Source organism: Cyclopterus lumpus, chromosome 16, assembly GCF_009769545.1.
Source record: "Cyclopterus lumpus isolate fCycLum1 chromosome 16, fCycLum1.pri, whole genome shotgun sequence".
Lineage (NCBI taxonomy): Eukaryota > Metazoa > Chordata > Actinopteri > Perciformes > Cyclopteridae > Cyclopterus > Cyclopterus lumpus.
The window spans coordinates 9,103,758-9,383,973 of record NC_046981.1 but is presented as its reverse complement, the minus strand read 5'-3'; the positions used below and the strand labels follow the sequence as shown (position 1 = coordinate 9,383,973).

Below are 280,216 nucleotides of genomic sequence, written 5' to 3'. Positions count from 1 at the left end.
ATCATGCTGATATTGTATTTTCTTACCTCGCAGACCACTCAGCTTGCACATGGCAGCAAAGACGGATGACTCCATTTCAATATTGCAGACTCCTGCTTCACTGGCTTTATTGAGATAATCTTGTTTATCCTTTTCGGTGTAGGAGCAGAAGGCTCCATCCAAACGGGCTTGGCCTGATGGGTGATTGACACGACAGACAGAGAAGATAGCAAGAGATGAACATTTACTAAAATACTGTATAAAAGGATGAAAAATGTGATTCACACATCAATGCATCAGAGAGCATACCTTCATAGAAATCCAGTGTACACATGGTGTTGCCTATGACTGTCTCAAACTGGTTTAGCTTCTTGCTGCACTGTAACAGCTCCTCAGCCAGGCTTGGGTCAAGATCAGTATTGCGCACCACCGTCTTCCCAAGGATCACCTGCTCAAACTTGGGCAGGAAGGTGGCATCCATTGACTGCTTGGTGACAACAACCGTGCCCGGCTGAAGCCCTGAACAACAGAAATGACAAGTGAGATGAACAAATTCTAGTCTAGAAAGTTTCAATTAAGAATTTGAAACATTGGACTCATACAGCCTATATTAAAGTAAAATAAGGACCATGTTCATTTTCAAATCAAAACCATCCAAAGAAATTCTTAAACTTTCTATTTTAAATAATTTCAGTTAACATATGTTTCAATTACAAAATAGTCATAATTGCTACAACGGCCCCTTTCCCAAATTCTACCACCTTAATTGCTCCGACCACATAAATAATCAAACTCGGCCTTCATTTTGATCTATACTACACACCGGTAAAGTGTCGTGACTGCGTCTTGCACTGTTGCCATTGATGCTATTGCGTTGGCAACACAGACAGACACAAACCACTCCTGGGGTAATTACCGCCAGGATAACATTTTGCCATGATGACACACGCATTCATATAGACAAACAAAGTGAAAACAATAGCTGCCACACATTGTCAGGGCATCCTTAGAACTGGAGAAATACCCTCACGGGCAAATAGCAGCAATACACACAAAGTCATATTGGATGACACTGCTAAGGGACTTTGGTCTCTCTCTTGTGGTTAAAAAACAAAGAAAAGGTGACAATACCAAGAAGTCAAATGTCATTTACTGTATGACCACACTAACCCATCTCATGGCAAGGACATCGGACCACACAGGGAGTCGAGGTCAAGTAATTTCCGTTTACAGAAGTTTGTGTTTGTTTGTAGAATCACAAGGAAACTAGCATCCTTGCTAACGCAACACATGCATAATCAGATGTCACTCAGGAAACCAAGATATATTTCAAGAATAATAAGCTTACCTATTCCACCAGATGTTCCAATTCGAACAATTGTAACATCTGTGCAATGAGCGTGATGGAGGAGCTTTATAAGCTCATGCAACATTATGGCAATAGATGGGATTCCCATTCCATGCTGTAAGATAAATCACAGACCATGAACATTGATGTAGATTTTAAATTAAATTACACTAGGCACACCAATTAATATGATTACTAAAGTGTGTATGTAATAATAGGTCTTACATACACTGACAGAGAGCACAGGGCCAACTTTGTACATAGCATAGCGGTCCGTTCCAGCACAGATGTTTGGGTACTCAGATTTGGGGTCTTCCATACGGAGCTCAGCAGCAATGTACTCGGTGAAGGATTTCATTCTCCAAGGACTGCCCCCGACACACACAAACTGAAAGCAAGCACGCACGTGCACAGACACACACAAATATATATATTTCATATTATTTTTATAGTATTCTTAACTTATAGAAATATAGATTTCTTTAGGTCATGAAAATGATTACTTTGACATCACCAAACATAGCTGGTAGGTTGTGAGTCCCGGTTCCTAAACCAAAGTGGTAGAGGATGTCATCTTTCATTTCTTCCAGGTGTGGGTTGTGCACAAAAACAGGGCTTAGGGGGATAACAGATGTTATAGGTTTAGTTGTAGCCATCAGACGGAATTGCAATTTATTTAATTGCACTTCATTCATGAAGTGGCTGATCAAATCTGAAATGTTGGCACCTCCATAGGTCAAATCAACCAAATTCTTTGTGTTATCTAGCCATGCAAATGCTTCTGGTTTTAAAGGATATGAATCAGGTTTATTGGTGTGTATGCACATATAAGAAATTGGACTCAAGTTGTTGCTCTCAATGCACACAAACAGGACAAAATGGAGGGATCTGTCTGTACTTTTAGAACTAGGGTTACAATGTCGTAACCTGCGGCTCTGCAACAAGAGTCTGCCCTCTACTGAATTCTATGAGAATAGGGGGTGGAGCCTGATTAATGTACAGCCTGCAAATACATCACATTGACCCAACGACACTGATTAGTCCCTGCTGCCCAGAAATAGGGGGCCCGTAGCCAACCCAAGTAGTACGCAACTGAACCGGGTAAAGCTGCAGTCCAAATCTCCATCGATCAATTATCCTCCGCTTATCTGGTCCCATGACCACTCCACGGGCAAAGAGCTGGTCAACTGTTCCACTGCCAGGATGGAATTCACATTGTTCCTCTTGGGTCTTATATCGGAGCCTCCTTCTCAGCACAGTCACGTCGGCACGTCCTGATTGGCCAGCTATGCTTATGCAAAGTTTCAGTGGGGAAAAACATGACCTTGATTGGAGGAGAGTATCCCATAGAGTGAAGTAGAGGGCGGAGCCTGTGTGAAGTGGTTGTTTTGGTGTTCTGTTCAGACACCACCCTCATTGGACTCATCTCTGGTAAGGATGAGTCCACCTACAGGTGGGAGACTGACCATCTGGTGAACTGGTGCGGACATAGCAAAAAAAAATACCACCTTAATAAGGAATTTAACTAGGTTATGATTGGTGTGTAACAGTAAACAGAGAGTATTTATAGTATGATACATCGTTTTAAAATATGAACATTTACAAACAAATATTGTAAACAAACAAGAAGAGTATGTTAAAACAAGTATATTGTTAAAGAGAACAGAGAAAAGATGTGCAAGGTGGAGCCCAGGAGGCGGAGGGACTCCACAGCGTCAACGAGGCAGACACACATCACAGAAGGTGATGGGTGGGGCAGGAAGTCCACAACCACCTCCACTGTCTTTAGAGCCTTGAGCTCTAAGCTGTTAAGTCCGCACCAGTTCACCAGATGGTCAGTCTCCCACCTGTAGGCGGACTCATCCCCACCAGAGATGAGTCCAATGAGGGTGGGGTCTTCCTCAAACTTCAGAAGCTTGACGGACTGGTGACTGGAGGTGCAGCTGTTGGTGTACAGGTAGAAGAGCAGAGAGGAAAGAGCGCAGCCTTGGGGGGGGAATCGGGGCTGATCGTCCAAGATCACGAGACATGTTTCCCCAGGTTGACATGCTGTTTTCTGTCAGAAAAGAAGTCTGTGATCCACTTGAAACAGGGAGTCGGGCATGTGTAGCTGGGCGAGCTTGTGCTGCTGCAGAGAAGGGATGATGGTATTGAAGGTAGAGCTGAAGTCTACAAACAGAATGGGGGGAGGGGTGGGGTGCAGCACTGGGCCCCTGCTGAGCTGGGGGAGGGGGTCCTGGTGGTTTAGAGCTGGTGGATGGGGTCATGGGGTGATGGGGGATGGGGTTGGGACTGTCCCATTGTCTTTCAAAGCGACAATAGAACGTGTCCAACTCGTTTGCCAGGTGGAGGTCGTTCATGGAGTGTGGCGCTTTCGGCTTGTAGTTGACAATCAATCCGAGACCTCTCCGGACAGAAGCAGAGTCACTTGCTGAAAGATGGTGTTGCAGATTCTCAGAGTACATTAACAGTTAACCAGGGTTTGTCGTTGTTTTAACTCACCCTGGTGCTTGTTAGAACACACCTGTCTTCACAAAAACTGATGTATGATTACTCATCCAGACTGTTGGTAGAAGTCCTGAAAACATCCCAGTCTGAACACCCCAAATTATCCTCCCTAGCTTCAATGGTCCACTGCTTGGATTTGATTTCCCGACAACAGGACTACAGATCTTTAATTTCTGCCTCTCTGCAGAAATCAGATGTGTGTCATCAGATCAGTGTCCCAGTGCAACACAAGAAATGGCCCCCCTTGTTGTGGTATGACAGTGATCTAAATTGTTCTCCTCTCTGGTTGAGCATTTAATGAACTGTATTTGGGGAGTTCTTGGCTGAGGTTTCAATACAATAACTAAGGAGTACGGGTTGATCCGCTCCCCCACACAGTATCTGGTCGGCAAACGTTCCTGCACCTTGGCCTGCGGTGGAACGTAAAACACCGACCAGTATGAATGAAGCGAACTCAAGGGTTTACAATTCATGATGAAAGTTTCCAGATCAGGAGAACAGTGCTGGAAAAACACAGTTTTGTCGTTACCCTAGCCACTGTTGGCATAACAACTGATTCCTCCACCCTTTCTGCACATATATACACACACACACACGTGTGTATATATATATATATATATATATATATATATATATATATATATATATATATATATATACATATATATACACACACACACACATATATATATATACACATACACATATATATATATATATACATACATACATACATACATACATATATATATATATACACATACACATGCACATATATACATTTACATATACATACATACATACATACACACACACACATATAAATATATATGTATATATTCTGCTATCGTTTACATTACTTTGTTGTCAGATAATAGCCTACTCATCTAACGTTAACCCTTTAAAAAGGGAAAGTAACATTATCTGCCTTTTCGAAGTCGGGGTTAATTAAGTGTTTCACCTGCTGCATGATTCGGTCCACCTCTCGTCCTCTGGAGTCATTTTCCTGAAAGAGAGCCGCGTACGTTCAAACTTACTCAGGGCCCGAGAACACAACCTCACAAACACAACCCTCAACCTCAAGTGTGGCGAGGAACAGTCTACACTTTAACACAATAAGATACATTTGATCGTAGTTTACGTAGTTGGATTGTTAACCGGGCATTGCGGCACACGGCACTTTGTCGCTCACATCCGGGCAAGAGAGAAAGTCGGCTCCATCTTCCCCTTCGGGATAACGAAACCGACACATCCAGAGCGCTACAACGAAACACCGGGTACACGGTCGGTTACCTTTGCTGGGTTGCGGTTCGACTGCCGGCTCCTCCGTTGCTGACAAATTAATTTCGCCCGAAACAATTGGTCGACAGCGGAACTTGAGTCTCCAGCCTGCAATGACGTAACTCCGATTACGTCACGAGCGTCCTACCCTAGCCCATTCATTAGAAGTGGAGCACTGTGGTCAAGTACAAAAGTGTGGAAGAACAGACGTGCGGTGACTAAATGCACTCGTGTCCGCACAGACAGACACATTCTCCGTTTGATTATATGTAGGTGGCAGTGGTGATAGCCTCCACACTCCTCAAACCCACCATTAGTGCTTCTGGAGTGCAGAGGTTGTGAACTATAGGTGAAGTCAAGTACTTTTGAAGAATGGTGTACAAGATCAATCAAATATGGATGGACGTTTCTGGGTCCGTACAAATACAACTGGCTGATACAGAGTGAAAATATACTTTGGATAACACCAGTTTGCTTGATATTGAATGCCTTCAATAGAGCTAGATCACAGAAGTCCTGCATGGGTCCATTTTGAAATACCTGCTGTGTTATTTATCTCCTCTTTTCACTGCATAGAAGGTGGAAGAAAGGAAACGCTTGATCAAGTGGAAACTAAGCTCTGAAAGACGCTAAAATACTCCATAGTATTGCAGAGTTTTGTTATCTTTCTGCGTGTTTGTTGAGCAATATCTTCCTCATTACCCATAGTCGATTGACAAATTGTTTTGATTCCACCTTCATTTTTAATTTCATGTAGGAAAGAAAGTGTCGTCACACAAAACTGTTGAGCCAAACATTCCTTTATAAAGAAAAATGTACATGTTTAGTGAGACATGTTAATATGAGTCTGCATTCAAGGGCAATCTCCCAACCCCAGTTTCTTTAAACGAAACATTAATACCACAGCTGAAGAATAGCTATTAATGTCTTGTTTAAAACAATTATTTTTTTCAAAATGAAAATACTCTAGCCAACATCTTACAGAGCAGAAAATGCAACACTTCCACTTTGGCAAGTACAATGTTGTTTAGTATTATGAATGAGTGAAACTTAACCCCAAACTGTTATGAAATCACATAAAGAATAAACATGCAAAATGTAACACGTTAAATAAAATTCACCAAGAAAAGCAATAAGCAAACAAACAATGAAAACAATATTTTCTTAACATTTTTTTTTAGGTGAGTGAAGCTTTTCCACCGCCCTAAAAATAGAAAATAATGGCAAATAATTAATACTGTAATGTTTATAAATACTGTTAATCTTAATCGAGAAACCAAACTGAACCCAGCACCAATAGTAAACACACAGGAAGAAATTAGTCAGAGAACCACTAATGAGTCACGGCTAATATACTGTACTGTTTAACTATAGTTTTAATGTGAATTAGACTTCAAATAGTAATATGCATTAAATTCAAATCATAATTCTCATTCACTAAAAGTAAAGTGTCAAAAAGGTTTGATAAAGACACAATGTATTCACATTATAACACCAAACTCACACATCTTCTTTTCCCCCATTCCACCTCATTTAAGGAAGGTGCCCGAGATCTCTCTGTTAGGATAGGATACAAACATAATTCAATGCAAACAGCAGTTATTATTTATGGAGGATACCACCATAAAAACTGAATACATCCAACTTACTGCCGCCATGAGGACAATGGGATGATCTGGCAAGTATTCCGGCTTCTTCCTGGCCTCGGGACAATTTGCCAGACCAATTAAAAAATCTCTTGTGTAAGATATTCTGCCTATTAAAATATAGATGCACACACACACACGCACATTAAAATCAACAGTACATGAGTTAAAATCAGGAAAATAAAAAGAAAGACTAAATGTATCTTGGTGTGAACAGAGTCACGTTAAAGTGAAATAGTTAAAATGATAAAAACAGGATTAAGGACTGTATGACCAGTACACGGCCAATTCATTGTTTGATGTAATTTGCTGTTTGTTTTATGCTGGTTGCATATTTATTTTGTTTGTGACATCTTATGTTGTTTTGTTTTTTTAGGTTGGTTGTTCTTTTATGTGAAACTTTCTACGCCAACATCTTGGCCAGGACTCCCTCAAAAAAGAGCTTTTGTATCTCAATGGAAATATTCCTGGTAAAATAAGATGAATAGTTATTTTGCCAAACCATTACTGTAGCTAAGAATGAGAAAAACTGCCAGTTTCCAGGTGAGCAGAAAAGTAAACATTTAATTTGTCAATAAAAACACTTTTGTCTTACCTTCTTTCTGTTTGTGGAGGTTGACAATCTTGAAGAACTCCTCTATGCCAATAGTTCTCTATCAACGTTAGAATAGATTTAGAAAACCTACATTTCTCTAAATCAACTGCCTAACAACCAAATAAACGATTAGTTGATTGAAAGAAATAATCAATCATTTTGATAATCCATGAAATTGTTTGTCATTCATCAATAAAAAAAAACACCAAACACGTGTCTATATATATGATGATCTATTATAATTTTAGACATGATTATTGAACATGTTGCAACCCTAAAATATTGTTTGATATTTCTTACCTCTTCATTCTCTTCTTCAATCAGTGCCTGGGCACATGTCGTTGCATTTATTTTGGGCTCTAAATGAAGTGATACAATTCTCATATGAGCATGCCACTATATATGGACACAATAAATATAGAATCGACACCTTTAATACTCCTATAAGTTTGACCAGCTGGTGCAGACGGCTTACCAATGTCAAAAGGGACGCAGCGGCGCAGGGGTCTGGCAGGCTCCAGATGTTTTTGGAGGATTCTTCTCCTTGATACCTCCATTCTGGTGTCAGTGAGGTTTAAACATGTTTTCAATCTACCACACTCTGCAAGGCGTGCCACGGAGTAGTGCTGCATGACTCCAGGCAGACATTTCAATATTTTAGAAAGCAATGCATTGAAAAGTGGGGTTTGCAGACCATTAAGGGGCCTGCAACATTAGTGGGTCACAGCCCAGCCGACATCAGGAATGATGTCAACTCTTTAACTCAAAAGTCTGAGAATGTATCGTGATCACGATTTAGACAGACTTCGTCAATTGATCTGTCCAAATTTCCAAAAAGAGTGTGAGTATCCATGAGCCATATGTTAATTATAAATATGCTAATAATTCCAGGGGGAGCTGTTGGCACTGACCAGGTTATGAGCTCAACAGCTAATGTGAGCAACAGAATCGACTGGAATTCGAAAAATAGCTTAATGGCAAATTAATTCAACATAAATCAATGAACACTGTGATCAAAAAGGTCCTCAAACGTAAAACACTATTTCTACTGGGAACGAGCACGCAGGTGGAGGATGCGTGTTGCCCATCGTAGTGGTTCACACATCTGACGTCCCCGTAGACGTGAGCTGAACGTTTACGACTTCACCGTTTCCATAACGGTCGGGACTAACGATCCAACGCAGTGACACTAAGCACGACTTTAAACAAGTTATCGTTGAGTGATGCCAAATGCGGCGTGTCGATGTTGCAGAAGTTTGAACTCTGCGGAACTGTCATTTTAGCCGTCACCATCGAACCGGAAAGTTATGAATTCACTTCGAAGTCATTTTTTACTTTGAATGGAGGACATTTTATGATAAATTAGTCACCTGTCGTTTCAAACGGCTCCTTCGGCGTGGTGTTCTGCCTGCAGTGATCACCTCACCCGTGACACGGCAGTCAAGGGAAATACATAACTTCCGGTAAACATTTTTCAAAATAAATTGTTTTAAACTTGTCATCATTATCAGACCAGAGGCAATACTTTGCATATTGAGGAAACGGCACGTGTGGATTGTTTCTGATATTGCACATTGTAAATGTTGGATATAGGGTTTGCCCATAGACTGTATATAAGAACAGTTCACCTCAAACTGTATTCGTCAAAGGGTTTGCAATGCTGCAATAGGGAACATAAAACTATTCAGAATGCATAAGAATATTCCCCAAAAGTAGTTTATTACAATACATGTGCGTTTATATATACCTTTTGAATACAAGATCCTAGTCTGTGACCTCTGACTGCTAAAAAGTTGAGGATGAAACTCAAATGTTGCACTATTAACTAATACACTGGATTATACATGAGCTGAATATATTGTTCGGTTTATGACATTGATGCATTTGTTAAGTCCATCTAACTGGAATCGCAAGAGGATGCAAATCTGTTTGTTTTCTTTTATTAGGAGGGAAATCTTCACTATACTTTTTATAAACGGCAAACATATCCCAACTAAATTTACTAGTACAAAACAACACTTACGAGTAGGTTTAAGGTACCCTTAAAAGCTGTCAGTAACACATTCCTTTTAATTGGTGATTAACCAGCAAGTTATATACACACACACGGTTAATGTGGTAAGCAAAATGCATTTAGATTGTATGTGACAGATCTGTGAAGAAAAACTGACAATTCAAAAGGTATGCATTTTTTTTTTTAAATCAAAACAATTAACACCAGCCACATGTAGTAAAATGCAATTTACATACAATAGTTTCCACACTATGTTGGAAGTCAAATAATAAAAAAAAAAGTCAATGATTGAGAAAATGAGAAACCCCTAAATCTAGGAATTATTGTCAGGATAAGCATAGAATACAACCCCCATAGTTTACATGTACAAAAACAGTAAGACCAAAAATGTATAGCTAATTTCACAATGTATTGTAGTGGCCATTTGTATGAAAAAAACAACCCCCCACAGAATTATTTAACTAAAGCAAACACGCAAACAAAACAGGACACAGGGAGCTGGGGTCGGCTGGGGCGCCGACAGGACACGGTGAGCTGAAGCCGGTACGGAGACGGCAGTCCCTGTTTCATCAACATGTCCTAACTACACTGCTACAAGGGAAATAATGGGAGTGTGTGTGTGTGTGTGTGTGTATATATATATATGTATATATATATATATACATATACATATATATATATATACATATATACATATATATATATATATATATATATATGGGGGAATATATATATATATATATATATATATATATATGGGGGAACACCACAGGTGTACATGAGTAATTAAGGATGCAGAGGAGTGGCTGAGGGCAGGTGAAGGGAATGAGTAATTAACAGAGACTGGGGAGACAGACACAGAACTAACAGGGTGTTACAGAATAAACAAATGAACAACCAAAAGACTAAGTATATCGAGACAACAAAGAATTAAACTAAAAATCAAAAGAAAGCTATCCCTATATATATATATATATATATATATATATATATATATATATAATAACACAATCTAACCTAAATAAGCAAACATCTAGAATCATTAATAAATGCTACTTGTGAAAAAAAATAACTAAATATTAACAAAATAAATAGCTTCTACAATCACATAAAGCCATACCATTAAGAGTAAAAATAAAAATCATATAAGAAAAGAAAGAAAAGCCCATTGCTTCCTTTAAATAAACTTGTTTCATTAACATGTCCTAACTACACTGCTAGGGCACATAAGGTGCCATGAAAAGATCTCCCTGTCACACAAGTAATAGCTGTATTTTTCTTGGACCGATGGGTCTTCCACTCAGTTCCTCAACTGCTGTTAACGCCTCCTGACGGGACTCAAATACTGCAGTTGCGGTGCCTTTCGATTTTCCACTCTGGTCATACTGGAGTGAGACAGATCCAGGGATAATGCGAAATCCATAGCAAAAGTCATAGATTTCTTCACTTCTGATTTGAAATGGTAAGTTAAGTAGCTTAACGCAGGTGGGACCGTCAAAATGCTGCACTGAGGGACCAAAGCCACCACGAACACCATTACCTCTGTCTTGTGGGGCGTAAGGGCCTACTGCATAGGGCTCATTATCACAGCCTCCATAGACGTGAGCATGTGGATTAGCCATTGGTACATTACCACCCTGAGGAATCCTAAGGTCAGGATATTGTGTGTCACCGGGGTGGTAGGATGCCTGGCTTCTCCTGCCTGAGAATCTATCATCTCTTTGCAGCGGCTGTTGCACAATTGGCTCTTGCACCAGTGGCGGCTCAACACCCAACTGCCGCATCTGAGAACGTGAAATGCATTTGAGTAGGACATCCGACCCAAGAAACCTCTGTCCATTGAGAGAGAGTGCACTCATAGCCTCTGCCTCCGACCGGAAGAGAACCAAAGCCTTCCCAACTCCAGCACCTTCATGGTCATGCAGCACAGACACCTTGTCCTCTGTGATATTAAACCCAAGGAAGAAGTCCATGATCTCAACTTTCTGGACATCAAATGGTAGGTTCCGCGCAAACACACACATTTTCTCAGAGTCATAAGATGGAGGCCGATCCTGAAGTTCAGAGTTTCCAGAAGGTCCGACATCGGTGTTTGAAGGTCCTACATCGGTGCTCTGAGAGTCCAGAAGGGAGATCATTTTCTCTCTTGATATTGGCCGTGTATAAATCCATCGGTTCAAAAACTGCCGTTTTTCAGGAGATAAAGCGTCACAGTAGTCAAGCAGATTCTTGAACAGCACAAATGTGGATCTCGTTCTTCTCCCATCATTGCCAATTAAGTAGAGGATCTGGTCATCTTCAAGCTTTGCATTACGAAAAAGCCTTTTTATGTCTTCTTTATCAGCTGTAAATGACAAATTTTCGATCAAAACGCAGTACTCATCGTCAGAAGCAGGAACGGGCCTCGGAGCAAAAGGTGATTGTGACCTCACAGAATGTGGATTCCTTTGCTGGCGAACAGGTGATCGGTCCCTTTCAAAGTTATCATCCGTGTTGACAGCCATCGCCACTTTACCTGTAACCCTCCGCCAATCGTCTGCCGTTGTTGTGGAAATCTCCACATACCTCGAGCCAATGTATCCCCTATCCCTCTTCAGGGATTCATTTGCATCCTCTTTTGTTGCAAATTGGACCAGACCTTTCCCATTTTTTGTACCATTTCCATTTTTCAATAGGACAATTTCATCAATTAGTAAACCACAGAAAAAGTCCCGGACTTCCTCTTCGGTCACAGAAAATGGCATTCCTTTTAGAAATACATGCAAAAAGTCATTAGTGTTCGAAGCCCTCTGGTGGTGGAGTGGCGAATAATCCGATCTACTAGCTGATCTCCTGCCCATCTCAGGGTCCACAGATCTTCTAGCGCCTCTTGCATTCTCCTCAAGTCGCCTCTTTTGATCTGGCTCGACATTTGTTGCACTTTTTTCAAGCACGTTCTGCATCTCTGCTTTACTACTGAGTAGCAATGCAACAGGTGAACCCTTAATGCAACCTCCTGACCGTATCATGGCTCTTCTTGCATCTTCATCCGAAGCAAAGATAATGAAAGCTTCATCTCGCTCCCCACCAATTATATGCACCCCTCCATCTGGAATTGTGAGGCCAGTGAAGAACTTGCGAATATCCTCAGAACCTGCTGTGACCTTTAGTCCCTGTAAACGGATGACGACCGCCATGCTGAAGTACAAACAACAGCACCTGTAGACAGAGGGGTATAGAATAACATTATTGCTAACAGAGCTTTTCTAGCTCACCGTCCACTTCTTGGCATTCCAATTGAACGCCACTGAACTGGAATAGCAATGCGAGACAAAAGACATCAGAGACAAGGGACACGAGTGCAATCAGTGTCCACAACACCTGCTTTAACTACTGAGAAGGAATTAAAACGTTTGAGGTTGACATAACAATTGTACATAAACCGTGGCTCACGCTCTCGTCTCAAGCCACATTTATTCATACCCAGTGGCACACCCTTCACCAGTACATTCAGAAATGCATTCCAATATTGGCTTAAAAAGGACAAAAGGCAGCCAGTCAAAACACACAAAGCAACAATCTATCTGGCAATCATTTCCCCATTGTCCTAGATCAATCTTATAAGACCCTTCTATTAAATCACTCCATGGTTTAATTATTCAAATTAAATCATATACCATTCAACGAAAGCAGTACAAATTAAAGTTCAAGATCTGAGAACTAGTACTGGATTAACAGATTTAGAAATATGTGTCACCTCACATAATGCGACAGTCCATGAAAGACTCACAATGGCCATCATTTCAAATGTATGATCCTTTCCTGTGATCCTAGTGCTGAATCCAGTGTGGGTCAGAGATTTTCAAGCTTACCACCAAGTAGTTCCACTTATTCAACCAACAAAATTATCAATAACACCAGTTCAATGCATTTGGAGGGTCGTTCAGAATGGGGCAGCCTTCTGGATCCATCATAAATTAGGTCTTGAATTGCAAACTTGAAAGGCAGTTCTTCAATTGGGACACACAGCTAGTAACTCGCATGAAAAATATCACCGTTATCAAAAACTACGTTCCAACCAAAGCAGCTCTAAATCTGTCACAACAGAACCACAAGCCAAAAAGCCCAACAATTGACAATTAAAACCAGTAGCCCATAATTTGATCTTGTACATTTTACTATTACAGTGTGGTAAAGCACGCCATCAGTAGTTTTGCATGGTCAAACTAAATCAATAACAACTGCTTATAGATCGTTTTACAGCCAGTGTCATTCCAAATATGCCCCAGCCATTCTGACGAGCTAGCGAGGCTTTAAACATTGAAACAAAAGTGTTAACACTGGTACTGAACAAAACATACTACACGGGACGCAAAACTCAATTTGACTGTACATTTGCAGCAGAGCACTGAAACCAGGATGTCTTGTCACTCAAAGGTTAATCGACTGGATCGCAACCTTGCGCTAACAAAATGTCCCATTCATGGCAGAACAAACAATGTTGTGGATTGCATTGTTTGGCCCTCTACACCACTGCTGCAGTCTGTTCATTCCAAAGGCTGGCGTTCTGGTTAATCCAATCGCGACAGTGTCCCCTCTTGTTGCCTTTCCTGTGTCATGCTCTGCTCGCCTCAGCAACATTTCCTCTTCTGTACACTCTGGCGCAAACAGAGTATAGTCTAGCAGTTGTTCCGGAGAAAGAGTAATCGTCTTCTTGTCAGAGTTCCCATTTATTACATTTGGGAGCGTTTTATGTGCCGCCATAGAGCAAAAACTGTCTTCCAGCCAGAAGTGATCAAAATATTTTTTAGACACCATACATCTGTCAAACTTATGACACATTCTTACTACATCCATATTTCATAAACCTTTGTATGCCCTGTGGCATTTCCAAACCTCATAGCTTATGAAGGCAATGCTATGTGGCAGCTGAATGGTAAAGTCCTCTATTCAGACCGTCAGCTCAGCCTGTCAACGCACCAACAGGAAAGATTCACGAACCACTGAAACAAACAGGCAGTCGGACATGTATTCACTTCATAAAAATAATATTGAAAGAAATCCTGCTCGACTGTGTGGTACTTCTGTCAGGCAACGGGACAGAGGGACAACCTGCGTGGGAAAAAAACGTTTCATCGACTGAACTACTGCCCACAATGAAAATGGTGAAATCAAAATAGCGATTCAAATTAAATAACCAGCTCGCTATAATTCTTAAGCTATCCGATTCAACACCATAATGCACCTCAGGTGACAAGTTATTTCTCAAATGCACCCTGAATCACAAAAAAACTACTATTGTTGTCGTAATATTAATATTAACGAGTATCCAGCATTAGCTCTTATAGACTTAGCTACATACTAACTTAAGCTTTTATTCTAACAGACTAACTTTAGCTCTTATAGACTTGGGCTTTTTGTAGCTTGTGACACAAGTTTGCATTACTCAGAGAAAAACGACAGCTACCAAATGAAGTGCGTATATAACGAATTATGTAAAATCCAACATGAGGGCACTAACTTGAGAAAGGTTCCACCCAACCGGAGCTGAGGGGGTCAAACAGTGACGTTAGCACGCTTTATATCATTAACAACGCCAGCATTTCATCCCAGATGCAACGAGCTTGAAGCGACTAAACAGACATCATCTGAGACTACTGTCACGTTTTGTGGAATGGGACGAGTCCAAATGTGTTGGTTAGCAAGTGAGGTGGCGAACAGTACGCACGACGCTCTTGCTTATCACACAATAGCTCAACAAAATGAAGCTAGCTAGGCCTCGAGCGTTAGCGGGTGGCTCATTTGAAGACCAACGCCATGAGAATACGATCTTTATAAACAACACCACAGTAAAGACAACTACCCAACCAGCGCCACAACTTACACAATCGACAGTCACAGAGACTCGTGCGAAAGAAAGATCGCGATCAGATCAGTCTCGTTTGGCTTCGTGTTGCTCAGTCTCTTCTCAAAGTGGGGGGTGTTCTTCTTCCGCCCAACTTTATGGCCTTGTGATCGTGATGGGTGAAGGCGCCACCTACCGTGTCGGGGTGGTACTATCATGATGTCATGAAGGATGTAGGCTATTAAAGTATGGATATACAGTATAGAGAGTTACTTTATTAATACCGCAAGGGGACATTTGTTCGCTACATTAGCATTTATACATACAGGTAAGCAATACAATATACAACATGCACAATATTAAAAAAAATAGAATATAAAAATATAAAATTAACTAACAAAGCAAAAAAACAATAGTCACAATAGCCACACAAACACGTATTTGCACTGTTATTTTGTTTTGTTATTCTATTCTTGTTTTTCTTCTATGTTATATAAATATATCAGTATATATATTACACCTCTCTGAAACTGCGTGTGACCTCCACACATCCAGTGTATCTTTTTCTAAATCAAGCCATCAACATATTCTAAACCTTTTCCTCTCAGTTACATTGCCACGCTTCCCACGGTGTATTATGTTGTGTTGAGTCCTGTTTGTCCATGTCTAGTTACTCCTACATTGTACCTTATTTCTCACTCTGACCGGCTTTATAATTCCTTATGCAACACTAGGATGATCTTCACAGAAAATGCCTGAGACAACAATTGAAATTGTGCATCTACTGATTAATTTCAAGAGCAGGATTTATTTCAAGATTGTATGTAGCGATCGACAGAGAACCCGAATAGCATCGGCGGCTACCTGAATAGCTGAGGCATAAAGTACGTATGTCTCGAGTGTTGTTGTGTGGGAAACACAAATTCAATATCAAGACAATGTCATCTCGTCAGATTATGATGTTTGCTGTGTGACAATAAGTACATCTAGCAAAATTGAGTTTTATCTGTGTATATTTCTTATAGGTCGAAATTCAGACCAATTAAAGTTGTTTCCATTCAGTTTGACTCTCGGCCTCCCTGACGTTTGTCCTCATAACAAGGCAGTGTGATGCTTTCAGATGTATCTGTGGAATAATATTATATATATAATTCTGTTCTGGCTCGGACCTGCACTGCGCTCCAGGTTCGCGCTCCCACATCATGTGATGTTGTTGGAACAGCCGCCACACAGAGACACAGAGGAATACAAGATATTTCAATGAAATGTTGACAATCCTTCAAGCAGATCGTCGTTGTCACTCCGATCCTAATCCACCAATTGGACCAAACTGAGACACTTTCTGTCGCTGGGTTTCCTCGGAGGTTTGTTGTCCTCCGCCTGACTAACTATGTGAGCTTCTGTGAGCTCGGTAGTTGACGAGCGGAGCCTCCAGCCGACCGTCGTCTCCGACAGCTCCGTGTGGGTTTGACGTCGGCACACATTGTTGCTTGATGTTTTCCAAAAGGCTCGATTGTCGGTGATTTTGAAGATGGAGGAACCTTGTGACCTGAAGCACTTCGTAAAGTAAGTACCCCGTGAGGTGCAGTTTGTACTAGTTATGAGGTGAAGTTGTGTGGTTTAGTTACACACAAGTCAAGACAAAACACGACCAGCTAGCATGCTAGTGAAACCGGTGCAGAGGCTCGAGGCTGCGTCGTATAAAGGGAACCAAACACTCAAACCAGTTATTTCTTCTTCATTCAGTTAGAAACGTAACGATGTCTCCGTGAGACACGTAGTACTTTGACTTTCTCCATTTCGATAGTAAAACACAAGTTATCAACAGCAGCGTTAGCCGAGTGACCGCTAGTCCAGCTAGCTAACCTAGCTCGCGTTAGCCGCCGATGCTAGTAGAGTTCCGTCACCGTGTATATAAACTAATTTGTTTACCTCTGCTCCGTGACCGAAACAACCCACCAAACGTCACACGGATCGCACTCCCGAGCGTACACGCGTGTCAGCATTAACGACGTGTATTTATCACAACATCTTTAAAGATGGCTCTCTGTTCACGTTAGCTGACACACGTTAGCTTAGCTTGAGCTACTTCTGATATATATATATATATATATATATTTTATTAAATCAGCTTTACAGTCGAACAGTTAAGTTCGTGCCATCTCCCCTGCCAGCTTACTACTTATATATATGATGTAGTATGACTAGTTGGCACATCTTGATGGAGTATTTCACTGTGTTGGTCGGTTTGCAACACATTCTCCGGTCACAGTGGGCAGAAGCGTCCTTTTTAAAGGCCATATTTAGGCTGGATCCAATCCCCCGCACAGGCCATGCTTTAGTTGGTTCCCTAATTGGCCTCGAAACAGTCCCCGTTTGTCTCTACAAAAGGCTCCGATGTTACTACGCTTAAATCGTCATTGTACAGACAACCTTTGTTTTCTGAAGGCCATTTGCTTACGCTTGCTTTCACGTTAACGTTACATGTCTGGTAATGAGATGCGTGTTCTGAGCTCACCCTGCATCCATGTTTTTTTTTTTTAGTATTTTGTAATCTTCGACCGTGATAGTACTATTAAGCTTTACTTTTGTTGTAACCAAAGCGACACGAGAAGAGACCACAGAGCTGGGAAAATAAAATACATTGATATTAAAAGGTGAAACTGGTAATGTTATCTCTGCCACATTGCAACGACAGATAACAGGAGTCTCGTGAAGGGAAGCCTGTGTTCATTCACTCCTAAACAGCAGTTAATATGTCAACCTCTATTTGACATGGCCAACATTACAAAAAGTTCCTGACAGAGTAGCTGTAACCTGTTGTGGACAAACCAGACTCAGTTCATTGCAACCCTATCTTTCTTTTGTCAGGTGTGGCGTCACTTTGGAGGGCTCATTTCTCTGATTTGGATTATTCTTGGCCAGCAGCCTCTTCAGGCCTACTAATCCTAGACGAGTTTCTCAATGGACACTCCGCTCAAATCAGAGATCAGGTATTAGACAGCACAACATGCAACTCACAGTGTATGTCTTGTTTGAAATTGAAAATAATTTTAATATAGTTTCCAAATTGTATTTTGTTTTGGATGCATTCTGTGCATTTATTTACCATTAAAACATCTTAATATCAAGCTCATCCCAAGCCCAAGGCATTGCCATTATTTATGCACTGATAATTATTTTACAATTCAAACTACAAGACTATCCTCTGCAAAATGTGGCTCATTTATATGTTTAATAACATGTCTTCATATACTTGTATCCATCCGTCAGTGCCTGTAACAATGAAACACCTCTAAATAAAATGTGAAGATATGTAATTTATGGTTCTTACATGAACAACATTACATCATTAGTAGGTAGGGAAGGAGACTTGATAAGTAATTCCAGGTCCTGTGAGATGGTATCAGTTTAAGTCGCAATACATAAACCATGGATCCAACGCTTGCTATTGGATGTTATGTTCAGTGCTGCTCACTGTTTATTTCCATAAAACATGAAACAGTTCTTCAATACAGTTGAAATATCATCCTTATATTTAGTGAAAAATACACCTGCAACATCAAGCTAAAATGCAAAGTTCTTGGTCTGGTAGGCCTAGACCATTAATCATTTGACTGTAATCTGATTGTTAAAGCCCTTTCTATACAACAGAATGTCACAGCAGAAGTGTCTCATTTTGAAGGTCACAGAGAGAAAAGGAAAAAATAAAACCCCAAAGGATTAAATGACCCATTTGTTGCTCAGCACCCATATTGAGCCTACCCAGGAAAATACACACACTATAATGGGGAAAACGGAGGAACAAAAACCCAACTATTCATCTCTGCATATCTTTCTATTGGCATCATTATTTTTTTGGCTGCAATGTAGACAATTTAAGATGTATGATAATGTGGGTTGGAGGTTATTGCCACCCTTGTTCTGTGTGTTAGGAATAAACAACAGTAGTTTGGAAGTTGATTGATTTATTAATTATCAAAATCATAAATATGGTTAAATTCATGTTCATGCCATCATTTTTGGTTAGGGACACTTAACCTAACCATTGCTTAATTATTATCTTACACAAATGGATTTCTGAATTAAGTAGGACATAAAAAGCTTAGACAATGAAGGTATGGTATGTCTTTCAAGCAAGGCTATTACTGGGCTAGCAAGGCTATTACATATTTTATAGTTAATAAAAGGTCTGTCTTTGCTTCTCACTGCATGGTGGCTCATTGTTTAGCACTGAAGCCTCTCAATAAGAGACATGCCCTCAGGGTGAATGACAATCCTGTTTTTTCTTCCTGGTGCATTACTCCAGACTAACTTTTTACAATATTTAAACTGGTGCACCTAACTATTTCATTTAGTTGCGATAATGTGTTTAAGCGTTACTTTTTTTTTATCGGTTCCCACAAACCTTGTTAATTTTTTCATCATATTTAGATTATTATAAATAGGAATGAATATGCTGATGCACATCTTTTTTTCTTAGATGAGGCCATCTCTGCCAAAGATGTTGGGTTATACGGGCATAGAAAGTCCCAAGGGGCAATCGACAATCTTTCAGCTTCAGGGACCGGCTCAACGAGCACTGCAGCTTTTTCTTTATGAGAAACAATCAATAGTTCTCTTCATTTATTTTGTCCACTTTTTGAATTAGTTATGTTTTACGGTTGTGATGTCGCTCGAAGAGGAGTACAGAGCGTTATTTCACACACACAGAAGATGACATGTTACATGTCAGGTGAACCGGTGTGACTACTGAAAATTTGTGATCGCAATCGAGGGCACTGCGGTGCATCAGTTTTCTGCTACACCAAAGTCATGCTCCTGCTATTGATCAAAGCTGTAGCTTTAGAACCGGTTGGTTCTTCCATTAATATTTTATTTTAAAATGAGCTGTCTTACAGTCCTGTCCCAAGAACAAGCAGTTAAGCGCTTGGCCTCAAGTTTTTGTGGATGAAATATTCATGACCATCAGCACCATAGAGTATTTATGTATAGTTAAGCAAGAAACCCCCTAATATTTATAAATTGTCATGGAAAATGCTGTCGTCAGACCACAACAAAAATTCATAATGAAAAATGAGGGTTATTTACATAACACAGTTTAGATTTTTTTTCAAGTTATAATGTACCATTGTGCCACGTATTCCCCGTTTCTTTTCATTGGGTGGTTCTCCGTGGGAAGTTTGCGATAATCCAGTATATTACTTATTTGCTGTCACAATTTATTAATGCAAGAATAAATTAATATATCAGAAAATAGAAGTCTATCACTTAAAGATATACAGAAAAACAGTTGCAGGAGCAGATGGTAGAAAAAGAACACCTAACAAGCTTGTGGATTGGGCCACAGGTGTTGCGCTTCAGTCATTAACCGTTTGACACAAAGACAATATGTTCAAGGACATGTTCACATCACTTTACGCTTCATTGAGAATTTTAGATTAGTATCCATCCAGATCTTCTTCACATCCTACAACCTAGAGGTTTACTTTTTGTCATGTCTAACAAGTGCTCTATTTTATCATTCCAATCTTTCATGACATTGTCTCTCAGTTTGTTCCTACTGACTTCATATCATTATTTCCATATATTAAATAAGAAAATGTGAAAAATGTAATACCAAGGAGTTGGGGCCCTGGAGGCCCCAGTCAAAAGTTGCAATTGCAGTTTTAATAGATACAATCAAATATGCAATGTTTGCCGAAGGTCCTATTTTTAAGTATCGCATACTATCAGGGGGGTAGGGGCACAGATGCAGCAAACACAACTTTCAACTTTTTATTTTCTTCAGATGACTAATTATGCAACCAGTTATATTTTCTAAATACATTTTGCTGTGATGGTTGTTTCTTCTAGTTTCTTCTTGGGGTCCTTAGGGACCTCAGTCCGTAGTCCTTTTATTTTAAATATTTTGGAAGAATAAGGGTTAGGGTTGTTGTGCTGCATGAACTGTGTAAATTGATTTTTGTTTTTCCTCTTTTTTTATGTTACCATGATGCTAATGTATAACTAAAGAGAGGAGGGGAGTGGTGCCTCGGTAAGTTTAAACAAAATTGATGACCCCTACGTCTAATTTCCAGTTTGTCAAAAAACTCAAGTTACAAATGGTTTCCCTTTTTATTGTAGGTGACGGTGGAGGGCCTATCCAAGGCAGCTCTAATCAAAAGCCTGTCTCCCAGAGTCATGCTATCCAACCATCTCTTGCCTAAAGGGACGAAGATGAAGGTCAACTTAGAAGATCAGGGTCGTCAGAAAGTGTCCTTCAGCTTCGCACCAACCAAGAAGCCACTGCAGAGCCCATTCTTCATCCCTAGCAGTCCTGACAAGTCTGCTGCTGAGCCTAACGCTGCCTCATTACAGTCAACCTCAGACAACGAAGAGCAGGATACGGACAGCCCAACTGAGCAAAACCAGACACCCATGGTGCCGACAATAACCGAGACACCTTCTCAAACACCAGTCTGCTCAGCCACCATACTGAAAACGGATTTACTGAAAACGGATTTAGCTAAAATGCATTTCAAGAAGCAAATTCTAAGTGTCTCTGTGACTGAGGAGAAACCAACATCTGTTGTGCCGGAAGAACCTCTCTCTCCTCAATTGCAGGTTCTACAGAAACCAACATCTGTTGTGCCAGAAGAACCTCTCTCTCCTCAATTGCAGGTTCTACAGAAACCAACATCTGTTGTGCCAGAAGAACCTCTCTCGCCTCAATTGCAGGTTCTACAGAAACCAACAGCTGTTATGCCGGAAGAACCTCTCTCTCCTCAATTGCAGGTTCTACAGAAACCAACAAGTGTAACTGAATTTCCTGTACCCCAGCCTCAGAATGTCGTCAGTGTCTGCCCATCTGAGAATTCTCACATTGAAGCCCCTGAGACGAGGGTAACCCCTAGCCTCAAGAAGCCACCTGCTTCCTCAGGAAAAGATGGAGAGAGTTCCAGCAGTGCTGAGCAGGACAGTAAGGTAGACAAAAGGAAAACCAGGTCCCAATCTGATAGTGCTCCCCCTGGCTCAGAATCTGATGGAGATTCAGGCCAAATGTCTTCTAGTCGCAAATCCATTGAGTCTAAAAGTAGAAGAAACTCTGACAGCAAAAGCAAAGAGGTAAAAAAGTCTTCCTCTGGTTCACATGTGGAGGAAAAGGAAAAAAGTTCCTTTAAGCGGTCAGAGAACCATGAAAGGTCTTCTAGTTACTCCAAAACAGACCGTGATTCCAGACACACATCCTCACGTTCATCTCGATCAGACAAAGATCGCAGACGGTCCCGGTCTAGATCACGTTCTAGATCAAGAGGGTCGCGAACAAGTTCATCTCACTCCAGATCAGAGAGATCCCGAGGCGACAGAGGATCTCGCTCCGAAAGGTCATACTATCATGATTCTGATCGAAGATCTCACCGTAGTTCTCCACGTAGAGAGAGAAGACGTTCTCGCTCTCGCACTGACAGAACTCGTGACAGTTCTGACTCTGAGGATGACCACAGGAAGACACGGACAAGGACAAGTGACTCCAGTAGATTGTCAACATATTCAAGCTCATATAAAGAGTCTAAATCATCTTCCTACTCAAAATCGGAGAAAGCCGCTAAATCTGCAAATTCTCCTCACTCTTCAGAGTTGGATAAAAGAACACAATTGTCAAAGTCTGAAAGGACTTCAAAGCGACTATCAGACTCTGATTCCCAGCGCAAGTGCTCACCTGATCTGGACTCCAGTTACCGTAAATCTAGCGCCCATCACAAGTCAGAGACCAACAGCAAATCCTCTTCTTCCAGTATGCATACCCACTCTCAAACATATGAAAGACGTCAAAAAAGCAGCTCTAGTGACACTGAGGCAGATCATAAGGGAAAATCACAGGCCTCTTGCAAAAGCTCTGGCTTGGAGGAGAACTGTAAAAACTCACTAAAGAAAACCAGCAGGCCAGACTCGAAGCAGATGACCCCTTCTAGATCTTCTCAGAAAACCAGCAGACATGAAAGACAATCAAATGACATATTTCACAGCCCTGGCGAAGCACCACCATGTACAAATGCCACATGTTCCCAGAGTGAAAAAGAACAATCACAAGTTGAAATTGAACATTGTGGTCAGGATTTTATGGAGTTTGCCTCATGCACTGAGAGGAGTTTGCAAGAGTCGTCATCCAAGACATCAAAAGAAACTAAATCGGATCTTGATGTTGAGACCTCAACTGTAACCATAAGTGAAAGCCTAAAGCATGAAAATGCAGCCCTTGAAAATTTGACCAATGTGAAGGATGAACCCTCTTCTAATATTCAACCACATGTGAACTCAAATGCAGCTGACTTAAATGCATGCAGTAGTAATGATAGTATAATATGCAGCCAGGACAAGAAAGTTGTTGAATGTTCACTCGGGCCATCCTCACTTGACACAGCTGGTTTACCTGTCTCCCACGTTGTCCAGCAGAACTCTAAACCAGAGATTGTTCAAGCTTTGACAGTCGAGATGCCGTCTGGCACAATTACGCCGTTCATATTTGATTCACCGTGTCTTGAATCTGATGGTCAGTTGACACTTGAACAGCAAAATATGGATACTGTTAAAAAGAGCAGCAGTAGTACCAAAAAGTCCCGATGGGATATTGTCGGGCAGGACACCTCAGAGAGAGATAATTCACAGAGGACACTTTGTGCCGAAAGTAAGCCTAGTGTAAAAAAAGTAATCTCTGTCAAAGAAATTGAGTTTTCTAGAGACAATACCCAACAAGACTCTGACATGAAAGATACTGTTCAGCAACATTCCATGCTGGTGAAGCAGACTGAGATGTCTAAGCAGGAAGTTGTCTCAGACATGACCGATGAATACAAAGACCAAAATGAGCCCTCACAAGCGAGCACCAGCATTGACCACTGTGACTTAAAACTGAGTGTTTCTCAAAAAGCAAACACAGACAAGCCTCTGCACCTCAATGATGCATCACAGGTTGACCAAGATGCAAAGATGCAGAGTTGGAATGGCAATGATCGTGAAGACAAATCCAAGGGCAGCTCGAAAAACAAATTGAGTAAGAAAGCATTACTTCATCAGCATGCATTAGGAGAACAGAGCGAGATCAGTGATAGTGACAACTCGGAGTATGACTCGGATTGCGGCGAGGCTATAAAACGATTGCATTCTGTCGTGGTGGTGCCAAAGAATTCTTCCCTAACAATGAATTCACATGACACTGGAGCTTCCTCGTGCAGTCTGAGTATTTCCGATCTGCAGAATGTGAATATCAATGAAATCCCAAATCCAGGCACACAACAAATACAGGGGAGTCCTTCCGCGTTCATGGAGACCGTTGCTCCATGTGTTGGTGTGAACGAATTATTTCATAGCAGCAGGTTGTGTCAATCCCAGAGTAATATGATTGATAGCACCAGTCAATCGGAGGGTTCCAGCTCCGTCAGTGCACAGCTGTACACGGCGGGTCTTATTGGTGCCCATGGCAGTGTCACAGATCACACCCACAGCCTCGATAACTCCAGACAGTCTGAGCCAGGGCACAAACAGCATAATATAAGCAGCAGAGGTGACAGGGTGTATTACCAACATGATGATTTCGCCGCTGCGGACAATGTCAATGACAGGAACGGATTCAGCCTGGGTTGGGATTTTACGCAATCAGAGCAGCCCAGTAGTACATACCAGCAGCCTGATAGCAGTCATGGGCCACAGATACCAAACACTAAACTGACTGAATCCTCTCTCAAGGAACAGGAGCAAAGGCAGAGTAATGCCACATGGACCCACCAACCCCCAAACACACAGACTAGCAGACAACCCTACCTCCATGTGCATGAACATTATCAGGATCTTGCAGGTGAAATTCATCCTGACTCTCTAACTAATGACCACGATGATTACCGTGGAGAGAAACTATCTGACCTCAGTAAAATGGCTGTTGAATGCAGGGGACTTCACACTCCTGGGTCATCAAGCTTTGTACAAGGGCATGAAATAAGCAGCAATAGCAGGGGCTCAGCTGTGCCTGACCCCCCTAGAGAAGACAATTTCAGACCCCATAGAGGCCGGGGCCCTCCCAAGAAAAGGCGGCCTGAGATTGAGTCTGATTCAGACAATGAGGCGGAAGCTGGGCCGGCAGGCAAAAGGGAGCGTCAAAGAGATGCTGACGTCCCAAAGGAAAGTCATGTCAAAGATGAGGTGCAGCGTCCGACACTCAATCTGCGAGACTTTCGAGACAGCAATAGATGGAAAGAGTGTGCCAGATCTAAGAAGATGCCACCTTACTTTGACTTGATTGAGGAAAACATGTATCTGACTGAGAGGTAAGTTGTTGTCCAGCCTGAGAACAAATTATTTTCTTTGTTAAAAAAAAGTAACCTCATAATGAAGAGAAATTCAAGTGCTTTCAGGCTTGAGAGTGTTGAACGTTTTTTTAATGTCTTTTTACAGAAAAAAGAGCAAATCTCATCGAGATATCAAGAGAATGCAATGTGAATGCCCGGTGCTGCCTAGAGAGGAGCGTTCAAGGGGAGTATTGGCATGCGGGGAAGACTGTTTAAACCGGCTGCTGATGATTGAGTGGTAAGTAGATTATTAGTTAAAGCTGTGACGACATCTCAGAATGCAATGTTTTTATACACAGTGTATTTATAAACCTATTGGAATTAGTAGTAAAATGATTGCATTAGTAGAGACAAAACCTGTTAAAATACTTGTATCTGATTTTCAACTACCTAACACACGTTGTTGCTTTTGCAATAGTAAAATATAGTGTTGGACAAGAATCAGTATAAATCATGCTTTTTAACATCCTCATTCATCCAATTTAACAACAGAGTTAAACCTGTTAAAATATGGTGATTTGTAATCAAAACTGATCCTGTTTTTTTCAGCTCCTCACGGTGCCTGAATGGAGCCTACTGCTCCAACCGACGCTTCCAGAAGAAACTACATGCAGACTTTGAGGTTATCCTCACAGAAGACAAGGGCTGGGGTCTACGGGCAGCGAGAGAGTTGGCTTCGTAAGCCGTTTTAAAATGTTATCCTTGCATGTCAAATTACAATATTTACAAAGACTGTATTTGTGGAGCTACCTACTCCATTTTTATTGTTTTATTATATTTTAAACTATATTTTAGAAACACCTTTGTGCTGGAATACTGCGGGGAGGTATTGGACCACAAGGAGTTCAAAACAAGGGTGAAAGAATTTGCTCGCAACAAGAACATCCACTACTACTTCATGTCTCTAAAGAATAATGAGGTATGGGATGATATAACACATTGCACTTAATGTTAATATTTAAACTGCAATCAGGCTTCATGATTCAGGTAAAGTGGTAGAAATAGTTGACATTGAATTATGTCTCTTCAGATCATTGATGCAACGCTGAAGGGTAATTGCTCTCGGTTTATGAACCATAGCTGCGAGCCCAACTGTGAGACCCAGAAGGTACAGTGGCAAAATAAACATTACTCTTTCTGGTTAACTTACTGAAAGCTGACTTGCCTAATGATGATTTTTATTCCTATCCAGTGGACTGTCAATGGCCAGCTTAGAGTCGGGTTCTTCACCTCCAAGGTGGTCACTGCAGGAACTGAACTGACGTTTGACTACCAGTTCCAGAGATATGGGTACTGTTTCTCTGCAGTTATTCCTTTTCTCCATGCTTTTTGTGCTTTCTGTTTGTGTTGCATGTCTGGGAACAGTTATGTTATGTTGTGATACTTAAACATCTTCAGATGTATTATTAAAGTGTGTTTATTTAACCTAATTAATGGCTTTGCACATGCTTATTTCACCTTTTTATTGTATCTGTCTCTCCAGCAAAGAAGCACAGAAATGCTTCTGTGGAGCACCCAGCTGCAGAGGCTTCCTGGGTGGGGAGAACAGAGTTAGTGTTCGGGCAGCTGGAGGGAAGATGAAAAAAGACCGCAGTCGAAAGAATGCTCTCACCACGGTCAGTGCTTTCAGTCATATTTCAAAGGGTCTTCACATTGGTTTACATCTGGCTGCCAGTAATGTTAATATGGTTCCAAATTTCTCTCTGTCTAAAATGTCTCCAAGTAAAATGTGTTATTTGCGACGATGACATAACTTTGTCCTTCCTCAGGTTGATGAAGAGCTTGAGGCGTTATTGGAGAATGGAGAAGGCCTTTACGATGAGAAACAGGTGGTGGCTCTCTGCAGGCTAATGGTCCGAGTGGAAACCATGGAGCAGAAACTCATCTGTTTTAAGCTCATACAGGTATGACATGAGTGGTTGATGCCTGTTTTATATTGTTGGTATTTGTTATCATTTGCATCAAGTAATATACATGTTTGTGTTGCATAGGATACTCAAAATCCATCATGCCTGAAGCAGTTCCTGGACCATCATGGATTATCTTTGCTGTGGATCTTCATGGTTGAGCTTTCTGAAGCCAAAGGCAACAGTGCTAATAACAACAAACTGCAGTTAGAGGTGACATATGCCATTGAGTTTGCATTAAAACATTCATAATGTTGTTACGTCTCACTGAAATAACAAGGAATTTGAAAGTCCTCAGAGCCTGCACCGTTATTTACACAGCCCTTTTCTGTTTGATTGCTAATATTATATGATTCTGCTGCCAGATTATGAAGACCTTGGCTGTGCTGCCTATCTCTACTAAGAACATGTTGGAAGAGAGCAGAGTCCTGAGCTTCATCCAGCGGTGGGCCCAGACAAAAACTCTCCCTCACCCTGCTGAGATGGATGGCTACTCCAGTGAGAACACCTCCCGTGCTCAAACACCCCTCAACACTCCTGATGGGTCCTCCACCAAACTGGGACCAGAATTGGATGGTGACACGCCAAAACCTGCTGTGTACCGCCGCCTTAAAATCATCAGTGAAAACAGTTTGGACAGTGCTCTCTCTGATGCTAGCAAAGCATCTGATGGGAAGGAGGAAGAGGAGGAGGACGATGATGATGAGGAAGAAGATGCATCCTCACATTCAGGACTTCCTGAAGGCAAACAGTTGAAGGCAGAGCCTGTATGTGAAGCTGCAGAGCCAACAAAAGAAACAATGGAAGACTCGGTGAAAGAGGAAGGTCCAATCAAAGGGGAGAAAGAGGAAGAGACGGGGTTGAGTTTAAACAGTCAACAACATCAAACTGAGGAGGTAAAAGAAAAAATTGAACTAGATTTGGAGAATGAGATTGAGATGAAAACGGATCCGAGTGAGGGGCATGTGGGTGAACTTGAGGGGCCAAAAGAGCCTTGTGAAGAACAGGAAAGTGGGGAGGAGAAGACCAGTCAGCCGGTGACAGAAAAGGCTAAACTGGAAGGAGACCAACCCACCGTTGAAGTTCTCGAGCCAGAGAGTCAGTCGATCCAAACAGATGATGCTGATCTTCCACCTGAGCGGCCTTTAGAGAATATGGAGTCCCAGGCAGAGACACAAGAAGCGGAGAAACCTCCAGGCAGTGAGGTGCAACCTGGTGAATCTACCACTGATGCAGCCCCAAGCTCTGAGACCCCAGAGGCCAGTGTGCCCTCTGAGGTTATTGCGACCCCCGCGGACCCATCAGTGATAGGAACTCCTTCTCAGGATGAGGAGGAAGGTGTCTCAGATGTGGAGAGTGAGAGGAGTCAGGAGACCCAACTCGGTGCATTGGACATTAGCGGCATGGCTGCCAGGCTTCTGGACAGCTGGAAGGATCTGAAGGTGAGCACAAACCAATTCCCTTTTTAAAGGCAGATATTATGAAACATGTAAAGAAATATAATCTCTTTGCATACTAGTGTTTTCCGAAGTTTGAAATCAAAGTTGTGCTCGCCCTTTCAGGAGGTGTACAGAATACCAAAGAAGAGTCAGGTGGAAAAAGAAGCAAATGGTAAATTTGGTCCAATGCTAACTTTTGGCCTAGGTTTGTTTTCCATTTGATTTTGGCTAACTATATTGTCTCACAGATCGCAGCCGAGATCGAGATGCAGCTTTGACGCCACGTACAACTTCTGGTAGCCGAGAACGTGAAAGAGAGCGAGAGAAGGAGAGAGAACGTGACAGAGAGCGAGATTATGACCGAGACAGGGATCGAGAGTGGGACAGGGACCGAGACCGGGATCGGGATCGCGACCGAGACCGAGACCGGGACCGCGATCGAGAACGGGACCGTGATCGAGACCGTGATAGAGTCTCTGACAAAACTCCACAACGCAGCACAGAGAGACGGAGGAGACGCTCAGCTTCACCACCATCATCCTACGAGAGGAGCAGCCGACGCACTGAAGAACGGTAAGAATTATTGTGATTGGGATAACATTGTGAAGAGTGTCTTCAAAGCATACTGTAATCTTGGTAATATCATAATATACTTTTGGCATTCATCTGTGGTCTTGTTCTCTGGATTCCTAAGGTTTGACGCATCAAACAGCAGCAAGACACGGGGCAAGGAGCGCAACAAGCTGTCCACAGAGGAGCGCAGAAAGCTGTTCGAGCAGGAGGTTGCTCAGCGGGAAGCCCAGAAACAGCAGCAGCTTCAGCAGCAGCAGCAGCTTCAGCAGCAGCAACAGCTTCAGCAGCAGCAACAGCAGCAGCAGCTACAACAGCAGCAGCAGCAGCAGCAGCTTCAGCAGCAGCAGCAACAACAACAACAACAACAGCAGCAACAGCTTCAGCAGCAACAACAGCAGCAACAGCAGCTTCAGCTCCAAACTATGGCTTATGACCCTGCTTTGGTCTATGCCTCCAGCCCTGGCTTCATAACCTACCCTACTGGATATCCCATCCAGACCTTTGTGGACCCTACAAACCCCAATGCAGGGAAAGTACTGCTTCCTACCCCTCCGGTTGATCCCACCCTGAACTATGAAGAGACACCTCCTCAGCATCTTATCTCAGACCTGGGGCTGTCCTCTCCATCCTCCACTTCCCAGGCCCCTCCCGTCGCTAATCTTTCTCAGCACATCTCCACCACCGACCTCGCCACTGGCAACCCCGAACAGTATTCCCAGCCAACTGTAGCAACTCAGGATGCAGGCGTAGCTGTACTCTCTGTTCCCGCCCAGGTGGCCCCTCAGTTACAGAGCCAGCAGAGCTACACCACTCTCTGGGATCCCACAACTCAGCAGACGGTGACTGTGCAGACACAGCCTGCACAGCAGTATGCCACAGCCCCAGCACAGGCTCAGACACAGACGGCCATCTATTACCAGGGTCAGCCATGCCAAACCATCTACAGCATCCCCACCGCCTACCCACAAGCCAACGCTCCCGTCATACAGGTAGGGTGCTCTTTGCCCGGGGCTCATATCCTCTGGGGATTTGGCTGGAAATGTTTGATGTTGGACTTGATATGTTACTGTAATAGTAACATAATTGGCCTAACCGATTTGAGTGTTTTTCAGCAGCATGTTAAGCTTTAAACGGAAGCATATAAATATGGTGTGGAAAAGAAAGGCGCCATCTCTGTACAACAATCATATAACTCTATTGCTTGTGCATTGCTGCAAACTCGTAATCCCTCATGTGTCAGATACATTGTTATTGAATGTGATTTCTGGATGTCCATAGTAACTGTGTAATCTGATTTGTGTTTTGTGTTTCTGAAGGCGTACACTGAACCCACAGCGAGCTACCTTCATGGCCAGCCTGTGTATCCTGCCCATCAGCAGGGAGTGGTGGTGCAGCAGGGTGGCACAGTCACCACCATTGTCACGTCCCAAACTGTCCAACAGGTAATTCATACACACTGTCTAAATGGTGTTTTTACTTGAAAAGGGACGATGGGGCAAGACGTAACTTACTGACTGATCATTCACAACTGCAAACCAAATGAATATTTGTGAAGGAAAGATATATTTATCTTCTCACATGTAGTCATTGTTTTGAGGGATGTGATACAACAGTTTATTATTAAGTCTCTGCTTTGGGATTTTTAGAAATTCTGAATTATGCTATATGTGATTCTAAGGAAACCTATTGTCTCAGTGTTGCCACAAGGTGGTAGTATATATCTAAATTATGAAGCTCTTACTAGCTACAGTTTGTGGGTCCTGTCCATGTCATGACAAAGTGACTTTTAAGATGGAATAAATAATGAAAAACTCAATAGGCTACATTTGTAAATGAGAATCTAAACGCGATGCCGTCATATATGACTTTAAACCACATTTAAACATGCAGCTAAAGGGAATCGGGTTCTTTATCCTCGCAAAATCTAAGAGAGGTACTTCAAAGAGAAACGCTACGTATTTGCTGCTGATACCTATTCTCCATTTCTTCTAATCTCCAGGAAATGATTGTACCCAACAATGTGATAGACCTGCCTCCCCCGTCTCCCCCCAAACCCAAAACCATCGTCCTACCACCCAACTGGAAAGTGGCCCGCGATCCTGAGGGCAAGATCTACTACTACCATATTGCCTCAAGGTAGCTATTGCTGTGAAGTGTGCTTATGCATCTAGAACTTCCCATCATTGCATTTCTATCAAACATTACTTTCCTCTGTGCATTAGGCAAACACAGTGGGACCCTCCAAACTGGGATGGATGTAGTGACAACACTAGTGTTGACCATGAATCTGAGATGGACCTGGGAACTCCCACCTATGATGAGAATCCTTCCAAGGTATGCTTTTTTTTTTGCAGTGATCTTCAAAGTGTGCTTCACATTTTTGTTTGGTTCCCATAAAGTGTGTGCTTGGATGCAGAACATTGTTCTAGTGTTTGTTCCTTCAAGTAATTGAAAGATGCTGCTGAAGAGATTACTTGCAGCTGTGTCTCTAGGGGGATAACCTCAGGACGACGCCATATTCAGCGAGTGTTATGTGCTCGTTGATGAGTTGCAAAATGGCGTCATCAAAATCTACATAAAGACAAAGATTTGAAGAGGAATACCACTCACTCCACCCCCTGCTCAGCTGGGGGGTTGAGGGGGGGGGGGGCTCAGCTCATCTCTTCATTTCTTCCTCTGCCTCGTTGGTCTTCCCTCTTTCCCTATCCTGTCTTTGAGGATATTAGAAACCATCTGGATGACCTAGCATTCATTTGTGGTTTCTTGTTGTATAGTTTAAGTACATCAGTGTCCCTTTAAAAAAGAACAGCCAAGAACAGCGACAATGTCATGGCCCATATCCCAGATGCATGTGTTTAGACGGTGTGGGTGTTCACATCCAGCACTAGGCACATGCTCCACAGTTGTAAAGCGTCCCAAATGTTCTGGAGTCCTTGCCCTGGCACTTGGTTTGTGTGAATCCTTGGCGCTTGCTTTTGATCCTCACCACTTTGTTGTGGGTATCGGCAGTCAGCTGTTGCCTGCTTGCCTTTGTTGTTGAAGGCTGGGGCCTGAGTGGCAGCATCCTGGCAGGATATCCCCGCTTTGTGTCAAGTAGCTGGTGAGCAGGTGCTGTTTGATGCCCCACTGACCTTGATAGCTACTGTTTTGCAGCCAGTTGTTTGTGTTTGATTGAGCTGATGCACAGGTGTGGCCTCACTTGTGGTTTTAATTGTAGAAAATGACTTTGCTAGGTTATGTCTCTATACTATGATATTACTCTCTTATACTAAATAAGTGTTTCTCCTCATCTTATCCATCTCTTCCATTGTTATATTACAGTTTTCCACAAAGACAGCTGAAGCAGACACTTCTAGTGAGCTGGCTAAAAAGAGTAAAGAGACATTTCGCAAAGAGGTGAGCCTTTGTAAACGGGATTTAATATTCAAAACCTCTTCTTGATATATTCTTCTATTTTTAACAAAATGTTTTTTCTGTGTGTCTGTTTTTTTTTTTTTTACTCAGATGTCCCAGTTCATAGTGACATGTCTAAATCCTTTTCGGAAGCCAGACTGCAAACTTGGACGCATCAGCAACACCGAAGATTTCAAACACCTGGCTAGAAAGGTACAAATTAAACAATATGTTGTTGCCACGTCTTGTTAGATCTACCATTAATGCAGATATGTTGTAAACCATTCCTTGGCCTCTACGCAGTCGGAGCACAATGAAAGTATTGGTCCACTTTTAACTTTAAAGGAAATGTTTTCAAAGTTACCCTCAAACCAGAACTAATTTGTTGGGCTCCAACAAATTCTTTTTCCAGCCAAATGTTTTTGTGTCTTTGGAAGAGACTAAAAACACATTGTAAATGTAAACTATTATCTCCCTCTCCTTTTGTAAAAGCTCTTTTCAAGCAGTGTTTCTTCAAAGGGCAGCATTCTTTTTCCATGGATTCTGTATGTAGTGAGTGCCACTCGGACATACCACGACTCTGAGGACACGGGCACAATAAACAAAAGGACGAGTTGGCCCTTGCTCTTTTAAAGATTGCATTTTATTGTAGGACAAAGTCTCTAAAAGAGCATTAACCAAACAACAGACTCTACGACAACTTGCATACATTGTTATTATATAATTTACTGTAATCTTGTTACAAGAAACATGTCTAACTCTTTCCTCACCTCTCACCATTCCTCTAGCTCACTCACGGAGTTATGAATAAGGAGTTGAAAGCTTGCAATAATCCCGAGGACCTTGAGTGTAATGAGAACGTGAAGCACAAGACCAAGGAGTACATCAAGAAGTACATGCAGCGATTTGGCACCGTGTACAGGCCCAAGGAGGACACAGAGGTGGACTAGCCTCAGAAGCCACAGACTTTACACTTATCCTGCTCTAGCACAGGAGAAGCACAGATTTGCCTTTCCATTCACTCCTTCATGTATGTACTGGCCAGCCTGAGCTGTGAAGTAGTTTCTTGCGCATATTTATGACGAAGAAGAATTGCACTGCTGCCCAAAAGGCTCTCCAGGCCCCGTGGATCACGAAGGAGCCCTGATCTCGAGACTGACTGAGACTTGAGTGTCGCTGAACGACCCAAAAACTCCAGGTGCAGTTTTCTGATGACGCTGCGGGGTGCTACAGAGACTAATCTTTTCACTGACTGTTTGATTTCTTCTCTTTCTTTTTTTTAAGCATTTAGTTTGTTTCATTTGTGGCTCCTAAATGTTCCCAAGATGGTCACCTCAATTCCACATTTTAAACTCTTCTGGCCCTGAATGAGGATTGGAATCAGCGTTGGTCTCATATTCATCAGTCTCTTTGTTACTTTCCACTGTTAAAATGGATCAATGACAGAACAGTCCAGTGCTTTTCCCCTCCCACTTCCTTTTCTTGTGCACGCTTCAACCTCCTGACACTGACTCTATCTGGTGCTGCTTTTAACTGGGCTGTGGAGGTCCAAGCTTCCGCTCCTCAAACCCTGCCTTCTTAGCCACAAGACTTTGGAGCCTCCGTTGTTTTATGAATGCATGATGTAGGCTGAGGTTTGAGTGGTATCCTTATGGAAAATCTTACATTTTCATGTCTCCTGCTTCGTGTAATATGAGATGAGCTTTTACTCACAACACACTTAGGGATCAGCCAATAACCAGCAGGTTGGCAAGGTGATCAATATGTCTTTTATTAATTTATGTATTATAACGGGTGCAGGGTTTCAACGCCATGTTTGATGTGCTGTTTCCAGTCCAACCCCGATCCCATCTTGTTCTGCCTGGTTTCCTCTTCTTACAGGAATGATGCTGAACATCCAGGTTGTAGCATTGCAGTTTTAACCGTTTCTAAACATCTTGTGTGTTCCGGTTCTTTTTTATCACAGTTAGTCTTAGTTAGACAACACTTAGGCCAGCGTTGTCCACAAACTCACATGTTAATTTCCACGATTTTTACGGTTGTCAACGTAATTTCATTAGCATTAGGTCACCGATTTGATTAAATTGCATTAAACAAAGTTTCAACATATGTATATTGCTTTATATGTGAATATATTGAATAATAGTTTTGGGAATGTTTAAATAAGCAGACACTTTGTAAAATGACTCATTTCATGATTGAAAGTGTAAATAATGTGTAAAATGACAAGCTGTATGCAGGAGAGTAGTGTCAGGGAGCACAGGGAGCCCACCCACTCATCCTCACCAGCTCAGCCCTCCTGATGCTCTCCCACATCAGTCTGTCAAACGTAGGACCCCACGGACTCAGCCCTCTATTTTATTTCAGTGGTGGGGGAGATTTTCATGTGTTTGCTTGTTTTTGTTTTTGTTATTATTTTTCTATGTACAAAGTAAGTTTCACCCTACTCAACTGTAAGTATTGTGTAAGCACATTGTCATACCGAGTGTACAAACATTTTAAAAAATAAAACCTTTTGTAAAATGATATCCGTTTCCCAGCTGTGCAATTTGAATTGGGTTCACTTGGGTGTCGGTCAGAGAGACAACAGATCCACGACGACGTGAGTGAGATCTCGTGATACATGATTAACTGCCGAGTGCACACACAGCCCTCTTTTAGATTGTCTACCTCCTCTAATAAGCGGTGCACATGGCAGGAATGCCACGACAGCGCACACGCAGCGTTGAGCCAGATGTTTGTCCCCAGTAAAGGGAATCCAAGTTATCGACTGCCTTCATTAGAGACCTTCAGTGTGTTCTAAATATGGAGCCCCGTGACGAGTGAAGAGAGGCGCTGCTGTGCTTCCCCTCTCTCTCGGGTCCCAACCCCCCTCCCAGCGTATGCACATTCCGCAGCCCGATGCCTGTGTGCTCCAGACCGCAGTTAAGCAGTCCCGTCTGGAGTGTGTGACGGCATCTAACGCGGCCCTAGGCCATGCAAGATGCCTGCTCCCACTTACAACTGAATGCAAAAAGATCATAAACAGATTTGAGTGGGAGCAGGAATCAGATTGTGCCTCAAGAGAGAAAGAGGAAACTTTCCTCCCGAACGTATTGGATGAAGCTATTATATTAGTTTCCCCCTCGAATGACCAAATTCCTCCTTACTGATTTACCTCACGGGTTTTGGAAAAGGAAATGTTCTTTCACACTAATTCCCTTGATATGGAGAAGTGTATTAAAAAAATATCCAAACTCCCTCACTGTGTAATTCATCAAGTTTTTTATGGTGACAGAAATGTCTCCAGGACTTTGTGGTCCAGTCATTTTCACACACGTTAAAAAAGGGTTTTTGCCATTCGGTGGAAAAAATACTGTTTCAGTTGCTTTAAACACAAAGGCATATAATATCCAATTTACTTGAGCAATGCCTGATTTTATGCTCAACTGCTAATTGTTTAGGTCCCTGGAGAGTTTTACTATTAGAGATATCTAATAGGACTTCTATAAGTATCAACCTAATGTTGAATCATTTGTACTTCTAAACCTGAGCAGAACCGTCTACTGAGTAGTTCAGTATCCAACTCTGTCAGCTGTTTATACTTTAGGGTTATTATTTTAACAGTTGATCCATCCGTTTTAGCTATTTTAATCATTATTACTTAGCCTCTCAGTTTCTCTGCTTGCTTGCTAACTAGTCTCTTCAGCAGACGTTACTCTCTAAGCAACTGCACAAGCACGCACACATGAGGAGAATCACTCATCTACAGCATCAAGAAGCATCATCTTGGGTCTTTCTGCTACAACAAAAGAGCACTGACTTATCAAAGTTATTTATTATATGAATAAAACTCATACAAAAACACATTGAGGCATACAATTAGGAAATATATACACAAAATCATACGTGGCTGTCATTAAAAAAATATCAAACCATCTGAGGCCGTCACATAGTGTGACTAGCACACAGCAGAAGTCCAGGTTCTCAGAGACCTTAACTAAGTTGTATTCTTAAAATGGTGATGAAATAAATACAAAAGCAAGATTACTTAGGACACAAGCCTTGATGTTAACAGTGTCTTTGGACCTTTTTTTTTTGTGTGTGTCTAATATAAAAATCTAGGTGACAGAAATGGAGCTGCGTAATATGAATGCAAAGAGAATATGTTGTCTATTCCTTTCATTCAGTCTTCACAGCCATTACTTATCAAAACAATCCATATTTAAGATATTTACAATCAAAGATGATTATGAGGAAGAGCTAAGAATGGTGTTTTTATATTTCACAGAATGCTTCATTTTGATCTTCTAATGAGATTTGAAACATCACTGCTGCAGAATACATCCTCAGTGTAAATAAATAACTACCAAGGCGACTGTATGTAGTGACTGCAGCAGAAAAAGGAGAAAAAACAACAACAACAAAAGTACAAGGCAACAAACTTCAACAATCGAATGAGTAGTTTCAATCTACACATTAGATAAAGTCTTCTTAGCAACTGAAAGCACCGTTGGGAAGATTGGTAACATGGCCGGTGAATCCCTTGATTTGGTTTCTTCTCTTTTTAGGCGTGCACATTGCATGGAAATGATCCCAAATGGGGAGAGTCACATGATGTCGGAAAGCAGTGTTGTTGGACCGTCTCATTTCGCCAAAAATCCACCGCCATACCAAAGAGATTGCTGAAGTTGTAATTCATAAAACAAAGCAATTTAAATTATATAGTGATGATCTGAGCCATATTTGTTTGCAGCAGCACGAGGAAGGCTGGACGGGAGCGTGGGATAAATCTGATTTCTGTCCAAATAATATTTTAACAGTGGTTTTTAGAATAATCACACTTGTGCAACACATCATATAAACACATCATTCTGTTTCCTGTCAATACGCAGTTCTAATCCATTATGACCAAGTTTCTGCAGTATCCATTGCGCAAGCCATGCGGCTTGACCACAAGTAAAAACGTTGTTCCCTCAGTAGTGGTAATGAGAGGTTGCGACATACGGTATATTGAGAGTTTTCATTGCCACCAATAAGATGGTGATTTGCTCAGTAGCGATAAAAAGACACATCCTAGGAGTTTCATGTTAAATCAAATGGTGACATAAACTGGGGCAAAAGAGAGTGATGCAAGAATATGTTTTGTAGCAAAGCAATCATGAACCATTGGTGACATCCTCCAACAGTGACAGAGGTGTTAATGTCAGAGTGCCTTCCTTGTCATTCCAGTGACAAGGAAGTTCTTCACTTGAGTCTGTTAGTGTCCTGCTTGTGTCGGAGGAGCCTTCAGACCAAAGAAACACCCTGGGTGGGGCAGTTAAGAGCTGTTACCACATCGGGCCTCTCAATGCGGGCCAGTGCAGAACACAGCAGACCCAGAGTGGAACCTTCTTTCTGGGCCCAGTTAGAGAGGAGTGTGTGAGAAGGAGCCTCTCCCCGCCCAAACAGGTCCAGCTGTTCGGGCTCATAGCCCAGCGCTGCGCCCAGCTGCCTCCAGCCCCGGCCCCCTCCCTCCTGCAGGAGGCGCTCCACCTCTTCCTGTCTGTGGGGGGGTAGGTTGATGTACAAACGGTTGTCCTGCTTGCTGTCCCTCTTTGTACCTGTAGAACAATTTTAAATTGTGCTTGTACTTCAAAAATGATAGAAAAACAGATTTTCAATAATAATAGTATTTATGTCATTAATGGTGACGATACTCCAAAAAACATGGCAAATTAAAAACATAGGTCTAACGATACTTTAATTAAAAAATGTCAGAGGTGTAAATAGAAAGCTTCTGTGTCATTATTCTTGTGGGGAACATCGGGGAAATAAAGGTGCCCTGTGGAGTTTCCAAAACCCTTTGGCTGTATCCTTGAGGCCGGACAAAGTTACTTCCTCATAAATCATTTCCAATGCCAAAACAAACAACGTAAGTTTATTCAATTTTGAAACCTGCATTGTTTACATCCATGTTCACTAGCATACTTCCTATTGCTTTTTGGCACATTACTATGTTTCTTGGTACATTACTGTTGATCTTTGCTAGGATAGCCTGAAGCTGGTACCGGGCAAGCATGAACAGAGGCAAGAAACAAATGGGGCACTCACTCACAAACACAAGCTCAATAGCACTGCTAGTGTGCAAATACTCCACAGGGTACCTTGAAAAGAAAATGGAGGAGAATAGTGTTTTGTCTGCAACTGAATTTCCCTTCTTCTAGATGGCCAAAAATCCTGTCTATTAGAAAGTACCAGTCATTTGAAGTGTTATGCACAGGGCCTGTGTCTGCCTCACCTTTGCTGGGCTGGTTGTCCTGTAGGCTTTGAGAGTCCAGAAATACACCACTGTCACTTTGGAGCTTCTCTCCCTCCGGAGATGCTCCCAACTCAGCTGCACGGGCCTTAGAAAGAGCTCTCTTCTGTTTACAGGATCTCCAGCTGAGAAGAGCCGAAAAAAAAACAATTCCAGTAAAGCTACACAGAGAGAGCTATTTTTCATTGCAGGGCCAGTCTTATTATCTTTATTACATCCATTTAAGGATCAGGACCCAGGCCTCACCATTTATAAGCCACATAGAGAAGCAGACCCAGCACCACGGCAGCCAGAACCGAAACGTAGGCCAGAATGTGGTTGCTGCCTCCCTCGTCCTGCGGTATTAACTTGGGCGTTCCAGGAGCAGGACTGGTCTCCCCCTCCTCAACACCTGGCAAGCGAGTAGCATCAGACCCCCCCAGAGCAGGACGAGACAGAATGTGCAGCTTCTTATCTATTGAGATTGAGACAGGGAGACATTGCATCTGCACATCAGAAACACACTTGGGCTGCATACATTAGGAACTGAAACAATCCCATAGAAGCCTGTACGACTGATGTAATGATAGCCTCAGTCATCCCGGTCCCCCGGGGTTTTGAAACCTTTCATTGTCCCTGTTTCCATCCTCGTTCTCCCTCCTGCCATCTGACTATTTTAGGATCAAACACTACACGGTACTGTGCTGACCTCTCGGAGGTCAAAGGGTCATGACATATGGACCCAGAGTGTGTACAGACGACCTTACTCCTGGGGAGCGAGTGTAGCCATTTGGGAGGAGGCGGACTACTTGTCAGGGTCAGCAGCCTCCCTTGGCCTTCAGGTTCTTGGGGGCAGTTAACCTAAAGACCTGTCAAGCTCATACCAATTGGATTACAGCACTTAAGTGGGCTCTTTTTTTACCGCTCATGTTTCTCAGCTCAGAGTGTTCAGTTGAGGAGTGGATGCAGGTGTTGACCACATGTCTTTGTATTCTCACAGACCCTCCCATGCCCTGTTCCCCTCCCCTCTCTTTTTATCTTTAACTGTTGCTGATTTTCCCTGCATTAGATCTTAAAGGGACGAGCATGGCACTACTACTGAAAAATTCCATTAAAAAAACTAAACCAACAATGCCTTCGTCCGTCTTTAGATACTTTCTTATTTCTTTACTCTCTCTCTGTGGCACTCCAACGCCAATTTGCTCCTACTGAAGACAGACTTTTAAAAAAAATGATCACAAAAATATAATTTCCTTTCTTTTAAGGTTAAGTAATTTACTCAAACAGCAGTTTTTAGCTAACATTACTCAAACAGGAGTATATTGTGTTTGCTGGAGACAATTTTTAACTGTATATTTGGTGTGCTGAATTTACAGCAGCAGGATAATGGATTCAAATGAAGTACAGTGCGTGTGTAGTTTTGGGACAACAATGAAGGTCTATGGCGCAAAGAGATAAACTAGATCAGGCTTTGGCTACACAGAGAATACTTGTTTGTTAGTAGGATCAATTTGTTATTGATGTTTTGTGTGTTTTCATTGGATTTGTTAACAATAAGACAGCATATAAAATGTCACCAGACTTGGATTCACAAATGCAATGTATTTCCTCACTCTTAATTACAACTCACCCATGCACAGTGAGTCAGAGTTGGGCATGCAGTGTCTGATTTCCACTTCACTGTCAGAGCACCGGGTGCAGGTCTGGCAGGGTTTGGTGCTAATGCGCTCCTCAGAAAATGTTCCCGGGCCACAGATCTGGCACTGCGTGTCTCCCTGTGGACCGCACGCCTGGATAGCACCCTCACCGCGAGTGCATTTGGAGCAAGGTGCACACAGGCCATGGTTGCTCAAAAAGAAGAAGCCGTTGTCACATTCACATTGTGTGTCTTGAGTGGCCGAGCAAGAGGCCACCATGGGAACACTGGGGGGGCACTTAGCACAGGCAAGGCAAGGGCCGAGACCATCGGATGAGGAAAAGGTTCCTAAGAAACAGAAAAACAAAATCAGTGTCAGTCTGGAGAAACTGTCTTTCTCTAACAAATATCAGCTGCAATGATGATACGTGGTGCCATTTAAAGCATCCAGCCTCTTGAACAGATGATAAGGCAGGTAGAACATATTCAACATTGGTGCAGTAACATTAGATTTTAATAGCTTACCCTGTGGGCATGGTGTGCACTTGGTATCCTCTTTCCCACAATCTACCTTCAATCCGAATCCAGCAGGACACAGACGGCAACACTGCCCTGATTCAGTGAACTTGCCACTGGCACACGCATCTCCAAGAGTAATCTACAGTAAATAAATGACGTTTAGAAAAAATAACACCACTGTGAAGCTCAACCAATACTATTGTACGTCTCAGGCCTTTAATAATCAGCAGTCACAGGGTTCATATTTAATTAAGATAGTTGCCAAGCAAAAAAAACAAAAACATATTTTTTTTTCTTTGTCCAAGGAGTTTCGTTGCTTAAACCACATGCAGAAAATCAAACGAACACATCCTGCCTCTGTGCCATTGAAGAAGCGGGAAACTGGGCGAATGAAAATTGCCTTTTTTTTTAATTCTATCCGCCTCAGTTTTCACCCTGAAAGTGCTCTGAGTCCTTATCTGCAAGTGGGTAATGGAGAGCCTGCTTGAGTTATGACATGAGGGATAGATCAGACATTCCTAACGGCCTGTGCAGCGGGGCTGGTGCCTGTCAGGAGTGGCTGGCTTTAATCAGATGGCTTTAGACCACTGGAAAGAATAAGACAAAAAGAGGTGAAGAAAAACACTCAGAAAAAAAAGGAAGGAATAAGTAAAAAGAGCTTCCGCCCTCCCACTCACTCCAAATAATTGGGACATTGTGTAACTGTGTGTGTGAATACAGTGTGTGTGTGTGTGTTTATTTCTTGACATCAGAAGGGGGGGGGGGTATAAAGGAGAAGGTTCCAGCCCCAGGCAAGGGTGTCAGTTAGCCAAGGCTGCCCAGCATGCAAGTGTCTGTATGGGTGAGAGGGGTCCTTTGAAGTTGCAGGTGTGTCTATACGAAGGTCAGTATTTCGCTAACTTACTCTGCACAACGGCATCTAAAACATGCACGCTTTTAAGGGAGATTGGCCTTCTCTGCCTGAGGGCTAACAAGAGCAAACAGATGTCTAACAACCAACCTCCTGCAAAGGGGAAAAGTAACAACTAAACAACCCACTGATGTCTCTCTTAGTCTCTGAAGTCTTCCAACAAACACAGGCAACGTGTGTGAACCTGTAGAGCCTCCAACTAAAAGCCCACCAGCAACACACACACACACACACACACACACACACACACACACACACACACACACACACACACACACACACACATAATTCCGCAAGTCGGGAAACCCTGAAATGTTCAGTGCTGATACTACAGGAGGAACAGCTTTGAAGCGGAGCTCCATCGCCTCGTTCCAAAAACAACACCCAGATTTACTGCAGCACTTAGAGAAGCCTGATGATATCTAAGCAGCAGCCACAGAACCCAGATCAGAGGTTTTTGGGTGTCAGGGTGGTAGGATCCAGCAGGCAGGAACCAGCGGGATGTTTGGACATAGTAGACTGTGACCGAGTCTGGACCATAATAACTTGTAGCATGAAGGCTTCCTGGTCGCTGGCTGGTCCTCTGCACGCTACCCTGCTAACACAAGCTAACCGTTTAGCCCTCAATCTATGCTTTGATAAATATTTGGTGACAGTGGCTCTGTTTTATTTTTACCTCCAGCTTGGATTTCTGTCATCTCACAGAGCCTGGTGTGAGTCAGGGCTGGTGTAGATCTGTAAGCCTGCCTGGAGGGTAACGGCTTGGCCACTTCAGCCACTTGTGTGCAATGAAATATTTAGTCTGTGCCCCACTAGAGACGAATGGGAACAGTGATCTAGTCAGTAGAAGTATGACTAAGTCATTATCTACTGTATACGGTATTCCAATAATAGTTATATGCTTCCTTACTTTTATGGGTTTTATAGGTTTTGTAACACACCAGAGGACAAAAGCAAACTTAAAAGAAGGGTTAGTTTTACTTTGGTGGTACATAAATCGACAATATCCTATGTTGCTGTTATATCCCATTTTCAAGCAAATATTTATTTACCTAAGAGTATTCAGTCTTCAGAAAGTGAAGGGGAGGGGGGCTGCAGTTGCTTTTTCCATTTGGGTAAGACGCTGAAATCTGAAGGGATTCCCCAGTGAGAACAGAGGGACCACCGAGCAGCACTGGTCAGTGTTTTCAACGTGGCTCTCAAGTCCACGGCTGCCGGAGTCACTCAGTCATCGAGGATCACACACACACACACACACGCATACACACAAAGTGACACCACTTTTGAAGCGCGTATACGTTGAAGTTTCCACAGTTAATCTAATCTGTGTGAAAACACACAAAGGGATGCTCTCTCCCTGAGAAGACAACGACCCCATGAGCCTCCATAATCTGGCTGTGACGGCAACAGACAGAGAGGACTTTGGACAGAGACGGCCTGAGCTGAGGGAAAGTAGAAAGCTGCACTCCATCTGCACTGATTACTGTCATTATTATACAGGGAGCATGAGGGACAAATTAAAGGACATGGCTTTCTTTCTTCTTTTTTTTCCAGACAGACAGCTCACCCAAAACTATGATCCTAAATCCAACAAGACAGCACACAGTATTATGTTGACTTTGAATCTACTGATTTTCAACACATACCACAGAGTTAAGAGGCAGTTTACATTCCTAAATGAGCCTGAAGTCTGGCCCCCATAGAGATCTGCTTAACTAGTCTATGGAAATTCAAATGACTGTGGTAATAACCCCCCACCCCCACACACACCACAAACTGGGAGAAAATTGTGATAATTGCTTTGCTCCGGATATCCAAACTCTAGCTATACTGAACGCTAAAGGCCACAGTTTCACCAGGAATTGGCATAAGCAACATGGCAACATGTACAGTACAGAAAATATGAGCTGTACTGTACACACATTGTAGGATACAATCGACTTCTGCACTGAATCATCCAATGAGTAATAAGAAAATAATTGGCCAGCATAAATACTTGTCAGTGTGTTACAGACACACACTTTGAGTTACTGTGTTAGTTTGACAAACGGCATCTTAGATTTCAAAAAGATATCACACCCTTATAATGAGAGAGATACACACATCTTTTTAAGAGCTAAGTTTTATCCAAGTACTTTGTTCTCACAATAGTGTTTGAGTCTGAGGAGCGTGCCCAGACAGGACTACAAGCCCCATGGGCTTTTTGGGGTAGATAAGTGTCACATTATTGTCTGCAACTGTAGAGGAAGGGGCCTTCTTTTCACACGAATCCTGGCTTAATAATATGCAATCAAACGCCAACTGAAACTATAATTTGTTGATAAAATACGTCATTTATCAATGTGTAGGTGCGTAATCTTTGTTAATAGTGTGCTCCATGTGTTTTCTCTCTCTGATATTTACAATTATTGGTCTCATTCTCGCCCAGAGAGTCTGCACATACTTCCAGGATGTTTTGTGAAAATCTTCCTCAGCCAGATGTGCAGTGCAGGCCACACGGCCCGAGGCACGCAGCATTAAAGCAACATAAGTAGTAGTTTGACTTTACTTTAGTCACGAGAGACTTTAAAAGAAAGACAGGATGAGATTTAATCAGATTTGTTCTCTTTCTCTTTCCACTGATATGTTCCAACTATAGAATGACAACAAACATGGTCACCAAAGGGGCCGTGTGCCACAGCCTTCATGAAATATGGCTCTGTGGCATAAAACACATTTCCTTTGGGAACAATGGTGCAAGACGGAACTCGGGAGGTTGAAGCTCACAATGGCTGCTAGTATGATGCTATGATGATGAGAGTAAGAAATAAGAGTCACCAGACTACAAAGGCGGGTGAGTGTTGGATACATGTGTGTATTAGTGAAGCAGGAATGAACAAACGCTTACTTTTAAGAGCAGAAGCGCGCAGATGACAAACGGTCTCATGTCGGCAGTCTCCAACAATCCTCCTCGATTTAAAGCGTCCGGTTCGTCTCTTTCAGTCTGCAACCTTCAACAATCGCGGAAAAAGAAAAAAAAAAGTGTCATCCAAAGTTCCACTTCTCTCAATCTGAAACGCGTTGGTTCCGCAGACGGGAAAAGTGTGCTCATACTCCAGTAATGAGCCGTTTTTTTTTTTTACGCACGAGAACGCGGCTTCAAAACGCTGCTTGAGTAATCCGTCGCCCGTTGCCGGTTACTTCTCTCCAAGCATTCCCTGCTGACGGTAACACAACGTTTCTTCTGTTCCAGCGGGCAGGATGCACGCGCTGCCACCTCTCCCGCAGCTTTTGCAACAGATGAGGCAGGAAAAAAAAAAAAGCTCCTGCAAACTCTCCTGGGTCTTTTTCTCCTCCCATCTCCTCATCTTTCAGTGTGGCTTCGTGATTGGCTGCATCCCTGCGACGCGCTGTTGCTTACAAGCAATGTAATGCAAGTCTGATATTATTACTGTATGTGTGTGTGTGATTATGTGGTCATGTGACTATTATATCCTCAAATATATGAACATGCTACCAAGCAGTAAGATAATATATCCATTCTACATCGAATGAATAAACGGGACATTATGAAATAAAAACAATTACAAGAATAAATACAGAAAAAATATCAGTGGTGGAAAGTAAGTACATTTTATTAGGTAGCCTACTGTAGACAAGTACAAGATACTGGTCTATATACTTTAGTTGAGTACTACTATTTGATGCCACTTTTGTTGTTTGTATACATTAATTTTTGTATAGTTACTTTACATACACACAATTATTATACCGGTGTATTGCATTATAATATATAAAACTATCTAACCGTGTATGAAATAGTTAACATACTACTTGAAATGCATCAGTAACACTAACACTAACCTAAATAACATTTTTAATGCTGGACTTTTACTTGTATTTTAGTATTTGTCTTCACTCTCATACCTTTATTTCTGAGAACTCTCTCCACCACAGCAAAATAAACAAACAAACCACATATATAAAATGCTAATTCATACTGCTTCTTTTTACAATAACAATTTTATTTTGTCTCTCAGGATTATTTTTTGTTGTTGTCTTATTTATTTATGTAATATAACTAAATTATTGCACTCAAGTAAACCTTTTAGGAACTTATGCTTTTCACTCCACTACAGTTATGACAGGTTACTTTGCAGATTCAGAATATTAATACAAAACATCATAAAGTAATTCATTATAATGTACTTTTTTAATAGATTAAACTACCAAACATGATATAAAGTACTTCATAACAATGTAAGCACATTATTATGAAATGGACCAGTCTGCATATTGAGTACTTTTAATTTTGGTACTCTAAATATATTTTAATGCTAATACTTTTATATTTTTCTCAAGTAGCATTTTGAATGCATGGTTTGTACGTGTGATATTCCTCTATTAAAGTGAAAGGTCTGAGGACTTCTTCCACCACAGGTCTGAGACCTCGGTTTCCGGTCGCAGGATCTACAAATTCAGATGTATAATAAAGCATTTTAATAATATACTTGTTCATGTTAACAAAATGTGTAAACAATTTTTAAAAAGTATTATGGGTTCCACCCTCAACTATATACATTCATTATAGTGAACCTGTATGTGGATCCATGCAAAAGCCTCATTAAATGGAGCTCTGTGACACCGTTTTACCATCAGGGATACTCACATCGAGCTGTGATCAGTTGTTATCAGAAACAAAAGAGAGCATGTGAATCAAACAAGATGCTGTAGAAGAAGCATATGTTTGATCTCAGCTATTCAAAAGATTAGAAAACCAACGCAGGGTAAATTACACACCTTGTAAATTCTAGTGAATGCATCGCAGGGGGGGCTGGAGACTTCAGAGGAAAACAAATGGAGAGATCTCTCAGACACAATACTACTTGCACTTCAAAGCCTGCTGAGGAATGAGAGGAGACACACAGGATGTTCCTGTTCTGATTAAACGCCAAGCCTTAAAGTCTTATTTTCATAAAATAAGTGAGACACAAACTGTTAGTGTTTTCATTTGATCTGTTTATTTGATCATTTATTAGATGTTTTCACCAATGAACTGTACAAATGTTCATCTTGCCAAGCAGTTGTTGTCTATTATTGGGTTTTATTTTGAATATTTCCAATACAAATCAACTTGTTTCAAGATTTGTTTTTAATCAAGTGTATATATATATATTTTTTATTCCAATGACGCAATTTGCCGTCATCTGTCTTGCTTCGAAATGTTGGTCGTTTTTTTTAATTGGCAACGTGTTGTATTAATCTTATCACATTGGTTCATTTTTCACTAGAAATAACAACAAAAAGCAATCAGACATATAAACAGTTCACCACACTCACATCTATATTCTTTACTTGTCTACATTATCTCGATGTGAGGCCGCAGACTCTTTATCTGAGGCCTGAGTTGCTCTACGGTTGCACATGGGTAGGAACGATAAGGCAGCTACAACAAAAACAAGATTTTGCTGTCCGCAGGCAGAGGAGAGCTCAACCAGGGCGGGGAGGGGGGATGAGAGGGGGAGGGCTGAGGTCGTTGGCGGAGGCCTGCTTGAGAGTTGCTGCGGTTCTTGGCAGGAACAACTTGGACAACACCAAAATTGCAGCATTTCACAACATCCATCCCCTCAGTCTGCAGAGGTCAGGGGGAGATACTGCCAATAAGCAAGAGCGAGGTGTCAACCCCTCCCACCATTGTCATTGGAGCCACATCAGAGTGACTGCAACCCTCTTCACCCTCCCACTTCCCTTCCCCTATTCACTATTCTGTGGTTTGTATTTGACTGGGGGTCTTTAGGTAGTTTTTTATCACCCACATCACCCCTCCCCACCTCTCTGAATTGTACCCCCGGAGGTGTTTATGGGGAGGCCGACAGGATGTTCGGCCCACCAGAAGATCAAAGTCTCCTCTTCAAGTAAATGTGCTGTTGCTCACCGTGACCTTTTCAACTCTAATAGAGTTAACATCACAGACACATGTGAGACTTGGATTACAGTAGAGGAGCTGGATGATCTACGCCGTGGCAGCGTGTTCCTGCTGTGGTTTACAAACAAGAATCAGGGCTCATTTTTCAGTAATGGATGGTCATCCTCAGGATATGGGCAGCGGTTCACAGAAAAGAGGATTCCTGAATGTAAGTGTGTGGTCACAATTATCGGCCATATTAGGACACTTTCGAGAAGGAGCATTCAGGCTCTGACAGACAGACGCACAGACAATCACAATCTCACTGTTTTAAGGCGCAGGACGCTTGATTTTTAGAAAGCAAAGTGTATTTTCCACATATTTCGAGAACAACACAAAAGCTCAATTATAATCCAAATTCAAGGCAGTGCTGAAGTTTTTTTTTGTAAAGGATCACTTCGAATCTAAATCAGGACATTTGAACAACAAATATTACCAAAGAAATCACAACTTCAACTTATTGTTTTGATAGAGGACTGTGATTGTATTTAAGACCCAATGCTTAATTTATTAAACTAAATACTCAGTGTTACTGCATAATTAAGGGAAATATTACATTAATAACAACTAGAGTAAACTGGAGCGGCATTATGCAATCAATATAATTATACACAATAGCAAATTATCAAATGTGTGCTTGAACAGCTGCATATGCAAATAATCCTTCACAGACAGCATCATTTTCATCTTACAGTTGTACGTTGGAATAAAAAGTGATTTTAGAAACCCTGAATGTCCTGACTTTCCACAATGGAAAGCAGATGAATTGATAAGTAAACAACATTTCAAATCTCCTCTTGCTATACACTTAAGGTTATTTTGAGCATCACTTACAAATACTAGATCATGTGTATGTGTGTACGATGTTACAGGAATTGCATTCGCCCAAATAAGTCCCATAGTCTCTGTCTCATGACCCTGTGTAACAAACACTTTGTTCCAACCACTGTAAAAGAAGCTGGCAGGAAGGAAACTCCTCTGAAAGTCATTCACAGACTAGTCATCATTGTCTGCAGATGTTTCAGCGCTTCATAAAACAGAACAATACCAGTACAGGCAAGTATGTGCTCCCAGCCAACGGTTTATGTGTTCATTAACAACATCGTAGCCACATCTGAGAAAAATAGAGGAGTAATGTGTGTGTAAATCAAATCAACAGGTGTGCACTCTGACATCGTGACGTCGTGATCCCGCATCGAGCGAGATGATTGGAATTCAGTGTTGACGAACGGCTCAAGACACAAGTTTAAAAAAGGCACTTTCCGATGAATTAAACAGGGAAATAGTTGTGTGATGAACAGTGTAATGACGAAACTCGTACAGACGTATTTGTAAAGGTCTTCCCTCCATTGTGTTTAAGAAATCAGAAGGCACCGCTCATTGCATCCGAGCTCCACAGTCATGATAAAAAAGTGAATACGTTTCACATACTTGACCATTAAAGCCGTTATTGCTTTACTTGTAACAGTTTTACATTGCACAGAGCCTAAAGGAGTGCAGGATTACCCACTGTGGTATTGTGGTGCACTTCTGCTGCAAATATCAGCAAATCTTGACCTCGACTGCTTAAGATCACAACATAGCATTGGTTCACTTTAGTGACCAGTTACCCCCTGTATCTTTCTTTTACAAAGTCAACCCCCTTGTGGTATACACCAGTATTGCAATATGGAAATCTACAGCAAGACCTACAGCAGTTTCAAGTTTCCAGGAGTTTTTAAAAAGATGCCATTGCCATGACAATGGGGTTGGGACAATAAACAGAACAGGGATCCCAGCTGTTCCTCTGACAAGTCGAGAACATGGAGTCTGGAGAGTTCACAGCGCTGCTTCTCTCTGATGCTGCATGTGCATCAGCATGAGTCACATCCCTGACACGTGACTCACTGTTCAACAGCGGTTCACAACCTCAAACACTGAGCTCTTCTCCCATCCACAAAAACAAGGCCACTCTTTGGAATGATGCTGATTAAAAACAGTATAGGAAATACACAATAACATATAAAACCATTTAAGAATAAAAAAGTGCACAGTGTACAGTTATTGTCTCAAGAGAAATCCACAGCTGAGGAGGATAGTTTCCCAGCTTGTAAAGGGAACAAAGGCCTTGTTGAGTCTGGCGAGCATCTTGGTGGTGCAGTTATCTCCAGCCTACAGAGTCCTCCACCATGGCTCATCTCATTTACCAGCATTCCCAGTGGGATTATACTCTGTTTCACCTGACGACACCTGAGAGATGCGTGTTGAGCCCCAAATGCGACGGGAGAACTGTCCTGAGCGAACCTGGGAACAAGAGCGGAATCATGTTAATCTTCACTTGAGGGCTAAAACGGAGCTGTTAGACTAATGACACTCAATTATCATTTGAAAAAAACTGGTTTTCAATAAGCACTTAGCATATGATTAGCCCCCCTTCTACTCACACACTCACACATACAAACATACACTGTCACCCAATTCCCGCATTTCACAATCACTTGAAGTCTTGCTTCTCACCTCCTCTGGCTTCCCTGCCCCCACCACAATTAACTTCCCGTCCTCTAGGCCCACTAGGATGTGGCTGCACTCTTTGGTGACAGACACACTCCTCACAGGAACCTTCAAGGCCAGGGGCGTTATCGAAGCATCCAGACTGTCAATCAGAGAAGAGTTAGAATGAGGAACTTAACTTTAGACTTAAAGGTACTCTACATGCTGCACTACAAATAACTTGAAGCTATGCTCTCAATGTCTTTACCTGCATAACTCTCGTATGTGGAGGCTGCCCTCCGCGGTCCCCAGGATGATGTGTTCTGACACCAGGTGGAGGGCGGTCACCTTCTCCTCGGTGGTGAAGGAGGACAGCAGACAGCAGTTTACTGAGTAAACATGAATGGAGTACTTGGCCTGTAGGAATAAGCAGTATGTTGGTAATGGTGTAAGCAGGTCGAAAAATACTTGTTTGAGTGTGTGTTTGTCGATACACTATCGTACATATTAAAGTACCTTTCTGTGAGAGTGTTCCCCCAGCGAGGTTTGTACCACAATGTGGCCCTCCATGCCCACCTGGAGCTCAGAGATTACGGCAGGAACGCAGCTGTCGCTAGGAGGCCGCAGCGTCCGCAGAAACTGGCCTCGTCGAACAGAGTGCACTATCACAGTCCCATCCTGACACAGTGAACAGCAAGGGAGGGTCAGTGATGGTGCCATGTAAACCATCCTCTACTTTTGGTGTAGGTTTCTTTTTTTGTTTCCCAATGCAAACCAAAGCCACATGGTACACAAGGAGCTAGTTTATTGGAGTCTTGGCAGCCCGTCAACATTTGGCAACAGAATCTTTAACAGATCAATGTAAAGCCCCTAAAACTACAGCTAGGCATAACAGACTTGTATGTTCCAGGTCTCTTCTCTAATTTAACCGGTTTAACCAGTTAGGAACACATGAAAAAACAAAAGCTCAAACTGAGGGTCAGCTGAGAGTTGGCCCTTGCTTAAATTGGTTACGCCACGGTTTCCAGGTTTGAACAACTTCTGGCTACAGGATGGCAACATCTGTCTCTTCATATCTATAAAGTGTGTGTTTTGGGGTTGTAGCTGGTAGTTTGCTTGGAGAACATCCAAGTTGTGTTTTCAAGCATTTTGAGGTTATTTATATATATTTCCCACCTCCATAACCCTACAGAACTCAAGCAATATGATAGATGAAATTAAAAAAAGACTTCTTATATAATAGTTCATTGAAGAGCAGAAAAGGTTAGTGGAATTAAAGAATTATAAAATTATAGAACATTTTATTAATTTTTTTTTTAAATTGAAGCTTTTATTTGGCTTTTATTGTTGTATTTATAACATGAATGAAAATAATAATCAGTTGACATTATTACTCATTGAGCAAATTCTGTGTTTTGTCTCAAGCTTCTAACTGTTCATAGCATGTGATATTGCTGACCTTTGACCCTGAGACAGCCATGTCCAGTTCAGTGCTGATGGCCACACAGGTGACCTCCTGATCATGTCCACAGAGGATCTGCACTGGCCGAGGAGACAGACCGCTGGAGAAGCCACCCTGAAAGACAAAAAAAAACAGAATTCATATGTGAAACCACAACTTTGAGCGCAGCCTCTAATCACACATGTGTACAGCAGATTTTAAGATGTGTACCTGCTGTAGAACCTGCCACACTATACAGGATGTGTCCCTCGAACCAGAGATGAGGTAGATACCACAGAGATCCAGAGCCAAGCAGGTAACAACGTCTTTGTGGAACACATGCACATTCAAATAAATATGTAACATGGAAACATTGAAGATAAAGTTTATGTAAGTCAAGTACTCACCAATGTGCCGGCAGATCCTGCCCACCAGCTTGCCCTTCCCCAGCTGGGTGACACGGAGACTGCAGTCCCAGTGTCCTCCACTGAACAGCAGGCGGCCGTCGTTGGACACCACCAGCACCTGAGCACTGATCTCCACCCCGGGAGAGAAAGGGCCGCTCAAGAATCGCTGTGTTCTGCACCACAAAGCGGGGTTGGAAAGATCCAAGTTATAAAACAAGAAAAGAGAGTGAGCCGTGGCCTAAATGTGGAGGAGATTTAAAATCAGCACATTAAACTGTCATGACATCTGCAAATTACAACCTAAGTGAAATCCAGTGTCCAAATGGGTCTTATCCCTGATTTATGCGGCGTTTTACGTGATCCACGGCCAAGGTCAGTTTAGAATAAGAACCACATTTTAATTAACTAAAACCGTCTTTGAAGCTTCACAGACAAAGAGGGACTGTGCTTCCATCCAGCTGTCATGGGAGTTTTATGGATCTTTTAATATGATGTGAGGTAAGCAAGGACAGTGAAAAGACTAAAGATTTTTGGTAAAACAATATTCAACAGACTGTCATTTTAGATATCGGAATGTAAATATGGGCGTATATCGGCATATGTTTTCTGAGGGCACTCACTTGGGATTAGTCATGGTGGGGTCCTTAGTGAAGGTGAAGTAGTTGGCGATGTTTTTGTCGTATGCCAGCCAGCTGTGTGTCCCTATCAACCCGTTTGAACTCACAGTCACCTGCAGAGAAAGAGTGCCATGAAACAAAACCTCAACTATTTAAATCCAATGTGTTATTGTTGCAATGATTGTGTTGAGTTTTACATGTGGCCCTTGTGAAAGTGTCTAACTGAAGCTTACCAGTATATCTGAGCCTTGGATGATGAAGGAGCGGTTCTGTGTCTTTGGTACCACTGTCTGGACCAGAGGAAGGCCATCACTTACCACCTAAGACAAACACACAAGTTAACACATACATACACGCCAACACAATATGAGTTATTTATTGAATGATGAGATCATGACAGGACACACCTCTACAAATGGCCGGAGTTTGTCGAGATGCTCAAAGATATTCGGAGGCATAGTGTCCAGGCGGGAGAGCCGCCTAGATGCGTTCTGATCTGACATACGTGGAGGATGAGGCTCCTGGTTCAAGATAGGAACGTGGTATGAAGCTTTTTAAACAGAACGTAACAGCATTTTGTTGATAATCAAGAATTAGTCTGGGAGTTGTACCTTGAGGAGCTGACAGGGAGTCTGTCCAAAGTTGCTGATGATGCCTTCCAGGGCCTTGCGCTCAGTCTCATTGGCAATCGCATCCAAATCTACTGCACCTACAAGAAGCAAGAGTGAGTCTCATGTAAGAACGCAAAAGAACTGTTCATGTGTGAAGTGAAATGAAATGTGGGACATCGGGAGCGGAAGACAAAACTATTGAAGACAATCGAGCAGGTTTCATCCATCACTAGCTAGAAAGAGTAATCACTTCTGCCTCACCCTCATAAGTGCAGTAGTAGAAGACATTGAGGGCGTTCACTGCCTCCTCGCCCCTCTGCTTGTAACCAAAGATCAGGTCAATCCACTCATGGAGGTGACTGGACACATGCTCACACTCCTAGAGTTTAAGATACAAGTTGTTGAATAGTTGTCTTAATACAGGGTGTTGGAGAACAAGGACTCGATTGACAAGCAAAGTTTGAAGACGCTGTGCAATGTGTGTGCAGACTCACCAGGGCCTTCCTGTGTTGCCTGATGAAGTCTTCTCTTGATGACGCCCAGCGAGGCAGCAGAACATCCGCCACCGGGTCCTGAGATATCTGCAAACGCCCCAGGTCAAAGCCTAAAACAAAAATGCTGCATTAGGTTCTTTCAATAAAACATATTTGAATGTCAACATCTCACAACAAAATCGAAGCGGATTAATTTGCTTTCAAGCTGTCGATTTGCCCAAAGATTCAGTGTTGCTCACCGTTTATGTTCTGCAGGAATTCTGGGTAGTAGAAGAACTCCGGGATGAGCTCTTTGACGTCAGCTGGACTCTCCATGCGAGCCTGCCAGGCCGCTGCCACCGAGTGGAACTGTCTGTCTGCGCAGTCAAACCTGAACGACGCCGACGAAACACACCAACATGAGGCCGCGGTATGCATTTTAGGAAATATATATATATAAACATAATATATAAATGTTATGAAATATAATGCACTAGCCCGCGTCCCCCCACCTGCCACTCTGCAGCTGGATGTGCAGAGTTGTGAACGGCTCCATGCGGATCATGTAGTGCATGACTCCTGCTGCGTTAGAGTAGTGTGTGCCATAGTGGAATTTGTCAATGGTGCCTGTTGGGTCCTCGAAGCTCTCATATCTAGTGACAAATAGAAATAATTGATTTCAGTAGAAGTTTTGCATTTTTACTTGCTTATATATGAAATGATGCAACCTCCGTTGGCTACAGATCTGCAATCCTTTTACTACAACCAAAACCACATTGTCATATTACGGCTTACTTTTCTCTGACATTCTGCGCATGGCGGGAGTTGACCACACCGATGGGTTTGGACAAGTCTCTGAAAACCGATGGGTCCTCCAGATCCAGAATGGGAGAGGTATAGTCACACAAGATCCAAGGGAACTGAAGAGAAACCAAAAACACAATTGCAACACTCTTTTTCTAATAAAAGGATAACGCATTTAATATAAATACACAAGGTGTGGGCGTGTACTCACCACAGGATACTGCGACAGGTCGTTGTAAGTCCGTCCAGAAATGGTGTTCAGTTGCATCAAGTACTCGAAATTGGAGATTTCTCTGCACACCCATTTCTGTTCAACACATCAACATCAGATTGGTCCAACACAATAAGCAACATTCAGATCATAGGAACTGAATTGAACAACTACCTGTGTAAGTCCAGATGCCTTCAGCAGCTCTTGGGGGGAGCGAGAGCCAAAGTAAAACAGGTTAGGGGGTCGCAGTCCCAGGATCCTGGAGTACACTTTGTTTCGTACCTGTGAGCGCACACATTGAGAATTAAAAAAACATATATTTTATTCTAATTATAGTGCAAATTAAATTGAATTAGATCTGAGCATCACCTTCTTCCTGAAGTTGAGGAAGTAATGAGACTGGTCTATGAAGAACAGCTCCAGGGCAGATCGTCGCAGGTTGTAGCGCCTCAAATGCACTTCTCTGAGCTGAGACAGAGGTCTCTTGAAATCAAACCCGATTCCTAATGACACAAATATCATTCACTTACGTAAGAACCTTTTAATGAAAAGTTAAAAAGTTAGGATGCGATGTTTACGAGGGCGTATTTCCTTACCCTCCTCTGTCTCTTCTTTCTCACTGCTGCCATCGTAGAAGTACAGATGGTGGGTGGTAACCTCCAGACGACCCGGAACAACCGCCACAATCGTGATGAGCTCACAGTCTTCAGACAGAACCAGTTTTTCTTTCTGGCTCTCGTCTTCTCCCTCCACCCTGACAGCACGGGAAAAAGGTTCAACCTTTACATATTCAAGGACATATCCTCTTTTCACATTTTATCCTGTTTGGTGAAATTATTTTGTTCGCTTGTGTGTTTAGTTTATGGCCCACAGACATGCTGTGAGCTGTCTATGACACCGGCATAGAGGTTATGCAAATTAGAGTCTCACTTGTTATCCAAATAGACAAGGTCTTCTTCTCCTAACTGATCATCCTCCATGTCGCTGACTTTGGCTTCCTTTGCGACAGCCAATGGGGGGGGTTCAGAGTTACGAGGGCTGTCAGCTCCTGAAGACGAAAACAAAAACAAAACATCTTTCGTGTATTTTGCTTCAATGACAAAATAAGCAGAGACAACATGTTTCTAACCAGTGACATACCCATGTTGTCCCTCAGGGCACTGGCCTCACTGTGAGGATCATGGTTGTAGTCGGGCACCAGTTTGAGACGCATCTTTGAATAAGTCTCTGCATTGGACAATTTCAATTTCACCTCTGGTTGAACTCTGGCAAAAGAAGGTAAAAGAAAAACTAGAATTGAGCACATTCTGGACAGCTAAGAATGTCAGATAAATGTTTTACACTCATAATAAATCATATATAAATCTTGGTTCAGAGAGATTAAAAGTCATAGATTGTCATACTTGTTGGCCCATGCTCCTCTCTCACTAGTTAAAAGCCTGCGGAGAGCTCTCCAGTGCTGCCACACCATCCCCTGCTGATTGGAGCTCTGCTTCTGCAAACTAAAATATCTGTTGTTCTCACTTCTCACCCGCTTCAGTTCGGGATCCATGATCACTTCCTGCTTTCACACAAACAACACACAAATGTGAGATCCGTAAAGTGAAAGGTTTAACTCTGTATCATGAGCAAGCTGTTACATGAAGCGGGAACGTTTTATAACCTGAAACTTGGACTTGCTGTCGGATCTTTCTTTGTCCCGTTTGAAGGCTGTACTCATCAGGTCATCGAAGCACGAATTCCAGAAATTGGACATGATGTCATGGCTCCTCCCAAACGTGTCCAGCTCGTACTGCTCCATGGTGGGCTGAACCTGGAGGTGGGTTTTACAAAGGAGGAGATTAACACACACACACACACACACACACACACACATGCACGTCAAGGACAACTCAACAATATCTAATTATGAATATAACTTGATAAGGATGACAAGGTTACAATTTCCATAAGCCATGATTCGACATTTGTATTTTTAAACATGATAATTGGCACAATTCTGATAGGAAGAATACTGCATGTTAGACGTACGACTGGATGATTGTTGTTGTACAAATGAGAGACAGGAGTGGAAATACACTTCCCCATTTCTTTAACAGTTTACCCGTATCTATTTATTGTATTAAAGGAGATATTTTCCACAACTACCATTGTTTAAAGTCACCTTCTGTATTTTCCTTCCTCCTACTACTGTAGCACTTCATGCTCAAAACATGTTGTATAAACATAGAAAAACATAGAACTACCCTATTCATTAAAACAAATTGCGTAAACTGCAAACACATAACACACTTAGTTTAAAAAAAAAATAAGCCTGGGCCAAGTTTCAAAACTGTCATGGCTGCCAAATTTATGCCACACTGACTAATGTATTGCCCCGATCTGTATACAAAAGTAATCTAAACAAAACAGATTTATGAACGTGCACTGTCACACACAGCAATGAAAAATCCACCTCTGAGCTGGAGGTGAGCGAGTCTGGCATCAATTTCATGTCGGAGCATAAACTGGTCTCTGCTTAAAATACATTGAGGGTCAGCTAGAAAGCACTTTGGGGAGTTTAGGGTTGTTTCTTTATACTTTCTAAAGTTGTGATAGCAAAATGTGGATTAGATTTCTCGGCCACCCACCAAGAGGTTACCGGTATGTATACTAATAGTGGTAAATGTATACTAATGTGACAAGGTACAGAGTCAGCGGTATCTCAGAGAGGTGTGTTGACTACACCTGCCTAGTCACATAAAAGACTGGAGGAGGCACTACACTCACTCAACAAAACATGAATGGCATCTATTTTTAAATGCGCAGCCAAACCACTGACCTGCTGCTGGTAAAACCCTTGCCACTCCAGTGTGTGAGAGTAAGCCTTCAGGTCCTTGGAGAAGGTGGTGCTGCCGTTAGTGGCGGGCAGGTTGGGGAGGAGGTTTTGGAGAGTGACGGGGTCAGCATGCTGGTCGAGGAGCGTGCGCACGACGGGCACAATCTGGGAGAAAGTCTCTGCGTGTCCACTGTCGGTGCTGTCCATTACTCCTCCTGGCCACAGGGGGGCGCCCAGCTGCCCCAGCAGAAAGCACACCTCCTCCCAGCTCAGACACAGCACCGTCTGGAGGAGGCTGTGGAGCTTCACGTAGGCCATAACACACACCTGAACAGGGGAAAGAGGCACATCAATTGCTAAGCTACTAAATCAGAGCTTGTCTAAAAATCACATTGTGAAAATACCTAACTATAAGTAAAAGTTATACTTAAATAAAAGCACAGAAAGATAATCAGCTACATGATGAATAAATTATAGATCAAAAGTAAAAGTACTCATGCAGGAGACTGTTGAATTTGACATACTGTAGTCTTATTCTACAAGCAGTATTTTGTCGAGGTAGAGCTATTTTCTTAAACGTTGGGTAGTTTTATCTATATCTAAAGGCTGGCGATGTGCTTTGTATTAAAAATGTAAAGTACAATACTTCCTACTAAATTGTAGTAAAGTAGAAGTATACATTATACATCTGGAATACAAGTGCTATGTTTATTTTATTTTAATTAGCCTATTCACTAAACTTAAGTAGCTAGTTTAATTCCCAGGAGATCTGCAGCTGTGGTGTCAGGGTGCAATTAAGATCATGTATTCAAAACCTGGTACTGTGTGAAACAAATGGCTTAAAGGGGAGCTAAAAAACTTGGAGATGAACACAACCAGCAGAATGTAATGGAATGCCTGATGGCCAGTTCATTTATGACTGCTCTCTCTATCTCAATCCTACAGCGAGCGCCAGAGCAGTCATAACTCTGAGAGGAGCTGCCCTTTCATACAGAACACTCCCTAATATGAATAACTGCAATGTCTTTGAAAAGAAACCCATAGAAGGCATGGTATTTCTGCTTTATCTGAGTGCTCTTATCAGGTTTGATAAATACTGTACACCCCTTTCCAGAAAAGTTCAAGCGCACAGGTGTTTGGGTTGTGAGAGACATGTTCATTGAGAAACATGTGTTGGTGTACTGGCCCGGTGATGGACAAGTGGAGGGTGCAGCTGACCTGTGAGTGCTGCTGTTTGATATATCCAGTGATGATACGCAGGCCAATCTGGGCCATTTCCTTAAGTTCGGTGTTCCCAGGGCTGCCAGGGGTACTATGCCAGGCCTTCAACTTGTCCAGCAGGTTCACCACCCCCTCAAAGATCTGCATTACAAAAACAAGCATCAACAAAAGGACTCAACAAAAAGGCTCGACCTGTTTCCACACCTAGCAGCATCTACGACATCCTCAACCCGATCAGGACATTAAACCCGCATTTAAAAAGATGATTCAGATGCGACCGACACCCAGCCACGACTCTCCCTCCAGTAAGACATTAAACAGAGTAACCGACAACAACCACACCTAGCTGTCCACACTTTGTGGTAAATGGTTGACTTACATCTCGGATGTCTTTAATTAATCTTTAATGTCTTTAGTGTTAATATTATCTTTACTTATCCAATGTAACCAAGAAAATTCGATCATCGCGTCCTGACAATTTAGTCCGACATTCAAAGATTTATGTTGTATCTTAATAATAAGTATGGCTTCTTTCAATACTAAAGACAAATGACACCATTACTTCAAAGACAACACCCATGATGGTTCTGCACACAGTGTGTGCGATCCGCAGGAATCTGCTGCATTGCTTTTTGGCAGGAGGAGATCGAACTGTTGCTCTGAATGAACTGAACATTTGTCGTTCATCAGTCATCCACGGTTGTTGAATAGGCCTATTTATAAAAAGCAAAAATGCCTTTCACAGAAACATAAGATGCCCAGCATGATGGAGTTTTGTGATCAGCCACTTGCTGCACTGTATGTGGACAACAGATGGTTAAAAGCAGGAAGGACAGACGAGGAAGTGAATTCAAGTGAAATGTGATATTTTAGGGTGTTTTTGGGCAACAACTCGTAGGTGTTAAGTCCATGCTGCTGGAATATCATCAAGTGGTTTGGGTTCTGTTTGGTTTCTTAACAATGTTCTTATATGGTTGTAAGATATAATATCAGGAGTTTATCAGCTTATTTACTTCATTGTTGATCAACCTTTATCAAGATGGAGAGAGCCGTTCCATAATCATGAAATTACCCGAACAGAATATGTCAGTGGTGCACATGTTTTAGATGCGATAATATGTGACATACCTTTTCACTCCACAGTGTGTGGTTGTCTGTACCCTCGGCAAACAGGAAGTCCTGCAGCAACCTGAGGAGCCGAACCAAACTGGGACAGAAAGGCAGAGACACTCCCTGGGCCTCCCTCAGGTCTGACAGAGACGACTCCAGCATCATCTCCAACAGACTGGCACACAGAGTGGACAATAAATATGTTGCTCCAGTGTGACACAATAATTAATTTGGATATTCAGACACAAATGTGGCTCAGCTGTATGTGTGGCACGATAAAGTTTTCCTTTGCGAGAGAAATTAAAATCACAGTCACCGACCTGCGCTTGATGTAATCTGGAGGGCGAACCAGTTGGCAGGAGGAGCCCAGTTTGGTGAGAACAGAAAAGACCTGTCCTCTCTCTCTCCACACCACATCCTCCGTCGCCTCCGCCCAGCTGCGGCTCCACAGAACGGAGAAGACAATGTTGGTTAGCAGGTTGCACAGCTCTTCCTCAGGGGTCTGCTGTAAAACAAACAAGACTCAGTCCCACATCCCAGAAAAAACTCTTTGACATTAAACTCTCATATAATGGGCTTGATTAACAGTTGAAGCTGAAGAAGCAGCCATACCTGTGGGTTGGATGTATTGGAGCTTGTGTCTCCAGTTGGAGGGTCTGTCCCATAGCTGGTATCATCCAGCACGTTGGACAGACTGGAGCTCTTCCTGGGTCTGGTAGGTGGAAAGGGTTTGCAGTGCTCAAGAGGAGACGGTGTGTTTGTCAGACTACCTGCAGGGGTGTGTGCACCAATCTCTCCCATGCCCCCTAGTTCCAAATCAAACGGGTTACCAAAGGGGGATTGGGGATGGTAGTCTCTCCTCTCCTCGTGTGGGCCAGATGGGGGGATATCAACTGCGTTGGAAGTGAAGGACGAGTGACTCCCTTGGTCCACTGAATCAAAGGACTTAAAATGGAGGGAGCCAGTGAAGGTTTTCAGCGGACCTCCGCCTCCACTTGGAGGTGACTGAGATGAACCTGAGAATCCCTCAGAGATGTCCCGCCGGTCACCTTCATCTTTCTCCCCATCCTCAATGTCCTGCGAGGTGCGGTAGCTCAGGAAGATGTCCGAGTGTGCGTCCTCTATTACCAGAGCCGTATCCCTGCACAGCGGTGGCCGGTAGTTTGGCTCGCAGGAACTTTGGTTGCTGGAGCCTGCGATGCTGGCAGCGTGGGACTCGTAAAATTCTTTCACATACAGCTTGGTCAAAACATCCTGCCAGCCGTGCTGCTTTGCAAGCTGCTTCACATAATCTTCGTTGGAGTAGATCAGATGAAAGAGCTGGGGAAACATCAGAGGAACAGAGGAAGAGTTAGTTTTTATCACCGAGATGATGCAAATGCTTGGGATGTAACTTCACACTCAGAAGTTGACTATGATTGTTTTAGCAGAATTGTAAATAAGGCAAACAGACCTTGCGGCAGACGTCCAAGCGGACAGTCAGCTCAGCTCGATGGGATAGACAGACCACAGCCAGGAGATCTCGGAAGTTAGGGGTCGCATCTGTGGGCAAGCAGCACATTTTATTATATTTTAAAGTTCTTCGGACTTTCAGAGAAAGCTGATCTCTTAATCAGCTTATCTATAATAACAGTAAAGTATATAATAACAGTAAACTCAAGACATAGTTCCGAGTCTATTATTCTTATCAGTTTAGTATATTATAAGCAGCTGTTGATTCTCAGGAGAATATTTTGTTGCCAGAGAAACAAAGTGCTGATGAAGCAGATGAGTCTTTGAACTTCTAGCTTGACTTCTGACCTTTCGTTATTTAAACACTTAAGATTTGACAGAAACTTTTCAGGTGCTTTAAAATGTACAGAAGTCTCTTTTGACATACATTTCAAGCTCACTAGGCCTGCGAGACAGAGCTGTTTTGGTATTACCTGTAGCAAGGACCTGCTCGTACAGACATCGCACGGTGGTCATGGTAACCGGAATTTCATCAAGGTGGCAAATAAGGCCAAGATATCCAAAATCCTTCAGTTTGATGCGCTGCTTGTTGCGCTCAGAAACACGCTCGCTTTTGAGGATCTTGTATAACACCTGCAAAATCGAAGGGAAATATTGTACGTTTTTCTGTTTTGACAATATATTTATTACATGGGAGTTTGCAGTGAAAGACAAAAATCTGTCGAGTGATAAGAAGAGGCCAAGTCTTTTCCTCTCACCCTGAAGACCCTCTCTCTGGCCTCGTCTCCGAAGCTTGGAGTGAGCAGCAAGCAGTACAGCTGCTCCACGCCCCAGTCCAGCAGCACGGCCTGCACCTGCTCACGGGGAGGGCTGCTCCTCAACAGTTCATAGAGCACATCCAAGGCACGCACGGCCTGATAGAGAGAGGAGAAGTCATGAGGACAGAGGAAAGACGTGGAGGTAAGATAAAATAAAATGCCAAGAAATATGGATTTAGGGAGGGTTTACATTTTAAGTGGTCATAAAGGGAGTTTGAATGTACAGAGATGCCAAAACATGAGGATAAAAAAGGTGGAGGATAGGAAGTAAAATATGATGCTAAAAAGGTCAAATGATCACTAAATTAAACTCTCGAAAGACACACAGATGAAACCTATGAGCTCTACCTGCTTCTTCTCTCCGACAGTCAGAATGTAGGCGAGGACACTGTGAAGGTCCTCTGGTGTGGGAGACTTGAGAAAGTCTCCCAGCAAGCCGAACAGAGAGTTTTGAATCATCTGCTTTTCGTCAGACAGACTGCTGCCATCTTTCTCCACACTATGGCCAAAGATATTAGGAAAGAAATAAATCCATTATCTTCATCTGAACAGTGAAAATCATGGTTTAAAATAGATAGCAATAAATATGTAATTATTAACGTTGAAACTATTCAACTCTTAATATATGTCTGTGTCTTATTTCACAAAGGTTCACCTGTAGAATGTGCGAATGGTATCCAGAATATACTGGACTCCGTACTTCCTCTTCATGCGCTGCTTGCCTTTGTTTATCACAGACGCCAGGTACTGCACATGGGCTTTGAAAGAAAGAAAAAACACTTTTGTCATTTCTCTCCCGTTTTTAGAAATGTCAAACCGCGATACAAAGTTGTATTGAAGAAGTGCGATAATTTACAAAACAGGGAATTAAAGGTTAGCTTAAAGCACAGATCCTCTTTTAATCCTTTCCACAGCCTTGAACTCAATACATTAATGTATGCTGTCTCTGCGCAGTCATTCATATACATATATATATATATATATATATATATATATATATATATATATATATATACAAAAGAGACACAAACAGCTTGGGCGGACATGAAAAGGTTCATAGGCGCAATACTCCACAACACTAGGGCTGCTTGCGCCTTACCCAGGCAAACAGCAAAATGGCTTTTAGTCCAGATGCGGAAGTCAAATAGAAGGTGGTGGTGGAGTTGCTGGAGAAGTGGGCCGTTGCCCTCGTTGAAAACCTGCTCCAGCAGTAGCTGACAGGCCATTAAAACGTTCATGTCCATCAGACTGACAGGAACCTGCAGGAGAGGAAGCACGGAGGGATTGTGTTTAAGTTTGTTTTCATATATTTAGATTTCTATGTTTTTAACACTTGAGGTTGAAGAAGTGTTATAAATGCATATTTGTATGTTGAGTGCATATTCAATAGTGTGTACTATGTGTGTTTCTGTCTTTGCTGCTCTCAGACATGGAAACCTCGTGTGACTATTGGGACATAGTTTCCTTACAGGATGCTCCACCTTAACGTCATATATTTCAAAATATCCTGTCAGACTAAAAGCTGCACCAACGTAACACCTGATTGGCTGCTACCATCAGAGATTCACATTAACACTGTGTGACAATGTATGCTTCTGAACTCAAACACATGTCATTCATTTTGAAGAAATCATTGCTGCCATACTGAATTAGGCCTACTGCACCTTTAGAGGGCTCAACAAATCTAAAAACTGTGCTGCCCGTTACAAAGCAATGGAGGCATAACATGGCTCAGCATAAAACTCAGCTACCATTGCCACTGCCAACACTGCCTACTATACATACAGCTTTTCCCTTAATTCCAATATTACTATTGCTACTATGCAGCAAAAAGCTCACAAAGTGGCTTGTTATGCCTGTGAGACCCACAAAGCAGTTTAGAAAATGACATTAATCAGCAAAATAGTACACCAAATATTACAACAGTGTCTCACAACTCATCGTGGCTACCATGTCTGTCAAATAATATGTGATTTTTTTCAATTTGGTTTTAATTTCCATATAATTTTCCTAGATTTCAATTTCAGGCAACACATTTTAAAGGTGATATTCTTTGTTTGCAGTCAAACTCTGCATACGTTTCCCCACACAAACATGTGATACTGTTATTTAAAGGAGGCACAGCTATTTTAACAACACCATACCCATTCATTTCACTGCAATTACACAGCAGAACTACAATGGATAAGGTTAAATATTCCCTTTCAGATGCTAAGCCTTCCTTCTCGCAATTAGTTGCCACTTGCTAGAGCGAACCGACATTTAAAGCTCTTACTTTGCTGAGCATGGCTCCTATTGTGCTCGGCCCGTGGCAATGCAGCAGGCTCTCTTGATTGACAGGGTGCTGACGAATCAGGTTCTTCACCATCAGCAGGAAGGCAGCGATGCTGTTTCTCTCTAGTCTTCCTTCTAAAAGAAAAAAATGGGGCAAAACTACTTTCAAGATTTCCTTTGTAACCCACAGATGTATATATATATATATATATATATATATATATATATATATATATGCATTACCAAACTGAGGTTATCGTATCACAGGATGAGTCATCGTGAGGGTATTTGTCTCACTACTGTTTGTTCACATTAGACTTCTGACTGTCTAGCACATCCTGTTTGTCCTTGCATCATGCATTTTGTGTAAACTCTGACTCACTGCCATGTAAAACGTCTTCTGACTCTGAACTGCACTGAAAACAATTTAGCATTTAGCACTGCTAAAAAATAACTTACTTACATTTTGATATACCAACATGTTAAAGAAACCTGACCTGCAGACTTGTTCAGTGGCAGCAGCATAGCAGCAGGGCCTCTGGGGGAAGTGAGCTCTGGTCCCTGCAGGTCTGAGATCTCCTGACTGCCATTGTTAACCTGCTCAGCCTCACATACCTGCTCAAGCAGGGGCAGCAAAACCCCTATACCTCCCACCACGTTTACAACATCCTGCAGGGAAAAAAACACAAGATGTTTTATAACCTTCAACAACGGGCACCTGTACAAAAAGGAAGCAGCATGACAGCGTACAACGTCACACACGTCATTAATGATTACACTGATCTTGTCATATCTAACCTTGATGTCCCAGTTCACTACCCTGTGTCCTGTAAACCTGCCATCATACTGGTGATTGGGCGACAGGTCTAGACATATCTGGCCCTTGAATGCCTGTAGAAAACATATGCACAAATGTAAACAAGAATATTTTACTGCTGCTGTTGGTTATTCACATAATAAAAGCAGTGTACTAAAATGTGCACATTCTTCTGTGTTTCAGTGGGTCACCTGTGGAGTGTAATAGAGCAGAAGCTTGCTGTTGAGATCAGACAACTCTCCCTCTGCTTTGAATAAGGACACGTGATTGGGGCCTGTGATGGAGAGCAGAAAATAATGTTGGCCATTATGCAAACATTACTTGAACAAAAAATAGGAGTATTCTGTGATTTTGCTTACTGCTGATGTCCTTTACATTTCATTGTTGGGTGAACTCTGGATAAACTGGGTAATGTGTACAACATACTTGCATTAAATTTGCATTATAGCAGAGCGTGACTTACCTGCAGCATGCAGAGCTCTCGTCTGTGCCTGCTGCAGAGCCTCGTGACAGATGAAGGCGGTGCCCAGGAGCCCATCCAGAGACGTGGGTGTTCCCCACTCTGTGTCTTGCAGTCCTGCTGGGATGGTTTGCACTGGGGAGTCTCCCATAGGCCCCCGGCGGCCACCGGCAAAGGTCGCGGGGAAGGACTGAGAACGGCTGAACGAAGGGCCATAGGCGGGGAAGGCAAACTCAGGCGATGTGTTTGACGACGAGGACATGGGCAGGTTGGGGGAGGTGGTGGTGGTAGTGGTCCGGTGGCCTGCAGATCCAATGCAGCAGGAGGTAAAAGGCTGCAGGAGTCAGGTTCAGGCGAGGGAGTGAAAGAGGAAGTTAGATTAATAGAGGGGAACTACTCTTGAGTAATAGGTACATGGCCAGGACACATTAGATACTAATTTAGTTACCTCACTGAACGATGGAAAACGAAGCTGAGCCGTTTTACGCTGCTCTCCATCAATGTAGATGGTGACCAGGTTCTGACCAAATGGACGACGGCCTGGGATGTGCACTATAGCCACCGAATGCTGTGATGAGAAAAACATGAAAGAGCAGACACATTTCTACTGGTGACAACACACTGCTAATTTGCTACTATACGTTTGATGCTTACAAAGATGTATTGAGGAACTAGAGCTGACAGCTTTAATTTAATCTATATTGGTAGACCTCTAGATATGCATCTCTTCAAGAGGTACACTCTTCAATTTCTTATAGTAATTATGCTCCATGGTTACAGGCCCAGACAGGGCCCCTTAGTAAATTGATGTGTGATTTTATCCTTGATAAAATACATTTTTTTTTGGGGACAGGTTAAACGAGAACAAATGTTAGCCAAATTTAAACTGTACTATGTGTGTCCACACTTACCCAGCATGAGTCAGCAAGTGGGTGCTCTGGCAGCGCAACAGCCATGTAGTCTTTCTTTGTGCAAACAGCCACCACCAGCACTCCCTCAATGGTGAAGAAGGCCTCCAACCCAGTTCCACTTGCTGTGAAGAAACTTCACACAAATAAACACATCCCGTCACAACAAAGTGTACAACGTAGTCATATAAACATAAAAGCTTGCAACTTCACTTCTTACAAAATGTACCTGTAGAGCTGCTTCCTACGTGGTCCCTTTCCCATGTCATGCTGAGCACCTGTACTAGAGGTGGCAGAGTGTTTACGGTTGTTGGAGAACTCCATGTTGAGGCAGACCCAGGCGTGAAAGGCAAAACCGCTGCCTGGCCAGCGTTGGACTGTGGGCACCATAATACCAGCCATGGGGGGCGTAAGATCAAAGTACTGCAAGGCACTATCCTGGCCTTCTCTGGCCGCCATGGCCGAGAGCACTTGAATGATGCGACCACAGTAGGGGTGCACCTTCCCCACCACTACGCCATTGTCCTGATCCACTCTGAGCAGTCTGAGCAGGCTCTTCAGCTCCTCTGGTCTCAGACACAGGGAGCCCAGGTCCTGCAGGAGGCCCAGCAGGGTGTCTGCACACTGCCTGTCAAGATTCTGGGGCTGTGAGAGCACCTGCAGCAGAGCCCCCACCATGTCCGCCTCCACAGCCACGGTGCGACAGGATAAGGAGCCACCACAGACCGTAGCCAGCCATTGGGCCACCAGCAGCTGAAGGTCCCTCTGACCCGACAGGTCAGGCAGCCACTGCAGGAGCAGCAGCAAAGGCTGCTCGTTACTAATGCCGAGGTGATGGGCGTGGGCATGCTCGCCTTCCACTGCCTGGAGACACAGAGGAATACAAACAGTGACAAACAGAAAATAGGGATAAGACATGGCCAATGTCCTCAATAAGTGCTAATTGACTTCTACTGGATAACAAGGGAATGAGTGTTTCACCATGTTCATCAGCTCCTGCAGAAGCCTTTTGGTGGGTTGACCTTGACTCTTTAGCACATCAAACAGCTGGGAGTAGCCAATCCTCTCCTTGAAAACCTCCTGAGGGGGAAGGAGACAGAAATAGGCTGAAGAGAGCTACTCCACAGGGGATAACTAGTTGGCACACTTCCATACATTGAAAGAATTATAATGAAATTTCCTAAATGAACGAAGAACAGCTTTCCTCATCAGGATCTAATTTTGACTGGCGTTGTAGGCATCAAAGTATGATATGCTTTATAATACATAATAATGTACAGAAGAATTAAGAATATATGATTTGACCAAAGTGGATACAAAGGGCCTTACCTTAGCAGAGGGCGAGTTACTCATTATAGCTGTGAGGACTCCTAAGGCATGAACTGTAATACTGTCTGATCCTTTCACCAAAACCTACATTTAAAAAGATTATCGTGTTAAAATAATGTTGACAACAAAAGCCAAAATAAGTTGAACATTGTAACTGCACATGACCAAAAATGAAAACAAATCAATTCTAAAGGAAACCTTTCACCAAATAAAGGAATGTTTATTCCACTGCGCAATTATTGGAGCACCCACCCAGTATAATCCAACATAAGTGCACTGCTGGATCAGACACTAAACAATCGCCTCTTTGTTAATTACTGATAAATCCCAGCATGCAAAAACCAAAGCCAACCACCAAGAAAAAAAGGCAATCCCCAACCATTGCTGAAAATTGGGCAACATCAAAACCCCAGGACATGAGCCAGGTCTTTCACACAAGCACAACCGGCAGAGCAGTCAAATTTACGGGGAAAAGAAGGAAAGACATGCATTTCAAAAATAACCATTTCATGCACTATGAAAAACAAAACATGCTCTTCTTGCTTTGTGTTGTCAACAGGGAATTCAGCCTCTAAGTCCACACTCCCACACAAGCAAATATTAATCCTTCGCTGATAATTTGAATCTTTACTTTTCAACGGGCACAAAACTAGCATCAGCTTGTCCTTTCTTTTATTTCAAGTCGCACAAAATAACAGAAAATCACAAACAACACAGGCTGTAAGTGAATATTTTATATGGACAGGTGTGACAGGTGAAAAAATGACAACAATTATCACATATAGGCAAACCATTTAGAAATGAGTGTAAGCCAGACTTCCTGCCCAAAGCTTCCTGTTTAAATAGCTCAGAGCAGCTAACGAGTATACAGAAGGCTGAGTTTCCTGCTGACAGACCAATATCAACACCAAGTGGGGAAAGTACCTGGTCCACTTCAACCTCTGAGAGTAAACATGTTGTAAGGTCAGACACAACCTCACACTCCGGGCTACGCATGTTGCTCTGAAAGAGCTGCAGGACACACACACACACACACACACAGGCACACACATACAACACAAAAAGACAGACAATTGGACAAAAAAGGTCAGGTTTGATTCTAGCATGTCTCTAGCCGCAGCAGGACACATATCTTGTAGCCCTGTGGGAAAAACATAAGCTGGAAGCTGATACATTATTTGTAATATTTTACATGGAACAGCAGATGTGGCCTAGAGGCAAATAAAAGGAGAAATATAAATGACATGAATAAAAACTTTTCGATGGACAGGGGTCTGACCTTGCTGTTCTGAACAAGCCTGAGTATGTGTTCAAAGCAGTTGTTGTTGAGGAACACCGCCTGCAGGACTGGCCTGTCAGAGCACTGCAGGATCGCAGGAACAGCAGCTGAAATTGACAACAAGGAGGATGATGACATGCCGGGAAAATTGATAAGTTGGCCTTCATAGATTGAGAGAGATAAATAAAAAGAAATGCTGTATGCTAAAATGGATTTGAGACCGAGTGGACATGATCTTACTTAGCATTTGTCTCTGGAGGGAGATCAGGCTTTCTTCCCAGCTCTCCCTCTCTAGCTGCTCACTGATTATTGGACGGTTCCAGTTGAGAAGCTGGAAGTAGCTCTCCAGGATCGTCTTGATCTCCACCTGCCGCTCCGCAGGGCTGCTGGAATGCAGGAGGTGGATCATTGCGGTCAGGCACTGCAGGGTCAGCCGTGGGAGTCCTGTGCTCTTGGGTTCAGGGGAAGTCCGGTAGCACCAAGCTCGCAGAACAGAGAACAGGTCATCAACAGAGTGAGGGGTGATGGAAAGAAGGCCATTCTTCTGGAAAATAAATGGACAAAGTCACCTCCCTGTCATCAGTTGTAATCTGCATGTGTAGTGTTTTCACAATAATCAATGTTGAAGAGGACAGCAGACCTTTCCTCCACTGATGACAGCACCCTGGAGATGAATGAATCTGAGCGTGAGGAGCTCTGGGATCTGCTCGCCTTCCTGGAGACTTTCTGTGAACAAGTATTCAAGCCAAGGAATAACGTCATGCAAATCCGGCTTTCAAATAACCACAACACAGGAAACAGTAACGGTGCTATCGAAATATAATTTAGGTTTGTAAAATTAAGAAAAATAAGAAGAAATGTCAAATGGTCATAGTATAATGGCTGAGCAAAAGCTTCCCCGACAATAACACCTCTATCATTCAGAGTTAAAAAGCAATCGCCAAAGCCTTGCTAATTGGCTAGGTATTACACAATTATCATTTCTAATTAAAGCATGCTTTTAATCCTTCTAAAATCTGGACATTCTGAAACTTGCCCAAGCTGTGATTTCCCACATGGCTTATAGATTAGTGCTCACTGATCAAATGGGCTTTTATAATTAGAAATGTTTGGACTCTGGTGACTGAAACCTGATAATTAGATGCTAAACAATTCAGATTTTTAGTCAAAACCCAACTCTCTGACTGGACTGACCAGTTATTTTTCATTTCAAGCAACATGGTAAATATTGATACACTAGGAGATTTGGAGAAAATTTAAGGTCACGGTATTTCATATCAAAGATGACAGAACTAAGCTGTGTCAGTGGTGGGAACGGTTAGATTATTGTGGTATGTGAGGTCTGACAGAGGTCACATTGAAAGAGCAGACGAAAGAGAGGGCGTCTCACCATGGAAGACACCAGGCAGCTCATCTGGCAAGACCAGCGGGGAAAACTTATACTTGTTCCTCTCCTGCAAGCTCACCACCTCCCTGCAACACACAAAGCCTCGAGTCACCGCACTGACTTCCATCACGCCTAGTCAGTCAAAGACTGCCAATGATAATGCCGGCACTAACAAGGTTTGACGTCAAGGCTTGGAGGCAACAAGCAAGGGTGGTTACTCATCACACAATGGTTGGGGCAATTTGGTAAATGCACACGATAGTGTAAAGGTATTGTGAGTAAATTCCACCTCCCACACATTCACACAGTGAATCTCCAGGGTGAAGCAGCACACACTCACCCTGCCAGGCGTCTCCTCCACGTCTGATAAGGGTCAAACAGGCTTTCAAACAGCACAAGTCCATACTGCACAACCATCTGCAGAGAAGACTGCTCCCCTTGCCCCTTCTTAAGCTGTGCAAAATAAAAGGTGTGGACCCATATTCATATGTAACTCATCACCAGCACAGATACACCTGTCTTTGACATTCTTCATGCAACAAATACATTGAATTCCAGTACATTGAATAGAACGTCGACTACACACCCACTTCTCTTTTCAGTGTAAACTAGTTTTGTAACTTGTTACTGTAAACGGACGACATTCTGTGTAGGTTCACTGTGTCTCTACTGTGTGTCACATGTCTGCTCAGTTTGGCTTCAAGGGCACTAAATAATCTTTTGAAGCTTAATATACTGAGCATGCAGTGGAGCCGAGCCCTGATATAAATCACTGAAATCTGTGTCCTGGTTGAGCTACAGTTTATAAGGGCCTTACCTGATCCAAACAGAAATTCAAAAGCTTGATGGTTTCAAAAACAAAATCAGGGGTCTTCTCTGGGTCGATGTTCTCCATATTCCTAGAAGTAGAGAGAAACGTGTGCAAATGAGTGTTAAGAAAATCAGCCTGATGCTAACACAATATGACAAAAAGACAAATACAGCAGATGCACAGAATGTACTTGTAAGGGACAACTTCCTGTGCTGGAGTTGCAGCCTGTTTGCACAACCTGCATTGCAGTTTAATGAACTTAATTCCAACTGTAGTTCATCTGGTTCCCGTTTTCACCATGGCCTATTTTGTTAATCGGTAATGATAATGGCAATGATGAGTTATACATTCCTTCAACTCAGGTAAATATGTATTTATTTACAAAACGGTAGTCCCTTTAGTCTCTAGTAACTGTGAGGCATACACACAGCAGGCTGGGCTCTCACCTGCAGATAATAATGAAGAATTTGATGAGGAGCAGGGGGTGAGTGGTGGTGCTGTTGGGCTCAGCAGCGTCGGAGAGGTGCTCTGCACTCTGCCGTAGCTGGTTGCCGAGGAACACCAGGACCTCCCTGGGGAGCAAGGGCACCTCGGAGCTGCACTCCTCCGGCCTGGAAGATGGGAGAGGAAGATATGGAAAGAGGCAAAGGACGTTGTAATAGGGGCTGCGTTTACACATAACATGAACATGTCAAAATGGTATCGCTACAGGAGGTCAGAGTTCATCTTTTTTGGGGGAATAACAACTGGTGGGAGCTTCTGGATATGTAGTTTGTTACTACTACTCACCTCCGAGGCTCCAGTGAATGCACATCAATGAGCCTCTCAAAGGACGCCACGAATGCCTCCAACCACTGCTGCAGATAGCCTACATCTTTCTGCAGGAACAGAGAAGGCATAAGCGAAGAAAGAAGCCTTTACGCCTCCAGGTACATCATATGCCGCATGCAGCATTAGTAAATAATAGTGAATGTGAAGCATGTGTATGGTTACACAAAAGATATCAATGGAAAATGTGTTTTGCTTGTCCTCAGTTGTTGTCCTACTACTCTAAAAAAGTTTAACGTTTAACTGAGACACACTGTGGCTGAAAACATGGCTCTGACTAAACGTTATGACCTGTTTTTTGTAACAGGATGTTGCAAAGATATGTAATGTACAGAGAGGAACATATGAGCCAATGCTTTCTTTTTTCAAAAAAAAAAAAATCCTTTCATTTAAATCCATTTCTGTCATAAATTCCAAACATGTAGTAAACTCACTATACAGCAGTTAACATATAATAACAAATCCCTGGTATGCATGCAAATTCTGCATCCTTATAGTATAATAAAAGATGGTATCAATGATGTGAATATGTTTACATACAATCAGTCGTTATCACATCTTTAAATAGCATATCCTGCCACTCTTCCCTCCTGACATCACTCTCTCACTGTCACATAGACCAAGTAACACAAATGTCACACGTTTCAACTTTAAACTGAATCATTTTGTTTTTTACTTTTGTTATAAAGCCAGATTTAAAAAGTCCTGGCTGTTGGTGCTCACTGGGTTCATGGGAACCCAGTGTTTCAAAATTAAAATGACCAAAACCCCAAATGTTCCTCGATGTACCGTGTGATGAGTATGCACAAAGCCACAGTTACAGATAGTTGAGGCAGAATTTGTAGAGCAGACAACAGGAGGGAACACATGAGTTGTTTTAGACTGAGTGACTCATTGTACACAAATAACAAAAATCACAACAATAAATCAGATACTTCCCCTAAGCCAACAGGCAAATAGGTAAGCCTGTGTAGCGTGCTGCAGTTGATATAGGTTACTTTAAAAGCTGCTGCAGTATAGTGCTTCTGCTGTAACTCATTGTATGTTTAATATGTAGCTAAGTATATGTAGCAGTTCCTCTAGAGAAATGGAAATATAATGCAGTTGACCCTGAGCTAGTTTCTAATGCTGCACTAAAGTCCAATGTACATTACCAACTGGCATTGAGTTATGAGCTAGTTCATCTCTCATTGTATGTGGCTGAGCAGAGTGCCAGGTTCTTGTGAACCCAGTCTCAGATGAGCCTTCAGTGTCGTCTCCAGCCAGCAGCTCAGAAGCTGCACACCGCTCTTAAACCAGCACGAGCATCAGACTTGCTCCTTTCTGGTCCTTCAAATGTCAACGGAGCAACCAGGAAATGACATGTCACTTTAACTGTAGCATATTTCCTTCATACTCCTCGTCAAACCATTTCCTCTTTTGTTTTTACTATAGTTGTGAGCAGATAGAGAACACAAAACAAATGACGTAAATCATACAGACTCAATCAATTCTCTGCATGTTCTCTGTGAAAACAGGAAACCCAGGTTAACAACCTATTGTTTTGTGCCTCCAACATCTGGACATTCAGGTACTAGGAGAGGCAAGCATATATGTTCAACACCCTGTGCGTATGTTCAACACCCTTTCAGCTTTCAGTGACTGAATGACTAAATCCTCCCTAACATTACTCACAATGCAAAAACAGGTTTTTTAAATACTCTTAATCATCCAGTGCAGTTGATGTCATTCATTCTTCTTCTACTGGAAATCACAATGTACAAAGAAACACAACAATATCGCTCAATTAAGTGACGCAATTTGTAGTTTATAAGTTTACAAATCGTATGATATGACGACAGCCCTCCTTAGCCGTGACAGCATGTAGCAATAATTGTTTTCGTATAGTGAGTCTGTGTGTATGTGTCATGAGAAAATATGTTCCTGGAGACACCTAGTCTAGTGAGAACGAAGCAGTTTCTTTTACAGGAGTACTTTTACAGGTGTACATTGGCACAAATTGGCACAGGGAACAGGGGTACTAAAAAACAAAAATAATTTCTTAAACTACAGTTCACTCAAATGAACAATGGAGAGTGTGGAGCAGCAATGTCAGCAAATGAAAGTAGTTCACGGATGGGTGGCATTCCTGCATGGGCAGTGTTGAAGGTGCAGGAGCTATAGAAAGAGAAAGGCTTTTAGAAGGCCACGGTGAGCGTAATCAAGCTAATGACCCTGCCAACTGCCTGTTGGCCAGGTCCGCCTCTGAGATAGAGGTTCCCTAGTTTTTACACTGAGTATGAATACATGTAGGGTAAGCTGTGCTTTCTAGTTTCACGTAAAAGGGAGTATCCTTTTTTCTGTTCCCTGTCGAGTAAAGTAGTTTTGTCGTGTTGTTGAGGTGCACTCAAGCTGCATGGTTGCGACTGCACCGCTAGCTTCTTTTTTTTTTACATACAATAAACAAGATTAGATCACAGATAGGAAGTGAATCTGGTTTGCTAATGAGAAGTTAAACCGGGGGGGAATACATAACATTTGTCTGCAGAGAAATTAGAGCCAGTTAGAGCCCTTCTTTATGTCTACACCCTTCACCCAAACATTATTCCTTACAAAATGTATCAACACTACAGAAGAAATACACACTTTCAGTTGTATTAACTTCTTTCACTAAATATTGTCCAGATCAACTTGCTCAAGGATTTGTTAAATAAAGACACGATTAAAACTGACGTCACAAACCAACCATGAGGTGCCGACCCCTATAAACGGTGTCATTTATCTCCGTTTTCTCTGCACATGGCCAAGCAGCTGTGCCGCTCTCTGCTGCTTGGCATTCTGCTTCGCTCCAGCTTCCTGCACAAGTGAAAGCAAAGAGCACTTTGATTTTCCTGGTTGGCCCTTCTGTTGGTAAACAGGGGAGATCGAGGCCCACAAGGGAATTCAGTGTCAAGGCTCATAGCACGGTCGAAGTGAGCTGTTGTCACTGCATCTCACATATGGACGTGAATCATATGTGATCAGTAACTGGGAGAAATAAACAGTAAGGTGACTGACAGCGTGACGACAAGAGCCAAGAAATGTGACTTCTCTTCATAGAAAGCAGATTACCCAGCTGTGTGAATGGAGGGTTGTTACTGTGCACCATCACTATGGCTACAGGCTTCAATTAGTCCATCTAACAGTCTCTCTAGCTAATAACCACAGGATAATCACACACTATTTATGTACCAGCTTTACAGTTTACAGGTTCACAATTGAAAAGCTGCAACGTGGTTTTTAATTGTTTTAATTTTTTGCTGAAAAAATCATTAAAGAATTGATCAATTATTATAATAGTTGTGATTAATTTACAATAACCTATCATGGCAGACATTGGTCTTAAGTTGATACTATATAACCTATTAATCAATTGCTTAATTCCTCCTCAAAGTTGTCAAAATACAGTCTAACAGTATTACGGTATTTATACAAAAACATACCCTTCGGGTTGTCTTCAAACACAATCTGACAAGTTAAGTGCTCTCTCAGTGATTATAACACTCTTCTGTGTATGTCCATACAGGAACGAGGATTTATGATGGTCTGAAAATAATTTTCAGATATGAGAATTGGAGCTCTGCAATTGTTCCCAGTAAGGTGGTTTGTAACTCATTGTATAAGAGTCTTTATGTGCACTGACCACTGCTCTCCACACTTTTTGCAAAAACCTAATAATTAAGAAGCATTTGGTGAGTTAACATTGTATATTTACATTGTCCATATATTTATTCATAGATTTAGGTCTAAGATCAATTATGTGTACTGTAATATAATCCATACAGGGTCGTCTCGATAATATTATATTATTATATAAAATAATAGACAAATAATAAACTCTGATCAATAACAGAAATGCAACTATAAATCAATCTTCCATTGCCTGCCTGTTTGTTTTGTAATTTGTACAGAAAATGTTGGGAATACTTAAGTAAAAAGATGATTCTACTGTATATCACAATGACTTTTGCACTTCTGAATCTCAGCTGATCTAAAAATCTCGCAAGGGGTGTGAAATTTCTTGCACAATTGTAGGAAGCAGAGCTCCTTTATCATCGACAAGTCTGAGCACGTTTTGCTTTCTTATTGCAAATACAGAATGATGGCAGAGATACTGCCAGTACTCAACCATGTTGGAATCATCTGTTAGGATTCAACTGGTTTTATGCTAATCTATAACAATAATCTAATTGTCTAATGAGTTTACCACTTATATGAGGATGATGCCGGGATACAGAGGATGATGATTGAAACAAACATGAAACCAATACATGAGGACATTTGAGGAAAACCTGCTATCAACAGAGAGAAACAAGACTGCCAGCTGCCAGAGTGTGTTTGTTGTCCGTCAAACAGTGTCCGGCCATTGCCACTACAAGTAAAGGACTGTTTGAAACACTAACAAAAAGCCTATTAAACAGAGCTAAGATATCTTGACCACTTTGACTCACTTGTTGCAAAAGTCTAAACTTTCCTTGATGTGAGATTGGACTAACAGGCAGACAATAAAAACATTGTGTTGTTTTTGAAGGAGAGGCAGGTGATTGTTCTCTGAAGTGGTTCTGCTGCCTTTCTAAAGCCTATTGTGTTCCTCTGAGTCACATAAGGTGGTAGCGTTAAATACTGGCAGGCTCAGTTAAAACCCTCAGCTCTGCCATCTTTTACCGCAGCTTGTCAATATGGGCAGGTCATTTACACACATGCAAAATCCACGCTTGCATATCTATGTGCCATTCGCTGATGGGAAATGTGTAAAGAAAATATAGTAAACTTTGTTCCTTTGGCCTTGAGGGCAACTAACAAGAACTAATTGAGAGCCAAGAAGCGGCTAAATAAGGAAGTGGTCTTGCAAATAGAGATGCTAGACAGCTGTCACGGTCAGATTGAAGGCCCCCCCGCCCCACACACACACACACACACACGGATGACTCTCTCTCATGGTTTATTTGTGACAGAGGCAACAACTAGTTTTTTTAAAGTGTCTTTTGTCTCCGGAGAAGTAACAGGACGGATCAGAAACACACCAAAAATCTCTTTTAAATGCTGCAGGTGTGTCACTGATGCCTTTTAGAGAATTTTACAGTTATTCAAGCTTTGACTTCTGTCCTTTTTACAGCATTTGTCTAATTTTACAAGATTGAAATTAACCCTTAATTAAAGCATTTAATAGAGAGGTGTAAGGGAAAAGGTATAGTCTAGGACCCGACATTGTCCATGTCAAGAAACTTACTTACTTACTTACACGGTGATAATAAGAGATCAGCCTGTATGCCCCACAGTGAACATACAGTGCATGTAAACGTGGAAAGAAGTCTCATCTTGTTAGTCAGAGTCTTGTCCTCAGGCATGGGAGCAGATTGCAAACACATTAAATAGTAATCGTTATAGCCAAACTGTCATGGCATGAAAGCATGTGCAATATAGTTTAACTATTCATTTATTGTATTTTCATCGTTATTACTGAGATGTTGCTCTTTAATGGAATAAGCTGCAGTCACACATTCACAGAGGGCAACACATGAGACCAAAATATCACATAAAACAATACAACACGCCATTGAGAATATTGCAAAATTAGTTTACACATCAATATGTTTTTTTGTGCCGTAATATCCAGATTTAATTATTGGATTGTGAGTTGTTAGATGTCCAAGTCGAATAGAAAATACCAATAATATATATATATATATATATACATTAAATATTAGTAGGTATAGAGTAATCGGCATTGTGCTGCTGGCACCAAGTCAAAAACATATGTTTCAGTTCTTCTGTGAGACTATTTTCCTGAACAATAACTGGCGCTATAGCAACATTATTCCCATTATGGTTTACATGTGACATGCTTAACTCAGAAACAGGAAGTGGCCTCGGGGACACCTGCGTCGCAGGTATACGCTGCAGACTCAAACACACTTTGTGAACTGGGCTAATCTGCTTCAAATAGCCTCCCATCCCAGTTACTTCTTACGAATCCCTTCAACGGCGCAGTAACACTGTAATAGCTCGAAGCCGAACCACTCGCTAAAATAACAGCTGCTGCGCAAACATAAGAGACTTCCTCGTGTAACCGTTTACAACAAACGACAGACACACACACACACACACACACACACACACACACACACACGCACACACTCGATGGTCATGTGTTTTATCAGGTCATGTTGCACACTTTAGGCAGAGGACCCGCTGGCTGCAACAGGTGTCCCCGCAGGTTGTCCACACTCACCTTTGTGTAATATAACATCCATAGCTCATACAGCCTTTCCTTCGATGCCATCCCTCCGCCCTTGTGTGTGCTCATATCTCCCTTTTTTGTTTTGTTAAATCATGAAACTGGCGAGCTTGGTCAAAGCAGGGGCTGTTTGAAGTTGTTTCCTAAAGGCAGGAGGACGCGGCACGCTCCCGTGAACCATTCCTGCCAATCCCGGCACAATAATCCACGCAAAAGTGCTCTCTGTCTTGACACGCAAAGTTATCAGAATGGCAGAGAAAAGCAACACATGACGGTGTGAGTTGTGGCCACGGTGCGATCGCTGTCGAAATTATAAAACCAGGAACACAATTGCGTGGAAATGCATGTCTGGAGGAACACCCATGTCCGCGTTTAGAGCGAGCTAGTTGCCGTATACGTCCTCTTGGAGAGAGTTCCCACGGAAGCGACAGATGCCATCAAGACCCAGAGATGATGACTGTGCTGCCCATGTGAATTCAGCAGATATGTACTAGTCCTGTGTGATGATGAGCAGCAGCACTTTGTCGTCAACTCGTGTCTGGCTCTGTCACAAGACATACAGTGAAGAGTTGAATGTAGATCAGGCTCACAGGTAGGCTGATATTCTTAAAGACACACGCACACACGGTAACAGCCTCCTGTAGGCCTCCTCTGACTAATTGAATGAGGGAAGTTTAAATCCAGCTACATGCATTAAAAAGAACAGTTAGCAAGCAACACTGAGTTCTGATAACATTAAACACACACGCTGCACACAACTGTAACAACTACTCATAATGTCTTCAGGTGCTGTAATAAATGATTACTACACAAGTTGTATTGAGTTCCAGATAGTGTGTACACTGAGAGACCTACATTGGTACAATTGATCGATACTGAAAGTAAAATATAGGAATATAATCAAACTATACAGTTAAAGTGTAAAATGGTGTGCAGAAGAAATATAAAGAAAAACGTTTTTTTTTAAATGTGAAAGTGCTCATTTGGAAGAATGCCATTGCATTCTTGATTCAAATAACAGAGACTTTTTGCTAAAGGAGTCAGGTTTATTTTGAGCAGTTGATGGATGTATCTCTTAGTCAAACAAAGGATCACATTTCATTAGTTTATCATATATGTTTTATATTTACAGCATACATTGTTGGATGTAAAACACCTTGTAAAATGTCAGTTGGGTGGAATTGTACTAAACCAGAGGATTGCACTTTTTTCCCAAGACAAGTGGTGTATCTGTTGTACTGAGTTTAAAGGATAGACAGTTCTTTCCTATCGGCAATGGTAGACTATAATCTATAACCTTACTTGTGTGTATCTTGATGGACTACTAACAAGACTGCATATGGATACAGTATTTGATGTACTAGTGTTGTAATCTTAAACTGTGTTTGGACCTTTAACACAATAAGGTTTGTGTTGTCAAACACTTGGTTGTGAGAAGGATGGACACAGTGAAGGCAGCTGTATTACCATGGCGATGGCCTACATTCCTAAACAGGACCTGACCGTGACCATCAACAGCCGGCACAGTGTGCCAGTCCATCCTATGTAGCCCCCTTAATCTATAGGTTGGCTAATAGTCCATATGCATGTCTGAATACTAATCAAAATACCATACAAGCTGCTGAAGGTTAGATCAGTTCAAGGAGGATAGCCGACCTATTCCACCTGCCAAGACATCCAACACAGACCCCAAAACAGTTGGTCTATGTTTAAATTAAAATGTGGAAAATCTCATTATCCCCAAGTAGGAATTAGATTTTGTAAATATTAAAATGTGATTCATGATTTTGAAGAGATTTGTCGACATAACAATATCTCATGATGAGGCAACGGGCCTCTGCAATCGATGTGCTCGACGGTCGGTTTCACGTCCTCGGTCAGGACTGTGAATGGATCTCAGAGCGCACTGAGCGGCGTGTCGCGTTAGCAATAGAGAGATAAACATGGAGCGAAATGTTGGGTCGCTGCAGGAGCAGGCCCTGAAGAGAAAGGAGAGGCTGAAAGCTTTAAGAGATAAACAACTTTATGTGAGTGTCTTGTCTGCCGATGTCTGGTTTCTTTCATGGCCGACATCATAAACAGTTTGGTTGGTGAGTTAGCGTTAGCCGACTTAGCTTGTAGCTAACAACGTTAGCATAAATCGTAACTTTGTTTTGTGGCTTTGTTGTCGTCCTGTTAGAGCATGTGGCTTTGGATATTTATTTAAAATGTAATGTATTTAATGTGTAATTCCTACAGTGTGTTTGTAGGTCTGCTTTGCTTGTTAATGAGTCGCTAAATTATTTGTTAAATATTTTTTTAGAGAGAAGATAACAAAGTGATTGAAGCTCTACTCAATAATACTATTATTCATTTGAACATCTTAGTCATCTCTTATACAATTAATGAGAACTTTAACATAGTTTATAAGTGAAACGCACTCCTGGCTGAATATGATCAGCTTCACCTGAAGTGGTCAGCAAAGACATGCGTGTTACACTAACAGGATCAATGAGCTTATAGATCTGCAGGGAAATACTATAACCAAACACAAGTCATAATGTTAAACAATTTTATCAGCAATGCACTTAGTGGTGTTTTGTATCCACATATACAATTACATTTTTCTCTACAGACAGATGTATTTCCTTGTATTTTGGTTGATGTTCAGCACTACATTTAATAGATGGGGCCTCAATATCTTGCTGACAAGCAGCAGTAAAGGATGCAGGTGGCTGCAGGGAGAGAGCACTGACTATGCAGAAGGATATCTTCTTCATGAAAGTAATCAGAATAATTTTATTAATAAGAGAAAGTGTCTGTTGTTCAGTATTTAATGACAAAAGCACAGTTTCTCTGAAATACATCAGAAATATAGGGCTGCCACTTGCAGTAAAGGTCTCGGTATATAATGGGACACAATGGGATATTTTGCAGATTGGGACATTGAGGAATAGGTCAAAAATAATCAGTCTGAAGACATCTGGGAATTTCCACTGAATGTAACTTCTTTCATAAAAGTATTGTATTAAATCAAGCGTTTTTAAGAGTTTTTGAAACTTGCCTAATTGTAATATGCTTGTCAATTCAGTTGCACGAAAGATGAAAAACTGTAACTGTAGAATCTGTGTGGAAAATATTTTCAAGTAGGAATCAAACACAGCAAAATAACCAGCACCACTACAACACTTTATATTTGAATTTTTATTTATGTGTAAGAAATGTTTGAAAAGTCATCTTTTCAGTTCGACCTAGATCAAAAGGACATGAGCAACGTTTTCCAGTGACTATACACATTTCACCTTTTTAAACATGTGACATGTTATTCTGCGCCTCTGCTATAGCGATTTTTCAATTCTGACTATGAATTCTTCTGGCAACAGTAAACCGTGTTCAATGTGCAGTTTGACCAGAGTGTGTTTTACTAAGCTTGTGTTCAGGAGTGGCATACTGGGTTTGACTAGCAATGTCTGATAAATGACTGTTGACATTCCTGAAGCTGGGGCTGTTTTCCTTTTGTACTAAACTTCAAGAATGAGTCAGTCCCCTGAATTGTTCTAGCATGTGGACAGGAAGTGTCTTTAGGAAAATACAAGATGGGAGGGGTTCAATATCCTTTATCACTTTTCACATGGGGTCAAAATAATTTTGTCCGCATTTCTGCAAGCCTAGTTCATCATGTATCTGTCATTTTAATGATGGCATTATGATTTTAACAGGGGCAGGAAGACGGGGAGCCAGAGAACAAAAAGGCTTCACTAGAGGAGACTACTGAAGAAAAGCACAGGTTGGTTCATCACACAATCCACATTAACAGCCTTGTGATCCACAGCATCAGGCTGTTATTTTTTTTTAACCCAATTATTTATTAAACCATGTCATTATTTCTTTAACTTTTAGTCTCTCTTGCTTGCCCCTTCAGCTGAATTAGTTAGCGCTGCTCAAACTGAACTGAAACCGATATGGCCGCACACCATCAGAGCGTTTATCTACCCTTTATCTCATCGCCATCTTCTTGTAACACTGTATTGCATGTCTCCGTGCAGGTCACGAGATGCAGTGTTTACACTGGGCTGCATCACAGCCTCCTGCCATTAGCTGCTCAAATATCCTGCAGCTTACTCAACCTTGTGTTAGCCGGTTTGAAGGAGCAGCCATCTTTCCTGTCCTACAGGACCTTTTCTCCATTGTTTATATTTAATGACAGCGCTGAGGGAGTGCCGCTGTACTTCCTCCAGTCCAACAGGACAGATCTCTCTCATGCGCATGAACAAAGCTGCAGACTTGAAATGCTTAATTTGGATATTTGACATTGAAGCAAAAAGTTCAAAGTTCTTTTTTCAGTGCTTTGCTAAATCAAGATACACATTGGTAGCAGGATGTGTAATGTATCTTGTATTAATATTTAAATAGGGCAATCCAGGCATAAACGAACACAACAATCAACATGTTTACCCTGAAGTTGCTGCTACTCAAATGAATGATGCACAAGAAGACCGTAGAATTTGGCCAGATAGTTTGTCAGCTTCCTGTGTGTTATCATACATTCCTCCAAGCATGTTCCACAAAATGCACCAATGGGCACCATGCAGCTTTTCCTGTTACATCTTGTTAAGTGTTGTCAGGGCTTCTGTTTTTTTATTTTAAGATAGACCGATAGGCAAGTCAATTTTAAATTAGAGGAAATGGCAAATAACATTCAAGGAAGTTCAAAAGCCTCTTAAATATTGATATGACTAATTACACGCTAGCTTTAACAATCTCTTTGGCTCATGTGTAAATAAAAAGGCAGCTTGTTTTTGGAAGATTATTGTGCTCTGGTGAATGGAGCAGGTAGCATGATATCAGTGTAAACAACACTGCTGCACCCACTCAGCCCCAATTCACTCTAAACATTTTGAGAGAGCCACACTTGGGTCTGTGCTCTGAATGTATCACTGGCTCTCTTTGATGCCACCGTGTTCTTGAAGTGGAAACTTGTAAACACACTTTAAAAGTGTGGCTGCATCAAACTAGGAGAGACAGTTAAGAAAAAAAAAAGGAGTCATGTCAAACTCAGCAGGCAGAAAATGTACTCGTACAGTCTGTATACAGTTTTTTGTTGGGCTAGTGTTGGAAAATGTTTCTGTCTGAAGGACGTTAATGGTTGCCATCAGATCAAAAATAAATTTGGACAACCACTACTTATTTGTTATTTTATATATTTGTCTAGCACCATCTTTAGGCCAAATGTTTTTTTATTTTTATTTTTTTTTTTACAAAAGATGATTCAATAGTGAATGAAAAACATGGCTTTCAGATGATGAAACTTGTTGATTTTAGTAATTCTCCGGCCTTTGCAAAAGTGCCACACAAACTTCCACACGATACATTGCATAATGCAGCACATTTGCAATGAAGCAATAGTAAACAATAGTGCTGGGCACATTCATGCTTCCTGGAAAAAGAACTCTCCAAATGTGTTGATTGAATTTGTGTCAACTTTATTTATTTAAGTTTTATTTCATCACAATATGATATATTGAAGGCTGATAAATGACAGCCTGTAGTTAGTCCTGGACGGATGCCTTCCGGCTACTTTAAGCAAACTTGCTGTCAGGGCATCTGGACTTTGTAGTGCTGCGGCTGTTATTTAATTAATTGGATTACAGTTTTATATATATATATATATATATATATATATATATATATATATATAGTTAATATTGTATTATTTAATTAATTGTGACTTCTGTATGATAATCCCATTTTAAGGATGCGATGGATAGAAAGACATATTCCTCTTTAGCAGACTTCCAGGAGGCCTAGAAATAGATTTGTGAAGTAAGAGCATGGCTAGCATTCCTGCCCATACCCATACAAGGCATGCGTCTGTCTGTTGGCAGCAGGGGTTGGATGAATGTATCGTGAGTGTTCCCTCGAGCCTCATCACAAATCCATGTTAAGCTCAGAACAGCTGTTAACGCTCTTGGTCAGACAATGGTTTACCTCTGCCTCTGGACTTACATATGTATAATCTGCAGAGATGTGAGGGAATCTTGCCAATAATTTCTCCTTGCATAGATGTGATGAAAGACTACGTAATTCAACATCAAGGACAGCATTCCTCAGCTGTTTGCTGCTCTCCGCAAGTCTGTCCTTAGGAGCAGGTGGAACATGTTAATCAGACGTGCTCATAGGAATAAAGAGGGACATTATACCCAACCTCCTCTAGACATTAGATGTGCAGCTGTGAAGGGTTTGCAGATGGTCTTTTATGCTCCCTAATCTTCAATGGATTATATTTGTCTACACTGCCACCTCCTGGACGGTCACATTAGTGTGGAAAAAAGAACGAGAGCGCATTGATGGCTGATGGTTTCTGTCCTCAGAGAGCTGAAGCTGAGGAATTACACTCCAGAGGATGAAGAGCTGAAGGAGAGGCAGGTGCCCAAAGCAAAACCTGCATCAGGTGAGAACTCTGCGATCGCAAACAAGCTTTGAATAACATGAACTCCGATGATTTTGATGTCACCTTGCTGTGAATACTGTAAAAATCACGTTGCCTCTAGGAAGGTCCTAGCACATGGTGAGCGGCTCAACGCTGGCCTTGATCACAGACTCCTGCTGCTAATATCACATCTCATTGATGAAAGATGATGAATATTCTTTATTCTTTGTTTGCAGTGGAGGATAAAGTAAAAGACCAGTTAGATGCAGCTAATCCAGAGCCCATCATTGAAGAAGTGGTGAGTACCCCTTTCTGTATAGATGTGATTTATTTTGTTGAAGAAGCATAGATGTTGCAGTTGCCTTATTCAGCTGTTTCCTTACCTCAGGATTTGGCCAACCTCGCCCCGAGAAAACCAGACTGGTAAGACGATTTTGAAAATTATTTAACAACCTGCATGGCGCATAATATCTTGGCATGATTATAGATTTGTTTCCGACATTGTCTTTTCCTTGTGACTCTGAATCTAGGGATCTAAAGCGTGATGTTGCAAAGAAACTGGAGAAGTTGGAGAGGAGAACACAGAGAGCGATCGCCGAGCTCATCAGTTAGTATTTCATCTTTTTGTGTTTTATCTTTTCCTGACACCACAGAGACGAGCATGTGTGAGCCAGGCGTGAATTATTAGGCTAATTGCTTTGGGGTTTACAGATTCCCCAGAGCCTTGAAGCCATCTGATAGCATCAATGGTGCGATTCCTCCACTGATGTGTGAACCGCATTCTAATAATAGGCATGCACTCTAATGGAAAACAACACAACTATTAATTAATATTTAAACATTGTTCTGTGTTCTCAAAATGACTCAATTCGTAGGTTTATAGTTGCATGTTAACATAAGCAGCGGTCATTTCTTTCAGTTGGGATTTAACTTTCTGTGCAAACACAGACAGCATTACAGCTACATGTTGATGTGAATTAAAACATGGCAGTGGGCGGAATTTACTGTTGTTGTGAAAATAAAATAAAAAACATTGTTAAATTAGCTCAGTGTTGAAAGTAACTCTGCAGTCTGCTAGCAGAGTGTTCTCTCTGTTGGTGGGACAACAGGAATGCTTGGTTACAGGAAGTCACTGGTGCATTCACCCTGAATAAGACCGTAACCAGAGCTATGGCCAATAAGCAGCAATTACACATAAATGCAATGAGTGATCATAGAATTCAGTGACTACATAAATCAGATTGACAGTGAGTGTTTGTGTGTGTCCAGGGGACCGTCTGCGAGGCAGTGAAGACGAGTTGGCCGCAGCGGTGGGAGCAGCAGGATTGGAAGAGGGTGACTCGGACTGAACCCAAGATGTGACCGGTTTAAAAAATAAAAAAAATTTAAAAAAGGGACTCCGAGGGATTGCCTTGGTTTACTGGGACTGTACCGTCACATCTGTGTTGTGCTCACAGAGACGGCTACTTTCCTCGATGCAGAGAGTAAAGTAATGTTTTCAGTCAGGTCTTCATTTCCCCTTGTGAGTCCTGCCTTGTATCATTGCACTAGTCCATATTAATATGTAGTCATACATTCTGTGTACGTGGTTTATTGATGTCTCAGTGGAAATGCAACATCAATATTTTGCTGTAAATTTTACATTTTCAAGTAAAATAATGTGACTTTTTCAAATTGCTGATTATTATTTTCATGCATTTTGCATTTATTTGGAAGTAGGTGTGGGCAATATCACGGCTTATGTTATCATATTGTGATATTATACAGTACGGAAAATTCCTAATCACACTGATGCTAAAATCTTTATAAAAATAATATTTAATGTAATTGATTAGAGATATATAAAAAAAATAATTCCCTCAAGCAATCCTGCCAACTTGCCTCACACACCCAGTGGTGTTTAAGGGATAGCAGTTGAGGTTATGTTTCACGCCTAATTATTTATACATACATTTATGCCTAAGTGTTTTGCCGCTGAGCATCCAATAATAGAAGACACTTTTTAAATACATCATATTTATTCAGAAAACAATCTGAAAATTCAGTCTCTAAACATCATCAAGTGACCCCTATGCACTCATGATAGTTACTGCAACATTAATGTCTTGCTACGGTTGAATCGGGTGATAAATAGAGGAACTTTGAACAGATGAGACATTTTTGGTATGACATTCACTAGTGATATCTATTGCAAGCACCTAAATACCTGTCATGAACTGAAATGTTCCTATTCTTTCCCAATAAAGTGCATCGTTGGTCTATGTAGGCCCAAGCTGTCCCCTCAATAAGGAGGGTATTGCACAGTTCATTATAGTACCACTCTTAATACAAGGCCAGCTGCTCCTTCAAATGCTTTCCTCTATTCTCAAAAGGCAAATGACCAAGAATCTAAAGAGAAACAGAAAGCATTCAAACACGGCTCTTCTGAAGTTCACAAAAACTACACGAATATGTGACTTAAGTGTCGTTGAAATGATTAATAGCCCATACTTTGACTAGAAAACAGATTCTCCTACGCATTACAATCTTCAAAAATATATACAACATTGGAGATGACGCTTACAGAGCACAGACATTTATAGCAAGATGATTAATAGTGTAAAAACGGAAGTTGTTGATAATGTGGCTCTGGAAAGCTCGTTGAAGCTGTTTGAACATGACGCTGCTCTAAATACTTTTGAGATCAGCGAGAAAAGCTGATCAGATGAATCCTGGATTTTGGTATTTAGTAAAAGGAAACATATTCTAGTTCAAGGAAGCGTCAAATCTTAGACCGTGCGGGAGTCAGAGGTTGTTTTGGCACATTTAGAGTGGAAGAATATATATTCCTGCATGCAGATGATAAAAGGTTATCACTTGTCAGAAGCAGAAAATGGCAACGAGGAGGCCTCAATACCAAACCGCAAGAGGTTGGCATTCGAATGACACGCAGACCTCCACAGATTTAGCCCTTGAGCAGGATTGCTGTTGATGCTGTAGCGTTTATGATTGGTTGGTCGGGTGGGTGACAATCTGAAGGGTGCAATTATGGCTACCTGGTCATCACTGGGAACAGGAAGTTGCTGATTCAAGGCTATCAGTCGCACTGTCCACCAGATTCAATCTTCCTGGCTGCAGGACCTAGTTCCACCTTGCACACCCTCTGGGCAAACTTCAGTGAGCACAATGTCTCTCCCACGTTACTCTCCAGAGCAGACACCTTTAGTGGAAACAAAATAGAGGATCATAACATGCATCAATGAAGACTTGAAATTGAATTACCTGCCAATGTGTCTCATATACATATATATACACGTTTAGATCAGTGATCTCACCTGCACCACCATGACAGTCTTGCTGCCTTTGCCCAGTGAGTCTTGTAATAAGTACGTAAGGCGGGAGTTCCTGAACGGGATATGAGTGTGACGAGCTCTCAGCGCCTGTATAACGTCCCCCAGTGACAGAAGGGAGCGGTTGATATTCTGGGCCTCTTTCAGCCTCTCTCCCTCTGCACCAGACTTCCATACCCTCTCCGAGCCAGCCAGGTCCACCAGGTTCAACTTGCCTGACGAAAGAAAAGTTAAATCATCGTAAAAGTGAAATGAAGAAAATCCTCTCTGGATCCCTGTATCTTACTGAATCCTGATCAGAAGCTTCTCTATTGTACTTTTTCTCTTTATTCTCTCTCTCAGCATTACCTTTGCCAAAATAAATTCCCAATGATATCCCTTGGACTATTATATTTTGTATTTAGCATTATGCAGTAGCTAGACTTGTTAAATACAACTTAAATGTCGCAGGAGAAACACATGCGTGACTGACCGGTGGTTTTTGAGCCAGTGGCAAGGTCAGTTCCCTGAACAGTGATGCAGAGCAGAGCATGGGAGCGGGAGCTATGCTGGTTCATCTGAGTGCCGAAAGTGATCCTGTTCCTTCGGGCCGTCGCCAAAATCTTAACAAGAACAAGAATAATTAGCATAAATGTCCCAATTTATTGATATAGTGATTGATAATTCAGTACAGATTGTTTAAAATACACGGTGTCACCTTCTTGATGTGCTGAAAGCTCTTAACCTCGATGACCCGGAGGCCCGGCACATGCAGCTGCCCTGTTCCATCCGGGTTGATCTTAATGTCCAGTTTATCTCCATCCTTACTCAGCAGGTCTCTGAGGAACACAACATGAGGCCAACAATAAAACAAGTAACTATGAGTAGGTCTGGTATATTGCAGACTAAAAAGGCGCAGCATACAGTACCTTAGCACCTCGTTGTAGATCTCCACAGAGCTGACGGTGACCGTGTAAGACCACATGTCCTTCCTCTCCTCAATCTCACTGAAGAGATGTTTCAGGGCTCGCTGGTTGATGCCCGGGTTCTCCACGCTGCCCTGAAAATCAAATGATAGTTAGCCTTCAGCCTACAGTATGGCCCAGTACTTGTGATGGTATGTTCAGTGGCTCTAATATCTGTTATTACTCTTTGGCTACAATAATAGATAGATAATGCTGTAAACCTAGAGAGTATACCTCCATTGTGTGGGTTTTTCCAGATCCAGTTTGTCCATAGGCAAATATGCAGACTTGGTAGCCATCGATGCAGGACGTCACAAGAGGCTCAATCTCCTGAAAGACCTGACAAAGAAAAAACAAAGAGTTAGAGTTCTCGTTATGGTTATGGTTATATTTCCTGCATGTGCTGCTCATTTTCAAACCTCTTCCTGTGTGGCCTGCGGGTGGAAGACCTTGTCCAGTTCAAAAAGGCGACTCTTTCCTTTGTTCAGCACATTGAGTGAGGATTCATTGTTGGGGTCCGTCGTCACCACCGCAGACTGGCCCTCCTCATGCTGGTCCTCCTTCAGCACAGGCTTCACGCGACACAGCACGCGGATGTTACCTAAAGACAGGTCGAGTTGATGATACAGATTTTATTTTCCGCAGGGTTTTTTTCTTACGTCTTCTCTGCATACCCTTAAGCTCCACCAGCTGCTCGTGGTACTTCCTGCGCAGTGCAACCTCCTTCCTATATTTATCCAGGAGATCTTTGTTGGCCTCAGACATCTCACTAAGAGCTGCTGAAATCTGAAAGAAACACAGCAACATAGTGCAAAAACATTCTTTACTAGGCTTGTGTATTGGGTCAGATTTAGCACCTAAATGCATTGTGTTGACCTCACGATGTGATATCATGTACAGACCTGTTTTTTTGCTTCACTGATAGCTGCTCCGTAAAAGTCTGAGAAGTTTCGAACCTGGCTCCTCAGACTGGTGTAGTCTGTTTTCATGGAGCGTAAAGTTGGAGGGAGTGCAGTCAGACGCTTCTGCAAGCCTGACACAAATAAATAGTAAGAATCAAACAAAAGTGTTGAACTATCTCTTGAAAGACTAAGATTCTTTTTTTCTTTCTTCTCTTTCTTTCGGGGGGGGGGGGGGGTCATTATTTGGTGTAACTTACTGAAAAACTTGTCCTGCAGGTTCTGAAAGTGCTCGGCTGAGCAGGTGGCTGCAGCCTTCACAGCCTCCTCCTTCCTCTCCTCCAAGTGGCCAATCTCTTTCAACAGCTCCTCTCTCAGTTTACTGATTTCTCGCTCATACGCTGCAATCTGCAAAAGGTGTAGCACAGCAATGTGTCAATCTGTCAGCTCGACTGGTCCAACCTGTGGAGGCTCAGCTCTGCAATGAGTTCATATGTCAATTACATTGATTTTACAGCAGAATTTGTGAATTTACAACAGCTAAGTGTAAACTTTCTCTTTCTGCCTTTAATGTGTGGTTTGTTTGACGCTCTGGACTTTTCCAATTCTGTCTCTTTAATTTTTTGTCTTCTTCTTTATATTCTGAGTAGAGTATTAGCACCAGGAGGACCATTTGGGATTTGTTGCCTGTTTGCTTGCCTCCTAGTTTCCAGCAGCCAACAGTAATAACACATGTGCTGATGGTTATTTCACATTATTATGGAGCATTATTGCAATTCATGTCCAACCTGTTACTGCTTGAGACGCGTAAAAAAAATGGTGTAGCACAATTATTTACTTACTAAATGTAGATCACCAAAGTATACAGTTTTATACTGCATGTTAAAATCAGTTTAATCTGTGTATGAATACTCACACCAAACTGGTTAAATATGAATTCAATGGCCTCTGTTTGTTACCTTGTGCTGCAGATTACAGCTGTATTCATCGGACTTCCTGATATGTTCCTCCAGCTGTTTGCACCGCTCATTCTGATTGGACAGTTTATCGGACAGCAGCTCATTCCTCTGTCTGGCTTTGGTCAGCTGCTTCAATGTGGCCGGTGATTCCACCTCCACAGTCTGGGTGACATACTGAGAGAGGAAACACATTTCATTAGTGTAATCTCGTCAATTATTCCCTCTTCGTATTCAACATTGTTGCGTTTTTAGTTAACACGTCTCACTCTAAGGTAAGATTTACCTTCACCACTGGCTCCTTGCCTCTCTCTCTGTCCAACTCCAGCTGCAGCTCCCTCACTCGGTCCTCTCGTTTCCTCAGCTCCTCTCCTCTCCTCCACTCGCTTTGTTCGCTCTGTCGCTCCAGTTGTGAGAGCTGCTCAGCACGCTGCTGTAAAGACATCTCCAGCTGCTGCACTCTGCTGCGGAGGTTTTCATTCTCCTAGCCGAGGACACATAAAACAAAGTACATTTTAAAATATTTGTGTTTCCAGTTACTGATGGCTGCCTTGGGAGCACGTGTGTCAGCCCTCGGCTGTGTTGGTCCACCTCACCTTGATGAGCATGGTGCTGGACTGGGAGGGGATGGTTGACAGCTGCTGCAGGAGGCCTTGGGTTACGCTCAGGTTCTGCTTCAGACTCTCGTTCTCTGCTGACAGACACAGAACCCGCTTCTCTGAGTCTGTTGCCCCCTGAGGAAATGAAACACGAGGTTCAGCTTAACAATGAGAGATGCATCAAAACCAGAGTTCCTCACACTTCTTTTAGATGAGATTTATAAGGTCATATAAGGTGTGCTGACTGTGTGGCATATGTACAGCATGGCCTTTCATAGGGTGTATGTGGGCAGCTGTGGCAGCTTTTCTGATGATGTGGAAAGGGACATGACAAATGATTAAATCAATAGTTCACATTGCTTACGGTGGCTGTTCTCAGTCTTGAAAGCTCCTCCTCGCGCTCCTCGATGCAACTCTTGAGCTCATCGATCTGTGCAAGAAATGCGAAGGGTTAAAAGTGTAACAGAGGATGCCTTTTGAAGATTTAGTTCCATTACATTTTATTTGAACACTCCACAACTCCAAATGGATATAGCATTTGGGGTTGAACTAATATGAAGCCTACCTGCTGTTGAAAGGCCTGTATACGAGAGTGTCTGTCCTTTTCCTTCTGCTCCAGCTGTGAGTGCAGCAGACGGAGTTCTCCTCTCAGCTGACTCCTTTCCCCCTGCAGACCGTACAGAGACTCAACCAGCCTGTGAACACCAGCTTGGGTCCCTGCATCACTGCTGGACTCGCCTGGGGGACATTACATAAGCAAGACTATAAATCAGCCTTTGCATCATCACCGGCACCCTGAATACTGACGCATAACTAACACAAAATAACCGTAATCATATTACGTTATCTTCTGACCCCTATTCATATTACGCCACTTAGAAATAGAACCAGCCAATATCCTTTAACTTCCTCTGACCGTTTTTTTTCAGTTGATGCTTGTGCGTGTGTAATATTAAAGAACATTAAGTATGCACTAAGAGCTCTTTTACACACAGCAAGAAACGTGAAAGTCTGCAGAGGGACTGAGATAGCTCTGTACGTTTTAAATTAGCAGCTTGAAAAGATACAAAACGTACTTCCTCCAACTGAAAAACAGATGATATAGATTAAAAATATATATATTTTCTTGTTTTTCGTAATTATATACTCACTAAAAGATCACAACATCGCCAAAATGCACTTGTGGTGGAAATACTGCACATCAATGATGCATCAATTATGTCTGCAAGTTGCATTACAGTAAACAAACAAACCAAACCACCTTGTAACACTAGGGACATGAACTTCAGTCTAATTTTAGACCAACACAAGTACATGTGACGCCTGGCATGTGTAAGACCTTGCAAGTGCTTTTGCCGGGACTAAAACAGCACTCTAAGCCATGTTTTATTCATGACAGAGAGCCACACGAGAGTCAATAGCCGAGTATCAAAGACCTGCGCCACAGAATGATGTAACTTTGTCCTGTGACTAACGAGAGTCGGTGCGTATGAGGTCCTTTCCTTAAATACATACAACCCTATCTGGCTATGGCCCACATTATCATACATCATGACATATTTCTCTGAGGCTGTATCAGTGAGAGTCAGGACCGGAATATGATCTGTCTACAGCTTCATGCACTTGTTAACACGCTGTACATATGCAAAGAAAAGTGATGTCGGACAGGGCATTTGGTATCGCTACCTGAAACACAGCAGATACCAACATCTAAAGCTTTGAGGTCAATCCCAGCTGCAACATGCTGGTCTGGTTTCTTGACCAACACCAACATAAATCTAATCAGCCTGCTCCACTGCTGATGACTGCATTCTTCTATAAAAAGGTATACAGTGTGTTCCTGGTCGAAGAAAAATCAAATCTAAGGTGAACCAACGATGGAAAAAACACCTTGTAATACACTGAAGTGAACGATGCAGGACATTGTTTTAAGAATTAATGACTCCCAGCAATGGAAACAGTAATGGAAAATTACAGGATTTCACGAAAAAAAAAGCTCTGATCTATATTATGTAACCCAGTGGATGTGCACCTATTATGGCGAGCATGTGAAATTGGCTTTATTTATTCATTGTCCTTCTAATCCATCTTTTTCCATCCATCAGATGATCACATCTGCACTAAAGACAATCGTATCAGCTTAAATCTACCTGTAGTCCACAAGGCCATTTTCTGCTTCTCCTTTCACACAAACCAATCTACTTCAGTGTGTGGTTATTAAAACAGCCTCTTGACCTCTAACTCCCTCTTTTTCATCATCCATACACCCACCACATGAAATGTAAACCCAAACCTTCTTGCACCTTAATTTCCCCCTCGCCGCATCCATTATTTCTCAACCGCCTCCTTCCCTTTCTCCCTTTCTCCCTCACCCTCGCTCAGCGGACTGGGCGTCTGTTGCTGGCTGATGGCCTCCTCCAGGCTGCTGATGATGCTGCTCTTGTCCCTGAGGCGCTGGCGGTATGACGCTCGCAGGGCCTTCATCTGGCGGCGGTGCTGAACGCGGTGCCTCTTCAGCTGGACCCGGTATTGGTCAGCCTGCTGCTGCAGCTGCTGGAAGTGAGAGTACTGCTCCAGAAAACTCAGCAAGTGGGACATCACCGCTACCAGGGGAGACTCTGTCAACTGGACAGAACAGAAGCACACACACATACGAAGCTTAACGTAGAAGAAGCTCCAATTTAGGGAACTGCTCATTAATCTATCAGGTGAGCAGCTCAATCAAGCTGATGACACAGTTTTGCTACCTTTCCTGTGGTTTCCATCTGGATCTGTGAGGCCCTCCTCTTCTCAGCCTCTTGCTTAAAGGACAGAAAAGCAGCCAGAGGAGTGCATGCTGGGATTTCCGGGCCTTCTCCCTCAGCTTCATCACTCAGAGACATTTCATCGCTGTCACTGCTACTGCCTGGATGACAAAAATAAAATCGCATGAACATAAAGTCATAAGTGAGTAAAGGAATGTATGTACTAAATAATCAATTAGTAGAAACTATCCATATCATAAATATTGTATCATTCTTCTATATCATATAACAGCCTTTATGTTGGACTATAAATAAAAGCTATTTGAGCACTCACTGGATTCACCATGCTGAACACCAGCCTTTTTTCTTATTTTGGAGGTGTGGCCATTTTTCCTCCTGCTCCCTGTTTCCATGGAAACAGGTCTTGACTCCTGAGCAAAGCAACATGCATAAGGGTCAGACAATAGACTAATACGATAATAGGCATAATATTTATACATTGCACCCATAGAAAGGCACACAAAAGGCAGAACAATGACACCACCAATGTCCTCATCATATAAATTAGAGCCTTTTTGTACGTTTTACGTCAGGTGGTAGATGACGCATGCATGATCCCAGAAAAAAAATATATTTTTCCCGACAGAGGAACCCCAATGCTGGACATGATGTGGCTAGACCTACGTCTGAGGAAGATCCCCGCGCCCCCTCCAAAGCCTCATCCTCCTCCTTTTTAAAGACAGTGTAGAAGATGTAGACTAAGAGAGAGTAGAAGGCGTACATCTCTACACCGTCCAAGCCCCCCTGTAAATGATAGATTAATTAAATAATCACATATATCTATATCATGCAGCAGAAAAGCAGACACAATTATATTCCTCACCCTGATAAATGGTAACACTCGAGTCTCAACGATAATCAAAGGATGCATGAATGTAAAAAGTAGTCTCGATCGACACATTAGGACTTCTCAAGAGACGACATTATGTTTCTATATTAACTGTGAACCCACTCAATCATGCTGAAATATATTTCTTTTTTTACCTTATCACATATCTTTTCCTCTTTGATGACGACAATCTGACATCCAAGACATTTGTATTCCCCCTTCACACTCCATCTGTGTTGTCAATGACACATCTTCCCATGCAGCACTTGTTCTCAAAGCTGCAACAGCATGTGTGTGCGCCTCCCTCTGTGCTGTTCTCCTCTTTCTCCTCCTCTCCCTGCTCCATCTACAGGCTGCATCTGCAGCGAGCATGCTCAGTGCAGTTTCCTGATCCGCTGCAGTGGAGGAGTGACAGATTCGGGTTGGTGCCGATACCAGCAGACAAAGAAAGAGGTGGATGAGACGTGCCAGGTTCCAGGTGCTCATAAAAATCAAACTACAGCATACGGCAGGTGAAAATATTGAGTCATATGTCCATGTGTGTCCAACCATCGGACACGTTAACTTTTAAATTCAATGTAAAATGACATTACTGGAGTGTTTTTTTATTATAATGTATTTGGTATCAACCAAAAGCAATTAAATGAGAATAAATACATGAGACATTTCTAAACTTGTAAATACTTCCATATTGCCAAAAAATAAAGACATGAACATGCAACATGATTACCATTATCATTCTGGAAACCCTAAATTCACAAGCAGTACAAACTGTTTCCTGTGGTCTGAAGAAGGCACTGTCCCACAGACAGGAACACAGCCAAAGATGTGTGTGTGTGTTATACTGCAGTAAACTCACAACTCTGAAATCCTGAGAGAGAATCTGCAGTGTCCCCTACAAATATCTGGAAAGAATATTAATATATTGCAAGGACAACACTGTGGACAAAGTAAGTAATAAAAAAAGTGCCTGAATAAGTATCAAATGAGGATGAGGTAAACGCAGAGGAGCTTAGACCACTGCAGATATTCAAACAGCGATAGCGCTGAGGCTGCAGAACAAATAGGCAGCTGGATGTTTTTTGAATCTAGAAAAATAAAACTGCGAGAGAGACATGTAGGCGGTGTGGATAGCCTACAAGTGAGTAGAGCCTGCTTGACATTCTTGGAAATAATCACATAGCAAATTAAAATGCACACATTTTGAAATTGAAATGCATAATAAATGTAATCAGGGCACTCAATATGTCTAAAAAGGTTATTGTTGCATCCCAGTGTTACTAGTTGTAAAGTGTGGTCACATACTCTCATGCAAATAAGTTGTTTCAGTGGTATCTGTGTGTGCTTTTAGATACAGTAAAACATCCACATGGTAGTATTAAATGGTAGTACTCCAGTTTGACTTTTCTTTACCATGCAGACAATTTTACTTTTCACTTAAAAACACAAAGCATGATCCTGTATGATAAACATCCTATTAGTTTTTCATTTTTACACCCATATGTAAAAGCAGAATATTCTGTAGTGCATGTAGACTCAAATTCAGGAACTAATACGGCAACTAACATTTTTTTTCTTTGTTGTTGTATATTGTTTTGATTGACCAATTAATCAAGTTATCTACAAATTGAAAAATCTGTAATTTCCAAAACACAAAGGTGAAATCTTCAAATAGCTTGTCTTAACAGTTCATTTGCACTCTGAGCTCATCAAGCCAAATTCATAATATTTGTTCTCATGACAATGGAAATAAAAGGAATACAACTCAAATCTTCCTCACAAATATCCTGAAATGCTTTTTAAATTAGGCACATTGTTTTTTTTGCACAGGTCCATTGGTCTCCCACCAAAGATCTCTACTGGTTTACTAAATGCCTATGTTACATCGGTCAGTCACATCCATCAGAAACTTGCTGACTGCCTGTGTGGAGGCCCAACAGCCAACAGACATGGAGCCCTTTAACAGACACTTGGTGAGACCCTCAGTTGCAGCTGGAGAAATGAGTGGAGCAAAAGTGTTTGTTCCGACCCTCTGAGCCACGAGCAACGGGAGGCTGAGGGCCACACCGCCAAAGGCCCCTAAAGCATTACCGGCAAACAGACACACCGTCAAGCAGCAGGACAGGGAAGACAAACCCAGGCAGCGGGTCATAAGCGTGAGAGTGTCTGCTGTGAGCCAGTCACTCAATCCCAGCAGCATACAGGAACCACAAAGGAGAATGTGTGCCGTGTTGTGGTCTTCACTGAGCCAAAGGAAGTCAAAGGCGAAGAGCGCTGGAGCCAAAACCTCGCTGGCCCACTCTGCTTCTCTCTGGATAGAGGCGAGGTATGAGCTGGAGGGAAGCAAGATGCAAAGGGCTGCAGAGAGTCCAAGCAGGAAGAGGCCTACTGAAGGAGCTCTGTGGTCCTGCAGAGAGAGGTAAAAGCAGAGACAGTAGCACAATTAAAAAGTGAGACATTTTACAGATGGATTTATTGATTGGCTATTTTCTAACCAAAAATAACATAGATATCAGCATTCGGGGGGCAAAAATACACATTCATTACTTATTACAAATAAGCAGTTTTGTGTCAAAATACTTAACAGATTAAAAAAAATAAAAAGCATACATTTGTTTACCAATTATTTAGTAGTAGTGAAAAATACCCATGAAAGTGACAATGAAACGACTTGTTTTGCCCAACCAAAAGTCCCAAATCAAAAGATAAACATTATAAAGAAAATGTAGAACATCCTCACTTTTGAGAAGCTGCAACCAGAGAATGTTTGGCAATTTTGCGTGAAAAAAAACGCCTAAAAAAAGAGCACTACTTTAACAATATGATAGATTATTTGTGTGTACATCATCTAGCATTAATTGATAAATCAACCAAGGTTTCTAAAAGTGTGTTAGTAAGTTTCAACATCATCTACCGACGTGGCACAATAGTGAATGGCACCGACCTTAAAGAGCCTGTAAGAAGAGTACAATGCTGTGGCAGACAACATGATGTTGCAACAAGATGTTGTGAACCACTCTGTCACAGACGCCATTGATTCTGAGGACGAGTGACACTCCTGTCAACACGAACGGCAACAGGTCATGTTGTTTCTAATGAATGTGTCTAAACAAAGTTACTGCAACTGTCGCACGAGTCTGAATATCGGATAGTGTTTTATGAAGTCAGCTCAACACAGAGACCAAACTTGGGGAAGGGAACACTTGCAGGTTTGTTTTGACACGTGACGTAAAGTCCGGATATGGACAGTGCGCATGCTCAAAGAGTTGCCTTCCTTGCTCCTCGTAAACTCTGCTACTGTACCAGCGGTTACCGTAAAATGTACCAATTATATTTTGTTTTGTAAATTAGCGTTACTTAAGTATTGAGTCATACAGTTTTATTATTTTCTAATGCAATTTTACTTTTTTTTAAATGTGAGACTGCTCTAAAAATAATGTTTAACTTAAGACACATTTACAACCCTGTATTTTATATTTCTGCATTACACATACATTTTAAATAGTGCTGCAGCCAACACACTTTGATTGTTGTAAGACTACCATATCAGGTTATGTGAATTAAAGGTACATTCATATCTAGCAGTCTGGCAAACAGGATTTAGTCAATGAAATAAAAAACAATGCATTATAAAGTGTCTTATTTCCTCCCACAGTAACGTCCCCTGAAGGCAGCTTCAGTTCGAAAAGTATGGCGGCGGAGTGTTTGACAACCATAACAGAGCCATGGATACGGGAGAGATTACAGCTAAAACATCCGTGTCTTGGTAATATTATGTCACGATCATACACATGTTGTGTTGGAGTAAATATAAATTTGATTACGGGTTAAGTTGCAGTTTAGCTGTTGTCATATAAAACAGAATAAACTAGATTAGCTAACTAGTTACTTTCCCTGAGCTAACGGAAGCTAAAAAAAGCACTTATCTAACGTTAACTGTCGCTGCAAATGATTCAGCGCAGTCTCATTTCTACATGAAACTCTTTACAGGTGATGTCCGCTCACTGAGCCTCCCGGGAACTTCAGAAGAGAAGATAAGAAGTCTGGGAAACGCACTGAATAACTTTGTCCGTCTTAAGTCTCTGGACCTCTCCTGCAATGTGCTTGTCTCCATTGAGGTAACGTTAGGTTGTGTGTGTGTGTGTGTGTGTGTGTGTGTGTGTATTTAAATGTATGTAACGTTTTATATATATATGTGTGTGTGTGTGTGTGTGTGTGTGTGTGTGTGTGTGTGTGTGTGTGTGTGTGTGTGTGTGTGTGTGTGTGTGTGTGTGTGTGTGTGTGTGTGTGTGTGTGTGTGTGTGTGTGTGTGTGTGTGTGTGTGTGTGTGTGTGTGTGTGTGTGTGTGTGTGTGTGTGTGTGTGTGTGTGTGTGTGTGTGTGTGTGTGTGTGTGCATTGGGAACATCACGTTTGTCTCCATTGAGGTAACATTAGGTTGTGTGTGTGTGTGTATTTAAATGTATGTAACGTTTTATATATATATATATATATACACATACACATATATATATATACATATATATATATATATATATATGTGTGTGTGTATATACATATATATATATATATATATATGTGTGTGTATATATGTATGTATGTGTATATATATATATGTGTGTGTGTGTGTGTGTGTGTGTGTGTGTGCATTGGGAACATCACGTTTGTTAGCCTAGATAGATCTTGCACCATCTCATTCATTCACATTGCTCATTTTATAAAAGTTGCCATTAAAATAACAAAAATGACAATGGGTAACATGCAATACAATAATATTTAATTTAAACATTAAAGTTTGTTCTTGATTTGGATATCTCCATTAATTGTGCATCCGTGGAAAACGTTTCTCATGTCCCCTTCGTCTCTGATGACATCGCTTCCGACCACTCTTGCTCTCTTTTCCGGTGACTCTGTGTTGAAGTGCCTTCTCCAGCAAGGATATTACTCCCATGCTGTCTTTCATTTAGATTTGGTGCCCAGTAGCTTTGAAGGGAGCTTTTTTTTCTTTGCGCAACATTTCATAGGTCTCAATTTCTTTCTTGTATATGGTAGTATGACGTCCACCTGAATTATCCTCTTCAGCTAACCACTTATCAAAAGTCAATCCCCCCAAAATATTCACTCGAAACATGTTTGGTAACTGTCAAGCTTGAAATGACAACTAACAATCGCGCAAAAAAAATATTTTGAGTGCGCACTGATATGGAACGCTCAGATAAATGTAAACAGGTGTACAGGACTTTATGGCTCAATAAAGTACACCCCGTGACTCACTCTCAACCAATCAGAATGCTTGATTTCATCTACCCTTATTATAAATACATATAAAACCATATGCTTAAGCTGAATGCTGTAAACGTGTTTGTTGATGTTCAATAAAAAATGGAAACGGTCCAGTTATCCTCTTTTATTTCCTTTTTGTTAAACATTGGTATGAACGTATCTGACAATAGCTGGTAACCCCTCTTCTAATACTGAATGGTTTCCTCCCCAGGGGGTTCAACATTTGAAAGTGCTGGAGAGGCTGATCCTGTACTATAATGACATTCCTTCCCTTAAAGAGGTGAAGGTTCTGTTTGAGCTGCCAGTCTTGAGAGAGATTGACCTCAGGCTCAACCCTCTGACCAAACGATATCCACAATACCGTCCTTGTCTGGTGCATGCCATGCCCAACCTACGCAATCTAGGTAAGATAAAGCCGTGTCCCCCATATTATGCTAACCCCAGGTGAGTTTTGACCATAACTAATTCTCCTCTCTTGCCTTCTAGATGGTTGTTCAGTCAGAGACACTGAGCGCAAAGCTGCCATAATGCAGTTCTCCTCTGACCTTCTACCTCTGCAGAAGAGATCGTCTTTGACTCGGGTTGCTGACCAAAGGTACACTGATTGTCAGAGGCTTCAGTTTAGTTTCAGCTCTACTTTGACTTGATACGGGGTCTACCAAGGATTTTGAGAACATGGGAAACAATCAAAACTGATTTTGATATTTGCTTTGTCTTGAATAGTATGAGGAAGGATAAACAATCTTTGAGGATGTTTGTATGAAGTTTGCCCCACCAAAAAGGAACTGACTCGGGGGCTTGATTATAAAGAAAGCAGTCACATGTGGATCAGTGTTGAGTTTTAAAGCACAAAAGAGTTGAAACAAGGCGACAACCTCTGAAAAGTGAAGCAAAGGAGGAAGTGCCTGAAACTTTAATTCTTTCTAATTGCCATCAGGGGGCGACTCCTATGGTTGCAGAAATAAATCGTATTGTCTCACAAAATTCTGAACAAATTACCCTAGCTCTCACATGATCTATTAACTCAGTGAACATTATTTATTAATAACATTGTTGTCTTTTCGTCTTACAACTTTAACCCTTTCACAGTGTGTTTTCAGTTTATGAAAGTTAATAACATTTGGGTCGCCCATAAATGTCTTACTCAGTGTTCAAATTGTACATGGCTACACCTTCTTGTGTCACTTCTGGTTACAAAAAAACAAGATAACGAAGGCCAATATGCAACTCTTTGCCCAAAAGCCATATTCCACAAACCAATTGTTGACATCACTGTGACTACGTCCACTTATTATACACAGTCTGCGGTTAAAACCTCAGGTGACAAAAACAGCCACTAAAAATAACCATTATCAAAATGAATTCCTTTCTGACATATGCTGGATTTGTATCTTTACTGTCTTGCTTGTGGTTCCCAGAAGCAGTGATCAGAGACTGGCTTCAGTGGATCGCTTAACCAAGAGGCGCTCGCTTCTGACCGACACTGATGATATTGTGTTGAATTTTGTTGCGACGAATCCAGGAGACCAAAGTGCAACTCAGGTCAACTTTGTTCTTAAGGAGGTAAAAGGTAAGATGCCAAAGCCTAAAATCTAATTGTCAAATTAGTTGTTTTTGTTTTCACTGTTTTCACTTCTATTCATTTCAAACTGTCTTCTGTCTCAGAACCCACACAGGATGAATCACAAGACTTCACAGAACAGAGGAGTTCAACTCCAAAACAGGTGATTGTTATTTCACTATAGGTCAAACAATATTATCAGTTATACATTTACATTATCATACTTACTGACTTACATACTTGTTTTTTCTTTAGGAAACATCTAAATCCATCCTCAGGTATCCTCCCACAAAATATGGTAAGTTTTTGCTGCTCTCTAGTCTGGGGTTCAATGATAACCGTCTCCTCTTTAGTCCCAGCTTTTATATGGATCTAAGATATCGTGTTCTACAAGCAATTATTCAGAAAATCTGTTATTTAGACTTGGGATATGAGTAGGTGAGCAGATCTGGGTGAACACAGGATGAAACACTTCATTTGGAAATGTAAATAATAAAGGGCGCTAAATCAGTTGTACCCTAACCATTGTTCTGTCTTTTCCACTAGGTGGAGACAGAAGATAATTATTTATTTAGAATCTGAACGTCTAAGAAAGTAGTAGATTTGTGTCTTTTATTACGCAAACAAAAAAGATGTTTTGAGAGCATATTTCTCGTTTGTAAGTAAATTAATTGTTAGTTTTGCTTATGAATCTAGAATGTGTTGCTGCAAATCAAAAACCTTTGCTCTCAAAATAAAATCCTACGCTCATAAAAAACCTACGCTCTCAAATAAACAAACCTGTTTTTGGACGTTGTGGGCGTGGTTACACGCACTCAGAAAGTGGGGCTGCATGTCAACACAGCAGCCCTCCATGTTCTTCAAAAAGAGAGACTCCACGACACTAATAACATGAAATAAAAGTGATGTGTTGCTACATTTAAAATACTTTTGACAAAACAGAGCAATATGATGTCCACTTACCTCCATGTCCTCCTCACGGTAACCTCCTGTTAGCGTAGCGAGCCGAGCCGAATCCACCAATAGAAACTCCTCGCTCATTCAGCCCCGCCCACTACGTCCAAACGCAACTCGTAGCTTTTCGTTTTGAGAGCGAAGTTCTTTTTTCTTTGAGAGCGAAGTTGTTTTTTTTGATTTGCAGCAAAACATTCTAGTTTCATAAGCAACACTAACAATTAATTTACTTACAAATGAAAAATTTGCTGTCAAAACATCTTTTTTTGTTTGCGTAAAGACACATATCTACCTTCATACACATCTAGGGTGAATTAATCAAAACATGTATTATGTCATTTGTAATTTGACCAGATATCGCAAGGTCCAAAGTGCCACACATGAAAGAACCTTCTCATACAAGAAGCTCTACCTCATTAAAAGTCACTGAAAGACCAACAGTGTCCTTTGGCCCCTATGTAGAGGAATGCAGACATGTGCCTGGAAAACAAAAGCAAAAGGACTCTCCCAAACAATCCAGACATGCAGCCAAGGGACATTACACCCCTAATCCTGGTAGGAATAGCATCTGTACTTAATATACATCTGCAAATACACTTTCATGACATGTTGTTGAATGTGTGTTTTCAATGTTTTAATCCAGTTCAAAGTCATGGTCATAGTTACTCTATGGCTAATATCCGGCCTCCCAGTCCACGTCGTCCTGGTTTGAATTTGTCGGACCGTTCAAACCCTATCTTACATCCTCCAAGACTGACCTACTCCAGCTTAAACAAGACTGAGGGGGACTCCAGCCATCAAGGGGGAAATAAAAGAAGGGTGGGAAGGGAATTAAGTCTAATTACTATTTCACATACTGAATCATTATTTTGTTTCTGCTACTTGTACACATCATATTTGAGGTTGTTTTTTTTCTCATAAGAGCTTATCTCTTATCTCAACTTCCAGGGCAGTTATAGGAAACCCCCGGAGATACTCCTCAACCTTGTGGCCAAACACTGGAGCAGAGAGAGGTCATTGCATCATAACAACAACTTCCTGTGTGAGTTTGGTTTGAGGAATGTGGTATCTGATTACAGGAGCTTGAAGATTATGTCTGTCATCATTTCTATTTGTGGCTTTAGCTCAAGCAGTCCAGATCCTCTCTATGATGGAAGATGATATTTCTTGTCGGGAGGCTGAGGTCAGGACCTTAAGACAAGATGCACTAAACTTTCAAGAAGCTGCACGAGAGGAAGAGCACAAAAGTGAAGTCCGTAACCTCTCCGCTCAGCTGGACACCGCCTGCAGTGGTGTGGTGAGTGTATTCAGCACGAGAAAACAATGCTGATCTTAAGGTGGCCTTAATGGTTTGGAAGAGATCACTGTATTTATTGTCTTTTCTCTAACACAGGGCAAGCTAAAAGAGAAGCTGAGGATTGTCTTGGATGAAAATGTCGCTCTACATAAACGGCTCATCGAGTTAGAAGGACACTATCTCAAGTCTAGAATAAAAGGTTCACCTATTACTCAGATTAAAGGTGAGTGTGAATGCCAATGGGAGAATCTACAGTGCCTTGCAGTATCACCCTATTTTTGCTTTTACCATTGTGTTCCTATGAAGCCCTTCAATAAGATCTGGTGCTACCAATTACCACTAGAAGTTCCATATTTAGTAAATAAAGTCCACCTGTGTCACATAATCTCTGTGTATATATGTATGTGTGTATATATACGTTATTACAAAATGGAAAGAATATAGTACCACAACAAACCTGAGAAGACAGTCCATCAAAACTCAAACCAGAGGATGAGGGCGTTAATTAGAAAGACAACAGAGAGACCACAAATAACCCTGAATAAGATGGAAAGCTCGATAGCGAAGATAGGAATAGATTGGACTCTTCCATTAACCGGCTTTATAGCAAAGGGGGTGAATATATATATATATATATATATATATATATATATATATATATATATATATATATATATTTGTACCATATTCCATTTTTTTTATTTTTAGAATTTCCAATTTTGACCATTTGGTGTAGGCCCATTACATAAAATCCAAAGAAACTCATTTAAATTCCAGGTTGTAATGCAACAATGAAGAATACTTTTTCAAGGCACTGAACAAGTGATCATTTTTGCAGTTTTCTTTACAAACTAAAATGTTGTACTTTCTTACATTCTTAGAGACTCAGACAGAAGTGGATGAGCTGAGGAAAGAGAACGAGGGGTTGAGGGTGAAGTTGCTGGAGGCTGAGAATTCAACCATTTGTAAAATATGCTGCAAGAAAGCCACAGGTAAGAAGTCGGGCCATTTTAATGTTAGCACCTGGTTTTACTGTATCCACACAACCACGACAGTGAACCAGCCCTCATTTGTTGTTTGTTTGTTGTTTTGTTGTGTTTACTAGCTGAGCTCAAAGGAAGTGGGGAACTTCAAAGCGGAACTTGAATGAAAAGATGCGCAATGGGATGAAAATGTCAAGCAAGACTATGCCGAACGTAATCTTAGCCTTGCTGCACAAGGTCCAACAGTTACAGACTGTTTTTCATAATTGTTCACTTTATATAACTGCAGTGTAAATATTATGTGTATTACGCTTTTTGTCCTTATGGAAACAGGTTTCATTATTTAATTTTTTTTATCTGCACAGGCTGCATTTGGTTGATGGGAAAGGCTATTCATTCAAGGAGGTTTGTGTATAAGTGTCTGCCAGGTTTGTTATGTTAAATAAATGTAATGTCAATGAGAAGGTCATAATGTATTTCCTGGATCTGTAGCAAGATTGTGTCTATTAGCTGCTTTCCCTTTTTTTTAGGTCACTTGTGTCTCCATCTGCTTTGTACACTACAGTGGAATGAATGCAACTAGATTCCAGCTGCACTGTGACTTTATTTATACCTCTGCCTTCAGGGCTGGAGAGCTACACACACACACACACACACACACACACGTTTACACACACACACATGCACACTCACAGATGCAATTCCATTTCACAAACACTAATGCAAGACCTGGCAAACGTGGATGCTACTGCACAAACTGAGTGTCGGTATTGTTTTTAAGTGCATGCTAAGGTCGTTGCTACTAGTGGGGAGTTATGATGTGTTCCCGAAAAGCCATAAGAATATATAAAACATTGTGTTTTGACTGACACCCGGCAACCAACTAAGCTGACGCTCTGGGGTGTGTTTTTTTATTTTCAGTAATGCATTACAAATCAAGAACACACATTAAAAGGTTTATAGAACAAGAACACACTGCATGCACCAGGGCACAATAATACTATAAGTTATTAAAAATAAGACAATGTTGTTCCTCCACATTAAAGGTGCACGGTATTTGGCATTAAGCACAGAAAACGGAATAATCTACTGCAGAAGACAAATAAACAATAGCTGCTAGAGTTGCATTAATGCATGATTCTTCATCAGCTGAGGCTACCGGTAGTGTGTGACACAAACACTGTGACCATGTTGGAAAAATATTGTACAAAAGTTTGCAATTTTCCCTTTTATCTCATACAGAATGTGAGTATGCAACAGTTAGAGACCTGATTTAGTTAAATTTATGCCTTGGATGACCGTACCACACATAAAAGGTACTTTAAATCTTTACCAACAGACAAATATAATAACATTGGAGTGTAGCTAACTTTGTATGTACAGGTTAATACATATTGATTTCAAGCAATACAAGATTTGATCACGATCGCACAATTTCAACACTTGTTTTTTATCACTAAATTATTTAAGTCTGTCCTCACAGCAGTTCAGTAAGATATGACACACTCGTACTGTCATCTATATGCTTCTGAATCAAATGCAATATACATAAACATGCACAAAGTACAGCAATACAGAAAAAACAACATATGAAGCCAGTGTTTTAAATTGAGCCATGTGGCTATAACTTTCGAATATACACAATCTTACCACAAATATATTAGAACTACTGTATGGAAAAAATAGTAAAATGTTAAAAATACAATCTTGTACAACTGAGCTCGTATATTGTGGTTAGAGCTTCCTTCTTTAGCTAAATACACCAATTTAAAAAATCTAAATGCATGTTGGCAAAATGGTTTGTAGTCTGAATAAAGATGGCGAAAGAGAAAATGGATTCTTCTATTGTATTTTTTTGTTGAAGTGTTGTAAGCAGCCATATTTAAAAGGTTTGCATGGTAGGGGCTTTTATGTGTTTAAATATTCAGAAAAGTAAAATGATATGGCAAAAGTCAACATAACTACATTGTGTCTTTGCAAACATTTTAAAACAAGTTGACAAAACCCTTAATATATTTTCTTGATTTGAGCTCAAGGCAAATTATTCAAAAGACAGTGTGAGGTTATACAATAAAAAGAACAGCAGATTTCATGAAGACTGAATTTCACTAGTAGGGATGGCAGACAGGAAGACCAGGAGGATGGAACTATTTAAGTTTTCAAAAGAATTAAACATTGATAATACAGTATCTCTGTCAAATGTGGCAATTCTTACTGAAACTCAACAAATTAAAATGCATTTCTTTAGGTTAGTATGGGATTAGAACAAAAATTCCACTAGAAAGTGCAATGTTGTTAATTAATCAAACTGTTGTCGCACATTGTTTTTTTTTGGCATGTTGTTCATTGTGCTCAATAAATATACGGCTCGATCGTAACAACAAAGCTTCAATATTCATAGCATATCAGTTTTCTCTCTCGTTTTCTTCAGTGTTTGGCAGTAACTTGCAATCAGACAGGAATGTACCAGCTGGTGATGACTTGGTAAAAATAGATGTAAACAGTTTTCCAGTTCTCACACTTCTCAAAGGAGAGGAACTCAAAAACATCTCTCTCACACACACACAGACAACATAGATGGGTGGGAAAATATATGAAATCCTATTCTTTTGTGCTTTCTTTGAGTATTCATTTAATAGAAAATGATCCTAGTAGTTGATCGAATGTTTATTTCCTTACGCTCGCCTCACATGGGTTTGCCCACGGTAGGTTTATTCACTTTCTTTTCGTATGACCCTCGATGTTTGTACCCCGAGACGTATCCCGACGTGTCGACCATGTCCACGCGTCCCGCCTTCCCCTTTCCGCGACCGGTGTCGTCAAAGCGCGCCTTGTGCGAGCCTGTGAACTTGGTGGTGTCTGTAAGACGGCTCACTGTCGGGGAAGCCACGGCTCTCTACGAGGAAGTTAAAGAAAACATTTGAGTTTATTCTGCGATCACTGATATGAGAATTCTTTACACCTTTTGAGTCTCACCGTGACTCCCGCGATGACGGGTGTTTTCCCCTCAATCAGCTGGAAGACCTCGGCCTCGGCCTCCTCTCCCGTCTTTTCTTTATATTTCTTCCTGGCCAGCTCTCCGAGTGCAACCTTGAACTCGTCGTATGTGATGGTGCGACAGGATTTCTTCCTGAAATGTAGATGGAAAAGTTGCTTAAGTATGGGATACCACTTAATAGCACATCAAATCCCAGCAAAACAAATGATCTCAACTGTGTCTCCAGGGGGCAGAAACGCTGTATTTAGGCTCGCTGAATCAACTTTTCTCCAGCCTTTCAGAGTTGGAAAGCTTAAAATGAGAGTGGACAGTAGTGTACACAGAGCCATGTGTGATCACTTCAACACGGCAGATGTAAGACACAGCATGGAGATGGTATCCTGCTGAGATAAACAATGAGAAACCGTTCCCTGTTTGGATCTCGTCTCCCTGTACCTCACTGTTGTCTGAGCAACCGGGCTGACTTATACACAAGCAGGCTGTATATGTGAGCGTGTCTTCATATCGTGTATCACAGTGCGTCCAGCTGTACCGTTCAGCCGCAGTAGTCTGGATGTTTTTCATTTCAGTTAGTAACTTTTAGAGCTGCCGATTCCGTATTCTCATTTATCAGATCAAACTGTTGTAGCCGCTGACGATACTGCACAACAGGTCATCATCATCAATCATTCTGCTTCTCAGAGTGCTCCAGTTGTTTAACTGGCCATTTGCCCGTTGCACTTCCACGTAAAAAGTGCATAGTTACACAAACACAATTGCCGTGGTGATAAATCCCCTAAACAACAGCAAATAAAAGCCTGCAGTCTTCCTGGGCAACCTGCTGTCATAGCAACAAGCTTCAGTAAACAATAATGTTTGGGTTTATTATTAATTTGACTCATCCAGGGAGAGGTCTTGTTTGGGCAATCCATCTGTGTTGAACATTTGAGGACTCCTTTCCTTTGCCTGTTCCGTGCTGTCTATTGTCAGAAGGGAAACTGGACTTCCAGCAGCCGTTTCTGTCCAAGGAAGACAACTGTGTGTCCTATGCAGAACTCCACAGACAGAGTTATTTAATTCTCCAAAGTAAAAGTAAAGGACTAGGCTCTGTAAACAAACAGCTAATCACCATCTGAGGAGGCTGCGATAAGGTTAAGAAGGACAAAGGTCCGGGATACTACGGTAGCTGACCTGCTGTTTGTTATAGTTCAGCCATCTGCAGTACATGATCCTTATGCTAAAATGCTCCTGCACCGCCTACGATCCTGTTCAGTGATGAGGTCATGCAACCGAGGCCTGGAAAAGGAAGCCACCATCAGACCATGCTAGTAACTAATTAGTCCACACCAGATTTCTTCCTCCTCCATAGTTCATGCTCCAAGCAGGCAGACGGCACAGCAGAGACTCAATGTGCTGCAGCCGACCTCCATCCCCACAATAAATACGGATTCATTCGGCCGTACTGTAATTAGCCAGAGCTCATTAACATGTTTAATTGTTCCTGTGCAAGCAAAGAGCTTTGACACTGATTAAAAGGAAGGTGGAGATCTGCATCTTTGGCATGGCAGCCCTGCTGGCTCAGTCATGCCTGGAGTCAGAAACCACATGAAAACGAGCCCCTCCCCCCATTATGTACCTCTGTTTGTCCTGTGGCTGACTCTAAAGTGTTCACACACCACACGCTTTGTTCAGATTATACTGTACAAGCCCCTTCGACACAGCTGTGGTTCAATATGCAAGCATGCCATCTGAGCATCTAATGTATACAACATTGCTCAAATTGACCACATTTCTAAATATTGCTCTCGAGTGGGACGTAAACAAGCCTAAATCCTGCAGTTAGCTTTAAGTTCACTCTCTAGTTTTGCCAAGAAAAATGTTTACAGTAGCAAACATGAAAGCCCATCGCCATGCCAACTGTGAAGGTGTTGATGCGGGTGACTCACGGTCCTGGAAAACAAGGGTGCTCCTTTTGTTTTAGAAATGTAGGAAGATTTGTCAAGTTTATGGCTGAAATAATTAAGTTGATTTTAATCTTTCAGCAGATATGATAAAAGCGTCAATTATCGTCATACTTGTGAGTCACTGTAAGTCTGAAGTCATGTTAGGCATGTTAGGCTCTGGTAAAGGACTGAATCCTGCCCCCGCCTCCTGTAACATGTTTTTAATTTAGGAAACTGACTGGTGCATTAACAAATCCATTTCATAGCCGAACAATTGACTTTAAATACCTTCAGATATCTTTGTAATAGTAGTAGTAAGTAAGTTCTATAGTTTTGTGGAGATACATTTTCAGGAGCTCCTGCTGCTGCTTTTTGAAATTTTGTATTTTTCCCAAAGACAGTTCTTTTAAAATAAAAACAGAAATAAACCATTTCAAATTGAAAAAATTCACTAAAAACATTTTGGGGAATCTCCTGTATATAAGTGTGCATACAAAGTGACTGAGATTGAACTACAGTTATACACCAGCGGGAGATGGAAAATTCACTAAATCTGTGTGAGAGTCACACTCCTGAAGACCAGATGATGAGTGGCTTCACTCTTCTATTCTGGTTCATAACATTCAACCAGGATAACAAAAAATAAATAAACCAAAAGCTGCTTTGTGTATGAAATAAAAGAAACCAAATAATCGTATGTAAAAACAGACGTACAAACCCACATTGTAAAAGCCCTGACCTTTCCTACACCCTCTTTATTATGTGTCCCCTTACTGTATGTGGCCAACTTGTGGCCGCTCTGTTTTCCTTAACAAAACATTACACTGTTTGCCAGCTACAATAAAAGTCCCTTAAGTAGCCTTACAGGACTCATAATGAATGGACAACAGCGTAATAAGGAAAAAAACGTTCCACTCTGTGAAAAGGAGACCTGCCTGTTGGCTCAGTCCTTCTGTTCATGTGACAGTTTGTATCATGAGAATAATTCAGCAGCAGCATAAAACTCACACAGAGTGAGTCTGTCTGTTAACTCTCTTTGAGGAACGTGATTAATTTGCTCCTATCCCAAAAAGGCCGCTGGTTTATTACAAGTTTAAAGTTAATACAGGATCACAATTTAAATTGGAGTTTAAAATTCTGGAGCAACACAATTATATGTAATCTAGGTTTTGAGTAAAACATAACTTGAGGTTTGAAGAGAAGTTTAAATATTTTTTAGTTTGAAAGGTAAGTTTTTTTTAAATGAATCCTTGTGGGTGCAAGCCAGCCTTGAAGTGGTGGAGAAGATATCATCACACATCTGTCAATGTGTTATCAGCCCAAACACATTCCGTACACGTGGTCAATGTTAGCACAATTGTAAAAATGAAACGTTTTTCTTCTTTGGTGAAGTAATATTGAGGTCACAGGTTATTATTAGATGCTACTTCACTGAATTAAAGCAGTAAAGGATGAATCAATCTGGTTTAGGGAGATACAGGATGAGCCATCATGGCCTCTTGCTCCGGCTGCTGCTTCTGATTTACAGCCGAGCCAACTTGATGTAAGAACCAAAGGCATCTTCCAAAACTGCCTGAAAACATGGAATTCATTAACTACAACATATGCGCCTCAGAGCTGTTTCTATGATGCTCATGCCAATTTCAGTTTGACAAACATTATTGTTTGGTTAATGTTCCATTGGAGCAAGCATAAACGAATGAAACAGTGGACATTTTAAGTAGGTGTTATTAATAAGGTTGGGGTCTGTTATACTTGACTGTGTGTGATACCACAGATTCAATTCTCTGAACACTAATGAATTAGAATAAAGACATTTATCCAGTTTTTTATCTCCACTTCTGTGTTCCTCACATGTTTGCAGCACTTTAGTTAGTGGCCTTTTGTGCATCTGATCTGGGTGACTAAGCCTGGCGTCATCTCAGCCGCTGCAACAGTAAAGTAACAATGTAGTAAAAGAATCCTGTCGTGGCATGTCTGTTACAAGAGCTTATCTTCAGATGTTGGCAGATTGAGTAAGAGGAACCGACCTTTAGACAATGAAAGGTAGCTTAAACAGGCTCAAATAAACAATACTGCCTTTCTTACTTGACTTTGCTGAAGACGATGTCAACGTCAGTGAGGGTGATGTTCTTGCCGTCAATCACTCCGCAGTCCTTGCAGACCTTGGACCAGTTTTTGCCGTGCATGTCCTTGCCGGTAGCGCGAGTGTCACCGTGGATGGCGAAGCGGCGAAACGACTCTTCCAAAGCGGTCACCTCCACTGGTGTGGACGAGCCCGCGCCTCCATCACTGGTCCCATTAGAATCAGTTGAAAGCCTTTTGGTCAACCGGTCTTTAGACTGTTCACTGTGCGGCCGTAAAGGGACCGAGCTCATGTTGGGATGCTTGGCTGTCTGGACTTTAAAGTCGTCTATGTTGTTTCTGAGAGGAGGGAGGGAGGGAGGGGGGGGGGGGATACATTATCCATGTGATGTAAGAGCTGTACATAGCAGATTCCAGTTAAGGTGATATCATGGAAAATGTAGCACACGCACTGAAGCCACTCTTTTGAACCACACAACTAAATATTCAAAACACAAGAGGTCCTATTGGCTTTACATCAAGTAACAGCATTAAATAATTATTATCAAGAGATACAGGAAAAGTTAATGACCTTGATCACAATTAACAGATTCAAGAGAAAAGGGACATGTGTTCACAGTCTGTGCAGCAAGGAGGAAAAACAAAAAGTCAAGACACAGCTTGTCCACTTGTCTTTGGCTGTCCCTTTTTTGTGAGGTGCTTCTGATACAATTAGGCTCTCTAGAGTTGTGTTTTGTGCTCACACCGCCGGTGAATGGGCAGGTGTGTGTTCTAGGTCAGAGGTGAAGGATATAAATAGATGTCTGTAGAATTCAAAAGGTGCACAGATCAAAAACCAAGAGAGCAGATGGATATTTGAACTAGAACACAACATGTGAGGTGAAGGCTCATAACATGACTTCTAAAAACTTACTTCTGGTCTGCCATGCTTGTGTGGGAATTAGGTTTCTTCAGTGCAGTGTTTGGATAAGCTGACTTTAGTTTTCTCTTTGTGCTGTGGAAAAGATGAGAATGGAGGTGAATACTGGGAGAGGGTGTGTCTTCACATATGTGAGTGCCAGAGAGTGGAGGGAATGAAACAAATAAAATCAAAGCAATAAACACAGCAGAATAAAAGGTACAATATTCCACTCATATGCGTGTCACTCGCTAATCGTGCTCCAATAAAAACACAATTATTTATGACATAATGTCTAATCTAGTCTTAAACACTGACGCAACTATAAGTAAAACCTTCAGATTGAAGTGAATAATAACCAGAGAAAAGGAACAAGATCAAAATGCTCCTTGTTTGTTGTGACAGATCCTTAAAGGTTGGATTTGCACACTGAGCAACATCGTCGCTTTCCTCTCTTGCTGAAGATGATTCCCTTCAGTCTGAGTTCAGGGATTCCTCTCTAAACACATCATCATCCTGACTTGGATCTCTTTGTATAGAGCAGCAGCATTTCACCATCAACTCAGCCTCACACAACTGAAGTGCTTGCATTAGTCATTAACATTACTACAAAACAAAATAGCAACAAAAAAACCTCTGCTATTATTAATAGGAAAATGTAAACCAGAACTATATGTGTAGCCAGTGATGGCGCTCTGCTCACCTTTCAGCTGTTCCCATACTTAGCTCAGCATCCTTAAAGGACCTGTCTTGCCACCGTCCTCAACAAAGTCTCTAAAACCAGTAGCTGCATTAAACTGGATACAAACAAGATGCAAACTGGAGAGAGAAGTCACGTCCTGTGGACCTAACCGTCTGCTCCGGTTACCAAAGTTTCAAGCAAGTCCCTCAAGTTGCCAACGAAGAGCTCTCACTCACCCCCGGTGGCACCGTGTCAAGCGGACGCTGTGGTCAACAATCACAAATGTGACCTTGCTAAGTACAGTTGACACTTGAATGGGTACAAAAGTTCCAAGATTGACACTGCACAAAGCCATTATCATCAGGATGTCAATTCTTAGAGAGAAAAAAGGAGATTATTAATGTCTATGAATAATGGCATTCAGAGCAACAGACACTGGGAGCCCATTGTCTAATGCTGGTGGCTTCTCTGTCTGAGCGAGGCCTTTTCCTTCACACATACACGCATGGTGACATCGCAGAGTACCACTATTCATGGAGGGTTTTTGTAGTCGTATATGTCATCGAGGACTCAGGCCAAGGCAATCCAAATAGAGTTGTTGAGGTTGTTGAAGCCTCAATGTTTAATTTATCTGTAAATGCCATTAACAAAATGGCATTTACAGATAAATTAAAAACCTGGTTACATATCACCATCATTTAAAAAAATCCTATGATCGATGTTTGCAACTGTGCCTATTTTCAGTGAATATGTGTACATTTGCACTCAATGTTATGGTATGCTGTGGTTATGAATGGGATGTTATCATTAGTTGTCGGTTTTGGTCTATCATTTTATAACAGTAGATTACATTTACAATTTAGCCCATTATTTGCTCTTTAAGCATTTTAATGTTTAAAAGAAAATAACAACATGCAACTTAACTATATCTGAATAAATATTCAAGCATCAAATCCAGTAATATTTTTCTTTTTGCTCAATCATTCAGTCTATAGTGTCAGAACATAATGTCCACAAGTTAATATCTTTAATGTACCTGTTTTGTACAACAAACAACCCAAAAGACATTCTAAACAATATTCAATTTGAAATAATATAAAACGTAACCAGCAAATCGTCACATGCTGGATGCTGGAACCAGAGACCAAATATTGGGCTTATTTGCATGATAAAATAATTAATTACTAAAATTGTCAGCAATTCATTTTTTGTCGGACAAATCAATTAATTCCCTTTAGATCATCATATGCTGAGGTTTTTAATCAAGTATTTCACATACAATTATATGTTTATGTGGGAGATTTACAGATTTTATAATGAATAGAATTAATTTAAAATAAGGAAATTATATTATTACAACTAATATTCATAAAAATATATGATACATGGAACAAATACATGTTCCATCATTATTAATACTAACGAAGCAGTACTCTCAGTGGAGAGCTTTTCAAATAGAGTAACTATTTGCTGTGTGTTTTCCTTTGTGCTTAAATGACAGCAGCAGCATCAGAGTGAAACAAAGGGGTCTTTTCACTCTCTCTCCTCCTCCAATTTATAGTCAGTAGTTTCAAGAGTCCAAGTATTCAGTACAACGAGGCTCCTCAAGCCACATCATGTTCAATACACGAAGGAGAGGTCATTAACACAGTGCAGTGGCCTGAAGTAGAACACTTACTGAGATGAAAAGAAATATAGTGCTCGTAGAATAGAAACTCATTATCAGCCGTATAGGATGGAGTAGAGACCATTTGGTGCTGTGAAGCTGTACTTTACCAATACAGTGGTTTGGGCCAAATTCCTACTCTGATATACAGTATGTTTAAGAAATGTGACCATTACAACCACCGTAGTAGAATGGTTTGGTCCTGTGCCTTCGTTTTCTGCCCCACTTTGCCACATACACACGAGAAGCCATTTGGTTAAGGGCAGATCTCCAGAGACCAATCTGTAACTGGATGACAGCATGCTTACATACACTCGCCTTCTGGCAATACACTGCACAGATGAGTGCTTTAACCATAAATTGACCCATTTTGAACTGCATCTATTCATAGCAACAATACGCAGCCATGGCTGGAACATTCTATTCATTCTCAAGGGAGGAGATCAGCCGGTAGACAACATGCAGGCTGAAACACCGAAAAAACTGAACTGTTATTTAACTGCTAGTTTGGCAGATGGCGTTTCACTCACAAAATGATGACACTGTTGTCAGTGTGATGTGAGTGTGTGTGAGAAGAGAGTTTGACAGAGGCCTCCTCCTCCATCGTGATGAGTGGGCATGCAGAGATCCCATCTGCTGTGCACCTAGATCAGTGTCCTTTCCAGACAGCTGCTCAGGAATGTGGAGTGTCAGTACATCAAAATGTAAAACAGAGACCATTACAGTGAAGCCCCCAGTGTCCTCAAAACGTATCTCCATCTATAGTCCACCATGTCTACCAGCTTTCTGCTACCTATACAAGTGACTACTCCTCTGTGCCACCCCTCCATTACTGTCCTAAAACTATTAAAACACATTAGTGAGCCATAGAGCTGCATTGAATGGTGGATTATTCTATGAGATCCCCGAAAAAAGGAATTGACAACTATTTTGATCGTCGATTATAATTGTTAACATCATCTATTAAGAAAAACTAACAAACTCAATGGTTCCAGCTCCTCAAAATTGAGAATTTGTAATCATTTAAATATTTTTGTCAGACAAATCGATCCCAACAAACGTTTACTTAAAACTAAAGTGTGGCAGCTGTTTAAGGAAAATATTTTTCTCTTTCTAAAAAATAAAGTTAGATATTGAGACCCTTTTTATATATTTACATATTCAGTAGAACCTATGGCAAAATGGAAGCCCTATCCTTCAACATGGTCTGTTTTCTGACAGCACTAAATGAAACCTCTTAACCATTTCGCAGTTTGGCCACAGTCCCCCACCCTCACTCTCCCCCCAAAGACATAAGGAGAGCGGGTATGTCATCAGCATACTGCAGACCGGGTCTGAGGTCACCACCACGCTGTCTCTATTCAGTCCTCGCCTCCCTAAACCCTTTAACTGCTCTTTGAGTCAAAGATCTTGGCAAGCATGGAGCAGTAGAAAAACAAGATGTTTGAAACAAGCAGCTCCAGTGGTTATTGTTGGCAGCAGCAGCAAGCCAAATAGAGGTATAAGGCAGTGTAAAGACCGTCATGGGGTCCTTATGCAACCCCGCATTTATGAGGAATACATGATGCCATAAACAGCATAAATGTCCCTGACATGGCTCAGATGAAGAGAGGCCTGTTGATCCAGCAGCAAATTAGCTCTGAGTCCAGTTTAAGATTTTTTTTAAGCCGGACTGTGTTGTATAATGTGTCTCTTAGTTAATTGAGACGAGTCATTTTAAAGTCTTTGTAATGACAAAGAAATGCCATGTAGTGTCTTTGTTACAACAATATCTTCTCCAGCAGCCACACACACTGAAAAACAAAATGCAGTTAAACACACAGTGGCAACTCTATACCCTAATGTTAAGGTCCATGTGAACAAAAGAGATTGACCTTTTTTGTAGTAAAGACAAGGCTGTTGAACTGCAACGCCTACATTTTCCCTAAAGCATCCCCTTTATTTTAGAAACCTGACCTGAATTTGAGTCACCATAAACAAAATAGGGTAATTTACATTGAGATTAATTGTCTGTGACAGAACCCAAAGGCTCTAAGACCAACGCAATGAAACCAGTGAAATCTGGGACAGTGACTGTCTTCTCAAGCTTATGGGCAATGCCGCTACAAAACCATTCACTGAGAAAAAATAAACATATGAAGGGCCTCCTAATATCATATGTAAGAGCAATTCACAGTAGATCAGGATGCTATAACAAAAGAGGGCGACATTTTTTTTTTTCATGCAATTATGTAACTAAGCCAGCAGCTTCGCATGGAAGCTGCAGCCACATGTCAAATGCATTGTTATTTTTTTCTGAGAAGTAACCTTGCTTATTGGAGAAGCCCTCACTCTGACGCTCATTGAGCCTGCTTTAAAAAATAAACAGAGGAGAAAAGGCTTGTGTTTATGTTACTAGACATGGCTGCAGTCGTGTCAGTGCAAAACATGTTACATAAACTTGCCAATGCCAGATTCAAGCTGAGTCCACGTGATCAGTTTGTTATTGTCAGTCGATGGTGGGTGTCTGCCAATGCAGAACATGGCATTATAGGAACATGCCCTTTTCAAATTTGACTCAAGTATAGACAGAGCGTGCTGTCACGCATCCTCACAGCTTTAAAGGCATCTTGTGTTGCTCAGTAGCACACAGGAAGCATGCAAAGACATGAAAGCAAAACAAAGAGCACCTTCAGGAATCATTTTGTGTGGGCTGTCATACAGTCGTCGAAATCTTAATGTGTCATGATGTGAAAACATGCAGGTCTAGCATGAGTCAAAACAAACAACAGTTTAAATATGAAATGATGGCAAATTAACTTCTCGTCACCTGGTGAGGTAATCCTCCAACTCTTTGTCAAAATTCATAAAATCATAATTGCGCGTCGCGGAGTCCTGAAGTCTCTTTCCTCCCCGCTGCCTGAACTCAAGTCTGCTCGACGGTTGAGTCTCTCCGAGATGCTGAAGAGAAACCAGCGCTCTGATTGGCTGCCCCCGTGTGCGCGAGCTGTTTTCTCCTCGCCACCGCTCATAAACCAGCGGTCAGAGCACGGAGCATCTTTTTGGTGCTTATAAAGGCGAAGAAGCAAGATGCACACAGGAAGTGGATGTTTTTTTTATATTGACGGTTATTACAGCTTCATTAATAAACAGCCACGTATCTGTGTGTGCGTACGTGTGCGTGTGACCGTGACCCAGAGAGGGAGGAAACGATGGGTCAATAGTCACATAAAGTAGCAATAACACAAATGTTTAAGATGAGTGCATCCTGATCCTGGCTCTTGCTCAAGCACAGGGTTGTTTACTGTTCCGGATGGAGGTGGGGGCTTGAGGGAATTGACTCTCGGGACTTTCTATCATGATGGAAAATTATTTGTCGGCAAAAGGGATACTTATCTTCCCAAGACTGCCCTCTGAGTCTTCCTCATCTGAAATCCAGTGTGCAATGGGTTACATAACCAGTAGCCTAATGGGAGGACATGGACATTATGTAACCTCGAGCCTTAATGATGGTCCAAATAATCTAATACCAAGCTCTGATATTCTATTCGAAGACAGGGGCAAGTGGCCAACACATGCATGTCTATGAGCAAAATAAATGGCTTGTATCGTGATGAAAACAGTGTGGACTGAGTGAAACCACTTGATGACATAATAGTCAATCGAAAGCTGCTTCGAGTGCGCCACTGTGTGGTTACTAGCAGCCTTCACCTCATTTAGAGTTTAGAGTTTCTCAATAATTTCCCCTTTCATGGGGAATAAAAAAATATAACTATAAATGAAAATATAACTACATAAATGATAATATTTAAAAACAACATGTATTAATGGTCTTATTTTATAAACTCATACATGTAAACGTCACTGTTTGAGGCTTCAGGCTCTTGATTGCTTTGCAGGTATTTTTCTTCGTTTCAGACATCGCAAAGAATACAAAAATCTGATTGCATTTACATTACAAGGATTGCAAAAAAATATTTGCTCTGGCCTACTGGCTCAGTGTTGGCCAAAATACACACAGTACACCATACATGTGCCCCGTGTCCCACTTTACATTATTAAGTGGGATTTAATAACTGAAAATGACTTCTCACAATTTGTAGAGCAATATTTTATTCAAGCCATACAATAAATTATATTAAACAATATTATCTCATAGGTCACATGAGAGGCAGCCCACTCTGAAACAATATTGAAATGCTTTGACAAAAACTACAAGAATATAGCCAACACTTGAATGGGCTGCTACTGTCCCTACTTAAAATTATTGAATAAAATCGATACATAAGTTTATAAAACATTATGGTGGCTCAGAAATGACAATGTATTTTGACAAACGTCTCTCTTTGGCCATCGGATTAAATGAGTCTAAGAGTTGCTGTCTGCATTATTCAATACCAATTATTGGCTTACAATATGAATAGTAACATCCAGTAGCATGTTCCAGCCTTATGCCAGAGTACATCCAGCTATCTGACTCAGGCTCAGTGGAACAAAGGTCAACATGGACTTTGACTCTATACGCGTGAGTGAGATAAAACAATGCTTTAAATAATTCAACAGTTATAAAAAACACAGTGTAGATTAAAAAAAAAAGGACAACACACAATGACGGGTCCACAGCTTCTGACTGCATACAAAATGTCCACTGGGTGAAATAACTGTCCCAAGATCTAACTTTGGTATGAAGTCCAATGGGTCCTCTGCCCTTATAACAATGCTCCATGGTTGGGTGGCTCAGTTTCATGATACATATTTTCATTATACATTCATGCAAACATGAGTTACTGCTAAGTATCATCTAGTCATAACTGAGCTCCCCAGAGGGTCCTGCACTCCAGGAACATGGGGATCAGACTGCTCACTTGCACTCGGAGCCTCTTTAGTGTCAGGCTTCCAGCTTGTGTTGTCTGTCCCAGACATTTCCCCTTTCAGACACACGAAACAAAAAGAAGAGAAGCATTAATTACTAACTGCAATAAACGTAACAGGAAGAATTATCTGTGTGCAGTGAATTTGCATGCATCCTTTATTTCCACTACAGTAGAGTCAACCAACCCTCTCATATACCTGTATAATGTGAAACCTTTCCTACCTGTAGTTTGTGGTGTTGTCGTTGTTTGTAATGCATTTCTAATACATTTGCTCCTCCAACTTTGTAAATGAGGTCAATACAAAGAACGATGAACAATAAAACAAGTGCTGCAGGTTTTATGTATTTTTGTAGGCCAACCCAAGATGTTAGCGTTGCACTGGTTCCCCTGACAGAAAGCCGATGGGAGTTTTCTTTTGGATTTTGAAATATTGCAGAAAATAAGCTCTTAAGTTTGACATACTTAAATGTTTTGTTAAGCAAGATCATTTTCACAAATAAATACCACTATTAAGATGTTTGAATAGTGAACTCTATCGGCAGGAAGGACAAGCTAACATAGGTTTATAAATGGTTTACACCAACGAGGCTGTGAAGTCGGACTAGTCAGCGTGAGGACATTTAGTAGTCTCACTTCTTAGCAACCACCTTTTTTTAAGACACGTAAAATTGACTAATTTTATATCAAAGATCATGACTCTTTCTTCAGGCATTTTACCAAAAACCCATTCAAAAAAACAATGACTTAAAGATTAGGGGGACTGGAAGGGCAAAAATGCAAACTGATTTTCAGGTTGTAGCACTCTTTAACACAATGGAGTGCTGCAGGAATCTGCACCACTTAATAAATAGTGTCAATAACTAAAGTCAAATTCATACTTGCTGTGTTCTTTGTGGGATTTTCTGTGCCATAATGGAAACTATTCTCTTTATCTGCAGATTTCTTAAAGTTCTCCACCTAGAAAACAAAACAGAATTGTAATGTATCATGTGTAACCATTTGATGCATGTAAACATAATTCAAGATATGAGTAGACATGCTTACCTCTGTGAATATGGACTCTGAAAGTCGGCTTGTGAATGGGCCTGTATCGTCAAATGTCCAGGTACTGCAGGAAATCCAGAATGGCATTAGTTTTCTACAAAGCTAGCTTATAGAATAGTACAACAGGAAGTTTAAGGAAGTTTACCCTGAACTATTGGATAATGCTGGTTCACAGTCAATGGAGCTCTCTTGATTCTTTAAAAGAAAAAGAAAACATGTTAACACATCACACACACACACACACACACACAGAGAACAAATCCCTGTCTCAGAGAAGCAAAGGACAGCTCTCACCTGTGGGGCCTTGCTATTGATTTTCACATCTTGTGGATTTCCTGCTTCGATGTCTCTGGCTTCTTTTTGCCGCTGCCTCTTTACATAATCATATGTGCTTATGCCTTTATAAACTGTAAAGCCAAGAGGAACATAGTGAGGAATAATGACCGGATGAGGGGGGAAAATAGAGCCCGATAAACTGTGTCTTGTGTGAAAATTGTGACTCACAGAGGTAAAAGTGGAAGGCCAGCAGATGACTGAGTAGCAGCATGCAGGTGATGCTCAGCATACCCGTCATGAACGCTAATATAAGGAGACCAGCTGAACTAGTCTTTATGGGCGCTAAGGGTAAAAACGCCAGCCAGGTACCATTCCCCAGCATAACTATAGAAAGACGGACAAAAAACAGTATAACACTCAAACAGCTTTTAATGATGCAATTCACAGAAATGTGATCAAAGCGCTTTCTAAAAAAAAAAAAACTCATTAGTATGGTGACTCACTGTCATACTGTGGGGCGGTGCGGAGGCTGTTTGGATCCAGGTAATGCTGAATAAATATAAAAGAAATGACAACAACGAGCAGGAAGACACCTAGCGTAGCAGAGGACAGTGCAAAAAAGAAGCACCTGAAAGCACACATAAAAGCTAATGTTAGTGCAGAAAGCATTCCAACCTTTCATTTAAACATCAGACAAGTCAGATACAGAAAGTCCATCCACAACCTTCTCTTACCAGTAGTTTCTGCCACCCACACAGGTGTTCAGCCATTTGCAATGGTGATCAAAGTCTTCCACACACTTGTTGCAAACGCCACAGTGCTTTACTCTGGGGCCACTACGTGAAGATTGATTATGTTAAACATCAGAAAACACAACTTTAGCATGATTGTCAAATTATATTGCTACTAAATAAGAAAAAGCTCAATCACATTAGAGAATACGTACACCTTGACGTCACACAGATAACAGTGTAGGTCCTGGATGACATGCGGTTGCTTAGTCCTGTCAAAAAAGGCCATTGGGCTGGAATATCTCCGTTTGGCCCTCACACTGACGTCTGCTGGGTCTATTGTCACAGCAGCAATATGAGCGATAAAGTGTACAATAAATGTGATGCCAGTCAGCTGCAAACAACAAGAGTCAAGGAAAATAGCAACAACATTAGAAAAACACTGCAATATGTGACAATATATTGCAGTGCAGTTAGTGGCCCAAGTGCAACAGAAACTCCAAACAAGTGGATCTTTTGTGTGAGAGATGAAGTCCGTTCTAAAGAAATCAACCGTTATTATGGCCGAGCGAAGCCTCAGTTAAACGAACCAGTGTTGACATCATGCTGCATTCAACATGTGACAAAAACACCACTGATCATGTCTTTTGGGCTTCATAGAGACCACAGTAACAGAGACAGAGTCACGCCTGGTGTGACTGCAGCCCGCACAGACAGGCCACACAACAACATCCTTGTCTTGTCCTGCAGTCCAAACTAAACCGGAGTAGAGACTCATGTGTGCTCCATGTTCAAAAGTGAAACACCCATTGCTGCACACTGAACAGTCAGCTAGACGGCAAGATTTCAGCTGTGTGTTAAGGATACGGCATAAACCACGAGGTTCCATGGCAGAGGCAGAAGAGGGATATAGATGCCAAAGCTGACTATGGCGAGGTAGCTGTACACCAGCCAGCCAACCACCTGGAAAGCCTGAGGGGGCCATGACCATCCGTTCACCCTGGGAGGCTTAGAGGGGACCAGCTCGTTTCTACTGCTGCCATGCACGGGAGATGTGCGTCTCATCTTTTTGCAGAAGCAGTTCATCTAGAAAATAAAACACAGACAGATGAGAAGGAGTCTCTACCAGGCGCCTTCAAACACCCGGCCACACATTAGACATATGACAAGCAAGTCGAGCTCCAGCACAGCGTGAGTGTATTTGCTGGGGAAATGAGTTAGGAAAATGAGTTGAGCACAATGATGCGGGGACTTTTCCGCCATTACGGACCTATTCTCAGACTGCATTTAGCTAGGTATACTTATTACACTGGCAACGATTTCAACAGTCATAGTTTAACCTCATTTGTATATATGGGGATTGACAAAATATCAGGAATATTAGTCAACAAATGTATCAAATACATGACCAACTAACTGTGTCAACAGAAACTGAACATAATAAACTTCATGAAGGTACAGTTGGACTAATTACAAAGCTGCTGTATTAAATTGCATTAGTTTTAGGTAAACTGGCCGAGCTGCATGTGTGACAGAGGCAGCGCTGGAGGATATTGTCACACAGCTTAAGAAAACAGCTGATCCAAAGAAAAAGAGTTAAACAAAGTGCTTCATCCCTTTCTTTGTAAAAAGCCTTCTGCTCACACGTTTTGCTCCTGGGCTTGTGCCCGACACAAAACCTGAAAATAAACTATAAGTTGTGGGATTTTATAATGCTTTTCGTTCATCACTACCGTTGACTAATTAGTGAAATATGTTCGCAAATAATCGTCCAACTGTTTGATTTATTAAGTAACTAACGTTAATGTTCAGTTAAAAGGTGGTCTGCTATAAGCTCACCCCGCATGTTGTGTTAAATTCACTGTTCAAATAATTAACAAAACTATAAATGCATGACAACAATTTCAGTTATATGCAGGTCTAATCAATGTGGAATTACTTACTTCTGCAGTTGAAAGGAAGCGACCATGAGGTGAGAACAAGTTGCTCCCGTTTCATTACAGACGGAGAAATCTTGCATGACACCACATGATTAATCTATCAGGAGAGCACGTGCTCCAATAAGCAAAAGTCTCATAATGAACAAAAACGCATAACCCGGACAACGCGAGTAAGAAACAGCCACGATGAAAAGACTCCCGACGACCTCTGATGTTGTATCTCAAGTTGGAAAACCAACTCACTCAGCAGGTCGGAGCGGCGCTATGGAAACAGTCCTACTGCGCATGTGCACTTTGTTTTGATTGTGGCCCTTCACTGACTCACCGAGTATCTGCGCATCTAGCGTGCTGGTCAAACTCAATCTGGAGAATATAAGGCCCTCAAACATGACAACATATATCCATGAGAGCAACAGAGAACTGCAAAACATAAAGCCGAAATCCTCTAACAGCTGACTTCATCTTACATGTCTCTGTAACATACGGAGTGTCTCTGTGTACTGCAGGCATGTTGATTTATTTTCACTTCCCTATTGTTTCTCTCACACGGAGACAATGGCAAGCGTTGCTCAATGAAAGCCTGCATGGAAGTGTATTGCTGCACACATCTGAGGACTCAGCAATATATATATATATATATATATATATATATATATATATATATATATATATATATATGTATACACATACATACATACATACATACATACATACATACATACATACATACATACATACATACATACATACAGTGCATCCGGAAAGTATTCACAGTGCTTCACTTTTTCCACATTTTGTTATGTTACAGCCTTATTCCAAAATGGATTAAATTCATTATTTTCCTCAACATTCTACACATGACAAAGTGAAAACTGTTTTTTGCAAATTTTTGCAAATCTATTAATAATAAAGAACGAAAACATAACATGTACATAAGTATTCACAGCCTTTGTCGTGACACTCAGAATTGAGCTCAGGTGCATCCTGTTTCCACTGAGCATCCTTGAGATGTTTCTACAACTTGATTGGAGTCCACTTGTGCTAAATTCAGTTGATTGGACATGATTTAGAAAGGCACACACCTGTCTATATAAGGTACCACCGGTAACACGGCATATCAGAGCATAAACCAAGCCATGAAGTCCAAGGAATTATCTGTAGACCTCCGAGACAGAATTGTATTGAGGCACAGATCTGGCGAAGGGTACAGAAAAATGTCTGCAGCATTGAAAGTCCCAATGAGCACAGTGGCCTCCATCATCTGGAAATGGAAGAAGTTTGGAACCACCAGGACTCTTCCTAGAGTTGGATGCCCAGCCAGACTGAGCGATCGGGGGAGAAGGGCCTTAGTCAGGGAGGTGACCAGGAACCCGATGGTCACTCTGACAGAGCTCCAGTGTTGTTCAATGAAGAGAGGAGAACCTTCCAGAAGGACAACCATCTCTGCAGCACTCCACAAATCAGGCCTGTTTGGTAGAGTGGCCAGACGGAAGCCACTCTTCAGTAAAAAGCACATGACAGCTCGCCTGGAGTTTTTGCAAAAAGGCACCTGAAGGACTCTCAGACCATGAGAAACAAAATGCTCTGGTCTGATGAAACAAAGATTGAACTCTTTGGCCTGAATGCTAGCGCGTTTTTCAGCAGGAGGAACTGGGAGACTAGTCAGGATTGAGGGAAAGATGAATGCAGCAATGTACAGAGACATCCTGGATGAAAACATGCTCCAGAGCGCTCTGGACCTCAGACTGGGGTGACGGTTCATCTTCCAACAGGACAATGACCTGAAGCACACAGCCAAGATAACAAAGGAGTGGCTTCGGGACAACTCTGTGAATGTCCTGGAGTGGCCCAGCCAGAGCCCTGACTTGAACCCGATTGAACATCTCTGGAGAGATCTGAAAATGACTGTGCACCGACGCTGCCCATCCAACCTGATGGAACTTGAGAGGTTCTGCAAAGAAGAATGGGAGAAACTTCCCAGAAATAGGTGTGCCGAGCTTGTGGAATCATACCCAAGAAGACGTGAGGCTGTAATTGCTGCCAAAGGTGCTTCAACAAAGTATTGAGCAAAGGCTGTGAATACTTATGTACATGTTATGTTTTCGTTCTTTATTTTTAATAAATTTGCAAAAAAGTTTTCACTTTGGTTTGTTGTGTGTAGAATGTTGAGGAAAATAATGAATTTAATCCATTTTGGAATAAGGCTGTAACATAACAAAATGTGGAAAAAGTGAAGCGCTGTGAATACTTTCCGGATGCATTGTACATACACACATAAATAAATAAATATATATATATATGCAGCACAAAATAGTTTTGAATATGCTTATTGAACCACGCACATATATATACACAGGTGCAAGCGTTTATTTGTTGCACTCATACAAAACCATACAATGACACTACAACCACTCTGCAATCATATTGGGTCTTTAAAACAGCTCCTGCTGTCTCCGCGGTGTTTAAACAGTCCAAGACCAAGTACCCAGTGCTGTTAACACCAACACAACAAAATGGCAGTGTGTGTGGTCAGCTGTTGGCTGTGCTCTCTATCTCCGGAGACTGCAGGAACTCGTAGGGATCATGAACCATTTCAGACTGGTCCAGGTGTGGTGGGCTTCCTGTGAAATAAAGAAGATAGGGCTCTTATGTTGCTGCACTGATGTTACTATTCTATGAAAGCAATTTTACAGAAAAGGGGAGGTTTAGTTGATACTCAGCAACAAGGTATTAAGACATGTTAGCATGCAAACAACAATAATATGATGTTTAAATTGTGGCTAAAAAGCATTAGCAGTGCTCCTTTCTGTGCACCTAGTTTTTTCCTATTGTAGATACCTAAGTGGTGCTGATCCCTCTCTGAGGCATTAGAGAGGGAGGACACGTTGGACGAGGGCCTGGAGCCGACTCGGTCCACTTGAGCCTCCTGGAACTCCTGCAGGAGTTTGTCTGTATCGTCAAAGTGCTGCTGGCCCTCCTCGTTGCCCGGCTCTTTCTTCACTGTTTTACCTGTTTAAGAGGGAAGATCATTGTAAGACAGTAAAAGAACAAATAAATGCACTACCTCCATTTAAAGCAGCAACGACAGTGGAGCATCTTACACAATATTTCTGTTACAGTATGTATCTATCAAGTACTTTGACTGCTGTGTTTCAAAGTGAAACTCAAGTTTTTACTAAGAGCTTAATAGGATTGGTGATTACGTGGCTATAATGCCCATCAATACTGCGACTCCACACATGAAATTCGTTACGCTTAATGCGACAAAGGGCCGTATCCCATTAATGCAAGATTATCGTTTCCATGGACTCCGCCATACTCATCTTTTTACCATAATTACGTTTATGTACACGTAAATGCAGCCACTCAGTGTGGATGGGGATAATCACCTAATGAGTTCAGCATGGATAAATCCAGAGACATATCAGGATAGTTCTTCATGAAGTCCAGGACTGAGCCACTCTCTCCCAGACCAGTGCCATCTGCCATCTAAACAAAAATACACAGCGTCACTCAGACAGCCGGCCAACTACATAAATGTATCATTACTATGTCAAAAGACGACAGCATACCTGCATGTCACAGATGTTGGATTTGGTTTCATCAGGTTTTAGCATAATGTTTCTTTTCTGAAATGTAAAGTAAGCATCATAAACATCATATATATAGAGTACAATTGGTCAAGACAACACTGGAGAAAATGATGGAAGTAATGTGTGTAATGCTGTATATTAGGTATAAGTCAGATACCTGTCGGATTTGATTGACAGCTTTAGTGTGATCGTCTGCGGTCATCTTGTCCAAAAGCCTGTCAACCCAACACTTTGTGACATCTCCGCAGCCCTTGACAAACTCCTGTATGCTTCGGGTGAAAGTGAAAACATACAAGCAGAAAACAGGAACACATTATTTTCACGAGATCTTTTCATATCTAGGTTTAACCAATAACAACAAAGTCCCCCTACCTGAGAGCACATTGTACCCCTGTGTCATCGCCATAGGCTGAATAGAGCGAGTCCACCTCATCAGGTAGCAGGTCTGGAAAGATGGAGTTCTTCTGAAGGGTCTGAACATTGTAGGCACTGCTCAGAAACGTTACTACAAAGAGCAAGAAAAAAAGCATTATGCATTGTAAGTCTTAGAGGCTAATTGTAGTCATTGTTAGTTATAAAATTCACGTTACTGCAAACCTTTGTGTCTCCTGTCATCTTTGAAACCCAAGGTTGTTAATCCAGGCAGAAGTTTATTTGACAGAGAACTCAGGTCCACTTTATCAGTCTCATCTTCTGCAATACATTAAGAATAATTATACTAATGTAGTGAATATGTGAAAGATGTTTAAAAAACTGACATTGTGAGAACAAACCTTCTGCATCAGGATCCAGCTGATTCACAACAGTGTACAGAAGAGAGCTGTCTGGCTCTTTACGCAAGTAGCCCATCTGAAAACAGATCAGAGAAAATAAATGATCTCTACTAACTGCACTTAAGAAGTAACTCGTTTCATGTATAAAATATAGCTATAGCTTGTTATAACAGTGTGTACGAAGGGCAATTTATACACAATAAGTTAAGAGCAAAACCTTGGAGTTGGGCATGTATCTGTTGATCCGATCTCGAGCTTCATCTGCAGAATGCTCAACGAGTGCCAGGACATGCTCCTCTGCTGTACTGTCAGTCAAGCTGCAGGCGTTTCCTTCTGGTTCAAACAGGTAACTGAAACAACAGAACAGACAACGTTACAGGATCATTATACTGATATTATACACAAAAAGGCAGATTTATTCCATATATTACAAATAAAGAATACCTGATGACTTCCTTCAGGTCTTTAACTGGTTGTTTCTTGGACTTCTTAGCTGATTCCACTGGGATGGGGGTTATCTCTGGAGGAGCTATATCAGCTGCAAGGTCTTCATCTCCCAAAATGGCTCCCTGCTGGGTGAAGTCCATGTCCTGCATAAAAGACATGCTGCGTTTCAAAGCCAACAGCCGTTCCTGCGCACAGGGCAGAGGAAGAAAGTGGCAACTTAACTTTGTCTACTTAATGGGAAATGTTGATGATGAGTGATGTTTTCAAGGGAAAATTCACTCTAAAAAATCCCTCTTTACCTTGCTCATCATCTTAAATCCTGTATGTAGCAGTTTCTTGGCAGCTTTGTAATAGACAGTCTCTGGTCGGTTGTACACCATGGCATTGTCACACATCAGTTTAAAATCCGCCTGAAAACAGTGTTCAAACAGGTTTGAAGGCAAGCTTGATCTGCACACATTTGCTTACCCTTTATAATACACTTAAAATAAATACATATTTACCATTCCAACTCTGTCTTTGTGTTTAAGTATCCTCACCTTGAATTCTGTAACCGTGTTATAGTCATTGTTTTCAATCTTGTCTTTCATGGTGCTGAAGTCCATAGGATGTTTGATGATCATTGAGTAACCAGGGGCAATCGCATCTGTTACTGGAAATGAGAAGAATCCATGGGGGTCTTTTCTGGGAAGACAAGAGATCTGTGATGTTATTCAACACAGCACCGACCTTAAGATTTGTTTAGAGTTGTCTTTTGAGTGTTCTGATCATGTCAGTATATGTTATCTGTCAGGTCAATACAATCAACATGAATGGCTCTTGCTTGTGCTGTGATTCTCTGAACCAGTCCGCATCGTAACGTGGCCCAATTTACATTTAGTGCAATGTTTTTTAAGTGTTGACAGCCATTTATGGCTAATACAACAGCAAAGTCGCCCACACAACATACTCCCCTTCCACTCACAATAATAAATGCTTCAATAGATTGAAGACTGACAGCCTACAACTCTTAAAGGCATGTGTATTGCACCCTACAAAAATATATATTGTCGTTTTTTTAAAATAATTATTATATTATATTAATTAATATAATTTTCATTTTTTAATTATCATGGGAAAAGGCTTTTTATGTATACATATGGTGTCTGAATGAGCAGTGCTGTGCCATTAGACTGAATCCTTGTTCCTCACCTCTGTAACTGCCTCAGAAAGTGCTCTAGAAGTTGTTGACGAGGAGTGGATTCACTTTCTGCATTGGGCAAATGTAAACAACACAGATATTTATGAACACATTTACAAGTGAAAATACATATATATTCCTCATAGAGAGCCATTTTTACCTTGTTGTGTCCTGCAGGCTCGGACCGGCCTGTCTCCTTGTTGTTCGAGGTCCAACTGCATACCGGAGTGAAACTCATCCACTTCAGGCTCAAGCTCAGTATCAGGCTCAGGCTCAGGCTCCATCTCAAACTCTCTCTCTCTCTCTCTTTCTCTTTCTCTCTCTTTCTTCTTTTTCTTCTCTTCCGGCTGATGAGATATGATCATTAGTCAGTGTCTTGTCCGTAAAAACATTAAGAATGTATTGATCATATTCTCAGGCTTAAGTTAAATTTACTCACCTCCAATCCAATACTTAAACTTTTTGGCAATGTAAAAGGCTCAACAGGTACACCGGCACTGGCAGCAGTAGAAGCTGCTGCCTCTGATTCATTCTGCTCTCGTTCTCTCTTCTTCCTCTTTTCGTCCTATAGAATGGGATATAAATATTTGTTTAACTTATAGTGGAACAAAACATAGATTCCCAAGTAATAATGTTCTTATGTACACTAACCTTACGCCGTCTTCTCTCCTCATCATCCACATATTTGTCTTTATCCTTTTCAGACTTTTTCTTTTTCTTCTTCTTTTTCTCTTTGTGGCGTTCTCGCTCGTGGTCTGATCTGTCATCGTAGTAACTGGAGTCATGGCCCGAACCCGAGAGCTCTGTCACCTCACTTCCTCCAACTTTGAGGACAAGCTTCAGGGGCTTCTCAAGGGCCTTGTCCTCATGGTCTACAGCCAAACAGGGGATAATTGAGTTGGAAAATATGAAAAGTTGTGGGAGGAGTCTAATTATGTTGCCATTAGTACGGTAGGAATACTGTAGTGATGTTATTACTTGCCAAACAGGTTGTGTATTGTAATAGAGTAGCTCACGTTGTAGCTTCTCAAGCTGACGAAAAAAACACACTGTACTGTAACTGGGGTTTAATGCATTTAACTGCATTGTTTATTTGAAGGTAATTCCATAATACTTAAAAGACCATGGTAATGGGTTAAATGCAGAGAATAATTTCCCCACTATGGGATCAATAAAGTGTACATTATTATTTAATTACAATTTCAAAAATGAACCCTATAATTCGAGTATCATATATTAAATAACTTGCTGGCACCGACAAGAAATTAATTATAAATAACTAGAACTCAAGAAAATATTTTAGCAGGACGTTAAAACAGATGGATGTGGGTTGTGCATCGAGGTGGTCGATTTGTACACAAAAACAATGACAATATGCTGTCTTTCCCAGCTGAGCTAAGCTAGCTAACATAAAGCTAGCCGGGACAAAAGCTGTGGGGTAACATATCAGAGTGAAACATGCATTCAGGTACCATCAACAGTTCTCCACTCCGGTTTATGTTTCTTGTGTTTTTTCCCCATCTCTCCGTTTTTATATTAGAAGACCCGTGTTTATTCCGGTTACGTTACCAGTGGTCGCGAGCGTCGGTCGAGACGTAATGACCCTTTTGCAACAAGAGAGCTCGCGGCAGGCGGAAATGATAACTCACAACAAATGATGCATTTCCGGTGTAACAAACCAGCCCGCTAATTTCGAGTGACTGTCGGCTTTCTGACAGCCCAGCGAACTGTCGATAGTTTCTTGAGTACCATTGTGTTGATGCAAGTCCTCAGATTGATAACGTAAATGGTGTAAGTTATGGTTTCCGGTTTTGTCGATGTAGCAAAGTGTTTACTTTGACTTTGAAGGGTGTTAATATTTGTCAGCTATGTTAGCTAACTTAGCTACAACATCGCCAACTAACGCTAACACTTATGTTAGCTACGGTTAACGGAAATAACTCCTGTTTTTTTTAAGTTATGAACTTCTCCCTTTTCTCCTCAGTTTTACAGGGATGGACGTTGACAGAATGGAGTCGGAAAACCAGGAACAAATCATTCATGTGGAAGTCCATGTTAAATCTCACAGGTGGGTTCGCTGAGTAGTAGACTAGTCAGTGAATGTATGGAGTCTCAAACCCCAGGAAAGACGCACAGAGGCTGAGGAATCGTGTTGTGGGGTATTTGTGTCAGAACTGAAAACGTTTTCTAAACAATTAACGTTAACCTACATTGGAAAAGTGACTAAACCAGTACTGGTTATGGTATCAGCAATGTGGGGAAATTATGAAATGGGATAGAATAGGATATTACTTTATTCATCCCCAAGGGGAAATTGTGTGAAGCAGCAGCAACGATGTTTTCATATATACACAATACAATACAAACAAATAGCAGGACACTACATTTATATATATATTTTTAAATAATGGTAATAAAGGAAATTCAAATGTAAATGATGTAAATGCTATCCCTGTTCTCCCATACATGTTTACATTTCAGCACAGCTAAACTGTCTGAGGTGAGGATACATGTTCTGGGTCTACTGAATCGCCACAGCATGGTTTTTGGAAACTACAGATGGGCAGAGTTTGATGATGACTTCCTGCAGAAACATGTGGAATCTGTGGCTATAGTTGATCTAGAGGATCTGGTAATGCAGGTCTGTAATTTTGGTTTGTGAATGTTTTCCATCATCTTTTCAGAAGTAACAGACGAAGTACTAAGGCTTTGCAGTTGTTTATTTTTTTCATTTAACTTCTTTTTCTCACCCACTCAGCCTCTTGATTTGAACAGTTGCTCTGTCTCCGTTAACATCTTCACTTTGAATGAGGATGGACCCAGCACGCTCAGTTTGGAGGAGGATGAGGAGCTTTCAGCAGCCAATCACTGGTTGCTGCCAGCAGGTGACGCTGCACATTATTATTCATTTCCAGTTGAAGTTGGGCAGCCAGGAAAATCTTAATACAGGAAGTGATCATTCTACAGTGTAAACCAATGCCTTATCATTTAGGCATGCAATATATTACTCAGTATTACTTAAATTGATACTCCAAAACTCTTTAGGAGAGAAGGGGTTCCCTTTGTATCTCTGTGCTCCAGAGATGTGTGGCTGAATCAGCTGCTTCTCACAATGAGAACATCAAACTCCAGAGGGATAAAGAGAAACTGATTGACACTCCCTGTAGGCTTCAAAGGTGGCTGTGAAAAGTGTGTCGTTCTTCATAGAGAAGAGTTGTAGTCAGCTTGGATTCATGCTGTCCATATCCTCAGTATGTCACAAACTCTTGTATTTTCATCAACATATGACTAAATATAGAGCTTGAATGGAGGTAACTTTGATAAAAACAATAGGTTGTGTGAAACTTAATAATATGAATTACAGTATTGCCTGCCATACTTGTGGGCACAGAGTGGGAGGCAGCCAATTACAGCAGTCTTTCTTAATTTCACTATATGCACTTTCTTATTATATCTTTCTTTTCTTTTCTTTTTTATCTTATCATATCTCATACTGGACTTTTGAGGCCAATACAGATATCGACATTTGAGAGTTTAAAATAATATGGTATTTTTTTCTTAACAAACAAAACAGTGTTTCTAAATCACACACAGCCTAGTTTCTTTTTCTGTAATTTCTTGGCCATCATATGCACTGCCTCCCAATATATCTGGTATCAGCTGCTATTAATGTAATCCATTCTTATCAATGTGAATCCAACCTGATCAAAGCCTTCTTTTCCTTTTGTGAAGAAAGCTGCAATTGTTTTATAGCGATCTTTTCAGCTTGATTAGGGATACGTTTTTGAAAATTGAAATTGAAAGCGAGATAAAGACTATCTCAAGCGTTATTGTAAAGGTACAGTTAAAGTAATAAGTGATTTATATTTTATGTTTCATTATGTTCATGTGCATCTATCTATACGCTTTGGCTTGATTCAATCTTTGCTGAATTCTTTCCTAAAATTACCTGATCTCTGTTTAACAGCTGAATTCCATGGGATTTGGGATAGTCTGGTATATGAGAGTGGAGTCAAAAAACAGGTACAAAAAAATAATGAAAATAGCAGTTGAGAGAAAATGATTGCATAACTTTTTCACTTATCACTGCTAAACTTCCAATTTGTTTTCATTTTCCTGCAGCTCCTGGATTACATCACAACAACAATTTACTTCTCAGACAAAAAGGTTGACAGTAACCTGATTTCGTGGAACCGTGTTGTGCTGCTTCACGGTAAATAACTAGTGAGAAATAGTCATTTTTATCAGTCGAGGTCATCCCAGGGATGATGTGCGTAATATAAGCGATGTATCACTTTGTGTGCCTACACACAGGACCCCCGGGCACAGGGAAAACGTCACTGTGCAAAGCTCTGTCCCAGAAGCTGTCAATCAGACTGTCAAGTCGGTAAGTCAATCCTCTTTTCAGTGAAACGCTTTAACAGTAAGTGTTCCTGCTCTTTTCTTTTCAAAAGACACTCTTCTCCCTGCAGGTATTCGTATGGGCAATTTGTCGAGATAAACAGCCATAGTTTGTTCTCAAAGTGGTTCTCAGAGGTACACCTGACTTCTTTTTATGTTACATTGTTAGATTAAAGCATGTTTTAGATCGAACTGAAAGTATTTCCATCACGTGTCTTTGTTACAGAGCGGAAAGCTGGTCACAAAGATGTTTCAAAAGATCCAACAACTGATAGACGACAAAGATGCTCTCGTGTTTGTTCTGATTGATGAGGTAAAAATCTGCTTCACTTCAGGGAAATTAACTTGATTATGTGAGAACCCCTACAATGAACTTAATGATTACATTCCCTCATTAATAATGCTTGAGATAAAACTGAACGCCTTCTTGTGCACATGTTGTTCAAGTTATTGCATGTTCAAGAGTGTCTTTGCTGTGACGAAGTGAACATGTTTTATGGTAGGTGGAGAGTCTGACAGCAGCTAGGAGTGCCTGCCAGGCGGGAACTGAGCCCTCTGACGCCATCCGAGTGGTCAACGCCGTTCTCACTCAACTGGACCAGATCAAACGGTCAGAAGGCAAAATGGTCTCTGTACTGTTTTTTAAAAACCTCTCTTATAACATATTACATTGGAAGCCTTAGTTTCTTCTTCTCACAATCACTCTTAATTACTGTTTATGGGAAATCGATCCATCAGATTTGTTTTGTCTTATTTACACACGTTCTTTTGTGTTGACTTTTGGTCTGATTTCAGACATTCCAACGTGGTGATCCTGACGACCTCCAATGTGACAGAAAAGATAGACTTGGCGTTTGTGGACAGAGCCGACATCAAGCAGTACATCGGACCTCCATCTGAGAAGGGCATCTACAACATCTACCTCTCCTGCCTGGAGGAGCTGATGAAGGTGACCCAACAGCAACGATTCTTCTTCTTTTTTCTTTTCTTTTCTTTTCTTTATGGGAATAAATTGTAGTGATATTCAGAATATTCGTTGAAAATTTATAACAAAGATTACATACTTAGTAAACAAATAGAAATAAGATGCATACAAAATGTAAAAATCCTTCTGCAGTTATTTGCAAGTTATGATGCAACACATATGCCATAGAAAGTTGTAACAATTCCCGGTGTTCAAAACTTATTTATCTGAAAAAAAACGGTGCGTAAGAGAGTATGATAGTTTTACGAGTTTACTGGGGGATTGTCTTTGTTTTGGTCATTTAGGTCAATATCTTGACACAAGACAGAATTATGATGGCCGTGGGGAGCAAGGCTCAGTAGGTAGAGCAGGTTGTCCACTAATTAAAAGGTAGGTTTGATCCTCGGCTTCTCTTGTCCGTGTGTTGAAGCATCCTCGAGCAAGACATTCATCTCCAAATCCTCCAAATATTTAGGTCAGCAACTTGATGGAGCATTTTGCCAAAACATGACTGAGAGGATTTTCTTTTTTTTACCGTGATGGAAAGGTGGCAGAGCGGCAGGGCAAGAATTAAGTAAAGTATTGCGCTAATAACAAGAAGACGGTGGAGTCCAGAAATGTCTTGAGGCTTAAATAACAAACAAATCTAACTGCTTTTTTTTGGTGCTTTTGTTTGCATAAATAAAAATGTTTAATGTTAATATATATATATATATATATATATATATATATATATATATATATATATATATTGTATATAATGTAATATTTACATTTATTATCAACATGCTTCAAAAACGGTCGTCAGCAGCAAGAGTTAAAAAGCAACATCTAATTGAATAGGTTGAGTTGATAGATTCCCCGTATCTCTCTTGATATGTGCAGTGCCAGATCGTCTACCCCCGCCAGCAACTGTTCACCATGTTTGAGCTGGAGACGATGGGCTTTGCAAAGAGTGAGGTGTCCGAACACAGTCTGAACCTGAGGAACATTGCTGTGTGAGTAACACCTCCCATAATGCAATAGAACCCAAATAACACCGTCTCTGTGCTGCAGTCAAAGCATTGAGTGCCAGTGAGAACTGAAAACAGCCAGGGGCTAATGTTTTTGTTTTTCTTTTCATTTCCAGAAAGAGCAAAGGTTTAAGTGGAAGAGCACTCGGAAGTTACCTTTTCTAGCCCACGCAACTGTTTGTAAAGGTAAGGATTTGATTTAGTTCTACAGATTGAAGAAGGAAAGAGTCCTATTGTTTTTTTTAATGTCGTTTGTTCGCTTGCAGACACCGACCGTAACGCTTGAGAGGTTTCTGGAGGCAATGGACCAAGCAGTGGAATAAACAGATGCAGGAAAGGCTGACCTGGTCAATGGTGTCTGAACTTATTACAATGCCCAAAGGCTGACACATGATTGTTTGTGAGCTCTTTTTATCAAGCTTAATCCTTTCATTTGGCAGCCACGTGTTAAATATATTGGCAAGTAACATTGTTTTAACAAATGCTATCTATAATACAAGTCTCTGTTCAGGTAAATTCATTTGGTGCTACTATCTTAAAAGACCAAGTTGGTTTCATTATAGGCAGTTTGCTTTAAGATGGAGTACCCAATGCTTTAATGTTCTGTGTTTACGCTGTTCTTAGTTTCAATGTGTTCGTTTTATGTAATGTTCAGCTTTAACCTTAACAGTGCCAGGTTCTTTTGGTTTCCATGTTAAACTGATAGTTCATTTGTATTTTAACTTTAATTTAAATCACTGTGTACACATTAGCTCAATCTATGGATTGGTTTGAGGATATCTCATTGAGGTGAAAATATGTTTTTGTTAACTGGTTCCTTGTTCTGCTGTTCATTTCTCTCATCCAAGTTGTCAGCTCACTGAGATGCCTTCACCCTCAGGATCGAGCTAATGTTCATGTGCGATACCAGCTTGTGTTGAAAAATGTGAACTGCCACTTTAATATGTTCCTTTCACCACTATTCATGTGTAATATGTTTAAAAAGGGATGTTCCTCATAGACCATCACTTAGAAATGTTCATGTATATCAAATCTTCTTCAATCTCTCTGCATATGTGTTCATCGCAACTTTATTTTGTATATAGCATTGTAATAAACCGTATCGTTTATGCTTTTGCGTGTTGTTGAAATGCTGAAGATGCATTTTGGAAATTTGAACAAAGCCCTTAGGCCACCACTTGGTGGCGCGCTGATACTGTCTTACAGTTTTCAACATGGAAAGACTGATTTTATATAGTGTATTTTATGAGATGTGATAATTACAATAACAGCAGCAAGTGGAAAAAGCCCACATAGATTACAATGGACCTTAAGTCTGTCTCATGTTGGTTATCTAAATATCTTTAATGAGTAAATAATAAAACTCCACAAATATCAAATGTACAGTTGCACATCTAGAATTAAAAAGCTGTTCCCGGTGTTACTTCGAAGTGGTATTGTGCAGCGAACAAAGTCGTCCTCCTTCATGAGACGGAGAATCAAAGTCATAAATTCTTACGCTGACAGACTGTGTGTTTGCCAGTGGTTGCCACAAATTGACCTGTAAAAACAAAACACTTAAAAGAGGGTTGAGTTATTGAAATGTCATATGCACAGTTTACACGAACAGATTAGTGGCTCCATTGTTCGTATGAACATATTTTGCATTCTGTGAATGCTTTGCTGCTTTGCATGTCAGCTGCCGGGTTCAGACAATGTGCCCTTTGTTTGTTGTTGAGCACAGCTTTTCCACTCCACTTCAAAGGTTGATTCTTCAGGCTGTTCCTGAACGTAAAAGGATAGCAACAGTTCACGCAAGTTTCATCTTTATTCACACGCTTCCTTTCAACTTTATCCGGTCTCTTGTCACCTTTGAATGTCCTTTCTTGGGTGTTCTATAGAACACATTTTGTATGTAATCTTTACGGATTAGATGTTAAGATCAAGCAAATGATTTATACTGTTATCAAGACCTTGATCAACATTTTATCCTAGAAACGCAGCTGTTTGTGCGAATTATCCTTTTAATGCTACTGTATCTTTTACACCTAATTGTTTGGCACCTGCAATTTTTCTAGTATATCATTTAGGGTTTTTATGTGAGATGACACAAGGAAGCTCTACCTTTCATCAATGAACACAAAGGAAAGACAAAAGGGCAAGATAGTGAAAGGTCGAGCTGTAGGAACGGGCATGGCAAACAAAACCATAATTTCTCTGACTGGAGGCATTTTTTCTTCTTCTTTTGACAGTAGTTGTTCCAAAAGCAGGCAGCTTTTAAAAAGCAATCAAGCCGCAGAGAAGAAAATTCAAAAGCCTTATTGTTACAGAGTTTTATCACTGTTTCAAGCAACTTCAAGATGTCAAAAATCCAAACAAAACAAACAGTCTGATATTTATCCTCTCAACCGTTGTTCAGGTACACGGCTGAAAGCAATGGAATATCGCTGCATGCGCCAATGGTGATTCACATAGTGAGGGAATTAACTTACACACATGCTTATAGGCATGTTAAGAAAAAACTGAACAGAGCTGCACACCAATCCATGGAAACTCTCACTCATTTCTCGGAGAATTCACCGATTGAGTTTTAAAGAGTTTATGATATACATAGATGTGCTATTTTAGAGGATTTTAAAGTTCATTGATTGAAGCACGTTTAGAAAAAACCTGCACTTCAGCCAGTTTAAAGATACGTAACAGCCCATAAAACTTAGGCCGTGTCAGGGCTTCTCATGACAGCCTTTGATGATAAACCAGGACTTGTATCCAAGTGAGCATTGCTCCTTAAATACAACCTCAACTATCCCTATGTCTGTTCCCAATCTGAACAGAAACGGTTGTTGTTTCTGCTTGAGATTTTTTTTTTTTTTCATCTCGTATGTATGTCATTCGTATGAGTGGGACGCTAGAGGGAGTGGAAGAAAGAGGATGAGGGAGAGAGATACCTTGTAAAGAGGCAGAATCCTGGGATCCAGGCTGCATAAAGAAATGGTGATAATTAGGCACGGCTAGTAGGATCAAAGAAAGCTGCCATCAATGAGCTATGCAAATGTCGGCTCATCCTGTCAGCCAGAGAGAAGTCTGGGAAAAGTCAAATGGCAGACAGGAAGAGCTATGAATCTTCATTCTACATGCATCAAGGTATGCTAGGGAAACTGGGATACTATAATGAACAATTTCCACTTGTATACATGGCTCTGATGTTCCTCCAGGCAGAGCTGCTTTGTTTAGATAATAAAGGACAGGGTTTCATGATTTCTCATATGGCAGCTGCCCTTTGGAGCAGTGAGTGAGTGACTGACACGTAGCATCTAATAACAGTTTATGCCTTATAACACCATAAAGATCAAAGTAACATCTACCTTCATTTTGAATATAATCTGCACAGGAGTGGGATATTTACTAAACACTAACATAACATTCATGTTTTCACACTGAGCTAAAGGTGAATATTCATAATTCTTGGCATGTGTCCTGCGGGCGGGCCCTGTTTTTAAGCCCTGCCAAAGGACACAAACTATAAAAATGCTCAACAGCGTTTGATGTCTGGTGTGTCGAAGTACAGCAAGTTTTTCCTTGTTTTTATTTTATATACAACAGTTAATCTTTAGCATTAACCGTTTTGTAATCTAATAACTTTTAATGGTACAGCTTCAGATTGTTTGATTGAGAGAAACTTGGCCATGGACGAACCACATGTGCCAAATAGGATAATGAAGAATTTACAAAATTATAAAAGTGTCCTATCATAAATACATATCTACAATGAAACCATGAATGGAGCTGTTCAAAAACAAACACCAACAGAGGACGCGGTTTCACATTGGACGTCACATGAGCTGCCAAACCAGCGTTCAGGGCGTCAAGCTGAATAATAACCGGAAACCAATCAAGGTGCTTTTCAAAATAGTAGTAGCCTACGTTTGGAAAAAACTATAAATGAAAACACAAGTGGGGAACAACTAATGATTAACATAGTCTGTTCAGAAGTTGAATTACACATGGTGAACAACATAATAAGCAATTAGATGGTAACACAAACTGTATTGATTTAAAACAAACTGAAGACTTTAGGGGGTTTTCCACAACATCTTCCAGTATTGTGCAGCTGCATTAGTCACCTCTCAGATGAACGACACACTTTAAAGGTTTCAAGCACATCTACGGATTTGAAATCTTTAATTATGATAATATTGTGTTTGCAGTATAATTGAACAAAAACATGCACTATAAATATAAAGACTGCAAAGTCAATGACCGTACTCCAGTCCTTTTTGTATTTTAAGACTTAACTCATTTGGTAGGCTAAATAACGCCATCAAGATGTTTCTTGTTTTTTTTAATGTATTCCATAGTTATTATGTGCATTTCCATCCACATTTATTGATGTTATATTACTTCAGTGGTTGACACAATTTCGTCAACGTTAATATGTTTCACCAAATATTGTATTTTGTAAAAGCATGAACCGGAAACACAGTGTGCTGCTCTCTGTGTCTTGACTCTGGCTCCGTGATCTCTGCTGTGCTCCGAGCGCTTCCACATTCAGTCGGACTGAAGGGAAGTCCGTGGACAGGCAGTCTCCTCCATACATCCATTTCACAGATCTCGTTTCTGCACACATACAGCTGATGCTTCAATGAACATGCGACTTAATTGCCTGCCTTTGGATGAAGTTGGAGTTTTCTTCTTGCAGAACAAACACAATGTGACCATGTTGAAGCAGTGACTGCGGTGTCCTTGTCCGATATCGGAGTACCTTTATTGATCCGGGGAAGAAGGACGTGAGAATGGGGAAACATCAGTCAAAGCATGGTAAGAAAGGTTGACGTGTTTTTACCACGGAACACATTTAAGAAAACATTTCGATTAATGTCTCACAAACTAACGATTTACTGTTTTTTGCATCCCTGTTTCTGTTGCTCTGAAGCGTGCAAGCGCAGAGAAAACCCTGAAGGTGAGGAAGAATCGATTATTTTGTATATTGAAGGTTTTATAAATTATGGTAATCTCATAAGTTTGAGATGTATTCCTGCTGATCGGTGTACTTTCTCCATGTTACAGGAGACAGCTTTGTTGTGAACGCCTTCCTCCGGAGAGGGATGGAGGAATGTGAGCGCTACAGCGCGACGGATCACAAGCTGAAGAACATGCAGGTATCAGGCACCTTTCCCTTTTATCAGGAGACCTAATTGAAATGAAATGAAAGTGTGTCCCCTTTATAGTCATACGGTGGGAAATACATTTGAATACTGACTGAGCATAAAACGAATGTAAAACTAAAAGTTAGTATCCAATAAAAATGAAAAGAAAATCTCAAATATAGGATTATTTAATCCTGTTCTGTTGAAATGGTTAACTGGTGACTGTTACTTTCAGAAATAAGTATCGTGTTATGCTGCACGTGCAACGTTCATGTTTTTCATAAACAAAATTAATTATTGGAAAAGAAAAGCCAGGTGTGTGTGTATGTGTGTGTTTGCTGATGGGATGGACCTGTCAAGCACTTCAAATTTGTCTGGTTGAAGCTGTTACATTCCTTCTTCTTGAAAGAGGAGCTGGGAACTTGAGCGAAAGGCAAATTGTATTCATAAGCATGTGTGAAGACACGCTGGAGTTGTAGGTTGTAGGTTGTCATTTCTGGCTCCGGCACAACACCGTGCAGCGGTCATTTCCCTGCCAGCATCCCTGGACCGAGTTACGACAGCCATGAGCCATGTGTGTTAAGCACACACACTCTCTCACACAAACACACACACACACACACACACACTCACACACACACCTAGACTGGATGGAAAGGTAGTCGTTTCTCCGACTGAGGGATATATAACGTTTGCTCTTGTAGCTGCTGGCATCATGACTCAGGCCTGTGTCTTTTTCCTCAATGCCTCCCATTCTCGTGCGGCTCCCAGTGGGCAGCCCTCTGTGGCATAACATTACATCACTTCAATTAGTGGGTCGTTTTGAGGGGCACAAGAGTCTCAAGCTCTCAGACAGAAAGTGTGAGAAGTTCACACAGAGGTATTGACAATCTGTGAGGTGGGTGGTGTAATAGTGGAAGAGTTATGGATTATATCAGGCTATAAACCGCCCACTCATGGCAAATTAAAAGAGAACTTACTCTGCTTCAGAGAAGTCTTGAGTTCACACTCCTCTCAAGGAAAACCACCAAAGGCAAACGCTTGGCACTTATTAGTAGGTTGATCCACTTCCATCAAAGTCAGGGCTCTGATTTATCTTGTGTCATTAGTTTGTTACACTAGAGGCTCGTAACCAGAACTGGATAACCAGCCTATTACCTTTCTTGCTTTCTTTGAGACTAATTTAGAAACAAACCACAATGAAGTCATGTCTGTTATGGCATATACTTTTTTATTAATGTTTTAAGCAGTAATAATGTGCTGCTTGTAAACCCAGAGCTTAAACAATTAGATTAGATAAGATAATCCTTTATTAGTTCCACAGTGGGGGCATTTGTTATTAGTCAATTAATTGAAGAGGGTATTGACAGAAAACTCCCTCTATGACAAATAATTTGATAATTGATTTTAACTAGTAGTTAATGTAGTTCCAACTTCTCAATTGTGAAAATGTGATGCTTTGCTTTGCCTAACATGACATTTATTCTGGTTTTGGACAAAACAAGCAATTTGAAAACGTCACTTTGGGCTTTGGGAAATCATAATTTTCTTGACCAAACAACGATGTGAAATAGTTTTCAGATTAACCAACAATGAAAATAATGGTTAATGCAGCTCTGATGCAAAGTATGAAATGCTAAATGATCCAGTAGCATGAATGAAATTGATACTATGACGAGCATTGCATTTATGTTCACTATTGTATCGCAGAGGTGTAATATGTGACTGCTGCTCGTATGCAGTGACTGCTCCATTCATGGTGTTTGAATTGAGCCTGTGTCGATGTTAATGTAAAGATAGATATTGTGCTCAGGGATGCCTCTTATGGTGTAAAGTTTCCCATCGAACAGACTGACTTTGAACACATTCTGCATTTCCTCTTTTGATCCCACATGCCTTTAATTAATTCTTCACCAGGATTGGATTACATTGTCACACATCCAGATGTAATTACTGGATTATGAGTTGTTAGATGCCTGGGGTTTAGCCAATGATTAAACAAGTCCAAGTATATATATATATATATATATATATATATATATATATATATATATATATATATATATATATAACAGCAATAGTGATGTTTTTCACCTTTTTGATGTTTTAGATGGATGTCAGCCAAATTTTATTTTGACATCTAGCTCCCAGTAGACAGGAGTTACACCACTTAGTCCTGGTTGATGGGCAGCAGGGACAGTTTAAATTGCTTATGATTTTGTACGGGAGAAGATTGGCCAAACACACTGTTTAGCTCTGACCATCCCCCTCCTCATTGTCAAATGGGGGAGTAGGATTCCTGAGCTGTCTGGCTGCGACTTCAAAGCGCAGAGCTGGGAGTTATAAAAGGGCTCTGATATCAGTGGAGCCTCCGAACCCTCACCCCTCTATCCCCCTGCCCTGTCCTGGGGGATGGGCTGAGGGATGGAGTATAACCAGGCGGGGGAAAAGAAAGCGCTAAGATAGCCAGTACCCAACATCAGTTTGTGTAAACCTGTGAATCTTCTCAGTAAAGCAGTCATTTCTTTTCAACAAATTGTGAATGCTTTGTTGCAGCAAGATATTACAAAAGATCAAAGGTGATGCAACGGCCTGTTTAAATATTGATATAGCCGCAAACCATGATTCAAGATTGCAGCTGGTGGGTTGCCCTCAGTATGTAACCCCACAGCCTCCTTAAAGAATGGCATTAGTGAACGAAGCGAGTGTGATGACTTGGCTCATCCAGGCTACAGTCATCAAAATCATTACACCTCTTTGCAGGTGCGTAGGACTTACAAGTCTTACCTGTTCAAACACCTGAGGTAGTGTAGAGATACAGTGTAACAAGTGAGATCAGAAGAGGTTGTGCAAGGTATAATCGCCCACCCAACCCTCAAAAACGAGTCTAGCCTGTGTTTATTGAATATGTAATGTGCAGAAAACTCCTTCCCCTGTACTTATCCAAACCTGCGTTTGTTAGTGGAAGAGCTCTGTGAATGTTCACTGTGTTTCACCTCTGGAAACATCAACACATCAACAGTCCAGACCTTCAAATACATGACCACAGTGCTTCATTTTGGAGCTTCAAGCAGACATGCATGGATGCCCAAATAATGACAGGCTAATTCAGCCTTTCAGCACCATCTTTTGTCTCAGAACTCCCAACAGACTTGGCCCGTGAAGAGGGAGTGTGTCAACATTTTAAATTCCACAACAAAGACCTTTATTATTCCACTTTGAAAGGTTAATAATATCACACTTGGAGTTAAAAGTGCTTGGTTAGGGATTCAGTTCGATGTAATGATGTGCCAAAAGCTCCAAGATGCAAATTCATTTGGATTTGTGGAGAATTACATAGCACTCCCCCTTCAATAATACATTTTCATTTAAGAGCAGAGTTTCCAAGCAGCTTACTCAACTAATTGTAAAGTTAATTGAGTTGAATTAGTGTTTTCTTTAGTTTTTTTGTACCATTTTGCCACTGGGCTTTTAGGTATATCTTTTAGTCACCATGTTCATTTTGAGTTAGCGGTATTTGATTTGGATCTGAGGCTGGGGTGTAATCTTAAGGCTGTGGCCCTGAATGACAATTTGTTTTTCAAGTTTAAACCTGAGGTCAGCTCTTTTTTGCTTTTGAGTTGTGTGCACTGGATACAATCATGTACCTCCTGAAGTCTTTGAGAGCTTGAAAACTTCCCTCAAGAAATATTCTCGCCAGCAACATCTCGTGACTTTTCCCAACCGCCTCTCTTATACAAACACAAACGCTAAAAAAAGCCTGTCCCTGATGCAACACCACCAGGGAGCAATACATGGTGGAGAGGAGACAAAAAGGTGTGCTCAAATATGTACTGCTTTTGAAGGGACTTGAAGGCATTTGGAGAGTTAGTTTTTTTCCAACCCTTCTTTTTTGGGGGGGAAATTGGCTTCACAAGAAGCGAGCTGTGAGCCTTCATCTCTGAATGAAAAGCATGTGGCTGGCATCCAGAACAGCGGGGTCTTTCAGCACGGCCCCAGCAGACATCTGTTCCTGGTTTGTACAGCAAAATCCTGGAGCAGGGAGAGGGGCTGTGGTGGGAAGGGGGAGGTAGGGTGGCGGGGAAAAGGAAAAGAGGAGGAGTGGGGGGTTTAAGGTCTTTTTTTCTTCATTGGGGAGATATTTGAAGGGTTTTAAAGGTAGTGGGGGAAGGGGAGTATTGGAAAGTCTCATCCTCCTGGTCCACCGCATCGTATGGGGGGTCAGGAGCTGATCCTTGACCTCACTTTACCAAATCACACCGCTTTCTTTTCTATGTTGGTTGCCATTTGTCCAGAACAAACATTCACCTCTCTGTCAATGTAAACATCATCACCTGGTCGGCTCAGACACTCGTCACAAGTGTGAGATGCTTGTTTTAGCCATTCTTTCGTGTTGGAGTGTTTAAGTGCGTTTCACCACATGGCTTCGCCTGTGAGTCAGAGGTTGAGTCCCTCTCTCCCCCTCGGTCTGTGTGTTTGTGAGTGAATGACTTAGTGAGGGGCAGAGAGTGGTTTGTGTGGCCTGTGCCTAATGGAGAAAGACATTACAAAAACAGCAGGAAGATTAAATGTTTGCTTTTCTGAGGATATTTATACGGTCTGAAGTACTTTGAAGCAGTTTGCTCACTTTCACTCTAATTTCTCTGTGACCTGTAATCGTGACGGGAGCAGGTAAAAAATGAGCTATTGACCTTTGGTTTGAATTTTAAATATATGATAGTACCTACAGTCCGCTGCTTAGCTTAGCACAAAGACAGGAAAGGGGAAGAAACAGCTAGCCTGACTTTCCAAGGATAAGAAAATCTACAAATCACCTACGAGCACCTCTAAAGGTGCTTTCAGACAGTGAGTGGCTGCCACCGTCTGTAAGCACCTTAAGGACAGACTCAATCTGGCTCAACTTTTGATGCAACGCAACATCATGTGGCAAAGTGCTGAGTTGGATTACTTGGTAACGTGAACACTGTATTTCTGCAGTTTACTTCTGGCAGAGGTAAATCGTGCAGGGATTTGATGAATGAAAAGCAGGTACTGGTTTCATGTCTGACCAGTACCTGAAACAACACGTCCCCCAACGCACCTAAAGGTCATTAATCAACATCTTGTTATCTTGTTTGTTTAGGAAGTCACTGTTCCCTTGCCCAAAAATAGTCCCAGACAAACTAGATATGACGCGTTACTTCATGAGCTTTAGAGGTGCTGGTACACCAATTTTTGTTATTGTTGGAAGGAGCCAGGCTAGATGTTTCCGCCTATATGTGTGCTAAGCTACCGTAAGCTAAACTTCTCCTGACTGTAGCTTCATATTTATTGCTCACTAAATAGACATGACAGAGGCATCAGTTAATAGTATAAGCATGTCCTAATGCCTATTTTTTGCCACGGTTATTATAAAAAATAGCAATATCAAAATAGATATAACACATCCACATTTCATCCACGTATTGATAATTATTTGAATTTCTCTTACAGCTCAAAAGAGAACAGTGTATATTTCGACAGGAGAGATGACAGTCGCTTCCTTCATTATTGGAGCTCTTATCTGCAGACATATGGAATGAAGCTCTGTAGCCTTTCGAGCTATCTCAGTCCCATCAGCGCCGCTTTGAAGTCACTTCTTGTCACTGCTTTTCATGATATTTATGCAATATCTGATTGAGTGCTTCAGAGAGATTAGTGTAGCTTTACAGGACCGGATTGCAGCAAGTGAATAGCTCAACTTCCTGAATGGAGCCCATCCCAGATTTTCAGTGACACCACATGACCCAGACGTATATGGTCAGTGATGACAGCAGGGAGACCTCACTTCCCCTTCATGGTTAGTGTGCTGGTAGCTGTTTGGGGCAGCCCCGCCTAGGGTTAACACTGCTCTGTGTCTTTGCTCTCCATCGCTGCCTGCCAGGGGAAAGAAAATACCTGAAGCTGGAGCCCAGTGCTTAGCGCTGACATTTTTGGCGAAGGATGCTGGATCCAAGTCTGTGTTTGATCTTGTGCTTCTCCCAGCCAAGTAAAACACCGGGAGACTCAAAGGTTATTACATTTTAGTGTGTAAGGTATGTTTCCACATAAACCCCTGTTCCCCCTTAGAAAGCTCTAGCTCTTTTCCAAGTGGACTTCATTTCGCAAGCCTCAGAGCAGCCAGGGGAATATCATATTTTTTCAGTTATGGTTGTTGGTGGTGTTATTATATGCTGTCATTATAGCCATTGTTAATTGATTACATTGTTGAAATGTCATCTTCAGTGAGCATGTGCCTGTGCAGAGCTCAGGGAGGCGACAGAAAGCTTCAGATATCTTCAGAAGAGGCAAAGCAGATAACGTATTTGCAGATTGAAAGGGAGACGGAAGAATGAACTTGTTTGTTTAAAGACCACAGGAGATTCCTCTTTTGGACACAAGTTTGTTATCCTACAAAATTCAGCCAATGGAAAATTGCCTCCCCAAAAGGTCAGATGCTGACCTGACATATATTTCACAATGCAAGCACAGGGAAACTAAATAGCAGTGTGGAGCATAATACACTGATAGATATGAGTAACTTAGAAGATACGTCTTTGACATGAATACTTCAAATGTTGTGGTTTGCGCATGAAAATAAACGAACAGGTAGAACATGGACAACACTGCCAGAAGAAATATAATCTCTAAAATGCGTGTCAAATTAAGTAGAACCTTTATGTTTTGAGCTACTCATCAATACTCCTCATATTGTGATGTCCTTTTGGCGGAAAACATTTGCATTCTGTATTGTTGTAGTACAAAATGCTTTCAGCCCAGAATGCTTCAAAACCTCATTCTTGCTCCACATTCCTGAACCTGACGCCCTGCTAGGTTTGAGACTGGAGAGTGAAACACCACACACCACAAATCCTGGCTTCACATGCTTAACAAAATAAAGTGGGCACTCCCGGCCACTGTTGGCATTGTTTCTCATTGTTGTGTGATGTGGCACTGTTGTTTAGAACTTTTGCCTTTCAAGGTATTTTGTACTTGTAGATCAAGCATTTTGCAAGGTTGTCACGGTTATAGTATACACCCCGGGGGACCCTCGTGAGATTTAGGAGTATTGCCATGGTTTCGAGGGTTTATTCCATACCGTACCTTCAATTTATTTGATGTTTAAGAACCTTGAAAAAAATTTGCAATTTATAACAGACCCGTGTTCAGATTTTACACAACATCCATCTTCCTGTCTTCCAGTTTCAAATACAAAATGCCATAGCACAAAATTTATCAACACACCCAAAACCCAGACCCCTGAGGAGTTCGGCATCTTTTTCTCTGCTCTGAGCTCAGCCTCCCCCTCTTTGGGACCCCGAGCCTGCACATGTGTAGGTATCGCTATTACTCAGCTCATAAAACGCCACAGTCCCATCTGAAAGTGGTTAGCTGTTGAAACACACAAGCAGCTTCAAAGCTTGTATCCAGGCTCTGCAGACAGCACAGGTCTGGCTTTACTTCTGCACATCACATTCTTCTACAACGGGGAATGGCTGCAAACCTGTTCCCATCATCAAAACCCTCAATGGGTCTCCATTAAAAGGAAGAGGTTTATTTTTGTCATGGGTGGTCATTTTTTTTTTTAAATTGGGGAAGAAGGATGATTTTACTCTTTGCATTCTGCGCTGGTCTATTTATGTTTCGAAATACCTTTTGTGTAACTTTTTCTATATGTGACAAGAAGGGAGGTAGAGGATGAAACAGTGATGAAAGAGGCCACTGTCATTTCCTCTGAAGGCCGCTTTCTTTTCTTCCCCCTCCCATTTCTTTCCTGAGCCCTGTCCACTTCAAAAGCTGACCTGGCCCTGTGTGCGCCGTGTAACTTGTTTACCTAAAGGCTCATTTCAAATAAACAGCAGTTCTCCTTGAGATGTCCGTCCCCCTCACTGAGAGCCTTTCAGAGACACCATCTGCTTGTAGGAGGTGCTTCACTAAGAAAACGCACTCTTCTAAACAAGATTTTTATATTATGTTGCCACTGAGGGACTTTTGTAGCATGTGGCTTTATAAAAAGCTCACAGTAGACCAAAATGTGTTAAAAACTGTGTTAAAAATTCTGTTTAAATATAACTGGCCTATAAATGAGTACAGAAAAGTTCTCAGGTATAGCAGTTCTGCAAGATCTTTCTAAATAACCAGCACCTACTTCTTCGTGTTGATAGGGGCTGACTGATCCTATCACTTAAAGAATGCCAGTGTATCAGAATATCTGAACTTTTACCCCCAGTGTCATGTGCTCAGCTTTGAGAACTGCTCTATTATGGCACCACCTCATAGCTTTTAAGCACCTTTTGGCTTTTTGAAGCATAATTTGTCTTTCAAGAACTTTTATCAAACATTAAGTGTCACACTTAGTGCTTTTAAGTGGACGGCGTCCGGACGTGCTGTGTGACAGCAGAGAACCAGACTCCATCAGACGAGTAGCTTTATACTGAGATAAGATAAGAATATACAAGCAGCTATGCTAAGCTAACTTAGCTCATGTTTAAGTGCTCTTTCATATTGCCTCATGGCCCTGGTTTCCAGTAATTATGGCTGTGAATGCAGCAGCTCTCTGTGCGCTTTGCTGAGCTGCCCTCTGCACCATAGCCTTTTGATCTCTGCTTGTGCCATGGATGAATTACGTTCCAGAATTTCACACTGGGGAACTGTGCTTCAGACACACACAGCTAGTCTGTCAGGTCACTAAAGTGCACACATGGCAGCTTCAGTCCAAAGCAAGAAGCACAGATGTTAAAGTCTCGCCGACTGCAGCCGCAAAATCTCCACTTGGCATATTTCTGTGATGTGTTACAAATGAAAATTATAATTCATCGTTTGCACCACGAGGCTTTAAAATTCTTGTCTCAGCTACGTTTTCAAAAGTAATTCATCGTATGCATACCCCCATATCCTTTTTAGTTTTTGGACCAGTCATTTTCTTTGAGAATAATTCAACAGATATGTGAATGAGCTTTGCATGATTTTGGTGCATCAGTAATTGGCCCATGTGCTACTTTCTTTTTTTTCATCTGTTCATCTACAGCTTTCAACTTTGTCCCCTTTTTATCATGAGAAGTTGCCAAAGCATTACAGTCTGACGCCCTTTGGCAATGGTCCATTTTACATGTCCAGGCTTCCTTCACATCATCTGAATGTGTGAGTCTCCTCTGCTTCCTGCGCCCAGCAGGTGGGTATTTTTAGGACTCCTCGGGAAAACACTTGGTGTTAACCCAGGGATGACCCCCTGTCCAGTTCCAGTTCTTGTGGTCTTTAAGACTGGCAATCCTTCCCAGCTGGAGGAGACAGTCAGAGAGAGTTACACTACAATGCAGAGGGAGACAAGCGATAAAAGAGGTGCAGCCACTTTGAATATGACGTGTCAGATTCAAGATGTTTAGTGTAAAAAAACTGTGCAGCCAAAACAAAGCCAAGAGTCTTACATATTTTATAGTAAGTTGGAACAGTACCTCGCGGTTTGGCAAGTGTCATTGATGAGTAATTATTGGCACTATGGTGCATGTGTGCTTGCCTGTCTACCTTGGTTATTTGTTGCATCCTACTGCACTGAAGTGTATTTTGGCAGTCTGTGACCAGCAGGCCTAATTCTCCCTGAGGGCTGAATGCAATAATAGTACTGAGCAACAGCCGCCCGTCTCTGTTTGCCCAGTATGCCTCACAGACAGATGTGTTGAGAGTTCATGCTACATTACCGGCTGATTGGTCACGGCTGCGAAACCTCCTCTTATCGTGGTCAGTCATATGGATCTTTACTTTTCTGTGTAAGTTACCCATAGGGAGCCGTAACTAGTCGACGGTAGAGCTGTGGATTTGACCCTGAACCTGTTGTTATCCTGCTGGAAGACATGTTCAGGAAACCAGCAGGCAGCTCATCCACCAGCCCACAAGCCCTTAACAGCAGCAGTCCAGCAGGACTGAACCGCCAAACAAGTTATTCAAGTGTGTACTCATTCAAGTGTGTCCTCCAATGGGTACACAGGAAGCTCAAAGAAACTCAACTCACTCAAATAAAAATTGTAATTGTAATTTTGATGAAGAAATATATACACATATTATGTTAAGGAGGGAAATAAACAGCCAACAATCATACATTATGGTGGCTCTGATCTTCATTAACTTTAGGGCTTAATCTACACATTAACATGAGCCAGCTGTCACAACGTGTTGCAATTGAGAGTGAGTGAAAACTAGTTAGCAAGGGAGCAGAGATGTTGAAATGGGTACATACACACTGACAATTTGTATATTCTAACAATAGCCATTGAACATCCAGTTTATATTCCAGGCATAATAATCTATTTGTTCCATGTTTGGGTGGAGTTGTTGAAGAGCTACTTGAGCTCATGTAGGGCCGTGAGGTACATCAGACAAAAAACGGTTGGCAGCCACTCTACAACAAGCTTGGACAATGTTACTGCTCTTCCACTGTGGCGTGCAGCTGTCCATCCCCAACATGGCTTGTTTACATTTCTCAGTCACCCACAGGAGCGCTGTAATGCTTGTAGTTTCACCAGCCTCCAACCACAGAGCTTCGCCCCTATGAACTGCCAGGCCTGGTTTTCAAAGCTGTGACTCAAATCCCTTGTAGCTTAACAAAAAGAAGCAGTGAAAACAGTGGTGTTGGTGGTTATTTCACAGGTGAGAGCAATTATAACTGACATTTCAATACTAGACAGACAGGTGGAAACCTGACACTAACAACACAAAACGCATCCTTTACAGGTGAGAGTGATTTTCACCCGGCAGAAGCAGACGAGGCGAACACGTTTGAAGAGTTGATCTATACTAAACCCCTGATTACATGAGGTCATTGCAGCTGATGAGTTTCAAACCAGCTCAGCTGGACACTTGTGGAGAGTACCAACTGTGAGAGGGGGAGTTGCTTTGGACAGTAATGGGATTGCCTTTGCAGCCACCTCACCCACAACCTGGCATTCTTAGATCCACTGTGTTGTTTAAAGGGCCTGAGGAATGTGGAACAAATCCCCTGAGCTTTATCGGCCTGGACGCGCTCCCCATTGGCCAGGCTTAAGAGCCAGGGGCCTGCGCGGGAGCTTACATAATTTCACATGGAGGCCAGAAACAGAGGAACATCCTGTTTGAGTCTAACCGTCTGTCCCACACTGGCTTTGATATGCCGTTGTCTTGTGCACTCGCCATCCTGTCTAGTTTCGGTGTACTTTTTTTTTTGGGGGGGGGGGGTCTTGTGCTGCAGTATATAGTTCATTTTAAAGCTGAAATGATTAATAACTCAACTTGTTGGAATAATTGGAATATTTGAAGAAGTCACCTTGGGCACTGGTAAATTGAGATTAATTGAGATTAATTAACAATAATGTGAGTCAGTAGTTGCAGTTTATTTGCAATTATTTAACATAGTGAGTTACGTTTTAATTAATACCTAACCATTATGCATCATCACAAACCACGTGGACTGATGAGATTTGAGTTGTAACTTTGAACAAAAACATTCAAGTCTTGAGTTTATACCTAAAGTCACAATACACAATAAAGTAAAAACACAGTTCTGACTGTTAAAAGAATGCATTTCACTAAACCTTTGTCCGAGTAGATTGTTAAATGTGCATATGACACATGGCATTGGTCATATATAAGTCCTCTCAGAGACTATTGCATTACACCACCAAGCCCTGTTACCTCTGAATTAAAGCAACATGCTCTCTGTGGGACATTATATGTGTGGCAGCGCATTTTAAACTTTACTTCTGTGTTTTGCGTTTCAAATAAAGTGAACTATGACAGCCAATTTGTGTGTTTCTCTTTCCAGGAACTGATCAAATAGTGTTATGATCTACTGCCTCTATTTCATTTCATACATTTACCCGACCCAGATTCATGAGTGATATTCCAGTCACTGGTATGAGGCACATGGTTTCCAAGCCCCTACAGTAGCTGCGTGTGTGACAGCTGAGAGGACGACACTCCATTACATCAGACTCCTATCAAAGCCCACTTTAATGAAGGCAAGCTCATTACAGCATCGGTGACAGATGCAGAGTGGTCAGCCAGTGATGCTAATCTTTGTTTTTGCCATCCAGAAAGTCACAATCAAAGTGAGAGAAAGATCAGGGAGAGGATGAGGAGGAGACTGGAGGGGCGTGCAGATTTTAGGAGATAGTCTCTCCTGATTGAATACGAGCGGGTGACTTTCAGTGGTTTACGTGCTACTCTTACATAGACAGGCATGCATACTCATCTCTCCCCACAGCTGTTGTTATACTAGGAACGAAGAGGCTTCGCCCCAGTGATTCATGTCCTGCCAAGGGAGAGGTTTTGCCTCCTGTTTAACCTGCACGGTTAGAAACTGAATAATGAAAACATACTTTTATCTTGTGTTTATATTGTGATGGACATTATTTGGCAGGCTAGCTCAAACCCAGCGGCATATGTAAAGCTGTTTGTTTTTATATTGCTGCTCAGTACAGGCTGAGGCCAATCGGCTCTGTTGACTCTGAGCACCATAATTACCCGGCCTGGGACTGAAAGCCGATGCCTGATGAACCAGAGGGAGAAAGAGCTTTCTGTGCAGCCGTCAAGAAACCAACATATTGTTCTTTTACTGTCAAGACAAGAGACAGAATTTGTGCAACTGGCCTTCTCTCTTTGGCTCCCCCCCCCCACCCCCCATCTCCCTCTCTTCTACTTTGCCTTTCCTCAGTGTAACAGCTCACATCTGGTTTTGAGTCAAGGCCAGGTTGGTTTCTTCTGGAATGGAGAGCTTTTATTTCTCAATGGCCCCACTCCTTTTCCAGTTTCATTGTGCGGTGAAGAGTATGCAGTTTGTTTACGAAGTGGTGTTCATTTCTTTATATTGATTCTACTCAATCCTCATTTCCATCACTGGGGAACCCCACATTCATCTCCTATTAATGGCCAGTGGGAGCAGGAATGTTGGTCGGCTGATGGTCCTGAAGGCCTTCGTGTGGCGCGCCCCTTAGGGTCAGTTCAAGGTGATTTTGTATTTCTAGAAACTGTGTACATCCTGGAGAACTCCTACTGGTAGCTGCGAAGAATTTGTCTCCTAAGACACTCTCTGCACCAAATTATGAAAATAACAGATTATTGTTCTGGTTTGAACAAAGAACTGCACAGACACAAACACAGAATTAAATGTGCCGTTGTAGCACCTAAAGTTCTGTAAAAGTGGTTTTAAAACAAATTACACTTTAATATAAAAGTTAACTGTCTGAAGTATTTAAAAAACCACATGGCCTAAATTAATACAAGGAAGCATCCAGTGTGTTTGTATTTTTTCCAGCAAATGTGTGTACCCCGAGGCTAAAAGAACTGCGTAAACAATCTTCCTTCTAGCCTCCCCTGTTTTTGAAGATGTGATTTTCAAAATCAGTTTTGCATTGTATGGTTTGAAGAATAGACTAAAAGAAGTGTGTGTGTACTTATATTTAGGGGGTGAGCTGGAAGAGGGGGATGTGAGAACAAAGATGTGCAGTGTTTCCCAGCGGGAGGATGGGTGGTTAACAGACAGACAGAGAGAGAGAGAGAGAGAGAGAGAGAGAGAGAGAGAGACTGCTGGGGGATGTCTGATGTCACCTGGTAGGGAGCTATGAAAGCTTCTCTTGGTTACCCTATCCCACATAAAAGTCTGGCAGTAGGCTGAGGCTTTAGGGAAGCTCGGCAGAAACAGCATTAAACAGGAACAAACATCACACACCTCGCTGTCTGTCTCGTATGTCCAGGCGTCTGGGAGACAAAACCTGTTTACATGGAAGAACACTGTCAGTGCATATTTTCAATGCACTTTTTTTTTTTAAGACAACAGATCTAATACCTTATCATCTTCTTGTCATTCTTGTCGAAGCATCCGTCCCACACATGCGGTTTTCCATCTGTCTCCCCCATCCCTAATATCACACACAGGGTAGATGTGTTCATCGTGTGCTTCAGGTGGACGCCACTGGTGGAAAACAAGGAATACTTTGCACCAAAATGCTAACACATTTGCGTAGCTTACAGAGCAGGGTGTGATCTGATAGTGAAAGAATGAGCGCAGCCAGATGCCAGAAAGCAGTTAATTACACATGTGGTGGGCAGATTTGAGCCCGACACCGTGGGCGATGTGGAAGGAGATGCCATGTGTTTAGACGTTAAACTGCAGACTGCGGTCAGACCCGGCCTGCTCTCTCATTAGCTCCCCCGATGGATGTAATGAGCATGGTGGTGGTGGTGGTGAGGGGGAGCCATGTGTTCAACACAGGCCCTGCTGGTCCCCTCCCTTTGCACGCAGCAAGACGTCTCCTGATATCAGAATTTTAATTAGAAACAGGATTTACTTTTGGCAGCTGGTCGATTGATTTGTTTAATTATATTTAAGGCTGAATCCTGTCTTTCATTTAGAGGTGCTGATACCTTGCTCGGTATCCTCATGGGAACAAGGATAAGGGGAATCAATGGCTGTCTTTGATGTTCCTCTGAGCTGCAGAACAGTGTGTCTGTGTGAACTCCCTCTTCCTTACATACTGCCCTTCATTAAGGGACTGCCCTACAAAGAGGGGAGATAAAACATCCAGTGTAGAAAGGAAACAACAACTTGGCTGCAGAAACCGCAAAGATGGAAATTGTGTGGGATTTTGTGTCGGGATGCACATATGCTCGTCTGGTTCTAAGTGTGTAGTTGTCTCCACCTTTCCCAGAAGCCTTCCAGAGTCTGTTGAAACCTACCTCCACCTCTCCCACTGAGTTCACTGAGTAATCAATAGATAGGCCACATCTCCCCTTTAACAAACCACATCCTCCTCTGCTTTACTATTATCTGCTTCTCTGTTCTCCCATCTTTGTTCCTCTTATCTTTCCTTCCCTCCTTTTCTCCTTTGTGCCCTCTTTCCTCTGCTCCCTTCTTTCCTCTTTATTCCTCCCGCTTATTTCCTGCCCCTCTCCTGTTTCCCCTCTCCTCCTCTCCCCAAGGCTCGACTCCCATCCTTTTTGCTGTTTTCTCTCAATGTCTCCGGTGGCCAATTTGCAGGGGGTGTCCGAGCCTTGACCCTGAGACTCAACCGGCTCCCTCCTTTCAGCGGTGAAGGTCAGGTCCAGATTACAGGCTAGAGGTATCATCTTCTGAAGTGAGGAATAATCACGGGCTCTGAGATTGTTAAATAGAGGCCCTGGCGCTGTCATTACTCTGAGAAAGAGGGGAAGGGGAAGGGAAAGGGGGGCTTGTTCACCTAAACGCATGCAGATGTTCAGGCTCTCGCTTTAGCTTCAGTTCCGTTAAAGGTACATGGAGTTCTTTTGTTTTCTAGCATCTATCTGTTTTTTATTTGTCTCATTTCACTGGGCCTCCTTGATTCAATCTGGTGGGGTTTTATTTCAAAGTTTGTGTGGAGCAGCTTCGAGGACTGAGATGACGTAAATAAGATGAATCATTTGTTGTTTAAATACTTGTGGTTTCGGGGCTGTTCTGCACTTAATTTTCATTGTTTCCACAATCCATTCGTAATTTAAAAATGTCTGTGTGTGCGCGCACATTAAAGCTGTTTTGCCTTTGCCTCAGTGCGCCTTTGCATTAAAACATGTGTGGGATGGTTATGAATACATTGTGGCTCTGTTTTATGGATATAGATTATTCACATATGACAGCAGAGCATTTCCCCCCTTACACCCCTTTATCTTGCCTTTGTTTTATGGCTATGGAATTGTTTATTGAATCAGTCCTGTCCTATCTGCATGGAAATTTCCATCTGGTCATTATTCACCATTGAAAATAAATACACACATGTTACTGAGAGTTTATTATGAGGTTTGTCTAACATAAACCAAAGTTCTCAGAGTCAAGTTTTGCAATGAGAAATACAACAAAACGTATCCGTAAACTTCTTCCATCAAACTCTCCATGCTTTCATGTCAAGCAGGATGAGAATAAACACGTTGGCTAAGAGAGAGAGAGAGAGGGAGAGAGAGCTCAGGCGATGAAGTGCATTATGGTTTTTTTGATGGATGAGAGGGGTCAATCTGAAGGGCTTGGAGGAATTTTGAAAGCTCGGCTTTGGCCGCACTCGTCGTGTCCCAGAGAGTGAAACACAATAAGCGTGCAGATGTTCAAAGTGTTTGGCCGCGCTGGAGCCTCCAGACCTCTCCTCTCATCTGAGTAGGAAATGCTTTAGCTGAAACTGTTTGTTTTCTCTGTGTCTGTGGTCTGAACTGTAGATTCACTTACATCTCTGACCCCCCCCCCCCTTTCCTCCCTCTCTCTCTCCTCATTTCTTTCCTTGTCCCAGGGGTTTCCAAACGGTAAGCTGAAGGAAAGACAATTCACAGATCAACACTGTCCCCTAGAGGGTAGGTTGAGAAGGATGTCTACGCACTTATTGATACGCTTGCTTGAATCTAACCTGTATGTATGCATGTGTGTGCAATTAGTAGGTATGATTCCTTAAATAAAACATAGCTCTGTAAGATATCATAGTATGCATTTATTATTTCAAGATACTTTCATGTAGATTTAGCAAAAGTCCAACATTTTGATATTTTGTTTTCATTTTTGTGGAGCAAGAGAACACAAATACATGTGTTATTGACACAAAAGACAAGGGATGCATGTCTTTGGTGAGCAGTTTTCATTGGAATTAATTGGCTGTCAAAATGCTTCAAAACACATTCAACATATAAAGTAAAATGTATGATATTGTGAGGGTTTGAGATGTTCTTTGAAAGTGTAGCTACTAAACCACACAAAATGTTGCCCAATTTGTACATGTGTCTAAACGTGAATGTGTCCTCCTGTGTGTTCACAGTGGTTCTTCCTCCAGAGAAGGCAGAGGGCTGTGAAAGCTATCTGCAGTATCTGCACTCAGAGGATGGAGTGCGGGAAATACTTCGAGATTCAACCAAAGCTCCCGGGAAAAAACGCATCAGTCTGGACGTAAGCAGTTATGTGAAAGGCTGCAATGTGCTAAAGTCACACGTTTAACATGAATATGCAACAAAGTGGTGGCACGGAGCATATCCAGCAAATCAAATCAAAAGTCATTCCAAAAACATACAGCTCAGGTAGATTGGGAATAAATTGCTGATAATTAAGGACCCGGGTCAGAAAAAGGTAAAGAGAGCTGAGTGTTGCAATAGTTTTGTGTTCCAGTGAGTGAAAATGATTTAAACTTAGGTTAGAAAATATATGCATGGTGGGTAACCTCGATGCTAGCCTCAGCTGTATGCCTTCACCCTGTGCACAAAACATCTGTCTGCATGTTGACACAGCTCCAGACCATATTCTGATTGAATTTAGGGACCAATAAATAGAATAAATAGATTGCAGTGTTTAGACTTGCATGTTTTAAAGAACTGCTTAGATCTGCTCGTTGGTGATCCCTCATGGTTATGTGAGCTGAGGAGATATTATAGAACCATAAAGGGCTGCTATTCTCCTCGGGGACTCCTCCCTTGTAAGTGCGCACTGCCTTTCACACAGTGTCAGCTCTCCACCCACCATGCCTGCAGCAGGGCCTATACTCCAGATGTTTATTTTTCCAATTATGGCCATGTTACTAGATACATCTGAATCAAAGTTACTGCCAAAAAGTTGTAACTGAGAATAGAGCTTGTACTCATTTTCCCTGAAAGAAAGGAGAAAGAAAAGGTCAGTGGTAGGTCGACCGTGCTGACTTTGTTCCCCACACAAAGTAAAGGCAGCTGAGAAGTGATCTGTTTACATGTTGAAAACACGACTTTCCGTTGACCTGTTCTATTGCTTTAAAGATGTGTTCATTTCTTTTAATCGTTCAACACTTTCTCATGCACAGGATGGCAGTCTTTAAAAGTACTCTCTTTTGTTAACAGTATATTCTTGTCCAGAATGAAGGAAAACAACACACATTTCCTTTAGAAAAAGGCTCATGAATCACAGTGAACACAGCGACTTTGACACTATTCCTTTCTCATTATTTACAGAAATATGTGGATTGACCTTCCAACTGTTAATACATAGATAGATAGATAGATAGATAGATAGATAGATAGATAGATAGATAGATAGATAGATAGATAGATAGATAGATAGATAGATAGATAGATACTTTATTAATCCCCAAGGGGAAATTTGTTGTCATAGTAGTAGCGCCCAACACTTTACAGACACCAAATAGAATAGACTAAATAAACTAAACACACAAAATAAAATAAAATATAAGAAACAGGGATGACAGATATATACAAAATAAAAAATTATATATATATATATATAAAATATATATACACAATAGAATACAAATAACTGTGCAGTGTGTATTAAGGAAATTAAATTAAATTAAATGTCAACAGTGTGCAAAATATGTAAAATATATATACACAATAGAATACGAATAACTGTATGATAATGTCTGTCTCCACAGGACTTGGAGTGTGACGTTTCTGTGGAGGATGGCAACCGTCAGGAGTGGATCTTCACGCTTTATGACTTTGACAACAGTGGGAAAGTTACAAAAGATGTGCGTGTTTGTTACCTTTCAGCTGTTTCTTGGTCAAAGGTAAGACTACAAACCGTACTAACTGTGTTTTATTTCTCACTATAGGACATGTCTAGTCTGATGCACACCATCTACGATGTGGTGGATGCCTCTGTGAATCACTCCTGCCATAATAAGAGCAAGACACTACGTGTCAAGCTGACTGTCACTCCAGAGCCCAAATGCAACAGAAGAGATACAGGAACAGGTACATGACAACAAAAACAGCATCATACCGCAGACATTATTTATTATTTGAGTACGTTGTGAGCTCTGCATTTACTGTATATTTTTTAGAGTTTAAATGCGATGATGTTTTTGTAGAACCATTGTAGTCATCTGAAATGTCTGGGGAGGGGGGGGGGGGGAATGGGAAGAGGAAAAAAACCTGCCACTGAGCACTTTCCCTGGTCTGAGTTCTTGTATTTGACCTCTTCAGATCGCTGTCACCAAGAAGAGGGACGTTCAGCTGACAAGCGACTGTCCTCTTACGTCAGGTCAGTACTCTGCAGGCTGGCCTGTGTGTGTTGTAATATTATTTGTAGTTTATTCGTGTAAATAATCGACAGTCCTCTAATCAAGACAGTTTACTAATCTTTTGCAGCAAAGGGCAGAGCAATGAGACGCCGGCCACAGAGGGTCAGCATTACTGTGTGGACGAGAACACAGAGAGGAGGAATCACTACCTGGACCTGGCTGGTATTGAGAACTATACCTCCAGATTTGAAGGTAACAGCCTACTTGTTGTTGTAGGCTCAAATTTGTATTATTCTATTACAATGACAAGTTAAACGTTGCCTATGAGGAAGCGGAGGGGTAGCAGTAGCAGCAGTTCAAAGTACAGTGTTGTATATCATAATTGTATTAACCACTGACCCTGTGTCTGTCCTTCAGGAACCACCCCTGCCTTCCCTCCAGAGGAGGCTCATGTTCGAAGCTCCCAGAGCCAGAGTCACTCACGCTCCCAAGAACCAGAAATCCAAGTTGTTCAACAGCGCCGCTCGCAGGTCATCAGTGATAGTTACAACCCTACTGAGTCTCGAAGCAAGGGCACACAGTTTGTCAAATCTCCCAAAGGAACCTACAAGGGAGGCGGAGGGAATAACGGGGGCAGTGGAGGCGGCAAATCCACTAAATGTCACGGCCACCACCCGCCTGGCCACGGGGGTCAGGATGTGTACCACTTGCCACACCAAGCCCAATCCTCCAGCCACCACCAGCACCCTTTGCAATACAGCCACAGCAAACGCCTTCGGGCAAAGGCCCGAGAGGCCATGTCTCCATCCAAAACCCCGGTGTCCCCTCAGTCCCACCCACAGCAAGTCCCACCTCCCTCTGTACTGCCAAGCCTGGAGAGGGAGCAGGCCTCTGGCCCACCTGGGAGCCCGGGGTTTGTGGTTCCTATGGTCCAGCGTCATGAGCACCACCACCACCACGAACACCACCACCACCACCACTACCACCATTACCATCAGACATGACCGCCTTTAGTGTGCAGTGACTGAAACTGTTCAGGACCAACCACAACCAACCACACCAGTCTGAAAGACTTAACGTCATCCCACAGGAGTGTCTCACGCTCTGTCCAGGATCTTTTTACTCTTCTCTTGCAAGCTATACAGATATATTCTGAGATTAGATGTCCTGGGGTATCGTGTCCTGCGATGGCTGATGATATTGGACCGGTAGGATGTTTTTCACTGAGGTTATTATGTAATAACAGAAGACGTGTGGATTTTGAAGTTTTTGTAGATGTTCTGCTGGGACTGCTGTGATCGTTACCCATGTTCAGTAAGGGTACAGATGCCGAAAGGAACAGATCAGAGGACTTTTGATGTGACATCCTTTCCCTCCTGATGCTGTGGGTTGAAGTCCCTGGAAGCTATATGTCAGAGTAGCTGTGTTGTTCTGTGTGAGACCTTTCCAAAACATGGATCTCAGGTGTAAAGGTGCTGCTGCTCTTGAGCTTTTCACAGAGGCTTTTACCCTCAGAAAGCCTGTTGTGGACTGAGGGGTTTCCTGTTTGGGGTTGGGGGGGGGGGGGGGGGGGGGGCGATGAAATCACCACTGCCAGTTTTAATGCAAAGATATCTTGCTATATGTATAAAAAAAATCTATATATGTAAACACATTTTACTGTATAATAACTGTATAATATATGCATATTTCATCATGGATATAATTATGCATATATGTATTTTGTCTTTTATATATTTTAATAAACGTTATATAAGTTCATTTAAATTATTGCAACAACAGTTTGTTTATTTCTTCTCATAAACACTTGATTATGGTGTCTGATGCTTTCCACTGTGCCACAAAATCACACTATGATGTTATTTATTGAGATTTAACATTAAATGATAATATTATAATTAAAACATATTTGTGGTTTGTGAGTAAATAAAAAAAACAGGTAATTTCTAAATATTGTAATTTACATTACAACAATGTCCTGTCAGTGATTTGTGGTTTTGAGTTATTTGATTAGGTTTATTAACCTAAAATCATGTGACGGTAATGATCAAAAGGAGATGAAGAACAAGCTTTCACATTATTTAAAGGTTAGAGGCAGACAGCTGATCTTGGTCAGCAGGAACTGAAAGTTTAAACTTATCATCAGCTATATAAATATATGAGCAGAGCAGTAACCGTCTAATACAAATGTAGTGCTTTTACAGTTATCGAAAGGTGTATGATTGAGAGGGAAGTGCAAAGAGAAAGCGGTAAGAGACGCTTCTGCTTTCAGAAACAAGGCATTTTTTGTTTTAGTCACGTTTGTGGCCAGACAACCGTACACCATCCAGTTACTGTGAAAGCACAACATTTATATTATCGCAAATGTGATCAGAAGAAAAAGGTTTTTTTAATGAAAGCAGAATGTCTCATTTCTATTTATATTTGCACTTCCCTGTGATAATTTCAATTCAATTCAGTTTATTTTGTATAGCCCAATATCACAAATTACAAATTTGCCTCAGAGGGCTTTACAATCTGTACACATACGACATCCCTGTCCCAGGACCTCACATCGGATCAGGAAAAACTCCCCAAAAATAACCTTTGACAGGGAAAAAAGGGAAGAAACCTTCAGGAGAGCAGCAGAGGAGGATCCCTCTCCCCGGATGGACAGAAGCAATAGATGTCATGTGTACAGAATGAACAGCATTTAACAAGTTACATAAACACATTACATGAATATGACAATGTATGAATGGACCTCCAATCAATGAAACAGAAGGAGGTAGAGAGGAGGGGGCGGGGCATCAGCAGGGCCAACGCGGGAGGCCGGCTCACCAGGCATCAGACACCTCCAGGTCCAATGGACCCTATGAGACGTGAAGTCACAACGACTCCGGGGAGGAAGCAGAGTTAATAAGGTGCAATGGAGAGATGTAAATTCATCCATAAGGAGAGAGAGAAGATGAGATAGGTGCTCAGTGTATCCTAAAACATCCCCCAGCAACCTATAAGCCTATAGCAGCATATCAAGGGGCTCGACCAGGGCAAACCTGATTCAGCCCTAACTATAGGCACTATTAAACAGGAAAGTCTTAAGTCTATTCTTGAATGAGGTGACTGTGTCTGCCTCCCGGACTGAAAGTGGAAGCTGGTTCCATAAAAGAGGAGCTTGATAACTGAAGGCTCTTGCTCCCATCCTACTTTTTAGGACTCTAGGAACCACAAGTAGCCCCGCATTTAGTGAGCGCAGCTCTCTAGTGGGGCAATATGGTACTACAAGCTCCTTAAGATATGATGGTGCATCACCAATCAAGGCTTTGTGGGTGAGGAGAAGAATTTTAAATGTGATTCTTGATTTTACAGGGAGCCAGTGCAGCGCAGCTAATACAGGAGTAATGTGATCTCTTTTCTTAGTTTTTGTGAGTACACGAGCTGCAGCATTCTGGATCAACTGGAGGGATTTAAGAGACTTATTAGAGCAGCCTGATAATAAGGAGTTGCAGTAATCTAGTCTGGAAGTAACAAACGCATGAACCAGCTTTTCTGCATCTTTTTGAGACAAGATGTGCCTGATTTTTGAAATGTTACGTAGATGAAAAAATGCAATCCTTGAGATTTGCTTAACGTGGGAGTTAAAGGACAAGTCTCGGTCAAAGATAACGCCGAGATTCTTTACAGTGGTGTTGGATGCCAGGGAAATGCCATCTACAGAAACCACATCACCAGATAATTGATCTCTGAGGTGTTCAGGGCCCAGTAAAATAACTTCAGTTTTGTCTGAGTTTAACATCAGGAAGTTACAGGTCATCCATGTTTTTATGTCTTTAAGACATTCTTGAATTTTAGCGAGCTGGGTAGTCTCCTCTGGTTTGATCGATAGATATAATTGAGTATCGTCTGCATAGCAATGAAAGTTTATGCAGTGTTTCCTGATAATATTGCCCAAAGGAAGCATATATAAGGTAAATAAAATTGGTCCAAGCACAGAACCTTGTGGAACTCCGTGATTAACGTTGGTGGTCATTGAGGCTTCATCGTTTACAAATACAAATTGAGATCGATCTGATAAATAGGATTTAAACCAACTTAGTGCGGTACCTGAAATGCCAATCGACTGATCCAGTCTCTGTAATAGGATGTCATGGTTAATGGTGTCGAACGCAGCACTAAGGTCTAATAATACCAGTACGGAGATGATTCCTTTATCTGATGCAATTAGGAGGTCATTTGTAATTTTCACCAGTGCTGTCTCTGTGCTGTGGTGTTTTCTAAATCCTGACTGAAACTCCTCAAATAAACTATTCTGATGTAGGAAGTCGCACAACTGATTTGCGACTACTTTCTCAAGGATCTTAGAGAGGAAGGGAAGGTTAGAGATTGGTCTGTAGTTAGCCAACACCTCTGGATTAAGAGTGGGCTTTTTCAGGAGAGGTTTAATTACAGCTACTTTGAAGGAATGTGGTACATGGCCTGTTAGCAAAGACACATTAACAATATCCAGCAGAGAGGTGCCAAACTGAGACAACTGGTTGTTTTGGTAGATCCTTTCCACAGTGAGCAAACGCAGTCAGTTCAAGGTCGTAACACAAAGGTGGGTGACTTGAAAAGAGCTCTATGTGACTTTGCTGAATTTCCCTACAGGGTTCATACTGTCGACTACAAACCCCTGGTGGTTCTGTATCCCTAGTACAGGGATAGGGAATAGTATAATACCACATGGAGGTGCCAACAATTTGCTGCATCTGGCCCCAATTAGTGTGTGGTAATTTGATTAACCACAGATTAATTTTGTAATATGCACCGTGTAAGGATAATAACAAATTTAAAAAAAGCAAACTTGATTAAAGAGAATTAAAACCTCTTAAAACCCCAGGCCTCCGGTATAAGAATAACACGCCCAAAATGAGAGTGAATCTCTGCAACTGCAAGGTCTATTTAAATAATCTTGTAAATTGTCTATGGTAATTTCATTTAATTTACAAGTCATGCAGTTGACATATTGATTCCATCTAAATACAACAGTGTTGGATTTGCTTTGAAAAAATCAATGGTAACCAGGTGTGTCTTTGTGTCAGCCACTAGGTGGTAACAAATAGCCATCAATGACACTTACAATTCACTGAGGGTAATAATCAGTGAAGTGTTCCTTGAGATACTGTGAAATTCAGTAGGTCAGTTGTAGATCTGTTGCATCCATGAAGTGAGTATACAGAGTGCATCACTGTGGAGGAGGATGCATGCTCAGTCAAACTATTCCCTATAGATAAAGCTAAAGAGGACACATATTCTGAATAAATGTGGAATATGAGGGTGCATGTAAACATAGTCCTTGTCTGATTCACATGTACATAATAATCTCACCTCAAGGTCCATTTAGTAGCTTTTTTGGAGTTTTCAATCAAATCACAGCTTCATCAGCTGATATAATTTGCAAAGTTGTCATAAAAATGTAGATGTTTGAATTGAATCCTTTCTGGGTCCTGTCAGGACTTAATATTGGAGTAAAAGTTGAGCTTCAGTATTCATTCTTGACAGTTGACAAAACAATATCACCTTACTTAGTTTCATCGCTGTTCTGGAGTTTTTGATCACATAACATGATCTTCATCAGCAGATGAAAAGGAAGAAGCTTCAGAAACCAGATAATATTGTTTTGTCAACTGCTTTGTCCAAGGGTCAAGAGTTCACTTGGAACCTCGACTGGGTCTTAATAATGTTTCCCGAAGTTATTAGATGTGTTTACAGTAGCAACTCATATTTAAACAGACCTAAAACACATTGTAAATATTTTTTAGAAACTCAAATGCATTAGTGAATATAATTTAAATGTATGTTGTCAATATAAATTGGGCTTTTAGTTATAATTAATAATAAAAGTTATAATAAGTCACCCTCCTGAACGTGCCTGTTTCACGTGACCACCAATGCAACAGTGTGTACCTGTCATTCAAGAAGAAGAAGAAGAAGAAGAAGAAGAAGAAGAAGAAGAAGAAGAAGAAGAAAAAGAAGAAACGTAGTCTAGCCTACTACAGCTAAATGTGAGCTAATTCTCAGCTATGTGTCACTCGTGTTTTCCCGGCGGCCAGATTATTTTATGTATTATAATTTAAAAACTGTTGGCATAATAGTTTCTTTGTGTCGCTTCATATCAACGCGCTTTTGTTAATTGCTAGCCCGGCTCAGAGAGAGCAGCATTCCCTGCTCCGGTCGTCAGGGATTTAGGGAAGGACTGAATCCGAGCCCCGACTGAGACAAACAATGGCAGCTATGAAAGGCGAGGGGAGGGTCGGCCTAATGCAAATATCCACTTTGTGCGCCCTGGAGAACCTGCAATAAACAGTGACAACTACCAACTTCCACTCAAAGTGGAAGTATCCTACGTATTACAGACACCGCGGCTGTAAAACAGCTCACTTTTTTGGGGGGTGAGGGAAGGTATATCTCGCTATATTTCGCACACATTTACAGAGCCAAGTTTTTACACGAAGGCTTCTTTGCTTCAGCAACAAGTGCGGCCAGCGGAGCGGAGACGGCTTCTGGAGGCAGGACGCCGCAGCATCTCTGACATGTGCACCTGCACCTGCTGAAGGACGAAACGAAGAGGTAGGAAAACGAATGGTGTCCGCGTCCCAGTGCAGCCTCCCGATGTCGTAGCATACCTTACTGTATAAGTTCTCCCACTACCTCTCCGTAGTTTCAACACTAGTAACTTTCCCCCTTGTTTTCGCATTCCTCAGCACTAGCTCTGATACTTTTCATGTTTCTGTACGAAGCTTTCAGTAGAACACTTTTTTTTCTTTTTTTCTTTCTTCCTAATATACAACAAGTTTTGTTCGACCCACCTTTTTTTTTTTTTTTTGCCTGTGCGGCTTATTTAGTGCACCTAAGCCCGTTTCAGGAAAACGTGATTATCCCCAGAGCATCGATACGCTGGCTTTCATTCAAGACATGCATGAGAAAGGCTTTGCAGCATAATAGATCAGTGGGAGCTTGTCTACTTGTATAGACGGAGGGCCAATGGAGGGGGATCTCCCTTGAATGTTGATATTTGTGGGTGTAAAACAGAAATACACATTTTTGACAAGCATTGCACGCAAAATGTGAAATTGACCCTCTGGAGTGAGCAATGTGAGCACATTTGGGAGAGAAAAAAAAACTCTGAGCCCCATTCTGCATCGTCTCTGCTACTTTTTGATGTGCAAAAAGTAACGCAATGAAATGCTACTGTAAAATCCCAGCATATCCCCCAGAAGGAACATCAAAGCAAACTCAACATGAGGCCTTTATCTGAACAATTGCTCCATTCTCCCCCCACCACACACACACACACACACACACACACACACACACACACACACACACACACGCACACACACACAACCCCCTATTCCCAATTTCCACTTGATTAAGCCCTAAACTGAGCAGAGTTGAATCTGGAGGGAAAATGGTTGACTAATTCTGAAGTTCTGACACAAAAGAAGGAAGACTGTTCTCGCTGTTATAATTTGAGTCTGATTCAATAAGTTGACAATAATTGTTCTTTGCTGGGTAAAAAAAACATTGTTGTACAAATATAGACACACAAAGAAGAAGAAGTGACAGATGACTGGAAGCAAACCACTTTCTTTTCTTCAAATTTTTCCGTTTAATCACCAGCTCCTGGTTTATTATTCCAAATGTACTGCACCATACTGTATAAATTAAAGCAGAAATGCGTCCGTTGTGTAGTGAAACCAATGCACCTGATTGTAAGTTAATGACAGCTTCAACATGTGAGCATTGCTATTCTGGTTGTGTTTTACACCAAAAGCAGATTGTAGGCAACAACATCTGATGTTTATTATCAAGCATACATTATCATGCATGTGTAACAATCCATAACAAATGCATGAACAATAGGCTTTTTTATTTAGACTTGAACACTAGTTTTCAGGGACCGGTGTGAAAGCCTCCAATGCAATTTATGACAACTCTTTGCAATTCGGGAAAACGCTGTGACTCTTTGAGTAGCTCTTTCTTGCCGTTTACCTCAACCTGCTATTGGACTGGAAGCTCAGATGCCTTCCCAAATCTGAGCAGCACAGTTGAAATCCATTCCTCGCTATTGATTTTCCAGTATTTGTAAGCAATTATCTCTAATGGTGCGAGTACGCAGAAGCAGCCTGCAGACCACTGTACACATTCTCTGTCCGGCGGTGAGGTTGCCAGGCAATGTGAGCTGCTGGATGAAGGCTGTTCAGATGGGTCTTTTTCTCCCCCAGGCGCTCTCTCCATCTCTTTCTGTCTCGCAACCCCCCACTTCTCCTCTCAGCTCTCCTCTGCCCTTTTGCATACTAATAGATGGACAAAAAGCTGATTACAAATAAGGGCTGTCAAACTGATTATTAATATTCTTGGCTTTGTGGTTGGTTTACAGGGGCAGACATTTATGGGAACTTCCTCTATTCTTACTTTTTATATTTATGCTTTTCTCTAACGCGCTGTGAACAGTAGACAGAAAGTCTACCAGTGTGCCTGTGTTACTGTCAGGTGTATGTGCATGTTTATATCTTGACGTTGTCCACCAGAGGAGGGCAGTGTTTAAGTCCTGTTGAGAAGCAGTAAACCTAGTAGCAGAGTAGTAGACCTACTTTTAACTGTTATTGTTGTGATGTGCTCTGATAATATGTTCGTGAAATGTCTTTGGGAGCTAAAAACACTTTCCCCCGACTCAGCAATATTTCAGAAGAGATCTGCATCTTTAAACAGGAAGGGAGCATTATTCTGACAACAACTCACAAACAGATGGAGTGAGTGTTGCAAAGGGAGAGCAATACACCAACATATAGTATAATACCATGTCTGTGTAATGAGCATGGGTATTTGCTGTTTGTTTTTAGTAGTTTGAATAGTCCTTTTTTAAATGAGGATTAAAGTGGCTCGCTGGTATTTTGTAGACCTGGTAGACTCAGAAACAGCTACATTTATTTTCCCATACAGTTATAATATTCTGCGTGCAAGAGAATATTAAATATATATAAGAAAAATATATATAAGAACTTAAATATATAAGTAAAGCATTTTGTCATTGAGGAATTGTTCAATGACAGAATTCCTCTGGCCTTATCCTCAAGAGACAGGTATAATTAGAGCTATGGAAACAGGAAACACCTCGCCCTCCCTATCGTCTTCTCCCTCCTCTCTCTACCCCCTTTTTCTCCCTCTCTCTCCTCTCAGATGTGCCTTTATTTGTACAAACTATCAGGTGCAGACATGTAGAGTAAGGCCTATAATGAGTCCTGTGATGGTTATCAGTGTGTCTTACATCCTTGGGTTTACTGGAAATGAGGGCATGGCTTGTGCCTGTTTTTTTGTTTTCTTACAGAAAGCAATTAACGAGCTGTAGATTCTGTTCGGACAATTTAGCTAAACTTTGCTCCCATCTATATGCCTGTTTTAGTGAAAACCCAGTTGTGTTTTTTAGACTAAATAGTAGATTTATTTTTCTATTTCCAAAAACAAGTGCCATTACCTTAAAGCTAACTGGCAAAAATGAAAATAGGCATTCAGTTTACAGTGATCTGAAACACAGAAAAACAACCACTTCTCACAATTTAGAAGCTTTTACTACCGATTGTTTGGCATTATGAATTGATAAATCACTGTAAATGTTGGTCGACATTAGTTGCCAAGCGGAAATCTTTATTAATATAAATTGATATAAAAAATAATATAAAATGATGTCAGTCACTAATATGAAATGTACTGCTGTCTAAACCTCAATCAACCCCTTTTTACCGCCAGTGATTCCTTTTTGGCAGATATTTACACGCTCATGGTAGTTTCACCCAATGTGAGGGATGTAGGAGAGGGGCCTCTAATTTCTGCTCCTTCCTCCAAAGATTACAGACCCTGCGCAGACCAGGTGTACAGTTCAGACCAAAGATTAGCCACCCATCGCCCTTCCCTTCATCTTCGACCACTTAAACGTCTTGCTTGTGCACCGTACTCTGCATCGGTAAGGGTGCGATTACATTTTTAGAGCAGGGAAACTTCTCTTCACTGTCCAATAAAATATGTGCACAAGCACTTAACCCGGTTCCAACAGTTTCTCCGTCTGCTTAGACATGCAGAATTCAAGAGACAGAAAAGTCAGCACATTTTATTGATTCAAAGGAGTGGCTCCCACCTTTCCCCGTCCTGGTGTGGAATGCACACCTGGAGGTGTTTACTGAGTGGCTCTAGTAATCCATATAACAATGCAGGCTGACATCTGGTGCCATCAGGAGCACTCGAGGCAGTTTTCTCTGACAGGCGCTGCATTGTCTCTACAGATCAGTGTGGCTGCGATGCTGTTGACCTCTTTATTGTGACCTTTATCTTTAATCCTTTAGTTTGTATTACTGACGGCACAGTAGAGAGTCCTCATTAAAGATAATACGTCTTTTTAAATTGACAAAAATGGGGGAAATGATGGAACTGATTTGTCAAGAAATTGTATATTGCTCAATCAAAACTTTTGTATACATTAAAGACTCCATGAATGGGACATAACGCACAGGTAAAGTGCAGTTGTCTAGACTTTTGTTGACATGGCAGGCCAGTTGAGTTGCATTGCTCTCGGTTCCCCTCACAGTGCACACACAGGAGGGAGATGGGTGCAGATAAAACAACTGGGGTTACGCCCCACCGAGGAATTGTGATGCCTGGGGGGCTGGGAAACTTTCTGCTTGGCTAGCCTTAATATTGTGAATCTCCTCAGTCAACAAAGCAGGACAAGCTGGTCTTCTCCTCTGGTTAGACAGCTGTCAGCCGGTCAGAGCCAGGAGAACCAGCAACTCCTCCATGTGTTGTTGGAGACTTCAGATTAGGAGAGCACAGCGAGGTGAGTTTCAAAAAACATTGAACAGTTTCAGCTGGGATTAATGTGGATTCTGTGTTGGGTTGTTGAGTCTAGTTGTGCTCAGTGATCTTTGGGACGTTGTTCAGTCCTGGCATGTGTATTAATTCTTCTTAAACCTGCTTTCTTTAAGGGAGAAGTTAAGCAGCAGTCATTGTTAAATGCACTTAATATAGCGAAGCAAAGTTAGGCGCTGTTATTGCTGTACAGTACTTTAAGTCGGGGATGCCAGTCATTGTTGACAGTGTATAGTATCAAAATATTCCAAGGGGATTTTTAATCTTAAATCAGAAGTCATACATAGATACAAAAGAAGGTGTTACTGGCTCTTTTGGTTAGTTTGATAGAAATGTAATAGTTCAAACGTCTTCTGACCTACTTGTGTCCATCTACTCTATACACTACTCTTTTGGCAAGAAGAGTTTCTATTAATATAATCGTGATATTTAAGGGAAATACAGGATACGGCCAAGTTACATGCTTTATATGACATAGTAAGTCAGTCTACATTATTTAGTTGATGTATGTATTAAATGCTTGATACAGAGTTACGGCTGCGTGGGTGCTCATGCAAGTCTGCAATGATCAGTGTGTTTAATAACGGAAATATTTTGTTCATGACCTGTTCTTCGGCCCGTCAGTACAGATACGATTTGATTCCATGCAATTAGACATCAAAGAGGAAGAAAGTATTTCTATAGCTTACTTTACTGTATGTCCACAGTACATATTGCAGTGTATGTATACTTGGTCAGACTGAGCTTGTCCTCTCCTTGACTCCTTGATTTCAACTGTGGGAGCCGCTGCTGTAACTCGACCTTGCCTCCTCCAGCCACCTGTGCTCGCGTGCTAAGAGAAAACACTGGCTTTTGTGTTGGAGTGAGACGTCCACACAGCAGGGGGGCTAAGGTACATTACACGGCTATGACAGGTGGCATGCTCTTGTATGTGCGAGCATGAATATGGTCGGGCTGTTGGTGGAACAGCTGCACCACACACCACTGTGAAGGTGTGGGGGGGGGGGGATCTCCTTTCCTGACAAAGGCATCAGAAAAATACAGGAACTTTAAATTTAACTTGAGACACATTTCTTTTGTCAGTGCAATGTATGTGTGACTCTTTACGGATCTGGGTCTCTCTTTGCTTGGCAGTGGGAGGCTGGGGGTTAAGGTGCCATGTGGGTGTTTGTGTTTGTGTGGAGAGGTAATCAATCTGAATCCTGGAGCCTAAAGTGTGCCACAGCACCACTGCGTTCGTCTGTGAGAGGAGGAACGCTTTAGTCAGAGCCCCCAGTTACTGTTTTTACCCGCCTGCTGGGACCACTGGAGAAGGGGCAGGGGGGACAGTAGCTCAGCCTGTGTGAACCTGGATGGTGATGTGAGTTCCCATGGCTGTGTGAGGCAGTCACATGGAGAGTGATGACTCGTTAACTCTGTCCTCTATATGGATTCAGCTGCTTTACAGTCTGACCTGTAAGTATAAAGCTTCTTACGAAATGTTGTTCTTTTAATTTTCTTTGCAATTGCCCACAGTACCTTGTGTGTTATTCAAGGGTTAAAATGTGACTTTTCTGCTTCCTTTTAGAATAATTGGATATGGGAATTGTTGGAAGTGTGTAATATTTTATTTCTCATGCACTGAGTGTTAGAGCAAGTGTATATATTTATTATCAACCTATTTAATTCATTATTTAAGTAATTTCACAAGCAAAAATGACTGTTTTCAGTTGATCAAATGTGAGAAGTTGCTGCTTTTCTTTGTCTATTAGTACATTGATAATGGTTAGTTGTTGCTGTTGGTGAGAAGAAACCAGACACACATGTACATTTAAATGATTCTACATTGCTGTAATTACTGACAACATATTGCCACAACTGTCCCAGTTTAAACTATCCTGCTAGAGATTAAGAGGACGAAAAGGGGTGAAGAGTGAGGTTTTTATAACAACTGTTGTTGGGTGGCCTGTGTGGCACTGTGAGGTTGGTACGAAGTGAGGTAGAACCAAGGTGTCACATTCCACAGTTTGGTGTGTGTGTGTGTGTGTGTGTGTGTGTGGGTGTGTGTTCATCACAAATGACCACCCATCTATTCACAACAGAGCATGCACTTGATCTAATCTTGTTTAAATTTGAAATATAGTTCAAGCTGAATGAATCACTACCTATTCTGGTTAAAGTGTGGTTGAATGTGTGTGTGTACATGTTCATGTACATGTGTACAGATGTATGCATCTGAAATGGACGGCAACATCTTTCAATCTTAATCCAAACAAACAACTACTGGGTCCATCCTACCCCCTTAAATCTGTCTTGCATTTTTATCTTTAGAGTTACGGTAAGATATGACAATGAAAAATGATGAAACTGCAGCTCTCATGTCATCTGACTAATTTGTTCCCCTGATTGCTTTATCAGATGACATATCACCCCTGGGACTGCCCTATCTGCTTTTTCAGATCACATAAATAAAGCAAGGCTATTTTAAACCTTTTGGTTGCTCATTGCAGGAAACAGCAGGAAAAGTTTAATTATTGTCGTTGTACAAACATATTAATTTAAATGGAGCTGATGTTTTACTATGAGCAACTTTACTGCTGTTTTGATTTGAATCAGAACATACATTAGATAAGAGCGTATGAAGCTCGCACATGGATTTATTTTTGTCTTCAGCACAGGGACATCAGCACAAATGTAAACAGGTAACCGCTTCATAAATACATGGCATTGCCTTTTTATCCCAGTGCAGCAGGGCTTGATCCTGACATCACCAGCAATACAAACACACGCTGATGCCTCCTCTAGTGGCCAAAGAGGAACCACATGTCTCCATTCTCAAACAGGACATGGAAGGAGTTGGTGCTTGTCACATAACCAAAAATCCTTTCTGAGTGAGACACTTCAAATCGTAATACCTCTGTTATGTTACTGGATATCTAAAATGTCAACTTTGTTAGAAGCCAAACTCGTTTAATTTAATTTTGATCAAGAATGTGACCCTCTAAACAATGTTACATCTTATAACCACATGGTCACTTTGGGACACTTTAGTTTACAGAGTGTCCTGGTGTACTCTGGGTTTTCAGCCATGGAACACAACGTTCCCAGTGCGAGAGCCTCGGGGGACCTTTGCTGCATGTCATACTCCCTCACTTCCTGTCAGCTTAATTTAACTTACTTCAAAATCTTTGAAACATAACTACTCACCGTGAGGCCATGACAGAGAGGGCTACAGCCTCACTTTCATAATTACACAGGGCTGACTAAAAGTGGGCATCCTGTGGCTCAGTTGGCTGAGGCGTCGGCATCTTGGACATGAGCCGACCCGAGACCTTTGTTGACTTCAATTTGAACCGTTTTGTTGTTAATGTGCCATCATTTCAACAAAATGTGATAAGTATGAATTAAAAAGAAGGAAAAGGAGAAAAAAAGAAGGAATGGAGAAGACATCAAAGGAGGAAATCGTCTCTCACTGACAGCCCAGTGGAAAAGGCCAAGTTAGCAGAAATTATAGGGTCAAACATGGCACCAACATTATGGGACTTGGAGAGAGAGGAGTGTATATTTGCATAGTGCATATGCATGGTTTGTGTGTGTCTGTTTATATAGCAGATTATACAGTAGATGTATGCATAAGACTAAATGTAGATCTACTGTATATATAACAATAGGTGTTTTCACTGGTTTATGGTCTTCCCTCTTTTTTGTATAAATGTCTCTGGTGTCCCAATGTGTTTGTGTGAGCACACGTGTGCTGTGAGACTGCATCAGGTCTTCTTGTCTCCGTCAGGTCATTGTGCACCATGTAGTGCCTCTCCAAATATAAACTAAACCCAATTACCGATCCTCACTGCCGTCTCTGTTTGCCCGGCTTAATATGATCTTCACATTTTCACACAAAGTGTGCATTCTCACCAAGCATGTTTCTCCCTGAACAACGGTTTCCTGTGTTCAGGAAGAAATGGGAAGGAGCTAACAAACTGTCACTTTGCTGCATTCCAGCGGTAAAAACATGCTCACCTCTCCTCTGTTGTTGTGTCTCGTGAGGGTTTTTCTTTTGATGCTTGTCAGACGTCATCGTCAAGGAATGTTAGCTAATTATATAATTGAGTTTATGTGTGTGTCTCAAACTCAAAAACACTTGTGTTCTGAGAAGATTTTTGTTTAGTTTATATATTATTTTAGACTCAAGATGCCATATCTGTCTTAACAGGAGGATGTCCCGCATATGTCAGTGGTTTGTAAGGGCCAGTTTAAGGATTGGGTATTCCTCTTGCAATATTTAAGGGGAATGCCATTGTAGAGAGTGATCTGAGCAACCAAGCCTATGCTGATGTCTTCCTTTCTTTTTCCTTTTGAAAAGCAGCAGAATAAGCTGAAACCCTAGTCCATTTGTATTGTCAGGACAAAGAGAGACCATTGTGGCAGGAGGGGTGGAGGGGAGCTGTCGGTGGAGGTAGGGGTGCAAGGGGTCAGGGGGAGCAGAGAGGAGTTAGTCAGAGCCCGACCCATGCTGGGTGGAGTGTTTGGGGGCTCAGGGCGGTGGGGGTGCGCAGGTCAGGTAGTGTGTTTTATTTTCTCTCTCTATCTGAACGATGAGCCTGAAGTTGCAGCAGTGTGCATTATCCAGCTGGAAGAGGTTTCGGTAGCAGAGCAGCAGCAGGGCGGGGGAGGTTATGTCGGAGAGAGGGAGAGAGGATGAGTGACGAGGAAGCCAGCGCACTGCCTCTCTCATGCTCCGACAGGAGTTCATTCTGCTCCAGCTGCCTTCACCACAGCACCCAGAGAGCTGGAGAGAGGAAAGGCTTGGGACCTGTTGATACCACAGCAATGACTTGCAGCACTTACAGGGTGGATTGTACACTGGATTTTTGGGGTCGATGACACTTATTTATTTGTTGAAGTTTGGTCTTTCGTCTGGTGCCTAAATGCTGTCACTGGGCAAAATGCACTCCAGAGCAAAGTCCCGGAGTTGTGACAACTACCTGAGTATTAAGGTACGAACTTTAAATATGTTTGCATTACAATTTAACTGAGACTTCTTTGAAGTTTCTGTATCTTTTTCTGCATTTATGTGTTTTAACTCTTCGGTAATAATGTGTGTTATTGCGCACTTTCAGGGGATGTTTTTAATGTCTCAGCTTGTAGATGGCTGATAATGTTACATCTTGCTATATCGTTTTTAAGACGAGCATAAAGTGTATGCGTGTGCGTGATCCATCAATCGGTATACTGTCTGTTTATATCAGTTAATGTTTTTTTTTTGTTTCAATTATATTATGTCTTTATTTCCTTGTTTGTTTCAATAAGATAATTTAAATTCGTCACACCGTGTGTAAATGTTTGCATTTTCAGCAACATTTTGTCTGCTGCTCTCAGATACTGGGCTGTTTGTAGCAATCTTTGTTCACTTCGAAGGACATTGACAGAGTACTTCTTTACTGATGCCCCTCAACATGTTCTCCAACGGTTGCATAACAGTTACAATATGAATGATGTGACTCTCTACGTGATTAAAGATTAGGTGTAAATTCTTGACAGGGAGCTAAACACTGGAATGGAAGACCAGATCACATTTTTCAATTCGTGAATGTCTTTCTTCAGTAGCTACAGACATTAATGTGTTTAAGCTGTGGGCCATCATCAGCATTTGTGGGCCTTTATCTGCAAACCAAAAAAAGAACGGGGTCAGTGAAAAACACAAGTTTGTATCCTTTCTGATAAGTTAGGTTCCTTTATCATCCTCCCACTTGTTTTGGTATGCACCCATGCTATATTTACTCTGCAGAGGTATCAACAGACTTTTGTTAGTCTCTTTTGTCTCTCCTGTCATTGCCCATCAATGCTGTGATTGGTTGAAGGACCTCCATTCACTTTTTGTCTTCTTGTTGTTAGCCTTTCCTTTATGCAAAGGCCTAATCAAACGTGACAATGTGCATGTTTGTTGTATACAGTGCAACATATATGTAGAGGGTCTGTGAGGGCTGTTGAGGAACAATATCCTGCCAGTGTTGTTTACATCCTGTGGGACAAAGTCATTAGTTGCCGACATAAATCAAATATTTCTGCTAACCAACATGGGGATCGTTCTCTCTACTCCGTTGGGGTACAGTTTCATTTTGTCTTATTTAAAAAAGAAAATGTGCATTTTGTTTTGTGCAATACTTTTTAATGAAACAATGTGTAGGCCTTACACTGAACATCTTATTCTATAGCCGGATGATTAGCAGATATCTGTATCTTATATTGCAGTCACACCATAGGAATGTAGATGTGAACCAAGTCAATTAAAAATAGTAACTTTTGCTCAGGTTTTTGTGCCAGTTTATCACCTCCAGACTTCCATCATTGTTGATCCCTCTGTCACCCCACAAACCCAGCTGTGTTTGGCGCACAATCAGTGTTGGCCTCTCTGGGTTAAAGTTTATCATCTGAGATAACATTGTAACATTTACTAAAGTGTCTTTTTACATTGCCATTCTAATATCATGACATTGTCTACCGAAGAGCACGTTCTGTAGTGATCATACACAGAGAGACAGTTTATTTGGGTCTTACATATCTATGTTTGTGTGTGTGTATTCATGTGCAATTCAGTTTTATTTAGTAAAAGTAAGTTAGTGTGTGCCTTTAGCTGAGACACTCTGTGACAGCACTTGTGTGAGAGCAGTAGTCAGATAAAGAATATATCCGATTTAAACAAAATGGTATTTTGATTTAAGAGCTTTGTCAGGCAATATTAGTAATGTTACGTCTTAACTTTATTGGGAATTGTTTATATCATGTTTAGATCTTTTTTCTGACTTTATATCACTGCCCATTTCCTCGCCTCTCATCCTCTAATAAGATAGGATTTCTATTGCTACGAATCAAAAGCTGAATCAAGGTTCAATGGTGAGGTCTCACTAGACCCTTTTGTTGGCGTCCTGGCACCTGGCGGCGGGGCAGGTCTGAGCAACCTGTGGCCTTTGTCAGCCTGTGGCCTTTGAGGCTGTTAGCAGGTTGGTTAGTGAGCAGTCTGTATGGGGGCTCCAGGGCTCTCTTGTTACACTCCCCTGGTGGCTTCATGCTCCACTGGAGGCCTGGTAGGCAGCGCCTTTTGTGTCCCTGACCCACTAAATGTGTCAGTGACCACCTCTCACTCGCTCTCTCTCTGTCTCTTAAGGTCTATCGCTCTTTCTTTATCTGTGATCTTTCTATCCCTCTGACTTTGGTTCTTTTCTTCTTCCACTTTGCAGTCTGACACATGCTTTAAAAGGTGCTGTAGTTACCAGCTAATATAACATTTTAACATGGTATATTTCATGTCTCTTATTTACTTGAAGTGGCTCACAAACCTTTACTTACATTGCAATATTTCTTCATATAAAAGAGTAAATATCATTCAGAGACATAACTCACATCGTTCAGCTAACTTACCCGCTATGTGCACCTTCTAAACACCTGGTTTACTGACAGTGCAGACAAGAGTGTCCCACCTGGAGCTTGAAGCCATTAATTACCACCTCAGTCCTCCATCACTCAGGCGGCCTCTTACAAAGACCTGGCATCAGAAAGGGTGGGACTTCCCAATCTGTCCCTGTCCTGGCTGAGGGTCTGAGACTAGAGACACAACCATACACACTGCATTCCTCTGTGGCTCAGAGCGAATGGGAAGCTCAGCTTTGGTGGCTATACGCTCAGTAGCTCTGATGAGACTTGCAGATATGTCTCCGACTAGCCAGGTGACACTTTTTTGAAAAGTTTCAAATGCTTCTGGACAATGGAAAGCAATACATGTTGTACCTTATGGAAGATGTTTTCTACAGGGTGATGATGTGATACTATTACTCTCAATGTAAACATTGTGTTGTTGTTTTTTTTGTCCATATTGTAGCATCGGATTACATGGACAGCCACTCCTGTGCAGCAGGTTAAATAACATTTGATTGATCATTGTGCTCATGTCTCTGCTATGTTGAGTAATCGTTCGTCAAAACACTACTTATGTCACTACCACTGTTTTGTGTCTGTCTTGGAAACCTCAAGAGAAACTGGTGTGTCCAAACTATGTAGTGAGAGCTTTCCTCCCATTGTTAGCTTCCCTCCAGTAAAACACCATGTTATTCTTCTCCTCCCGGGTGCAACAGTGACTAATGCCCAGAGCCATTTTTGTCTCACTAAAAGCAGGCTGACTGCTAATGGAGGTAGGCGTTTTGTTTCAGGGCACAAAACACTGTACAGCACATACCACTTAGAGAGGCGGAGTACACAATGTGTGCCTTGTAGTAGAGTCGTGGCATGTGTACGAATGCACTGAACTGTACTCACTCTCCTCTAATTGATGGTGCTGAGCTGCTTAGATCAACAGGACAGATCCTACAAAGGGTGAAACATGGGCAGTCTGACAGGATAAATTCACCGGAGCATTTCTAAGCATCCTTTATTTATTTTTTACACACTTTTATTGTCATGTAAATGCAGCGAAGACATTCAAGTGAGAGTTAGGAGCTGCGTCCTCAACCCCCACGTTCCTCAGCATGGTACACAGTTGTCATAGTGTGGGACTTTCCCTGGCATTGCTATCTATCTGTGTGGTTATCATCAGAGGCAGATGTCTCTCTTCCAATGTTGTGTTCCATTCGGAAAGGACAGATAGCCGAGGGATGTTTGGCCTTGGCTCCGACTGCTGAGAGGAAGGTCATAGCCTGAACCATGAGCATAATTACAAGACCGGGTCAACCTCATCCAGGACGGCTGTAATCCAAAATGTCCTGTGTCATCCCCCGGACAAGTTGTAACTAACAGTGTCTGACATGTCATCTCTTCTGGTGGGGACAGGTGGTGGTTGCCCAGGTCGTGTAGGGGTCAGATAAAAGTCAGCGATATTGTTGTTTTTAATGGGTAGCATTGCACTATCCCGGCCTCAACTGGAGTCCAGTCTGTATTTTCCAGTTTTGGTGTTTGTGTCCGCTGAGAGTGACGTCACTCCCACCAGGTGTTTCCCCTCTTGCTGATGGAAAAACCATCATGGCTGACGTTTCCTGTCATGTTCAAACTTCCTGACTGTCTGGCTAAGTGGGATATTGCTCACTAACTCATGTGCAACTGTATGTTGGGTGGTAGGAAGTCATGTACAGTAGGCAGATTGTCAGTTGGTCATAGCTGTGCAGCCTTTGGATGATATGTGTATGGCTGATGGTCTGCCTGTTGGTTGATGGGTCCACTATTGTAATATCTCAACAACTATTGAATCTGTTATATTTGGTACAGACGTTAATGGTCGTCGGAGGATGAACCATTACAACGTTTGTGATCCCCTGGCTTTTCTTCAAAGGGCATCAGAAAGTTGACATTTCTTGAAATATGTTGACATCTATTAGATGGATTACCATGGGATTTTTTAGGAAATGTCGATTAACCTTAGCTGTACTTTGTGTTTACTTCTAACTAGCAAATGCTAGCAATCTAACATACCAAACTACAGGGATGTACATGGTAAGCATGGTAAGTGCTAAACAGCAGCATGTTAATATGTCATTGTGCGCATGTTAGCATGCAGACCTCTATCATAAGATCTAAGCCCCGAAAGTACAGCCTCTTTACTAAAGACTGTTTACACACAGGAAGATGAAGTGCGTGCAAAAAAAGATCTGTCAAAATTTAAAGTATATTTTCTGACTTTCGTCTGTGTGTGTGTTTTAAAAAAAAAATCTGGATATCATTCTTGTACACAGCCAATGTTCACTCCAAGGCAAAAACCTGTTTAGAGATAGACATTGCATTTTTTTAAAGGATCACAAGCCCAAAAGGTGGGGCACCACTGGTTGACTTCCATGTCAATGTTTTGGTGTTTGCTACCGTGACACATTTAGCACAAACTTCATCTGATGAAAGATGTCCAACCTAATCCAGATATTTTTTTTACTCAGGACACTGAGTCTTTGGACAGCTGTATCCAGAGCACCTTGTCGGCCCTGTACCGCCCCTTCAGTGCCACCGCTGCCACGGTCCTGTGGCAGCTCTTCAGTGTGGTGGAAAGGCAGTACCGAGGAGACGGCCTCCGCTGCCTCATCGACTTCTTGCTTCCTGCCAAGAGAATCCTGCAGATCATCCAACAAGAAACCTGTGTGAGTTGTTGCTAGATGTTTCAGATTTCACTTCAAACAGATTGACTAGTTACTAACTAAAGTGATTTCCTGCAGGACTGTTGGAAATACAATTTTGAGAAAAGGGAAGTGAGGACGCGACGATGAAAAATAAAACCAGTAGTCCCACTAAAACTTGTATCCGCGTGTCAGGACATGTCAACTCATGTCCTTCCCAAAACACTTCAATTATATATTAAACATTCAATTATAAATATCTTGAAAGATAAACAGCTGAAGTGATAAGACTAAATGTTTGTGACAAAAGAATGTGAGAACAGTACTGCTGAGTGGGAATATATGAGTGGGAAGGGGGAGTATCAGACTGAGACAGAGGTGATTATTGTTCCGAAAACAAGCTGAAAAGCAGCCATCTTTCTCTGAATAGGGAAACAGAGGGAACTGTGGTCTGTTTGAGAGGCTGCCATGGACTCTTGGGCCCAAAGTGAAATTCAATATTCTCTCTCACAAGCTTTGATTGCTGTGGGTTAGGGCTCTACAACCAAAGCACTGTAACTTTATTCCTCTGTATTCATCTCCGCGGTGATTACACTATGACGATAGTCATATATCAATAGTTTCACCTAAGCCTAGCCCCTGAGACCGGCTTGCAGTGCTTGAGATGAGAGTCTTTGTATTGCAGGCAATATGAGAGGCTTCAGAGGAAGATCACAACCTCATTCTGAGCATTGACATTCATAAGAAATGAAAAAGCCAACCCTTGGGCACAGTGTCTTTGCACTTAGGTTATGTTTTTTATTCTGTCACAGTGAATATTTGTTTTGTGGTTGCTGCGAAACCAGGCCTGATCAGACAGGTTTTTCTCCTTAGTCGAGTAATCACTGACAGTGATTCATCCAGTGTGCCCAATGAAAACATCTTGCCACTTCATTAAAGTTAAACATGTGTTTGAACACAACTTTGCAGATGTCAGTCATACCACAGCTGAGCCACGATACACAGATGATAATCTTTTATGGGAGTGACTGATTTCTCTGTTTTTCTCTCAGGTGAGGTTCAGAGGATTGCTGTTCTATCATGAGGGGTGGCCTCTCTGCATCAACGAGAAAGTCGTCCTGCAGCTCGCCCCTCTGCACAAAGTGCGCCTAAAGCAAGGAGACTTCTACCTACAGATTGTTCCTTTAGGCCGCAAGACTTCAAAGCTCGTAATAAAATGTCTGTCGCTCAGTGGGCAGGCCATCACAGAGGTCACCATCGCAGAGAGCATGTATGGCAGTGTCTTCACAGCTGAGTTCTTGCAGAATGTAACACGTGACCGTAACCTGCACCCACTACAGAACTGTCTGCTTACCACTGGTACGGCTGTGTACAGGACGCCGTGGAAGAACGTGGTCAACCCACTGTTTGTCAGCAGCACGGCGGACGCCATCATGCAAGCACGCTGCAGCAGAGGTGGCTTCCGCGGCCATCTCAGCACCTGCAGCACCAGCGGATCCACAGGGACTCTTGACAGCCACCGCAGCTCCAGAGAGTCTCTGCACTCTCAGGGAGCTGACTCCATCTTCTCTGAGCCCACCTCCCCAAACAGACACAATTTGGACCCCAGCAGTGAGAACCACAGTGTCGGTTCACCAGACACTGCTACACCTATCATAGAAATTGAAAGGTCCACTGAAGAGTGTGGAATAGGAAGTGAGGATAGAGGTGGGAGAGAGAGAGGGCCAGGGTCCAAGATGCTATCTTTCACTACGGACCTCAGTAACCCCGGCCCTCGACGACGCCTACCAAGGGACTCTGTTGCATTTGAGAGCAGGAGACTTTTCAGGAAATCTTACATGGAGGCCCTGCAGAACCCCATGAGCCTCGGGTCAAGCTCTGAATCCATTCTGGAGGAAAGCCCAGAGCACGGTGCTGGTCTAAGAGAGAGCTCAGTGACACCAGGGAGCAGCCCCGACACCCGGTCTTCCTCTAGAGAACATTTATCTCGGCGGTTGGGTAGCCGGAGCTGGCTCAGTGGTGATGACTCCAGACCCAGCACACCTTTACTTTACTTACAGAGGGGGTTGAGGAGCGCAGAGAGAAGGGCAGAAAGGCGCTCAAAGTCATTGGAGAGGACTAACAAGGCAGGCCAGGTTAAAGGCCACCGGGAACGATCCTCTTCTGGAGGCTCAGCTACCACCTCCCCAAAAAAGCTTATAAATGGCTACGCTCTTCGTTTTGGGAAGCTCGATGTGGAGGCTGCTTTTCCTGGCTCTGAGAGGAGAACCAGCAAAGAGGAGTCAGGTATGTGATGCTGCACTGATTTGCTTTCTTAATGTAGAATGACCCAAGTACTGCACTTAAGTACAGTTTTGAGATACGCGTACTTTACATTTCAGACTGTATTTTCAAAATAATTTATCTTTATTCCACTGCATTTATTTCACAGCTTTAGCTGCAATAATAAGTATTATCTGTTTAACCAAAGCAGGACTTAGCTTATTTTTCTGTGCAAATAGACCCTCATGTTCGTCCCAAAACTGTGAAAAACACATCAATGAGCAACACTAATATACGGGGTGATCTGTTCCTTCATCACAATAAACATGGGCATTGTGGTTTATTTGAAGTATCCCATATACACCATGGTGCTTCCATTAAAAAAAAAAACTCATAATACATCCATGGCGGAAGGAGTCCCCAATAAACACAAAGTGTCTAAACCCTAAATCACAGCTACTTTTGGAGATTGATTGTTTTTTTGGGGGGAAACGAAACTACTACTGACACTTTTAAGATTGACATTTTCTGTAGGAATGAGTGTTATATCATAGATATAAACAGTTTTATTCTCCAACAGTGGTTGAATCCTCGTCACACTCCATGACTCATAATTTCTTGCTTTTCAAGTAATATAACCTCAGGGTGTTAAAACCACACTTAACCACTCGTTCACTCTTAATAGCCATATAATGGAGGTTTCTCATCAGGCTGTGTAATTATACCCTGCAGCAGGAGTGGTTATTCATCAGGTAGTTGCAGTCTGAATTGAGACAGCCCATAACTCTGAAACGCTGCCATTGGTGACAGATTGCTTTTCAAAGCCCACACTGTATTTTTTGGCACGTTGAGTATACAGGTACGGCCCTAACCAGGAAACAGAACTTACTCAAAACCCTGTGTTTTCTTTACCACTGTCAGTCTTTGTTTTTGTGTTGGCTCATACAGGGTAGCTCAGGAAAGTACCGCCAAGGGAATCATGCTGTTTTTGTCAAAACACAGATTCTTCCGTGAATTGAAATGTGCAGACCATAGTTAAGGCTGTTAATACAGATTTCATAAATAAAGGTGATTATACATATGTTCATTTAAATGTGTTAAATACACACCATGCAGCAAAAATATAGTAGTTAAATCACATCACTTGCGTTCCTGAGATTACCTCAGAGAGGATTGTATTTCAGCTGTTGCAAAGCGGGTTTCTCACAACAACATTTTAAAGGCAACAAAGGATCCTGTAAACCCTGTAAATCAACCACAGGGACCCCAGCAGCCCACAATGAGATGACCCTCCAATGTTATTGGGGCTGGGGGGCTGCACTGATCCCAGATGGGTTGCCTCATTTACAAAAGTGTCCTTTGTGAATCAAATCAGCCACTGGGTATCCACGAAAAAAAGCTTTTCAAACAACACCTCTGTCTTTGGAGAGTCCATTCAGTCCAGAAACACAAGACCTAACCTGCGCTGACTCACACCGCTCTGTAAAGAAATACTCCAGACGGGTTGATTACTCATTATATGAGCCGGCAAACTGCAATATCAAAACACTTTGTGCGTAATTTATGTGATCAGTAACTCAAAGCTCCAGCAACCAGTGCAGATTTAGCCTCTTTGACGACCTGCAAACGTGTCCCACAGACTACAGAAAAAGCCGACTTTCACACAGGACAATACTCTGGAGGCTTTACTCTACGTTTGTCACTTCCTCTGAAAACAAAGCTATTTAGGAAACATGCAGCAAACACAAGCCTGGTCACACAGTCGCACAGGAAATGCACTGACTGTTTGAAGACAATAGAGGCTGAGCTGGGAGGGTTTACTGTCACAGAACAGGGCAGGACAATACAAGAGGCCTCAAACTTTTTTTAAAGACAACACACAACAGGTGTCCATCAGACACAGATCCATTTGTCACAGATCTATCAGCAGAGCTGGTTGAGCAATGGCCTATCAAGATTATAGTTTATTACTACGGCTCTCAGAACAGCAAAGTGGCTGTCAGTCAGCTGGTCAGTCCAACACTTTGGCCAGTACTTTGGTTTATGACCAAATTCTGTCAGTCATTAAAATTCCCATCAGCCTCAGATTCACTTTGTGTGATGCTAACATGCTAAACTAGGACCAGCTGAACATCAGCATGTTGGCATGCTGGTATTAGCATTTAGGTCAAAGTATCACTGATATATATATATATATAAAATATATAAGTGCTGTGGTCACAGCCCAATTTGTAGACTAACAATGATGGCACAAATAAGAGTATACTTGATCATGAAATCAATGCATTTGTTGAAATTAATGAGTAGATCAGGTCTGTGATATCAGTAGGGTAGAAAGTGGATGACCAAAGATTGGTTTTGTCTCGCCAAAACAAGTAAGTAAATTAAGCTTATTTAGAAAAGCACTTTTCATAGAGCAAGAACCCAAAGTGTTTAATTCACAAGAATAAACATTGAATAAAAAAAGTGAGACCACAAAACAGCAAAAAGAAAATAACTATAAATTACAACTCAACAAAAAAGCCACAACTCATGGGTGTGTTGTTAGAGGAGATCTTCTTACTCCGGTCGACTAAACACGGGGCGCTACGAGCCCTGCTGTGCACCATGTCACAACCCCTGCAAACAGGAAAACAGCGAGCAGCAAACATGGCAAAAAACTGACGGACTGTGGCACTTCCGGAAGCTACTGTACTGTGCATACTGTGCCATCCATCTTGACCTTTCTTTGGTTCTTAGCCAAGGCACAGTGAATTATCCCATTGGGCACACAGTGAATACTTTGTTTAGCTGCCGCAGCAATAGGATCTGTGTCAGGAGCGTTCTTACAAACAGAGCCTCGAGGTATGGAAGGCTGGCGAGGAGGATGTGAAGACATGAGTCTAATAATGCCATGAGTTACCTCTTGACTCAGGCTGACTGAACACCTGGGCTCTGGGATGAGTCGCTACTAGAGCACACTGTCACCACTAATAAACACTTGCTTCATGACGTATTACGATTAGTACGAAGGTGAAAAGAAGCTTCTAATTTATATTGCCCGTACAGTATTTTTGTACAGTTGTGGCTCAGTAAGTATCACTTAGACAAAGTGTGCCCACTATTTATACTTATTTCAACAGGACAGCGCGATGACGCCATCAGCATTGAGAGCAGACGGCACAGGCACAGTGGAGAAGAGTCGTACAGCCCAAAAGCTGCCAATGGGACGGCCATCCGGCCGGCTTCGGCATCAGGCTCCTCCTATGAGAGTAACTCAGCTCGCCCCAAACTGGTGTCGGAGGTCAATGAAAAGCTGCTCACATCGGGTGCTGTGATCCTGCCAGGTAGGCAAACAGCGACTCAGACACAGCTGATTTTGATGCATTTCAGTCAAATTAAATACACCATTTCTATTGCTCATTACCTTATAATCACTTACACTGCTATTATCCTACAATTAGTTTATGATCTTTTGTGTGAATTATGAGTATTAGTTGTTTATGTCTGGATAATATTGTAGCGTATTTGGACTCTGGTAAAAGTCACAAATGCAGAACTAGGTATTCATTTTTGGGCCATTACTTTTTGCCACCTCATTTTTAATTTAACAGATTAAGAAACTCAGAAAGTAGTGTCTTGCTCTAAGTAACTATCTAATTACTAACTATTAATCTAATCTAGATATAGAGGAGAACATTGACTTGATTTAGTTTAGTTTTAGTTTATTTATTTGCACAATTTAAAGACTACATGATATTACAGTGCAGGAAGACTCCACCTATATTATAGAGAACACCAAATTAATATACATAAGGTATGACTACATAATATTGATGTGAATATTGATATTGATGAGTTCCCTAAAGCTTAAACATTCCTGACCCCCTGCTGGCATTTCCCCTCATCCAGGAAACAGAGATCGCAGTGGGAGGCCAGTGCTGCAGGTGTGCACACGAGCTCAGGTGTGGGCAGGTGAGAGTTGCACCGTCAAAGACCTCACCTGTTTATTGGGCTACTACTATTCCACGCTGCGGTAAGTCACGCATACTCTGGGTTTTGTGTGTGTTAAGAATAACTCCAGTAACATTCACACCTGTCTTTTTACACCTGGGGTGAAAGAGGCTACTGTTCCTTGCGGCCTTTAGCATGTTTCAAATGTTCCTTCACAAGGAAGTTGTTATTAAGAGCTTGTAGATTAATGGAAAAAGTCAGTATTATTATATAGAGCATTATCAGTAAACTTAAGAATAAAACAATTGTTCGTGGTCAGTCTCACAGGGTCTCTCTAGTAGCTGCTGCTAGATATTTGTGTGTGTCCTACAAGTGTAATTAGAATGATTGGATTTAAAAATGTCTCCCAATCTATCCAATTCAGGTGACAAAGAGAATACACTAACTGTAATACTTTGCTTTCAGGAAAGAAAGGCGTGATCAAGGCTTAACTGTTGTAATAGACAGCAGGAGGCAGCAGCCGGTTCCAGCTCTGTTGTCATCTCTGTCTGAGTTGCAGGTGAGCCCGCAGCGGAAAACATGCAATTACCCTCCAACACACACCCAAAGAGTTTACAGCCCTCTGAATCTCTGTTGTCTTCTGAGCTGTATTGTTATGTCTTGAGGTTATCATACAATGGCATTCCTTACACGTATCTTAATGTTCTACCTCTCAGTCTTCTGACACAGTTATTTTTTTAAAAGAGGCACTCCTTTAAATTCGTATTGACTTCAGTTCCAAGACATGTTTGTGAAAAAAGGCTGGCTTCAGGGCTCGAGTGGAGAAGCCTGTGCTTACTTGTCTGTTTTGAACCGCACACACTGGGAGTGGGCTGGCTGCAGCCCACCTATAAGAGACATAGTTTTATACTGATGTCGGGATGTTAATTCTGTAAACCACAACACGTGCATTGTAAGTCAGTTTAGCATATCTGTGTATGTTCATTTATTTTATTTATCTTAATCGACAATGCTAATGATTGTGCATGTTTTTTTTAGACGTTAGCACCAAATGCACTTTACACTGTTCTCTTCCTGGTGGACAAGGAGACAGCGGCCAAACCTGAGAGAGACATGGATGTACAGGTAAATAAGGACTCTTATTATCAGATCGAAGGGATTTGCAATAATTCAACTAGTTCTTACTCAATTTGATGAATTCCTCTCTAATGTTGTTGCTGTAGTCTGTGATGACACGGAGTATCAACCTGAGTGTGTGTTTGTGCTTTTCTTGCCTCAGACTGAAACAATGTCCTCTCTGAAAGCCCTGCTGAAGCACATCGACCAAACCCAGCTCACACAACACCTGGAGGGCACCTTCCACTACGACCACAACCACTGGATCCACTTCAGACAGGTAGGTGTGACGGAGGTGGCTGGGCATTATAAACATATTTGTGAACTTACTCATGGCGAGGTTGGAGATACCTTTCGAAAAACATAATTATAATTCAGTTGTTGTGTGTTCGTTGTTACTAAGACATTCTTTTTTATATTATTCTTTGTTTAATGTTATGTATAAGTTATGTATTGTTAAAACAAATGGCTCCTCTTGGCCAGCTGAAACATGGATGGTTTGTGGCCATTCTTGAATCAATCCCAGGGACCAATTTTGGACTTTTCTCCAAAAGACCCGTGTAGATTTTGAGAATGGTGACGGGCTACAGAGATATTTTATGTTTTGACACTATTAGTGCTGATAATCTCTTTCTCTCTGTCTCTCTCACAGAAAATTGACCCATTTGCCAGCAGTTGTAGCGCATCCATCTCCTCCCTCCAGGAGTCTATCAGCACACTGAGCGGCAACGGCAACCTGAAGACCTCGAAGGTCAGACCCGACCCCCTGCAGGCAGTCTTGCCTCCTGATTTATGTGTCTCCACTCACTCACAATAGCGCTCTGCCGGCCTCTCTCCTCTTAACTGGAGTAAACAGTTCAGGAGTGTGTTTCATCGTTACTTTCCATGATCTTAGTGCTTTTCGTTTGAGTTTTAAATGAAACAGATATTTCACTTGTTCTGTTTTTACATCCCTTCTCCATTTGATTATCTTCACCATTGTGCATGTTTAATTCAGGAGGTGTCTGAGGTATTGGAACAGCAGAGGCATCTTATGAAGTGTGTGTTGGAGGACACCCGTCTAAACAGACTGCGTCTAGAAGGAGGAACTGTCCTCGCCCGCATCAGGAAGGAGGAGGCCTGTGAAAATGAAAACTACAGGTACTGAAGAAAGAATGGTTGGACTCAATATGAGTGAAACCGGAGGTGGTAATATAATTGACTTTTCACAACCCGCTCTGCCCTGTTATTGTTTTTTTGTGCATTTAGAGATGCTGTCGACATGTTGAATGCACTGTACAACCAAGTAGACGAAGAGGTCCATAAGCTTGTGATCCTCTCAAACAAGTCTCAGAAACAGTTGGAGAGCCTGCTGGAGGTGCGCACGTTTGAGGAGCAAACGCAACAGGTGAGCTTCAACTATTCCACTCTTGAAATTGTTATTTGTGCTGTTTTCTCATTCAACAATTGGGATATTTAATCAATGAACAATATTGTTCTCTTTCCAGATCAAACTCTGGTTCAGTGTCGAAGGAGAGAAGCAGCTCACACCGTTGGAATCGCTAACTCTGTCTGTGGCCAAAGTTAAGGAGATGCGAGAGACCTTGGACCAGTTTCTTGAGGAGACGGTGGTAAATATGGACACAATACAGTCCTCGTGGACCACCTCCTATGTGTAATTCTGAGAAGACAATCAGTGCTAAATTGATCCGTTTTGTCCATTTCCTGACAGCACAAGCAGAGGCTCGGCCTGCAGCTGGTGAAGGAGTCTCCTGAGTCCCTTCCAGGTTCGGTTCTCCTTGACTTTAAGCAGCATCTGGGCTCCATCTTAAGCCGAGTGGAGAGGAGGAAGGCCCAGCTAGACATCCTAACCAACCTGAATGAATTCTATGACTCAGTAAGTATTTACACATAATATGGATATGCTGTCCAAAGTAATGCTACATTTTGAGTATTTAAGGATTAGTATAAACCTAAAATCTCCTTTACAACTGAAGCATACGCCAGACATTTGTCAAGATTAACCATATTGTGTCTCTAACATTATAAAGATGAATCACTCTTTCAAATCCATAGGCAAACCAGTGGATGGAGCACTGTCAGGATTATTTTGGCCACCTGAGTCTCGACTCTTCAGGTGTTGAACTTTTGCCATCTGTGGTGCAGATCCTGCAGGATTACTACACCGAGGCATCTAAGTTCTCCATGGACAACTTCAGCACTCTCAACAACATGGTGCTCTCCTTGGAGAGTCCTCCACAGCTGCAGCAGTGGAGCACAGTGTGGCACAAATGCCAGCAAACCAAACAGCAGTTGGAAGAGAGGTTGGCCCGAGCCAGGACAGCAACCCCTCACTCCACGGCTGTTGACACGGTGGCTTCTTTAAAGATTTCTGAAAGCCAGACTGCCACTACAGAACAGCATGGAGCGAAAGCATGTGTGCTTTTACCTGTGCTAATTACACCATTACCGTTTGAGGACAACAAGCCTCACTCTGCTGGGCCTTTCTCCAAGAGCCCAACCAGTTCAATTTCCTCTTCCTCACACTTCCCGTTCTCCCCCGAATGCGACAGCAAACTGAGGCAGAGTCCATCCATTTTTGACGACACGGACAGCGACTGCACCATCGACTCGACCATATCGTGTCACTCGGAGCCCGTCTACTCCGGTGCAGCCCGCCTCCGCAAGCAGCCAATGAAGAAGATCATGAAGAAGACCATGAGCTTTGAGCTGACCCCGAGGGACGGTGGTCACTCAGACGTCAGCCACATCCATGGCTACACGGGTGTGTACATCAAGGGTTTGGAGGTGGCTAATAATGTGTCTGCAGAGAAGAAGCTGCAGAGACCTGACATATTGAGCCCTGCATTAGGACGCAGCCGCAGCATGTCGACGCCCTCCAGGATCCAAAACAGACACAGTGACGGAGAGGGGAAGAAACATAGCAGGTGAGGCAGCGAACCACTGATACTAGATCTGGAATGTTACTCTACACGTATTAAAAAGTGTATAAAGAGAGCGTGGACAAAATTCCAGAAAAAAAAAAACATTATTAAATGAATTACCAACTCATGAGTAAAACAGGATTTATGGTTAATTGTTTTAAATCTTTTCACATACTGTTCGCGTTTCAATTATTTTCATCTTGTCTTCCCTGTGGAGATTCCTTGACAAATATGGTTTAGTTATGGTTCAAGAAACCCTAAAATATTCAGTGTATAATAGAATAAAGCTTTGAAGAAATGTAATATTCTGAAATAAGTATTTAGCATGTTTGCTTTATAAATCATGCAAAATTCCATTATTTTTGTTTATTATCTGAAGTTGTTTGTTATTGTAATAATAGTTTTACCAGTGCATCATAAGTACTCTTACAGTTTATCATGTCTTTTTGTTGTCCAGTAAAGTACAGCACATAATGGATGAGATGATCTCCACAGAGAGGGAGTATGTTCGCTCTCTCAGCTACATCATTGAGCACTATTTCTCCGAGATGGAGCGCCCGGACTTGCCACAGGACCTGCGGGGGAAGCGCAGCATCATTTTTGGGAATGTTGAGAAACTGTGGGACTTCCACAGTCAATATTTCCTGAAGGAGCTGGAGTCATGCGCCCACTCCCCGCTGTCCATCAGTAGCTGTTTTCTCAGACACGTGAGTCCAGACAGTGAGTTAGTCAGAGTGCCCCAAGGCGGCACGCTGACAGCCTAAAGACCGCACTCTGTTTGAATGTCTCCCAACAGTTGCGATTGTAATGATGCGTTGACCTGTTTCCAGTGTAGTTTCACACCGTTGTTGTTCCAATACCCATCTAGTCACTCAGCAGCATAATGAACCCATGAAATTACATTTTCAGTCTCTTAGGAGCTGAATCATTCATTGTATTTTGCAAATCATACTTTAATGCATACTTCTTACTGTAGTCAGTGTTGTAACTTGTTAATCTTGTGTGCAGGAGGATCAGTTTGGAATGTATGCTCTGTACAGCAAGAATAAGCCGCAGTCCGACGCACTGCTCAGCAGCCATGGGAACGAATTCTTTAAGGTGCGTCTGGAAACTGTGGTTACATTCCCTCAGAGTGGCAGGCCACATGGCATTATATATAATGCCATGTGGCCTATACACTAAATAAATGGATCACAAATTAGATTCTGAGCAATTCCTCGTCATGGCCAATTTTGATGGCCGATGTTATCTAATCACAGATCAATTAGTATCTGAATATTTTATTGAACTTTTTCATCCCCATATTCAAAAGACATTGTGCACAATAATGATCCTCACTGTGTCTGTCCCCAGAATAAGCAGCTGGAGCTCGGAGACAAGATGGACTTGGCGTCCTACTTGCTGAAGCCCATCCAGAGGATGAGTAAATATGCGCTGTTGCTGAAAGACCTGATCAAGGAGTGCAGTCAGTCCCAGGAGCAGGAGCTAAGTGACCTCCGCACTGCGGAGGAGATGGTCAAGTTTCAGCTTCGCCATGGCAACGACTTGCTGGCTATGGATGCCATTCGGGGCTGTGATGTAAGAGCCATGTGCTGCTGTGATGAATATGTTGATTTTAAACTGGCAAGACATGATACTATTTTTGAGTTGGAGGTCATCTTGTTATGTATACAGCAGATTGAGGTCAGAGTCCCACCAGGATTTGTATTGTTCTCTCTGACGCATGTGAACGGCCATGTTTCCTCTCCAGGTGAACCTAAAGGAGCAGGGTCACCTCCGCTGCCAGGATGAATTCATAGTCTGGTGCGGACGGAGGAAATACCTTCGCCACGTCTTCTTGTTTGAAGACCTCATCCTCTTCAGCAAGACCAAGAAGATAGAAGGAGGATATGACTTTTACATCTATAAACAGTCCTTCAAAGTAAGAATTTATTGTTTGGGGATCACCTTTGGTCACATTTATGCTTGTATAATGATATTTGAGTTCATGTTTCTTTTCTATTCGGTTCTACTCAGACAGCAGAAATAGGTATGACTGAAAATGTCGGCGACAGCGGCCTCCGGTTTGAGATTTGGTTCCGCCGGAGGAAGTCACAGGACACGTTTATACTCCAAGCCAGCGCCGCAGAGGTCAAGGCTGTGTGGACAGCTATCATAGGGAAGATTCTGTGGAGGCAGGCGCTCAGAAACAGAGGTGTATTTCATTGTAATTTTGATCTGAATATATATATATATATATATATACATATATATATATATATGTATATATATATATATATATATATATATATGTTTGTGACATTCAGGCCCTTTATCTTGTGTAAGACAAAGGTTTTGTCATTAAAGATTTCCTTTTCTGGATTCCAGAGTTGCGCATGCAGGAGATGGTGTCCATGGGGATTGGAAGCAAGCCTTTTATGGACATTAAGCCAAGTGATGCAGCTATCAGTGACAGAGCCATTGACTATATCATGAAAGGGACAGGTGAGCGGTCCTTGTACACTTCATGTAATTGAGCCTTAGTGTGCTTGTATTGTTCTTATCCCTCTTTCTCCTCCTCTACAGTTTGTTGCATCTTCATGATTCACGTTGTAATTATGCAAACAAGCAAAAAGTGTCTTGGTTACTTGGCTCTTGCTTATAGGTGGTTTAATGCAAGTCGTATTATGAGAGTTTTTTTACTGATTTGAAGTAATTACAACCGCAGTAAACTATTTTACATTACTCCTCTTTCATGCTGTAAAGAAACTTAATTATTGTCATTAACCACCACAGGAATGTTCATACATTCTTGTCACTTTTCATCCCTCCCATGAACTCCCAGCTCACTGTGTTTGTCTCTGCCGACAGAGGCTCGGACCAGGGCATCCATTGCGGTGTCTTCGTTTGATCACTCCACTTCGTTCAAGAGACCTCACTCCACAATCTCCAACAGCAGCACCTCCTCTTCCAGCAGCCAGTCCTCCTCCTCCCTGCTGGGCTCGCTCAATCTTCATCTTTACTCCTCCCCCTCTCACCCGCACACACATCCATACCTAGTGACCAATGTTCCCTCCTTTGCCCAGTGGCCCTACGACTGCATAGAGGAAGATGAGCTGGAGCAGGACTCCGGGAGCCAGCCCTCCATGAGTGAGTGGCTATTTTAGCTTTAACTTTATTTTCAGTTAAGTATAAAAAAAACGCTAGGAAGTGTATCTGGATATACTTTGATTTGATTATTGTCAGATACAGAAACAAATCAGGGTTTAAATAAGATTTTAGAAATAAGATTTTTAGATGGTACTCTACTCAAAGATAAACACTATTAAAATAAAGAAGAGCTTCAAGATAAATAACCATATTAATTGCTATCAAATGAAACAATGCCTCTATGTGTAGCATCTTTACCTGGGTCGATGGGGGATTACTGAATACTGCCACAGTGTCTTCTTTGCTGCTGCCACTAGGAGTTGCCAAAGTCAACAGAATTAATACCCAACACACAAGTTAGGTTCTAACGCCAAGTTGGATATCAAACTTGGGGACTTCTTGAACTCTTAATAGGAAATGAATGGAGTCATTTGTTGCTTTATTCAGTTTTAATATACCTTCCTCTTTGTGTTGTGTTCCAGTCACCGAGAGCTCAGAGACATCCTCCCAGTGCACCTCCAGTGACAGTGTAACAGGCCTGAGTACCCTCACGATACCCGGGCACCCCAGCATCGTCATGGACTCCTACAACAACAACAACAACGAGCCCCCCACTTTCCTGTGCTCCTCCACCACTTCCTCCTCCATCGCATCTCCCTCGATATTCCAGAAAGAGGAAGAGCTCCAACCCCAGGGCACCAAGTTCATCACAGCAGTGAGTGTTTGATTATCTTCTTTTACTCGGTGACCAAAAGTCACACTTCTGCACACACCACGTTGTTTCATGAAAGCGTATTCTGAGAAGCGCAGCCGGAGCTGCGGTGACACCTGTTCATATTTCGTGGCTCTCTCTCAAGTCAAATCAATTTATTATTTATTTAAGGTCTGTGTTTTAGCTTAAGCTTACCTCAATGTAGAAGACTTCTACATGAAGTACTTAAATGTTTCACCCAAATATCTTTCAGAAAAACAAGATAAGAAGTCTATTACCTATTGAAAGACGTGTGTGTGTGTGTGTGTGTGTGTGTGTGTGTGTGTGTGTGTGTGTGTGTGTGTGTGTGTGTGTGTGTGTGTGTGTGTGTGTGTGTGTGTGTGTGTGTGTGTGTGTGTGTGTGTGTGTGTGTGTGTGTGGAGCATTTAGGGGGTTCTATTGGCAGAAATATAATAATAATAAATATGTATGCATAATCACTAGAAAATAAAATATGAATAGGGTGAATGAGCCGCTTGAATTGCCTAAAGAAGCCTAAAGCCAGGAACATGACTGGTTTTAAATCATGATAATAACCTTAATTTGGCTATTTTTTTTTTTAATCATGTAATTGGTCATATAAGGAGGTTTAGGATTAAATCTCCTTCAGTTGTCTGTTCGCACCAGGGTTTGATTGACAGCTTTCACACCTGCTCAAACGAACCAGAATACCAAATGGACCAAACACATGAAACGGATCTAAGTGGAAGAGAAAATTTAGAGCTTCAGTTTCACTCACCACCTTTTTGCTGTTTTGTTTTTTTACCAGAGCAAGGCCTCTCATATAGCAGGAGGCCTCTCTACTGTGGTGTGACTCAGAGCTGAGGGATTTCAGCTCAGTAAGTAAGCATTGTCCCCAGAGCGGATCTGTGTTGCCTCGTTAACAACTGTGAGGAACCCGACTGACTACTAATCTGTGTGAAAATGTGCTTTTGGTGCTGTTGGTGTGTGCTGCATGGCGGTGTGTCCTGGTGGGTTAGGGGGCTCTCCTCCTGATGGGTTGTTTTGTTTGTAAACCTCTGGCTCTCCCTCTCATTTTCCTCTGTGCATCCGTTTGACATAAGGAGGAAATTTGTGTTTTCAAGAGTTTTAATGTATGTTTGAACACACGCATGCAAGCAACCTTTTTTTGGGGCTTTGGAATCCATTCATGTTTCTTTTTGTTGATGCCTGAGTGTTGTGTTTTTAACAAACTGTTACACTTGTTTGTTTTTATTTGTTTCTAATTTTCAAAGTCAGCTTTTACAGGACTTCATTTTGAGAGAAAAAAACAGCACACTACTAGTATTTATATGCATAAAATAAGGCAATGCAAATAGAAGCATAATAACAGATCACTTTGAGGTTGTAGGACTGAAGCGCCTCACTGTAATTACATAGAGGCACATTTCTGTGTAATAAATATGAACTTCTGTGTTGCTCTTATGCTGTAGGACCCGAATGGCACTTTGATTGTGCTGCCAGAGTAAAGCATCTAAAGAAAATATTTGAAAAAGAATTTGATAATAATGTTGCTGAAATTATCTCCAAAATAGTTCAATTTTGCTGCACTGATATGAGAGTTACTGATATTGTTTTGACAAAATCTATAATTTTGTGTTGTATAATGCCGTATTACAACTAAAAGGTGTTTAAAGGAGTTTTAACAGGCTCTTTTGTTTACTGACATTCTTAATATTGCATGCAGAGTGAAATAAAAGTGTGTAAATATGTTTTTCTAAATCTCCTTTCTTGTGTATTCCTTTTTTCTTCATAGCTGTGAATTCCTGAAGCTGAATGATGCAACAGTAGTTTGCATATCAGGACAAGGAGATGAAAATAAGAGGAGTCCAGCTTCGCAGCACTAAGACTTTAATGGATGAAGCTCAACTATTATATGACGTTTCATTATGATACTGGAAATTGGAAATTGACACATAATTTACACTGCCATGATGGTACGTCAGAGGTCTGTACATTTGTTTTAATGAGCTAGATATGTATCTGTTTATAATGTAGATGAGGGTTTTTTTATGTATTTTACATACAAACAAAAAATAGCAGGCAGATCTATCCAGACAATATCTTTCTTTTGTTGCCAGTTTTCTGTTATGTCAAGCTTGTACAGGTGATTAAAATGTTCAAAACACGTTGTTGTTATCATTTCTTTGCCTTTTTTTTAACTTGAAATTAAGTATTTCCACTAGTGGCTAATGCTCATATCCTTCACACATCTGGAAGTGTGAGTTTATCTGAAAACACATTGCATATATTTCCACAGTGTCAAACCACACAGACACCCCGGTATATAGATCGACAAAGCAACGCGATGAGGCCCACTACGACCGTTACCAAGAGAGACGCGGAGGTTGAGCAGTGGTTTCTTTCCTTCACATGAGAGAAGCTGACATTCATTTACCACAAGTCGTACGTTCTCAGTCCGAGTCAAACACCAGACCACAGCCCGGGTTTCAGCTCTAATGGGCAATCGAGACAGAACAGCAAGCCACACGAAAACAAAGTAAAGGTCTCCATAATTATTTTACACACGAATATACAAGCCGCTGGTAGTTAATATACAGACAGTTCATTTTAGTATTCAATTCTCAAATGTCTTCTTCGTTGGAGTGATCATGGAGATCTGGTGTGTTTCACTTTTGAGAACCAGAAGCAAAGGATTGCAGAGAGAGAAACTTCGAGCCCCAACACACAAAGTTCCAGCACCTCCATCTGTCCGAAACACAAACATGGTTACGTGTACATTAGTTTTATTTGAGAAAATATATGTAATATCTATTAGTTAAATAAGCAGTTTGAAGTGTGTTTAATGTTGTCCTATTCTTCACACGGTCTTACCCTCAAATGTTGTTCATTTTCTGAACTCCAGTGAGCCAGGTCCACACTGATCAGACAAGCTGAAAATGCAGCGATAACAATACAGCCGCTGTTGACCACCAGGGACACCTGGAACATTAGCCATACGTTATTATCTTTTTTTTAATTCATTACCTAATTGTTGTCAGTTGTTTCTTGGCCTTGGATTGAGTTGTACTTACAGGTAGTAATACTGGATATTTGAACAACAGGTTGGAAACAACTCCAGCAATGATGAACTGCAGAGGACAAGGATGCACAGTCACTATATGGAATACAGGTTCACATTTGAACATTTGTTTTAACAAATTCTAGAAAGTATTAACAATATTATGGACTTGTAAAAATGTTTAAAGTGTAAACAGTTTGACAATAACATTGCTTTAGCACTTCAGGAAAATATATTATGTACTTATGTACTTTGATTGAGCTAAAGCATCTAAAGAAGAAATATTTGAAAAAGAGTTTGATAATAATGTTGGACCTTATAGTTGAACTATTAGTTTTTTTCAATGTAAGCAGTTTGAGCAGAAACTTACAAGGGCTCCGGTCAGGTGGGAAAGTCTGAACAGCGTGAGAAAGGATTGTTGCATCTCCTGGGTTACTGCAAAAAGTATTCCCACTCCAACACTGAAGAGACCGCTCACCACCTGCAGAGACTGAGAGGCACAGAGACACTTCATGGCATCCTCTGTCCGTGGGTCACATGCACCCTAATTGCTTATTTTTTTGTACCATTTTATACAGAAAGAAATTAGAATATTGTTGCCCAAATGAGATGTATTTTCATCCAAATCATGATAATAGATAAGCATATAACACAACAAGGGATTTTTTTTACCTTTGAGAACATTGTGCACATATTCATAGAATTACAAAGACAGGATTTTGTGAGCTTGTGCACTTAAGAGGTAGAATACCACAAAACCCTCAACCAAGCATTTCCTGTTGTTGCTGTCCAAAGCTGCACAAGGTGTACACGTTATTATGGGCTTCCTCCTTTACCACACCTCTAATGTGTCTGTGATATCGTGCATTAACTGTGTTGTAAATATGTCGAGACGTTAATAAGTAAAATATTGTGATCACTAATGCCTGGACTTTGCAAAGTCGTTGCAGTCTTTGAGGTCTCGGTGTTGTACACTAACTCGATTGCACTGAATTGGGGTTTGAGATCCCCCTTTTTTTGTCTTTAAAATGTGTATGATCCCTGTATATATGTTTGTTTGAATGTAGAGGACTCCGAAAATAAGATATAGAAAGATGATACATTGCAAACGATTGTACCAAACAACAAGTCATTAAAATCCCATTATCGTCTTTATCCTGAGAAGAATGCAAAGTATTTGCACAGTAGAATATTATAATACAGCTCCTTTTCTTCTATGTTTATACACAATATGGTTGCAACTTACAAACTATGAAGAAATGCACTCACACACAATATAAAAGGCTGCTACTGAAACTGATTGATGGGCAGACTGACCATGTTGTCCATGTCTCAGGGTTGGTAGTTCCATCCTGCCTCTGATGAGCATCTCCATTAGCAATGTGAACGTGTGTGTTTAGCTTTGCATTGTTCAGGAACAAGAATATAAAGGAGTTTGTATGACTTATTGTTGTTTGGTACAATCATTTGCAACGTATCATCTTTCTATGTCGTGTTTTCAGAGTCCTCTCCATTCAAACATATCACATCTACTGGTCATCGTATATATTTTGAGTGCAATCGAGTTAGTGTGCAACACCGACACCTCAAAGTTGAGGCAACACATTTATGACACAATCTCAATAATAGTTCAACAATATGAGCTTCTCAAAAGGTTTGTTTGCCTGTCGCCACGGCATCCTGAGCAGTTGTGTTTCGCTCACCCCCAACACAGCAGGTTGTTTCTGCAGCAGGTCGTGCAGCGGCCCTTTGCGTTCGGGCATGACCTCTAAAGCCTGGTAATGTTGCATCATAGGCGGCTCCCTCGGCGCGGCTCTGCGTGGCGCCTCATCGCCTCCACGGATGTCCATGTCGACATCGGCACAGGCCATGGTGCTTGTCTGACCTGGAGGGATGATGGTTTGTCGTGTATCATATGTGTTCTGTAATTTGTGATGTGAATCCTGTGACCAGAGAGGTGAAAACACAAATGCAATGCCAGACAACAGTCCTGTAATACGGTGTGAAAATGTAATTGTTGCTGACAATATGAGGCGGTGATTCACGTTTTTGAGAGCCTTGGTGTTGTTTTGTTAAATTACATTATATAGTTTTATAAGTATTTTATGTAAATAAGGCTAATGCAATATTAGAGATTAATTTTCCTTTGTCAACACAAAGTACAGCTTTGAAAAGAACTAAATAAACACCTAAACAATTAAAGGATCTGTGTTAATAAAATCTAATATTAATAAATAAGGTAGTGTGTATTGCAGGCCTTTTGCAGCTCCCAACAGTCTAATTCTCATTTACTCACAGATACATATTTCTTATACGACACAATTAGCATTCAGTATAATTTTCATAACTTACCTTGTTTGGCTTGAGAAGTATCTTTTTCACACTCTGTATTCGCCTCAAACAAGCGCCTCACTCTTGAGGGTGGTTTTCACTTCCCTGCAAATACTTTGAAAGATGAGGTCATGTCTTTACTTCCTCACTCTGCCAGTGGTCTCTAGAATATCATCACGTTGAACCCTCAGTGCCATAAGTGGTATTTATAATTGGAAAAACACACTTTTCTTTGTATTTAAAAAAAAAAAATAAGTTCAAATTTCTTCTTGGCAGATTTAAATGTTACCAAATCCATCTGCACGAAAGGATTTATGTGTCTTTGTGTGTGCGTGAGAGAAAAATAAGTGTGTGTGGGAGGGGAGGGGGGGGGGGGAGGGGGGTGAAGAGACAAAGACCATTGACAATTGATTTGGCAGGTCATTTCCTTGTCAAGCTCATTTTGACAAAGCAGAGAATTTCAGGTCTGAATCAAGATAGTAGAAGAAGAAGAAAGAAAGAATGAAGAAGACTTTTGCATGTGATGAATCAATGATCATCACCATTCCCATCGGGAGTCTGAGAGACGCTGGAGAAGGTCAACTGATGCCGGAAAAGTTTCAGTGCGTGTACAAAGATTCCTACAAGGTCTTTGCTATCAAAGGGAAACCTAAACCTCTCGGAGTAAGTTGAATTGTTTCTTACACAAGAAGAGTCATCGTCATATAATATTTCATAGCTTCATATTTGTATTTCTGTCTTCGACTTGCAGCGTTGTAATGCAGTATTTTTCTCGTTTTGTATTAGGCAGCCCAAGCCATCGCTGGTGTGTTCATTCTCGCGCTCGGCCTGATTTTTATGACCACAGAAGCGTTCCACTTAATCTACACTCTGCCCAGCGTTCTGGTAAATACAGACTACTAATTTATTCAACACACACATATCGTATCACTCCGGATAACTATGTGAAAATATAATCAGAAACCCTATTCTATAGACATTACCATTGCTTTTCACCTATTTTATTTAACAGGGAACTGTATAACTATGCATCTGTTCTTCTCCTTTGGCTTCTGTGACATTTCAATTTCTCTGCATTGGATGAACAACATTTATCTTGTCTTGTATTCTTTTGATGCTTCACAATATTCACTATTATATCTCTGTCTTAAATAATCGACATGTTTTATCAATATCTTAGTTTGTGGTCTGTGGCATCCTGTCCTATGCAGCTGGACATTATCCAAACATGTACGTGGTAAGTACAAAATTACGTTTTTTTAATAATTTTTTTCTAGATACAGTAATATTTGTAATGTTTCCAACTGTTGTTTACCAAAACTCATATATCTTAAATAAGAAATAAAACGTTGATTACTAGTGTTTGTATGCCAAAATAACAAAGTGACAAAGTAAAAAAAGGACTTAGTAAGGACTTTTGTAATCCAATTAGACTCTATTCTTTGTAAACTTGCCCCAAAAAAAGAATAATTATTACACATTTTTATTTCAAGAATGTTGCTCTTATGAAATCTAAAAGACACGACATCCTGATCCGGTTCTGTTTTTTTAACCTAATGATGATTTTCAGTCATGCCTGCCATCTTCATGCCTCTTTCACCTTCCAGACTAAGCTGTCATTCTCTCTGAACATCGTCAGCTTCTTCTGGTCAATTGCAGCAATTAGTTTATGCTTCATCCATCTTCATGTTTCACCAACAGAGAGCTCGAACAAGGTATAAAGAAAACAGCATGTACCCTCTTTACGTAACATCTGTGGCTTTCTGAAGCACAAAGCAAAGTGTATTTATTCCATCTCTGTCTCAACTTTTAAAGATCCATGAAGGAATCAAAGGACTGATTGTGACTCTGCTGGTTGTTGAAAAGTTAATTGCCCTTTCCTTGATCTACTGGTTGAGTAAAGCTGTATGCAGACAACATTTCAATACTTTGGTATGTCTTTTTTTACACACATAGCAACTGCATACACTGTAAGAGGAATGTGATTATTCATAACTGACTGATTCTGTATCTGCAGCCCATCATACTGCTGAAACATGGAGACTGAGGCTTAATGAAGCTCAACCAGCCAACGAGCAACCACTTATTTATGGTACTTTAAAATCCTTATTGTATCAAAAGTGTAACAACCAATCATGTCGAATACCCCTCAATATAAAACATATAAAGAATGCAAAATTAGCTTTTGTTTTCCTTTCAGAAGTAAGTAGCTAAAAAAATACGTAAGCATGTGAATGAGCCAGCACTTGGATATAGATTACCCATTATTATACAGTGGTATGAAAAGGTTTGGGCACCCCTGATCATTTTAAAGATTTTCCTTTATGTATCATTGGTTGTTCGGAACAGCAATTTCAATTAAATATATCATATAGCAGACAAACAGTGATATTTAAGAAGTGAAATTAAGTTTATAGGATTTACAGAAAGTGTGCAATAATTACTTAAACAAAAGTAGGCAGGTGCATACATTTGGGCACCCTTGTTGTTTTATTGATTTGAATACCTTTAGCACTAATTATTGGAACACCAAATTTGTTTGGTAAGCTCATTGACCCTTGACCTACATACACAGGTGAAGCCAATCATGAGAGGGTATTTAAGGTGGCCAGTTGCAAGTTGTTCTCCTCTTTGCATCTTCTCTGAAGACTGGCAACATGGGAGCCTCAAAACAACTGTCAAATGACCTGAAAACAAAGAGTGTTCAACATCATGGTTTAGGGGAAGGATACAAAAAGATAGCTCAGAGATTTCAGCTGTCAGTTTCCACTGTGAGGAACATAGTGAGGAAATGGAAGACCACAGGCACAGTTCTAGTTAAGGCCCGTAGTGTCAGGCCAAGAACAATCTCAGATAAGCAGAGGCGAAGGATGGTGAGAACAGTCAAACTCAACCCACAGACCAGCTCCAAAGACCTACAACATGATCTTGCTGCAGATGGTGTCAGATGGCATCGTTCAACTATTCAGCGCACTTTGCACAAGGAGATGCTGTATGGGAGAGTAATGTGGCAGAAGCCTTTTCTGCGCCCATGCCACAAAAAGAGTCGCTTGAGGTATGCTAAAGCACATTTGGACAAGCCAGCTTCATTTTGGAATAAGGTACTGTGGACTGATGAAACTAAAATTTAGTTTTTTGGACATAACAAGGGGCGGTATGCATGGCGGAAGAAGAACACAGCTTTCCAAGACAAACACTTGCTACCCACAGTTACATGTGGTGGTGGTTCCATCATGCTGTGGGGCTGTGTGGCCAGTGCAGGTACTGGCAATCTTGTTAAAGTTGAAGGTCGCATGGATTCCAGTCAGTATCAGCAGATTCTTGCGAACAATGTTCAAGAATCAGTGACAAAGTTGAAGTTGCGGCGGGGCTGGATACAAGACAACGACCCTAAACACAGCTCAAATTCTACCAAAGCATTCATGCAGAGGAACAAGTACAACGTTCTGGAATGGCCATCTCAGTCCCCAGACCTGAATATCATTGAAAATCTGTGGTCTGTTTTAAAGCGGGCTGTCCATGCTCGGAAACCATCAAACCGGACTGAACTGGAGATGTTTTGTAAAGAAGAATGCTCAAAAATACCTTCAACCAGAATCCAGACCCTCATTGGAAGCTATAGGAAGCGTTTAGAGGCTGTTATTTCTGCAAAAGGAGGATCTACTAAATATTGATGTAATTTTTCTGTTGGGGTGCCCAAATTTATGCACCTGCCTACTTTTAAGTAATTATTGCACACTTTCTGTAAATCCTATAAACTTAATTGCATTTCTTAAATATCACTGTTTATCTGCTATATGATATATTTAATTGAAATCGCTGTTCCGAACAACCAATGATACATAAAGGAAAATCTTGAAAATGATCAGGGGTGCCCAAACTTTTTCATACCACTGTATTTGTATACATCCCCCCTTTGAATTGTGTTGCTTAATCATTTCACGACAGACGGGTCAGCAATGACAAAAAGAGGTATTGTTGTTTCTGATCTCCAAATTTAACGTTTGTCTCAACTCCTGGAAGTTTGGCTAATATTCTCAAACTTCTTCGATTGTAACCAGTGTTGTTCTCTGTGAATTCAGTTTATTTATATTTGAATCACTTTGTAACTTTGTTTTTGGCAAATAAAGATGCATATTTAGTTTGTGTATGTCTTCTTTGTCTTCTTGTGAAACTACTACACCGTGTCCTACTTTGGACAATTCCAGATATACAGCTAAAACAATAATTTACTGGTTTTAAGATTAGCAAATTATGCAAATTATCCCCCAAATAGTATATTTATATTTTTTGTATCAGAAAAATAATGTAACACATTTTGTTGTGATGCATTTGTTACAAACAACAAATGAAATAGCCTACAATAGCCAAGTGGATAAAATAGTGCGAACATACACCAGCTAAACCCAGAGAAAACAAGATATTTCTTACTCTGTTTTACAACCAAACAATAAATGATTGCCATGCTAACTTTAAGTTGTTAGACAATTCCGCAGATAATTAAAAATAAATGGTACTAGAAGTACCATCCACTAACTTAATCCCCTACCCCAGGTATGGGTTATTGATAATCTAGTACAAAACATGCTTTTTATAACTTTATTTCTCATCATTCTTTTTGTGTATTATGTACTGTATAGGTGAACAATATGCTCAATTTAATTTGGGGAGATTATGAGTAAAATCCCTTTTCACTTGTTTCCTAAACCAACACAATTAACATGACGGTGAACCTTAAGAAAACTAGTCGGTCGTTGCTGCTCGACAGCGACCCCTGCTGGGTACGGACGATATTTCTTCGGTTTCAGTGACATGTGAAGCCAGGAGCGGCCACGTGGGGGCGATAAACACACACACACACACACACACACACACGCACACACAATTAAGTGTAAAGTAAATTCACCTTGCAGTGCAGGATGTCATCAAGAAAACACATTCATTTGACCTTCAAATAACTGTACTGTAGTGACTATGTTCAAGTTACCAAACCCTACAATTGTATCCATCCAGGCGGCCACAGCGATTCAACGTGAGCATAATTAGAAAGGCAACCTCTGTACTTTGTCACGCTTTAAAGTCCTTGCACGAAGGTCACGCTAAAAACAACCAGCACATGATGGAGGGCGTGTGAACTGTGATCTCTCTCTCTCTGTCTCTACAAACATGTTACACCAATCACAACCAAAAGTGAAAACTTTCTCCAAAACTGTCTTCCCCCCTTTGAACCCTCTGTTCCTCACTCTGCTTTTGCCTGTTTTAATCTCATCTGCACGCTGCCAGTTCGCCATGTAATCGTGCATATTTATTCAGTAATCGTGCATATTTATTTAGTATTCGTGCATATTTCTTTGAACCATTGCCTCTGTGCAGCAGCAGCAGTGTGTGTGGTGGTCGCAGGCGGTAGTGGAGCACTTTCTCACGTTACTGTGAGGCGCCGCTGCTCGCCGCTCTGCGTCCTCCTGACATGGCTTCAGTGTACACCTTGAGCAAGGATGATGTGAACTACAGGATGCATTTCCGAATGATAAACGAGCAGCAGGTCGAGGATATCACCATCGAGTTCTTCTACAGGCCGCACACGATAACGCTGCTGACATGCACGGTGCTCAGCCTGATGTATTTCGCGTTCGCGAGGTAAGTCGCTCGGTTAGCTCGGTTAGCTCGCGCTCGGCTAACGGCAGCAGTGATGCTCCGACAGGTACCGCGACACGGGGAGGGTAGCTAGCTTCTAGCTGCTCCACAGGAGGATTTATCCCGGAAACACAATCGTCTGTCCTCGGGAAGCAACCCGGTTCACTTTCTCGGTGACGACTGCCTGCATTGTGACCTAAGTTAATCAAAATAAACGTGTTATATCACGTTGGTCTGGGAATGTGCATCGTTTCCTGTGCTGACATCATAGCTACAACAATGCAACAGCAAGGAAACGAGTTGTCACATCCACAGTGCTGCTTTACAAAGCACGGGCAAATCTAATGCAACGAAAACACGAATGTCTCCTTTTTAAAACACCTTTAGACCTGTGAGGCACATTCACTTCACCACAGACATAAAGCAGAGACTAATGTTACTATTCAAAAGTGTCTGTTCAACATGTACCATCCTGGTGATATTTACTGTTCTTTTGAACCGTTTCTGTTTTCTGCCTGCAGAGATGATGGAAATCCCAACAATAATCTTTGGGTGGGGCTCATCCTGGTCATCTCCTTCTTTCTTGTCATCAGTGTTTTGGCATTTCCCAACGGTGAGCAAAACAATGCCCCTAATGTTATTATGTCAGTGTGGTCAAAGTATCTGCGTTGTCATTGTTACAGTTAGCCTGAACAGACATTAGTATTTACTGTGCTTATTGCCTATGTGACACCCATAGTTCCAACAAGGAACGCATTTTAATACTGTGAAAACCAAACAAGGAAGCAAAAAGGTCTCGGTTTAGAGGTGATATATGTGAAACGACAATACAAAGAAAAACATAGTGTCCATTTCATGTGCTGTAGAATATATCTTTTGAAATGGTATCTTCATGTGCCTCACTTTAGGTCCATTCACTAGACCACACCCAGCAATATGGCGAATAGTTTTTGGTGAGTATTAATAAAACTCTCGGAGGGTGAAAACAGTTTTGATTTGGACCTCAGATTTCCTGAATGTCATGTGTCTCTGTGCTGTTAAGGTCTGAGTGTCCTCTACTTCCTGTTCCTGGTGTTAATCATCTTCCTCAACTGGCAACAAGTGAAGCAGCTAATGTATTGGCTGGACCCAAACCTGCGTTATGCCAAGAGAGAGGCAGACATAATGGTGAGTGATGTCGGCCTGCACAGAAAACAATTTGCATATTGATTCACATGCACCAGTTGGGTTCACTAGCAGGGGATTATCAATCATTCTAATCGGTGCTGCTCTCTGCAGGACTATGCGGTGAACTGCCATGTCATCACCTGGGAGAGAATCCTGAGCCATTTTGACATTTTTGCATTTAGCCATTTCTGGGGCTGGGGTATGAAGGCCCTGCTGATTCGAAGCTATGGCCTCTGCTGGACCATCAGTATTACATGGGAGCTTACTGAGGTAAGGAAGCACATCCCAGATGAGGTCATCACAGTCCCTTTCTCTTTTTATTTTAAGATTATTTAAGATTGTGATGTTCGTGTTTCATCCAGGGGACTTGATGGGTTTGGGCTATTCTCAATAACTTGGCATAACCCATATTAATGATTGTAGACTGAAAAGTTAAGTTTTTAAGATATGATGAAGAGTGAAGACTCATAGCCTCCTAATCTCCCGTTCAGCTATTTTTCATGCATCTGCTGCCTAACTTCGCTGAGTGCTGGTGGGACCAGGTGATTCTGGACATTCTGCTGTGTAATGGAGGGGGCATCTGGCTTGGCATGACTGTCTGTCGCTTTTTGGAGATGAGGACCTACCACTGGGCCAGTATTAAGTATGACCCTACAATCTGGAAATGAACTACAAGTAACAGTTTGTGTTCATCCTTCGTCTTTTGGATTTGTTATGTTAGTTTTAGGTTGTGATAAGGGAAATGGGGTTTATATGAAGAGCCTGGTCTATGCGTTTTATGTTATCAGCCCTAACTGAGTAATAATATACAGTATATAACATATAATGCATGTAATACATTATCACTTTAATTTAAACTGAAATTTAAAAAAAGTATATCCATAAAGGATGAAATTACAATCTAAATCATTTTGATATAGTCCTTTTTTTTGCTTTTATGCTTTATTATGTAAGTTAAAACACATTCTTGTGAATGTGAGCCCATTGAAAAATATCTTGTAATGTATTTAATCACATTGAAAACAGATAAGTTAAATGAGTAAGAGCTACCTAATGCATCAAACAATGCATTTGAGAAACCATCTTAAGATACATAAACTGTTTTGAAATAGGATCTTACAAGTTCATCAAGGCGGAGTGGACGTGAATGATTAATGTGTTGGCATTACTTTCATCCCGCTTTGTCTACTAACACAATACTTATTGTAAATCTATCTGCAAGTCTTTGTAATCCTTCTCCTGTGGGTCTCACTCAGGGACATCCACACCACCACGGGGAAGATCAAGCGAGCCGCGTTGCAGTTCACCCCCGCGAGCTGGACCTACGTACGCTGGCTTGACCCAAAGTCTTCCCTGCAGCGAGTGATGGGCGTCTATCTGTTCATGATTATCTGGCAGGTGGGTCACTGAGAAATCCTCTCTCTCCATCTCACGGTGACTAAGTGCTGACTAGTCAGGGATCATCCGGTGTGCTCCAGGCTAATCCAATTTCTTCCTCTGCTGTTGAAATCTAAAACCTGTCTCGCATGGATTCATATAATACATGAGTGTCCTGCTTTCTACACATTAACAGCTAATCCCGTACGGGTGAACGATACGCTAGATTACTGAGGAGCAATTGGGAAAGCAGTGGATGGAGAACTTGAGTAAGCTCCATTGCTTTCCACTGGAGAGTCAACTGTGGCTGCCAAATTTCTACCCGATGGCAACCATGGTGATGAAAGCTTTCTAAGATTTTTGTTTGGCGATGAAACAACATTGTCCTCCCCGCTCCCTCATTAACGCAGGTCCCAACTCCCTTGAGGCTATAAATAGTAATTACCAGTCTTTGAGAATTAGTTGAAGAGATGGGGGATGTCTCGGCTGTACTTAGCATGGTGACAGTTTAGCTGCTCTTCACTGGCTTCAACCACACAGGCTCCAGGCCAAATGAGTGAGTAACACGGCAGCGGTCCTCCCTCTCATTATCCAGTGCGGATGAGAGGTACTAGGGCAGAGTGTCCTCCGAAATGACAAAAATTGACAATTTGTGAATCCAAGTGTGACTGGCATTGTCGGATAATCTGTTTGTGACTGTCCTGGTTGAACTTGTTGACCTTTTTACTTCATCTGCCTGTAATAAGGCACAAATTGACTCTCATTGCCAATCGATCTTAATTACAACACACATTTTGAGTAGTTAAACACAAGTGTAACTAAAACATTAATAATGACTGCATTCCTTGTCGGTGGACTCTGCTTTCGTGAACACAGTCTAGATGCAAGGCAAGATGTATTGGCACATGAGAATGAAATAGAGCTGTCATTACATGTTATTAACTATACCTGTGCTTGTCCTGCGATGACGTCAAAACATTTATTGTTTACATGGTCCGTGAAAACCCCAAACTAGTGTGTGGTAAAGACGCTGAACAATCATCAAATGAGAAAAACGTCTGTTCATGAGAGAGATATGCAGCATAATTATAGTTAAAGAAATTAAAGATCGTCTAGCTGTACAATTCACAGAAAGGTTTAATTTTACATTATCTGTGCAATGCGGGTCTTGAGGGAGCGACTAGCTTAACGCGTTCTCCTTTATTTACAAAGTTGGCGGTTCGATCCGTATGTTGTGTGAACCCAAGTTGCTCCTTAAATGCTTAGGATTGTGTAACTGCAGCGGTCAAATTTCATGTATGGATGGATATGACTATTGAAATAGAATTGAAGTCATGCAGTCAAATGGCACATAGGAACTGAAAAGACATGGTGCAGTACATCCAGTTCCACTATGATAAATCAACATACATATTTTATTTGTAGTAAAAATAACGTCACAAACAATACCTCACTTAAATATACCTGCGACTTGCCTAGATTCTTTCATAGTGTGCGAAATAGTCTAGTAGTTAGAATATAGGATGTTAAAACATTTGATTGTGTATAAAATGGCACCTTATTCTACAGGCACCATTTACATTTTATTATTATAATAATAATAATAACATTAATGATCGCTTCAGTTTCAGGGTCCTGGTATTGTGCATGGTGGCCATCTCAAACTCTTAGCTTTGGGACAATTGACTAGAAGAAAACCATTGTTAATGTTATGTGCTCTTCCTACTATGACATGTCAAAATGTCTGCTTTGAAAATCAAGTTTTTATTGTGTTGGCACTGTACGCTTGCACACTGGATTTGTAGCTTTAAAGGTGCTTAGGGGCATTGACATCCATATTGGGTGAACATAGTATAAACTGTTCACACAAACAATAATCTTACAACAATACAGCAGGATAAAGCCAAAGCAACCAGTAGGTTATTAGGGCCAAACAGTGCAACGTTCTTGACTGTCTAACACGGTCACCTGACCATAATCCAACTCGCCATGTGTTAGTTACACTGCTAAAAAAACACAGGACAAAAATAAACCCTGGAGCAAATAATGTCATCATAGATATTCATTTTGACTATTTATACTTGCACAAGATTTGGAACCAGTAAAACGGAATACTTTATTTCCTCTTGGAGGCATTATTTAAGAACATTTGTATTAAGGATTGTGTATAAAAAAATGCTAATGTTCCTACACGCATCATTTCAAACTCAATGTGCTTTAATACTGAGCTAAAGTCAACATGTGCCTTTTACATATGAAGATGTTTTATTCTCTTCTACCTGTTTTTCTCTTTGTCAATAGCTAACAGAGTTGAACACATTCTTCCTCAAGCACATCTTCATCTTCCCTGCAAGCCATGCTCTTAGCTGGTGTCGGATCCTGTTTGTTGGTATCATCACAGCTCCAACAGTGAGGTAAAAATACATCTTTATCATTACATTACATTACATGTCATTTAGCTGACGCTTTTATCCAAAGCGACTTACAATAAGTGCATTAAACCATGAGTCCAAACTCAGAACAACAAGAATCAAGCAAGTACAATTTCTTCAATAACGTTAAACTACAGAGTGCTATCAGTAAGAGCCATTTTAAGTGCTACCAGAGTGCTACTACGGCTCTACCTTCCCTATTCAAGGTATAGTCGAAAAAAGATGTGTTTTTAGTTTGCGATGGAAGGTGTAGAGACTTTCTGCTGTCCTGATGTCAATGGGGAGCTCGTTCCACCAATGAGGAGCCAGCACAGCAAACAGTTGTGACATTGTTGAGTGTTTAGCTCGAAGTGAAGGAGCTACAAGCCGATTGGCAGAAGCCGAGCGAAGTGAACAAGCTGGGGTGTACGGTTTGACCATGTCCTGGATGTGAGGTTAGACCATGTCCTGGATGTAGACCGGACCCGATCTGTTCACAGCACGGTACGCAAGTACCAATGTTTTGAAGCGGATGCGGGCGGCCATCCCGCATGAGGAGATGAGCACTATGAACTGCCCATATTTACATGTTCTTTTCTTGTTTTGACAAAGATTAATGATTTGGCAAATAACAGATCAGAACTGCAAAATGTTCTAATATTTGCAATGTTTGTTTTTTGCTCCAGGCAGTATTATGCGTACCTCACAGACACCCAGTGCAAGAGAGTTGGGACGCAGTGCTGGGTATTTGGGTAAGTGAAACCTAAATTGTAGGCCTTACAAAACAAATGTACTTTCTCTCAGGTAAAAGCCACATAAAGGCATATTTTTCTTTTTAGCTTTCTTTCTCAGTAAAATTAGAAGTTTACTTAAGGTCAGATAATTCAGTTGTTGGTGTTTTTCTCTCCTCCTTCACAGGGCAATCGCTTTTCTGGAGGCCTTGGCGTGTATTAAGTTTGGACAGGACTTGTTCTCAAAAACCCAGATCCTCTATGTGATCCTCTGGCTGCTGTGTTTGGTAAGATCAGGTTCACAGTACGGCTGCATTTGTGTCAAAATGAAAGCCATAAAATCATGTGACTTAATGTTGCTGCCAACACATAAAAAAAACACTTAAACAGCTAAACTTAGTTATTGATTATGCATTTTCCATGAATCATTAAGCAGTCTCTGTTATCTGTGATCTGTTTTTAGGCCTTCATTACATTCCTGTGCCTGTTTGGAATGGTGTCGTGTGCTGAAAATTATGGTCCAAGAAGAAAGGTATGTCTATAGTGTTTTTTGTCGTAACAAAAAGTCACTAATATTGGTCTCAGTTTAAATCTATCAGGGATGCATGGAAACTCAAATAGTTTAAGTAACCTGTAAACTGGTAATTGTGGTGTGTGTGCACCTGCACAAGTGTTATGGATATGTTTGTTATGTACTGCACGTGAAGACTTAAAGAAAGCACTTCCAACATCGACCCCATAACTCCGATATACAGCGATGATGGGCTGCAGCAGCATCATGTGAACTCCTTTGGCTTGAATGTTACAGATGCTGATTGTAATGGAAAAGTACCGCACCCCTGCTGTAATACTGCCTGTGAGACACTCCTTGATATCATTACTTGTTCCATTACTTGGTTAATATGTCACAAGTATAGTGGGCTGCACCCATTCCTGACACCTATGTTCAGCTGACGTACTCTTGAGGACCCTCTGTGAATATCGACTTTCAGACCCTTTCCCCCTTTTTAGAGGTTATCACCATGAAAGCTGTGCATGGCCACTTAGCTGCTATATGTTCCCTGTCCAGTCAATGGTATGCGTGTCATGTGTCTGAATCTCTTCTCCTGTCACAGAACCTCTCAGAATGTGAAGACAGTAATTACCCTGAATATGCTGACCATGTGTCAGGCGTCTATAAAGGTACAGTGACTTTACTGTAATTCAGCAACTACATGAAAAGGCTAAAAAAAGTGTTGGAATGATGTTTTACTCTCAATGTATTCACATTGTTTTATAACCCCCTTTCCAAAGTGTTTGACCCTCGTTTTTCAGAAGAGACAGATGTGGACGACGACGACGACGAGGAGGAGGAGGTCAGCCCTCCGACCCGGCGCAGAGGGAAGGGCTCCGAAAAAACCAAATCCATCAATGGCCTGGACAGCCAGTAGGAGTTGGAGCCAGAGGCTGGTGTGCGACTCCTGAACTCACTCCAGGGAGCCAGGTGTGAAGGATCACAGGTTGAAAAAGGGGGTAAAGATACAATCACTTCCTGGTGTAATTAAAGTCAAAAGCCCCTCACTACCGTAGAGGGAGTGGAGACAGGAGAGGCGAAGTGGATGAACAGGCCCATGCAGTGTTTATTAGGAGTGCACAGGGGCTTGGACTAGAGATACACACTTAACTGTGTGCTGTAGTCACACAAAACTCCTAAACCACTCATCACAGGTTTTTGTGTGTGTGAAGAGAGCGAGAGAGAGAGAGAGAGCGTGGTTGTGTGTTTGTGAGAAAGAGGTGGCAATAAAAACTGCCAATTGTAGACTGCATGATCATTGTAGCTGATAAACTATAATTTACAATTATTCTACGATACAGTATATCATTAATGGTCATAGTACATTTGACTGGTTTACACCAGCCTCAACTCGTATGTTGGTTCAACACATTTCAATGTTAAAAGCCATTATCTAGACATGATCACATTAATTGAAGCCTCTATGTTTATAACTTGAATGTGGGCAGGATTTTAATGCAAGACTGCTTTAGCTTGGCAGGATCCTTGACTGAGGATTGTGTTTGACCTGGAACAAAGCAAAGCACACAGTTTAAGCACTTTTCAGAATGTTTTCTTGCAAATACTGTACATTTTGTAATGCTTGAGTATTTTGTGAATCATTGTGACCTTGAGTGATTTTACTCTCTGTCCATCTGTGGCTGCTATCTTCTTCTTTTTTTGTTCTCTCTCTACTGATAATGGAGGGCAATTATTCAAATTCCTGCATGTGTTGTCTGGTTCTACCTGTCGAAGTGCAGGTGTGTTTTTGTTTTACTGTCGACCTTCTTGGTATGGCATATATTGCATTTGCATGGCTGTGTCAAATCAAATGTTTTAGTAGGAACATGTTAGAGTAGCGAAGAGATCTCCGTATGACACCAGACACCAGGGCGCTAGTATTGTTATTTTTAGGTCTTTCACTGTCATCGAAACATTTCAATTCACCCCTTGTGCCTGTTTGCATGTTCTTTTTTTATTTTTATTCTCAACTTTTCTCAGTTTGTATTACAACTAAATGTTTGCTTTTTGTGTTTTTGATTCTTCTGCTCTCAAGTGCTTTCTTGAACGTTTATTTTCATTTGCTCTGTCGGCATCAACTCAGTACAGATATATCCCTCTTAATCCTCGACAATCCAGACGTTGACCTCTGTGGAATGGACCAGACCCTGCTACAGTAGACACAATCAATGGTACATTGTCTCTGGACTTAGATGTCATTTGCCAAAAACAATTCTGATTTAAAAACGGCTGTTCTTTTTCACTGTGAAATAATGAAACATAATAAAATGTTTTACATTTACTCTTAAACTCTTTTTGTTGTTATTGGAGGTATTTGCCCTTTTTTTTTTAAAAAGATGCAGTAGCACTACACTTACACCCTACTTTCAACAATTATGCCTTTATTGCACAATAAAAAATGTATTACATTCACAGGAGTAGGAGGGAGTTTGAATACGTAGCAATAGGAAATCCTGAATGACCTTGCTCGACCCCTGAAGAGCGCCGTGCTGCAGCAAAGGAGTGCTGGATTGGCTGACTCGAGCCCTGCCTGACTCAGATCAGATTTCACTCCGTCTGCAAACCATGAAACTCGCAGACTGAAATAGCTGCCTCGTGATGACCTATAACAACATCTTTCTGAAGGTACGGTTGATGTTCCCTTTGAAAAGAACAGCAACGAATGTTGTACAGTCAAAAAGATTAACGGTATAAGAGGTAAAGAAAAGCCTGACATCAGCAGCAGCCACCCCACAGTGAGTATCCAGGCACACTGTAAGTAACAGCTGATCCGGGCTTTAAATCAAGACAAAACCTTTATATTAAAACACTTAATATATATATATATATATATAAAAGAAGAAATTAAGGATATTTTCTCACGTTTCCAACGTGTATTAACTCATTTCCATTAGAGGGCAGTAAAGAGCCTCTGTTGTGCAAAATATCACGTGACCATTTGGGCCTCAAGCCCAGGATATGAGTGTGTTGACAAAAATGTTACATGCTCGGCCTTCGTGTCCATCTCGTCATCCATCGCTCCATCCCATTTAAATAGCCAGTCTTTCTATTTTTGGTTTCCTGAACCTCCTGCGGCTGATGGATCCGTCTCACCAGGTTTACAGCACATCAGGATATTTCTGTCATGGCTAAGAGTCCTGGTTCCCCGAGTCGTGGCAACCTGAGCCCTGAGGGGATTGTGAGGGAGATCCAGATCAACTTGCTGGAGTGTAAAGTCTGCTTCGAGAAGTTCAGCACTCAGCAGAAGGAGCGCAAACCACAGAACCTTTCCTGTGGCCATGTACTCTGTCTGGAATGCATCAGGGCTCTGTCCCACCCTCTCCTGAGGAAGCTGGAGTGCCCCTTTTGTCGACAGTTGTGCAGCGTTGACAGCACTTCCCACTGCCAGGCTCTTAGTGACCTGCAGGAGCTGCTGTTGTCCCAAACTCCCCCATCTTCTACTCACAGGGCAAGCGCAGGTCTTGGCTTGGCCACAAGTCTGACATCCACAGCTCTGCACCTCTGCACAGCCTTTGGAGGGTGGGGCAGTCTTATCAATCCCACTGGCATTGCCGTTTCGGGATTGTCAGGGACGATAGTGGTGGTGCATGATGGAGAGGAGAGGTTGGCGGTGTTCAGTCCACAGGGCACGAAGCTGCACAGTTTTGGGAGAAGAGGACAAGGCAGTGGGGAGATCTGCTTCCCAGTGGACGTGGCGGTGACTCCCTGTGGTCACGTGGTGGTTACTGATGCAGGGGATAAAGCTGTGAAGGTGTTCTCCTCCATGGGTAACCATGTTTTGACTGTCAAAGATTCCCTCCAGATGCCCTGGGGTGTGGACACAAACAGCTTGGGGCACATCCTGGTCTCAGACATCCAGGTCGGCACGCTGTCCCAGGTAAAAGTGGACTATTCTCACGGTCTCGCTCTAGAGAATCAAACAGTCATTGCAGACCTGCAGCATCCAAAAGCGGTGGCCTGCTGCCGGGTGACTGGGAACACTGCAGTGATGGAGCATTTACCTGATGACACGCCTTCACCAGGGAGGAACCAACACACAAGGCTGAGAGTGTTTACAGAAGACTTCCACCTCCTCTATCAGACTGACAGTTTCAGCCTGACCCTGCAGTTCACAGTGAGGCTCAACATGTCGGGCGTGGCCTTTGACAGAGATGGAGATGTGATTGTGATTGACTCCATTCAGGGGATGATTTGGAGTTTGGGGAAGCTCCTGAAAGGCCCAGCCCCGACCCCACTTGTGGGAGACCACCTCATCAACCCAGTTGGACTTGTGTCGCTGAACGACACCCTCGTCATTCTGGACAGTGGAGACCATGCAGTGAAGATTTACTCTGCTAAATCTGATGCTGGGCCCATGATATAGCTCAAATATGATGAACAGGCCGTATCCTATGTGAAATGTAGCTTTCATATTAGGAAATAGTGAGGTGGCCTGGCGATGCTATTTCAGTAAATATTAAGTCAAGTATTACATTGAAAATGTTAAATGTGAATATAATCAAAAGCTACTGTATGCTTTGTTTTGCATATAAAAATACTGTATAGGTCATGTTTTTGACAATTACGCAATGATTAAAAAATCGAAAACATATTGTTGTAATATTTGCTGTTTTCTTGTAAAATACTGAATACTCTGAGCCACAAAAAGCCTTTCGATGAATCCATCTATGTAAAAAAGAAGAAAAAAAATCACTCTTGGTTGAATTGCTCACAAACAAGGGGTCGCACAAATAGACATTTCTTAATTTGAATGCGGTCACAATTCAAAAGATAGGAAATTACTGTTCACATAATTGCACATACATGTTTTTATATCTCCAAATAACTTTTTTTTCGGTTATTTGTTGTAAGCTGATAAACATATATGCACATTTTAAAGAAAATAAAGTACAGTATGTATTTATATATTTGATACATATTTTGTCAAAGAAAAAAAAAAGGAAAGCCAAATTACTATACAACTAATAAATTGTATGTGTGTGGTATCTCAGTGTTTTCAAAAATGGCTACGGCCCTGCTGCTATAATAATTATTAATATTATTAATATAAAAAATGATTAAATATATAAAGTAGCTTGTGTTTGTCAGAGAGGGCAACAATACAGGTTCATCGCGTACGATTCCTCTTGAATAATCCCCGAGCTCTTCCCTCTTCCCTCTTGCCTCTGACGCGTCTTTATTGAAATGATGCTTATTGTGAGTGCACACACGAGCCGCTCAGGCAGCCTCGCGTTTCTCGTCCACTGGTTCCTCCCCGATAAGCTGCGCGGTGCGTAAAGCCGTTCCCCCTGTTTGGCACAGCCGTCCCCAGCCTGCCAGAGGATAGCAGTCGTGCTCCCAGTGGAAGATGGCGGTGGGGATGCTGTCTGGGGCTGGAGCAGAGTGCTGGATTTGCACAAAAAAAGCGAACCCGGATGGATATGAAGGGAAAACAATGAACATCTCCCCATCTCTTCTCCTCGCGGTCCGGACTCTTTTTGGGATTGTTTAACTCGAGTCTGCTGGGTTTTTTTTTTTTTTTCCTCCGGCAGAAATCCGGAGCTTCTTGTCGGGGATTCACAGACTAAACACCGATAGCTCGGCGCATAGACAGGGTGGGAGTGAAAAGTGCACGAAGATGTCGGATTCAAAGGTAAAAGTTGCAGTGAGAGTTCGGCCCATGAACCGAAGGGGTAAGTGTTAAAACGACCATTTCTTTTTCTTTTTGTTGTTGTTCGCGACCTTCTCATGTCTGTCTCCTCGGATTCATGGCTCGTTATCATAAAGTTTGGATTTTCTTCGCCATTGCGGCGTTCAGCTCGAGTTATGAGCTTGGAAGTCAGACTTGAGTCTAGTTTGAAGTCGGTCATAGTGTCGATGATTTGTATACTCCCCCCCCCCCCCACACACACACACACATTCTGCTGCACTTCACCAACTTCTCTCCACAGAAATTGAACTGAAAACAAAATGTGTCGTGGATATGGAGGACAACCAGACGGTGCTGCACCCCCCACCCTCAAATGCAAAAGGAGACAACAGGTAAACAAAGCTGAAATGCTGCCAAATGGATATCTGGAGGATACATTACAGCAGGCAGCATAGTGCAGCGAGCTTGTTGGAGTGTTTTGCATTACTGTGGTTAGTTTGAGTGCAATAGAGTTCAAGTTAAGTGTTTGAGGCAATCTTATGCCTGAATGTTTGTCCCACAATGCACTTTTTTTTGTTGTGCAAAAACCTTATTCCATCTTTATTGTGACTACAGTCACAATAACATTCGAGGTAATCTAGTGTGCCCCTCGAGCACAAGTATAGCTCCAATGAAAATACATCAGCACATTCATGAAGAGAGCACGTATGATCCTGATACACAGGGGTGAGGATTGGATTTGTGAATTTGATCTTGAATCCAAAACCATTTTCTACATAAATGCAGCAGACAGATGCTCCTGCTGAGGACACGGTGTCTGTCACCCACCTGCTCGCAACATGATATTTTGTTATGCAATTCACGTGCACTATCCAATGCTAATCACCTCAGCATAATAACGTCGGATGTTGAGTTTCAAGACCACAGGGGGTTTGACACGTGAAGATGGCTATTAGACTGAACAGATTAATGTCGAGCCTCAGGCTGTCAGCGGAGTCGGAACTAATTTAACTTATGTAGCGTTCAAAGTGGCATGAGCCCACACTGTGTTACTTATGGCAGGATGCTGCACACGTTCATATGGTGCAAAGCTGTGACAAAAGGAAAAGCTAAACATCCTCTTAATGTTTCACACTCCGCCTGAAGTGAAGGTTCAGTGGGAAAAAAGCAGCATTTTCTTGCTTGTCATCTGACATGCTTTCCTATTGAAATGAGGAGACCGCACAACAATTAGGCTAATGTTGGCTGTATGCTTGAATATAATGAAATATATTTCACCCTTTGTAGGTGTATCACACATCATTAAACAGCTGACCCAAATACCCACAGCCACAAAAAAATCTAATAGGACTCAGACTATTTGTTTTTTCTTTTGATTTGTCACTGAAATAGTGTGACCTCCTTCGGCTACAGTAAAAGTCCACAGCATGACTCCTAAAATGAAGTCATAGAAGGTAAATACATTCAAGGCTTTTCTCACGGCCTCCATCCAGTCTAGTTAAAGTGTAACACTTTCTCTGCTGTTCCACGTCCCCGACAGTAATAAGTCAGTAATAAATGGTAATGAGCTGGCTCCCACAGCTGCTTGGCTCCACACATTAACCTGTATTTAAGGCAATTATCAGAACAGAAATGGCCACACAAAGGTGGCGTTCCAGGCAATTAAACAACTCCCGCTCAAAGCTAACATATGTTGGAACGGGATAAATAACAGAACACAAAGCTGTCGTGGGTGAGAGGTCAGAGGAATGTCAACGAGAGTACAGAGATTAGATTTAGAGTGGCTACATCTGCAATTTAGAGTGGCGCAGGTCCTCAAACCTGGAAATGAGTCAGCATTTTTGCACTCGGGTGCCTCTTCTTTTTTTTTTGGTTAGATGAGTGAAATAAGGTCTTTGGTTAAAACAAGCTCGAGAGATTTTAACGTTTTGTTCTATCACATAAAACACCACAGTAAATACCCCTCTTGTGAATTTTGAAGCTTTTATATATCTTATTTGCTAAATGAAACTACTACACGTCATCACGCCGACAAGCCCGACTAGTGGCGGTAACTGACTTTTGTTTTCGGAAAAATTGCAAACAATTTATTGCCAAGTATGTGACGCATACACGCATTTTTGCTTGGTGATCGGTGCATAACAATAAACACAGTGCAATCGTATAAGACATCATTTGAGAAATATAAAATATAAATATGTACAATACAATACGGTAAACAAATAAGAGTATGTTAAAACAAATATGTTATTAAACTGTCACGTCTATATTAATAGAAAAGTGTTGTGCAAGGGTGTGTAACAGTAAGACATTGTTATGTTTGTTATAATAACGCGCATATATATCTTTTAAGACCTTCAACTTGCTCAGAGGCTGTCTGTCAGCAAGAACATTAAAAACAGCAATCTTTAGGACTAATCTGATAACCCATTGGGTCTCACATGAGGATATAAAGTGCAATACTTAACAATGTTAGCATTATGTTTCTTAGAATAACACAGTAAGAACATGATAGAAAACATCAGTATGTAGTTCTGTCTTTCAGGACCTTTGTGTCTCTTCGAGATAATAATAATAATAATAATAATAATACTTTAGGTGCAACGAAATTCAGACGGCGGCTGACGTTACCACACTTTTGCATTTTCCAGTTTTTAATGACCAGCCAAGCCAGTATCGATCCAGTGGTTGGACGCTTGAGTTACCACCTTGATCGAATGAATAGTCGGCTTCTCATTTCCTCTCAGTTACCATTGCCGGCTTCTCATTGGTCAGGTCAGTAGCGTCTTCTGCGAGATGTACTGTCGCCTCCGCTGACTTCTCCGTCGACTTGCTTCTGTCTGTTCAGTGACATATTGTGGCATATTTCATCGCTACCTGGTCCTGTGTTGTTGTGTGAGACATGACCACATTTCTCATTCAGTTTCGAGATCTGATTTTGATGTTGTATCAGTTCTGAATGTTTATAACTGCTGTTGGATTCACTTTAACTCAAACTCTTTTTCATCCAAGGTAAAAAAAAAGGTATATATTCTGCCAAACCTATATTCAACATTTTAGCAGTTATATTGTAATTCTTATGGTGGTACATTCTGTAACTGTAGACTGACTTCAAAGTGTGGTCAGTGTGGTTTAATTATGTCACATGTATTTTCTATAGTCTAGTCCAGCCATATAATTACTTGTTAACATTTCAGTGCTAGTGCTGTGTGTGTGTGCGTGTGTGTTTTGGGTCTCTGTGTATAGGCTGCCATGTTTTCTTAAACCATATAATTTTCCTCTCTGCTTCATGTGTAGAAGGGGATACGCTGATCACGAAGAGTTTGCCTTGTTTTGAAGACACCTGCTCCTGTGTGTCAGATTTAGTGGGTATTAGCATGCCAAATATGGCTGCAGGGCCAGAATCATGGGAACTTATTCTCTCTCATGGGAATGCTCAGGCACAGACTCAAAGAGGAGACAGCAAAAATAGGTTTTACATAACATTGTTCAGATTTCAATGAAACTCTTTTTGCCCCAATACTTTCCCCCAATGCCTAAAATTACTAAATATGTCTCTCGTCTGTTGAGATACAAAATGAAGTCTCTCGTGGTTGAACTTGGAGCCACTTTCATGTTGTAGAATCAGTTAGACATTGAACACTTTTCTGCTGAGACCACACAGGGCACAAAAACATGGAAGTCACCCCAAGAATTTGAAGAAATATAAGGGCTTTCCTTTGATGGTTAAGCCTCATTCTTTGCACCGGCGAGCGTTATAGCAACACTCGTGACCCACAGCCCCCTCTCCTATTTCTCTGAAAAATGAACAATAATCTCAGTGGTGGGCAAATGAAACAGGAATGTTGACTCCAGGGCGACAGGTTAAGTTTCCCAAGTTGAATCTTTCATCTACCTGTTGAGTTGGCTCAAATGGCATATTTGAAATAAGAATCTAAGAGAGTAGTTTTGCTTTCACGCGGCAGTCTATTCTCCTTTGGGGCTTAGACACAATGAAGGTGGGGGTAGGGGTGGAGAGGCTGAGAAATACCTGAGGCTGCTGTCTGCAAAGGGATTGAGTGGTGGAGCATCGTGACAAGAAAATACCCTTCGACTCACACAAAAGGGCCATGTTACATCTCTCATGCCCCAGCATGTCCATCACCATGCATCACTTGAATACAGGGTCATCCAGTCTTGGAAAGTCTTGCATATACAAATTTCCCCCTGGGGAAGAATTAAGTATCTATCCATCTATCTATCTATCTACCTATCTATCTATCTACTTATATATCTATCCATCTATCTTTCTATCTATCTATTTATCTATCTATTTATTCATATATCTATCTATTCATCTATCTATCTATCTATCTATTCATCTATCTATTCATCTATCTATCTATTTATCTATCTATCTATTCATCTATCTATCTATCTATCTATTCATCTATCTACCTCTCTATCTATTTATCTATCTATCTATTCATCTATCTATCTATCTCTCTATCTATTTATCTATCTATCTATTCATCTATCTATCTCTCTATCTATTTATCTATTCATCTATCTATCTCTCTATCTATTTATCTATCTATCTATTCATCTATTTATCTATCTATTTATTCATATATCTATCTATTCATCTATCTATCTATCTATCTATTCATCTATCTATTCATCTATCTATCTATTTATCTATCTATCTATTCATCTATCTATCTATCTATCTATTCATCTATCTACCTCTCTATCTATTTATCTATCTATCTATTCATCTATCTATCTATCTCTCTATCTATTTATCTATCTATCTATTCATCTATCTATCTCTCTATCTATTTATCTATCTATCTATTCATCTATCTATCTCTCTATCTATTTATCTATCTATCTATTCATCTATCTATCTATCTATCTATCTATCTATTCATCTATCTATCTATCTATCTATTCATCTATCTATCTATCTATCTATTCATCTATCTATCTATCTATCTATCTATTTATCTATCTATTCATCTATCTATCTATCTATCTATCTATCTATCTATCTATTCATCTATCTATCTATCTATCTATTCATCTATCTATCTATTCATCTATCTATTCATCTATCTATCTATCTATCTATCTATCTATCTATCTATCTATCTATCTATCTATCTATCTATCTATCTATCTATCTATATCTATTTCAGAGGAAGTATGCCTTTATTGATCATGTTCGTGACCAAGCTGGAAATCTTCCGCTGTTTATCATTAATGGTTACGAGAGCTCAATTGGGTTCATTTCCACTTGACTGAGGATGGTGCTACTTGCGTCCTCCTCATCTTTGAATGATCTCATACTAAAACTTTGGAAGTATGTTCATTGTTTTACGGTCAGTATGGGCCATACAATTTCTTGACTGGGAGGAAGTTCCCAGACAACCAGCGGAGGCTCTGGGAAGTTGCTGCTCCCAGCTAAGAAACAATTCAGCACATGACCTCTATAAAATGTTTTCATAAGGTTTACACTTTTTAAGCGAGCTATTTCAAACATGTTAAACAGTGAGCTTTACTGCTTTAGAGGTGCTGGTAGAACATTTTGGTGCAACGGTTTAGCAATGCACCGTACAGAGTGATATCAATCTTCTCCTGTAGCTCTCTGCCAGAGAGAAAACAAGCATATTTGCCAACATGTTGAACTATTCCTTAAAAGTAGTTTGCGCTCTCATCTGCAGTCTTTGCCCGGTGATTGCCAGAAACCAACCCAATGAGTTCAACATGTGTTTTGCTAACGCCTTTACAGATATCCTTTAAATGCTGTCTGTCTGTTCGCTAACCCTTAATGATACACGGATTTCACATCTGTTTAATGAAGATGTTGAGTTGACATAACATTCCTCTGCGTTGTTGAAGTTTGGTCACATATGACCAAGTGGCATCATGTCTTCCAAAGCAAGCCTTTACTGAATGACAATGCTGCTTTGTCTAATGGCGGCCCACAGGATGTTTTCCTTTTGTCTTTCCATTTCGCTCTCTATGTGCCAATAATCAACCTTCCCATTCAGTGAGATGTTGTTCTCAGAGTTAGATGTAAAATCAGCCCATTGTTTCCCTATAAGGCTTTATTCATGTGTGCAATAGGGAGAAAGTGTTGCGTGTGGCTGATACAACGATTGTATTCCTTCGAGGACTGTTCCCTGTTTGTTTAGAGGGTGGGACGTTGTTTACATCTTGATCCGGAATTGAGAAAAGATGGCACCCTCCCTCTTTGTAATGCTGGTCTCATTAATCTCAGATGTGGCTCCTCATTCAGGGCAGCTCATGTGAAAATTCACTCTCAGGCGTTTCTTCTACAGTGGTACTGGTTTTCCGGCTTCTTGCTCTCTTCTCCAGTCTTTTTGAAGTTTTGAAGGCTGCTTGCTCTGTTGACATTCATTTAATGTCATCCTGGGATAGGTTCATTGTAGGTTTATTGTGGACTCCCTTTCAGTTTCCATCAGGGTAAATTGAGCCAAGCGACGTTAACAGCAGCTTAAAAACAAAGTTTTTAACTCTCGCCCTCATTCTCTGGAAATAAATACTCATTACTTTTAATTACCCAAGCACATAATTACTGCCAACATCCTTTTGGCATCTTTGCAATTAAAGACTGTATGTGATATGTAAGCATGAGCATGCTTACTCTATTTTCATTACCACATGCATTTAGATAAGAGACAGACCGGGTCACAGGAGGTGTGTCCTGGTAGTAAATGTCTCGCTTTATTCCCCCCCCCCCCTTCACTTCTTTCTGTCTTGTTCGTTGCCTTTGAAACCAACCAGATTCAAAGCTTCAGAGCAAATGTGGTCGGTATGCCTCTCTGTGCTTTAGCACACGCAGACGGCTGCTGACCCGGCTTGTCACAGCGGTGTCAGAAATACCGGAGAAGATTCAATTAGACCCCGTCTGCATCATATGGTGTGTTGTTAACATTTGTTTTGGAAACTTCACACACAGAAGTGAGTGTGAGCATCATGTGCGCTAATGATGGCAGTGCTGTGTTATGAAGGCTGTTTTTGAAATCCTGAACTTTGACTCACGAGGCCGGTCGGTTGTCTCTCCTCCATGTTTACCACTGTTGCTGAGCGACAGCAGTTGCCAAGTTACAGAAACATTTTGGAGCTATGTTGATGACCTAATGAGTGATATCCCCCAGCCACCCCTCAAATATTTTCATGGGAAGCTAAGTTTAGCATTTAGAACAATGAACCATGGACACACTTGCCAAGTCCAGTGGTGGAAAGTACGTTTACTCAAGAATTGTACAGTTTTGAGGTACTTGTACTTGATATGGGTATTTCCATTTCATTCTCTTTCATACTTCTACTCCAATATAATTATCTGACACGTGTAGTTACGTTTTAGAATACAACACGTTGAAATTGGCGGTTTAAATCACCTTGCCGTAAAAAAAAGAAGCTGTGTCCAGCTCACTGTCACGTTGTGGGTGTTAGCTGCTCAACAGACCTTTCCCCTCAAAACTTCTCACATGGTTTCATTTTAATTACCGGTTGAAATGATTCATTATCTCTCAAAAGAGCAAGGGAAAAGTTCAAAGAATTATAACAGCTTTGTGATTTTCCCAGTGATCTTGTGAGCCTGGATTAAACCACCAAACCGTAAATATAGTAGTTAAAACTAGCTCCAGCTACGACAGTAAAATGCTTCAGTAAAAAAATTAAAATAATCAACAGGAAATATAAACAGCAAATAAATACGACTTGTTCAAAAAGGAGTAGAAGGACAGAAGTAAACACTACATGGTTCTACCCCTTTCTATCACTTAGATAACTAAAGGGAGACATGGCCCCTTTCTCAGCCCTGTACTTCTCAAAAACATAATAATTATTTTTTAACACAAAAAACTGTCTCCTGCTCCCCTCCTGTCTGTCAGGGTGATCTCTGCTTTCAGAGGGACCAGCGTGTTCAGTTCTAAACATACTGGAGGACCATCTGAAATATTAGCCTGTCGCCTGCGAGAGCACAGTGCACTGTAAACCAACACTTTTTTTCTCTCACACACACACACACACACACACACACACAGTGAGAGCTCTGAACTTTGTGTTTGTCTCTGGAGCTTCTTGAATTGTAATTGTCTGAAGCGTTTCAACAACCAAACAGGGGTCATGTGTGCGGTTTACTGGAGGTTAAAAGAGTGGGCGGGCCATAGTTTCAGCAACAGATCGAGGAGAGGTATTTTTAAACTATGGGGTGTTGCCCCTGCTTGCACAGGGCAGATGAATGCTGTGAATGTCATCTCCATGGGGGGTTAATCTCATCCATGTGACTTACATATCCCATTTGACCAGCAGGATTTCATCATCAGAAACTGCCAAATCACACTGATGAATCTGACAGTAAATTCTTCATGCATTGTAAAACGGGGAGGCACATTTCTTCTTCTTTTAGTTATGATTTGAAACCAATTTTCTGGGCTGAAGATAACAACATTTGCATAATTTGTGGAACCTAATTTGAACCAGTCTGCTCCCGATCTGTCAGTTTGTCAGATATAATTAAGTGATATTCATCCTATACATCTGTGAGCATGGCCATGCAATGTTGTTTTTTAAGGCTATGGATGCTTCAGTAGGTGGACGATACAGTAGATTATTCTGTTTTTTTTGGCTACTGGGCTAGAAGAGCGCAGTTTTTGGTGGCATAATAACCCAGTGGCCTTAATCCTGTTCCATGACCAGGGGGGAGATTCCACTGCTGCTCACCCGCCCGTCATACCTCCCTTTTGGCCACCAGCTTAAATGGGTCTGATCTGCAACAAGGACCACAAAGAGGACATGTTTTCGTTTGTGACCGGAGTGAATCTACACATTGAATTTAAATGTTTCTGAGGCGGTATTTCCTATTAAAAGTAATAATAAATAAGGGTTTAATAAAGAAGATCATAATGTGCTCCTGAAATCTGTCTGCCACGACACAGAATCAGAACGGAGGGGTGAATCGTAGTAGTGTCGTAGAGGCAGATGTCCACCCTCAGCCAAGTGGAAACCCTTCATGGGGGCTTTGGCATCAAGTAGCTGGAGGCGTAGGAGCCTCAGCGTGCCCTTGATGACACTCACACATTAAGCCAAGCAGAACCAACCCCCAAGGGGACTGTTAGACTTCAGCATTGTCCTGCTAGGTCTGCAGGGTCTGAAGAATCTGATGTTATCTGGCACTTCTGTTTTAAACAGTGTTTCACACACTTGGTCAACCACAACACAGCCTGCAATAAGCCCTCAAGCCATGCATGCTGATTACTAAGCAAATGTCCAACAGACTTCATGCTTGAATCACTTGGAGCTGCACTGTACAGCATTTGTGTTGAGCTTCCACCGGTCGTGTTTCCTAATAGGTGAATTAAGATATGTAATTACCAATTAATTATCATGTGTAATCATTGAATTACAACATGTCTTCTTAATAAATTACTTATTACAAACCTGTGTCTGTGGTTCCAGTTTTTATCAGGATTTCTGGCTAGTCTTTGTAACTAAATATCTTTGGTTTCTAGGGCGCGTTGAATCAACTTCTGTTCTGGGAAATGATTGTGGTTTTTTTACTATTAATTGATCGATTTATTGACAATAAAATAATTTGTCTGTTGCAGTGGTAAAATATTTCAATCCACATTCTTATTGATATTGAGTATTGCCGCATTGACAGTATTAATCATTTTATTCCACATGCAACACCACTGCATTAAACATAGTCTTGGTATTGGTTTGATAGAAAGACAATCTTGAAATGAGTCTTCCAGTCTCAATTCATTCTTACCATACTACCTTGGATAATACATGATTTGTTGCAATAATTTGCAAATGTTATAACATAAGCGTAAAATAACGAAGGATTTATATAACCAAGTGTCGAAGACATAACTTACATGTTTTTAAAAACAAGGTACAACATTGTGGGTGAACTGGAGTGCTTTAACTTTTTGAGGGGGAGGTCTTATCTGTCTGATCCTGGGGGTAAGGAAAGACACTATACATTGAAAAAAGAAATTAAGTACATTTATTGAATTACATTTATTTCTTAAGTGACTTTGTGAGTAAATAGCAGCTCTATGAAATCCTAATTATAGACGGTTCAAAACCCCTCATTGTCTTTCAGCATACCCTGCATGCCATAAACTGTACATACAGTATATGAGACAAACAGACCACTGCAGCAGCTCTGCTTCAGCAGAGACCGTTTCTTGAGCGGAAGAGTCTAGACTGCACGCATTCCATAACTGCATGTCCTTTGTCTCCCCATTGGATGTGTGGTTGTTAGTCTGTCTCTCTCTTTCCGGTCTTGTGTCTGTTGTCCTTTTGTTCGACATGGGGATCCGTCTGTTCTCGGCCTTTGTCCATATCTCATTCTGCGCTTGTGGCTGTAGTCTGTCTATTTGTTGTCATAACTCTCCCACATGTTTTTTTAATCTTTCACATATCCTCTTTGTCACACTGCCAAATGATTTTGTTTTACCTTTTGAGTTAGCTTTGTGGCCTGGTCAGTGGTCCTTGATCACATCTCCTGGTCTGCCAATAGGAAGTCTTCGATGTGTTCTCCCTGCCGTCTGATGCTAATATATCTCGTAGCTCCTCACAGACAGCCCCTCTCTGTTCTGCGTGGAGGACCCGACTCGAGGACGGGGCCCTGCTGCAGTCTTTGTCTGCTCTGATTGAGACCCAGTCACAGTGGTTGTCAGTGACCCAGATTCAGATTAGGGGTATGAACCCAAACGAGGCCCTCTTCTGTTTGTACTCCTCTAGCCCCTCTCTCTCTTTCTGTCCCTCATCATAATGAGCTTGGACACAGTTAATGGCTTTAGTGTAGTCCTCAAAGCAAATCTTTTAATAATGAATATATTTCATTTGTTTAACTTTTAACATGAAGTGCTGAAGAATATTTTCATGTGGGTGTTGTCATGCAGCTCCCCAGGTATGCTATTGTTGGTGACTCAGTTTGTGTGAGACTCTGGTGCAGCGTTTTAGTCTCTCCCTGTATTGGTTACTGTGTGAAGGTGATGTCCACCTCTGTCTCTGTGCCAGGAGACGCCTGCAGCAGGGATCTGCTGACTGTTGAAGGACAGGACTGTTGCAGATGTGCAAGCACTAGGGTACATGCGTGTTGCAATATGATGCAGTACAACATATGCACCATATGTTGTACTGCATCATATTGCAACACGCATGTACCAAAAACAATAATTTCCTTGCCATGCATTATGATGTCTGTAACATTTGTAACAAACAGTCTGGATCTGTTACATTATTGTTATAGTTTTCCAGCTTTGGGGAATTCCCTCTCCAGTTAAGAGAATAATCCGACATAACTTAGTGCAATATATATTACCCTTTTGTTCTTGGTTCCGGCAGCTGCATATGCTGAGTGCGGCTTCCCCAACCTGGCCTCTCTGTTAAGTCCACAGGCATAAGAGCTATTTATTCAACAGAGTCAGTGGGACATTGAATCCTAAATCTCTTCCCTTCCTCATGCTCCACTGGCCCAATTATGAACCCAATCACAGCAGCACCTACCACCAGGAAACGCCACTGTGTGGAAGTGATGAATGAGTGCATACATGAGGGAATTGGTGAATGTGGAAGAATTTGAGAATTTGGTTTAAAATGCAGATTTAGAAAAGTTTAGAAAAGCTGTTTGTGTCGACACAGACAATGAGGGGGTTTGAGAAGTACAGTTGCATGTGAGTGTGACCATGGTCTGACTGTTACATTGTATCAAACCTAACATGTTGTTTCTTCTCTCTTGGTTTTCTTTCCGGTTCACTCGTGGGTTTCTTCTGATTATGATGGATTGCCCCTCTCGTTCAACAGGAAACAATCTAAGGTATGTAACCTTCAGCTCTTTCTGTTACGACAAAAAAAAAACTGTGCAGCATCAACAGAGCTGACGGTGTCAGCAGAAACGGTCATCTGTCTTGACTTCTCACTGACGGTCACAGATACTGAAATCACGAAGAAGCAAGATGCTACACAACACTGTTTCCCTGAGGGGATGAGAAGCTTCCTGCACAGGTCGATCTCCTGTTGAGGCCTGGCTCCTAGGGACGTGATTGTTAATTATTTGGTAGTTTGGTAGTCCAGCAGGAGCCGGATAGATGTCCGTGTGAATGTGTCAGCACTCTTAAGATCTCGTGAACACCCACAAAGGCTCTGCAATGAGAGAGGGATGAGCGCGGACACTGGGGCAGTGTGTGTGCGCATTCAAAGCTGCATTGTTGGAGTGCACCCCCACCTCCCCCTTTGACAACACGCTGGTGACTGGCTCAGAGATGCTTCACACACCAGGGACGGGCTTTGTGCTCAGTGCACTCCACCGCTGGAGGGATCGAGGGAACGTTAGCGCGGGCATCAGGCGTGCGCGGTTCCTGGGGCCCGTGAACCTGAGTTACCCCGTAAAATACCCTTCAACTAGACGAGCACGTGGCTGTCTGCTAAGTTATAGTGGCACTCAAATTAGTCTCCCTGCGTTCTGAAGGGTAAACGGGGGTTGCAGTCCAATCACGTTCGACCAGTTTTCATCCCAGAAATGACAAAAAGAACACTGTGTTTCGCCGCTCCATCATTATTTATACTGCTGATTAATAATAATTGTCCAATCATGAACAATTTGTTACGCAGTCACACCCTTAGGCTGGAAAGAGGCAGCCCAGAGCAGATTGAAGCCCCAGTTACCAAACCAGCCCTAATTGGGAATGATGGCACTTTTGTTCCTTTGAATGGCACCCACTCACTTGTCTGAAGTCACAAGAGGAGGTCTTGCTTTCAAAGCATTCAGTGCTTCCCATGCTGACTGTGCAACCAGTGGTTCCCTGGCCAAGAGCCCCTATTATGATGAGAGGGGAGTTCAATTATTTGGGTTATTTGTGTCGGGGAAAGTGCTCTGGCACTCGTGCACTGAAAGCCAGGAGTGGTAATGTGCAGCAGCGATGTGCTTGCATGCAGGATGACAGTGCGGCAGCAATTGTTTGAGGGAGCAGCATACATAAAAGCCTATTCCCTCCTTGAGTGTGGACTTTGGTACGTTATATATCTCCTATCAACATGAGCTGTGTTTCAAATAAGCATAAACAAATTCTATATGAGACATTTCTATACTAACTAATTGAAGCTGCTGGAAAGAGACGTTTAAGATGCGTAGGGATTTGCAGCATATACAGTAACAGGAGCTGTTCTGTCTGTGAGGAGGCGGGGTCCGTGGTCAATGAGGCCACTGCTGTTTCCCAGAGAGCATCTTCTTTGTGGTCATCCATCCAGAACTCATACAGGTGCCTGGGGGACACAAGGGGTCTCTGCTGCTGAAGCCTGTGTTGTGAGACCCAGCACTGAGGGCTGAGAGCCAGCCTGCCCCACCGGGAACAGCTACAGCACCGTTTCCTTGGAGACGAGGGTCACCGGGTGCTGGAATTTCTTCTGGGGAGCGCTGACCCTGATTTATGAATTCATTTAAATCCAGCCACTATGACAAAACTTGGGGCTGCTAACAGTGGATTTGTGGAGGCAGTCATGGTGCGGTCTTAACGAGCATTACCCCAAACTATACTCGGTTAGACCTCATCTTACTCACTCAGACAAGCTCAGTCTTACTGATTTACTGCATGGAAAGGCACAATGAGCCTGTTTTTTGTACCACAGTAAGACGTAAGACCACTACTAAGAAAGAGCGGGTTGTGTTGCACTGTACATGCCTCGACAAGTGTGAGACGTTGTGTGTTTACACTCTCTGTGCTAACTCTTCTGCAGGTGTTCGCTTTTGACCACTGTTTCTGGTCCATGGATGAGTCCAACGTTCCCAAATATGCTGGTGAGTCATAAACACTGAAACTGATCCTGCACTCACCACCAAAGAACTCAAATCCTGTCCCATGCAAAGACTGCTGAGCTTTGTGCATCTATAGTGCAGGGAAACTCCCTCCTCAAAAGAAAGCTGTTTTTTGCATCATGCAAAGTAAGGTCATTTGTATTTTGAGCGAACACATTAAAATATGCAATGAAGTTAGTTGTCTTTGTATTGTCTCAAAACAATCAAACACCATGGGTTTTGTCCAATGCATGCTAGAATTTTGGAAATGTGTATTTTGTATTATGTACGACAAATAAATCTTGCAGTATGTAATGATCTCTTATTCATTTCTCGAACGAGAGCTGCAAAGAAAAGGTTACAGCTACGGTTTTTGTAACATCTATAGGAAAGAGGTTATTACCGCCATTCCATGAAGATTTCCATAATTATTGTAAATATTTGCCTTGTCATATCACACTCATTTAGTGATGGAAATGCAACACTTGCGTCGGCTTTGTGCTGAACCGACAAGGCAATCTGTTCGGTGAAGGGCTGCCTCAAGGGCCCGGGCCAAGGCTTTATTTAGCTCTTCAAACAGCTGTGCCATTCAGCGGGAGCATGACGGGAGCAACACACAAGATTTCTCTACACAGCTCTGCATTTTCCACATGACCAGACAGGAATCTGTCATCTTTCATGAATTCTTATTCTTCCTTGTTACTTGTTTAGTGTCCCTTGTTGATAGGTGTCTCTGTGTTAATGTTATTGCACTAATTTAAGGATGCAAACCAGACAACTAGTAGTACTTGTATAACTGAATGGATTTATCTGTTTACTAAAATCTCCATGGCGATTCTTTGTCTAAAAGGTCAGGAGGTGGTGTTCAAGTGCCTTGGAGAGGGAATACTTGAAAATGCATTCCAGGGATATAATGCCTGCATATTTGCCTATGGACAAACAGGTAACTGAAAATCCAAATAAAATTGTTCATGCAGTGTTTGAAGCATTTATAAATAATGAATACCTCTGTTACACTTACGTCTCTAAGTATATTTGCAGGTCGAGCTGTCTCCAGATGTGTCCATAGAAAGTTTAAAGAACAGGAAGACTTGTATTTCTATTCACACTGGTGAATCACTTAACTCATATCCTTCCTTCACCCTGGATCACATTAGATCCTTTATCCCACTTCCTGTCTTAGAGTAAATCACTCGCTAAAGAGACAGAGCTACTGACAAGTTTGGAGAGAAGAGCACAAATATTTCAGTGGCCCTACAATCATGAGAAAAAGATATGAGAAAGTATGAGAAAAAAAAGTTTTCGATCTTGGGATGGCAATGTTGGTCGGTTGGTCCGCCATTTTGATCCCTACTGAAATATCTTAACATTTACGGCATGGATTGACACCATGTTGTGCAGTCGTCATGGTTCCCAGAGGATAACGCCTGATGGATTTGGTCATCATCTGACTCGTACTGTGGCGCCACCATAAGGTGGACATTTGTGTACTTTTTAGTACATGTCTTGACAACTACTTGATGCATTGCCATGAAACTTTGGGCATTCATGGTCCCCTGAAGATGGAATAAAACGTTGGTGATCTCTTAACTTTTTATCAGGTCAAAACTTCTAATTATCCGACACTTTGCTTGATGACCAAATACCTTCAACACAAATTACATTTCCATCGACCTCAGATGAACCTTGTGTTTAGAGCTTATTAGCAAATGTGATCTAAGATGGTGATCATAATATACAATATATATTGCTAAACATCAGCATGTTAACATTGTCATTGTGAGATTGTTAGCATGCTGAATTTAGCTTTTAGCTACTGCTGTAGCTAAAGTACAGCCTAAGTACAGCTTCACAGAACCATGAGCATAGTTGTGGACTTTTTGCATTGTTTTAACATGTGGAGACTTATGATACAATCATGGGGGGAAGGGGGGTCATAGTAGTAGCTTCTCGCTGTAGTGGATACAGTCATGTGTGACTTTGCGATGTCCATCCAGGTTCAGGCAAGTCCTTTTCCATGATGGGGAATGGGGAGCAGCCGGGTTTAATCCCTCGACTCTGCTGCTCGCTGTTTGAGAGGGTCCACAGAGAGGAGAACGAGGGCCATACTTTCAAGGTGGAGGTGTCCTTTATGGAGATCTACAACGAGAAGGTCCGTGACCTGCTCGATCCCAAAGGGTAAGTCTGATGGGTGTACTTTTTCTTCAACAAGCACATGTAGTAACTTGTGTGCAGCCTCGCTGAATGTAATGCTTTGGTAATTGCTTTGACCCGCAGTGACACAGAAAAAGCTGGTGACACAAATTGTGTTGAAATATTCTCGTAGCCTTGATTCACTCCAACTCCAGCACACGCTGTGACCTCTCCGCAAGCTCCCGCTTTGTGTTAGCTTGCGTCTCTGTTTGCAGCTCTGTTGTGTCTAGTAGCCTGAATGGGGGACGGCAACAGAACGATGTGAGTAGGAAGCTCGATCCCAGTCGTTTCCTGCAGAGCAGCGGCCAGCATCGTCCTCCTGACACTGCTGCATTCTTCTCCTGCGTGGTCTGATGTGGGTTGGCAGACAGACTGCCAGGGAGAGCGAACTGTGAAAGAGTGGGTTTCAGGGACATCTGTTAGTGAAGCTGGGACCAGGAGAGCAATCAGAGCAGCCTGTGAGGGGAGTACTATGTGTGCTGCAGATGTCTGAAGATGAAGCCAGAGTAATTCCCATGGCAACTTCCTCTCGCTTATACAACAAGCCTCACACTCTCTTGCTCTTCTATCTGCTGCTGTGATTTTTAGGTTTAAACACTGCCTCTGTTATAGATATGGAGTCAAGCGTGAAAAGGATCTCAGTCCCACTATGAGTTGGCCATGGTCTTTCTAGTGGTTACATCCTCTGGTTTGTTGTGGGTGGTAGATCACCGGAGTGGACAACCTGAAGAGGGATTCACACTGACCTGAACACATGTCAGGCAGCCAGGGGAGGTTTCAGTTTACCCACCTTCATTATGATGAACACCGTAGATTATTTTCATTCAATTCGACACACACTGGCCTTTTGCCCTAAATATACATTAGAGTTCCCAAATCATAGCTGGGAAATAATGCCCAATAAATACATTGTGTTCCTTTATAATGGAGTCTTAGCTGTTTGAGAATGTTTTTCTGCATTTTAAATTTTTTTTAAATTAATTAATTAATTTGTGAATGTTTTTAAAGATGAAGGAATCAGTGGGGACTTGGGGCTGTGAGTCAAAAGAAGGCCCCTTTAAGAAATTCAGAAACGTTGGATGTTTCAACCTGGCATCAAACTCCTGTTAACATTGTATGTGCAAAAGAGTTGTGGTACATGCAAAGAGTTAATTATTTAAATATTGCAATAACATTTCGGCAAGTAGTGAGTAATAAAAAATGCAACTTTCCTACCAGAAATCTTTATGCTATTGAAGTCATTCTGAAATGCCATTTTTTCCAAATACCAGTTTCTTATTTCTCAGAAATTAATTGTAATTACTGCTCCAAGAGAAGGATAAATAACTCGTGAGCTTCTCCAAACCCTGAAGCATTAATTTAAATAAAATAATTAATTCTGATCAAGTACTCGAGATCAGAGAGAATTTGTTGAGCTGTCATGTGCTCAACAAAAGTACTTCATAAAGAGAGGAATGTCCAACACAATGTGCGTTATAAAACCTCTTTGTTCTTTATTTTTGCACACATGTCCCTAATTTCACTTTCCCTTTATTTTTTGAAGGAGCCGACAGTCCCTGAAGGTTCGGGAACACAAAGTCTTGGGTCCATACGTGGATGGTCTGTCTCAGCTGGCTGTGACCAACTTCGAGGTGTGTCTTTCTCCTCCCTGTCCTCACACTTCGGCAGAGCTGAATTCGTATCAACAACCAAACGCCTCATATGACACAGACATGATTTATAGTATGCAACAGAAATGCCTTATTGCATATCCCCAGTTGTCATGTCGCTCATTAACATTTTCCGAATAGCCATTTAGTTTCACATCCTCTCATGTGCAGTAACTGCTTTGACACATATTCCTGATGTGGGATGTAGTCATGGGGTGTTGGGTACTTTACATGCCAAGCCTTGGCAGGGCCTTCCTTAATCAAGTGTCAACATCTCCACCCTGTTCCTCTGCTCTGCTCTGCCTGATATTTGTACAATGGGTTCAACCATATCTGAATACTGTCTGACTTTACTGTTATCATAATGATCAATGTGCACGCTTCACCTAAATCCACTGAAACGTGTTTATGTGTTTAATGTCTTTATGTCAAACTCTCCTCAAACGTTTTTTCTTTCCTTCAATACCTCACTCTCCATCTTTTTAGGACATTAATGTGTTAATGTCAGAGGGGAACAAATCTCGCACAGTCGCAGCCACCAACATGAACGAGGAGAGCAGTCGATCACACGGCGTGTTCAGTATCATTGTCACACAAACGCTTTATGATCTACAGTCCGGGGTCAGTCTTTCCCCCAACATTCACAACGAATTGTTCCTTGACCTCAGTTCTGTGTATCCTTACTTATCGTGGGTATTTGTTTGTGCTGTGATGGTAAACAGAATTCAGGGGAGAAGGTGAGCAAGATGAGTCTGGTTGACCTGGCAGGAAGCGAGCGAGTGTCTAAGACTGGAGCTGCTGGAGAGAGACTCAAAGAGGGCAGCAATATTAACAGGTACGTACATTTCTTCCATATGAAAGGCAGGCACAAATATGAATTCATCATTTGACAGGTTAAAAGCTGATTTGTTTTTGTGTGGTTGTAGGTCTCTCACTACGTTAGGCTGTGTGATTTCTGCTCTGGCGGATCAGTCTGCAGCAAAGGGGAAGGTCAAGTTTGTGCCATACAGAGACTCAGTCCTCACCTGGCTGCTGAAGGTTTGACCCACAAATTACACATATTTAAAACTGGTTGTTATAATGTTATGTGCTAGTTCTAGATGTGCTGATGATACTACACTAGAAAATAAGAAAATACTTAATTACAAGTAAATGTCCTGCATTTAAAATAATACAAAAAGTATTATCAGCAGAATGTACTTTAAGTATCAAAAATGTTAAGACTCAATTAAGAACAACAATTACCCAATAAGCATATTTTACAAAATGTTCATATGATTTAAATGTAAATTATTAACAACCAAAATAACTTGTAGCTTCAGATGTAGTGGAGTAACATTTATAAATACAAATATAATGTGGGGAAAAAATTAAAACCTCAACATTTAGTAAATGACTGAAAGAAACACGTATCAGCGTTTCTTCCTTGCAACATGTGTTCTTGTCTTCAGGACAACCTCGGCGGCAACAGCAAGACAGCCATGATAGCCACGGTGAGTCCCGCAGCTGACAACTACGAGGAGACTCTTTCCACGCTGCGCTATGCAGACCGAGCCAAGAGGATCGTCAACCACGCCGTGGTGAACGAAGATCCCAACGCTCGGATCATAAGAGAGCTCAGGGAAGAGGTGGTGAAGCTCAAAGTTCAACTCTCTCAAGCCGAGGTAGGAGACCGAAGAGACTCACAATTTATAGGGATTAATTCATGCCAGACTTGTCATACATTTCACGATCATTTTTTCTTTTTTCCATATTTCCCATCAGTCATTGAAGGCTCCTGAGCTAAAGGAGAAACTGCACGAGTCTGAGAAACTCATTCAGGAGATGACTGTCACCTGGGAGGATAAACTCAGAAAGACAGAGGAGATTGCCACTGTATGCACAACCGCCATAAACAGACTCCAGAGCCTCAGTTCTAATTCCTATTTATACGTACAGTAACACTGTTATTATCCATATTTACAGGAACGCCAGAAGCAGCTGGAGAGCATGGGCATCTCTCTGGAAACATCAGGGATTAAAGTGGGTGAAGACAAGTGTTTCCTGGTCAATCTCAATGCTGATCCTGCCCTAAATGAGCTACTGGTCTACTATCTGAAGGTAATACAGTTTTTACATTATGATGATGCAATACTGGCAAGATAACTACTAGTTAATACTGCACGGCACTCGCTACCATCGTCACCCTGCGGCCTTTTTAAGTTTATCATTAGCATTTATGTATTTATACTTATTGGTCCCAGATGACCGCACTGGAAAAATAGCATAAACCGTTAAATGCATTTGTGAGGAATTTTCCAGTGTATACTTACCAGTCTTTTAATTTAAGTGGTTTTATTAATGTCTGAACCTGGATCTGTTCCTCTTTTGTTTCAAACTAAGGAGCTCTAAAAGAAGATACATAGTCAACCCAAAGATGCAGACCTGTTTTAATGGCACCACTACTGCGTATATGTGTAGACGATTGTATGGGTGAAGGCCATGAGGGGTTTGGAAGAACTTTGTGACATATCGCAAAGTGGTTCATGGCAAACGTTGAAGGTTTTCTGTTTATAGTGGCTGAAAAGGTTACAGATTAAAAACACCTCGTAATGGCTGATGTTTGTACATGGGCCAAAAGGTTCTCATTTTCGGGATTAGTCGCTGCCAAAAAGCCGGTTACTCACTTACTTTTACTCCCTGATGTTACAGCATATAGTTAACACTACCGACCCATTGCCGTGGTAATATTTACCGTAGACTGAGACACATGTAGCGCAGTGATCCCCGATGACGGCGTGAGAGCAGAGATGAGTCCAGTAACAGCATGTCTGGACTTTGCAAAGCACCGAAGTGGAACAACCAAGCAGCTACTTGGACCTGTAAGAGCAGAGGCATGTGAGAAAGCAGCCTGTGCAGCGGACAGAACAACAGGCCTTTGTCCTGTTCTGCAGGCTAGCCTGGCATATAAGTGTGGAATGACTATGGGAATGTGAAAAGGGTTAGTGTGCGGCGGGGTAGGACATCCTCTAGAAACTGAGATGTTTGTTTAACAACATCCACTGTGCAATGAGAGAGACAAGTCCTTTCCCTACGGCTGGATTTTGCATTCTTTCTTTTATTTTTCTACAGATGACAAAACTCTTGAGCGAATTGGTTCTGTAAACAACATTTTGTAGGTTATGATCTGAGAGTTGGAACAAGATGTTTTGGTGTAATTATTTTTCAGATCTGTCATTATAGTTTACTCAATCTCTCCTCCACCTGTGTGTAGGAGCACACGCGTGTGGGCGCAGACACGTCTCAGGACATCCAGCTCTGTGGGATCGGGATCCAGCCGGAGCACTGCGTCCTGGAGCTCTGCCCAGATGGTGATGTCACCCTGATGCCCATAGGGAATGCCAGGTGAGCTGCTGTACAGCTCAAACACTCTCTATCTATCTCTGTGTGTCCCTCTGTTGTCGCTCTTCTTCATGGATGACTGGACCTCAGTGTTTCACATGACCTCACTGTACAGGAATCCATGATCTGAGCTCCTCGCTTTTATATCAGAGCCATGTCTCCCGCCCACTACAAAAGGATCGTTCCTTCTCAATTAGTTTTCCCTGTTTAAAGATTAGGTGTATAATGCCATCTGACATCTGAATTATCAGAATTGAATTACTCTTGTTTTCTACAGGACCTGTGTGAACGGATCAATGATTGAGTCTTTGGTGCACCTGTGGCATGGAGATCGCATCTTATGGGGCAACAATCACTTCTTCAGGTATAAAACGTGTCATGGCCACATGTATATGTATGAAGAGTCACGAAATGAAAACGTCCCTGACTGGAAGTCCTGTTGCTCTGCAGGATTAACCTGCCAGCACGAAAGCGGCGGGACCGTTTAAAGGAGCTGGACAGAGCTTCCCCCAGAGAGAGCTTTGTTGAGGCCGATGTGGAGACCGCCAGCGAGGCGTCTTCTGAGCAGGACTACAGCTATGAGTTTGCTCAGATGGAGGTCATAATGAAGACTCTGGGGAACAATGGTATGATTAGGATCATCTGTTTCTTGCATTCTGCGTGATCTGTCACAGCTGTGTACAGTATGTATTCCAATTGGGTTTCTGCACCTTCAGCTTGTTGCAATGCTCTGACCAAATAACATCCTTTAGAAAGGCCCTCACTCTGCTCTGTTTATCTCCTTATTTTTAATTGAATGTTAAATACAACAATCAGCTGGTCAATTTGTCAGCTGATTGTTGCAACCTGGCTGGACCGGCCTCAAAATAATGGTCATATAATGGTTATAAACATTAACAGTTAATCTTTTGATTTGTTTTTTGATCACATAAAAATGTATAAGCAAATTAGTCTTAAAATGTCAGATAATTGTGAAAATTGGACATCAGAATTTCTTTGATCTTCAAAATTGCTTGATCGACAATGATATGACAGAAAAAACAGCAAACCTTTACAATCCAGAGAACAGAGTCACCAAATACTTGGCATTTGTGCTTGATAAAAGACTAAAATGAAGAATCAAAATAATGGAAACATCTAACATCTCTTTTTGCCAATTTATTGACTAAATGATTGTTTAAACGATTATTTCAGTGCTGATATTTTTTAAATAGATGACAACACACATCACAATACAAATTTAGTTTGAAGACCTTAGGTTCTTGTGGAAAAAGATTATTAAAACAATATCATAATAATGTAATAACTTTATTCCAGCTGTGGTGGTTGTTTGTTGTCCTCTTCCTTTACTGAAGAGGCTTTGATCAGAGCTGATCCTGTTAGTTATAATCTGGACTTGTGTGTTGGATGGTGAAAGGTGTTGTGTCTCATGTGTTAGACCCCATGCAGAATGTGGTCCAGGTGCTGGAGAAGCAGTACCTGGAGGAGAAGCGTACGGCTCTGGAGGAGCAGAGAGTGATGTATGAACGAGAGCTGGAGTCGCTACGGCAACAGCTCACTCCTGAGAAAATGCCGCAACACCACCGCAGCAGCAGCGAGCGCCTCGCCTTCCCGATGCACACACCACACAGCAAACTGCGACTGTGGACGGAGGAGCGGTGAGTGAGATCTAGTCTGTACATGGCAGGGAGGCTGAGATATGCAGTCATGTTCCTTGTTTTGCATGATATGTTCACGGTATTCACCGTATTAGATACAACTAGTTATATGAATATGTATCAGTATATTGTTATTATTCAGATTTTTTACAATGTTGTCTGAGTCAGTCAGTTGCTTCAGCTTTATCAGTGAGGCATCTCAAAGGAAACATAGTTACTTGTCATCTTCTTGTAATGATCATTACATTTAGTCATCCCTGCTAAAAGTATCATTTGAAAAATGTTGTCCCAGAGGACTTGAATTTGGTTCACAACATTACAACGACACCAAAACCTTTCTGACACATTGACAGCATACCAGCATGTTGTCGATGGTGTTCTAGGCCCTGAGCAGACAGCTGATATTTGTTTGGTGTATAGTCAGTTAGCTTGAGACATTATCCTCACCGTTGAGGCATTTGGTTTTCAGGTTGTCGGTACGTACCTACGGTCCGTTCTCGTCTCTTGAAGGAATTTCTTCAAGATTTGGCCCAAACGTCCATTTTGCCACTTGAACTGATTAGAATTCGATGGTCAAAGGTCACTACGACCTCACACAACTTAAACTCGATCAAATGATGAAGTGATGACATTTTGGACAGACATGGATGTAAACAACAACATGACTGTTTCTCGGATGTATACTACTTTGAGAAGGTGTCTTGAGACATAGTCGTAGTTCTGTCAATATAACTTCTCAACTCTCTTTACACTAGCTGATCCTGTAAATAAGGATGCTGTGCCTACTAAGTCCACACTCAGTGTACATAACAGTCATCTTAATGAATGAATGAATGATCTCTGTGTTCTGCTGTCTGTCTGTGTGTGTGTGTGTGTGTGTGTGTGTCAGGGATGAGCTTTTTCGACAGAGTCTTTCTCGACTCAGAGAGCAGGTCGTGAAAGCCAACACCTTGGTGCGAGAAGCCAACTTTTTGGCAGAGGAGATGAACAAACTGACTGACTATCAGGTCACCCTTCAGATTCCTGCGGCCAACCTCAGCGCCAACCGCAAGGTCAGACCTCTGAATCCTCTGCAATCACACACCACCTCACTTTGGTACAGAAACTAAGTGTTTTAATCTGTTGACCTGTTTTCATATAGCGTGGAGCAATAGTGAGCGAGCCGGCAATTCAGGTGCGGAGAAAAGGGAAGGGGACCCAGGTGTGGACCATTGAGAGGCTAGAAAATAAACTGGTGGATATGAGAGACCACTACAGGGACTGGAAGGAAGGCACAGAGGAGATGGTAAGAAACAGAAGATCAGAAAACAGGAAGAGATAAGTATAAAAGTAAAAAATGAACTGGATTATTCAGGTGTTTTTCTGTATTTTTCAGTATAACAAAGCCAACAGTAAGCACTGTGATCCATTCTATGAGGCGCAAGAGAACCATAACCTGATAGGAGTGGCCAACATTTTTCTGGAGTGTCTTTTCCATGATGTGAAACTGCAATATGCAGTCCCCATCATCAGCCAACAAGGAGAGGTAAGGAAACATAAATGGATTAATGCACAGATAAATAAATCATGTTGCAGGTCCAAATGAAAGGATGATGCACATACATTTAAAATGTAGACATTTAGGTAGAGCTACAAAATATTGTGTTATTTTAATTTTTTCCATATCGACCCACCCTACTATTGGGTATTTTTAATAGGGTATATGAGTCTCCTTGCTCTGTGTGTACAGGTGGCAGGGAGGTTGCACATTGAGCTGATGCGAGTCAGTGGAGTCGTACCAGAGCGCCTGTCTGGGGGAGACGACTCGTCAGAGAACTCCAGTGAGAGTAGCTGCTATGAGGTGATGGACACCAACGGGGAGATCGTCCACATAGCCAAGAGGCTGACCTGCAGGGTAAATGTTAAAGTCACTGGATTTTAACAAAGATAGGAGTTTTTAAATTCCTTGGGGATTGTTTAACTTATTTTTGTTTGCTCAGGCATTTAACTGTCAGACAAACTTGTTTCTTTGCTGCAGGTGCGGATCAGGGAGGCCACAGGTCTGCCACACAACCTGTCCAACTTTGTCTTCTGTCATTACACCTTCTGGGAGCACGGTGAGCCCACTGTGGCTCCTCCCATGGTCAGCCCAGACATACCGTCCACTCGAAGCCCAGATGGTCAGTTTACTGTCCAGTTTGATCACTGCAAGGTACATGAAAAGGATCGCTTACCCTGACGCATTAGAAATTAAATTCTAATTCAAATTAACTCCAGTACAAACCTCTCGTCTTTGTGCAGGACTACATTGTGCATGTGACGGATGAGTTTTTGGAGTTTATATCAGATGGAGCATTGGCCATAGAAGTGTGGGGTCACCGCTGTGCCGGTAACGGGCGGTCACTCTGGGAGTTAGACGCACTGGAGGCCAAGACCCAGACGCTCCGCGACAGGTACATGGATCACATGTCACACTCAGACTTTTGTACACACACGCTAACATTTCACACCTAATCTTGGCTATTGCTCGTTCTAGGTGGAGTGAGGTGTCTCGCAGGATTGAGCTGGTGATCTCCATCCAGGAGCTGAATGAGCAGGGAGAGTACTCAGCTGTGGAGCTGCAGCCTGGGAAAGACATCAGCACAGGAGGCGTCTTCCAACTCCGGCAGGTCAGAGGAAAAATATGAGCCAGTTTTCCTTTCAGACAGGCTGCCCTACATCAAACACACACTTAAAGCCAGAGTTGATAACTATCATACACAAGTACTCATTTATATCATGAAAGTTTGACAGTTTGATCGGAATTCACAAGCAGTGATTGACAGCTGCGTTGGAGACTGCCACGATAAGGAGGCAGAGGATGATATTTTCACAGATTATCTGTCTCATGTAGTACTGTCGGGATATAGTGACACATGTGAGAAAAAGTCACTTTCAATAAAGTTACCAACTGTAGCTTCAAAAGGATCATGGTTAATTATGTCATTATAAACATTTGTGTACATGTTGTACTTTGAGAGTGCGGCGCTGGCAGCAGTATTCTGATGTTGAATTATGGGGGATTTGTACACGCAGGGTCACTCCAGGAGGCTGCAGGTTTGTGTGAAGCCGGTCCAGAACTCTGGCACTCTGCCTCTGCTGGTGGAGGCTTTGATGTCTGTCTCTATCGGCTGTGTGTCTGCTCGCTCCACCAAACTACAGAGACCCCTTGACAGCTACCAGGTGTGTAAAACACACATACACGTTTTCTCATATACTCACATGCAACTTAGACTATAACCCTATTGTATTAAAGATAACAGGATGATGATTTGTATGTAATGTTATGCGTTTTGGGAACTGTATACTTATGCCATGCCAGTGATATACAATATTATGCTGATTCAGCCAAATTAGTCCATCTCTGGTTTCGTGCCATCAGTGGTTCATCTGGGTTGCTGGCAGTAAGTCCAAAGAAGGCCAAGGAATGCACAAACTCATTAGTGCCCTGTTTGTTCTGTTAACATGCACTGATGTGCCCTGATGTAGAAAGGAAGCGACAATTTGATGAATTCCTTTTTTAATTTGCCACCATCCGAATCATTAAGAGAGTAAATTCTAGGGTTTGTAATAGCTTTCTAAAGCATACAAACATGGAGGTAAATTGTTCTTTCACATCACTGAAATTGTAGAAAGTAACATGAGCAGTGCATGGTAAGCAATGAGCTGTCATGACGGGGCCTTTTTCTGGTTCCCCACATTTGACCGAGTGTATTCTCCCCTGCCAGAGAGAGGAGGAAGACGATATGGATAGTTATCAGGTACCTTTTCAGTCTCATCCTGCTGCTGCTTCCCCTTAGCTCACTCTGCAGCATGAAGGAAACAGAATTCATCATGTGTTTGCGACTAGGCCTGTTGCTGAGGGCATGTGAGGCAGGAGGCAGAGGGTTGTGCCCACTAAATTAGTGCTTTTATTAAAAAGCAGCTGCACATGCAGGCGATTTTTTGATGCTGTAATTATCAATCACACCAACCAACCATTCTTTGGCAGCCCTCTTTGCAAAACACAGTTCCACCCATATCTGAGCTCCCAGGGAACCTGTCCCGCTCTCTCTCTCTTGCCTTCCCCCTCAGGTTGCTGCAAACTAATGCTGCTGTTTGCCTCTCACAACTGAACAGCTGCAGGAATAATAAGCCTCACCAAATTACATGGGCATTGCATGACTGCATGGTTTACAGTACTTTGCATGGTGAAAGTGTGCTGACTTTAGGAACAAGCGTAATAAGGTTGGCTTTGAGGTCCTGTTGGTTACTGTGGACATTGTGGTTCCCTCACAGAGTGATCCGCTGTACTTCCAGGTAGGATTTTGGGTGGCTGTGTCTGCACGTGAGGACATTTTGATGTGTGCATGCATGTGTGTGAGTTGCAAAGGGGTTTAAATGAGGTGTTATGTGTGTGTGTATTTAGATAGTTTGACCGTGAACGTTTTTCACAAAAGGAATGCACCTTGGGACTTTGGAACTTAAATTAGCTTAAATTAGCTTTCATTTGGCTTGGCTAGAGGAGCAGTTATGGTACTACCTCAGACAGATCAGCCCCTGGCACCCTCACCTTGCCCGGTTAATACAACACTGGGCCCTGGAGCACATCTCTTGCCTTACCGAGCCAGCTGGCTCTGACTTTAGTCTTTGCCTGTATTCAGGAGGAAGATCTCAACTGTATTCGAGAGCGCTGGTCTGAGGCACTGATCAAACGTCGGGAGTACCTTGATGAACAAATCAAGAAAATCATCAACAAACAAGGTGAGTCCGAGGCCCTGTGTTACAGCTACCACTTGCTGAAGCATGACTGCTGTGTGTTGTTTTTTTCCATGTGTTGTGATGAAACCTTTCTCCTCATTTCTGTAATTAGAGAAGTCAGAGGAGGATATTGAGCGTGAGGCTCGACTAGTGGAGCAGTGGGTGGGTCTGACTGAAGAAAGAAACGCAGTGCTGGTACCTGCACCTGGCAGTGGCATCCCTGGAGCTCCTGCAGACTGGTAAAACACCAACACACGCCCATGCACGTGTCAGGCTCACTTCATTTACAGCCCTTCTTTCACGGTTAATCATATTCAACCCCTTTATAGGAACCCACCTGCAGGAGTGGAAGCTCATGTCCCTGTACTCTTCCTAGATTTAAATGGTAAAGCAGACACATCCTTTATATCAACTAATATTTCATGGTCTCCTTTCAGGCCTAAACAAAAACTGACTGTCTTTCATGTCACCAGCGGATAATCTGACAGTAAATGAGCAGCTGACCGGCCCTCATGCTGCGGGCCTCAACTCTATACTGCCCAAAGAGCATGGGAGCCAGTTCTTCTATCTGCCCATCATCAGGCACAGTGATGAGGAGGTAAGCAGAGCGTTTGATTTTACTGCCCTTCTGTGGCCAAAAAGGGAACTCTGAGAAACATACACAATTACAAATGCAGAACCACAGTGTCATCTTTTGCTTGTAAAGCTGAGTGACACTGTGTTAAGTAGCAATAAAGTATTGGGCTGTTCGTTGCTTCTACTAGTTGTGTGTTGTGCATTTCTGTACAAATACATTTCCGTTTCCCTTTCTTTACTGTGCTTAAGTGTCATGACATAGCATGTTTACTACTCATTAGCCAACTGCTGTATTGGATACAAAGACTGTAATTCATGTTTTTGTATATTCAGTCCCATCCAACTGGCACAGATTCCCTCTCTGTCCACACATGTGGAGCTACAGTAATATAACTCTTCCAAATTCACCAGGTGTCGGCAGTGTGTTCCTGGGACTCATCCATCCACGATTCTGTGCACCTCAACCGCATCACGTCTCCTAACGAACGCATTTATCTGATCATCAAAGGCACTGTGCAGCTCAGCCACCCTGCCTCCATGGACCTGGTGCTCCGCAAGAGGATCGCTGTCAACATCTACAACAAACAGGTCAATAGAGGAGGGCTCAGATTTAATCAGAAGGGGATAGTCCATGGTTATGGTTGTTTGCAGCAATAGATTGTGTTTTGATGATCAACACAGTTTTGTTTCCAACAGAGTTTCACTCAGAGTCTCAAGAGAAGAATGTCCTTAAAGAACCCGCTTTATTCCTGCAGTGTGACTTATGAGATTGTTTCCAACATACCAAAGGTACAACTTGTTCATATTACCTCTGTATCTAACAATTGCTGCTTTCAGAACATGTGACAAATAACCAGTTTGGTGTTTATTGTCTACAGCCCTTTGTACATTTCTTCTTTTTCCTTCCCAGGCCTCAGAGGAGCCAGAGGAAAGGGAAACCTTGGCCCTCATGGCTGCTCGGGCAGACAGCGAGGAGACTCAGGATGGAGAAACCTACATAGAGAAGTATACACGGGGAGTTCTGGAAGTGGAGAACATCCTTAGTCTGGAGAGGCTACGACAGGTATTTTACACAGTAGCACACCGACTTACTGAAACACAAACAATCTGATTGGTTTCACATGTAAAGATGCACCTGTCTTGTTTCTTTTCCTAAAGGCTGTCACAGTGAAGGAAACGCTCACTTCCAACAGACGACACCTAAGAAGGAGTATCAGCACACCAAATGTACAGCATGTAATGAATACATTACTCACTGCACTGCCCACAGAACCATATGGAAATAATTGTTATTGATAATGCCGTTAACATGATGTCTCTTGCTCTTCAGTCTTCGTGTAGTAAAACAGACCTGACTGGTTGTGAGGATGAAGACTGCAAGGTAAGTCAGGGGTGCCTTAACAACATGTTTATCACAAAAATCTGATGTTGAATTACAATGAACTAGTATTGGCTGCGCTGATCTTGTCAAAATACCGTACATAGCTGTTCTCGGAGCAAAAAGCTGCTTGTCGTAATTGTTCCTTTGATAATAAAAAGTCCCTGAAGGCGTTACAAGGAGTTACACTAAAGGTCTGCTCGTGACGTTTAAGTCTTTTAGCTGCAAATTCATTTTTAAATGGTAAATGCTAATGGCCTGTACTTGTAGAGCGCTTTTCTAGTCTGCCGACCACTCAAAGCGCTTTAACACTACTTCATCATTTACCCATTCACACCCATTCATACACTGATGGGAGGGGCTAACAAGCAAGGTGCCATCAGGACTATCTGGCCATTCATACAACATTCACAGCCTACAGGAACAAATCGATCCTTTGATTGAAGGACGACCCTGCTCTACCACTGACCCACAATCGCCCTCGTACGCCTTTTTACTTCACAAAACGTCCCAATTGATCCTGTGTATTATTGTCTAGGGCTACTGTGATCATGTTGACAACACCAACTGGAATCCCCCAGAGGGCTCACTTTGTACCACACCCATCAAGGGCAAGGAGAATCCAGGTAAACTACAGAAACAGCTAATGTGCAGCAGCTGCATCGATTCTCGACTTGTGGTCAACATTTTTCTGTGTTGCTACAATATAACTGAGTTCCCACTGGATGTTGCTCCACAGGTTTGGTTCTAGAGAGCCCTACGTGTTTCAACTCCAGCCCTTTCAAAGTCCTCTCCCCTCAGCCGCCTAAGTTCCTCAAGTCCCTGCTGCCGGTTAAAGAGGAGAATAAGGTGAAGAAAGTCCTTGAGGCCCGACCGCTGCTTGGACAAGAGGTAAGGAGGATGAAGTCACTCTTTTTCAAGAGGGGAGTATTCATGTTCATTTCATGAGTTGTTAGATATTTTTGTTTTGTCAAACCCCATTTTTTTGGTCATTTTATCATGTCACTTATCAAATCAAGTTACATTTACACAACATAATAAACGTATTGACAACAATTACTAATTGCTCAAAGCTGCCTGATGACGTGAAAATGGCTTTAATCTTGTTTGACTGGCCAAAAACCAAACATCCACTGTATGTATGCCACTGAATTGAAATGAAAGAGCCCAACTCACAGGAGCATGACTTCAACTGGGAGCCACAATGCTATATTAGACAAAGCTATGTCTCAAATCTGATTTTGTTTGTGATAATTGGATTTTGGTAGTTTGTGGCTGTTTCAAACATTTAAACTAACCTTACATATGTTTTTCATCCGTGCTTGAAGTGGACTTAAAGAGGCGCAGGTACTTTACAAATCAGTCCATATAAGGGACGCTGCGGTTGAGAGGCAGAGGTCTCGAGCTCGTAGCAAATGGTTATATTGTATGACTGCAGCTGAACATAAATAGCTGCAGTCTGGATAAAAAGGGTCTTCTATATGATATTAAAATGTAGCAAGAGCATAGCTGTTTGCTACGGGCTATAATTGTGTGTGGAACAACAAGGGTCAAGAGCCTGCAAATATACAGTATATCACAACAAAGTTGTGGCCCAGTAAAAAGTACAGTTGCTCACACTTAGGACGCTTCAAGCACTGTTTTTTGTGAAATATCAAACTGCATGGCACTAACTGTGTAACTGGCCTGCCCAGCTCCATGCATGCTGTGTGTGTGTGTGTGTGAAGTGTTGTTCTGACCCATCCGCAGAGCATGCGCTCATGTGTGGACAGCCCTGCACTGCTCCCCCCTCCCTGCCCCTGGCGCCGGCCCAGGGCAGGCAGCGAGGGCCACTGCAAGCCTTCCACCTCCACCTCCACCTCCACCACTCCCACCAGCAGACAGCTCTGCCACACACTGCCACACACTGCTGTAAGTGCTTCACACATCCGCTCACACTGCTCTGAGGGTTACTGTAAGCATCATACACACTGATGTGACACAAGCTCACACTGTTGTAAGTATCGCACTTAGACGCATACACACTGCCACACTTTGCGTTTACACATGAACACGTTTTTAACCATTCTCTGTGCTGGTGACTACTATGAAGTGCTAGGATTTACATTAAGTTCAAATATCTTTCTAAAAATTGCGATTTCCCTAGCAACAAAAGATCTTTGTTTACATTTTTCAATAGTAAGTAAGTAAATAATACAAAGTTAACAACAAGTCTAGTATTGTTTAGTATTGATGATGAAACCCCTCTAAAAACTATAGGTCACAGCGCAAAGTGAAATACTGAACTGATATTTAAACGTGCTTTGAAGTGTTATTGACGTTACAGAGCTGTCCGCCATTGTCAATTAGGAATGTTGTTGTCACTTCAGCATTGCATTGTGGGATATTGATGCCAGCATGTTGTCCAGTGTTTGCACACTGTGATACTTCACCACAAATAGTATGTAAAAAAATATCTCACAAACTGTTTTTGCGTACTAAATAACATATTAGTATGGAATTTCAGACTCAACCAATGTTTTGTGCAAAATAGATTATATAATAGCCTTTCTTTCTTCATTAATGAGGACTTTATCCTAATTATGTTAATAATTTGATTTCTAAAAAAGTGTTGTCAAGATAATAATGTACAATATGAGATAAGTATAGTCCTAATAATCATTGTTTTAATATTTATATAATAGTTACTTTGGAGAGCCCATACTTTGTACATCCCTCCCATTATGATATATTCCTCTCTAAACCCAAACAGCACCAGTGCCTTAAAACCAGTGTGTTGATGGTGTATATTTTGTGGAAGTGGTTTCCGCAGTGTTTAAAAAGTGGTAACATCGTCCTGTACAGCCTCACATTGCCATGTTTCACGGTTAACTGTGTAAACCCACAAATAAGTACAATGCTACAGGAGCAAACACCTTCGAGCTAAGTACATAAATAGAGGAAAATGTACCACATTATTCATACACAATGTTCATGTTCCATTATCACATTTTCATAATTTTTCCTTCTCCCCTTTCACTTTAAAAAGAGTGTGTATGTATGCTAATGCCCCATACAGGCTATATCTGACATTATGTCTGGTGGGATCTATCTTTTGTCCTGCTGCTGTTGTTTTGATCAGCAGGACTCTGAGGACGAGGAGGCGTATGTGGACATGACTCGGAATCTCGACCAGTGCCTGCAGCCTTACATCCCAGAGGACTTTGCAAACTTCGAGATCTACAACGCCAGTCTTGAGAACCAGGAGGAGCTTTTATCCTCCCGGTCTGACTTGAAGGGAAGCCGATGTGGAGAGAGAGAGGTGCCTCGAAGCCCCACGGCCAGCAGTTGCACTAGTGGCTACTTTTCACACAGCGCCTCCAACGCTACACTGTCTGACATGCCTTTCAGTGCCAGTGAGAGCTCGGACCACCTCAGCTGCACCTCCAGAGACCCCCACGAGCCCCTCGGCTGCACCGCTGGAAGAGGCTGCACACAAACCAAAAGTGATTCTGCAGGGAGTGACACCCAGCTGCCTCTCCTCTCAGCGGGCGGGGTTCAGGAGGTGCTCATCCACCCTGCCTTCTCGCCTGTCGGTATCCCTAATCACAGAGACAAGCAGCAAACATGCCCTCTGCCGCACAACTGTGTTCTCAGTGCCAGCCAGGAGTTCACTGACTTTAAAGGGGCTGATGATAGTATTGGAGAAAGTAATTTAGCACATTTTACAAGTGGATGGGAGAAGGAGGTTTTGGACAAAGAAACATGTGACTCTGGCAATCAGCACTCCTCTGATGTCTCTGGTATTATCGACACATCTGTTACTGAAGACAATTCAACTGCAACATGCACATTTACAAATAATGCAAGCTCTGTGTGTGTAGCTGTATCCTGCACAAACACACCTGTAGTCTGCACTTTAGCCAGAGCCCTAGCATCTGTGCCTGACATAGTACCAGCTCCATCTACTGCAGCACCATCCCCAGTCCCATCTTTATCTACAGCCCCGTCCTCTGCCCCGAGTCTGCGAGCGGGAGGAGAACCTCCAATTGAGGAGCCGGCCCAGGGAGACCTGCCCCACGGGAGCCCCTGTCCCAGCCCAAACCCCAGCAGCGCAGAGCCTTCCGGAGATTCCAGTGGAGATGAGAGCACCCCTGTAGCTCAGCTTCCTGACTGGATGGCACCAGGCGAGCAGGTGTGGGTGGGGAAGAGGAGAGGAACAGTCCACTATGTCGGAGGGGTGGAGTTTGCTAAGGGAATCTGGATTGGTGTGAAGCTGGACATGGCAGTGGGTAAGCCCTTTTCAAAATGGGGTCTAACTGACCCCAACGTGTCATACATATGTATTATGGTACAATTGTAGCTTGACATATGTTGAAATAATATATAAATGGTGTCGTCATCACAATGTGTCCCTTAGAGAGCACCACTTAGAACATATCTTGGTCACCATTCTCCAATATCTAAATTTTAGGGAACCTCATAGAAAAACAAATTTTCATAGGGGACCAAAATAGTATCAGACGTATTTAACTCTCACATATAGATATCAATAGTAGTATGACCATAATGGGGCCAAATGACTGTGGGCAACCAATTCACAGGTATCACCTTTAAAAGTCCAGTATCGCGCAGGCAGATTTTTCCCTGTTGTATGAGAGGTCCAACATGTGATAGAATTTAAAGGTTTTACAATTATTATACATATCTGTAATGATTGATCTTCCCACAGGTAAGCACAATGGGACTGTCCAGGGCAGAGTGTACTTCCGCTGTCCCCCAGGTCACGGTGTATTTGTGAAGCCATCCCGTCTCACCAGAGGACCGCCCTGCATGGACACAGAACCCCAGACTTTGATTAGATAGAACCCAAAGAAGGACCTGCTGGGTCCCGAGGGTGCTCCTCAGATCCAGTGCCTCTGGGTGAACCGCAGACGGACTTCAGCGTGGCTCCCCTCCCTGGAATGGAGATGCTTGTGTATTCTGTGGGCGTGTCTGCTTTCCTAAAGCATATCTGACCTCTGCATTTAATGAAGGTATATTCTAATTACTGTTCACTGAAAATTCACTATGCACATATCTGAGTTTTCTATACGGGGATATTTTTGATAGAGAACTTAAATATTACCCAAATACATTTTCTTACATTGGTTTCTGAACATTATAAATAATATTTTTGTAAGACAATGCATCCTTATGAGGCTCATGTTGGAGTTATCTGGGATATGAAAGTTAAGAATGTACTACTGTTTATAAACATTGATATTTACATCAATATGATCTGTCAGGGGTAACCAAAGAACTACGGTTCCATATCTGCTGTTATGAGTATTATGTTATTTTTCTAATGCGTCTATGTGGAGTTAAACACTATATATCTATGTGTCCAAGTAAAGCTTAGTGCCATATCTCTAGGAGTAATGCCACATACCCTGAACAGAGGACACATCTGCTAAACCTGAGTTGCTTTCATGTTGTATCATGTTAAATTATCCTGTTGAAGTTATGTAACACTGTGGGAAATAATCCCCATCCAGCATGAGACTGTTGCTGTTTGAATGCTTGCACTGGAAAGGATTCTCGGAGAGTGTGCCTACTGTCTTCCATATTGGACTGATGAGATGTGTTCTAACACAAGTGACTGAGATTTTCATCGGAACACAGCAGCTGAGCGTTGTTCAAGGCCTGGATGTACTGATGCCTTAAAGCCCTGTTTCCATAAAGGCAGGCAAATAAAGCCCAGAATGCTCAATGAACACCATAACGAACTGTATGGACCTGAAACCTGTGTATGTATATTATGATGCCCAGAGGCATTCAAAATGCCACCCAGTCTTGCTGACTGACCGACGATCTGTTTTATTGATTTACCATCTGCATTTTATATGTAAGTTGATATATAACACTACATGTTAAAGGTACTTAATAATGCTTTTTATTAAAAGAAGGATTGGATGAATGGGTGATTGACGATATCAGGTTACAGAAGAAGGAGAAAAAGTAGTTTAGTTATGAAGAAAAGCTGTCCTATGAACTTCTATTTTTATGGAAGTGGTGAACTGTGGAACTGGCTAGTTATAAACCCGAGCTGTAATTGAAACGAACCAGGACCCTATTTTAAAGAAGAGAACAAAGCTGCTCTCCCTCACAAGGAGTTGTAAATAGAAATGTATTTGAACATAGTATTTACACTATTATAATGTACAGAATTGTATTTATAATGTATCACAAACTGTTTTACTTGGTACAAAATGTTCCAGAATAGAACATTTACAATCAGCAAACTGTGTTGACTCTTTATTTTTCTAATTCAAGTTAATTGTTTTGCATATTTTGGTGGTTTTGTTTGTCTCACTTACAAACCTGTTTTTAGCACATAACTAATTACTCTTCATCTAAATGCAATAACATTCATTCATAGTCATTTCAAATGCCTTTTATTTTCAAAACTACTATAATCTCATGTTTCATGCTTAGAGTTGTATTCCGAGGTCCTTTAAAGTGTGATGTGATAGTGCATGAACACAGCATGACTTTTAGTTCCTGTCCTTTCTGGGGATGCAGGGTATCCAAGAAATGCAGAATACGCCCTAAAGGGACCTTATTAATTAGTCCATATCTAAAGTGTACAGAAAGAGAAAATATTTACCATGGATTTTACTGTTACGGCAATGGGATTATTTGATTGTACATTCTCAAAAAACAACTATTTTGTATATTAGCCAAACATATCCTGCCTTAAATATTGATTCTCAAGTCCCCATGTTGTGTGGCAAAAATGTCTCCTGTCACCAACTGATTTATGGTCTCCTTGAACTTATCGTCCTGTCTGTGTCTGAGTTAACAACACAAGTTAACAACACAAACATGTAAACATGGTGTCCTCTATACATAATGCAGTCTGCCCCATGCATAAGAAGGGACACTACTACCTACTATTAGTAGTGCCAAGCAAACACTGACTAAATGCATGGTCCCTCCACGTTGCCTCATAATTGGGCCAGCGGTGCACATGATGTCACATTTGTGTTAACTTAATTATAGTGCCCCCATGGGGTCAACTGGTGTATTTCTTTCAAACCTTGTGCCACATTACAAAAAAATAATATTCATGTGTCAGCGCTGGGTGAACAACTTGAGCCATAGCAACATGTAGGCTACAGATACTGCTGTACTGGTTACTATTGAGGACACTGAGGTTGTGTTCTTGGTATTTCTTCTGGGTTTATGTTGTGGAATTACAAAAAAGTAATACATTATGAGTATTTAAAGGCTGATTCCAGTACTTTTAGACTTCTACATGTGACCAGATCAAAACTTGAGGATTCAAAATTCCACAGCAGGATTTTATTTCTGTCAGTGTGTGGTTTTGAAGCAGTATTTAGGCCCTCGTGTTGAGATATAAAAGGCACAGGAACAAATGAATCGTTTTAAAGGGGGTCAGGAGCCTTTATGAGTTCCATTTTGTAAAATCCTGATTTAGGCCTGGTAGTGATGAGGAACTTACATGAGTTTCCACCCTGTGGATGACACTGAATGTTTAAAAAAATGAATGTTTAAAAGTAAGTGTATAGCTGACAGAGCAGATCCATCTAGTCTTCCTCACGCTTGCTTTAATATGTTTCCCTCTGATTGCGACCCAACTTTTATTAGGACAATTGTGGATTTATTTTCTTTACTTATTTTGCACATGTGTGTCCTGGCCACTGTGTTCGCAGCTGTGCGCCGGTAGGCAGCCTGAGCACAGGGTGCTGGTCTGGGTGGAGTTAAGTAGGCTATCTGGGGGAACCTCCCGCAGCAGCCTAACAGGTGTCCTGCTCCTTCAGAGCCACAGTCACGTCACCGGGGGGCTGCCTGTCCACGCCGCAGACTCTCTCCCTCAACTGATCTGAACGCTGTTCTTTGACTTTATCGGAACCTCACGACTTTCAGGAAATCGCTTTTAACTCGTAGCTACAAATGATGCACTCGGCACAGAAAGACACCACGTTCACCAAGATCTTCGTGGGAGGTCTTCCTTATCACACAACGGACACAAGTCTCAGGAAATATTTCGAGGTGTATGGAGACATCGAGGAGGCTGTTGTCATCACCGATCGGCAGACGGGGAAATCCAGAGGTTATGGATTTGTAAGTACAAACCTGTTTATGGTTCTGAGTTGCCTTTTTTTTTTTTTTTAAAGTTGCTTGCACACGTGCACAGTCGGGGATACGGTCAATTGATCCAGTGTCGGCACCTGTAGTCTGAACGATTGTAGTGTTTCCTGTGTGTGACAGCCAGCTTAGAAATAGGACATGTGTCGCTCTTACCGCAGAACCCTTAGTCACCCAGTAAAATATGACCAACCTCCTCTAGATGGACCTTGAAAACAAATGATCTATAATTGGTAGGTGTCCCCTTTATCACTGTGACCAAGACATATCCATGAGGTCAATTGAAATGTGCTGTTTCCTTCAGGTGACCATGGCAGACCGGGCCTCAGCTGACCGAGCCTGCAAGGACCCTAACCCCATAATAGATGGCAGGAAAGCCAATGTAAACCTGGCCTACCTGGGGGCCAAGCCCAGGGTCATACAGCCAGGTGAGGGACTGGACCACAGCTTTGTTTCCCAACTTCAAGATAATCAAGGTGGCATACAAAGACAGTATTTTCTCTTGTAAATGATTGGCAATCTTTAAAGTATCAGTGAAAATGATCTCCATTGTAATAGAAAAGTGTCAGTTCTTCAAACAAAACTATAACAACTCTGTATTCATTGTAGGATTTGCGTTCGGCATGCCACAGATCCATCCAGCATTCATCCAAAGGCCTTACGGGTATGTATGTTAAGATGCACAAATGACATTTCCTTCACAAAATATGTCTGTCTGAAAGTGAGGAAATCTGCTTTTTTCTTTTATGATTTTATATTAAGTGTTTTTATTGTTGTAAAAATGTAATTCCTCATTGCCTCCACCTATTAAATCCTTAATGAGGACATGTGAGTGTGAATGTGTGCGCCTATGCTTGGTGTTGACTGTGAAGGAAGTTAACATGTGTCCCCAGCCAATACAGGACTTGACTTCATGTTGTCTATCTCTCTCTGATCTGACAGGGTCGGTAACGGTTAAAATAGCTGATGAAGGGACATGATGATTTGAGGAATAGCTGTGTCTGCATTGGGCAGCGCGCTAAAGTGTTACCTGTATACTCTGACATACACAAACGAACTGAAATGGTGACTAGATGCATGGAAGTCTTCTGTTTTCCCCCCCCAGTTTTCCATAGTACATAGATTGGTGTGTGTGCCTTGTTTTCAGTATGATGTGGTGTTCAGCTTAACTGTGTGCTCATTTCTACTTGCAGTGGGGAAGGTGTGTGTGTGTGGGGGGGGGGGGCAGGAGGTTTTTGTGCAGACTTTGCGAGTTTTGATAAGGAGATCTTCAACTGGGTGTTGCTTCTTTTCCCTTTTTAATAATTGATTTGTGCTTTAGCCTGTGGTTTATTTTATTTACCCAGTTTCTTGTTAACATTACGTTGATCGTGTTTTGTTGTCAAAGGGGGGTTGTTGATCATTCACAGTGTTCAAAATCCATCCCCCGCAACAAAACAAACACTGGCTTGCATGTGGGAGTTTTTTTCTGTTTCCTTACCCATTATGCTGTGTTTTTTTCATTATTAACTCATTACTTTCACTTGTCGCTTATATCTACAGGTACATGCTACTGAGTATACTTTTTCTTTTGTATTTCGCTCACCACTCCAGTGGTTGTCATTAAACACCCAAACACAAATTGTGTTATCACCACAAGGAAAGAACCAAAGAATATATTAATTGCTTAATTAAACTTAACTGAAAAGGTCAAAACTTTTTTTTTAAAAACTGGATCAATGTCTGTTTCAACTATTTTTAGATCGTAACTAACTTTTGACGTGATTATGAATTCATTATGTAGTTTCAACTAAAATGCTCACTGCCCTAAAGGTTGGAGACAGAGATCTTAGTAGGTCTCTTCGGCAGCAGCTGTTGGCTACAGTGATCTCCTAGGCCTCTCAAATTCAGATGGAAAATGGGAGTCACTCAGCAGCGCTGTTAATAATGTATTGCACAGACAGGGCCGCTCGGCTGTGGACAACAGGTGGGCCGAGCCATGTGCCCATGACGCCTTTTGGTTATGTGCTGGGGATTACCCATGTGTCCTGGTGATTTACAAAGCACCTTTATTTAGCGCGCGACGTGCAGTACCAAAAAATGTTCCTCCCATCTCTTTCAATAGAGATGGCTTAAGTCAGCTGTCCCCTTTTAGTTCTTGGACTGTTGATAATAAGGTCATATCACAAATAAAGGGAACTAGCATGTCGGTTCCTGACTTGTGAAGCTGAAAACTATACATGTTGTTATTATATTTGTCACGTTTAATACAATAATTGTAACCTTTTCTGTGATCATTATTCAGCTATAGCACAAACCAGCGAGCTCATGTTTACAACAGGGCCGCTTGCATCCCACTTTGTAACAAGAGCACCCTTATTTGATTAGCCAAGACACCTCCAGTCTGATAATAGAGGTAAATTCAGGAAAGTCACTGAGACAGTAGAGCGTCGTAGGCGGCCATGACAGTTGACGAGTGCCCTGCCATGTGTTACTGAAGGAGAAGATCAGCTTGTCCTTTGGATGACAAGGGGAGCCAAAATAGCATGCGTCCAGCCTCTCTTGTCAGTCAAGTTGGTTTGTGTGGGGGAGTATGTCTGTAAGAGGGGGAGGGGGAGCTTGTCTATGGCCAGATATAACCATTTCACACCTGCTCCTCAGTATATTTACAGAGGGTGACTTTAACACAACTTTAAAGTGGGGGCCATATTTACCCAGATACCCAGGCTTGTATTCATCCATTTATAACCTGCCTGGTCTATATACGGAATATTGCTCTTCTAACAGAGAGCTCCCATCTAGTCTTTCACTTTACAAAATACAAATACAAAATAACCACAACAGGGCCTCGGCAGAAGCTAATACAACCAAGCACCCACTTAATTAGATACCATACTGTATCATTAACTCAGTAGCTCCATTGTAGTTTATTCCATTTTCAGGAGGATCTATTAACACGTGTGGGTGGGCATGCCTGTATGTGTGGTGTTGGTGTGACCATATGTGGACATAATAGTGTCCACTTCTCTTCCTGATATGTTGTTGTGTTGTGCGATAAACTCGCATTTTTGTCAAATACCGTTTTCAGTGGAACATTGGGTGCCGAGCTGGGCTGTGTCTTCTTTTAATGCCTCATCGTCTTTCAGATTCAGGTGCTTTTTTTTTTGCGCTTGTGTTTCTTTGTGGTTTTGCTGCTTCCTTAACTTTTTCACATTTCTAGGTAGGGTTTTTTCAGTTGTTAATGAATGGATTTGCTGTGTTCTGAGGACTGGATTGACGTTTTTGAGGCGCTTGTTTTTCAGTTTTCCATAATTAAGTTTCAGCATAGGAAATAATGACTGGCTGTGGCTTTGCTTTTACCCTGCGTGTCTTTGTGTCCTTCAGAGTCCCAGCACACTACGTCTACCCTCAGGCGTTTGTCCAACCCAGCATGATGATCCCTCATGTACAACCTTCTGCTGCTACAGCAACAGCTGCAGCTGCAACTTCCCCATACCTTGACTATACTGGTGCAGCGTATGCCCAGTACTCTGCAGCCGCTGCCACCGCTGCTGCCGCTGCTGCTGCATATGAGCAGTATCCATACGCAGCCTCACCAGCACCAACAAGCTACATGACTACAGCGGGGTATGGATACACTGTCCAGCAGCCACTCGCCACCGCTGCCACCCCAGGAGCTGCCGCCGCCGCTGCCGCCTTCAGCCAGTACCAACCTCAGCAGCTCCAGACAGATCGCATGCAGTGAAACCATGAATATTACCGTAAAGGAGGGAAGCAGAGAGAGGTCACAAAGTAATGGGGGAAAATATCCTAGGGGCTGAATGATGGTTGTCACACCCAGGTTTTAACTTTGCAGTCCTTCTACCAAAGAGCCTGAAGAAAATCAGCAACAATTTGGAGAGACGTGAGGGATTACTGTGTATTTTATTCAAGTGAGATCAGTATTTTGCCACTGTTGAACATTTATGAATATTTAATATTTATTCAGCAGGAAAATATTGTAATGTTAACCCACTCAAACATTGCAGAATTTTGTATATATGTTGCAGTGGAATTTGTATCCAATTTCCAAGTGCATTCACGTCTTATGATCAGGTTTCTTCCCCACCTCTTTGAAAACAAACCGAATAATAATAATAATAATACATTTTATTTGTATTGCACTTTATATTTTAACAATCTCAAAGTGCTACAGGGCAGAAAAATAAAACAAGAACATTTTTAAGATAAATTTAAAATACATTTAAAAGCAGAGCCTATAAAGGATTAGCAGTAAGCTTTCTTAAAAAGGTGAGTTTTCAGGTCACGTTTAAAAGCCTCTGCAGTCTGTGGGGCCCTCAGATGGCCCTCAAAAAAACAGTGTGTTAGGTCACTATGCAGTTTTCAGTATTTCATATTTCTGGACCAGCATTTTGTTTGGTAAAGCTATGCAAACATTGATATAGAAGTAAGCATTTGTTCTCTTTTTTTTTTAAATAATTGTTTGGAGTGAGATAGATTAGACACTGTCAACTAGTTTCCTAAAAAAAATATTTTCATGATAGTTTGTCAGACAAAATGTCAGCTGAAGCTGGTAAAAGCACTGTCTTTTCTTCTCCTTAAATTGCACCTCAAGTAAACTCAGCATAAGGGAAGAAACATTGTTGAATGTGAATCTTTCCTTTTGACAAAGTGTTTCATAATGTGCCTTTTAAATTATGCTATTTATGTATTTATTTTAGAGCCTTACAGTAATAAACCCTATGTGTTGTGTTCATGTGTTAGTCTGAAGCCTACTAAAGAACACGTCCACATGTGCTGCTGCGTAATGATCAAGAGCATGTGATGGATGTTGGAAGTTGGCTTAACAAAGTGATAAACTGTGTATAAAGAACAAAAGATGAGTGGAAAGGTAGCAATAAATCCAACGCATTTTCTGTAGATCTAATGTTGTCTCAAATATATTCTTAATTCTTAAATGTCCCTTTTTATACTTGACCAGTTTGATAAAGGACAGCGTGAGAACTGTTAACTTTTTTATTCTTTACATTTTATGTCATTTGACATTCAAGGTTTTCTAATGCAAGGGCATCACCTGTTTCACCTTGCATTTTGTAATGCATGACTCAAAATAATGCAAACATTTAATATGTAAAATAAAAGGAAATTTACCTTCAACTCTTTTATTCTTCTGTGTTTTGTTAAATATCGTGGCTAAGATATGCATCTGTGAAGACCTGTGTCGCTATAACCATGGATTGCATTTTTAGGTAATTGATTACACATTGAACACTGCTGCATAATTTGATGCTTGCCTCTGTTTGCATTTTAAATGAACTGAGATTTTGCGTAACTGCTGTGACTATAAAATAGTTAGTAGGTGAAGTCCCTTACCCCACATTACAACCAGTAGGTGAAAAGAAGCTGTTCGCCATATTCCTTCCTGCTGTAATGAAATAAATAAAAAAAACTAAAAATAACCTCAATTAGTGGACATGTTTTCAATATTTCTAAAGCTTACAAATTATGAACAATTCTGTTATTAATTTATTTTATTGATTCTGCACTTTATTGGCTCTTCTGTGGCTAAGCAGACCTAAACAACTGGAATGCAAACTCTTCTCATTCATCCCACTTTGGATGGAGCGGGTTGTAGTCTTACACCCTTCTCTGCACTTCCATTCAAGCAGTTACCCACCCTTAACTCTATAGAGACTGTGTCTGTCCCACGGCCACAATTAATTAAGTCAAAAGTAACCTCATAAAGGTTAACACCACTATTTCAACAGTGCAACAAAACCAGAGAATTAAATGTGGACTCCTAAATATTAGATCTCTGTCATCTAAAGCTGTATTAGTAAATTATTTAATATCAGACAATCACATTGATTTATTGTGTCTTACTGAAACCTGGCTGAGTCATGAAGCATATGTCAGCCTAAATGAATCAACTCCTCTAAGTCATATTAATACTCACATTCCTCGAGGCACCGGTCGAGGAGGTGGAGTAGCAGCCATCTTTGACGCCCTCTGAGGCAAATTTGTGATATTGGGCTATACAAAACAAACTGAATTGAATTCTCTAGGGGCTATGGTTGTTTGCGATCCCACAGTCTATTCCTTGTTGTATTCATCTGTTTACAATCCTTCACTAGTCCAACCACTTAGCCTTATAAGGCTGGCAACATCAGCAAGGACCCGACCCACCCAGGTCACAGTGTGTTTGTCCCCCTGCCATTGGGGAAAAGGTACAGAACAGAACTTTAAAAGCACACACAAACAGACTGAGGAACAGCGTCTTCCCCAGAGCTGTAGCCTCCATCACCCACCCCCCTTCCCCCACACACACACCACTGTAGCTGCAACTCAAACATAAGCAGACCCCCCCCCCCCCCCCCCCCCCCCTCTTTCATATCCAGCTGCTAAAATGTAACAATCTTACTGAGACACTTGACACTTTATACTCTTGCACTATCAAAACAAACACACCGATCTATCTTATTTTACTTGGTAACGTTTTTTATCCTGTACAGTGTTTATCCTTGTGTATTTTATCTTGTACTAGTCTATCTTTGTTGTTTGCTGCTACTGTCTGGCTGTGTGCCATCAAACGAACTTTCGTTGTTTAACATCAATGACAATAAAAACCTCTTTATGTTTATCTATGTGTCATAAGACACGTGAAAATAAATGCTTTTTTGTGACATTTTGAGGGCCCTCTCAGGTCATTTTACTATAGCTGTGGTGGCCTCCTGACACCTGCTGGTTCATGCGAGGAACTTCTTATTGCCAAGCATTATGCAGCTAAGCAGTGGTGGAAAGGTTTTCACTCATATAAAAGGTAGCAATACCACTACATAGAAATACTCAAGTAAAAGTCATACATTCAGCATTTTACTTGAACAAAGGTATTAGCATCAAAATACGCTTTAAGTACCAGAACTAGAAATACTCATGCAGAGTTATCCATTTTCGAAGTATGTTATGGGATTTTAATAGTTGATGGATTCAAATATAAGTTATCACTTCAATGTTGCAGCTAGTAAATGATGGGGCTCATTTTAACAAGGCCTTTAGCTGCCACAGTTGGATAGCTTAGTCTATGATAATACATCAAGATGTTTTATTGATTATATTTTGTATGAATAATATAAATCTGCAAAAATAACCAGTAACTAAGCTGTCTTATAAATGTAGTGGAGTAAAAGTAGGCTCCATTATTTTCCTCTCAAATATAGTGGAATTTAAGCATAAAGTTGCATACAATAGAAACACTCAAGCACCTAAATGTTCACTTAAGTGCAATGATTCAGTAAATGTGCTTAGATAGCTCCCCCCGCTTCAGCTGAGGTATTATCCTTCTCTTTTTTCAGATAACCAAATTTTTCCGCTCTTCACTTTCGTTTGTCGCATTTCGAGCAGATAGGACGTCACAGACAAGCTTTCGTGCTGCGTTCAAATCATACCGGAATATTAAGTGATAAGCGTAAAAAGCGCTCGTGTGTACATCCGTGTCCTAAATGCGAATGGAATAGTCGGACTTTTCTGAAAGCTCCAACGTAGTTGCCATATTAGTACGAACATGTCTGAACACAGAGCAAACATGGCTGTCTTATGTCAGCTAAAGTAGTATTCTTTACAAGTCCAATTTGTATAATGCAAAACCGAGTAGTCCGATGAAGAGAAGGCGATCTCTTTCTGGTTCCCTTTTCTACCAACCATCACACGTGTCCTGAACGCGACATCCGCATCGTGGGGGCGGAGAGGAAACAGCAGTTTACTGGCAGAGTGAACAAAAAAAATCCAAAGAGGGAAAAACCTACGGAATAAATACCACAAATAATTTTGGAAAGGCTCTGCTGGGATTAAAACGTTGACTGCGAGCAATGTGAGTAGTTTGGAAAGACTGAAACTATCCCAACTGTGTTGCCTCTCAGTTGTCCAACCCGTATGCCCCAACGTTATTGTTTGGTGAAAAAAACATGGCCATCTTGCTTTGAAAGATGTAACACAAAACACATGAACTCGTTCTGTATCATAGTTATTAGTTAACTCTGTGCCAACCTCAAATATGCCGTTAAATCTAGTTATGTGTGAAGTAGGAGAGCGAAATTACTTCACAAAAAATGTTGCCTAACGTAACGTTACATTAAGGAAACGGGCAGAAACTCAGTGAAAAATATGTGTGACGTAATTAAACCTGCTGTCAACCCCTTCGTCTGACCCTCAATTAGCGGCGATGTGAGTGGTGGACGACATAGTTGTTTGAATTCAGCCGTCGGTGGTTATGAGTTATGATATAGACCGGAAAAGACCCGTGTCACGTGGGCTCGGTGACGTTACAGCGTCTCTCGCTGTGGATCCCACCACTCCGAGCGTTTGTCAACCATTATCATCGAAACAGTGCTGTCTATTTTTCACTGGATAATCTTTCCCTTGCCTTTTTTTATTTTCTACTTCTCCCTCACCAGTGGGTCTGTGCTCCTGATCTAAGCCAGAGATGACCACCGAGAAGACCACATACGCTCCCATAGAGGGGGTGTCATCTCCACCCTCGTTTCCCGTGAATATGCCAAGCCCAAACATGTTTGGGGCCCCTGCTCCTAGTGGGTTCCTTGCTCCTGGTGGTCAACCTGCTCCTAGTGGGTTCCTTGCTCCTGGTGGTCAACCTGCTCCTAGTGGGTTCCTTGCTCCTGGTGGTCAACCTGCTCCTGATGGTTTCTTTGCTCCTGGTGGTCAACCTGCTCCTGGTGGTTTCTTTGCTCCTGGTGGTCAACCTGCTCCCGATGTTTTTTTTGCTCCTGGTGGTTTCCTTGCTCCTGGTGGTCAACCTGCTACTGGTGGTTTCCCTGCTCCTGGTGGTCAACCTGCTCCTAGTGATTTCCTTGCTCCTGGTGGTCTCCCTTTCCCTCCACCGACTGCATTTGGACCGGGTGTTCCTGGAGCTTTCGGAATGGGCAAGCCCTCTTCCTCGCCATATTCTCCACCAGGCCAGGGCTTTAATGGCAACTTCAGTGGTTAGTATCAACATTGTTGTACATATATGAATATCTATATTTGTAATTACACATGAACATGTGTAGCGTAATTTAATCAATGTTATGTTTCTGGTTTGCACTGCAGCAGATGATGTTTACCACAGTGAGGAGGACCCACCACCCTTTCATGAGAATCAAGACTTTGATTTTGGATTGGATAACAAGAGCATAAGAAGAGCCTTTATTCGAAAGGTAAAGAGCTAGTGTGGTAATACAGCTGGGAGAATGAGGCCATCACAGGGTGTGTTGCAATTCAATGAACAGGATTGTATTTGCATTGCAGTGTTTATTTATAATATTATATTTAATTAGTAATTCTCTGTGTATTTTTTTTCAATTTTAATTTAATTGAAATCATGCATTTAACCTGCTGACTAACAAACAAACACAACCTAAAACATAACCACTGTTTTTAAATTAATCATTTACTTTGAAACAACTTGGAAAAACAATAGATATTCTTTGTTAGAAATATTGAACTGTGACCTGCTGCCCAATAATCCACTCTTCCCTCTAGGTATTCTTGGTGTTGACTGCTCAGCTGATGGTGACATTCGCCTTTGTCGCTGTTTTCACCTTCGTGGATGAAGTCAAGATGTTTGTCATGGTGAACACCTGGACCTACTTGGTGTCATATGCCATATTCTTTGTGTCAGTTTGTGTGATCAGCTGCTGTGGGAGCGTTCGGCGAAGACATCCATGGAACCTTGTCGCATTAGTAAGTCTGCTCGGATTTAGTCTTTTTCGGAATAAGAGATAGAGAGGAGAGGAGGTACACCCCAGGAGCAGCATTGTAGGCCTTCTGATTTATGAATCATGCAACGGTCTTGGAATAACATTTATATAACAATTATAACAATAATTCCCTGTTTTAAAATATATCAAATTAACAATATATTTTGATGTGGTACAGTGAGAGATGAGATGTTTCAGTTTTGAAAAGCTTTTTTTTCAGCAGGTAATTACAATAAAAGACCTTTTCTTAAAAGTTTACATGGATTAGATTCAGGTTGACCCTCACAAATAATTATTTGGTTACGACAAAATGAAATGCCATCTTCTAGTTATGCCATGAAACTGCACTCCACTCAAACGTCCAAGATTGCTGATGTATTTGTGTTTCTTGTTTTCAGTCAGTCCTGACTCTCAGCATGTCCTACATGGTGGGAATGATCGCCAGCTTCCATGACACTGAATCAGTGATCATGGCAGTAGGTATCACAGCCGTTGTGTGCTTCACAGTGGTCATCTTCTCTCTACAGGTTTGTATCAGTCAGTTCTGGCCTCTTTGCATGCGATGTACATTGGTCATACTCTAATGTGAGCTTATTGTCTTTCTTGGCCTCCTCAACAGACCAAGTATGACTTCACTTCCTGTTACGGTGTGCTTTTCGTCTGTTTAATTGTCCTGATCGTCTTCGGCATCCTCTGCATCTTCATCCGTAACAGGATTCTGCAAATTGTGTATGCTGGACTGGGAGCTTTGCTCTTCACCTGTGTAAGTAATTGAGTTGCCATTTTGACCACAGCACAGCTCGGCACTGAAACATTTAAAGAAAGTGAGTTATTTTTAGAAAACGACAAATGTTTGACCCATTGTGGATGTCTTCTATGTTACAGTTCTTGGCGGTGGACACACAGATGCTGCTTGGCAACAAGGAACTGTCCCTGAGTCCAGAAGAATATGTCTTTGCAGCTCTAAACCTTTACACAGACATCATAAACATCTTTCTCTACATTCTTGCCATTATTGGAAGAGCAAGGGGCGGCTAAGGAGTAGAAAAAACAGGTAGCGATCCTGACATAAAATTGCTTTGAGTTCAAGTGCAGAATTGAGTTACAATTTAATTTAGTTTTGTCTTGTAGTGTGCATTCATCACATAGTTTGAGAATATTTGGCTTCACCCATTGTAAATGTTTTTTTTGTTTTTTTTTTCAATAATATATATATATCTAGAGTGTCTACATTGTAGTTTGGGGTGGGGGGGTTATTGCGGTTTTATCAGCTATTTGACGTGTTGTACACAACTTTATTTTAATTTAGAAACTTATGCCATAAGAAATCATTAAACGGTATAACGATTTGACACTAAACCTTCCCAGAGCTTTCAACTGTGTGACATATTCTTCATTATCAGGTAGACATTAACATTGCAATGTCATCCATTGCACTTTAAGGACAATCCGGCCAGGAAGGCAAATTTATCCCATTAAGAACTTTATGTGGTTAATACAATTCTGTAAACTGATAATAAGTGGAACTTGATTTGGGATTATTTTGTGAAACCACTCTTTCCAGGGTCAAGATTGAACTTTCCTATAGGCCAGCAAGGGGGACATACAAACCGATCCATCACCATGGCAATTGACAAACATAATTTGTTAAAGACTGCTATGGTTAAAAGCCCCAGACAAAGCTGTAAGCAGACCTTGTGGTTTTTGTCAAAATACTATGTCCAACATGAAATAATCTGTAATGCTATGTATAAAGTTATTTTCTAAATCTGATTTCTGTCGTCTTTGGAGTGAAAGAATCCTCACAAAGTTTTCAGTGTTTTGTGTCTTGGCTGTGAAACTGGGAGCCCGAAAATGAACCCGATGCAAAGCATTACTACCTTATGAACAACTCAGCCAGGAAAAGTATCTGAAAGCCAGGATGCAGAGCTCCAACAGTGACACAAGAGGAATTAACAGGTATTGTATGTATTTTTCATTGCCACTAGATGGCAGTGCAAATTTTTTCAAGTGGCAAGATTATTAGTTTATTGACCTTAAAAACAACTGTTAATCGTAATGGGCTGAGGTCAGTGTTGTAGTTTAAAAGTTTAAAGCTGCCAGGCAGACATTTTAGAGCCTTAACGTGCTGTTGTCTTTGTTGCAGGTATCCATACACCTGCTGACAGGAAAGTTAGATGAAGCCTACCAGCTTTGATTTGCTCAGGTATTCTGACCTCATGGAGATGTTGACCCTCTTTTCACTGAATTTATTTTCAACGCCTGTGAGATCCTGAAGGAGAGGCCTGGTGAAAACAGGGTCACGCCAATTGACTAATAATCCAATGAGGAAGCTGACAATGAACACAGCACAGAAAGCTTCAGAAGCACCTGATGCTTGTGCTCACCTGCCTCTGCAACATGGCCGAGATGGACAGAAAGCCTCTCCTTCTTTCGTCGGCATGACTGTTCAAAAAGCGGCGAAGCATTCACAGTCCAACATTTTAGAATAGACACTGGTAAATGATACTACATGATAATTGTTGTGTGGGTCAATTTTGAGCACAGAGAAAACAACTTGCCATTCTATGAATGGTAAAACAATAACCTTCACAGGAAGGTAGTTTCCTATTCATATATGCTGTACAAGTATGCATGGTGAAGCTGCACATCCAACAGCCTTTCTGTTAAAGAAATACTGATTTAAATATGCCGCTGCCTGCTCAGCATAAAGATGTATTGTATGCCCCACTTCATCGATCGTGAGATGAGTGAGTCTGTCATGGACCTCTAGACTCAAGAGGGGAGTGTGATTTGTTGAGACACTGTGTAAAGACAGACTGATACATTTTGTTATATTTCTAAGATGTTTTGCTTTTGTGAGATGCAGTACGAAGCAGACAGGATATGATGGAAATGACTTGAACCGGAGGCATTGTGATTATTTTGTCAATATCAAGAGGGCCCAAGATAATACATTTTTGCCAACATATTTACTTAGTGCAGTCTTAGTTAAGTACTCAGAGTGAGTTTTGTAGATCAGTAGACTCTGGAGCAACCTCGTGTTTGTGTTGCATGAAATACACAAAATCAATGTTCATGCTGTTGTTACGTAGTATCAAGTCTCACTTTGACAGCCTTTTTCATATTCAGATTCTTCTCCAAGGTGAAATGTTTTCTTTCACCAATTAATAGTGAGTCACACAAACTTAAAATCTGTTATTACTGAAGTTACAGAAGCACTGCCATAGTTTGATGAATTGAGACATGTATTTACACAACAATACAGCTCATAGGTGGACTTGCACAAAGCAATGAGACGATCAAGAAACCAGAAGCAAGGCAGGATGAATGCCCATCCCACAGCATGGATGCCTGCAACAAACCCATCCCAGCTCACTCTTACCACGAAAGCGGTCAAAACCCTTTCCCTTTCCAGAGTCCAAAACCTGATGTCAATAATCATCTAATTGATTATATAGGCGAGCACAGGACCCCAGAACAGCGCTACCCAATGTACATATAGAGTAAATACATTTAATTATCACACTTGGCTCTTACACGTTATATTAAAAAAAGGTAATTAACAGTTTGTGGCATTGATCTATGATGACAGAGTTTGATGTAATGCACATTAAACAAATTGTACTGTAGTGAGTTGTGTTAAAGAAATCCTCTAAACACAAGCCACGTGTGTCAATGTTTTGTATAGCTGCTAATCCACAGACATACAACGCTGCTGTGGAAACATAAGAACCCTAATACCTATATGCATACAATTAATGTTGAGTTTGCCAGAAGCAATCCTGAACAAGTGAATCAGTCGTTGCTTGGAATTATGGAGAAAATGATACCACCTAAAAATGTCAGAAGTTATCTATTTGAAAGGTACAACATCTGTTTAGTTTTAACTTTGTAAAATATCTGAATTGCTAAAGTTACGATATTTGATTTTTGTTTTGATGTGGTTAGAAATGTCCTGAACACATACATATCAGTCAGATATAATTAAATTAATTATCTTTAACCCTTATATCAAAGAATAAAGACTTCACACAAATTGAGTTGTATTTTCTCTTTAACTCACTAGTTGAAGGCCACATGCTTTATACTTAATGTGAATATAATTAATTTAATCTCATTTCCATCGATGCAAGTCTACGTTTTGTTGACATCTTATTTTGAAAACCGGATGATGTGTCAATCTAATTCCCATGTATGCAAGTACACGATTTATTGACATCTTATTTTGAAAACCGTGGATCTTTCCGATCTGGGTCGCTTGAGAGTGTTTACCACGAATGTCAGTATATAGTTGCGCTACTATTTCAGTGTCTGCTGATTTGACCACGCAGACCCGAGTGTCTTGTGGTTGACCGCAGTAGTGCTCCTGCTAAGGTAAGATCACCTGGGCTGCCACTTAGCCGAGTGGTTTAAGCTAGCTAAAGCTACGCAACGGTACAGGTGACAGCTTTCATTTGCGATAACTAAAATGTATTACATGTGTCGTGTCATAGCCATGTGCTGTAATGATACAGCAACCGTAAACGGTTCTACACAGAAACGCGTATATAGGTTGTGAAAGACTTGGAGCCGTTTATCAAGTGAAACTGTTAGCATATAGCTTACCTGTACACAGGCGATCCGAGTACAGAGACCCACCTACCTGTTTGAGTGTCTATGACAGTCTATGGTGTCGACTGACGAGGCACAATGACACAGACAGTTTGCATCACTTAACAATAAATCATTACAATTTAGCATTGGCCTGTTTTGAATGGGGACTTTGTTTGTATAATCAGGGTGTTTGGGGTTTGCAACTTCCTGAAGTCAGAGCCCAAAGTGAACGCTTAAATCCACACTAAAACAAGGTTGACATTATGTTTGGATTTTCAGTGTAAACGCCATCGTGTCCAGACTGCATGAGTTGAAGTCATTACATCATTTATTTTATTTTAGACATTATTTCTCAACCTAAAATATTGGTGTTAGGTGTTAATGCTGACACACCCAATGACTTCAGACTGTAATTCATTGTCACAAAGGTGTGGTGTTCAGACATGCCCATAGCGCCAGTGGTTAGCAACATTGCAGATGGTGACGCATGGATTATGGGCATTTTGCACCATGTTGTTTCTCTTTGCCTCCCTAAAAGGGATCACAATACATCACAGTAAGCCGGTCGGACTACATTTATGTAATTGCATCTGTTCATTGATTAATGTTTTCCACAACTGCATGTATAGACACAAAGTCAATGTGAGAAGGCAGTTATTTCTGAGTACCCACAATTAAATGTTAATATGGCTTGTAAGAATAGAGTCATGTCATAACATTGTCATTTCTTTCCTCTGTCTACTAGTGTCCACTGGAGCTCATAAGAGAGACTGCACTGGAATGAGCCTAGAATGGAGGTCCAGATGTTGCTCATCCTGATTGTTGCTTAGAAAAGGGGCTTCTAGCATGGCCCTGCAGGTATCTCCATTTCCTAATGGGTTTGTTGCAGGCATCCATGCTGTGGGATGGGCATTCATCTTGCCTTGCTTCTGGTTTCTTGATCGTCTCATTGCTTTGTGCAAGTCCACCACCCCGGAGCAAACCCAGCGACTAGAGAAGGGATGCTACCTCCACCCCCTCAAGGTCTTCTTTGGCTCCATTATCTTCTTTATTCTTTTTCTCGCAACAGCCCCTTTGGGCTTCCTGGGATTTATGCTCTGGGCACCTCTTCAGGCTTGCCGCAGGCCCTTTTACTACCACAGAGAGACACCATCCTCACCAGAGGAGACGCACCGGGGCTTTGAGTTGGTAGGAAAGGCCTCATTTGGATTTGCCACAGCCAACCTATGTCTGTTGCCTGACAGCCTGGCTCGTTTCAACAACCTGGGGCACACCCAGCGCAGAGCGGCTGTGATTGGTCAGCACATTGTGCAGGGTGTGTGTCGACCCCATATCCGCATCTTTATTGACTCCCCCAGCAGCTGTGGAACTCTCAGCCCCTCCAACAGCATTCTTCCCACCGTTAACTCATCTTCATATGGGGCTACTGATAAACATGCACAGCCCCCAGTAAGTCATCATTCTGATTCAGCTGGAGTGCATGTTTCAATCCCAAAGTCCAATAGTCACGTCGTCTGTGTGCCCTGTGATGACACAGAGGAGCCCTCGACTGACTCCCCTTCTCTCCTTTCAAATATGAATCACCACTCCAACCAGCAGGGCCGAGCAGGTCACCGGAGTGCTCCCCGAGCTTTGCTCTCGCAGGGTCTCCGCCAACAGGACGATGTACCCTGGGAAGTGTCGTCATTGTTTCCAGCCAATGTGGACATACTGTGTCTAGAAGAGGTGTTTGATAAGAGGGCAGCCCAGAAGCTCACCCAAGCACTAAAACCCGTGTTTGGACACATACTGTATGACATTGGTGTGTATGCCTGCCAGCCACCATGCAGGTGTTCCTCTTTCAAGTTCTTCAACAGTGGCCTGTTCTTAGCCAGCCGGTTCCTTGTGCTTGAGGCCCAGTACCACTGCTTTCCCAACAGCCGTGGGGAAGACGCACTAGCTGCCAAGGGCCTCCTTTCTGCTAAGGTGCCTGCTTAATATCATGAATTGGGCCTCTATCAGTCAATGCAGTTGTTGTTCTTTTGTGTTGCAGAATTCATATTAATAATGTTGTTGTCCCAGTATGAACACAATGAAAATATATGTAATGCTTGTTTTTTTAAATGTTTAGGTGCTAATTGGGCAGAATCAGAAACAGAAGAAAGTGGTTGGCTATTTCAACTGCACACATCTTCATGCACCAGAGGGCAAGTCACATTTTCTGATTTTAAACTTGTGTTAACTCAAAGTTTAGTATTTTCCTTTTAAGAAAACAAATATAAGATGGGTTTGTGATGCCTGGCATGTGTTTGCTTTAATCAGGAGAAGGGGAAATTCGCTGTGAGCAGTTAAACCTTGTTACCAAGTGGATTGGGGATTTTCAAGCTGCCAACAAACTCCCCGACGAGGATGTTGCTTTTGATGTGCTCTGTGGAGATTTCAACTTTGACAACTGCTCACCTGGTGTGTCTTTGCGTCTGACATTTTTTACATTTTTTTACCAATGGCACCTTAACCAAAATGTTTTTTTATTTGTATTTATACATGTTTGTCTAGATGACACCCTGGAACAAAACCACTGTCTGTTTGAGGAATATAGAGATCCTTGTAGGGCAGGTCCTGGAAAAGAGAAGCCCTGGGTCATTGGTGCGTACCATTTTAAACCATTACACTACAGCAAATACAAGACAAATAATGACAAATAATTTGGTATTTCATTGGTTTGCATCTAAAAGGTACTCTGCTGGAGCAGCCCACATTGTATGAAGATGACATAAACACCCCAGAAAATCTACAAAGGTACATTCAGTTATATTTTATCAAACCTCTGCACAGCACAACTACCATGACATGACCAGAAGTTCTTACTCACGGTTCTTTCACTGAAGCTGATCTGAAGATAAATTTGTCTTCTCTGTGTATCTGTGTAGAACTTTGGAGACTGAGGATCTGAGAAAGCGGTATATCTCCCCTCCTGTTCCTGGAGAAGACTGCCCCTTGGTTTACCCTGAGACTGGCCAGCCGTGGATCGGACGTCGGATCGACTACATCTTGTACCGCGAAAACTCCATTTCAAAGCACTGCCGAACAGTATGTGTCTGTGTGTGTTTTAACTCCTCTACACAGTCTTTTCCTTATTCTCCATTGTTTCTGTCTACTTGAGTTATTTTGAGATGCCACAAATAATTCATGAAACATTTGCATATGGAAAAACTACTAACAATTAGTACTAGAAAAGGTCTTCTATAACAGCAAGTTATCTCCCCAGTAAAAAGCATCATGAAAAACATGCACTCTCTTTGTCTCCATCCAGGAAATTGAAGAGGTTACCTTCATAACCCAGCTGGCTGGCCTTACGGACCATATTCCTGTGGGCTTGAGATTGAATGTTATTATGGACTCTGCTGAATAATGTCGACAATGAAGGTAGTATCGCGTACAAACAAGGGGAACAAAATATACAAATTGTTATGATCTATACCATCACACCAATGCTTCGTTAACACAGTAGAATTTGTGGTTTCTATGACAATATGCTGACCAATTAAATTATGCCTCAGGATTTATTGAAATTATGTTTACAATTTTATATATAATACCCAGTTAAAGGGAGATGCATTGCTTTTGTAAATTTTTTTAGGATTTTTCATTCCGATATTTTTCCTACAGAAATAAATGTATATAATAAATGTTACACTGTGTCCCTTGCTTTTAATTAATTAATTTCAACATTCAAACGTGTTTGACTTGTAATACCATATACTTACAAACTTAAAAGATTGACAAATTTGACATTTTATTTCTTAAAACAAAAAGGAGAAAATAAAGTAGACATTCACAACTTGCATCTCTTTGACAGCGATACAAAAACACATAAAAGGGGTTTATAGTCATTTCTACTGGTTGTCTCATTAGTAACGACTGTGTGTAAGATGAGAGGTCATTAACTGAAATCTTAAGTACAACATGGTCAAAGTCAATTCAGTTTATTTTGTATAGCACAAAATCACAAATTTGCCTCAGATTTTTTACAATCTGTACACAATCGACATTCCTGTCCCAGGACCTCACATCGGATCAGGAAAAACTCCCAAAACCTCCCATGGGCAAACAGGGGAAGAAACCTTCAAGAGAGCAACAGAGGAGGATCCCTCCCCGGATGGACAGAAGCAATAGATGTCATGTGTACAGAATGAACAGCGTTACAGAGTGACAACACATTTAATGACTATGACAGAAATATATGAATAATGAGTAGTAGGCATGGACCACGATCCAGACTTTCACAATCCATGAAACAGAAGGAGGAAAAGAGGAGGAGCATCAGCAGGGCCATGGCAGGAGGCCGGCCCACCAGGCCTCTGTTTTTCCACTGTTGAGCAAACACATGTATGCAGGAATATGCATAGTTACTTTTTGTGTAGATATTAACAATCTTATCTTTTCCCAATTTGCATGCTTCTGTCAGAGCTATCAGTTCTGCAGCTTGTGCTGAACAATGTGATGGGAGTGGTTCAGATTTGAACGCTTTCTTATCTGTCACAACTGCATAGCCTGTTGCATTTGTACCATACAAATTCTTTTTGCATGAGCCATCAACAAACAGTCATATCTGCATTTTCGAATGGAGTGCCTGCTAAATCAGTTCAGGGTAATACACAGCTCTCAGTTTTGTCATGTGATGTACCTTCATCTGCTGTTGGCAACAGTGTGGATGGATTAAGTGTTGTACATCTGTCAATAGTCAAATGAGGTTGAGAAAGCAACACTGCCATGCATGAAAGGTGTCTTGCAGGTGACATGTAAGTGATCTTGTTTTGCAGGAGTAAGACTGCCACTGCGTGTGGTACTTTTAGTGTTAAAGCTCTAAATAACACTATTGGTGCCAACGTTTGTACAGCCATTGATATAGGCTGCTATTACCGCATACAGACAGGTAGGCATTGCTCTGGCAACATACTCTAAGGAGTAGAAGGCTATAGGTCTCTGTTTTCCCCATGTTCTTGTGTTAAAACAGATCCCCTACAATCCACTGTTTGTGTAAAAGGTTTTCCGTAATTTGGCAATTCCAATACTGATGAGCTTGTTAACATCTTTTTTAATACCACTAAAGCTTTGTCAGCTTCAGGAGTCCAGCATAACTCATCATGTGCAGCCATAGGTTTGTCATAGATCAATGTTGACAAAGGTTTGGCCAACTCAACGTAATTAGGAACATTTGGGGGAAACCCAGCTGTGAGATGGATGAGGAAGGTTTCTGGAGGTGTCCTGAAGGTAGATTAGTATTGCCTAAGACTTTAATTAGATATGCCGCTCTTTTGAGCCATGGGGTGGACCATGTCTCAACAGTAGGGATGGTATCTATAATAAACAAGGTTTTTACTGCATATGGCTTTCCAAATTACTCAAAAAACAAATAGTTTGGCATGCAATGTGCAAAAAACTAGGGGCAAATTGCCAGAACCAGAATATCTATTCCAGTACATTTGCATGGATTTTATTGAATTAAACGAATGTGAGGGAAAGAAATATTGTCTCACGATTATAGATATGTTTTCCAAATGGATTTAAGTTTTTCCAACAAAAGAGAATTTATTGTGATAACGGTACACACTTAGTGAACAAAGAAATAGCACATCTGGCTGCTGTTTTGGGGATGAAGGTAAAATATCATTGTTCTTATCATCCCCAGTCAGCTGGACTGATAGAACGAAACGTTTAAATTATGGCTAAAACAGGAGAATTGGGTACAATGTCTAGCTCCGGTTATGCTTAGTATGCACATACTACCTAGCAGAAGAGGGCTCTCACCTTTGGAACAATTGCATGTCAGACCATACTATCTTACCGAGCTTAGACCATTTGTAAGACAAGATGAGATGAACCAGTTCAATCAGGGAGAGACCAGTTAGATAAAGAAAGGATGCATGAACTGAAGGTAGAGAGATAGTCACATTTAAACGAGACAACACCGAGATGATTGGCTAACTGTGTCATTGTTTCCGTGTGCTTATTGGATAGAGGGGATCAGCTGATCTGCGCAGCTGGTGTCGTGATTGACGGCGCAGAACGATGACAGCAAGTAAACAATGAGTTAGCATGCGTGAGGGATGATTGGCAAGAATGTGAGGAATAGATGGCGGGCTGAGGGGTATGGTCTTCCTGTCTGAACTTCCGCTAGAGCTCCATTTGTCTGCAGGAGATTGCACTCTTGAACTCTTAAATTGCAGGTGCCACCGAGACCGTGGCACCTGTTTAGACTACCAGGGTTATGCGGCATCAGAGCAACTATGGGTGTTATTTCTTTGATTGCATTAATGGTGATAGGTTCTGTGTATTGGTGGGAAGCTCGACAGTATAAACAGTATGACCAACACCACTTAGCAGACATAAACGTTTTATCGCTGTAACTGACAATGACCAGGCCATGTCATCGAAGAGGCATTTGCAGTCAAAACTAAATATCCACACACACACACACACACACACACAGTCGTTTCCGTTACACTATTCTACAACGTGGTATTGCTTGTCATATTAATAATAAAACTTAAGACGTTAAATATAGAATAGAAAATAAAAAATATGTACAATTTAACAGTTGTATTATTATATTAACCATAATAATAGCAAAAATAATTATATTAATATCGTTGATAACAACAATTATCATAATAATAATACATATATTTATAAATGTACATGAACCTAAATGAAAGTTCACAACGTATGGAGTGCGTTGTGAACTCACTCACTGAACTCACCATTTCCTGATCAAATACAAAAATTATAATATTTTGTTTTTTTCGTCAGCGTCTCGGAATCGTGATGCAGACCTTTATTTTGTAAACCTAAACCAGTCCGCCGGACTGAGACCGGGAAAACCGAGACGAACCGAAAGAAAACCGCCGTTTCCGGACGCGACCAACGATCGTTTCCGTTAAACGGCGCCTGCGCAGAGTAACGAGGTGAGAATATATGTGTTTCTTTTATATTTCACAATGGGTATCTTATTTAGTATATTCTTATTATAAACTATAGTACTTCCTTAAAGAGTGCTTTCAGTTTACCTAAAAGAAGAGAGCGATGACCGCTACTTGGAAATAACGTTTGCTGACTGAGATATCTTGCTTGCAATATTTTAAAACATTTAGCATTTTCATGGTTTTCGTAATTAAAAAGATATATATAAACCTGAACATAATTCATGTCAAGTATTCTTAATATTATTGAAATTATTATCACATTTCAGAGAACAGCACTTACCTCTCTTCAAACTTTTCCAGGCGCGACAGAAGACTAGAGATCTTCTGATTTCTCACTAAAGACTTTTCATCTTGGCCTTGGACATAGCAACCGGTCAGTTACGTATTTTCATTGGAGGTAAAAGTTCAACAACCAATCATGATTATGAAGTCCTGTATGTGGCCGCCCCGGCTTGGACATAGCAACCGGTCAGTGACGTATTTTCATAGCAACCGGTCGGTGACATATTTTCATTGGAGGGAAATGTTCAATAACCAATCATGATCATGAAGTCCTGTATGTGGCCGCCCCGGCTTGGACATAGCAACCGGTCGGCGACGTATTTTCATTGGAGGGAAATGTTCAAACCGGTGAGATGAGAATCGCTCAGTGAGTGCGCAGATGTTCTCCATAGTACGCTGAAATATTGCTGTTAATATTATTAAAGGATATGTGTGTTTCTATTACTTAAATTAATTAATGTGGCTGACTCTGAATTAAGCTTTGTAGCACTTTCCGTGCACTATCTAAGAAGATATTCATGATTTTCTTTTGTGTTCGACACCTGTTGTTCCGAGTGCCCCTGAACGCCTCATTAGACTCGAAACCCAACGCTGCTGCGCAGCTGCACTCGTTCGTCCTAAAATCTGTTTTGGTAAGTAGCATCGAGCCCATAAGTTAACGGCTAATAATTTAAATGTTTTTAAAAGTTAACTAACTTGGTCAGCGTTAGCCGCTATGCTAGTGCTAGCCGAGGGTTAGCCTCACGATGTCATGGTCACACCAGACGCACAGCTCGAGTAGATGAACATAACCTACAAAGTAAATGCAAAGACACGTGAAGCTGAAGCCTATCTGCATTTAGATGCAATTTTTTTTCTTGAATTCTTTTATCAATCTGGTAAAATTTAACAGTACTAATCTACCTCTGTAATGTATGTAACCTAGTGCCTTACAGAATATATGCTTTGTTTTGGCATATACAGAGTTTATTGTTGTTTGGTTTGAAGGCTGCACGTTTCAATCTACTTACTGTCAGTTTGTCATATTGTTTTCTCTCATAGACACCCCCACCTATCCATGTATCCGTGGTAGGGGTAGTGGAACAGCGGAGGGTAATGGCTTGGGAGTTTGAGAGCACAGGCGCTAGAGCAGTTACCACCCAAATGAACATTTTGGCCTCCATTTCAGACGGGAAGACAGTGGCCAAATTCACTGCTTACGAAGAATTTTCCAATAAATTCAAAGTAGGAGGAAACTATATGATAAAGGGGCATTCCCTGAGAGGGCAGTGTCCCCCCTTTTTTTTTAATATCTCAAGGGAGACAATGTTCTTCCGGAGTGCGCCAATAGTTATATCAGAAGATTTAAAGCAGCAAGCAGAGGCTCTGCTTCATCCCCTCTCTCCGCTGACCCCCCTCAGCACCTGCAGGGAGGCCAAGGGTTCTCTGATGACCATGGAGGGGGAAGTTGTTAAAGTAAGTTAATTTTTCAATTATGATAGTGTAAATAAGGTAAGAAGTTGTGCATATTAGCATAAAATATGAATTAACCCACAAATCTATTTTGTTCAGTTGTCCACGGTGAAGAAAATATCAAAAGGGAGAGAAGACTTCCCCATGCTAAACATCAAGCTGCAGCAGGTAAGCAATCTACTTTATATGGAGAGGGAGAGAGAGACACAGACAGACGGATGAGAGAGAGAGAGAGAGAGAGAGAGAGAGAGAGAGAGAGAGAGAGAGAGAGAGAGAGAGAGAGAGAGAGAGAGAGAGAGAGAGAGAGAGAGAGAGAGAGAGAGAGAGAGAGAGAGAGAGAGAGAGAGAGAGAGAGAGAGAGAGAGAGAGAGAGAGAGAGAGAGAGAGAGAGAGAGAGAGAGAGAGAGAGAGAGAGAGAGAGAGAGAGAGAGAGAGAGAGAGA

The 280,216-nt window shown here is 41.5% G+C and overlaps 24 protein-coding genes across 50 annotated transcripts in view; 14 read left to right on the top strand and 10 right to left on the bottom strand.

The window, feature by feature from the left end:
- Positions 1 to 5,245, bottom strand: part of upp1 (uridine phosphorylase 1) — a 5,881-nt gene extending 636 nt beyond the window's left edge. Inside the window, exons 1-7 of one of the 2 annotated variants that reach the window (XM_034554323.1) lie at positions 5,129 to 5,245; positions 4,797 to 4,841; positions 1,831 to 1,942; positions 1,557 to 1,715; positions 1,328 to 1,442; positions 289 to 498; positions 27 to 173 (exon numbers count right to left, since the gene is read on the bottom strand). In XM_034554323.1, coding sequence (XP_034410214.1) covers positions 27 to 173; positions 289 to 498; positions 1,328 to 1,442; positions 1,557 to 1,715; positions 1,831 to 1,942; positions 4,797 to 4,837 — 784 coding nt within the window. In that variant the 5' untranslated portion in view covers positions 4,838 to 4,841; positions 5,129 to 5,245. The remainder of the gene's footprint in view (positions 1 to 26; positions 174 to 288; positions 499 to 1,327; positions 1,443 to 1,556; positions 1,716 to 1,830; positions 1,943 to 4,796; positions 4,842 to 5,128) is intronic. The other variant, XM_034554324.1, reaches the window with a different exon arrangement.
- Positions 5,246 to 5,897: 652 nt separating this feature from the next.
- On the bottom strand, positions 5,898 to 10,010 carry gra (granulito). Of its 2 annotated transcripts, none has more exons than XM_034553537.1 (6): positions 8,728 to 10,010; positions 7,833 to 7,915; positions 7,658 to 7,716; positions 7,358 to 7,415; positions 6,766 to 6,872; positions 5,898 to 6,673 (listed from the first exon to the last, which is right to left on the bottom strand). In XM_034553537.1, exons 2-6 carry the CDS (start codon positions 7,912 to 7,914, stop codon positions 6,650 to 6,652), a joined length of 330 nt encoding a protein of 109 aa, XP_034409428.1. In that variant the 5' UTR covers position 7,915; positions 8,728 to 10,010; the 3' UTR covers positions 5,898 to 6,649. The 2 variants fall into 2 exon arrangements, with proteins under 2 accessions (XP_034409428.1, XP_034409427.1); XM_034553536.1 differs by having other exon boundaries at positions 5,969 to 6,673; positions 7,833 to 7,991.
- A 353-nt stretch (positions 10,011 to 10,363) lies between these two features.
- On the bottom strand, positions 10,364 to 15,346 carry rbm12bb (RNA binding motif protein 12Bb). Its single transcript, XM_034553664.1, has 2 exons — positions 15,235 to 15,346; positions 10,364 to 12,569 (listed from the first exon to the last, which is right to left on the bottom strand). The coding sequence occupies exon 2, from the start codon at positions 12,545 to 12,547 to the stop codon at positions 10,625 to 10,627; it is 1,923 nt and encodes a 640-aa protein (XP_034409555.1). The 5' UTR covers positions 12,548 to 12,569; positions 15,235 to 15,346; the 3' UTR covers positions 10,364 to 10,624.
- A 1,013-nt stretch (positions 15,347 to 16,359) lies between these two features.
- Positions 16,360 to 35,355, top strand: setd2 (SET domain containing 2, histone lysine methyltransferase). 3 transcript variants are annotated; one of them, XM_034552981.1, is made up of 22 exons: positions 16,361 to 16,761; positions 18,067 to 18,188; positions 21,211 to 21,232; positions 21,322 to 25,496; positions 25,624 to 25,755; positions 26,067 to 26,195; positions 26,313 to 26,436; positions 26,548 to 26,625; positions 26,710 to 26,807; positions 27,001 to 27,133; positions 27,287 to 27,421; positions 27,509 to 27,637; positions 27,790 to 28,866; positions 28,987 to 29,035; positions 29,112 to 29,436; positions 29,558 to 30,425; positions 30,753 to 30,878; positions 31,436 to 31,572; positions 31,659 to 31,770; positions 32,758 to 32,832; positions 32,941 to 33,042; positions 33,618 to 35,355. In XM_034552981.1, exons 2-22 carry the CDS (start codon positions 18,160 to 18,162, stop codon positions 33,777 to 33,779), a joined length of 8,217 nt encoding a protein of 2,738 aa, XP_034408872.1. In that variant the 5' UTR covers positions 16,361 to 16,761; positions 18,067 to 18,159; the 3' UTR covers positions 33,780 to 35,355. The 3 variants fall into 3 exon arrangements, with proteins under 3 accessions (XP_034408871.1, XP_034408872.1, XP_034408873.1); XM_034552980.1 differs by lacking the exon at positions 18,067 to 18,188 and having other exon boundaries at positions 16,360 to 16,761; XM_034552982.1 differs by lacking the exons at positions 18,067 to 18,188; positions 21,211 to 21,232.
- A 1,338-nt stretch (positions 35,356 to 36,693) lies between these two features.
- nradd (neurotrophin receptor associated death domain) lies at positions 36,694 to 45,403 on the bottom strand. Its single transcript, XM_034553673.1, has 7 exons — positions 45,277 to 45,403; positions 45,038 to 45,140; positions 41,247 to 41,379; positions 40,716 to 41,069; positions 39,353 to 39,560; positions 39,089 to 39,231; positions 36,694 to 38,411 (listed from the first exon to the last, which is right to left on the bottom strand). Exons 2-7 carry the CDS (start codon positions 45,074 to 45,076, stop codon positions 38,098 to 38,100), a joined length of 1,191 nt encoding a protein of 396 aa, XP_034409564.1. The 5' UTR covers positions 45,077 to 45,140; positions 45,277 to 45,403; the 3' UTR covers positions 36,694 to 38,097.
- A 3,151-nt stretch (positions 45,404 to 48,554) lies between these two features.
- Positions 48,555 to 79,475, bottom strand: nbeal2 (neurobeachin-like 2). 2 transcript variants are annotated; one of them, XM_034553000.1, is made up of 55 exons: positions 78,890 to 79,475; positions 72,601 to 72,689; positions 72,258 to 72,422; positions 71,818 to 71,899; positions 71,341 to 71,453; positions 71,004 to 71,086; positions 70,254 to 70,339; positions 69,854 to 70,157; positions 69,614 to 69,720; positions 69,259 to 69,345; positions 68,335 to 68,418; positions 67,987 to 68,085; positions 67,235 to 67,869; positions 67,009 to 67,141; positions 66,546 to 66,665; positions 66,101 to 66,431; positions 65,829 to 65,911; positions 65,619 to 65,711; positions 65,318 to 65,489; positions 64,822 to 64,955; positions 63,646 to 63,805; positions 63,202 to 63,304; positions 62,895 to 63,045; positions 62,487 to 62,642; positions 62,202 to 62,361; positions 61,730 to 61,818; positions 60,889 to 61,596; positions 60,597 to 60,781; positions 60,295 to 60,451; positions 59,164 to 59,307; positions 57,949 to 58,272; positions 56,791 to 56,940; positions 56,531 to 56,688; positions 56,268 to 56,392; positions 56,058 to 56,175; positions 55,724 to 55,881; positions 55,497 to 55,630; positions 55,302 to 55,409; positions 55,128 to 55,223; positions 54,908 to 55,032; positions 54,625 to 54,765; positions 54,373 to 54,503; positions 54,134 to 54,243; positions 53,901 to 54,018; positions 53,640 to 53,737; positions 53,436 to 53,549; positions 53,262 to 53,348; positions 53,032 to 53,141; positions 52,412 to 52,584; positions 52,236 to 52,330; positions 52,023 to 52,139; positions 51,080 to 51,241; positions 50,832 to 50,980; positions 50,591 to 50,726; positions 48,555 to 50,377 (listed from the first exon to the last, which is right to left on the bottom strand). In XM_034553000.1, exons 1-55 carry the CDS (start codon positions 78,962 to 78,964, stop codon positions 50,273 to 50,275), a joined length of 8,430 nt encoding a protein of 2,809 aa, XP_034408891.1. In that variant the 5' UTR covers positions 78,965 to 79,475; the 3' UTR covers positions 48,555 to 50,272. The 2 variants fall into 2 exon arrangements, with proteins under 2 accessions (XP_034408891.1, XP_034408892.1); XM_034553001.1 differs by having other exon boundaries at positions 60,597 to 60,778.
- A 1,300-nt stretch (positions 79,476 to 80,775) lies between these two features.
- ccdc12 (coiled-coil domain containing 12) lies at positions 80,776 to 86,978 on the top strand. Its single transcript, XM_034552943.1, has 7 exons — positions 80,776 to 80,922; positions 82,594 to 82,661; positions 85,246 to 85,325; positions 85,541 to 85,602; positions 85,693 to 85,727; positions 85,835 to 85,911; positions 86,574 to 86,978. The coding sequence occupies exons 1-7, from the start codon at positions 80,839 to 80,841 to the stop codon at positions 86,651 to 86,653; spliced, it is 486 nt and encodes a 161-aa protein (XP_034408834.1). The 5' UTR covers positions 80,776 to 80,838; the 3' UTR covers positions 86,654 to 86,978.
- A 331-nt stretch (positions 86,979 to 87,309) lies between these two features.
- On the bottom strand, positions 87,310 to 103,519 carry si:ch211-257p13.3 (kinesin-like protein KIFC3). Of its 3 annotated transcripts, XM_034552937.1 has the most exons (22): positions 98,609 to 98,886; positions 96,524 to 98,071; positions 95,820 to 96,059; positions 95,460 to 95,579; positions 95,110 to 95,206; positions 94,779 to 94,936; positions 94,404 to 94,656; positions 92,597 to 92,769; positions 92,396 to 92,461; positions 92,029 to 92,166; positions 91,719 to 91,916; positions 91,436 to 91,609; positions 90,737 to 90,884; positions 90,480 to 90,610; positions 90,252 to 90,363; positions 89,997 to 90,178; positions 89,812 to 89,916; positions 89,542 to 89,672; positions 89,331 to 89,451; positions 89,106 to 89,235; positions 88,619 to 88,848; positions 87,310 to 88,503 (listed from the first exon to the last, which is right to left on the bottom strand). In XM_034552937.1, the coding sequence occupies exons 4-22, from the start codon at positions 95,556 to 95,558 to the stop codon at positions 88,381 to 88,383; spliced, it is 2,769 nt and encodes a 922-aa protein (XP_034408828.1). In that variant the 5' UTR covers positions 95,559 to 95,579; positions 95,820 to 96,059; positions 96,524 to 98,071; positions 98,609 to 98,886; the 3' UTR covers positions 87,310 to 88,380. The 3 variants fall into 3 exon arrangements, with proteins under 3 accessions (XP_034408828.1, XP_034408829.1, XP_034408827.1); XM_034552938.1 differs by lacking the exon at positions 98,609 to 98,886 and adding an exon at positions 103,470 to 103,519 and having other exon boundaries at positions 95,820 to 98,071; XM_034552936.1 differs by having other exon boundaries at positions 95,820 to 98,071.
- Positions 99,334 to 107,576, top strand: cep72 (centrosomal protein 72). Of its 3 annotated transcripts, none has more exons than XM_034552941.1 (14): positions 99,334 to 99,430; positions 99,655 to 99,782; positions 101,157 to 101,349; positions 101,432 to 101,540; positions 102,364 to 102,515; positions 102,611 to 102,669; positions 102,762 to 102,804; positions 103,815 to 104,015; positions 104,104 to 104,279; positions 104,409 to 104,502; positions 104,585 to 104,757; positions 104,854 to 104,980; positions 105,639 to 105,749; positions 105,863 to 107,576. In XM_034552941.1, the coding sequence occupies exons 1-14, from the start codon at positions 99,355 to 99,357 to the stop codon at positions 105,901 to 105,903; spliced, it is 1,683 nt and encodes a 560-aa protein (XP_034408832.1). In that variant the 5' UTR covers positions 99,334 to 99,354; the 3' UTR covers positions 105,904 to 107,576. The 3 variants fall into 3 exon arrangements, with proteins under 3 accessions (XP_034408832.1, XP_034408830.1, XP_034408831.1); XM_034552939.1 differs by having other exon boundaries at positions 99,336 to 99,430; positions 102,367 to 102,515; positions 105,863 to 106,512; XM_034552940.1 differs by having other exon boundaries at positions 99,336 to 99,430; positions 103,923 to 104,015; positions 105,863 to 106,512.
- On the bottom strand, positions 106,598 to 119,025 carry LOC117745002 (tubulin polymerization-promoting protein). The gene is made up of 5 exons (XM_034552942.1): positions 118,801 to 119,025; positions 113,659 to 113,739; positions 112,749 to 113,084; positions 108,717 to 108,870; positions 106,598 to 108,636 (listed from the first exon to the last, which is right to left on the bottom strand). Exons 1-5 carry the CDS (start codon positions 118,836 to 118,838, stop codon positions 108,427 to 108,429), a joined length of 819 nt encoding a protein of 272 aa, XP_034408833.1. The 5' UTR covers positions 118,839 to 119,025; the 3' UTR covers positions 106,598 to 108,426.
- Positions 119,026 to 120,360: 1,335 nt separating this feature from the next.
- Positions 120,361 to 124,057, bottom strand: zdhhc11 (zinc finger DHHC-type containing 11). The gene is made up of 11 exons (XM_034554073.1): positions 124,049 to 124,057; positions 123,763 to 123,981; positions 123,111 to 123,289; positions 122,899 to 123,000; positions 122,668 to 122,792; positions 122,393 to 122,548; positions 122,183 to 122,295; positions 122,034 to 122,083; positions 121,889 to 121,952; positions 121,723 to 121,801; positions 120,361 to 120,898 (listed from the first exon to the last, which is right to left on the bottom strand). The coding sequence occupies exons 1-11, from the start codon at positions 124,055 to 124,057 to the stop codon at positions 120,768 to 120,770; spliced, it is 1,227 nt and encodes a 408-aa protein (XP_034409964.1). The 3' UTR covers positions 120,361 to 120,767.
- Positions 124,058 to 127,180: 3,123 nt separating this feature from the next.
- Positions 127,181 to 132,455, bottom strand: brd9 (bromodomain containing 9). 4 transcript variants are annotated; one of them, XM_034553636.1, is made up of 17 exons: positions 132,398 to 132,455; positions 131,480 to 131,700; positions 131,268 to 131,393; positions 130,989 to 131,175; positions 130,840 to 130,897; positions 130,188 to 130,332; positions 129,948 to 130,058; positions 129,646 to 129,833; positions 129,419 to 129,551; positions 129,202 to 129,277; positions 129,026 to 129,121; positions 128,801 to 128,933; positions 128,586 to 128,697; positions 128,408 to 128,464; positions 128,225 to 128,324; positions 127,674 to 127,844; positions 127,181 to 127,456 (listed from the first exon to the last, which is right to left on the bottom strand). In XM_034553636.1, the coding sequence occupies exons 4-17, from the start codon at positions 131,110 to 131,112 to the stop codon at positions 127,365 to 127,367; spliced, it is 1,596 nt and encodes a 531-aa protein (XP_034409527.1). In that variant the 5' UTR covers positions 131,113 to 131,175; positions 131,268 to 131,393; positions 131,480 to 131,700; positions 132,398 to 132,455; the 3' UTR covers positions 127,181 to 127,364. The 4 variants fall into 4 exon arrangements, with proteins under 4 accessions (XP_034409527.1, XP_034409524.1, XP_034409525.1 ...); XM_034553633.1 differs by having other exon boundaries at positions 132,301 to 132,451; XM_034553634.1 differs by having other exon boundaries at positions 129,026 to 129,118; positions 132,301 to 132,451.
- Positions 132,456 to 132,475: 20 nt separating this feature from the next.
- trip13 (thyroid hormone receptor interactor 13) lies at positions 132,476 to 138,317 on the top strand. The gene is made up of 14 exons (XM_034553631.1): positions 132,476 to 132,619; positions 132,813 to 132,896; positions 133,310 to 133,469; positions 133,587 to 133,713; positions 134,796 to 134,851; positions 134,951 to 135,041; positions 135,143 to 135,215; positions 135,301 to 135,364; positions 135,456 to 135,542; positions 135,733 to 135,839; positions 136,025 to 136,178; positions 137,079 to 137,191; positions 137,323 to 137,392; positions 137,473 to 138,317. The coding sequence occupies exons 1-13, from the start codon at positions 132,615 to 132,617 to the stop codon at positions 137,369 to 137,371; spliced, it is 1,170 nt and encodes a 389-aa protein (XP_034409522.1). The 5' UTR covers positions 132,476 to 132,614; the 3' UTR covers positions 137,372 to 137,392; positions 137,473 to 138,317.
- Positions 138,318 to 141,753: 3,436 nt separating this feature from the next.
- nkd2b (NKD inhibitor of WNT signaling pathway 2b) lies at positions 141,754 to 162,815 on the top strand. Its single transcript, XM_034553707.1, has 10 exons — positions 141,754 to 142,003; positions 142,119 to 142,145; positions 142,253 to 142,344; positions 158,586 to 158,646; positions 159,102 to 159,229; positions 160,695 to 160,790; positions 160,875 to 161,016; positions 161,248 to 161,305; positions 161,413 to 161,537; positions 161,703 to 162,815. The coding sequence occupies exons 1-10, from the start codon at positions 141,979 to 141,981 to the stop codon at positions 162,287 to 162,289; spliced, it is 1,341 nt and encodes a 446-aa protein (XP_034409598.1). The 5' UTR covers positions 141,754 to 141,978; the 3' UTR covers positions 162,290 to 162,815.
- Positions 162,816 to 177,073: 14,258 nt separating this feature from the next.
- On the top strand, positions 177,074 to 198,467 carry zgc:158766 (uncharacterized protein LOC100009641 homolog). Of its 5 annotated transcripts, XM_034554242.1 has the most exons (25): positions 177,092 to 177,142; positions 182,057 to 182,254; positions 183,283 to 184,516; positions 187,615 to 187,818; positions 188,384 to 188,507; positions 188,891 to 188,984; positions 189,464 to 189,550; positions 189,705 to 189,821; positions 190,194 to 190,292; positions 190,539 to 190,681; positions 190,790 to 190,928; positions 191,029 to 191,151; positions 191,253 to 191,417; positions 191,597 to 192,305; positions 192,393 to 192,468; positions 192,923 to 193,172; positions 193,474 to 193,563; positions 193,819 to 194,043; positions 194,216 to 194,386; positions 194,482 to 194,659; positions 194,833 to 194,949; positions 195,316 to 195,594; positions 196,077 to 196,309; positions 197,115 to 197,184; positions 198,102 to 198,190. In XM_034554242.1, exons 1-24 carry the CDS (start codon positions 177,092 to 177,094, stop codon positions 197,157 to 197,159), a joined length of 5,151 nt encoding a protein of 1,716 aa, XP_034410133.1. In that variant the 3' UTR covers positions 197,160 to 197,184; positions 198,102 to 198,190. The 5 variants fall into 5 exon arrangements, 4 of the variants coding, with proteins under 4 accessions (XP_034410130.1, XP_034410131.1, XP_034410133.1 ...); XR_004611265.1 differs by having other exon boundaries at positions 177,074 to 177,142; positions 191,597 to 192,468; positions 197,115 to 197,234; positions 198,102 to 198,186; XM_034554239.1 differs by having other exon boundaries at positions 177,074 to 177,142; positions 191,597 to 192,468.
- On the bottom strand, positions 198,396 to 202,023 carry si:ch211-269k10.4. The gene is made up of 6 exons (XM_034554243.1): positions 201,720 to 202,023; positions 201,071 to 201,252; positions 199,738 to 199,857; positions 199,381 to 199,437; positions 199,181 to 199,288; positions 198,396 to 199,054 (listed from the first exon to the last, which is right to left on the bottom strand). The coding sequence occupies exons 2-6, from the start codon at positions 201,236 to 201,238 to the stop codon at positions 198,956 to 198,958; spliced, it is 552 nt and encodes a 183-aa protein (XP_034410134.1). The 5' UTR covers positions 201,239 to 201,252; positions 201,720 to 202,023; the 3' UTR covers positions 198,396 to 198,955.
- A 94-nt stretch (positions 202,024 to 202,117) lies between these two features.
- LOC117745537 lies at positions 202,118 to 204,037 on the top strand. The gene is made up of 6 exons (XM_034553933.1): positions 202,118 to 202,361; positions 202,485 to 202,583; positions 202,879 to 202,935; positions 203,306 to 203,413; positions 203,514 to 203,630; positions 203,716 to 204,037. The coding sequence occupies exons 1-6, from the start codon at positions 202,200 to 202,202 to the stop codon at positions 203,743 to 203,745; spliced, it is 573 nt and encodes a 190-aa protein (XP_034409824.1). The 5' UTR covers positions 202,118 to 202,199; the 3' UTR covers positions 203,746 to 204,037.
- A 3,028-nt stretch (positions 204,038 to 207,065) lies between these two features.
- On the top strand, positions 207,066 to 215,860 carry ptdss1a (phosphatidylserine synthase 1a). 3 transcript variants are annotated; one of them, XM_034554204.1, is made up of 13 exons: positions 207,066 to 207,335; positions 207,854 to 207,945; positions 208,241 to 208,285; positions 208,375 to 208,499; positions 208,611 to 208,769; positions 208,991 to 209,142; positions 209,756 to 209,897; positions 212,178 to 212,290; positions 212,974 to 213,039; positions 213,206 to 213,305; positions 213,482 to 213,550; positions 214,134 to 214,200; positions 214,312 to 215,860. In XM_034554204.1, the coding sequence occupies exons 1-13, from the start codon at positions 207,166 to 207,168 to the stop codon at positions 214,446 to 214,448; spliced, it is 1,437 nt and encodes a 478-aa protein (XP_034410095.1). In that variant the 5' UTR covers positions 207,066 to 207,165; the 3' UTR covers positions 214,449 to 215,860. The 3 variants fall into 3 exon arrangements, with proteins under 3 accessions (XP_034410095.1, XP_034410097.1, XP_034410098.1); XM_034554206.1 differs by having other exon boundaries at positions 207,083 to 207,335; positions 214,333 to 215,860; XM_034554207.1 differs by lacking the exon at positions 207,066 to 207,335 and adding an exon at positions 207,629 to 207,723.
- Positions 215,861 to 216,521: 661 nt separating this feature from the next.
- Positions 216,522 to 218,160, top strand: LOC117745555 (E3 ubiquitin-protein ligase NHLRC1-like). The gene has a single exon (XM_034553960.1). It carries the CDS (start codon positions 216,696 to 216,698, stop codon positions 217,932 to 217,934), a length of 1,239 nt encoding a protein of 412 aa, XP_034409851.1. The 5' UTR covers positions 216,522 to 216,695; the 3' UTR covers positions 217,935 to 218,160.
- Positions 218,161 to 219,093: 933 nt separating this feature from the next.
- On the top strand, positions 219,094 to 254,827 carry kif13a (kinesin family member 13A). Of its 2 annotated transcripts, none has more exons than XM_034554184.1 (40): positions 219,094 to 219,243; positions 219,502 to 219,592; positions 231,036 to 231,048; positions 232,965 to 233,025; positions 233,873 to 233,965; positions 235,020 to 235,200; positions 236,759 to 236,846; positions 237,351 to 237,485; positions 237,587 to 237,699; positions 237,791 to 237,902; positions 238,316 to 238,528; positions 238,629 to 238,739; positions 238,830 to 238,964; positions 240,118 to 240,248; positions 240,523 to 240,609; positions 240,696 to 240,871; positions 241,684 to 241,903; positions 242,793 to 242,955; positions 243,045 to 243,188; positions 243,279 to 243,428; positions 243,633 to 243,797; positions 243,921 to 244,094; positions 244,184 to 244,335; positions 244,419 to 244,551; positions 244,958 to 245,104; positions 245,650 to 245,682; positions 246,565 to 246,664; positions 246,774 to 246,900; positions 246,991 to 247,046; positions 247,135 to 247,259; positions 247,649 to 247,825; positions 247,934 to 248,026; positions 248,148 to 248,300; positions 248,396 to 248,473; positions 248,568 to 248,618; positions 249,154 to 249,241; positions 249,355 to 249,506; positions 250,365 to 250,526; positions 251,740 to 252,886; positions 253,327 to 254,827. In XM_034554184.1, exons 1-40 carry the CDS (start codon positions 219,189 to 219,191, stop codon positions 253,458 to 253,460), a joined length of 5,919 nt encoding a protein of 1,972 aa, XP_034410075.1. In that variant the 5' UTR covers positions 219,094 to 219,188; the 3' UTR covers positions 253,461 to 254,827. The 2 variants fall into 2 exon arrangements, with proteins under 2 accessions (XP_034410075.1, XP_034410074.1); XM_034554183.1 differs by having other exon boundaries at positions 251,737 to 252,886.
- rbm24b (RNA binding motif protein 24b) lies at positions 249,341 to 260,472 on the top strand. 2 transcript variants are annotated; one of them, XM_034554186.1, is made up of 6 exons: positions 249,341 to 249,359; positions 251,749 to 251,759; positions 256,548 to 256,724; positions 257,053 to 257,176; positions 257,358 to 257,412; positions 260,112 to 260,472. In XM_034554186.1, the coding sequence occupies exons 1-6, from the start codon at positions 249,341 to 249,343 to the stop codon at positions 260,470 to 260,472; spliced, it is 747 nt and encodes a 248-aa protein (XP_034410077.1). The 2 variants fall into 2 exon arrangements, with proteins under 2 accessions (XP_034410077.1, XP_034410076.1); XM_034554185.1 differs by lacking the exons at positions 249,341 to 249,359; positions 251,749 to 251,759 and having other exon boundaries at positions 256,557 to 256,752; positions 257,012 to 257,176.
- A 3,964-nt stretch (positions 260,473 to 264,436) lies between these two features.
- Positions 264,437 to 268,247, top strand: grinab (glutamate receptor, ionotropic, N-methyl D-aspartate-associated protein 1b (glutamate binding)). Of its 2 annotated transcripts, XM_034554041.1 has the most exons (8): positions 264,437 to 264,594; positions 265,178 to 265,330; positions 265,367 to 265,723; positions 265,830 to 265,936; positions 266,262 to 266,462; positions 266,878 to 267,006; positions 267,099 to 267,242; positions 267,365 to 268,247. In XM_034554041.1, the coding sequence occupies exons 2-8, from the start codon at positions 265,207 to 265,209 to the stop codon at positions 267,515 to 267,517; spliced, it is 1,215 nt and encodes a 404-aa protein (XP_034409932.1). In that variant the 5' UTR covers positions 264,437 to 264,594; positions 265,178 to 265,206; the 3' UTR covers positions 267,518 to 268,247. The 2 variants fall into 2 exon arrangements, with proteins under 2 accessions (XP_034409932.1, XP_034409931.1); XM_034554040.1 differs by having other exon boundaries at positions 265,178 to 265,723.
- Positions 268,248 to 270,683: 2,436 nt separating this feature from the next.
- smpd5 (sphingomyelin phosphodiesterase 5) lies at positions 270,684 to 274,748 on the top strand. 3 transcript variants are annotated; one of them, XM_034554225.1, is made up of 9 exons: positions 270,684 to 270,856; positions 271,821 to 272,524; positions 272,675 to 273,040; positions 273,186 to 273,261; positions 273,377 to 273,517; positions 273,611 to 273,700; positions 273,790 to 273,853; positions 273,985 to 274,144; positions 274,368 to 274,748. In XM_034554225.1, the coding sequence occupies exons 2-9, from the start codon at positions 271,922 to 271,924 to the stop codon at positions 274,464 to 274,466; spliced, it is 1,599 nt and encodes a 532-aa protein (XP_034410116.1). In that variant the 5' UTR covers positions 270,684 to 270,856; positions 271,821 to 271,921; the 3' UTR covers positions 274,467 to 274,748. The 3 variants fall into 3 exon arrangements, with proteins under 3 accessions (XP_034410116.1, XP_034410114.1, XP_034410115.1); XM_034554223.1 differs by having other exon boundaries at positions 271,821 to 273,040; XM_034554224.1 differs by having other exon boundaries at positions 270,684 to 270,922; positions 271,821 to 273,040.
- Positions 274,749 to 277,002: 2,254 nt separating this feature from the next.
- LOC117745362 overlaps positions 277,003 to 280,216 on the top strand; it is a 10,270-nt gene continuing 7,056 nt past the window's right edge. The window contains exons 1-5 of one of the 4 annotated variants that reach the window (XR_004611228.1): positions 277,057 to 277,205; positions 277,868 to 278,022; positions 278,341 to 278,954; positions 279,364 to 279,777; positions 279,874 to 279,942. Coding sequence is in view for 2 of the 4 variants with exons in the window: in XM_034553638.1 (XP_034409529.1) it covers positions 278,841 to 278,954; positions 279,364 to 279,777; positions 279,874 to 279,942 (597 nt within the window). In the remaining 2 variants the exon portion in view is untranslated. Of the gene's footprint in view, positions 277,206 to 277,849; positions 278,023 to 278,340; positions 278,955 to 279,363; positions 279,778 to 279,873; positions 279,943 to 280,216 lie in introns of those variants that run through there. The other 3 variants (XR_004611229.1, XM_034553638.1, XM_034553639.1) reach the window with 3 other exon arrangements.

Bases quoted from the DNA above. Each gene is read 5' to 3' on its own strand.
- grinab (XM_034554040.1), top strand. From the start codon at position 265,207: ATGACCACCGAGAAGACCACATACGCTCCCATAGAGGGGGTGTCATCT. The intron at 265,937-266,261 runs GTAAAGAGCTAG...TCTTCCCTCTAG, and splicing joins GAAGAGCCTTTATTCGAAAG to GTATTCTTGGTGTTGACTGC. The intron at 267,243-267,364 runs GTAAGTAATTGA...TCTATGTTACAG, and splicing joins GAGCTTTGCTCTTCACCTGT to TTCTTGGCGGTGGACACACA.
- smpd5 (XM_034554223.1), top strand. From the start codon at position 271,922: ATGGCCCTGCAGGTATCTCCATTTCCTAATGGGTTTGTTGCAGGCATC. The intron at 273,262-273,376 runs GCAAGTCACATT...TGCTTTAATCAG, and splicing joins ACATCTTCATGCACCAGAGG to GAGAAGGGGAAATTCGCTGT. The intron at 273,854-273,984 runs GTACATTCAGTT...GTATCTGTGTAG, and splicing joins ACCCCAGAAAATCTACAAAG to AACTTTGGAGACTGAGGATC.
- brd9 (XM_034553633.1), bottom strand. From the start codon at position 132,349: ATGGGGAAAAAACACAAGAAACATAAACCGGAGTGGAGAACTGTTGAT. The intron at 131,176-131,267 runs GTGAGTAAATTT...ATATCTCATCAG, and splicing joins GTTTAAGTATTGGATTGGAG to CCGGAAGAGAAGAAAAAGAA. The intron at 130,898-130,988 runs GTAAAAATGGCT...TGCCCAATGCAG, and splicing joins AGCCTGCAGGACACAACAAG to AAAGTGAATCCACTCCTCGT.
- nbeal2 (XM_034553000.1), bottom strand. From the start codon at position 78,964: ATGAGCACACACAAGGGCGGAGGGATGGCATCGAAGGAAAGGCTGTAT. The intron at 63,806-64,821 runs GTAAGAGCTTTA...CCTCTCCTGCAG, and splicing joins TAGGAGCCATGCTCAGCAAA to GTTCCTGTCAGTCTGATGGA. The intron at 60,452-60,596 runs GTCGGTGACTGT...TCTGTGTGCCAG, and splicing joins CCAGATTACATCAAGCGCAG to TCTGTTGGAGATGATGCTGG.
- zdhhc11 (XM_034554073.1), bottom strand. The intron at 122,549-122,667 runs GTGAGTCACCAT...GTCTTTCTATAG, and splicing joins CACCGCCCCACAGTATGACA to TTATGCTGGGGAATGGTACC. The intron at 121,802-121,888 runs GTAAGCATGTCT...TTTGTTTTCTAG, and splicing joins CAGAGTCCATATTCACAGAG to GTGGAGAACTTTAAGAAATC.
- LOC117745537 (XM_034553933.1), top strand. From the start codon at position 202,200: ATGAAGAAGACTTTTGCATGTGATGAATCAATGATCATCACCATTCCC. The intron at 202,584-202,878 runs GTAAATACAGAC...TCAATATCTTAG, and splicing joins ACACTCTGCCCAGCGTTCTG to TTTGTGGTCTGTGGCATCCT. The intron at 202,936-203,305 runs GTAAGTACAAAA...TTCACCTTCCAG, and splicing joins ATTATCCAAACATGTACGTG to ACTAAGCTGTCATTCTCTCT.
- LOC117745002 (XM_034552942.1), bottom strand. From the start codon at position 118,838: ATGAATTTTGACAAAGAGTTGGAGGATTACCTCACCAG. The intron at 113,085-113,658 runs GTAAGTTTTTAG...CCCTCCTCTCAG, and splicing joins ACAAGCATGGCAGACCAGAA to AAACAACATAGACGACTTTA. The intron at 108,637-108,716 runs GTGAGACTCAAA...ACTTCCTCGTAG, and splicing joins CCGTCATCGCGGGAGTCACG to AGAGCCGTGGCTTCCCCGAC.
- ptdss1a (XM_034554204.1), top strand. From the start codon at position 207,166: ATGGCTTCAGTGTACACCTTGAGCAAGGATGATGTGAACTACAGGATG. The intron at 207,946-208,240 runs GTGAGCAAAACA...GCCTCACTTTAG, and splicing joins TGTTTTGGCATTTCCCAACG to GTCCATTCACTAGACCACAC. The intron at 212,291-212,973 runs GTAAAAATACAT...TTTTTGCTCCAG, and splicing joins ATCACAGCTCCAACAGTGAG to GCAGTATTATGCGTACCTCA.
- zgc:158766 (XM_034554239.1), top strand. From the start codon at position 177,074: ATGCTGTCACTGGGCAAAATGCACTCCAGAGCAAAGTCCCGGAGTTGT. The intron at 188,508-188,890 runs GTAAGTCACGCA...CTTTGCTTTCAG, and splicing joins TACTACTATTCCACGCTGCG to GAAAGAAAGGCGTGATCAAG. The intron at 192,469-192,922 runs GTGAGGCAGCGA...TTTGTTGTCCAG, and splicing joins GAGGGGAAGAAACATAGCAG to TAAAGTACAGCACATAATGG.
- ccdc12 (XM_034552943.1), top strand. From the start codon at position 80,839: ATGGAGCGAAATGTTGGGTCGCTGCAGGAGCAGGCCCTGAAGAGAAAG. The intron at 82,662-85,245 runs GTTGGTTCATCA...TTCTGTCCTCAG, and splicing joins ACTACTGAAGAAAAGCACAG to AGAGCTGAAGCTGAGGAATT. The intron at 85,603-85,692 runs GTGAGTACCCCT...TCCTTACCTCAG, and splicing joins AGCCCATCATTGAAGAAGTG to GATTTGGCCAACCTCGCCCC.
- rbm24b (XM_034554185.1), top strand. From the start codon at position 256,557: ATGCACTCGGCACAGAAAGACACCACGTTCACCAAGATCTTCGTGGGA. The intron at 256,753-257,011 runs GTTGCCTTTTTT...ACTGTGACCAAG, and splicing joins AAACCTGTTTATGGTTCTGA to ACATATCCATGAGGTCAATT. The intron at 257,177-257,357 runs GTGAGGGACTGG...TATTCATTGTAG, and splicing joins GCCCAGGGTCATACAGCCAG to GATTTGCGTTCGGCATGCCA.
- si:ch211-257p13.3 (XM_034552938.1), bottom strand. From the start codon at position 95,558: ATGTACGCCTTCTACTCTCTCTTAGTCTACATCTTCTACACTGTCTTT. The intron at 94,937-95,109 runs GTGAGTGCTCAA...TTTGTCATCCAG, and splicing joins TGTTCAGCATGGTGAATCCA to GCAGTAGCAGTGACAGCGAT. The intron at 91,917-92,028 runs GTGAGGTGGACC...GTCCTCGGCTAG, and splicing joins CCAGCACCATGCTCATCAAG to GAGAATGAAAACCTCCGCAG.
- gra (XM_034553536.1), bottom strand. From the start codon at position 7,989: ATGCAGCACTACTCCGTGGCACGCCTTGCAGAGTGTGGTAGATTGAAA. The intron at 7,717-7,832 runs GTAAGCCGTCTG...CACTTCATTTAG, and splicing joins CTGCGTCCCTTTTGACATTG to AGCCCAAAATAAATGCAACG. The intron at 7,416-7,657 runs GTAAGAAATATC...TAACGTTGATAG, and splicing joins TTGAAGAAGAGAATGAAGAG to AGAACTATTGGCATAGAGGA.
- setd2 (XM_034552980.1), top strand. From the start codon at position 16,727: ATGGAGGAACCTTGTGACCTGAAGCACTTCGTAAA. The intron at 26,808-27,000 runs GTACTGTTTCTC...CTGTCTCTCCAG, and splicing joins TACCAGTTCCAGAGATATGG to CAAAGAAGCACAGAAATGCT. The intron at 31,771-32,757 runs GTATGCTTTTTT...GTTATATTACAG, and splicing joins ATGATGAGAATCCTTCCAAG to TTTTCCACAAAGACAGCTGA.
- rbm12bb (XM_034553664.1), bottom strand. From the start codon at position 12,547: ATGGCGGTCGTCATCCGTTTACAGGGACTAAAGGTCACAGCAGGTTCT.
- nradd (XM_034553673.1), bottom strand. From the start codon at position 45,076: ATGAGACCGTTTGTCATCTGCGCGCTTCTGCTCTTAAAA. The intron at 39,561-40,715 runs GTGAGTTGTAAT...CAATCTCAATAG, and splicing joins CTCTGACTCACTGTGCATGG to ATAAGAAGCTGCACATTCTG. The intron at 39,232-39,352 runs GTGAGGCCTGGG...GGCTCTTCTCAG, and splicing joins CTCTATGTGGCTTATAAATG to CTGGAGATCCTGTAAACAGA.
- trip13 (XM_034553631.1), top strand. The intron at 135,216-135,300 runs GTAAGTCAATCC...TTCTCCCTGCAG, and splicing joins TCAATCAGACTGTCAAGTCG to GTATTCGTATGGGCAATTTG. The intron at 135,840-136,024 runs GTCAGAAGGCAA...GTCTGATTTCAG, and splicing joins CAACTGGACCAGATCAAACG to ACATTCCAACGTGGTGATCC.
- LOC117745555 (XM_034553960.1), top strand. From the start codon at position 216,696: ATGGCTAAGAGTCCTGGTTCCCCGAGTCGTGGCAACCTGAGCCCTGAG.
- kif13a (XM_034554183.1), top strand. From the start codon at position 219,189: ATGTCGGATTCAAAGGTAAAAGTTGCAGTGAGAGTTCGGCCCATGAAC. The intron at 235,201-236,758 runs GTAAGTCTGATG...TATTTTTTGAAG, and splicing joins GACCTGCTCGATCCCAAAGG to GAGCCGACAGTCCCTGAAGG. The intron at 246,665-246,773 runs GTGAGTCCGAGG...TTCTGTAATTAG, and splicing joins GAAAATCATCAACAAACAAG to AGAAGTCAGAGGAGGATATT.
- cep72 (XM_034552941.1), top strand. From the start codon at position 99,355: ATGGCGGCGGAGTGTTTGACAACCATAACAGAGCCATGGATACGGGAG. The intron at 101,350-101,431 runs GTAAGATAAAGC...CTTGCCTTCTAG, and splicing joins GCCCAACCTACGCAATCTAG to ATGGTTGTTCAGTCAGAGAC. The intron at 102,516-102,610 runs GTAAGATGCCAA...CTTCTGTCTCAG, and splicing joins TGTTCTTAAGGAGGTAAAAG to AACCCACACAGGATGAATCA.
- nkd2b (XM_034553707.1), top strand. From the start codon at position 141,979: ATGGGGAAACATCAGTCAAAGCATG. The intron at 142,146-142,252 runs GTGAGGAAGAAT...TCCATGTTACAG, and splicing joins GCGCAGAGAAAACCCTGAAG to GAGACAGCTTTGTTGTGAAC. The intron at 161,017-161,247 runs GTACATGACAAC...TGACCTCTTCAG, and splicing joins CAGAAGAGATACAGGAACAG to ATCGCTGTCACCAAGAAGAG.
- si:ch211-269k10.4 (XM_034554243.1), bottom strand. From the start codon at position 201,238: ATGGCCTGTGCCGATGTCGACATGGACATCCGTGGAGGCGATGAGGCG. The intron at 199,858-201,070 runs GTGAGCGAAACA...TGTGCCTCTCAG, and splicing joins AACAACCTGCTGTGTTGGGG to TCTCTGCAGGTGGTGAGCGG. The intron at 199,289-199,380 runs GTAAGTACAACT...CTAATGTTCCAG, and splicing joins AATATCCAGTATTACTACCT to GTGTCCCTGGTGGTCAACAG.